The sequence below is a fragment of the Vanessa tameamea genome, chromosome 25, assembly GCF_037043105.1.
Source record: "Vanessa tameamea isolate UH-Manoa-2023 chromosome 25, ilVanTame1 primary haplotype, whole genome shotgun sequence".
NCBI classification, from domain to species: Eukaryota; Metazoa; Arthropoda; class Insecta; order Lepidoptera; family Nymphalidae; genus Vanessa; species Vanessa tameamea.
This window is the reverse complement of record NC_087333.1, coordinates 1182067-1433646: the sequence shown is the minus strand read 5'-3', so window position 1 is coordinate 1433646 and position 251580 is coordinate 1182067. Positions and strand designations below refer to the sequence as shown.

At 32.9% G+C, this 251580-nt stretch overlaps 10 protein-coding genes across 10 annotated transcripts; 7 read left to right on the top strand and 3 right to left on the bottom strand.

The window, feature by feature from the left end:
- The first annotated feature begins 5203 nt into the window (after positions 1-5203).
- Positions 5204-83231, top strand: LOC113399501 (serine protease inhibitor dipetalogastin). Its single transcript, XM_026638645.2, has 12 exons — positions 5204-5354; positions 49665-49809; positions 77410-77550; positions 78054-78201; positions 78876-79037; positions 79462-79605; positions 80242-80406; positions 80689-80850; positions 81086-81211; positions 81566-81742; positions 81939-82097; positions 82224-83231. Exons 2-12 carry the CDS (start codon positions 49761-49763, stop codon positions 82300-82302), a joined length of 1512 nt encoding a protein of 503 aa, XP_026494430.1. The 5' UTR covers positions 5204-5354; positions 49665-49760; the 3' UTR covers positions 82303-83231.
- Positions 83232-88624: 5393 nt separating this feature from the next.
- LOC113399508 (facilitated trehalose transporter Tret1-like) lies at positions 88625-96434 on the bottom strand. Its single transcript, XM_026638657.2, has 7 exons — positions 96304-96434; positions 93256-93485; positions 91399-91722; positions 90583-90715; positions 90189-90412; positions 89212-89406; positions 88625-88894 (listed from the first exon to the last, which is right to left on the bottom strand). The coding sequence occupies exons 1-7, from the start codon at positions 96386-96388 to the stop codon at positions 88640-88642; spliced, it is 1446 nt and encodes a 481-aa protein (XP_026494442.2). The 5' UTR covers positions 96389-96434; the 3' UTR covers positions 88625-88639.
- Positions 96435-98836: 2402 nt separating this feature from the next.
- Positions 98837-103541, bottom strand: LOC113399515 (trypsin 3A1-like). The gene is made up of 8 exons (XM_026638662.2): positions 103418-103541; positions 103086-103227; positions 102314-102391; positions 101866-102010; positions 101010-101123; positions 99537-99698; positions 99116-99241; positions 98837-99034 (listed from the first exon to the last, which is right to left on the bottom strand). Exons 1-8 carry the CDS (start codon positions 103491-103493, stop codon positions 98933-98935), a joined length of 945 nt encoding a protein of 314 aa, XP_026494447.2. The 5' UTR covers positions 103494-103541; the 3' UTR covers positions 98837-98932.
- Positions 103542-104689: 1148 nt separating this feature from the next.
- On the top strand, positions 104690-106866 carry LOC113399514 (hypodermin-A-like). Its single transcript, XM_064218996.1, has 5 exons — positions 104690-104879; positions 105321-105507; positions 105654-105909; positions 106278-106460; positions 106714-106866. The coding sequence occupies exons 1-5, from the start codon at positions 104690-104692 to the stop codon at positions 106864-106866; spliced, it is 969 nt and encodes a 322-aa protein (XP_064075066.1).
- A 6297-nt stretch (positions 106867-113163) lies between these two features.
- Positions 113164-117073, top strand: LOC135194126 (facilitated trehalose transporter Tret1-like). Its single transcript, XM_064218902.1, has 7 exons — positions 113164-113245; positions 113942-114171; positions 114599-114922; positions 115351-115483; positions 115904-116127; positions 116473-116667; positions 116818-117073. Exons 1-7 carry the CDS (start codon positions 113182-113184, stop codon positions 117055-117057), a joined length of 1410 nt encoding a protein of 469 aa, XP_064074972.1. The 5' UTR covers positions 113164-113181; the 3' UTR covers positions 117058-117073.
- Positions 117074-117433: 360 nt separating this feature from the next.
- Positions 117434-128842, top strand: LOC113399502 (glycosylphosphatidylinositol anchor attachment 1 protein). Its single transcript, XM_064218932.1, has 11 exons — positions 117434-117843; positions 119278-119397; positions 120148-120307; positions 120652-120942; positions 121603-121717; positions 122499-122589; positions 124470-124713; positions 125183-125521; positions 126054-126327; positions 127789-127969; positions 128678-128842. Exons 1-11 carry the CDS (start codon positions 117595-117597, stop codon positions 128771-128773), a joined length of 2160 nt encoding a protein of 719 aa, XP_064075002.1. The 5' UTR covers positions 117434-117594; the 3' UTR covers positions 128774-128842.
- A 6952-nt stretch (positions 128843-135794) lies between these two features.
- LOC113399513 (facilitated trehalose transporter Tret1-like) lies at positions 135795-142563 on the top strand. The gene is made up of 8 exons (XM_064218995.1): positions 135795-136034; positions 136844-137164; positions 138137-138242; positions 138324-138404; positions 139108-139325; positions 140022-140204; positions 141270-141363; positions 142411-142563. Exons 1-8 carry the CDS (start codon positions 135825-135827, stop codon positions 142542-142544), a joined length of 1347 nt encoding a protein of 448 aa, XP_064075065.1. The 5' UTR covers positions 135795-135824; the 3' UTR covers positions 142545-142563.
- Positions 142564-146591: 4028 nt separating this feature from the next.
- On the top strand, positions 146592-155594 carry LOC113399496 (facilitated trehalose transporter Tret1-like). The gene is made up of 8 exons (XM_026638639.2): positions 146592-146679; positions 147928-148157; positions 148606-148926; positions 149741-149846; positions 152394-152468; positions 153255-153472; positions 154241-154423; positions 155343-155594. Exons 1-8 carry the CDS (start codon positions 146643-146645, stop codon positions 155580-155582), a joined length of 1410 nt encoding a protein of 469 aa, XP_026494424.1. The 5' UTR covers positions 146592-146642; the 3' UTR covers positions 155583-155594.
- A 7373-nt stretch (positions 155595-162967) lies between these two features.
- On the top strand, positions 162968-177790 carry LOC113399495 (long-chain fatty acid transport protein 1-like). Its single transcript, XM_026638638.2, has 12 exons — positions 162968-163071; positions 164956-165207; positions 170703-170853; positions 171359-171596; positions 173103-173337; positions 173523-173724; positions 174248-174440; positions 174805-174883; positions 175168-175241; positions 175320-175515; positions 176675-176765; positions 177414-177790. Exons 2-12 carry the CDS (start codon positions 164993-164995, stop codon positions 177723-177725), a joined length of 1986 nt encoding a protein of 661 aa, XP_026494423.2. The 5' UTR covers positions 162968-163071; positions 164956-164992; the 3' UTR covers positions 177726-177790.
- Positions 177791-183871: 6081 nt separating this feature from the next.
- LOC113399510 (solute carrier family 2, facilitated glucose transporter member 8-like) lies at positions 183872-250713 on the bottom strand. The gene is made up of 10 exons (XM_026638658.2): positions 250646-250713; positions 193145-193215; positions 191048-191244; positions 190333-190496; positions 188741-188891; positions 188272-188500; positions 187572-187743; positions 186731-186845; positions 185264-185680; positions 183872-184941 (listed from the first exon to the last, which is right to left on the bottom strand). Exons 1-10 carry the CDS (start codon positions 250651-250653, stop codon positions 184684-184686), a joined length of 1782 nt encoding a protein of 593 aa, XP_026494443.2. The 5' UTR covers positions 250654-250713; the 3' UTR covers positions 183872-184683.
- Positions 250714-251580: the final 867 nt, after the last annotated feature.

Here is a 251580-nt window from a genome sequence, read left to right as displayed (position 1 = left end):
ACAGTTGCTGTATAGGTAAGTAAATTAGAACAACTGTAGGCAATTAAGACTTTTTGTTTTTTGTTTAATTTCATATACTTTTTGTCGATAATTTATAATAGTACATACATGTAAAAATCAACCATGTATGTATCCACGAACCCGTATTGTAGTATCGTGGTGGAATAAACTCCAAAGCTTCTTATCGAAAGAAAAGATTCGGGACAGTAGAATGACTTTTACAGACTGTTCTTTTTTACTATGATTTTTTCAATATTATTTATACCAGTAACATAATATATTCGTACACATATACATATGTAACAACGAATTCTAATAAACCTATAAATTATATGAAGCTAAGGCAATTTTTTTTTTGTTTTAATCTATTATGTTGGATACGAATCCATTTCTAGTCTACGAAAAACGCTTATCGTGTATAAATTGAAGTACCATATATAGAAAAAAAAACTGTCATCATCCTCCTCCTGCCCTTATCCCAATTTTACTTGGGGTCGGTGTGGCATGTCTTCTCCTTCCATACTTCTCTGTCGGACGTCATCTCACAAGTAACATTCTTTCTAACCATATCGTCTTTCACACAATCCATCCATCGTTTCTTTGGTCGTCCCCTTCCTCTATATCCATCCACATCCCTTCTCAAAACCATTCTCACAACATGGTCCTCATTCCTCCGCATAACATGCCCATACCATACCATAGAAAAAAAACTGTATATACCAGATTATAATAATTCTAATTGCATTGATTGTTTTATCATATTTGGTGGTAGGCCTTTGTTATTCTACCGCCAAACTGCAAACTAAGTATTGTGATTCAGTGTACCTACAGTTACCAACATCATAGCAATTCTATCTTAGTTCCTAAGGTAGGTAAGCACTGGTGACAACTACTAACTTAACATTTGGTGACCCAGTCGCGTGTCAGTCTTCCTGGTGACAAATTGTAAATCTGAACAGACTCGAATCAAAAATGAAACAATTGGATCACTGTGTCTTTACTTGAAACACAAACATACAGACCAACTTATAATGTCGTTGTCTGTTTAACCGGCACTGTTACAACTGATAACACACACTATAAACTTAACCACTAGTCAATACACTCGAACCATTCTCTGTTAATCTTACAAAGTTGTCGGTTAAGCCATAGTTTGGCTAAATTCAATTTAACTTAACCGAACCGATCCGATCTGCTGACTTTAATTTTAAAGAAGGTTTCACACTGAAAGCGTCGAGTCGAGACAAGCAGATTTGAATGTTGATTATATCTAATGTTTGAAAAATCAATTTAATTTGATACATTAAATATATCTAATTATATACATACATATTGTATGCATGTGTATCTATGTATTACTTTATTTTAATGATATTATTATTACATAGTAATGTTTTATAAATAAATAAATATTGGACAACACCACATACATTACTCTGATCCCAATGTAAGTAGCTAAAACACTTATGGAAAATCAGAAGTAACGACAATACCACAAACACCCAGGCCCAACACAACATAGAAGGTCGGGAATCGAACCCGGGTCCTCGGAGTGGTGTACCCATGAAAACCGGTGTACACACTACTCGACCACGGAGGTCGTCAAATTATATATTATGATGTTGTCTATGCTACCTTTTTGGGATAATTTTTTTTTGCAATACGTTTATCAATTGACTTATCACCTTTAGTCTGTTGCGATTAAAAACATATTAAAAACACACACACTTGAACGCTTGAAATAAAAATTAAAATAAATAAATTGTGTAGTAATTTATTTTATATTTAACCTTAAGTTTTAAGTGTATTATAATTATGAATATCACTGTTTATAATAAAATGGAATGGAATATAATCGAAAAATTTTGATACAAGTACGGTTATCAGAATAGGTATAAATTCAAATGAAACATTCACAGTGTGAAAAGCCTTTAACATTGGAAGGGAAACTTAGTTCGAAGATACACATTCCGACTAATCGGTCTGTACAACAAACATGTAATAAATAACTTACTTCCTTCTTATGCATATATTAATATTCTGAAGATGCACAGCTCAGTGGAATTGAAAGCGACTATTTTAGTTACGGTTGCAAGTTCAAATTCTTGGTATGAAAAACAAATATTAAATTGTTTGCTTACATTATAATCATTGTTGATTATTAAGTCCTGATCGATTATGGTGAGTGAGCCGAGATGGCCCAGTGGTTAGAACGCGTGCATCTTAACCGATGATTTCGGGTTCAAACCCAGGCAGGCAACACTGAATTTACATGTGCTTAATTTGTTTATAATTCATCTCGTGCTCGGCGGTGAAGGAAAACATCGTGAGGAAACCTGCATGTGTCTAATTTCAACGAAATTCTGCCACATGTGTATTCCACCAACCCGCATTGGAGCAGCGTGGTGGAATATGCTCCATACCTTCTCCTCAACGGGAGAGGAGGCCTTAGCCCAGCAGTGGGAAATTTACAGGCTGATTATGATCGATTATGGTGACATAAGGTAGTCACAAATATGACTAGCTGACTGCACATTAGCCGGGATTGATCAGTGGTTTGAACGGGTGCATCGTAACCGATGATTTCGGGTTCAAACCCAGGCAAGCACCACTAAATTTTTATGTGCCTAATTTGTATTTATAATTCATCTCGTGCTCGCCGGTGAAGGAAAACATCGTCAGGAAACCTGCATGTGGAAAATTTCAACGAAATTCTGCTACATGTGTTTTCCACCAATCCGCATTGGATCAGCGTGGTGGAATATGCTCCAAACCTTCTTCCCAAAGGGAGAGGAGGCCTTAGCCCAGCAGTGGGAAATTCACAGGCTGTTAATGTAAAATGTAAAAATGGACACCACGCCTTATTTCCCCCACTGGCATTAGCAAGGTTATTTCATTTTCTTCCCAGAGGAAGTTCGTTTCGCACTACCGGGAATTTGTATTCGCTTTTGATTTTGAATTCGTTTTTGTTGCTTCACTATAATGTACTGCGCGCTCCATCTGGGACATGGACATAAGGAAAAAATCTCGGAATGATATAATGTATAAAGAATACCATGGAAATTATAAATATTTTAGAAAATTTTCTTTTCAAATCGTTTAAATTAAATTAGTGATTACTTGTAAGTCCAAACACTTAAGTAACTTCGTATTATGCAGTCATTATCGATTCGACAGACGATCACAGGTGAAGACATAAATTACGGCAAACTTTCATTATTTAAACTAAGCGCATTAATTTAACGCATACATCATAAGATATCATAAAAATAAACAACAAATTATTCAAAATTAGACAAACATTTTAAAAATTCTAAAATTCATTATCTTCCAATAAATCATTATTTTAACAGAGAATTATTATGTGGTGCAAATAATATAAAATAAAAGAAAATAACAAAAAACTATATTTACAAATTTGAAAATAATAATTTTTAGGCATAAAGGAGTTCAAGCATGCTTCGTACAAAATTTCATCAAATTCGGTTAAGTGGTTTGACCGTAAAAGAACAACAGATGGAGTTACTTTTGCACTTATAAAACGCTGATTTCGGTACCTTACGGCAAGAACTTATTTGTTTAAGTTTGTCAAAGTAATAGAGTAAGAATTCAGAAATTAAAATTAGTTAAGCTTAATATTATCGACTGTTGTACGCTAACAATTTTTTTTAAATCTTAACAAATGTTTGTAGTCTGTGGTCCATTTTTTTTTTCTAAAAGTGAAACGTTAATTACAAGAAATAGTGTCGTAGCAATAAAAAATTTCTTCAATAATATTGTTTAATTTATTCTTAAGCGTAAATGCATAAAAAAATATCCAGTACTATTTTTGCATTACGTTCTTTACATACGATAACTTAAGATTTCCCCCTCCTGTTTCAATAAAAAGAGCACACTGTATATAAATATTAAAGAATATTTAATACGCTTGTGACTCAAATTAGTTACAAGATTTTAACCCAAATAAACATTATGAACCCTTCCGCTAATTATGCTAAATAATATTTTTTATCGATTGCCTTTTAAAGTATTTATTACTTAACCCAAAACAGGTACACTCGATACTGTTAAATTATTAAGACTGGCAATTCCATGATTATGTGTTGCTAATTAATTAATTTTATACTTTATTAATGTACGTGAGTAAACATTTTATAGTTATTTGTAGTCATAATAATATCTTTATATCGTTCTATATTTTTATTTTTATTTTATAGCTAGTTCACACGGTTACGAGAAGGGTCTATGTATGTACAACTCTTTAACTGAAAAACAAACATATAACATTTTTGTTCTGGCTAGGAAAATTGAATTCGGCTTTTCTCTACTATAATGTGCATGTTCTTCTCGGTAGAATCTACATTCCGAACCGGTGGTAGCTTTACTTTAAATAGTTTGTTAAATGACGATTCAAAAGTGTTTGTAAAAGCCTACATGTATAAAGTATATTTTGATTTGATTTGATTTGATGTATTATAAATCAAAATCTTCCTCTGGAAACATTCCTTATTGATGAAAAATGTATTAAAATCCTTTCCGTAGTTTAAAAGATCTAATAATGATTATAAGATATAGATGTTCCTTTTAACATTGAACCTGTGCATCTGTTTGCTGACTGAGTTCATACCGTACAAAAAAAGTACGTACGTCAAAAAATGTGTAAGAACTTGCTTGAATAAAGAAATACATTTTGATTTCGTTTGGATTGTAGAGCAAGTGTTGTAAAAGGAGAAGACATTTCGAATAGAAGCTCGGACTTCCGAAGCTGGCGATGAAGACAATGACTTGGAAGAATCGGACATCCACCGATACCAGCTGGATTCGATTCGAAGCAATTAGTATTCTATTTCGTATAACTTTGGTCAATCACTCGAATGTCGCGATGGAATTAATCATTCAACTTTCAACAGAAGGACAGATCTTGGCCAAGGCGTTGGACATATATGGAATGTTATTATTATTTAGAAGAGATATATTGGTTTAACACAATTTAATTGTTGATGTGCCTTTTTTATAAGACGACGAAAGTTTTAAAGAATATAAAAAAAGGTACCTGTAGCTCAAGTACCAGGGCAGCATAACAACTTAGCGGCTTAACCCATCGCCATGCGAAAACGCTTAGAAAACTGAGAACAGCCGTTGTATCGGACTCCTCATTAACCCAGAAAGCGCTGCTGACTACTAGTGAAAGACGATGGAAACTAGTATACGAGGTATAATAGCCGATGAGGAGACCTTCGCGGATCCAGTTTGCTCCGAGTCGGCGACCGGGACGGACGTGTGCCGTGAACGTTCAAAATTATTTACGTTATTTCGTTAGTGCAGTGCGAGCGAGTGGTTTTGGAAAATTTTGAGTAAGTTGCAATTATATGTATTATTTTTTTTCGTTTATGAATGAATTGTATGGATTATTTTTCTGATAAAAATATAAACTAATTTAAAAAAGTTTTTTGTGGATTTCGTGCGTTTATCAATATGAACATCATTATGTTTTTTTTTTCTTAATCTTACTCGAATGAAGTGATTATTTTCTTACTTAAGTCGGTAAAGGTCGTTTAGTACTTAGTAACTTTTTAAATTTTTTATTATTAGTATATATACTCCACATAGGACTCCATACAGGACTCCACGATGTTATATTTTATTTTATATAAAAAAAATTATATATATTTAATTTTTTATAAAATAATATTTATAAATAAATCGTTAACTATTTATAGTAAAATAAGCATTTTATTCTGTAATTTTAATAAACCATAAATCACTTCTGAAATACAATATATTTTTTGATAACTTCAATAATTGAAAATGACAAAAATAAAAAAATAAATCGAAAAAAAATATTAACCGTAAGGGAATAGCTATTTTCAGACGAGAACAATATTTTTATAAACCTGTCCTCGATCAAGCCGTTGGACGTTACGCGTTTATTTTGAATTCATAGAATCGCACTGTCCTACAACACGAGAATAATCCATGAATATATTACTGTAATCGACCATCTTGCGGGAATTGATTACCGATGTAATAAAAACAAGGTAACTTATATCTCGATATGGGACCGTCTGTGTAATTTAAATTTTGTTTTATGATCATTCACGAACAATTTCAGCGAGTAGATGTTAATTTAATGTCTAAAACGTAGACAATAGTATGGGCATAGCAATATTAATATCTCTTGATGGTAGGGTTATGTGCAAGTCTTTCTAGGAAGGTACTACCCACTCATCGCATATTTTACTAAACAGTTTGGGTTTGAATGGTGAGTGAGCCAGTGTAATTACAGGCACAAGGGACTTAACATCTTAGTTCCCAATCTTTTACGCGATATTTTACTCTATAGTTTTGATGATAAGCACGTTTATAAAACGAAAAGTGCACACAAAAAATTACGCTTCCCTGGATTTTAACCGTCATCGTTCGTTCGAGATCCGCGTGCGTGCGTGTTCTGTCGACTGCCCCATCTTGATTCGGATATATATGATATTAAGAAAATAATTTTAATACATTTACCTTACATTTGTTTTATTATTTAAAATAATAAAGAAAAACTTCTCATAATTGAATTAAATTTTTTTACATCAAATGTATTAAAATATAAGTAAAATTTATAAAATCAATATTCACTTTTCATTTACTAATCCAGGTTGGTTGGTATGAGCATTTTCTCGCTGATGATGGTTATGACTTTGATAATCGGTGAAGTGGTCCAGAGGGCCTCCTTTAATATTTTATCTCCTGATATTTCCTGATACAGCTAGCACCCAGGCTCTTGTTGTGCTTAAGACGGGGCTGTCAGCGCTTACGGCTTGGGCTTATTTTAACTTAGACAAAAACTCTTACGAAATTTATTTTTTTAAGATGAGCTGTCTCTATTCTACTCTGAAATTTAAACAAAATTCGAATTTCATCCAAAAATAATATACTTTCCAAGTTACATGTATTTATATTAGCATTATATTTATATATAGTTATATTTATGTTAGCATAAAGCCGATTTATTTCTTTTAGAACTTTATTTTCTTATTTTGGGCGTTCGTTTGTTCTGAACGGAGTTTGACGTTACCTGACTCAAAATTGACAAGTTATCAGCTTACCACAGTTCGATAACCCGTACTTTTCTACCTTCCAAGGTCACATCAAACAAATATTAGGTAACGTTTTTAATGTATTTATTACCTTTTGATGAATTCTACGCTAGCTCAAAAGTTAAGATACCTTTTAGAATATAGTCTTTCTACAAAAGTAAATATAAATACAAAAAGTAAAGAACGTAATAGCCTTAAGTAAAAACCTTTATATATCACACTCGAGGGCTAAAGCCTACTCTTTTGATTGGCTTGGATTTTCTGCCACCACCCTGCTCCATTGCAAAGTGGGAGATCGAATAAAACAGAATTATGTTCGGCAGGTGCAGATTACTTTATGATGTTTTCCTTAATCGCCGAACTCGAGACGAATTAGTAACACAAATTAAACACACACAAATCCAGAAGCTTTTGTCCGGATCGAACTCACTTGGATTAAGATCCACGAGTTCTGAGCACTGGATCATCTCGGCTCTATTTCCTTTAGCAAAGGCTTATTGCTTTATTGAAATAAAGTTACTAGAGGTTAATGTCTCCTTTTTACCTTACCTTACCTTCCCTTATTAGGTAAGGTAATTGATTTGAAGCCTAAGCAACAAATCTGCTCGCGTGTTGGCTTATAAATACGTAACAGAACTATCGGCTTTCGTACAGAGTGGTTACCCATATTTAGATTTACAATAAATTAATTATAAAAAAAGAACATCAGAGAATCTGCCTCGGTATTTTAGTGGCTCATAGGGTTGTGATGTCGAGGTCCTGGATTTAAATCCCGGGTCGGATCAATAAAAATTTAATGAGGCTTTCAGTCAATAAATTCTCAATAGTAGTTCGGAAGAATTAGAAAAATAATTGTCACACGACACCAAGAAGACAAGCTAAAATTGCAATCCAAAAATTATGATGGGATGTCGACTAGAGATTAAAGCTTGCAGGCTTATCAAACTCAAAGCAGATGAGTAAACTCATATAAACGTCAGTATATTATTTGGCTTCAATAGCACAATGGTTTTCTTATCCTAGCAATGTAAAAAGTTGCACTTTTGATCCTGACCCCTTGAGCTAATGTCGTTCCCAAGCTTACCATAAACGTTAAGCTTAATTGGAATAGTAAATAGTAATATTATTTATTCCTTAAAATGGAGAACTCAAGAGGGACAAGAGAGACAACGGGTCTTTGAAGACTACAAGACAAAAAAAGGATCAGTACAAGTTTGGAAAGCAGTGCTAACATCCCCTACCATGGAATGTCATTGACTTTGTGCCAGATTTTGTCAGTCGTGTAAAATAACCATCGCATCGAATTATGAGCGATGTTTATGAGTAATAATTGTTTCAAAACGATGCTGAAATGTGGTCTAGGTGGTACCTATCCAGACGGTCACGCATAAAGCCCTACCAGCGGTAAATATCTTTAACGAGCACTTTAGAATAACGTATGACCATATTACATAAAATATATACCCGAGTCATAAACAACGCGTCTCCTTAGACACGATTGTAAACAAAAATAACTTTAAAAGCGATGTATAATTTGTGCTTAACAATTTACATTAATGATGCGTTAAAACTGTTCAAGCAATCAACTAAAAAAAAAAAAGAAAAACGCAAAAGATAAAAACACACAGGAATGCATTAATTGCTCACTCGATTACCGATCAGAAATTATAATTAATTTAAAACAGTCCCTGGACTAGACCTAGACCCGTCGAGATCTCGAAATCAATTATCAACGCCTGGAAAACACGTTTCGTTTGACGCATATTTATAAACTTATAAAAATTCCCATTGACACGTTTTTCAAGACCAATAATTTATGTTGAAATGAAATAAAAATGTGCTCATTTTTATGTCGTATTAATTGCTGTGTCCATAATTATAGGAGTATTCGTATTAGCATATAGGCGGTGTTGTTTTGTATTGTAAAAAAAAAAAAAACGAAAAGAGCAATACAGGAGAGAGAGGTATTGACAGCTGGGTAATAACTCGTCTGGTCCTTTTTCACCCAAGAAAGGTAAGCGCGCCGTTACTGCGGTCTGGTAACAGCGATGGCTGTCTTACGGATCTGGGAGGTTACGAAAATGTTCAGATGTAATTTATCCCTCTCTACTTACATGTTGTGTTCATCACTCTAACGCCGTTTTCATCACTCATTGCTGGCTCCTCGGCTGTCGTCCACCTTCGAAGACCAAAAGGTCTAAGATTTCTGACGCATTGGATTGTATTGGTTCGAAATCGATATCATTTTGTCTTTGACGTGAGGAATTTTTAATAAAAAAATGACAGTCAAACATAATAAAAAAATACCCACTTCGTCGGTAATAACTACCGAAAAGGACTTTAGTAAAAGTTGTTCTTGTATAAAATAGTTACACGAACCATTACAAAGCCCCTCCCCTCTTAATTTAAACTTTCAAAAACCCCCTAACACTGGCTGGTTACTTTAAAAAATAGACAAAAATGCAAAATGTCGGTCAGGATAACACTATAAATATAGATTGTCAATTAAATATTAATAAGAGTTTAATGTTATTCCAAAATAGAAAGCATGTTGTTAATGAGTTTTATTAGCACATTATTTTAAGCTAATTCATATCCTTTAACAAGCTATGGCTTACGGCTTACAACAATAATTAGCTATTCCATCGACTCTTTGACGTCGTTTATATTGTAACGATTGCAATAATTTATTTTAAAAGGACGTTATTTTTTTATTTACATTCTGACAGATATGAGCTAAGTTATACGGTAACGACGTACGATAACTTAGTCTAATATGCTTGTGTTATTATGGATGTAGATTGTCTTAAATTTATTCAAGTAGACTCTTACAAGCAATTTTGAATCGTCATTTCACGAGATTACACTTAGTGGTAGGGCTTTGTGCAAGCCCGTCTGGGTAGGTACCTACCACTCATCAGATATTCTACCGCCAAATAACAGTATTCTGTATTGTTGTGTTCCGGTTAGAAGGGTGAGTGAGCCAGTGTAATCACAGGCACAAGGGACGTAACATCTTAGTTCCCAAGGTTAGTGGCGCATAGGTCATGTAAGGAATGGTTAATATTTCTTACAGCGCCTTTGTCTATGGGCGGTGGTGACCACTAACCATCAGGTGGAAAGATTAATTTTCATGGAAAGCTTCTACTCGTTCGGAATGTAGAATCTTATGAGAATATCCGAAAGATTAATTGTTACTAGTATCATCTGATGTGTTTATTAGGCATTTGGTGCATTTTGTTAAAATGTGAGCGTAATCCTTCTATGTTGCATACAGATATTAATTTTGGACTTCGGCTCTTTATAAAGAGCCGATAATATCTTCAAATAAAACAAAACTGACATTATCACCCACATGAAACTTAACTGGTTACCGAAATGGGATTAATACGAACATTTAGTTCGCTGTCAATGACCGGAACGTGTTTGTGCGTGTGCAGACACACTTACGTAATCTTGTATGATAGTTCTATCAGGATTCCAATTGTGAGAAATATGTATGCGGTTTCCCTATTCTGTTAATTCGAAATAATCTTGTATAGTAATTTTTCTTAACAGAGAGTGAAATTCTGTGGTATAGAATCGTAATCATATCCATATATAACATGTTTGAACCCGCGGAATCACTTTCGCACGTATTTCCTGTACTAAGTTATGTTCTTGTATTAAGTATCATTTCCCGGGCCATATATATATATATATCTATATAAATAATCCATCGGAATATCGCTCTGTTTATCTCTTGCTCGACGGTGAAGACGTCAAGTAAAAACCTGAGTAAGTCGGACGATTATGTCAGCTGTATCCAATAATCAACATTGTGGTATTATTGTGGAATAAGCCAATCCACTCTCAATTGTGAGAGGTCTTTTCCCAGCAGTAGGAGATTTACAAACTCACTTTAATTCTTCAATGTAGTCGGATAGATAATTTGTCGTTGCGAGCGCTTTATAAGCGAACTTTTACAAAACAATTTTAAAACATATGCGAAAACCATAAAATAGATTTTTATATCTGTAATAATGTCTGCTGCAAATGTGTTTATCTACGGTAATAATTTTAATGTTTGTAACAACGGAAAGAAATCAACGATAAATATAATCCTAATTTGCATCACAGTTTTAATCCAGACAGATTCAATATATTAATTTGAAGATTTTACTGTAAATAAAAATTAAGCTTAAAAGCTACGCAATTTAGCCGAATAGTGTTATTCTTTGAAACGTCACTCGTTAACTTGTGAAATGTTGAAAACCAACATACAGTGATACGCTATTTTGATCCGTATCTCCTTCAGATTTTACAGTCAATTTCGTTTATCGCTTTTTGACTTTTCACGTGCGTGAGAAGACGTTGCGCTGAACGGACATATGACACTTTGCTCCGCAAACACAGAGCACAGGGGCGGGGGGGGGGTCGTATCAGTAATGCCCAATCGAGCAAATCAACAACGTACATATATCCACTTCTAATGTTAAATAAATTAATACAAATTTTTTACATCGTTTTTCAATTTAGATTAGAATTTTATTGTCCCAATTAATACCTATTTTACGAGCCTTGGAAGGCGGCTCTCACTGTTTGGGAAGTTGATCCTAAGAATGAGCTTGCTCTTGTATAAAATGATTGGACATGCTAAAAATATAATTGCAATGAAGTAAGAGTGATACAGTTCTAAATGGATACACCGTTGAACAATGTATACGGAAATCCTGGCGAGATGGTTCGTTGCGTTTCTATGCAACTGTTGTATAATATATATACATTTAAATGCAAACATAGACTCGGATACTTTTACTGGATATAATGATTACAGTTAATGTGTGTACTTTGTTCTGTACATTGTACATGAGAGTTAATACGATTCTTATTATTATTAACTTAAAGTATAAGTGACTTCAAAACATAACATGAGAAAATTCTAGATTTTAAATTTATTTTGAATACTTACGTACGAGTATTTCAATATATTTATTAATATAAAAGTGGAGTATTTTTGTCTGCCTGTGTAATACCTTGTAATGCGTAACTATTAAACCAATATAAGTAAAACTCATATCATAAGATGCAGCACGGTTTGGAGAATGCCTTAGTGGTTGCACTTTACATTTTCACGCGCTTTAAATTTGGAGTATTAACAAGAGATTTTACAATACTTATTCATGTTTACAAAACATGATTAAACTTACTGTTTTTATTTAAATAAGACTAAGTTTAAAAGGTACAAAATTTGTAATTACAAAGAAACTGTCATAAAAATTGTTATTATATTACTGTTTAGATGCTTTAAAGGTTTTTTGAAAAAGCAATATTTCTCATTTAAATTGAATTTAACGAAAACGTTATATTATGGGACGACGAATATTTCTTTTCGATTATTTTTTTATTTTATAGCCCAGGGCTGAAAGACAAATGTACCATCTGCTGGTGACCACCACTGCTCATAGACATACGTTACTTACTTCACCAATGCACTCCCAACTTTGGTAACATCAGAACACGACAATTCAAAGTATTGTTACATGGCGGTAGAATATATGATCAGTCGGTAGTACCACTCTAAACGTAGAGTGGGTTTGACCAAAGCCCTACCACCAAGTGAAGACAATCTGTAAGTATATTTAATTGGTACCGCGTCTGTTAGTCATCTCGTAACTTCTTAACAACTTGACCGATTGGGGTCACAGTCACACAGTATAATTGATGTTTTCACGAGACGACGGGTCATATTAACACGATCGGATAGATTGCGAGCAGTCAAGTTATTAACAAGTCTATATATGATGAATATCGATCATATTCAAATTATATGATAGTTTAATGATAGAGTACAGTGACCCGATAGATGGCGCTGTTTAAAGAATTAATATTATCGTATTTACGTGAATAAAGGAAAGTAATTGGCCATGTAAAGGTTTCCTCTCTATAGGAGATTATTTTGTTACGCTGCAGTGGACACTTTTAGAATTTTAACCGAAACGTTCAGGGGAATTTCTAGAGGAACTATCTTGGAGGAGCCCAAGGAAGAGATCGAGTTGAAACATAAAAAAAAACTACGTACATAATGCTTATTGGTGGTTCCTTGGATTGGATCCCACGATCCGGTTTCGGTTCAAGTTTTGTCACTGGGCCTATTCGTCACGGCTTAGTATATAAAGTATATGGTATATATATCATCAAATTCCCTTCATATGTATTTATCGAGAGTAGAGCAGGCCAATAGCGTAATTGACACGAATTCTTTAATTTCGGAATGCATTAAACGTGATAAATTATTTTTTCTTACAAGATATAACATTCGGATTCATAATTTTTATGACATATTTTATTATAACACGTTTTGAAGGAAATACCACCGACACAGAAACCGGTGTATCGATAAAAACGTTACGAACTTTTTTGTGCAATATATATGTATCAATCCCGTGAGAAATTAATTATAAATATTGTTTATGCTTCGTGAATCACACCTTAAATTATGTAGAACTAATAAATGTCTATAAATAATTTATATGTTATATAGTAGCATATCATATTAAATGATTAGAAAGATGTTAAATGTATGAGTATTAACGAACCTATATAAACTATTTTGGACTTCTCGAGAGTGTATATACGTTGAATTTTCTCGATTGGGTGTTACAGATAATCTTGCTGACATACTTTGTAATCAAAATAGTGGAAATGAGTAATACTATTAAATTTATTGCCGGTTCTTCTCGGTAGAATTTAATTTCCGAACCCGTGGCAGCTACACATTTAATTCAACAGTGTAACATGACGATTCAAAAGTCATTTTTTGAGCCAATTTGAATAAATAATATTTTTATTTTGATATGTGTCGCGTGGAACTCCGTGGAGCTCCGTTTAGACACATCTCGCCCCGCACGGATTTACTAGGCTTGCAGGACTTTGCAGGAACGCATGAATCACAACGATCATGTGATCCTGCAAAATAGCCGAAGGCTCCCTTAATATTGTGTTACTTAATATTCCGATGTAAATAAAAAATGTTATAAAATATAGATTAGGAAAGAAAAGTTAATAACAATGACCTCAGAAATTTATGCAAAGTAATCTATTTAGCATATTTCTAACAGTTCTTGTTGTTTTTATATTATTTTGAAATGAACAGGATACCGGAATATATATACACATATTATAAAGTTTTCCGGTAAAGATTACTGAGAAAAAAGGAATCAACGCAACTCAAACTTTGATATTCGGCGTATGTCAACGCCTATAAACTTAATTACTTATCTGTTGGTAGATCCTTGTACAAACCCGTCTCTAGGTAGTAGGTACCACCCATTTATCATTATATCAAAAAATAAATACTTAATATTGTTGTGTTCCGACTTGAAGGGTAGGCAAGCCATTGTAAACTACAAGCGCAAGGGACGTAACATCTTAATTCTCAAGGTTAGTTGCGCATTGGCAATACAAAAACAAAAATCTATTCTTCAACAGATCAAAAATATGTTTATTATTGTACACGTACCATGAAACTAATTATAATAAAAATATCCCGCTGAGTTTCTTTCGCCGGTTCTTCTCATGTCCGAGGCGTTAAATTCCGAACAGGTGGTAGATTTTTGACTATCAATAAGAAAGTGTAATCATTTCTATATTGAATAAAGATTTTTGACTTTTACATTGACTTCACCACAGCATACGTAGTATATTTAAGGTTGGGTCTCTCTTGTAAGCGTAATACGTACTCGTGAACAATACGAGGAATAATTAATATTTCCTACAGTACAATGTCTATAGCGATGGATATGTCTACTTACCATTTGCCATCATCTTTGAAATAGAGAAATAATAATTAAACAGTTGAGTATCTATTACGGTCGATATGTATTTAACATTTTTGACACTGTTTAAATTTTAAATACAAATTTGTGGGGCTTAAAAGCTCATGTCCTTCCTTGAAGTTCAAGCTTGGCTCATACCAAATTTAATCTAATTCGGTTCAGTAGTTTGGCCGTGAACGAACATACATAGAGACATACAGACAGACATTTAGAATATAAGTATAGATAAGATAAATAATAATAGAATCTAGGCAAACTTTCGAGTAGAGTGAAATTAAAAATTTATAAATACACTTGACCGACTTATATCTTGCTTAACCTAAAATCATCTCCGATCTTACAAATACAGCATTGAATGCTCGACCTTAATCTGAACATCGATGCTATCGGGGTCAATGTACTCGTAATTGTGACGGCTTGTTATGAATTAATTTAAATACTTATTGAATCAATTGGTGAATGAGATCGTAGTATCGATTGGTTTCTTCTTGGAATATTATAGGAATAGTTTTTATAGAAAATGATGGCTTTTCAATTGCGACGGTTTATATGTTAGTTATATGGTTATTCGAAGTATACTTTGCTAATGGCGTAACTTTACCGAATTAAGGATACTCGTTTTTATTCTTAAGAAAATAAATTTATTAGTTCATTCTCTCTATTATTTCACTAATATAATCTGTTTACATGTTTTCCCAAACATGGAACTGTAATACTGCTCATTTCCTATTCCTTGGGATGACTGATGAACATCTCTTAATGACAAAATAACTTATTTTAGGCCAATCCGTAATTCGAACCCTGTACTTGAGACATCCCATAAGATAGCCACTACACTAAAGAGACAGATTTAATGATATTGGTAGGCGGACGAGCAAAATGGTCACCTGATGGTAAGTGATCACCACCGCCTTTTTGATAAGTTATTATTAATTTCTGAAATTCTACCCATTAGTGTTTTTAAATAGTTCAAATATTGAGCCGATATTTCGAGCACAGATTATAAATTTAAAAAACGAAAATACAAAAGCCCATTTTAATAAAATATAAATATGATTTTTAAAAATGGAACGTTTATTTTTCTCCTGTATTTCGAATTGGTAATTTATTATCGTACGTGACATACGCTACAAAATTTAAATAAGTAAACAAAATACTGGACAAAGTCACTTTTGTCGAAATACTAGCGGCCTTATTTAATATACGCGTGCATCTTAACCGATTATTCAAAGTTCAGATGCTTTATTTGTGTTTATAATTCATCTCGCGATCTGTGGTGAACATTGTAAGGAAACATTAGGTTTCATCAATGGCAATTTTTTTTATGGCATAGATTGGCGGACGAGCTTATGGACCACCTGATCGTAAGTGGTTAACACCGCGCGGGGAATCGGAGAAATACTGCTCGCATTCTTCCCAAAGATTTCGCCATCAGATGAAACATGTTGATTTATTACTCAATATTAATAATTCCTACGTAAATAAAAGTATTTGACGAATTTAATGGTTAAAGTGAAAAAAGGTTTTAATCCGAAACAAAGAGGTCAATATCAAAAACCATCAATCACTAATATGCATGGCTCGCGATGCGGTCCATTGCGCACTGCAGTCGTTAAAAAAAGTTAAAAAAAAAAAAACTGTTGTGTCATCGAGTAATAATTTATTACAACAAACAAAAAGTTTTTATATAAATTCTTTGTTTTATATTTTATCAGTTCCGCGGTTTTCGGAGCGAAATTGCGTTTTAATAAAGCGATCTATGGAATAGTAATTGTTTATTTGTTTTTACATTCAGCTTTAACGTAGTTCTGTTTTATTTTATACAAGTGGTCGCCCGCGACTTCGCTTACGGTTTAGTCGTCATGTGATAGGTAGGGTTCAAGCTTGTTTCTTTCCAAACGGTTTGGCCGTAAAAGCTAACAGATAGACAGAATTATTCTTGCATTTATTATATTAATATAGATAAAATCAAGTGTTTATTCTTTAATCAATTTTTCACAAACACAGATAATAAAGTCTGTAGACAATAATAAACGACATGAACTTGCACACTTTTATTTGAATACTTCACACAATTAAAGTAAAAATTTCAATAATAACATCAGTTAGTTTCCAAACAACAGATAAAATTGTGGCCAAATCTGAATACTAATGTTCAATTACGAAGGAAATTATAAATATTTGTTCCATAGAGATTAAAGATCGTTTACGTAGAAGCCCAGTTAACTGCAGCTTTACGCTTCTGTTAAATAAATTATTTATACGTCCGATCATCAACAACGGTGCCGGAAATATTTAACTTATTTACTTTAATATGTATGCACGTTGGCCTCGAGGTATTCATGAATTATTTCTGCTATATCTTGTAAGCCATCAATGCATTTCGAAATTGCTTTAATGCCGTCGTTGACTTTTATTTGTAACGGTATTTTAAAATCGATTTTATTTCTTTTTGACGTTACTGTTATTATTATTTTTTTATTATCGATATTATAGTTGATCAGGATACGAGTCATTTGCGGTTCAAAGTAGCATGCAATTTACCATCAAATTGCAAGTTTATAGTATAGTTTTTTTTGAGTATTTGTTTTATGGAGAAACTTTCTACTGTGTTCTTTTGGACGATCTTAAGGAAATATGGAAAATAATTAAGGGTTTAGTGGGTGATATCTTATTTATTAAAGGGTACGCACATTAATTTCCCAAAGTTACCAAAGAGATAGTCCAAATGATTATTAGCATTGAAGAGAACTGTTAAGAACTCGGGTGACCTTATTGTGATGGCATAATGTTTAATTTTAATACACTGTGCTAATAGTGAGCTAAGTCTTTTAAACAGTTTACAAGTATTTAATCCGCTTCTACAGTTTTACGATCACATCTCACTGAATACCACTTACGTACCCGTATTTCTTAATGTGTAATGAAAAATGGGCGTTTGTTTAATATTAAGGAACTAGAATTAGTAAATTGTTATTACAGGATAAAGGTGCTTAACTGTAGGTAAACTTGAAATACTGTTATTTGGTTATAATTGCCTGTAATGCTGATAGTTCTCAACTGAGAACTAGACAACTCAACTAATATAGTATTATGAAGTAACTAAATTCAGTAGCGCCAATCTTGCAAGATTTATAGTATACTAACAGTCCAGAAACTTTCGTGAAATCGTTACAATGCTGAACTGATATTTCAGTTGGTAAGTGACCTGCAGTTTGAATTGCAAATAAGTACCATATTATTATAATTCATTATTCAAATGAACGAGTACGACGTATCTCCTTGTGTCGTCGTGAATCTTCATCGCTTTGAATCGGAGACAGAGCGTCTTAGAACGTATAATTCTGTTGCCAATTCTGAAAGATTGACTTAATTTATGGAATATGTCTTCTTTCTCAAAGAATTCAAAGAATGCCTTAACAAGAAAGTCCTTTTTGATTGTATTTTATCTTATTTAAAAAAGTTATTATCCAAAAAGGAAGTGTGTAGTTGGAAACAATGCGGACCGAATACCTGAAAGCATTCTCTGTTAGGCAAGCTGTAGGCAAATCGGAAATAGGGGGGGAGGCGTTTATGGTATAAATATAATGTATATATATATATATGTATGTATATGAAATAATCGTAATATAAATATAATAATAACAAATATTTAGAATAACTAAGTATACTGGGAAACTAAACATCTTTGATCAGAGAAAGCAAAACTAAAAATATAAAATCATATAGTCTTTGTTTGTTACGAAAACAATGAATTCAAAGAATAAATAGGAATATTTTACTGTATTTAATATTTTTCTTTTTTCTGACAATGTTTTTTAAAACATAAATAGATTTAGAATAAATTTAAAAACTATACAAATGTTATCAATTAATTTAAACTTGCTACCTATTTTAGCCAATCAAATTTAATTATCCTGTATCATAAACGACATTTTAGGTATCATTTATATAATGGTCTTGTTATTAACAATAAATTTATATAATTCTTACCTTTTATGATCCCTTTAGATTTGATTATAGAAAAAAATATAACGTAAAATTATTTTGTACCTAATTGCTTCTACTTCAAGTTTATAAGTTCCGACATCCGTTCCTCTGCTGTTGTTGTAACTACAGAAGTAACCATAGAAGATAAGTTACACTCATGAGGTATTCTAACGGCAAACAGCAACATTAGTATTATTGTGATATGTATAAATGGTGAGCGAGCGAGTTTAACTGCAGGCACAAGAGACGGTGTAAAGAATGGTTAATATTTTACTTACCATACACTTACCATTAGGTGTCCCGTTTGTAAGGCCGCCTTACTTTTTCCTACCATAATATCTATTTAGCATATGTGTAGGTATATAAGAGGTAAGTATAATAAAAAAAAAATGTTATGTAAACTCAGACAAGTATAAGCTAGTTTAATAAGAACATATTTATCTAATAAGGCAACCCGCATTCAAGCAACTCCAGCAGAGCTATTAGACATAAGAAGTAAAAAAAATGAAACGGTTTACGTTTTACTGTTTGCTTTATTTTTTGTTATTATAGCTATTTTTATTAGACAACATTTTATAGAAGATAATTTTGCATAATTTATAAATTAATACCGATGAACGTGTTTACAAATTAAACGAATTGCAATTGACGAAATAAATGATAATAATCAGCTAATGTATGTGCGTTTTTTACCTACTTTGAATATATTTATTGTTAAATAGTTTAGTAATAATGTTCATTACCTTTCCTTCTATTTATAACATCAAAATTGATGTTTTCTTGAAACAAAAGAATGGTACAATTAATAAAACAAATTTTTGGTAATTATATTAATATATTTTTAGCATGGAAGTGGCAACACGCCGCACACATGAAGGAGTAGATAACGTGGCCGTAGACGGAATAAGACAGGTTATGCCGTCTGCCGTCGCGGCGTACGAAACGATCTTACCCCCAATACGAGCCAATAGGTGTTTCTCATACATCATTCAATAGAATTGAATATTGACTTCTTTCAATGATGAACGGTGACATAATTTGCCTTATGCATATTCAGGTATCAATTACAACTCGGCCGGATCAATTAAAATTGTTCGTTCGGAATTTATCTGACGAAGACTACAATCATTATAGATAAAGAACTACACTATTGTAAAGTATGCGTGTGAAGGAGACATAAATTGCATATTCGCGAGCTGAGTATCGATTAATTTATTACTGTTATTTATTTGAAAGGTCGATTTAAATATACATTAAATAAGTCTATAAAATCAAATCGAATATAAATTTTATTGTAGTACCGTATACGTCTGTAAAACTATTAAGCGTTCAGTGGAATTGTATAACTGACGTTACCGTACAATCGTATATCTCGCTCTGATACAGAATGTTATGACAGAATAGGTATAATTAATGGTTGAAAATTTATAGTAGATTCCTTTAGCCATTGGCCGCGTTCAATGCATCCAACGGTCGGGTCACTGATCTCAGCTGTAATTGAATTCATGCAGAAACTTATCCAAGCGCTAAATCAGTACCGTAAAGTGTACTTTACGCTGGCAACGAACTAAACCGTTTATTGTTAACTTTGCTTGAAACAAACAAATGCTATTAGATGTGGGGCCGAGTACGCTGCCTTGCGGCACACCCGCCTCTGTCTCCAATAAATACGAGATGTGAATCTTAAATGCTACCTCAGATCGTTTTCTAAAACTACCTAGTATGTTAAAACACGGGATATGCAAATTTAATGTGTATCAACGGATATTTAAGGGGTAGAATGGCGTGCTGCATTTGGTCAAATGCCTCTTATTTGTCAAAAAATGTGTTATATGCATAAAAATGTAGGCTACTATTAAAATGCTGCAGACTTCTGTATAACTCGTTGGAGACCTACGCACTTTCTTTTTTAGTTGACAACAACGCGTCTTGCGTCTAAGGATAATGTTATGGCTTTCTTTGCAACCAAGAGTTTATAGATCTTGAAATTAGTCTTGCAACAAATTATTACGTCACAAGACAACATAAAAGACAATGTTCTATATTATATAAATTAGAACAAAAATACATTAACATTAAACTATAAAAACATAATAATAAATAAATAATGCTTACAATCCATAATTTTTGTTTCTTATTTTACCGCTTAAGTTGATTGACTGAATATCTGCTTTAGGTGCAAAAATTGATGGATATTTCATTTTTATGTCAAAAATAGTATTATTCTAGTTCTTACACATGTTGATTAATCTCAATTTTTATTTAATTTATGATTTTTCTCTTTTACAGGTAAGTAGCCGATAGTATTTGAAACTAATCATGTCTTTGAAAACTGACATATGGTTGACACGGATGGTAAAGTATAATATTTGTGTACATTTATACACGTCTGTCTGAGATAGGTACATTCTTCAATTCAAAACGTCTTACATTAAAACTATTAATATTTAAGTGGGATTTTATAAAAAATAATAATCAAATAATAAAAGTATTACAAAATTTACAATCCTTATATTGCAACGATATCGATAACAACGTAAAATAAAACATTAATAAACATATAAGTAGAGAACTCACTCACTAAACAAATCACATGTCCTTTTAAGGACATTTAAAAGAACAAATGTGAGCGTTTTATAAATACAAACGTTTTCAAAATTTCATCCACGTACTCGACCACTTGTAAAGTATTCAACAATAATTTAGAATTCTGTATTGTATCTTGATTTCGACTTAATCACAATCCATTCTGAGTCGTATCTCCAGGTATTATATCAGATATTAGCATTGAATTTCAATTTTAAGTGCTTGTCCCACAATTGCAACCAATAAAATATCTTTTGTGGGGATTATTGCTAGTGATTTGCAAATAATGTCCCCAAGAGTACCGTTTTAATATGCTATCTTGGGAATATTTGAAATTCAATTTTAGTCTATGAAAAGTTCACGGAGGTATACCTTCGTGAACTAATACTAATATTGAGCTTATAGTTAATTCTTGTGGCTTCGTCTGAGTGGTATTAGTTTTAGCTGTAATCAGATTATTTTACTGTTACATAACCTGTACGCTTATTATAAAATAAAACGAAGTTATTTGTTACCAACGCAAATTACATTATTGAAAACTGTTAAAGTTTAATGTATATTTTCATATTTATTAATTTTGCGAAATTGTTTTGATACCTATTTAATTCAGAGACATATTTTTTATGTAACACGAACCATTTTTTTAAATGTATATGACTTTATATCACAATATCTTGTTACATACAGTATTTCATTTCACTTGTACTGAGAAATGTAGATAAGATCGAAAGCGTTACCTCTATTCTTGGAAGTAACAGAACAGTAAGTTACAAGTTTTCATAGATTACGTTTCCAAGCGAATTTGGTTCATATGGCTATATAAATACATGCCAAAATAACATACATCAGTAGCTTGATCCAGTTCTCTTTCAAGCATTTATTGAAAACCACGGTTCTATCATCGCAATTCAAACTATTCCCATTATTTTGCATCCAGGACGTATAGTAGACGGGGGTTTATCAGTCGCTTTGCCAATAAGTCTTTCAGGATTCTTGACAACAATGGGGTGTATATCATGGTGCACACCGTCCATTTTAAGAAGACCTGCTTTATCCATTTCAAGGAACTCTGTACCAGTTTCGTTAGGTATCTTATATGTGAACTGGGGTGGTATTAAGACTGGTCGGTTTATATAAATGGTCGGATACCAAGAGATATTTGAAATGCTCCGGTATTTCACTGTATTGAGTGGCATGCATCGTTTTATTGTAGACGTTCGAAAAATTGGAGTGATGAAAGTGAATTAAATTTATTAACACCGAATGCTACCCCATTTTCGTTTTGTAATTTTTATATCTTCTTTTATTACTGAAACGATTACAGAACATTCTAAATTTAAATACTTAAAACTATATTCTTTAGGTAAGATATCTCGAAAAGCTAATTTATAAAAAAATATAAAAAAATATGGAGGTATTCAACTAGTTGGTAGAACTTTAGTATATAATATATTCCAAAATGTTATAATTCGTGAAGCCCAATGAAAAAAAAGACAACAAATGTGTATCATTTCTCCACAACTTACAAATTGGAATTATCCTTAAATTTCAAATAGATTTGATAAGATTTTTGAGATCAAGTTTGTCTTTCCTGATAACTATCATTTTATATTTGAATACCAAAATAATGTTAGCAGCATATTTGTATCAAAATATAAAACGATGACAATGTCAACTCAATTATTTCTTAATGCAATTACTTGTTTGAAATAAAATTTACAATCAACTCGCAAACCAGGTCGAGTTTTTATTAAGTTGATTATCTGCCGTGATACGATTCGCACGTTGTTTTTATTCCTTTATCGATGTTCGGATGCGATTGGCTTTCTTGGAAGCTTCTTGTATTAAGGGTTTGAACAGTAGTTAGGACCTTAAGAGGAAAATGGTATTATTAATAGTTTTAAAGGAATATATATATTTTTTATGATATCCGTAGGCGGACGAGCAAATGGACCACCTGATGGTAAGTTGTCACCACCGCCCATAGACAATGGCGTTGTAAGAAATATTAACCATTCCTTACATCACCAATGCGCCACCAACCTTGGGAACTAAGATGTTACGTCCTTTGTGCCTATAGTTACACTGGCTCACTCACCCTTTAAACCGGGACACAACAATACTGAGTACTGCTGCTTGTGTAGTGGGTGGTACCTACCCACGGGCTTGCACAAAGCCCTACCACCAAGTAAAATATATAATACAATAAATTGTAATCATATAAAATTATTGTTTATTTACTCATTCTTCATTGAACATATAAATGTTTAAAAATGTGTAGAGCAAACGAGACGCTCACGTGCGATTTCTATGAGACAACATTTGCTTTAGGAGATTTGAAAATGGTGATTAAGGTGATTGATGTATTTATTTATACCGACATATAAACAAATTGTACTTGGTCTCATATACCTATACGACGCCTCCTACCAGGCGGACTGGCAAATGGGCCTCTTAACAGTGGTCACCATTGCACATAAAAATTGGTGCTTTAAGAAATATTTATCATTTATGTGCCACCAACCTTGAGAACTAACATATTGTGCCTGATACACTGGCTCACTCACTTTTCAATCCAGAATACAAAAATACTAAGTATTGCTATTTAACGGTAAAATATGATGAGTGGATAGTTCCTACCCAGACGGATATGCATAAAGTCCTACCACCACGTAAAATATAATAATAACACTATAATATACAACATTTTGATTTTAAGTCAGAATAGTTCTTCAATCGATATTTTTTTATTGATATAGAGAAATTATTAACTCATGTTAGTTCATATTATGGACGTCAAAAATGCTTATTTGCTAGGTCACTAGAGTATCATCCGTCATGCTAATCATATCTGTCAGACACAGATAAACTATATTGTGATTTTATGTATATATATGTTGTAAGTCTAAAATATCTCCGCGTTACTTTTATAGAAATATATATATACTAATCATAACAGAAGCTAACAAAATAAAACAACATCCCCATTTTGTCTGTCCGTGTATTGTCTTCCTTCCATTGTTTGCTCGTGTTTCTCTCATTACAACTGTCTTCATAGCAATTTTTTTCAATTCAAAATTTCGGCTCAAGTAAAGTTCTCGTATGAGTATCTTCGCTTCTCATTGGAAGTATAAAGGTTTTTTATTTATTTGTATAGAATAGTAGATATTACCAAATGTATGGAACATGTGTATTTTTCTGGTGGTAAAGAGTAACTACTAGTTTCTTGTCGGTTCTTCTCGATAGAATCTACTTTCCGAAACGGTGGTACCTTTAAATTTAACTCAACACTTGAACATGACGATACAAAAGTGCTTTTGTGAGGCTATTTGAATAAATATTTTATTTGATTTAGATTTTTTTGTATTGAAGTTCATGGATTCAGCCCGTACTTGACAGAAGGGAGACTTAAAGAATATAATGCGCTTACTGTAAGCTAGGAGGACTGTAACTCCCGAGTAACGGGGCTGAAATTTGCATTCATTGTTTTTTGAATAAGAATTACATATTTGTAAAACTCAGTATTGCAAAAATCATTGGAATTTTGACGTTTCAACTAGGAAAACCTGTGTCTTAAGGAATACATACTCAAACAGTGTTTTGATACGAGGGCACATTAAAATAGTGCTTAGCAACATAATTACAATTTCAAAACTAAGCTCATGAATACGTATGCTTATTCTTTCGACTTTCAACCTAACTGATGTCATAAATGTGAAAATCAGTTAGTGTACGTGTTTGTTTGTTACGTTTTAACACCCTCACTCCTCAACTTATCATCATGAAATTGTGCATATACGTGGTCAGAAATACAGAAAAAAGGGGCTAGCACTTCCTCACACGTGAGCGGAAACTAGTGAAATTATGTAAAAAGGTTATCTAGTGATTTGACGCCCAGATAAACAAAATCATTGACTCAATAATCACAGCAAGCTATCAAACTAATACGAATAACTGTTTGTATATTTTTTTCCATTGATTCTATTCAGTCTGTAGCGCTATCTGCAATCGCTTTCATTGCAATTAGCGGATCGTATAGTTAATCAGAGCAGTCCAAACGCAAAAACCGACAGGCTTTGTGCTTTTTAGCTATATTTAATTCGCAATAATTCAAACATGAGCCGAGATGGCCCAGTGGTTGGAACGCGTGCATCTTAACAGATGATTTCGGGTTTAAACTTAATTTGTGTTTATAATTCATCTCGTGCTCGGCGGTGAAGGATAACATCCTGAGGAAACATGCATGTATCTAATTTCAACGAAATTCTGGCACATGTTTATTCCACCAACCCGCATTGGAGCAGCGTGGTGGAATATGCTCCAAACCTTCTCCTCAACGGGAGAGGAGGCCTTAGCTCAGCAGTGGGAAATTTAGAGGCTACTAATGTAATTTAATGCAAAATCAAACATAAATATAGTTTTTTTTGTGTTCCAAAGGTCTTCTATCTTATTAAGGCTTGGAGATTGTTCCATGTTGGCGCCCAATGTGGGTTTATAGATACATATATGGCAATTTCATCAGCCATATTCCTCACGATGGTTCCTCAAATACTGAGATGATAATATATAATCTTGTTTTGAATCCGCAATCCTCTATTCGGCTCTTTGATTTAAAGAGTAATTATGTACATCAACATATTCAACAAGAAATAACATACAGAACTGATTGCGACAAAATTTTGGCTACACTACTAGCAATTGGTAGTTGCCTAATTTCTCTCTCGCTTCCAATTTCCTGTTCCCTGTTACCAGTCACGCTGCCAATTAGTTTTGATTTTCATAAAAACTGGTTAAGTTGGAGTGTGACTCGTACAACATTTTTTGTTACTCTATCTATAAATATAATAAAATTGGAGTGTCTGTTTGTAATATTAAAATAACCCATTTTTACTAAATGCATATGTATACACGGTACATATATCAAAATAACATTTTTTACAATTTTTGTCTGTCTGTCTGTCTGTTTGTTCCGGCTAATCTCTGTAACGGCTGAACCGATTTCGTCGGGACTTTCACTGGCAGATAGCGGATGTAATAAGGAGTAACTTAGGCTACTTTTATTTTAGAATTATATATAGAATAAAAATAAAATCACGCTACAATATCCAAATAACTTAAATTCAAACAACGCGCAACGTCACGGGCACAGGTAGTCTATTATAATAATAGCAAGCAAATGACATTCCTATTTTTACCATTAATATGTACGACTATATTGCTATACTTGCGATTGTATGTACGGCCCATAGTTATGGTAACGAAATTAATTGTATATTAACAAAACATATCGTGAGTTATAGTCATATCATAAATGAGGCAATACGTTTATTTGTCTGTTTGTTATGTGAATAGAAAAGGCCTTAGAGTATCGAAGACCTGCCCTTCCCTAACATACTGCCGCGTATCGAAATTAGTTTTTCTATAAAATTCAATTTTTTTTAAGAAATGCTTACAAATGATCCTCGACAAAGTTACACGAAAATATTCTAAAAAATTCTAATTTAATATTTACAAAAAAGCTAATCGATGCCTGTCAGTTTGTTAATTGAAAGCGTCACTTATAAATATCGTAATTATTACGATTCACTTTCAAATCGATTCAAATCGCATCGACGTGTGAAGTAGACTGACGTCTCGTTTCGTCAGATCCATGTTAATCTGTCTTCGGTTTATAATACTATACAAAAAATAAATCGAAAGATCGAAATGACGACCTCCGTGGTCGAGTAGTGTGTACACCGGTTTTCATGGGTACGCCACTCCGAGGTCCCGGGTTCGATTCCCGGCCGAGTCGATGTAGCAAAACTTCATTAGTTTTCTATGTTGTCTTGGGTCTGGGTGTTTGTGGTACCGTCGTTACTTCTGATTTCCATAACACAAGTGCTTTAGCTACTTACATTGGGATCAGAGTAATGTATGTGATGTTGTCCAATATTTATTTATTTATTTATTTATAATATCCGTTTGTCCTGATGTCAACGCTAATTTTTAGTAAGTAAAATTTCTATCAAAAATTTAAAGCTCATATCAAAAAAGCCTTGATAGACAAGATCTGGTATTACTCAATACAAGATTACATTAAAGATAAAATAGCGTCGACTTAGTATTTGCAACCGTGAGCCCGTGGATGTTGTAAATTATATATGTATATATATCTACATATATATACAATTTTACGTGTAATTATTTCTCGATAATAATTAATTTTTAATTTGTAAATGATAGACTTTTTAATTAAGATCATAAACATCACGAGAGCTGGTTTTATGGCGCCATTTGATTTTCTGATTTAATTGCATTAATTACGTTTAACAATTAACGTAAATTTATTACACATAATACATTATGTTCGATTATATTGTAAGTGGTTGTCCGTTCCGATTTCATACTTATAAAATTTATACCAAGCTACCCCTCCCACTTGAAGTTGTAATTTCTGAAATACTTTCTTAGTGAGCGTTTACTTCACGAAAAGAGTAGCTACGCTAAATTCGAAGTCAATCGGACCTATCGATTCGAGGTTCTCATAATGAGTCAGCCAGTGGTATTGGTAACTGGGTTAATTGCTGTCACTTCTGGGTTAATTAAGGGAAAGCAATGTAAAGCTCAAACCAGTATACTTCTGGGAATTTGTCGATATTTAGGGCTTTGTGCAATTCTGACTGGTTAGCTACGATTTATTCTACCACTAAACATCAATATTTAGTATTGTTTTATACCAGTTTAAAAGTGAGTGAGCTAGTGTAATTACGGGCACAAGTGAGATATGATTTTAGTTCACAAGCTTGGTGATGCTTTGGCGATGTAAGGATGATTATTTTTCATAGTATTCAAAATCAAAATATACTTTATTCAATAGGCTTTTACAAGTATTTTTGAATCGTCATTTAACAAACTATATTTAGTGAAGCTACCACCGGTTCGGAATGCAGATTCTACCGAGAAGAACCGGCAAGAAACTCAGTACTCATTTTCGACATTTAAAAATACAAAGTCATGTTAGTTTATTTATATATATATATATAAATTATAGTATACATATGTATATTTTGGTGACCATGTTGGTGACCACTTCCCATTAGGTAGGTTATTCGCCTGTCTGGAACATCATTTAAATTTAGCAAATTAAAAATCCATAGATACTAATTCGTATTTGGGTCCGCAATCTTCGTTAAGATGTTCGATCTATTCGCCGATGAAAATACACGATATAACTGTATATTAAATGAAAGCTAACTGGGACGATGTACTCAACACGTATTTACATTTTTTAAAATCAAAACAAATTAAATTAGCTTAGCATATTGTTACTTGGCAATCGATCGTCTGCGTTGATCTCGACGATAACATTGTACCTATACTTTTTTGTGTGTTGCAAAAAACTCTTGACGAGCGCTGAAAAGCGCTTAATAACATTACAGGTCAGGCAGCGGTCTTCACAATATGACATTTATATCGAATATTTAACATCCGTCTGCTTGTCATATCTGTGTTACTTAAAATCATCTTTTGTTCGAATTGACGTTTTTTGAAATTCATTTTGGACACGTACACAAATATATTAATATAATAAAAAAATAAAATGAGATTTCAAAGCATGGGCAAACTACATTCAGCCCAAAGTATTTTTGATGAAATGTTTTATCTTTGACGATTAATAAATAAAGCAAAAAAAAAGATTTTATATACAAAATCATATTGATAAAATTTAATAGAAATTAATACAAGAGTTCCGTTCTCCTTCGAAACTCATCATCAGATCTTTACGAAATTTAAATTAAATTAAAAAGAAAATTAACATTTCGGAATAAACCTTTTTATCTCAATTTCAAAATCATTTGTACATGACGAAGACACACTTACCCACACATAAAAAAATATAAAGAACCAAATTTAAAGCCTCCTCCTTTTTTAAATCGGTTAAAAATATTAACAACTGATTTTATCACCGGTTCTTCTCGGTAGATCCATAATTCTATACCGGTAGCTTTACATTAAATGTTGTTAATCGGTAAAGTGCTTGTAAAAGCCTCCGCGAATAAGGTTTATTGTGTTTTTATTATATAGTTCGTCATACTGAGTGATATACTCTTGACCAGCGACGGTCTCCACGAGAGATTAGCCAACTATCCGGGATATTATTAAATGTGTGTTTTTTGTTTTTATGTAGTAGGTAGACGAACGCGCAAATGGGCCACCTGGTGGTAAGTGGTCACCACCACCCATAGACATTGACGCTGTAAGAAATAATAACTATTCCTCATATTACACCAATGCGCCACCAACCTTGGTAGCTAAGATGTTATATCCCTTGTGCGTGTAGTTAAACTGACTCATTTAGCCTTCAAGCCGGAATACAACAGTACTAAGTAACTGTTTGGCGGTAGAATATTTGATGAGTGGGTGGTACTTACCCAGACGGGCTTGCACAAAGCCCTGCCCAGTAAAGTGTGTGCTGAAACACAAATGCAATTATATTCTCAGGTTTGTAATCCCACTGGATCGGAGAGAATTCGATCGAAAGCATGGGATTGTAAATACATCCAATAATCAGACACCGGGCTATTGAATTTCTCGAAAGGAATACTCTAAAATAAAACTTGAATATCATTTCACCAACGATGCGGTCATACACACTATTCTATCCCTATTAAGTATTATAATCGGATAAAAAATTGTATAATAAGTTAAAAAATAACGAGTCTACAAATAAGCTGCGTTTTGATAAATTACATTGCGAAATGAAGTCTCATCGAGGGTCATTACACGTGATTACCAATCTTGAACACGATACACGGATAGAGAAATCTTAAGCTAACTTACTGTAACGTACACCTTGGCCAAATACACATAAACAGTTATGAATATATTTGTTATGTTTAGTACATTGAAGCTTTTTTTAAATTTCGAACGTTTTATATGCTACAAGAGATTAAAATTTACGTTACGTCAATAGAATTAATTGAAAGCGAGTTGAACTGCGAAGCGAAACTACTTATGTATTAATACTTATATGTATATACGAAAACTTTGGTTAAGTTGACTTTTTCAAAAAAGGTTTCTTATTTATTACTAGATTTATAATTACAACTTTAAATAAACTTCTCTTTCCAGTATTTGTATGATAGCAATGGTAATCGTATAATGACGTCATATACTACAAAACAATACACAACTCTCACTTCTAAGAATTTATCAAAATCGACACAAAGATATGTTTTATAAAATCGTCTATATATTCAGTTTCTTGTTTGTGTGTTTCAAAATTTGTAACTAAAGAATTTGCACTCGCTCTTAGAGTTAGCGTTATTATTAAAAAATAAAAATATAAGATTTGTACTAATTATTCAAGATCCTGTATGAAATCATTAACAGATACATAGCTTAGAATAAGTTCATTTCCGTACGTCTGAATGGCAGAGAAATTATTAAGTTCGCAGAGAACGCGGAAAACGATCGTGCAAGAATTATATCAACCAGTTGCTGTATTTAATTTCACTCAACAGTAATCCCATTACATTCTCATTATTGACCACCCATAGAATCCGATAAACGAAAGGGCCGGGCGGGATGTTAACAGTGTGTCAAATGAGTGACAAGGATAGATATATAGACTTGTAGTCATAAGCCGACGTGATTGTGTCAACAATAAACACTACTAATGCGTGTGCTAATGTTTTTTATTCAATAATTCAGGATTATATAGACGACAGAAAGGCGTGAGCTACTTGTTGACTTCCAGCCAGGATATATTATATACATATATAATTGTATTTGGCTAACATAACCTTATAACTTTGTATTTTTAAATGTTGAAAAAGAGTAACTACTGAGATTCTCGCCGGTTCTTCTCAGTCGAATCTAAATTCCGAACCGATGGTAGCTTCGCTTAATATAGTTTGTAGATTGACGATTCAAAAGTGCTTGTATAATCCTATTTGAATAAAGTATATTTTGATTTTGATCAGCAGCTATTTTAGAAACAAATGGTAATACTTCATATTGCTCAGTTTTTAAAGACTAAATTTGTTTGAGATTTGATAGGTGATTAAGCCCATTTAATTACTTGGACCAAGAACACATATTGTTATTGCCTGTGTCCTTGACCATTTTAAAAAATAAAAAGATGATACAATATTGAATAGTCTTTAAACATTTTTGTTTTCAAACAAACTGTTTTCAAATGAATTGTCATTTCATTTATTGCATTAAAAAATAAAGAAGTCGTATACTCAATTAAAATAAAATTACTACAATAATATTATCACTCATAACATTGAAAAATGAATTGTATTACATATTCACTTAAGACGTTAATTAGTTGTGTAACATTAAAATACAAGTCATTTTATTTAAATTAAGAAGTAAAAAAAAAAATCGATCAAATTATCACGGTCGGTAACATTAAGTTTATTTAAGTAGTTGGCTATTTCACTCAATTTTTACGACCTATTCATTTCGAATTAATGTTAAATAAAGCCATTATTATTCGAGTTATCGAGTTATCTAGATGTAGCCGTCTCGCTGGGGGTAAAAACGGTACATCGTTCCAACAATGACCGTGTTGTACCGCAAAGTTTAGGTAGGTGTTGTATTTAACCCAGCAATGTGAAAGCGATATCTAATTTCAGACAGATTCTTTCAATGCATATCGTTAATATAAAAAAGGAACCAAAATTGAACCCTCTGGAACACCAATTCTTACAATAAATCCAGAAGAATTTATATCAAGGCAAGATTTCATAAGCTCTAAGCCCATATAGTAGTTTAATCGATTAGAATATATTTTCCAACATTGTAAAATGCCTTAGATAAATCACAGAACACATGGACCACATTCGTTGGAAAAAACAAGATTGTTTTATATTTATGTTTGTTCTTCAATCTAAATTTGTATATAGATCTTTATTGTACCGGTGTGAAGCCGGGGCGTTTGCTAGTTACTTATAATATGAACTGTCAAAATAATAAATTCATAGAATAGGAAATTCGCAAGCTATCGTACGAAGTAGGACAAGGACCTAACGTCAACTTTATCAGTTTTATTAGACGCGCTTGAGTGACAACAGAAATTCATTTTTTGATCCGTGAAATAGCCGTGCGATTAGGCCTGTCTAATTGTATTCAGGCTATAATCCCACCCTCAACTTGCTTTCGTGTATCTTTTTAACCTCTACGTAAATGCGTTTTACACGAAATAGTAAGTGTATCTTGTTAGGATAAAGTAAATATTTGATGCTATTTTGTATTGCATTTGGACTATTTTCTGTTTATATGGTGGTCGGGCTTTGTGCAAGCCCATCTAGGTAGGTATCACACATCATGCTATCTCTAGATAGCCATACTTAATAATGTCATGTTCCGGTTTGAAGGGTGAGCGACCCAGTGTAGCTAAAGGCACAAGGGACGTAACATATTTATTTTGAAGGTTGGTACCACTGGCCATGTAAAGCATAGTTAATATTTCTTACATGTATATGTGGAATTGTGAACACTTACCATTAAGTGCCCCATTTACCAGTCTGTCAAGCTAATTTCAGTACAAAAAGTTTAAACGCGTAATAGACAGTTCAAATGCTAGTCCAAAAACACACCGAAAATCAAAGAGATGTTTCATATAAATACAAAATATTCGAATCAGTAAAATTCGTACTTTTAATTAGAAACTATGGAGATAAAGTCAGTTTACTTTTAATAATTAATGTATAATATATATAAAAAATAAATATATCCTTAAATGGTAATAAAAAAAAGAAAAACATAAAATGTTATGTACATGAATATTTAAAAGGTGCTTAAACAGTTTTAATGAAGCTAAGCTAATGAAGATAAATACCCAAAATACTTTTAAATACGTAAAAATTGTCTTCAAGCAATCCTCATTAGCAGGTTGGAGTTGGGAAGTGTAATTTATTATAATTTTAAATAAATTCTAATTTAATTATTTAAGAATTATGTTTTATTTATTTGTGAAGACTTGTATGTCTGTGATTTTATTTTTGTTTTATATTTTATGCGTGTTCTATATCGGCTTAAAAAATAAATGCTGATTCTTCGAAAAGTACGTAAAGCCATCATAATTCGTGTAATATACGAACTTATACATAGATAAATTTTCTTTAAAATTGTCCGACGAATCCGAAATCCAACCAAAATCAGACCTTATCATAAAAGTTGCATTAAAATCCATTTTATGAAAAAAACAACATTCAAAATAAAATTAAATATATTTTTTAATGATTTTTTTGTTACAATTTCTTATCAGTAAAATTACCAAGCAATCTTGTTCGTACATTAACATGACTTTCAATCTAGAATCAATCTACGATACGAACGTGCCTGTTCAGATTCAAGTTGAGATTTATAAACAGACATACAACTACTTATCGGTCATCTGACTATTTAAATGGAGCAGCATTTATAACAGCTGCGGTTAAAGGAATTATACACACAGCCACCAAGTTAAAAGATTAATCAAAATAATAATTACACTTGCTTTTAAAGATTTATCAATTGATAATATTTGTTAGATTAAGTTACATCTAATGAAATCAGATATTTATTAAAAAAATATATCCATAATTCACAATTGTGTAGACTCAAAAATTATTTCGTTATACCTTGTAATAAAAATATACAACACACATAAATAAAAATTTACAAATTAAAAATATATAGACCATAAAGATACAAACATGACAATAAAAAAATTATAAACGAATATTACTCATTTTATTTGTACCTAGATGATTCTTCATAAGAAAGTCTAATTATAATCAGTTTTTTACTTGTGAGATAATTAGGAAAATGTAACGATTACTCACTTATATGCTACCAGAATAAAATTCTGAGGACTAGCCGACTGCCCAGGAAATATTACTTTGAAGAAGCACAAGTGATTGCGCACACTGTATTCCCTGCCCAGGTTCACATCAATCTCTTAAATTATAAGCTCATTCAATGTGTTTATTATATAATAAAACTACTGAATCTGCGGCTTTACCCGCTCGAAATTTATAAAACAGAAACTTCCAAACCCCGTTTTAACCTCCTTAGGAGTGGAGTTTCGTAAAATCCGTTCTTAGCAGAAGTCTACACCCTAAGGAATCGACCTGTCAAATTTCAAGTTTGTATGTGTAATAGTTTCTGTATAACAATCTATATATACTTGTAACTGAATATTTATATTCCATATTTACGCAAATCAAATTCAAACAAAATTGGTTATAAAATTCTAAAAACGTAATATTTCTACGTTACAGCTAAACTAAAAATAAAAACTATAATTAAAGTCAATGTCATAAGAGACCCATTAATATTTCATAATTTTATCATTGGATTAATGGCAATTCCTTTCAACGATCAAGCCTTACATCGTTTATTTACCGGACGATTAAATCGTAGCGACTATTTTTAATGTGAGCCTTCATTAAGCTCAAAGACTTGTTGCTCTAGCGGTTTCATAAACAGACCGCTTTACAAACCGATACTTTACGATTCGTACTTTTTGGAAAATTTTAATGTCTATATTGCAGAGCCTCTGGTTTGATACATTCACTAGTTTTTCTACAGCCGGTTTGAAATTAAGAGAGACGTAAAATCATAGATTCCAAGGATGCCGGTGAATTAGCAGGGTAACAAGGTGGTTTATATTCCTTAGTATCTATGGGCGAAGAAGATGTAACATTAGATGGCCCCTTTGCCCTTTTTTATATAATAGATAGTCGAACATGCAAATAAGCCACCTGATGTGGTCATCACAGCCAATAGACATTGACGTTGCAAGAAATATTAACCCTAAAAATTCCTTAAATCACAAATGCGCGACCAATCTTAGGAGACTAAGATGTTACGGCCCTTGCTGTTACACTGGTTGACTCATCATTCAAACCGGAACAGACGTGCTTGAAAAAAACCAATTACCAACTTAATATAACTTTTTAAATCATTTGAAAAATATATAATATTATTAATGAATAAAATGAAAGAAGCTTCGTACATTCTTAATGAATAGCATTAAATCAAAAGACTCATTGGCACTTTGATTCGTCATATTACAGTATAGAATTAAATGTAGGGCTAGCACTGGTTCGCAAAGTAGATTCTACCGAGAAGAACCAGCAAGAAACTTAGCAGTTACTCTTTTCCACAAATTGACTTACATATATAATTTTTTTAGCAATATGAGTTGCTGAATCTTGTAGAGCCAATTAAGTATTTCGTTTGATTTTCGTAAGATGACGAATGTACAATATTAAAGTTGACTTTACTTGATCACAGAACATCATAGTTAGTTGTTTTATTTTTCCTTCAACATTTAACGTGTCTTTTGGTAATTGTTTCAATGCCTTATTTAATTCAATGACTACTACATATCTATATTCGATTTTTAAATTTTCATCTCCTTTCATCCTATCGAGATCCCAAGCCAGTATCTGTGGCTTATGAAATATCCGTTAGATGGCCAACGGTGTTCCGACTCGCTAACTGTAACCGTTGTATGCGCCAGTGGTTTTGATCATTTCATTAAAATTAACTAGAGTTGGCTCCGATTACTGTTTATAGACTTAAAATGTTAATGGGTGTTCGCTTATCAATTCGCTATTCAATGTTTCATAAACCAAGTTATTAAACGCTCTGTTAACGATGAACAAAATATGATACGATATTTCAAATTGAAACTACGACTATTAAGAAGGTGATTATAGAATTAGTCTCAGTTTTAAAAAAAAAAGAAATATCTCTTATCGTAACTAATATTAATGAATAATTATATAAATTTTGCATACACGTAGTCAGGGATAAAGAAATGGTCCTAGGGTTTCTTACGACTGACAAAGACAGCCCCCTACCTCCTCAAATGCAGACTAAGCTGTGATCAGGTACTCGGTTATAATAAAGCAGTCAACTCAATTCGTGAAAAGCAAGGATGTTTTGTTAAAACTCAAACCTAACATACCAGGCTCCCAGTAGTACCAAAGATTTAACTAGTAGCCAATATATCTTTGACCGCTAAAAAAATATTAATTATATCCAACAATACGACTTGTAGCAACGAGGTAAAATAAATTCCATATCAGGAAAGGTTTTCGTCCCAGCAGTAGACCATTTTGTTACTCATAATTTGATTTACTTTTTATAACACACTAGTTATCGCCCGCGGCTTCGCTTTAGGAATTGGTCGTCAGCTGATAGACATAAAAGCAAGGCAAATCATTTTGCCACGAAAGAGTTACTTTTGTATTTATAACAACGTTGCAGAATTATCGATAGTTTGAGTATCGATAGTTGACCTCGAAAACTATTCAAGATATCGATAGTACTATCGATAGTATCATTTTGATCAATAATATCGATAGTATCGATAGCTCTCCGTGAGCAATACTATTGGTTACGGCAATACTATCGATAGTATTGACACGTGACAATACTATCGATAGACTATTGATACTATGGCTAACACCTTAACTATCGATAGTCTATCGATAGTGGACTATCGATATGCAACACTATTTATAATATTAGTATAGATTGGCTGTGCCCGCGTGCGTTACTTGGTGCATATTTGAATTTAACAAAAAGTTATTCTTCAGTTCGCAGATTTTACCATAACATATTAATTCTGTATTAGGTAGCTTTTGTGATATGAAGTAGTTGGTTAGAGGAACCCGACGTGACGGCGGCGCGAGGGCTGCGCGCTACTGGACAGTATTTGGACATTGCAGCGTGACTTTATTATTATTTTTTATATAACTCTAAAATAAAAGTAGCCTAAGTTACTTCTTATTACATCAGTGAAAGTCCTGTCAAAATCGGTCCAGCCGTTCTTGAGATTAGCCAGAACAGACAGACAGATAGACAGACAAAAATTCTAAAAAGAGTTATTTTGGTATATGTACCGTGTATACAGAAATTTGCATTTAGTAAAATGTGGTTATTTTAATATACTCCAATTTTATTATATGTAATAGACTAGTGCATTCAATTTAAACAGCAGTTGATTAGCAATTAAATTCAATGCAGGCATTAAAATAATATAAATCCAATTAATACACCAAACGCACGAACGATATATTTAAAAGTAAAAAACAAGAGAGACAAATTCAATGATTGGTAGTATGTTTCTGCTTTACAGTCGGAAATCTAAAAAGCGTAAAAATTAGACCTAATTAAATGCTTAAAATAGCAAAGCGTAAAGCAAATCTGATCGATTCATTAAAAACGCGCGATTTTTTTACATCTTTTTTTAAATACGTGTATAATTTGAGCGTTCTGCGTTGCGTATAATAATAATAATGACCGCGAGATATTTAAAAGATTATTGTTGTGTATTTTAATGTATTGTAATTGTTTCTTATAAATAATTCTAAATATGACTATTTGCCTTATAAGGCAATCTTATAAATCAAAATCTTAATATGTGATTTTTAAAAATCGTGACTAATTTTGCTTGATTTTAGGCTGTGTTCGAAAGTTTTGATTATAGAATTGTTTATAAAAAAATGATTTTCCGTTAAATAAATAAAATTTATCATAGAGTAATTGATAAATCCTTAAGACCTTTTTTATATTGTGACAGATTGTCGTTAGATAAGGAAAAATGATTAAAATACTAGAATCACAAAGAAGTTTCAATAAATTTAAAAAAAAAAGTATCTATACAAAAATTGTATTATATCATCGTAGAAAAAGTATACCGCAAAAACTATGATTGTCGGTCAATTTGTCAAACACTAACCTAATAATATATTAAATCTGACTCCTAACGGTTCAGCGCGCCGCTGACGCCACGACACACACACGAAAATCGACTCAATTACAAACGTATAACACTTAAAATCCTTTCAAATGTTATTATTTTGATTATAATCAGCACGTGTCTGAACGGATTTTTTGCTATGTGTCGAGTTCAATGAGTTTTTACTTACATTAAGATATGTGTGTCAAGATGGACATGAGATTAACGTCGTTACTCGTTAGTAAATAATGTCGATTTGAGGTGTGCTGATTTATGAATCGGTTAAATCGTTTTCGGTGCTATGAGCGAGAGATCTTTTGAAAGCTTGTGTCAATCATATTTGAAATGTTTTCATTGATACGCCCACGACGTTGTACGACTTTTTATTTTGATGTATGTAGTAGAGTATTTGTAGTTAGACCCCCTCAAACTTTATTTCTCTGAATAAAATATATTACCATAAAAATAAAATAATTAAAGGTTGTTTTTTATTACGCATTGTTATTGTTTATACTTTTTAATTTTTAAGTTAATAATTATTTTTTTCTTGATTACCAAAAGCTATAAAAGAATGAAAATAAATTAAGAAAATTAAGTAATATGTACAATAAAAAATAAAATCAATCAATCTAAAAATAAAAAAGAAAACCAGGGCGACATTTTAAATCAGACATTTCATGTACCAGGCAATCATAAACTACAAGAAAGTAATAAATATCCGATCTTACTTTCCTTACCGCCAGGTCATGGCCTCTCAAGCTCAAGGCTGTATGTTTCGACCTCCTTGCGTTTATGATTTCCTCGTAGCGATGTTCGAATGTAGGTCAGTTTTGAGGTCATTTGAGGTTGATAAGGTCAAGTTGGACAGCTGTTTAGTTAACATAATTTAGTTAACAATAAATGCTCCTAATTCTAAACAATTGACAAGTTTTAATTTGATTTAAATGTTTTGTTCTTTTATTAAAAAAAAATTAAAAGATTATTGACATCCATTACAAAAAAATAAACTCGTTGCCACTAATTTGGAAACATTTAAAAAAATTAAGATTATAAAAACTAATTTATAATAAATTAATAAAGTATTCATTAACTTTATAATAATAATTGGGGGCATTATTTATCGCACGGCTGATATTTGACTGAAACCATAATTATATGTACGTCTTCCTACACGATGAATATATCTGTGTTATAACGGTTACTTCTTTAAAACATAAGACTCCCTAAGTAAATTAGAATTTTTCAGTTGACCAAATATTTGTTTTTTACCTCGAGCTTATCACGGATGACGTCCATTCATTAAAATCGCAGAATTTATCAATGAAATTGACCACCAAAATTTATCTTTTTACAAATATTATTTTACGTGTACTGTTCAATCGTCAAGCGTCACTGCCAGTTCTAAATATTAATTCTTCCGTGACGAACCGGCGAGAAACGCATTAGTTATTATTTTTAAAATCAACTAGAAGATGGGAACATCGTTAAGTACGCGTATGTTTTACTGTTTCTTGTATTTTTCAAATATTGTTTTTCCAAACATTACTAAAGAAAAAACGACTGTATCTCCAGTATGTATGTCTGTATGTCCAGTTAATACGTCGGAAAATAATGTCATAAATTCATGTGATTTTTAGATTTTATCCACCAAAGTAACAAATGTTTAAATTAACAATTAATATTGGTGAAAAATAGCCTTCTCAATTCACATGTACTTTGAAGAGTTATATCATGTCCGGAGCGGTTTATACAACTATCCAGTTACGCTTGACATATTATAAATAATAATAAATAAATAAATATTGGACAACATCACATACATTATTCTGATCCCTACTAAAGCACTTGTGTTATGGAAAATAAGAAGTAACGACGGTACCACAAACACCCAGATCCAAGACAACATAGAAAACTGATGAACTTTTTCTATATCGACGCGGCCGGGAATTGAACCAGGGACTTTGGAGTGGCGTACCCATGAAAACCGGTGTACATACTACTCGACCACGGAGGTCGTGCATCATATTGAACATGTGTGTGCGCAACACAGTTGCACATTATATTCCTTCACTATCATAATCTGGTGGGACAGCAAATCTGACTCGACCGGATCTTTCCGGTTCAAGCACAGGACCAACGGCTTTTCACCTTCTAGACTCCAAGCTGTTACTGAGATTTTTTACATAGAAATAATAATTCATCGCTTGGGGCCGATGTGAACCAACTTGGGGCTTGTACCCAAGACCTCAGAAAGTATGCCCTTATATCTAGCCACTAGACTAAAGAGGCAGTCATTTGGAAATATATATATATAATGGACGATTAAAATGTTGCAGATAACAATTGAACATTTCTAATTTCGCGTAAACAACAGAGTCATAAGAAAGTCTGATTTTGTATCATTGAGGTTACTGGGCTGCAGTGAGAACAATAGAATCGAATTGAATTCGGGCCAATGCATTTACGTTTTATATCATATTGTTCAATAACGAAAAATATATTACATTTATTTCCGAACAATATCATGGGATTGGTTGAATTAAAATAATAAAAATACATTTTTATTTTATTTTATGATTTGGTATGCGGACGGGCAAATTGACGATCTCCGTGCTCGAGTAGTGCTTACACCGGTCTTCATGGGTACGCCACACCGAGGTCCCAGGTTCGATTCTCGGCCGAGTCGATGTAGAATAAGTTCATTAGTTTTCTATGTTGTCTTCGGTCTGGTTGTTTGTGGTACCGTCGTTACTTCTGATTTTCCATAATACAAGTGCTTTAGCTACTTACATTGGGATCAGAGTAATGTATGTGATGTCCAATATTTATTATTAAAAATGGCCAAGTTATATGAGACGCCTCGGTAGATGAGATGTTACGTATGTGCATGTTACACAGGCTCTGGCACAGGCTTCAAACCAGAATAGAACAATACTGAGCGTTGCTGTTTGGCGGTAAAATATCTTCTGAGTAGGTATTATCAACCATGCTTAAGTAAAATTATGTACTTGATGTTTTTTTTTTAACGCTTACGTTTCATAATCAGTGTAATTTGTTACCAACAAAATCATGATGCAAATGTAAGAAGTATATACCTACTTGTAAATCATCGTACTGATTTTTAATTTTGCAAGTATGCGATCGAGTTATTGCGAAATAATACGCTACGATCGAGACGATCTGATGAAATGGACTTCCATTAAGATATTTATATTATTCTTTATAAAAAATATAAATTTAAGTATATAATTGTTTTTGTGGAATGCAAGTAATTATATTATCATTAGTGAGTTGCTTATTTGGTATGAAAAGACTACTAGTACGTGTTGTTTAGGGTAACTATTCACACAAAACTTAAACAATGTGTTATATTATATTTAATGTCAAATAAACTATGATAGAAAGATAATTTAATTTAACTAAATACTTTCTAAACATCGTTTATAAAAAACGCCCCTTATTGTTAAAAAAAATCCTTTTGTATCCTTATCTATTTATACGATATTTAATAAAATATCCAGAACATTCTTTCATTTTAATAAAAATTACACTGTAAAAATAAACGTCGGTTTTTAACATATTAAGCAATTAGTTACACTATGAAGTAAGCCTTTGGATACGTGATTCCGCTAACTCTTCGCTACATCTGTTAGCCTGGTACGACACACTTTTTTTTTTTACAAGACAACAAATTCTAACAAGATTAGATTTTTTTTTATATTTCGCGAGTGAATGAATAAATTAATTAGATTTCTTTCTTTAATTATTTTATTATTTCCTTTCAATAGCGATGTTTCACGTGTGCTGGGTATCTCGTGTTTTTCCTTATCTGGTCCGTATACCGTTACCTTAGCACGAATTTGTTTCGGGGAATAGTATTATCGAGATGAAATTTATAATATTTATACTGTATATATTTATTTACAACATAGTTTGAACAAACTACTCAAATCCACTTTAATTTTACTCCTAAGTAACGATTGTAATTTCACAGCAATCCGAGACGCCATTTTTCAATAAGCTGTCAATTAAAAGCACAGATTATACAGGTAAAGTGAGAAATGAACAAAGATACTTTAAATCATGCGTACGAAAATAAATATTATTTTATGTGTAAATTCATTAATTGATTAATTTTTAATGAATTGTTATTTAATACTTTCTGTACTAGTATTTCTAATGCGATGTTTAATTTAAGTTGTTTATTGACTTTTTAATCTGATATAAAATAGAGCAGATTCAATAATTTTAGTAATACATTTTAGTTTACATTTAAAATAGATCTAGTGCTAACGCCGTGATGGCCCAGTGGTTAGAAGACGTGCAGAGGACGCGACCCAATACGTACATAAGTTTGCTGTAAATGATATTAAACAATAATAGTGTTACATAACACGTTTGACACGACAGTAATGTTAAAAGTTATTTATAGATTTAAATTAAGAACTCACAAAATATATATATATTTTAAGTAAAAAATATCGCCAGTATGATAATATATTATTGAGGAATTAAATTCAGCTTACAAAGTACAAAATAGGTTTCCGTTACAGGGCATTCGGGTAAAGATATTATTCGCACGGCCTCCTTACGAACCATGTTACCCTGGTCCACCGACACACATTTTGTAAACATCATTATTTTGCACTTAAGGCCATGATCACAAACGCATTGGCTTATTCAACAAATAAATACCTATTTCCCTATTCATCATGAACGATGATTAAGTACCTTATTCTGTTCTGTATGATAACTTAATCTTTTTTTTAACACAATAAAAACTAAGGGTAGAAAAAAACAACTCTCAATAAGATTATTTATGGTCGATTTTCATTACTGTGCGACCACTAGCCTAGATTATCTATCAGTCAAATTCATACAATATTTATACATTGGATAGCACATTTATTGAGAAATGTTTGACGCTAGTATTACCACTTTAACCCACGGGGTTAAAACGGAACCGCGTCAAGCAGCTAGTGCAGTAATATAATAACTATATTTTGATCAGAATTTGTAGAGTTTGTTATAAATCAGTTTCCTTTCACGTGTTTGGGAAATTGTACAAGAAATTAGCGAAATTAATCGTTTTGTTCAGTAAATTGGTACACGGCTTTCTATATTGGGTATTTTTGATTGGTTTCGAAGATAAGAACTCTATTTTCGAACAAAATTAAAGCTCGTGCAGCTGTGACGTAAGAAAATCTCTTTTGCTAGAAAGGTTTTAGTCAAATGCTGCCGCTAAATTAGATCTCTAAAATAAAAAAAAACAATGTTATGAGACTACGTTTTTAACTGTCCTAACGACATTATGGAATTGCCCTTACATGCGTACATTACGACGCACTTAACGCTTATGCGTTTATGATTCCCTAATGACGAGTCTTTTCAAATCGTTTATGACATGCCAAGTTGTTGTTTAACTGTAAATTTTAACCGCAACCTTTTCATTACCCCTCTATAAAAAATGCTTTGTTTTATTGCGTTTACAAATTTTTCACTTTGATTTCGTCATTTGAGATTATTCATAATTTTGTAAACAGAAAAAATGTTAATACTCGATGCTCTTAAATTTTCTGAAAATTTTCCATTCTATTTTTCATTTGACTTTCCGTAAGAACCTTCTACAAATTATTAGAAAACTTAAAAAAATAAATCAAATCAAATCAACGGTTTTCAAGTTAGGGCGTCACTTAGGCTTTGTACGAGCCTGTCTATATAGGCACCACCAGATATTCTACCACCAAACAGTAACGCCCAGTAACAGTACCTAGTATAGTATCCCGGTTTGAAGGATGAATAGATAGTGAATATAACATCTTAGCTCCCAAGTTTGGTAGTGGAGGCGATGTGAGGAATGCTTAATATTTTCTACAGCACTAGTGTCTATGGGCGGTGATGTCCACTTACCATAAGGTGGCCTATTTGCTCGTCCACTTAACTTTATTATAAAAAATTGACCAAAGGAGATTACAGCAAGGCAACAGCTTTACAGCTTTTATTTGTCCACGTGTTTAGCTAAAGTTTCACCTCCTTCCGGATATAGTAACTCATTCATCTTCTATCCGGGTGATAGATAACATCTGCAAGAATCAAATTTGAAACTTACAGAATTTATTATCCTTCGTCGTCGTTTACAAAAAGATAACCCCCAATCTTCGGTTGAAATTCGTGTGTCTCGGCCATGTGGAAGTTACTATAATTTTTACCAGCGTCTAAAATAGTTAGAAGATTTTTTCAGATAAAAAGTACTCTTTCATACCTATAAGTAACGGACGATTCAAAAAGCTAAAGTTGAAGAGTTTCAATGAATATTCATTGAACCAAGCACCCTTAGCTCTCATCTTTCAGACTTAGGGATGCGTTACTATCCAAGTACCAGCTTTTAAAATTATGCGACTCGGAAAGTCGGTATGCTGAATATGTGTACTTCTAAACTTTATCGCGTTTATTTATTTTGGCAGCATTATGTTACTTTGTGTCTGAAACGTTTTTGCTTATTTTTTTAACTCAGTTTTTGATACAAACATTCCTTAATGAATAAAAATTTCACGTAGTTGTAAAGACTTTGTCGTGTGAATGTTTTATGGGAACACTTTAATTTTATTTGCTGATATTTTTATAATGTTACTTTTACACGGTTGTAAAATTATCAAAATATTATTTAGTATTTTGTATAGAAGAAAAGGAATGATGCTTATATAGGAAAATGAATGTATGTATGTACTAAAGAAAAAATTGGTCGTATTTTTAATTTCGCTATAAATGAATAAATGACAAAGAACACGTGATTTTAATTTGGATGAAAATGTTTTTTAGATTAAAATGCATACATACTAATAAAAAATAAAATCCTTCATTGAACAGGCTCTAAGTCATTTTATTTTATATTCACTATTATACGAACAATATTTAAACCGGACGCAATAGTTTCATAAGAGAACTAAGATTATAATAATAATTTCAAAAGATAAGAGATAATATTAAATTAAATTAAAAACGATCAACGTTTTGGAATTTGAGTAAAGGCAGTAATTACTTAACATAAGTTTATGTATTTTATTTAAATAAAATAAAAGATTAATATTTACACGAAAATTAATAAATACTAATTCCACGCAATAGATTCTAGCGAAAAGAACCGGCAAGGAGCTCTGTAGTTACTCTATTAAATCATAGCAAATGTAGTAATCGTAATTTACCATTAAACTTATTTATCCTGTATACAAATTGAATTTAAATCCAAGCTCTTTTATAAAAAATGTATTACCTAAACTGTATCACAGTAGAACCTTATTTATTAAAACACTAGTTTTTAGTTAACGTCACAGAAGTACTAAAAATTTGAAATCGCTTAGAATTAATCAATCCCTGCCTACCGTATTTCAATTTTAACTCAAGACGGATAAACTCACATTATTTTAAATTACATGTGTTATAAATATTTATAATATCTGCGTTTTACGACGTCTTAAATGCCCTCATAACTCATAAACACTTAGCAGTGGATACTTCACGTATGCTCGGAGAAATAAGTACTAATATAACCTGATGCTAGCAATGAAATTAACTAGACATCACTTTTTTAGGTTTAGTTATAGTATTCCTTTAGATATTTTGCCCTAAGTTGTGCCTCTGTGTCATTGTCTTAGTTAAACAAAATTCAAGAGCTAAGTCAAAAGTCTTCATTTAATATTAATGAATTGTCAATAAAAAAAAAAAAAGGTGCTTAATCTAAAAGAAAAAAAAAATCAGCGAAACTATATTTTTTTTTTCAATTATATAATCAAAGTAATGATTAACTCTCCTTGCATTTATCTGTAATTTAACTCTATATCTTGTCCTTAAGAAGAAACTGCTACCGGTCGTACCATTAAAGTTTTCGTCGGCCAAAATAAATGCTCGTTATTTCAAATTACAAAATATAAATAATTATTACTTATTATTTCATTTCGGACGAAACAACGAAACATTCCGTAATGTTAATCTTCATTCTGGTTTGGTTTTCTGAAGAACTAATTATCAATGACAACTTTAACCAGCTATATTCAAAACAGGGTTAAGAGATTTTAGACCATAATTTAAAGACTATAAGGTGCTCAATCTTGTGATTCTTTAAAATTTTTGCTCGATTTTTACGTTATTAAATAAGTTCATACAATTTAATTTAAATAATTTTGAATGTTTCTTTTTTTAAAACGGGATCTTACAAAAACCAACAAGTAAGCATCTACGTAGTCAATTTATTCTAAAAAAAAAACAACATACCATAAACATCTTTATTTTGACAACCGTACAATACGCATTAAGCATGTCTCGTCGTGAGGCTTTAATGACACCGTCTGTCGTCATTGCCACTGCACCAGACGAAATCAGCAATATCCAGGATAGTAGTCTATAGTTTATAGCAGTCTATTGTAGTCTAGTCATATTCCTTATATATTCGACTCAAAAAAATAACAAAAATAGATATACGTTAAAGTATAAAAAATATGCCGTCAGAAATAACACACAATTTTATTGTTGTTACTTGCTTGAAGTGGATATGACATTTTTAACGTTTTTTTTTAGTACGTCTTATTTACATTTTTGTATGTATAATTTGAGACGAGTTAATTGGTTTGTCCTTAGCTTAGTTTTTTATTATATAATACATAACTGTTACTTCTTTTATAATAAAATAACAAATAAGATTAGAAAGTGATAGAAAGGTTAGAAAAAATAATTGACGTTCTCCTTTGTCTTTAAGCAGAGATGGCCCAGTGGTTAGAACGCGTGCATCTTAACCGATGATTGCAGATTCATAACCAGGCAAGCACCGCTGAATTTTCATGTGCTTAATTTGTGTTTGTAATTCATCTCGTGTTATCGTTAGGAAACGTGCATGTGTCTAATTTCAATGAAATTCTGCCACATGTGTATCCACCAATACAGATTGGAGCAACGTGGTGTGACAAGCTCCAAGGCCCTCAGCCCAACCGTGGGACATTTATAGGCTGCTACTTTGTATTTGAATTCCTGTGTTCCGAATTGAATGGCGAGTGAGCGAGTGTATCGAGGCACACGAGACATACCATCATAGTCGTCAGACGTTGGAATGGAACAACTTATCACAAAATCCATTTTTTTTTATATTGATGAATATTATCGTAAATTGATCGACGCAAATTATTTAAATATATGTAATATATTAATGTTCGAATCGATTACTTTACGACATAATCTAATTCTGCGATATATTTATCCAGCCAATCAACAGCTTACGAATGCTTCTAGACCACCTATAAAATGCTATTACTGTAATTGGATTACTGATCGAATAACGAATGCAGCTCAACTTATCATGTTCTTTTTTTGAATCCTTATTGAGAAAGACGTCATTACGTTTGCAAGTGTAGTCTATGGTACTTGTAAACGGAAGTTCAAAGGTGTCAGGGCTGCCTAGCAATGAATAATCTATACTATTGTAAATGCGAAAAACTTTCTACTGAGTTTCTCGTCGGTTCTACTCGGTAGAATCTACATTCCGAACCGACGGTAGCTTCACTTGAAATAGTTTCTTAAATGACGATTCAAAAGTGCTTGTAAAAGCCTACTTGAATAAATTATATTTTGATTGATTGATTGATTTGCGCTTAAATTTTAAATTAGTTTTTACGACTAAACCACTCAACTAAAATGAAGCAAGCTGGAATCCCAAAGAAGGAAATAAGCTACTTTCTATAGCTTAAACCACCAATCAACCCTTGTTTTTGAGCGGCGAAACAAATATTGTAGCGTGTTTATCATAATGCGTATATTGAAACGATAATAACTGTCTATGTTATGATTTTGACGTATAACGTATTAGTATCGTTAATGCACTACGCTTTAAAGTAAGTGGAACGAACGACTATCCTTCTCCTATCCTACAATTGTATCACCGATCCCTTGTCTCGCGTTCACCAGTTTTGTGAAGACCAAGCGAACGCTCCCAAGGAAGTGTCTTCGAGATTAAGAGCCCGGACTTCAAGAGACCACTTATTTCTCTTATTTACAAATATTAATATCACAGCTTAGTAATTATACAAAGTAAGCTGACCGCCTAGATTCCTAAACAATATTAAATTCCAAGAATTCCGTTTAAACACAAGCTTCGTTTCAGTGACGTCACAGCAAATGCAAATCACATCACGACTGATCTAATTGGAATGTGAGAAGTCGTCCAGGAAAAACTGTAACGTACGTTGTTTAAATCAAGATAGAAAGTGATCGATTACTCGTAACCCGCATGGGGCTTACGGCTGAGTGTTTTGAATGCGATCGGAGTTTAGGAGAAAACTCGGCTTTCGCTTGCCAGTTATATTATTGAGTTTTATAATTAGATAACTTATACATACACGTTGCTTGCGAAAATTTAATTTAATAAATACAGTGTTCTTGTGAATATGTATGTGTTACTGTAAGAGCTCGAACTACGGTAAATATTAAGATTTTCCAGTAAAACATAAGATTTACCGATTACGAATGGTAAATGTCCATAAATCTTTGGGATTCGAACTTTTACCATCATTCACTTGGTAAATCTTAGGATTTATATGTTAGGTTAGCTTGGAATGGTAAAAGTCCGAAAAAGCCGTCCTTTTATAATAAATACTTACATTTACCAACTCATGTCGGTAAATCTTGAGTTTTACTGGAAAATCTTAACATATATACCAAGTACTGCCTCGTAAGGTTGCCGACTTTAAGGCCTTGACTTCAAGCCGTTTTGCGATTTTTGACTGGAAATTCTCTGCAACAGTCCACAGTTTGCAAGAATCGGTTACAGTTTTGTGGTTTGGGAAGCACGTTAAGCCGTTGGTTCTACGCTTGAACTGACTCCGGTCGTATAACTTTGCAGTCTAATGGCTTAAGAGAGTCATGGACAAAGAATGCAACTGTGTATGTGGATAAACTTGAGCTCTCTAATATATCTTGCGTTGACTGGAATAAACTAGAAGTAAAGTGACAGCCAAATCTTGGCCTTAAGCCTCTGGCCTTGGTTGAGGAGAAGATTTAAAGCTTAATCCACCACGGTGCTCTATTGCTGATTGATGGATTCACATGTGATATAATTGTATCCGATACGTGCAGGTTTGATCACGATTTTTTCCTTCACCGAGCAAGAGTTGAATAATATACCTAAATTGAGCACATGTGGTGCCTGCTTGAGTCTAAACCTGCACTGAGCCGTGTTTCGGCTGAAATATGGATATTCTCAAGAGCAGAGTAGATCATTGACCAGAGTTCGAACATTTACAGTGTTTTTTTTTTTTTATAAATTTGTTGAGTTAAACTTGGGCTAAAAGCTGATAACAATCATGATTCAACCTGCAACTTTTTCATTACATCCGATTTACAAACCACTGCGCTATTGAGGTGTTTGGTACTGAAGTATACTTATCATCCTTTCCTTTGTTACAGATCAAAACACAATGGACGACTGACCATAATCAAAAGTGTTGTTATAAGATATTAGTGTTCATATAAAACTAATAGTGTTAAAATACTGTGATCAAAATGGAGTTCAGATCTCACTTCCTAGCGACTGCAACGTTTCTTATCATTGGTGAGTTTATTTGTGACATATTTTAATTTAAAAAAAAAAAAAGTGAAATATATATGTATTTAATGTCGTATCATTATTTGTATTGGGTTTGAAAATGACATCTTCTTAACAGTTTCCAAGGTTGGCGACGCGATAAACTAATCAATAGCTAATTCAGCATGATGTATGAAACAATGATATAGGATTTTTTAATCCAAAACAGCGCTTGAAAGCGGCTGAAAGTTTTAATATTTGTTAAAAAATATTTTTTCTTTGTGTCGTTTATCTTTCATTGTCAAATATTTGTTTTGTTAATGTAAATGTCTTTAAATAACTATATTTTCCTTTTTAAAGTAAAGATGCGTCTCCGAGAACCCAAATAAAAATACTAAAGTTATTGACCCTTTAATATTTTAAGAAAATAATTATTGTATTAAAAGCCTTGTTAACGAGTTTACTAACTGTAATTTCATACGATTAAAATGAGTTCAATTTAATTATGATTGATATTTTATAGTTAGGCTGGTGACACACTTTTCTTAAATTAAAAAAAAAAAAAAACATTTTTTAATTAAAGACGATTGCGTATTATAAATATTTTAATAATAAACTTAACTAAAACATAGAACAGATTATATTTAAAAAAAAAAGTTTAAATTATTTATACACATATAGATATGATTAAAAATCTTTAACTAGATTATTATATTTAATTATTGATAACCATAAACCTATTTTTTTACAAACAACCGACACTAACATTAATCATGCTAAATAATTGATCGATGGAACGTGATCGATGACGTGCGCACGCGCACCGACAATGACCGTTAATGTGACATTTCGATCTGTTATGTTTGTTCTTTACAAGTGATTTATCAATGGTTGAAAAATTGATTATATGGTTATTTGACTAATGGATAGAGAGGTATAAAACATATTCGGCTTTTTTATTTATCTATTTAAGCTTTTGGAAATTATTTTATTATTTGAAATTATGTTATACAATTTACATATATCATATATATATATCATATCATAATATATCATATCATAATATATCATATAAGTATCCCCATGACAATACAAATTATGTTAATAGCTATCTATCTCTTTCATTACATACATACAAACATTAACAGCCTGTAAACTTCCCACTGCTGGGCTAAGGGCTGGATAATACATGTGGCAAAATTTCGTTGAAATTAGACACATGCAGGTTTCCTCACGATGTTTTCCATCACCGCCGAGCACGAGATGAATTATAAACACAAATTAAGCACATGAAAATTCAATGCTACTTGCCTGGGTTTGAACCCGAAATGATCGGTTAAGATGCACGCGCTCTAACCTGGGCCATCTCGGCTTTCTATCTCGCTCTAGTGTAATACGTGCGCAAGAGTTATCGCGTTGAATAATTGTTTTCTTCTAGTAAAAATGTTGTCGTCACGAGACGCCCGACAAATATGCACCGTCAATTGTTTTTTTTATTTATGATTATTGAATTAATTTATAAATCAAGAAACCCTATTTATTTAGTATCCGAACGACGTAAACAAAATAAAAAACAGAGTTTCATTAATAAGATAAACATACTTTTCTTATTATTATAATAGTCGAAGTTGCTTGGTAAGGCTTTGTGCAAGCCCGTGAGCCAGTATACAGGCACACGGGACATAACATGTTAGTTCCAATGGCAAAATGCAATTTACCGTTCAGTATATCTTTTCTCAATCAATGGACTATCTAACGTAAAAAGTTTTAATTTATTTCAATAACTGCAACAAATAACGTTTAAGATATTTTTATGTGCAACATCATTCCTTCCGCTTTCCTGCAATCGGCGGTAGTGATTTCGTGAAAAGGGACGGAAGTGTGTAACAGTGTTTTGATTTGCGCCCAATAAGCGCGCGGTGCTTCTTTGTCTCCCAGATAGTACCAACCCATTTTTCTGGAGCATCAAGGTATTATATGAGATGTTAAACGTTTCGTTGGATCGTTTTTACGCAAATGCAGTCACGGGGAACACTGATCATGACATGTCTCTTAATAAATGTTATCACTCAAAAGGCCCTTCAAGTATTTAGTTGAATCTTAGTCGTTTCACATACACTAAGATATCTTGGAAACGAATGCACGAGGATAATATTCAACGTGGAGAGGCGCGCTTTCGTGTCTGAATACGTCATGTATACCAGTTATCAGGATGAGCTTTATCAGATTAAGCGTATGAAATATTAATTGGTTGTACTACCTATTATGTTACAAATATTAAGATGTAAATATTGTAAATGCGTAAGTTACTCTGTCCGTCTGTTGGTCTTTCACGACCACACAACTGAACCTAATTTGATGAAATCTAATAAGAACCAAGCTTACAATCCCAAGGAAGGACATAGGCTTTTTATGCCTAGCATTTGACGACCAAACACTTAAACGCGAGCGAAACCGCAGACGACAACATGTTTAGAACAAACAGACAATTTTACAGTTATTCTTATCAATGAGTAAATCATAAACAAACAGTACAGGATAAATAGATCTACCAAAGAAATTCAGACAAGATATTTCCTTGAAAAACACGATAAATCTTGCAACCAGTCGCCCGACTTGTCTGGATCATGATAAATGATGGAAATTTATCATCTGATTGTAATAGATTTGAATGTCTTAGGTATGAGACGATAAATAAACAAGAAATACGTTATATTTAAAATAAAACATTCTAAACGTAGAATACAAACATATAATTAAGGGTTTTTTCAAAAACTATTTTATTATTAATTCCAAAATCAAAATGGGAATAAACGCACATTTTAAACGATTATATTACATGTAAAATGACCGGTCCGTGATGTAGATTCTATCAAGAAGAAACTCTAGTAGTCTATTCCACCAACTGTTCTGTGTTTGAGATTATTAGTAACACATAAACCAGCCTTATATGAAAAACTTATATAATATTTATAAGCGTTTAAGCGTGACTAAAAATATTGTCCATGTTGTAAGATAAAAAATACAAATAAAATCTAGCAACTGGTTGGTCAACTAAAGTTTATGCTAAGCGATGAAAATTTATCCAAATCGATCTGTCAAAAACATTTTCAATGTTGTAAGATAAAAATATAAAAATAAATAAAATCTAGCGACTGGTTCGCCAACTAGTCAAGTTTATGTTAAACGATGAAGATTTATCCGTAATACATTTGGACTTATCGCATAAGTTAAGCTTTGCATAAGATCAAGTACTACATTATGGGAGCAACTAGTGCTGTCGGAGATAATTTTATACTGGTCGCTGTTTCTAGTTTCGAGTCGATTCGATTCTAGTCACGATATAAATTATTACGAGCTGATCTGTGATTGCGTTGTCATATTATACGTAACATCGATGTAAACAGATTTGAAGGAAGAGTATTATTGGATTAAATGATGATGGTGTGTTTGATTGTGAGGGATGATATTTTCAAGGAGTTAATGACATGACTAGAGGTGGAGATGGAGGAAAGAAGAATAATTGTGCTGACCCCAAATGCGGACTAGTATATTGCTATAATGCTCCGCATCTGTCTTTATTTGGATCGGAGTCTTAAATATTCCTCAAATCACCAATGTTCCACTAACTTTGGAAACTAAGAAGTTGTATGTTCCTCGGGCCTGTACCTGATACCCTTCAAACTGGAACTTAACAATACTAGTGCTGTATAGCAGTAGATTGAGTGATCATTTGCGTACCTTCCCAAAAGCCATTGCACTAAGTAATTGCTAAGTAGCTGTTATTTCCATCATTATGTTTATATTATGGTTATCTCCACTTGCGTGTGTATTTATAAGACTTGAGCTTCTGTGAAAGGTATCAAGTTTAATGGCGTGCTGTTTTACGACGCACGAGACACCTAGAAGTAAATCGAATACCTTGATAACAAACATTATTTTTTTTTATGAAATGGTATTCGGACCAGAAAACCAGCCACCACCAGAGTCACCACCGCCTTCATTAGAGCCGTAAGATGTTTTAATCATTCCTTGGTAACTAAGTGATTATGTCTCATATACCTGTAATTACACTGGCTCACTCACACTTCAAACCGGAACACAACTATACAAAGTAAAATATTGTTGTTTGGCGGTAGGATATATGATGAGTGGGTGGTACCTAGCCAGACGGACCATCAAAAAGCCCTACCATCAAGACGAACGACACCAATATAAAGAAATAAGAGGAATGTAAGCATTTCGAAACATTTCCACTAGATTATCATAATTATACTAGTTTTTTTAACGTCATAAGATAGAGCCGCTTTAAAATAGATTAAGTGCAGTGAAGCTGGGATAATGTGCCACGTACGAACAAAATTAGGTAATTGTGAAGATAACCGGATTAGTATGCAGTTGCGTTCCGTCTGTGGCTCTATGAATATTAACATTTTGACAGTAGTGTGTCCATGTTTTGAGATTAGATTAGAGATAGTTTTTTTTTTTATTTATCAACAGTAGGAACTCTTTTTGTAATCTAGCAAGGACTATTTTAATCAATTTTATCTATCGAATTGAGTGTATAGCCAGGAGTCACCTTGTCACCTGTGAGACTTTCACATCGCTAGGCGGCGTTTAATGCAAGTTTATTTGCTCATTTTTAATTGATATTATAATATTTTTTAAATATAAAAGTTTCAAATTTTTTTTTTTTTATATCAAGTTACAAAATTTTGTTTCGTTTTTGTATTTTTTTATTAAGTAGATTAAATTCATACGAATAAATAGAGGAAATATACCTATTAGTAATTATTAAAAAAATATGTTTCCTAAAATAAATATTATTTGGAAATGTCCCATGTTTTTATATATATGGTAACACTGAGCATTTTAAACTGTTTCCATAATTTAATATTATTAAACTACACGTTTATAAAACGACTCGTCTAACCTCATTCTTTTCAAAACAAGCCCTCCTTATTTAGAGTTATTGTTATAAGATTTTTTCAACGGACATTGTTAGATTTTAAATTATTAGAGTTGTTGTTAAATAAAATATAATGTTTGATAATTGAATTATGAATAAATTAAAATAAATTTAACGAAGTAGCTTATTTAATTTATTGTTAACGAAAGTGTTAATTCTTATACATATTATTTATACATATGACGTCATGTTATTAATAATTTCTAATTATTAATACTTATAATGAATTAAGAGAGATTTAATCATGACATTCTACCGTAAATATTTAAGTTATTATATTTAATATATCGCCACGAATACGTCGATATTTCCGTCGCATATATTAAAATTTTTTGGACGTTTTGCGGTAAAAATACAATTGATTAACGGAACGGTTGATTGTGTATTTGTATATGTTATATGAACACGGACAATCAACGTATACTATGACTTCAAGACAAGACAGTCATTCTGAAGCCGCGGTGCTTCATGAAGTCACTTTGTTAATTCGTTAATTAGGATTAAAAAAAAAATCACCATAAACAGTATTTTTATATATTATTATATATTATGGACTATTTATATATTATTTTAAATTTAAAAAAAAAATGCCAGTGTGGGCCACGTCTTCCAAGAAGACGACAAGCTCGAAGTCCAGCGAAGATCTGCTGATGTTCAGTAAAAATATAAAATAACGCCACAATTTATAAAAATAAAATGTAAAAAAAGGCACGGGCAACTGTGAGCCCGTGGATGTTGTAAAGTAAATTAAAAAAAAAGTCACTTTGAGTGTTCCTTCACAATATCACGAAATTTTCTCGACGTCAAAAAATTTGAGAAACACTGACCTAAGTGAAATTCATGCATACAGAGGACACTACCTATCACTACCCGTGGACATTGTTACTGTAACAAATATTCCTTATGTCGTCGTATAACGTAATGCGCCACCAAACTTTTCATTAACGATGTTATATACCTTGAGCCTGTAGTTATAATCGCTTACCCTTCAAACCGGGACACAATAGTAGACATGCACAAAGCTCTACCACTAAGTAAATTATATTTAAAATAATATTATATTTAAAATTCTTAAACAAAAGATCATTAAGAGCAGTGGTTCCAAATCTTTTTAGTCGGGTTTTACTCGAGTTTACTGCCGTTATTTATTTCTTAACAATAATTTAATGTTCGTTATAAGCGAGATCCAAGAGCACGGACAACTCATCGCGTTAAATTTATACGAAACTGCCAAGAATTGGTCACAAGGACTCGAAGGAATGTAAATTGAAAGAAAGTATAGTTACCGTTCGTTCTAGATTTGTTTAAATACGAAATCGTGTAAAAACCAAGTTTAAGATAAGATCACCGATTAACTGTTTAAGCTGTAAATATAATGAGTGTATTTATTATACATACGTGGTTATTTTTAATTAAACAAGAAAGCTCCTTGTATGTAATTGTTATCGTATTAAATCAAATCAAATCAAAATATACTTATTTCAAGTAGGCTTTTACAAGCACTTTTGAATCGTCATTTAACAAACTATATTAAGTAAAGCTACCACCGGTTCTGAATGTAGATTCTACCGTGAACAACCGGCAAGAAACTCAGTAGTTTCAACATCTAAAAATACAGTCATGTTAGTTGAATACAATTATATTGACAGTTGAAAGCGATTGGGATGTTTAAGTTATACAGTTATATTGCGGATCGATAAAAGCCTGGGACTTGTGTTTTTATGTATTTTAGACTTGAATTTAACATATCTAGTATGTTTTTTTTTAAATGTAGTATAATTACATTAAGTACATGACAAATATTATGGATTTATGTTTATGTTCAGACAATATCCAAAAACCTACTTTAAGCTCATATTTTTGATATCTATGAAATATATTCTAAAACATATGACAAGATTTTATTCAAATAAACTAAACTAATACGATGGGAACTATTTTGTCTTATGTAATTTAGAATATGACTATATAACAATGGAATATTATACCCGTATAACTTAGTAAAAAGGCCGAGATGTTACAGTCGTTAGATAACTTAGAATTTAACCAAAGACTGCGAGTTCAGACCCTTACCAAGTTTTCATATACTTAATGCTTGTTTATAATTGATCTAGTTGTTAATTAAAAAAAACATCGTCATAAAACCTGTCATCGATTACTATAGAGAAATAATCTTTAAAACCTCCTCCTAAGGAATATCAGGTATTCATTCAGCAGTGGATCATATACAAGATAAATTAATTTTATACACAACGAAGATACTTTATTTAAAATCAAATTATTCTGCATTGAATTAAGTTCATTGAGGTATTTTTGAATCTTCATGTTACAGAATTGTATTAAATCTAAAGCTACTGATTTGAATGTAGGTTCCAACTAAAGGTACCGGCTAGAAACTCACTAGTTACTCTTTACCAATTAACATAATTATCAATTATAAATCCTACATGTAACACAACGAATTCGAACTCCACGATTTTTTATTATCTGTATGTTTTATCGAGTAAGGTATCGTGTTCCTCGATGTTTTTGTTGACATGAGATTTAAGCTTCGACGGGACTCGATATGAGAAAGGTTTAAATAGCAAGCGCTGTTCGAGATTTATAAGGAGTGACTAAACAGCATTCCTGGACAAACTAAGAAGCTAATAGTAGTCTTAATAAAAACTAGAGACACTAGAAACGACGCAGTGAGAGTGCATCCTATCAAGGAGAAATTTTGTAATATCTAAGTTCAATGTCGTAATAACGTTTCTGGGAAAAGTGAAATGGCTCAGTGGTTAGAACACGAGATTTTTTATCGATCTTTGTGGATTCAAAGCTAACGTGTCTTCGGCACTGTTTATATATCTATTATATCTATATCATATGTATAATCAAAAGTTCGCATATTTTAATTATTAAACAATTAGGCAATGTATTTTTTTTAAATTACTAATATTCCTATTTACCCGTTCATTTAAGATTACCCTTGTGTTAGGATTGGGAACGACAATAGCCCAAGTGATCAGGAATTCAGCATCGATCCTGCGACTTTTTACATCGCATCGGTCTTTAAACTATTGCTCTATTGACGCTTCTACTCCGTCCGTCAGAACAATATTTCAAAAATACGTGACATACGTGTTACAAATATCGATTACAAAAAAACATTGTTAAGTTATTGTTACGAATGGGAGGCCTTTTGGTTGGGATCTCTTTAGTTGGTATAATCAAACTTATATCCTGTAAGATTTACTCCACCGATAGTGGCTTGGTAATTAACCAAGAAACTAAAGTCCACACATCAACTATTAGATCGAGCTTAGCCCTTCATGTTCAATATTATAACAGTGAACGTGTTTGCAATTTCTCTTAGCATAATAATTTAACAGTCAAATAATGAAGATCTATTGAACACAAAGAACACAAAACAAAACCATTTCAAACAATTTTGAGTTTTAATCGGTCATGATTAGGTGTATATTGGCTTAATATCTAACGCAAGACACTGCGAAGCGTTACGGCTTTCTCGAAGTCAACAATCGATGCAGTTGTGAATTACGATCATTGAAAGCTGTCTCGTATGAGGGCACGGTCATGTTTGACATACAGATTTCCTAGTATACCCTGTACAAGTTAGCTTGATCTTTTTGACAGGTGTAAATTTTTCTGATCGACATAACTTTGCAATGACAAACATATTATTTCCTTAATTAAAATGGTTTAAAAAAATTTAAAAATATTTAAAAAAAAAAATACATGTAACACAAAAGTCCCTAAAGAGTCAAACGTTATTAGAAAATTTTAAGACTTTTTATTGCTTCAAAGTAAAATTTAAATAGGAACACTGAAAATAATAGACGCTTGTGCAATGTTAGGTACATCGGTCGGACGGTAGGGACGCGAATAACAGACAGTAACTGTTACAAATATCGATTACAACAAATCAGTATTAAAGATCATTGTTAAGTTATTGTTACGAACGGGAGTTCTTTTGATTGGGGTCTTTTTAGCTGGTATAACTCTTTTTAAAAAATAAGGTAAAAAAATTGAATTGTAATTTGATTTACATAATAATTTATGTCTAAATTTGAATTTCACACATAATACGCCCACTCCATCTCGACACAGTTAGAAGTATTTTATAACTTTTCTGTTTCCCATCACTAGCACGTCTGTCAGAAAGATCAAGCTAACTTGTACAGGGTATAAACCTGAAACTGAAATTACAGCATTATAAAAATATGACATTTAGGAAGCACGGAAGAGTGCGCCGGCCAAGTTCAAAGCGGTTATTCGAAGCAGAAGATAATATTATTCATATTAAAATTATTAGATTATATTACATTTCAGTTCTAAAGAGTTAAGGCATTAATTAACTTTCACTATTGTTGTAAGAGGTCTCATCGAGTTTTAGTGTCTATCGGTACTTGTACATAAAGATAGCGATCTTATTAACTTTCACAAAGCAACACGTATAATTAGTACTAATTAATCACTAATAAATCAAGGTATATATAGTATAAGTATATAAAGCAATTTAGAATAAATGTATCGAAAACTAACAAAAACTGATTAAAAAATCCAAAAATATTATAAGTGAGATTGCATTACAAGATCAACTGACACTATAAACATGGAACGATAAACGAGAAATTACATTTGAAACCATGTTAATTACGAAAATTACGAGTTCATTAATCAAACTCAAAGTAGGCCCGACTAGTTACCGTAACGATAGCCTACAAAATGCAAGAACATTTTTTTGCTTAATAAAAGCGATAATAAGTACTCATTCGTTAAATTTAAAAGAGAAAGTTTTGTACCTATCGTGTGGTGTTGTCTTCTTGTCCGATTTCGGTTACGGCGGTCAATCTTAGCAAAGAATAGCCAAAGAACGAGTGCACTCTCTTTTCCCTCTACGGAAAATTTATCACGATCGAACAAAATAAAAATCCAAAATATACTTTATTCAAGTAGGCTTTTACAAGCACTTTTGAATCGTCATTTTACAAACTATATTAAGTGAAGCTACCACCGGTTCGGACTGTAGATTCTACCGAGAAGAACCGGCAAGAAACTCAGTAGTTACTCTTTTTCAACATTTAAAATACAAAGTTATATTAGCCATCATCATCCTCCTGCCGTTATCCCAATTTTATTTGGGGTCGGCGCAGCATGTCTTCTTCTTCCATACTTCTCTGTCCGACATCATCTCACAAGTAACATTCTTTCCAGCCATATCGTCTTTCACACAATCCATCCATCGTTTCTTTGGTCACAAAGTTATGTTAGCTAAATACAATTATATATGTATATAATATATCCTGCATGGATGTCAACAAATATTACATCCACGCCTTTCTATCATCTATATAATCCTGTATTGAATAATATGCTTTTTTTATTAATGTATTTTTTACATATGCTTTGAATTTATGAATCGGCAAAGATAACAGCATGCAGGGCGCCCAATTCTACTTACAAATTTAAAGTTAATCCCAATCGAATCGATACGAAATCGTTCCAGAATATAATCGAGATCGTAGCTTAACCGATATAAATAACTAGAATTAGTCCTCACTTATGATTAAGCTGAGGTTATTTTTTGTGAGGTATAGTCGAAGTTGAATCTGAATAAAATCGGGTCCGTATGATTACCGTTATAAGTTAGGAGAATTTTCCCCGTGTTTTGTACTAACGGGTTCACGATTTCGAGGCAAGGGAATATACACACCTTCGAGACTCCAGGCTGCTGAGATTTCTCGAAAGAAGAACTCGTGTAACTTTGTATTCAAACTCGACCCGGGATTTGTAATCAGGACCTTGTAATTAACTGCATTACAGCAGCAGCTAAACAACCAAACAGTCAATCATGTAATTTAGTTGATTTATACAAATTTATGAGTTTGACCTTTCTGAGTTCATTGTATTTTATTGAACTTGGCGTAAAAAAGCCAATAAAATAATTAATTACAAAAACAACGTTCCGTTAGAGCTTATTAGTCATTTAATTACAAGTTTTAAAAGGTTTTTTTTTTTTATGCTCGAGTCAAAAAAAGAAGCCTTAATTCGATGGCCTTAAATATATATTTTTTATTTTATATCAGCTATTAATATCCAGAATGCATTTCATAGCCAATTTTTTTTAAACCTACCACTCGCGTCAACGCACTAGGTTGATAGTACTATATTAACCTTCAATCTGGAGGCAACAATACTAAGTCTTTCTGCTTGTATTAGTGATACCTAGTAAATAATGTTAAATATTTCTTGTAGCAATAATATGACCATAACATGACCAGATTGTCATAATTGTTATGAATAAATAATTAGGAGAAATACGAATGGTTTTATGTGATATACGATGTCATATTCATGATGATTTAAGATCATTTCGTAACAGTTTTAGTCAAACTAGATACTTTCGCTTCGATCAAAATATATCAATACTAAAATAAACACGTATCAAAATGGCGTATCATCAATTCGATGGTCAATGCTTCACGAGTGAGATACGAATTGAATTCTTACAAATTGTACTGCAAGTTTGAATTTAGTGCTGCATATTACGTGGAATTGTAAAAATAATCCACCGCAGCACAATAATTAGCCAATAGGCAAAGTTCATTTCTATTCCATTCACGAATATGAACAGTAATATTTTTTGAATAAATAATAATTAAAGAAATATTTCTTAACATAAATGTGTGCTTACCCTTAACCTCGAAAGCCTCATCCCAATTCACAAGCTCTCGATAATTCTATACACGTCATTGTTACCAAAAAAGTTTTTACTGTTACGTGCATTCTTTTAGTATTTTCAAAATACGCACGTTTTTCACATTCGAATGCTAGAATTAAAAGTTTTGAACTGAGACATAAAAATGAAATGACATATTTAAAATCGTTGATGTATTAACTCTATAGTCTAGTTCACGAATAATTCATCACATATGACTTTGCCATTACACATTCAATATTTGTTGCAAAAAGGGTCTGAGCACAACTAACTCATTATGTATTCTATGTCTTAAGATCAATATTTTTATGGTCATGTTTGAGTTTAAAACGTGAATGGGCCATAGTAATAACATGCACAAGAGACATAGTCATAGTTGTCACCGCATTGAAAACGTAAAATGTATTCACTCTTTATAGAAGAACATTTAGAACATTTATTTGATTTTTTTGATTGAAAATTTGAAAAAAGAATTTGTAAAGCAATGATTCAATTATTTCTCTTTTTATTTTTATTATTGATAAAATTAGTGTAATTATCACGAATCTGACTGATTTGGTCACGGCGGCTAATTTCAAGTGACACCAGACAATATCACTGTGTATACAATACACAAGACTAGTGAGTACGCAACATGAGTGCACTTTTTAATCCTTCACTCTCTTAATTCAATGAGACGGCAAATTCGTCACGACCGAAAAGAGTTCAGGCTCAGGACCATCAGCTTTATTTTCTTTCGACACAGGAATGTACACGTTTCCACATTCCAGACGCCTGGTTTGAGGATATTTCGACAGAAAAATCCGACGACCAGGGGTTTGACCCAATTAGAGCAGCGAGGCAGTCTATTCAAATGCTGATGGCATCCTTTAGCTTGTTTGTAAAGATTGGCGTAAGTTTCGGCAAACATCTTCCATTTAGAACATTGTCAAAGTCTAGCGTTGACGGAGCAAATGCAATACGTATGTGTAATCGTCAGGTAGTTTACCAGTTATTCCTTTTCCTGTTTCCTTTGTTACTCTCTCGTGATAAAATATTTCCAAATAAACCGAGGCAGGAACCAGACCCACGTTAGTATGTACAAATAAATCCTTTGGTCTCTTATCAGGAAATTCAAAAATACAGTTATTATTTAAACTTACTTTTAGCCTTTGTTTGTTTTTAGCACATCACATATTTGAACAAAAAATCTTTAAAATCTTACAAATACCAGGATTTACAGAGTTGTTTATTACTCTTGACCCGAATCGAACCGCAGACCTTTCTCTTTGAACAAAAGAGAAGAACATTTATCTACATTTTTCCAAAACATTTCGGTTTATTTTTGGGATTCAGAAATCATAATTGGATAGCTCAATAAAATCTTGGTATTCTTTATTGTGTTCATATTATGTTTTGGCCAGTATGACTTAACGTTTCTGAATAAAGTCAAGTGAAATCCCCGGTCCTCCAGTCTGTCAAGATAGGGTCCATTTTCGATAAATCCTTTTAAAAAACTTACAAGTTTAGATCCAGCAAAGTGCCCGGATAAATTCAAGTATATCTTGCTTGCTCAAGTATGTTATTTTAGATATTATCTACTGATTTATGTTATATTAATTTGATTCCAGACATATTATCAAATAACACTTCAAAATTTGCAACCCGATCTCTTGCGTGGCTCCTCCATCGCACTTGACGGTGGTGTCGATATTTTACTAAAAACAAAAATAAACCTTCTGAGTGCAAGCCGAACTAAAGATTCCGTTTTGTATTTTGTCGTGATACGTAAACAAGTACTCTAAAATAATCTACTACTGTTATACACTTATGACTGCCTTGATCTTGATATAAGGACACAAGTCCTGGGTTTAAACTCCAGGTCGGGCCGTTAAAAAGTGATTGGGGTTTTCTAACGAATATTTTTCAGCAACAGCGCGAGTGGAATTTGGAAGTGTGTACCTTCCGTGCCGCGAAAAGCTCGTGCAGCCTGAGTTGAAGTCTTTCTGGTCATTTCGCATTTTCCATTCCATCGGATTATGAGGGTGCACCTGTGTTCGCGCCCACTTGTGCAAATATGTCCTGAGTAGTTGGCTGGTCTCCCTTGACATTAGCTACCGGTGCTAAAATCGGTCAAGACGATACGCAGACCGACGCATAGACATCGTAGACTTAGTAATAGTCCCTTTGATAAATTAAATACCAAGCGTATACTATTTTAAAATCTAATTACTCATTAATTCCATTCCAACTATGTGATGGATTTTGTGCTATTATTATGCAAATTAAATTGTGGATACGCCTTTGGCGAGCTAAATTGTATAATATATGCAAATATTTGTCACGTCAGGATATATGATTATATAATTAAACAAGGTTTTCGGCATTTCGGTAAAACAAGTTTTAGATTGAGATTAATGACCTTTATATCAATGATTTTATTTCTCACGGCATATTCATAGTCTGTATGATTTATTATTTATATTTCTCTACCAGCTTGTAGAATCCGCGGTTCGCCCGATTGGAATTCAGTTTGTGACGAAAATACTTCAAGAACTTATTTATAACTTTTTATTCTCAAAGAGTGAAAAATGTCTTAATCTGAGCAAAGTCAAACATAAGGGAATTATTTCTCTATTGTTTGACTTAGCTGGTTAGTACAATTTACAGTATATTTAAGAAAAACGATGACTGGGCTGGTTAGCCACCACCTACTCAGCAATTATTCTACCAGTAAAACAGTGTTATATTGTATTACTCTGTTTGTTTGAATAGTGTGTAAACCAGTATTATTTTATAGGCACAAGACGTACCATCTTGTATACCCACGTTGGCAGCTCGTTGACGTTCTAAAAATTTACAATATGAATTTTTTTGAAAATGTTGTCACTTGTCAAAAATTTGCCAGATCATTGACATTGATCGTTGTCGAGGTTCAATGAATTGTAATCGTTCACGTTTGATTGTTATTTTTGATGACTATTATTATGTTAGTAAATAAATAAGTATATAATATAAGTATATAAGTGCAGGCGGCAGTCACACGCAACGAAGACAGCGGGAAGGGGTATGACAAAATAAGAGATCATCATGCCGTCACTGCATACGCGTCGGGTTGACTTACAAGGCGGGATAAGGCACCGACAAGTGCGAATCAAACTCGCGCACTGAGGGTTCTGTACCACCACACAATAATGAAAGATTTACCAGTTTCCGGATTTTTTTTTTAATAAAATATGGCTTCCTGCCCAATTTCATGATAGATTTTCAGACAAACAACCAAGTGGTCTTATAACGTTCCCTTTTTCCTTTAGAGGTTTTTTTTCTTAAGCGCTTTACTCAAGTAAAGAATCTTAGTAAACTAATTACGTTTATAAATTAACAAGTATTTCCACTGAACAGAGAAAGTTTTATTTTACCTAATTACTTTTAATCAGAGCTTTTATCTGTAATCTTGCAAACCGAAGCCATTTTATAATCATTTAAAAATGCAGTAGAGAAGAAATCGGCACACTTAAATTGTGCGAATCAAACCCTTGTCAATGCATCTCGTTCTGGTCGAACAGGTTCCGTATGAAATTCAAAATAGTATATTAATATATAAGTAGTTGGGGATCGAAGCCTGCGCCCGCGCATGTCCTCGCCCACGATGCTTGCCGGCCATTTATTAAGGATGTTCAGACATTCGTTATTGAAATAAATTGTATTGCCCGTAATAATATGGCGGCTTGTAATGATATTTTGAATGGTTTAGGGTATGGCTGCTATATAAAGATATTGTATGGCGGTCTGTGCGTTACTTCATAGGAATAAATGTGTTTTCAGGGTATATGTAGGTATGTCAAATTATAAGCTATAATGTCGCCAGGTTTAAAAAAGCAATATTCGGTGAATTCCACGAAATTTCCACCAACGAAAATCGTAGATATTTTTATTTTTTCTTATGATATAGGTAGGCGGACGGACGAATTTTCACCTGATGGTCAGAAGTCATCACCGCCTATAGACAACGGCCCTTCAAATATTATCCATTCCTTTCATCGCCAATGCGCCACCAATCTTGGGAACTAAGATAATGTTCCTTGTTGGGAAGTTATGTACCTTGTGCCTGTAGTTACACTGGCTCACTTACCCTTCGAACCGGAACACAACAAATCTGAGTAGTACGTACTTTGGCAGTAGAATATCTAAACCCACCATTATTGGAAATTTGAGCATAACACAAGTCAGTGGAAATCTTTATTTTTCTATTCTGATCCGTTTTTTATTTATTTATAACTCCAAAGCCAGACAAACAAAATAAAACTTAATATACCGTTTTTATCTTTTATTATTTATATACATGTATAAATATCAATTAAATAATAACCGATGTCCGTGAGATAAAAACTGTTTACCATAATAACTACGGGTTATAAATAGCTCCATCTCTGCTTACAAATCCGCGAATAACTTAAAAAAAGTTTGCAAAATTGGAACATTACTATTACACAATGAAAATCACATTTCTTCGGTGAGACTAAGTTTTTATAGCTTAGTATAAAATACACAATTCTTAACTAGCTCCATTCTTACTATTGACAATGAACTAAATTTCAAATTCAATTAGAGATTCAATGAAACGGTATCCATTCAAGATTACTTTCATTTTGATAAAAACCGTCCGCTTCGAATCTAATTCCATCTTCAAAGAAAACGGTTAAAGTAACATTCTAAAGTTATTTCTTATTCACACATCGTGAAGTCACTATTCACCGTGACCGTTGGTTTAAGCTTCGTACAGATAAGCTGATAAAATTTAAAAATTATCATATTGTAAATTTAGCCGTAAAGGGGGCCAATCTAAGAACAAATTGTCAGCTTAACGCAATCGAATCGAAAAGTTATCGTTGGCGTTCAGCTGTTTTCCTATTCAATTAACACAACGATGTAGTTGTTGTTCGGTTGAAGTTGGATGATAATATAATTGAGATCGTATCGTTATCGATATAAATAAGTATAGTCTATTCCAATGGAAGAAGGAAGAAAGATAAACAAACCTTAGATTTACATATTTCATCGGATTTGTTAGTAACTCAGCTAAATTATGCACTACTACGAGTTCATGATTTGACTGTTTGTAATTTTTAGTCGAAGTTGGATCGGAATAGAACCGAGAACGTTTCATATCCGATAGATTAAAGTACAAAATAACACCTATGATCTCCCCTAAAGGTCCCCTTAAAGTTGAAATCTTCAAAAACCCTTACTTAGTGGATGCTTACGTTACAAAGTAAACTCACGTTCCAAATTTCAGCTTTCTAGTCGGCCCGGCTTAACACGTGTACAATTATGTTAAAGAACACATAAAAAATATATTGCTTTTTTAAATTTCCGGCTAGGAAAGTACTCTACGGTATTATATTATGCATAATTATAAATCTTCCTCTTGAATCACTCTGTTTATTGATGGAAACCGCATTGAAATCCGTTGCAAAGTTTAAAAGATGAAAGCGTATTGACGGCGGGGAGCCACTTTGTTGTATCCTATGTAAGGATATAAACATAACATAATAATACTACAATTTAAGCCAATAAATTGACATATATACACATTTTATAACAATAAATAAACAAGCGAATGTCTTCTTAAAATTGCAAGTTTATGTATAGTAGTAATAAATAATTAACGCCAGAGACAGTAGACAGACACACACAGAGTTACTTTCGTATTTATAATATTAGTATAATATAAACTTTGTGTTGATAATTTAGAATTTAAAATGCCATTTATAAATGCAGATATATGAAGATAGGACAATTAGTTGGAATATATTGTAATAAGTCTTTCGAAGGACAAAAGTTTGTTGTCAGATTCCTATGATTTTGATTTTTTGTTACTGAGACGGGTGTCTGTTTTTGTTATGTTATGTTAGTACGTTGAAAGTTCACAAATGCAACTGCATCATTGGTGAAGCAGCCACCAGAAATGTGGGACCAGTAAAAAATTATAGAATATTTCTGCCAAGGAATTCTCCGTAGGTACGATGTAATTTTTTCTTTCCTTCATCAAAACCGAAACTCGATCAGAGACATCATCGTGTTTATAAATATCATTTCTCGTATATTTAAATTATGACATCGACTTCAAATCACAAAAAATAAGGCGTGTTGTTTTTAAGGGAAATAAATGGGTGTGAGGGTAGAACAAGAAGAAACGATTAATATTTACTGTGGCAAGTAATTCTCCGATGATTATGAACGAAATCGTGTCGGCTCGTAAATAAACTATATTTGTAAATATTTGTGATGCATTACTCGAAGTATACAGCAAATGATACGTTGGGTGGATGATATAATTAAATATGCAGGGATAACATGGCAGCGGATCGCGAGCGATAGACAAAAATGGAAAGACTATGTCCAACATTGGGCCACCAAACAAACCTGACGTTTTTTTCACCAAACATTGCAAAAAAAAATACAATTACAATTTATATAATATCATTAGAAAATCTGACATTAAGTACATTGACTCTTGATTAATCTAATTAATTTTATTTTATTAGTATTGTATAATTTGACGAAGAAAGAAAAACAATATGTAAATTGGAAATTGGGATTGGAGATAAAGACTATTATATTTTATTTAATCGAATTTGATATGGTATACGCATTAACGTTACGCCTAAACACCGCTTTATATAAAATAAATTTGCATGCCACACAAGACGTTACTTTCACGTGCGTTGGTGAAATAGAAATCGCACGGCTGGGTCAACATTGTTTACAATTGTACTTGTGACCGGAAAATCATCAATCGACTCCATTATTTCCACATTTGACATTGGCTTTGACATTGACAGGTCCTCAATTACAAGAGAGAGTTCATTGACATCGTTTCTACTCAACTACGAGTCAATCAAAATCTAAATTTTCTTTACTCGTGTAGCTTTTGAATCGTCATGTTGCAGTGTTGAATTAACCTATAAGAACCTTAGTAGTTAATTTTGTCCATATTTTTAATTACAAAGTATGTCAATTAAATGTATACGAGTGGGTCTTACGCGATACTTCGTGTTTATTCAACAGACTTTTTAGGAAATTCCAAACCTATGACAGGTTTTGAATTCATTTCATCGTAACTGCCAGTCACTCATCTACATTTGGCGCGAAAATTATGGAACCTTTTTTAAATTAAATTTTTAAAGTCAAATAGTATTCGTTCAGTTAGAATTGGAGTTTGTCGATAACAATTTATTTAATTTTTGTTTACGTTTTTAATTTTTTTCTCATACAGCTCTCTAACCGGCCAGTACCTATTATCCACTATCTAAAATTTATTAATTGTTAAATCGTAACAATTTAGTAAATTACAATCATGAATGCTCTTTATTTTTCTGCACATCTACAGATACTCTTCAAAATGAGACCATAACCGATTTTTTGTGCAGCTATCGTCCCGTAATCACTGGGACAGAAATACGCTATTAAAATATAAGATATGTTACATATCCTGCCTAAAAATATAATACTGGTAAAAAAATCCGTATAATTATTTACTCTTGCAAGTAATATAAAATTTATGACGTCATTAAAACAAGGCGGCCACTAACCAGCACGGTGTAAATTTTTTATATTAATACTATTTTAATTTTAAGACGTTTTGTACTACATCTTATATGACGTTTTAACGAACAGAGGTTATAACTTAAAAAGTGATTTTAAGTTGTTTTTGTTTCGTTTATTGTTATGAGTACTTAACAACGAATCTTCAGCTAGGGCTGCCATCGTTGTTAAAATAAAATATCTAACAAGCGTTTTTAAAATCGAAACGAGACATTAAATTAAATAAAACTTTACTTCGAACTTTGCGGAGTAACAAACTGTGTTGCCACTAAAATAATAAATAAAATATTTTTTGCTGAGTATTTTTTATTAATTTTGTCAATTTTTTCGTCGCTTTTTTATTTTATTTCGTAAAAACAGTTAATCAGTCTATTAATTTATTTAAAATTATGTCTAATCACTTTTTAGTCGCTTACAACCCTAAGCATACTTTAAGCAGCCCTGTGTCCAGTGAAATGCTTAAATCATTAGCCTTTATGGTATAATGATTCTATGGCATCCATAAATTATCTCTGCTTATTATGGAATCCATAAAAGTAAATGGTGTATGTGTGTTCGTTGATTTAACATCGCGAATTTATTTTTACATAAAAGAAAAACACGGGTTAAATGTTCTGAAATTAGTACCTTACAAAATAATACGTCTCCGGGTACATATTAAATTGGTATCGAGTCCATTCTTTGGTAAACCCACCTCTAAGCTATCGTTAGCTCTTTCTCAAGAATGTCATAAAAAAGGATAGATATATATTTATATGTTCGCTTCATAAATTCGCTTCTATATTGAGTAATTCATGTTTTATTTTCAATCATATTCTGCTACGATTTTACTTCAAACTTGTGTCTGAGCGAACTCATTCCTTAACACGCTTTTCCCACCCGTGGGATATTCACGACATTCTCTTCATAGTTTAGTTAATTTCAAGTCTAGACAGTGTCATTATTGGTATATTGGTATTACTTTTAATATTATAATACATATTTATGAAATAGGTAGACGGACGGATATATGGGTCACCTGAAGGTCAATGGTCCATCCACCACCGCCCATAGACCGCATTAAGGCTGGACTAAGATGAATTAACATAAGCCAATTAGCCTACAAGGCGGAACACAATAATACTAGGTATTGTTACAAGTTCCACCCAAGCGGTTTGCTCAAAAAGAAAAACATATAAATATCGTAGTATAATAGTATAAATTATAGTAATGTTTGACGCTGCACATGCACTCTGTGTTTTGATAGGGATATGGCCCCATTCCATTCACACTTCAAGGTTGATAGGGTTAAGATGAATGGTTCAATTGACATTAGATTTCATAACGTAACGCAAAAGGGCTCATCAAATAGTGTCGTTGATATATTTCGCCTAAATCCACTACACGAAATAAATAAAGTATTTATGGATGAGAAAGTTGAAATTCTCGTATTCTCTCTACTATGATATGGCCTTATTAAAGTGGCCCGCCCCGGCTTCGCACGGGTTCAATGCTGATACTGAATATACGACAGATTGTCTTTACAGACAACGTCCACAGACTTTTTTCATTAGACAATACACACCGCTATGTCCAGCGTTTTATATATTTAATGATCTTCGAAAATATTCACTTAAATTACATTCTGTAAAGGGCCATATTGATCTATATTAAATGCACAATGTATTTAAGGTACTTAATTGGATAAGAATTAATGCTGTATTGCTTAAAATCGTTTCCGAATCAGATGCATAGTCTAAAAGACTTAGCGTACATACGGCGGGAAGCGACTTTGTTTTATACCAAGTAGAGATACACTTAATCTAAAGTAAAAAGCCAAGGACAAACCACCATTAAAACAGCGTAGACACGCAACGCCAACTAAAAGGTACTCTCGATTTAAATTTATTTTAAGCTTAAAAAATAATTGAAAAACTTTATCGTTTTAGATAAAACTAGTGAATGTAATGTCGGCTAGAGATATTATATAAAGGAAATAATAACTTATTTCTTCTTGTTTTCGAAAATGCACACATATACAAATGTTCCTCCTTATGATAAATGCTCATAGACGTGTTGGTGCTATAAGAAATAATCACCAATCCTTACATCACCAATGCGCCACCAACATTGGTAAATAAGACTTGGCGATATGGCCTAGTATAAGCCCGGCTGGATGTGTGACTCATCATATATTCCATCACCAAGCTGTAATAGTAAACCAGTGGAGGTACAAGGGACATAACATCTTCGTTTCCAAGGTTGGTGGTTCATTGGCTATGTAAGAGATGTTTAATATTTCTTACAATACCAATGTTGGTGTTGGTAACGATTTGGCCAATTCATTGTTAACTAGCAAACCCCTGCGGTTTCTTTCGCGGTTTCTTATATTTTGTCATATTGATTGATCGTTTATGATCTAGACCACCGAAGCAATCAACTTGAATGTGTGGTCTAGAGGCTAGATTTTAGTGGGTATTCCAGTGTACCGGGGCGCAATCGGCGTCCAGGGCACCGGCGAGTCCCACATAGCCCCCACTTCCACGTGGGGAAAACGCGTAATGCGTTTTTCAGCCAGTTCCATCGAGAAAAAAATAAGTCGAAACTCTATGGATTGGTAAAGTTCTCATGGCAGATTTAGACCAAACCTCTTTTCGAGGGAGACTAGACCACTACACAGACCATGTTATTAAGCTTAATTGTATGCTCAAATATAAGATTTTTTTTCTCCCTAAAAGATTTTTTTGCACAGATAATTAATAGAATATAAATAAATGACTCTAATAAATTTAATTTAATCGGTTAGTTAAATTACACAATGTCTCCAAAATTGTTGAATAAAAATCTACTTAAATAGAAATTACAGCGGCTGCTTGCAAAATGTTCTGCAGATATAGGATATGACAAACGGATATACGATGCGAAACTATAAGAATAAACATACCGACCGCAAAATTAATCATAATAAAGTAAAAAAATACAAATTTAATATTTAAAAATTCTTTAACCAGAACAATTTTGCCATTCATAATGGAAGACAGCAATGTTGCCACCATTAAAAAAATCTAGTTTAATAAATCACACTGAACTTGAAGACACAGTAAACGCATTTAGCAAGAATCCGGAACGCTATGCACGACATTAACTTGAGAACCGTTGAAGACAGTTGACAAATAATTGTATTCTACTGAGAATTTACTTTCCAAGAATTTACATCTATACGTGAACGGGAAAACCCGGATCATTTAAGAATTCCTTTACATCAAACTGATACAAGAATCATACAGACTTTTTTAATTAGTTTGGTAATATATTTAAACCAATTTGTAATCATATTATAAACCTGTATATTTGAGATGTAATAAATAATACAAAAAATCGTATCAAATATTAGACTTTTCATATTGAGTTTTAGTGATCAAATTAATAACTATCTTCGTCGTAGCGTTATGGTAAATTAATTACTAGTCGTCTGCTATTAGGTATAAAAAAGCACCCCATGTTGTTGTATGTAAGTTCAAACTTGTTTCGTTTCATATTTCATCAAATTAGGTTTTGTGGTTTGGCTGTGAAAGAGCAACAGACCGACTGACAAACAGACAGACAGTGTTACTTTCGCATTTATAATATTAGTATAGATAATTTTTCTCAATATTTGGCTATCGTATGTAAAACCAGACTATAAGATTTTGAAATTGTCAACAAACAAATAAACTCTAAGACTTTGAAATAATAATATAATTATAAAATCTACGCGAAATCGCCCACAATGCGTTTTCATCGCATATCGTTTATTAATAACTACGTCGTATTCCATATTTAATTGCCTTGATGTATTTTAAAAATTCCACTTTTAAAGTTTTGATTGAATGGAGTTAAAAAAATGAAGGGATCTTTTAATATATATTTTTTTCAAATTTCGAACTTAGTCCGCTTTTGCATAACGAACGCCTTCAAATTATTACAAGTCATTGTGTATAGTTTATACTGCAATTTCGTATTGATAACGAATTACTTTACTGACATAATTTTAAGTAAACAAAGACCTCTTAATTTTAATAATAAATACCTATTATTATACCTCAATTAAATTCCCAAACTTTACCAACAAATTAAAAACTCTAACCCGTATTTGCGTCTCACTGTACGTTTACAAACCTGTAGATCGCTATACTAATGGAGTTCCCTCGTCGCCGAGAGCGCCGCAAGCCATTTTCTAACTTCAATGGGGACACGAAACAAGCGTTAAAAATCGTTCCTTGAAATAAACACCTTTTGAGGATTCTAGTCTAGTATTTACCGCAAGGACAATTTTAAACTTTATTTCAATGGTGAGAAGGTTAATAATGTTTAAGCTAATAAATGAAACACTAATGTTAGTTTCTTGTAAACGTACCTAAGATATTATAATTATGTATCACTCTCAATAAAGATTTATTCTAATGACAAACTATAATTTATTTGCTATGTATAACTATCATTTAATATAATATATATCGAGTACCTAATTCCAGAATATATTAATGAAGCGATATAACTTATCACTTTATTTTATAGTTTATAGCATCCTATTTATTTCAACACTTACCACGTCTAGTAGATTAGTTCATTTATTGCGTAGCGACATCTAGCGATACCTTGTGAAGTTAATTACCATTCTGTCTATTACAAATAAAAATAATATACAGTATTTATAAATTTGGATTCAAAGTCAGTCAGTCAGTCAGTCTTCTTTTTTCGAATGTTCGATTTGATGATGCCAGAAAGAGAGATCATTATTTACCTAAACACCCGACGATACTGATTATTCCTTTTTTTAATTAGTATAAAGGCGAACAGAAACATTCTTATATCACCAATGCGCCGCCAATCTTGGAACTAAGATATTACGTCCCTTGTGCCTTTAGTATTTTGTGTATGTATTAAATCAATATAAATTTATGCGTTATAAATAATATTAACAAATATTTCACATCATTTCATATAGAAAGGTAATAAATTCTTAGAGAGTGGGATCGATATTAAATTTACAATAAACTGCATCGTGCAAAGCATTGTGCACAAGAGAAAGGATTTATAATAAATATTTATTATTTACAATACTTGGCAGCTTAACGAAACTATAATATTTCTTACTAGGCGTTGCCCGCGTGTGAGTTCCCTGTGTAACTCTAACAATGTATAGGCACAATTTTATGTTTATCTGTAATAAATATATATGTTGTCTTTAGCGTGAAGGCTTCTGGTGTAATTCTATTGATTCATAATAAGTGACAGAATAAAAGTTTCGTAATATAGAGAATATTGTAAGTAAACACTTGCGGACAATTGATGATGTTATGTTAAAACCAATTCCCTATTATTTCTCTTAAATAATTCCATAGTAGATTTTAATTTAGCCATTGTTTACTAGTTGTATTTAAAAATCCAATTTAACGATGACACAGTGTCTTTAAATGCCCTATAATAAGTTACATGTAAAGACTAGCTGTAAAACAATGATAGCGCATTGAGTTATTATATTTTGGTAAATTGAATTAACTTCATACAGATAAATCTGTCATACCAACAGTCATATAGAAAAACTGGAAGTGATAACTATTCACAAGTACATATAAAGTAATATAAAAATAATAATAACGACGGTTAAATTTTTAAAAACTTTTATATCTATATAATTAAAATATAATTAACTAAATCTATAATAATTATTTATACCAATATATAATATTATATATATTTATATTAAATCTATAATAATTTTATAAATGTCAAAGTAACTCTCTCAATCTGTCTGTCTGTCTGTTACCTCTCCTGGCAAACCAATGAACCGCATTTAATGAAATTTTGTATGAACCAAACTGAAGCCCTACGGCAGGATATAGGATTTTTGTGCCTATCACCAGACGACCATCCCTTAAAATGAAGCCGCGAGCGACAACAAATATTTCATTTATTTATTGTTCGATATTTAAATAAATGGTAATCGCGTATTTATTGGCCTCAGGCGGACAAAGCGCCAGACTGTATCAATTTGCTCAGATATTGCCTCTATAAGGATCTCGTGTTATCAAACAATAGCTGCTTTATACGGAGATAACTTTAATGGCGTTTAAATTCCGACTTTACGCATTTTATTTAACCTTTAACATCCAAGTCTGACTTTATGGACAAAAACTATGAAGATGCATTTTAAGATAGTCCAATGGTTATATTATAACACGTGATTTATAGCCGAAGAACATGGACTTAAGCCGATGTAAGCATTAGAAATGTCCATGTGAAAGTAACCCAAAAATGTCCACGTCTGAGCCTTATCTCCTTTTGAGAAGGCTTGGAGCTGATTCTACCGTGAGATACACATGTGGCAGATTTTTATCCAAATCATGCAGCATTCGTCACAATGTATTCCTTCACTGCTATAAACGAGATGAATCCATAAAACACATAAGCGATATAAAAACTTCACGATTTCACGATCTACAAAACTTCAGGATCGATAAACTTAAAATTTACCTTGGTTATTCCTTTTAATTGAAGTCGGAACGGACAGTTAGTATATTTATAAATAAAAATGAAGCACATAGAAGCTCTAGGAGTTTGAAGGCGCAATCTTCCTTTAATATTAATATGTTCTAACCACTGGGATACCTCGGCATTTAAGCTTCACATATTTGGTGTGCAGTTGACTTAACAAAATTAATAATTTATGAAAGCGTAACAATTCCCTAGATAAATGAACTATTTCAATTTCTCGCCGTTTTAATGGCCTCATGAATACAATGCATGGCACGCCGGGATGTTTTATCGTTTTAGATCTGTATGTGGGGCTTTTGCGTGTCTCCACGCAGTTGTTTAATAAAAATAAGCTCTTAAAGGTATTTAACGCCTTTGTTTTATTCAATTTTCGATCATGTTTTTATTGTTTGAACGTTTAATGCTATCAGATGGAGCACGTTATTGTCTTTTAATTAGGTTTATATAAAAATACGTATATTTGGTTGACGATCAATCATATAAACAAGTGAAGGCTTAGGCGTAAAAAGTAAATAAAGGCTAAGGCGTAATGTCGTTCTCTGGAGTTAAAAGTTTAGCCCCTGAAAAGCAAAAGACAGAGAGACGGAGTTACTTTCGCATTTATTATATACGAGTACGTATAGGTTAACCTTTTACTACTAATGATAATATTGATAATGATGATCATACATCGGTGATTAAATCACAAAAATGTATTGATTAAAGTAACTTCTATTACTGGCTAATTTTTTTTACTTTTTAAAGTTATTTTCATTATAATCTATAGATCTAGATTACTTAAGCTAAAATTAGACATATACACTTTACAAGTACTTATTTTTTTGTGTCATTAAGTGGAGAATATTATTGTTATATTGTTATTGTCTGTCATCTATAATAAAAGCGAAATGTAATACGATTTCGTTCGACATGATCTGTGAAAGTATTTAATCGTTTAGCCGCAGGAAAGGAGTCGTTCTAATGATACTTTCCTCAATTATTCTCTGTCATTGTAATTTATGAGATCGCTTAAAATAATCCGTGATGACCCAGCGGTTAGACGAGAATCTTAATCGATGATTCTTAGTTCAAATCCGGGATAAGCTAAGCGGTGCTATTCCTATTCATTAAGGAAGCCAAGGAAAGTATTATGAGGAAATGCAAGTGGTCAATGATAATCTGGCACGAGAGTCCATGACAAACCGTATTGGAGCAGCGTGGCGGAGTTGAAGCTCCAAACCTTTTAAAAGTTAGTAAGAGAGAATAGACCATTGCCCAGCTGTGGGATATTAACTGGCTGTGACTTGTTTTTGTTTTAAATTAAGCGTATAACTTCATTTTAAATATGAACAATTCCTCACTTATATTATCATTGCAATTGTTTCGTAACAATATATTCGATGTAATGCAGTCGCCATCAATTTTAGATTGAAAGGACGATTTTTTATTATGTTATTTGTACTTATAGATAGTCAAAGAAAAAACCACCGATTCTTAAAAGGTAATACTCGGATCGAGACCGCAAAGAACTGGCGAACGAAACCCAGCGAGTTTTTGTTAATATTATGATGGTTTACAATTTTCAATATAATTAAACAATAGTATAGTTTAGACTAAAGCCTAGGATATTAGAAGAGACATTAGAATAATAGAAGCCTATTTAGAATAAAGCCTAGTATAAAATTTGTTACACATTCGAATACCATAATTTTTCCCTTTTTTTCCTTCAATAATTTGTCATTTGTAAGAAAGAGACAAAGCCTTATGTATACAGCTATTATAAATAAGGCTAGTTTTTGTAACGAAACGTGTTTCAAGATTTTTTTATTTAATTGATATTTTTATATTCTAGCTGCGTCATGGTGTGACGGAGCAAGAGACGCTTCCTGTCCTCGCATCTGTGGCCCGACACTGCAAGGAGAGCCCGTGTGCGCCACAGACGGATACATCTACCCGTCACTTTGCGAAATGAGAAAGAAAACTTGTGGAAAAGGTAGGTTTCAGGTAGCACTGCCCTCTTGATTTATTTATGTTATGATATGGTGGTTATTCTCAAGTGGTAAATTAACTAGGTGATATTATGGTGATATTACAAATTCAACGTTTACAATTGTCGAATTATGAGATTTTTGATGTGCAGATGGCTTGTTTCCCTTCAAAATGGTCGTCGAGACCAAAATCGATCAGATCATCATCATCACTGGGTCTCTCATATCTTGAATATAAATGATATTGAATCCAAAGTAATGTAATCTCCATAAAGTTTATTTGAATATTTCGTATAAGGTCACCCAAACGGGATATTAATATGGACAGAGCAGATTGCACCAAGTTCAAATTTTCGGGTTATTTTTAACGATTTGAATTGTGATCAAAACTATATTTTCATCGCGAACAACTTCTGTTTCATTACAACTAAATTCAGTAATTTCTACAGAATTGGGGTATATTTTAGTGGTGACAGTGATTAATTATTATTTATATCAATTATTCCAGGTGTGAGATTAGCTCCAGATCAAGGCTCCTGCTCCCGTGCACAGGGCTCTAAATGTGAACATCGTTGCACCGGCGAACGTGACCCAGTGTGCGGAACCAATGGACGAACTTACCTAAACAGATGTATGCTACAAGTAGAAATATGCAGGTGAGAAAATTTATTACACTTTAATGTAAAGAACAGAAGAAAATTGGGCAATTGCCTTTCTAAATAAACAAGTTAAAGCACAATATTGTTTAATCCGATTATTGTTGATACAACCGTAGAGATTTGTGTCTGACTCACATTTTTGTGTATTTAGTTTTTTTCTTCAACTAGTTTTTTTCTCGTTACTTATCAGAAGCGAACATCGTTAGATGCGATATTGTCAAACTTGTTTGGATGTATCTATTAAATGATTAATTTAGAGAAAAGTGATGAAGACATTAAAATGTAAAAGTTGCAAAAAAAATCTTGTTATTTTTATAGTGATATGATTAATAAGAATAATAATGTTTTGATTTGTTTCGGTCACGTCGATCAATATCAAGGGAGACCAGCCAACAACGCAAGACAAATTATAGTGCACAAATGTGTGAACAAACATACGTGCAGTCTGTATCCCCTCACTCTCATAATCTGATGGGTCGCCAAATCTCACAGGACCGGAAAGAGTTCACGTGCAGGACCAATGATTTTTTTCGTGCTTTCCGAGGCAAGGGAGTGCACAGTTCCCACTTCCAGATCTCACACATTTTTACGATAAAATCAATGAATTGTTATTTTGTTAACATGGAAATTATTTAAAACGATTCTAAATAGTCTGTTTGTTTCACTGATAGAGTTGGCATTGGTTTGTCTCATTTGGGAGCTTGTAACAACATCAGCGCACACAGAGAGAACTGTCCAGTCGACTGCTCTCAAGCGCCGTTTGATGGACCCATATGTGGATCTGATGGAAATGTTTACAAAAGCACTTGTCAGATGAAATTGCTCACTTGCGGGTAAGTTGGAAGTATATTTGACATCTCCATCTTCTCCTTTATTTTTATTAATAATAATAATAATTATTGTTATTGCATTATTCCCTTCACAATCAACTTGGATGATTATAAAGACCTGATTCGTAAATTTAGTAATCTGTATTTCAGGAGACATTTGTTTCCATAATTATTTACGTATCGTATCAGAACAAATTATTGTTCGTATTTCTTCTTAGTTACAGCTTAATTCAGCCTATTCACCTTTTGTTTATATCCTAAAACATGTTGTAGTTTATTGTCACTTTTCTTAACTGAATATATGTACTGACGGTTTATTGTATCCAGATCTCTGCTCTGTTGTCTGTTTTGGCGGGAAGCTATTTTCCATTTTTGAATTTAATTTAACGTTTAAGTTCGTCCGTTTTATAATATAGAAAATTTTCAGACAAGGCGTTGTAAAAACGAGTAAGAAACATTGTCAAACGACACGTCACTGTCGCGAATCATGCTGGAGAGCATCTCGACCAACTTGTGGTTCTGACGGGAAGCTGTACGCGAATGCTTGTAGAATGAAAGCAACTAACTGTGGGTGAGTTACTAGTTTAGTATTTGTAGCAAGAAAAAATTAAAACATACTTTCGTATAGTTACATCATTGTGTAAGATTCGCTGTGTTAATTATAATTCCTGTGTAAATAGTTTTATTTATTAATTGATATCAGAAACTCAACTGGAATATTCCCAAATGAAATTAAAAAATTGAAGCATAGCAAAGAGTGATACATCGTCACACATACATACAATAACACAGTCAATATTGAAACTACACTACGAGTAAATGAAGACAAATGTAAATAATAAAAAAATAAATAAAGATAATATCACCAACAAAAATGAAAATATAAAACTCTAATATTATCACCCATTAATTTGGTTTTTATTCTTTAGGAAGTTCTTCAAGCTATTGAGGATTTGGTTGATAATTTTGATGTCATGTAATTTGATACTAGTATTAAACGTCTAATGAGATCCTACCTATAGTAGGTTCTCATTAGACATTTTTAAAGGAAAATTAACTGTGTGTGAAAAAACTTAATTTTAAGTCAATTATTCTGTACATGTCGTTGAATAAACTAATACCATAAAGCTGTTAAAATCGAAAATCTTTATATCAAAATAGTCTTAATTTCATCAGAAATTATAATTCCTTTTCAAAATGTTTTCAGAAAGCACGTCTTCGAGGTACCAATGGCGTTCTGTGTATCTCAAGAACGTACGTCTGGAGGTGATTCCTGTCCTACCGACTGCTCTGGACAGAAGGAAAAGCTGGTCTGCGGATCCGATGAAAACATTTATAGGAACGAGTGTGAAATGAAAATGCTAAACTGTGGGTGAGTTGAACCGTTGAGCCTGTTAAAGTCCCATGCTAGTCTTAAGCTTTCTTTCTTTGTATGTTTGAACTTATTTCACATCGTTGCCTTATTGCTGATTGGTTGAAATATGCACATGTGGTAAGTTTTCATTTTGTGCATAAAGGCTTCACTGCAGATATACAGTTCATAAATTCAAACATACTATAAGACCTATAAGGTCTAGTTATTACACAACTCAGAAATATTTCAGTCTTTACGTTTACAAAATATTAATTTGCATCGTTTTATAAATTATTACAGAGCAACTAACAGGAAGATCGTGAAAAAAGTCGACATGGATAAATGTAAGTCGAAGATGAGTAAGTGCCTCAAAGTGAAGTGTCCCAGTGAGTTCGACCCGGTTTGCGGTACTGATGCCAACGTGTATACCAACCCTTGCCTCTTGAAGGTTGCTACTTGCCTGTAAGTTTATTATTTATATTCGGTCCACCATGAAATTTAATCTTACATTATTATTATAAATCGACAAATGAACAAATCCAGATAAAACAGTGATTAAAAAATATTCTTACCCTAATATTTGGAATTCATGAATTTAATCTTTTACTTTATTTTTTTTAATTCCGTTTAAGCTAACTGTCATTTATAAAAATTGATGTAATTTCACATTATTCTATATCGATAATATATATTACAGGAAAGGAGTACAGCTGGCACACTTTGGCAATTGCACATTGCTGCCAAGAATGGAGACCGATTGTCCTGAAAACTGTGATAATGCACTTGAACAACCTCTCTGTGGATCTGATGGAAATGTTTACAAGTCAGCTATTTCCTTGTTCAAAATAAATATAATATTCAACTACATAGCAATACTCTCAAATAATTTTATTCGAATTTCAAAAAAAATCAGTATTTCGAAATTGGACGTTATATTTTTTAATTTTGATTTAGATCAAACAAATAATGTAATTATGAAGAGTTCTTTCAATGTATAACTTTCCAGATTGTATTGTAACAATTATCACGACTTTCTCCATTTTCCTATTACGTAACGTACTTCTTAAAATATTAACATTATTTGGCGTTTAGAGAAAAGATGAAAAGACATAAAGTTGGAGAAAAATGACTGTAAAGTTGGAAATATTTTTGTGACGAAGGTTTTTTTAATTCACAGATCAGAATGCGAACTTCGTAAACTTACCTGTGGTCAGCACGTCGTCTCAGTTTCCGCAGCACATTGCAGGACAACAGCACTCTGTCATGAAGAATGTCCAGAGACTCCGGCTTTTGTATGCGGATCTGATAACAGATTCTACAAGAATGAATGTATTATGAAGAAGGAAAATTGTGGGTACGTTGGCTGAGTACATTATCAACGAGTCTTAGAAAAAAAAATACATTTTGTTAAAATATTTATTTAATTTTATTAATATTTCAAATGAATATTAACCCGACAAATAATACATATTTTGTTAAATATTTTCCTCCCATTCATATATCGAGTATATCGAGTACCAGGAGATCATAAAGCTGTGATGTTTTTTTAGGAAGCACGTCTTCGTAGTACCTCTCAAGCGCTGCCTCTCGCGCTTCCAGTACTCAGGTTGTGCACGCGTTTGCCCTCCGGAATATGATCCTGTCTGTGGTACCGACAATAAGACTTACTCCAATCGATGCTTCTTGGAGATGGAGAATTGCAGATCACGGTTTGTTATGATTATTTTATTTAAAAAAAGTATTGTTATAAAACACAATTTCAACAAAAATAAACCCAGATAAAGCGGTAAAGTATTGAAAACATATCTAATATTAACGCTTTCCTTTCCTTACAGAAGTCTCGTACAACAGAAACATTTGGGAACATGCACGGATCCGATCGCAGAGGAACCGAAAAACTATCTTTATCGATAAATTACATCCCTAACTTATAATAGTTAAAGTCATATCAACATATTTCGCTTTCACATATCGATGCATTTTGGACTACGCGTCCACTTTAAAATTAGTGCCAACATAAATAAAATAAGCTATCTTTACTCGAGTAGAGACCAATGTAAATTGTCTTCCATTTTCGATTGTTTGTCATTTTTATATCGGTGTATGTCAGTACAAATGTGTTCAAAATGGCGGCTAAGCGTCACAAAATGGCGCCAATCGGAATTTTATAAAGTGATATTTAAGTGTGGAATTGAGTAGGTTGAATGAAATAGTTTAATATTTTTTTCAATGCTTTCGTTATTTATAAATTATGTAGTCTAATATATACTTAATATGTAAACATACAGTAAAAAACATGTCAGTAATTGCATTTATAAATAATGATAGCTCTAATTTGCATTTAGATTTTTTGTTATCTGTGCATTTAACGGCAAAATTGTTATTCTATTTTAGCATTATATAAAATAAGATAGGTTTAGAATCCTTTAATAAGATTTGACTGTTTATATTTATTGCTTTATTTATTATCTGAATAGTTAGTGAGGTGTAAATAAAAATAGTGTTTGACGTTCCGCCATCTTAATTTTTGAACTGAAACTGTCACAAAGCATAGATAAACTACAAGATTTACTTTTAATTATTTATTTTTTAATAAGTTTAAAGCCGACCATTGTATTAAAATCAGTATTATAATGATTTATATAAAAAATATAATGGTTGGCGTTGTGTATTTCACTTTAGAAAATAATCATCGACGTTTATTATCGTCGTGATTATTTTCGTTACTCATGGTATAGTATAAGACTTTTTAATAAATATTCCCCATATATTTCCAATCATATTCAAATACTTGATGTATACGGTGTCTTAACAAACCATAAATAAATGAATTTCAATAATAATGACTTTTTTTTTTCCTTCGATGATGATTTATCCTTTGACGGGATGTGAAAAATATTTAATTTGTACTTTATTAGAAGTCCACTTCGTTATTTACGCTTTCAACCTTTGATTTTTTTGAAAAATAAATGAACTGTCAAAGTGGAGAATGCGGTGAAAAAATTATGGCCATCGGTTGGCTTCTAAGTACACGCGCCCCAGTAAAGTAACGCGACACTCTACCTGGACATATAAATATTCGTTTAATAATAAAATATAAACCAATTCTGTCCACACTAGTCACACGCACCACCGCAAATTGTGACGCTATCAAACCGTGACAGGATTAGTCGAGTCCAGATTTGTATAAGCTTCGATACGATCTCAAATTTGCTTAGCCAGTTCGCTCAATATCGCTTTGTTTGATCAAAAAGTTATTCGATCAAAATATTGGCTTATTCATAAAATAATGGACACAAGAGTCGTACAATGCCATTAGTAAACAGAGTGTGGACAAGAAAAGCAAATATTTACCTTATTGATCTCCTTTGATGTGTATCTAAAAGCCGACAAGATGACGGTATCACGTATTTATTATCAACTTTATCTCGACAAATATTATCAAACATACATAGGCAAATATGATGTGTACATTTCATCATGCTGGAATAAGTTGTGCAAACAAGCAAAGCAGAATGTCACCTAGAGATTACTATAGTCTGTGAGACGGTATCTTGCTCAGATTGACTAAAATATGAAAGACCTTCGTTTTCTTTTCATTATTTTATATCACGAATCTCTTCTATTACGATTAGATCAATATTATTTTATTATGCGTGTTATAATTTTAATTATTGTATCTTTTGTTGTTTTTACTTTCTTTATTCATGTGATGAAAGATTTCTTCTTTTATTTTTATTGTTTTCGATCCGCTCTTAGAATTTCATGTTCGATGTCATACCTAAAATAGTATAGATTATACGGATAATAAGATTTAACTCAATTAACAGTAATATTTTTAAAGTTCGAACGCATATGCGTTAAAAAACATCTGATTGCCTCATTTTATCTCCTCATTAATTGCTCGTCATCCCGCATCTTTAGCTTAACAAAAAAATTCATTTATTTTATAATACAAGTGTTTTACAAGCTTACACCGTATCAAAATGTGAGATTTTAACACAAAGACATTAACAGCCTGTAAATTTCGCACTGCTGGGCTAAGGCCTCTCCTCTCCCTTTGAGGAGAAGGTTTGGAGCATATTCCACTCCGTTGCTCCAATGCGAGTTGGTGGATACACATGTGGTAGAATTTCGTTGAAATTAGATACATGCAAGTTTCTTAACGACTTTTTTTCTTTACCGTCGAGCACGAGATGAATTATAAACACAAATTAAGCACATACAAATTCAGTGGTGCTTCCCTGATATATATACATTCAAATTAAGTGAATTTGTATAAAACCTTTCCATTAGCTCGATGGGTGATCCGCAGGGCTCAAAATAGACAGACAGCTCTTGTATCAGACATTTAAGATTATTTAAGAATTCTGTAAATGTCCCCATGTGCAGAGCGTCATTCCATCTCAATATAATGGCTAAAAACAATTTTTCTTTTAAAAAAAACTTCTTAGGAAGATCGAATAGTTTAAAGTTTATTTTAACGGATGAAATTTCTAATGTTATTTTTGGTTATAATTTGCAAAAAAATTAATAAGTAAAGAATGAAATAGTCCTCTAATCTGGAAGAGAAGTTTCAGAGCTTATTCAAGCATGCTGTTCCAATGTGTGTTGATAGATACACGTATGGTAGAATATCACACGTCATATTCGGATTTCCTCAATTTTCCTTCATCTCCAAACAAGAGACTATAAACACAAATAAATCGCATAGAAACTACTTGCTAGGGCTTCGTGCAAGCGTAGCAAGTCTGGCGAGGTACCATCCGCTCATCATATACTCTACCACGAAGCAATACTGTGTATTGTTTTGTTTTGATTTGGAAGGTGAGTAATTCAGTGCAACTAGAGGTACAAGGGACATAACAACTTTGTTTCCAAGGTTGGTAGCATATTGGAGATAAAAGGAATGGCTTAAATTTATCACCACAGTGGTGACCATTTATATTTGCGAATCCACCTACAAATTTCATAAAAAAATAACTTTTATTTTCTTCCATAACCAAATTTACAAAACAAACAAATAATAAATACGGATTATTTTTTTTTTAAACACAACATCGTGTTTCTTGTTCAAACTATTTGCTGAAATTTTTACTTACCAAGTATGAATATGTATGTAAACATCCATATCAAAGCCATTGGTCCTAAAGATATACTTTCAAATATTGCTGAAAACGATAAAGCCCGTCAAATATCGGAGATTTTCGGGCTTACTGATAAAAAACATTTTGTATAACTGTTTTGTACCAATAATTAAAATTATTTGCACCTTATTTTTTCTATAAATTTGAACCTGAAGCGTATTAATATTATTTAAATGAATAAATATAAATATGAGTAAAATTAATAGATGAAGTGAGGATTAAATGTAGCTCTAAATAATGTTAATTCTGGTGATTTGTAACTTTGTGAGAAGAACGTAAATATACAAATGTCGAGCTTTAAAGAAAAATGGTATATCAATCGTCAAGTCCAGATTATTTCCCTTAATAAAAAATATCTTTGCCTAGTTGATTTTTAACAGCTCATAACTTACAAATTTATGCTCGAGGAGAAGTTGTGTTGCAGCCATCAATTCATTAAAGGCACCCTCTAGATTTAAGCAAACAATTTTTCTGTTCTAAACATATATATTTTTCTGACAATGTTACATGTCACAAATATGTCGTTCAAAAATCAAATTATATTCTTTGTAACACGATCACTTTACAAATATGTAATTGAGCTTTGAATGCTCAAAAAACAAAATGTGTATTTTTATCTTACCAAATGTTAGAAAGCAAAATGATAACATATCATTAAACGGTGGCTGTCTTGATGTATGACGGTGTTTTTGGAAATAGCATTGGATTCTAAACTTCATTTATTGTACCTAACTGGAAGATTCAGCTCCGCAGAAGACGCGGTCAAAAAAGTTAGAAGATTAGCTGATGTTGATACTGCTCGATTAGTATACTTTGGTTACTTTCATGGTATTATGTCTTATGACATTTTGCTTTGGTGTAACGTTACAGATATTGAAACGGTCTGTTTATAATGCAGCTCGAGACTTTCTTCGGGATGTTTTTATTAAAGGGGGTATACTTACAGTAAATAAATAATAAATATATATTGGACAACATCACTTACATTACTCTGATCCCAATGTAAGTAGCTAAAGCACTTGTGTTATGGAAAATCAGAAGTAACGACGGTACCACAAACACCCAGACCCAAGACAACTAATGAACACTAATATAATTTTACTAAATTACAAAAAACTCTTTTTGAAAAAAACTCTGACTATCATTATATAGAAACGAAGAGGAAAGATAAACGAATAACATTTAATTTTAGTTTCCTGGAGCAAGGTATTCGTTTCTATAAGATTCCACAGCTATTTTATCTAGCACAATGAAGTGAATTTTTAACATGGTTTATTAGCTTTGACTACTTGGTAGGGCTTTGTGCAAGCCCGTCTGGGTAAGTACCATCAGATATTCTACCGCCAAACAACAGTACTCAGTATTGACTTCAGACTTCGAAAGAAAATAAAAATTGGCCTACGTTCTAATGACTGATGATAATATAAAAAATAATTCGTGAGTGAAAAGTTTTTTTAAAATCAAGTTTAAGTTCTTTTAACATTTTGCAATTTGTAGTCAATTAAATATTTTACAATCATTGTAAATTATTTACATTATTATGTTGGCGGACGAGCATATGGGCCACCTGATGGTAAGTAGTCACCACTATTTTTTTTTTTTGTTTTCTCGCTGCAAATACGCTTTACGCGCTTCCCCCACGTGATGGAAGGTGGGGGGGTGTGTGGGACTCCCCGGAGCCCTGGACGCCGAGTGCGCCCAGGTACGCCGGGTTTACCCACTAAAAAACCAGCGGTACCCTCTCCGTCTTTCGGCGGGCGCCACGGGATCGCTTGCGCATGCTACCGTGACGCCCTGACGGTCGGCCCGCCTATGCGGGCCTCCAACACCTAGAGGGGGTTCTCGGGGTACTGAGACCCCCCTAAAGTAGTCACCACCACCCATAGCCCACGCCCACGCGCTGTAATAAATATTAACCATTCCTAGCATCTCCAATGCAAAAGCAACCTTGGGAACTAAGGTCTTGTACCTACAGTTACACTGACTCACTCACCCTTCAAACGGGAAAACAACAATACTAAATTTTGCAGTACGGCGGTAGAATATCTGATGACTAGTTATTTCCATCTGTGGCGCCAAAACGGCTATAACAGAAATGTTCAGTATTGAATTATTATAATTTTTTTATCTAATCATCCGTGTAAAGGACGTATAGTCGTTTGTATGATATTGTTATTTGTATATTGAGGTTATTAAATACAAGTTTCAAAATATATTTTTATCAAACAGAAAGTGAAAGACTTTGTGAATATTTGATTTAGTCACGTTACACAAACATTATCGTTAAGTTGTGTAGACAAAGTTTAAAATGTTCATATTCAATTTATGTTAATATGTATAATAATATAACTACTTTTTTATGTTAAAGAATAACAGTGACAACAACTTACAACTCTGCTTGCGTTCTGTCTTTGAACAGAAAAAAAAATACCTTACTTGAACTAACTCTAGAGAAAAAGTTTCACTCGCTTTTAAATGTAACACAGCAGGAAATTTACATTTAATGGCCTGAGCCACCTCAACAACTTCCTTTACATCCATTTCTTTTCACCGTCGTCTTAGAAAGTTACTCATGTCCTGGAGTAACATTTTCAACGATTTATTGACAAACCGTATGTCTTATGTCTACGGAAAATATATGGCACCAACTTTGACAACGTGAACATACATAAATAATAAAAAAGCGTTGGTATCTGTCAAATTATATCCTTTTTTTTTCTCGCTGAAACATCAACATTAAGTTGGGGTATTATACGCATTAGATCAGGAGACCACTAAAAAACCAGCGGTACCCTCTCTGTCACTTCGGCGGGCGTCACGGGATCGCTTTCGTATGCTACCATGATGCCCTGATGTCTTATGCAGGCCTTAATTCCTAGGGGTCAAATTATAGATCACATATTATAGATCAAAGGCAAATCCGTTCAGATTTCCTTTTAATTTAGATGATTTCAGTAAATGACGGATTCAGAAAGGTAGCACTGTGCCACGTTTTGCCTGACACAATAAATTTCATTTTAAATTTTCCTTATAATACAATATCTTGGGTTTATTTGGTAAATTATTGTGTATCAGAAATAAAATACTGGAAAAAAGAATATAATTTATTCTATGCAAGATATTTCATTATCAGTCTTTTTCCGTCTCATTAAATCTTGAAGAATTTGTGTATCGCTTTTGCCTTTAGTTTCTGTCAGGTAAAATATTGTGAAGAACACCCCGCCAAGGTTGGAGAAGCCGTAGATTATGAATGGAGCATAAACTCCTAACGCATTCGATAGTGGCAAATATATATTTAGCAAAATGGCAGTCAATAACCAACCATATGTTACGACTAAGCTCATCAATTTTGCACGTATCTGAAAATAATATTAAATTTATTTAACAATCGTGTCATTTCTTTAAAATATCAGTTTTTATAATGTAATTTTATGATAAAGCCAACTGGATGGAAAACTTGAAGGTCACCACTTAAGGCTATAAGATTTTACCTTTTTAGAAATTTCAACAATTTCTCAGAATTTCAGATATGGTATCTTATATAGATCAAATATTTTCTTTTAAGACCTTCATAGATTTCTATCTATCTATCTATATATCTATCTATTAATATGAAAACTACTTAAAATTAGAATATCTTCTGTAGTAGTGCTCGTTGATGACATAACATACTCACTTGGAAATTGAACATTTCTGTCAAAATTAAAAACGTCACTGGACAAACACCTCCACTGTACATGGCGAGAACCATCATCATTAAAATTATTGGAAGCCAACCCGGTACACCGCCAACTTGATTGTGCAGGATAATTATAATTGCTAAACCGAACATGCAAAGCGATGATACGATGTATGCACCAATCAGGAGTGTCTGAAATTATAATATTAAGTAAATAGAAAAAAAAGTTTATCAAGGACACGGCAAAATTATAAAAGTATAAAAAAAAGACAAAAATATAGAATCCTGACAAATAAAAAATGTGTCCTAAATATTTGTACCATTCAGCTTTCAATTTGGGCTCCAAAAACTCAACGCTGATTTTCAATGCTACCCTACGTAGCTATGACGACTTGCGACAATCTTTGTTAATATTTAATGTAAACACTTAAACATACAATAACAATATTATATTTAGGTATACATTAAAAAAAATTGATTAATGCTGCAAAGATCACTCTCTTCTATAATCTAAAAGTTCAGATACATTTTACTATAAGGACATCTCGTTCTATTATAATCTCTCGATAGCTTGAAAGCATTAACATAATTATAATACGATATTTGTAGTAAATTTGCATTACGTAATTTACAATAAGATACTTCTCTCATAAAACAAGCCCACCTCATTCTTAATAAAAACACAGGCACAAGGGACGTAACATCTTAGTTCCCAAGGTTGGTGGCGCATTGGTGATGTAAGGAATCATTAATATTTCTTACAACGCCATTGTCTATGGGTGGTGGTGACCATTTACCATCAGGTGGCCCATTTGCTCGTCCTACCGATATCATAAAAAAAAAAATGCTGGATCAGCGATTCCGACCACAAAACACCCATTACTACCGGGTCTTTATTTAGTCTGACGGCAGGACATTAATTCAGAACAAAATAGTACGAAACCTGATTTTTCTAAACGAATTGATCCACTTACTTTTCTTCCAATTCTTTCAACGCAAGAAGCGAGGACCAGTGAACCCGTCATCATAACTACTGGAAAGCTCAGTGATTGTATATCTGGACTGATTTCAAATTCAATTCCTGTTGAATTGATCACTGTAGATGCATAAGTTATAATAGCAAATGCACCGTTTATTTCGTAAAAAGTAAAGGCAATCATTATAAGTATGTAACCACGACGCCAGATTTTGTTCTTCACTGAAAAAAATGGAAACGTTTTGAATTCTCAGTTTCAACACGTAAGAAGAATTTATATAATTTTTTTTAGAGCTCTATATATTGCCACCACTTGACATCCACGTGACAAAAAAAAATACGGTAATTCCGTATGTTTATTTTATTTAAAATATTTTTTTCTTTATACATACTTATGCTTAAAAGAGTGAGATTCGGCAGAGATTTAAAATGAGCCGCATCCTTTACCATTACTTCAACGATCGTCTGAACAGTTGTATCATCTTTGTCAAGACCTCTTACAAATGCGACTGTTTCTATTGCTTGCTGTAATGTTAATAAATGTTCATTTTAATATTCAATGATTAATATAGCTTATAAAAAGAATACGGCGTAAATACGAATAGAAAGTTAATTTTGATTATTATTACTAAAAATTAAAAAAAACACACATAAAATTTTTATTCTGTAAGAATTCACTTTGTTTCTCACTCGTAAATTTGTTGATCAACGAATTACGGTGATACGCCATTTTGATACGTGTATCCCCATAAATTGTATAATTATTTTAGTCAATATCGAATATTATATTCCGACGTTTCACGCGCGTGATCAGCGTTGAGTTGAATTTACTTGTATAAATGTTGTAAAAAAATGTGTGCTATATAGTAAGTTAGTCTGAGCTTATATACAATGCGGCAGCTTACAATATCGTGATTTTAGACTATTTTAGTTAGATTATAATCTAACGGTATTTACGATTTGATGCCGATAGATATAATTATTATTATTTGTTTTTCACGTACTATATGCGACTTTTGTAATAATATTATTATGGATATTTCTGGCATATTTATTTCAATGTACAATATAAAAGTGTTACGTTGAATATATATATAGTATTTTCTATAACTAAAGATGTTCGACAAGGTACGTCCATTTATTAGTATCTTGTAAATAAAATCTTTATATAATATTTAAAATTTCAAAATAATGTAATCAACACTTACATCAATCTTTCCTTGTTTAACCAGGAACTCAGGAGATTCAGGTGCCAATATCATGCCCAACATAGTCAAAATTGGTAATCCCACAATCACATACATCACTGTATAATAGTCCAGGTACGCTCCAATAAAATACATGATGAAAACACCGACATTTTGAAATACCATGGAGAATGTGCATAGAATTCCTCTTAAGTCTTCTCGGCTGATTTCTTTAATGTACATTGGTATAACATTATAGCAACCACCTGCAGCTATCCCAGCGCAGACTCTCGCTATGACGAGGCTCGTGAAAGACGTGCAGAATATCCTTATTATCCATGATAACTGGAAAACAAACCAATTCTACTCGCTGATAATTTATTACAGAATATCTTGATAGCTTTTTAACAATTAACTTGAAAATATATTATACAAATATGTTTTTTTTTTTTAATAAATAGGTAGGCGGAGTGGTAAATGGGCATCTAATGGTATATGGTCGCAACTGCCTACAAGCACTGGCGTCGTAAGAAATTTAAACCAATTCCTTACATCTCCAATGAGACAAACCAACCTTGAGAACTAAGTTGTTATGTGCCTCGTGCCTTTGGTTACACTGATTTACTCACTCTTCAAACCGGAACACACCAATACGAAGTATCTACGTGGCAGTAGATTATATCATCAGTGAGTCGTAACTACCCAGAAGGGCTAATAAGGAATGGTTAATAGTTCTTACAGTCCAATGCTGAACTAAGACTATACCCTGTACAAGTTAGCTTGATCTTTTTGACAGATGTAAATTTCTCTGATCGACATAACTTTGCAATGACGAACATATTATTTTCTTAGTTTAATGATTTTAAAAATTGTAAAAATATTTAAAAATAATTACATATAATACAAAAGTCCCTAAAGATTCAAGCGTTATCCGAAAAGACTTTTTATTGCTTTAAAGTAAAATTTAAATAGAAACACTGAAAATAATAGACGCTTGTGCAATGTTACATCGGTCGGACGGTAGGGACGCGAATGACAGGCAGTAACTGTTACAAATATCGATTACAAAAAGTCATTATTGAAGATCATTGTTAAGTTATTGTTACGAACGAGGGTCCTTTTGGTTGGGGTCTCGTTAGCTGGTTTAACTCGTTTTAGAAAAATAAGGTAAAAAATAAAAATAATAATTATATTTTGAATTACGCATTCCATCGTTTCATCGACTGTTATATTTTCTGTTTCCCATCACTAGCCCCTCTGTCAAAATGATTAAGCTAACTTGAACAGAGTATAATCAAATTTATTTCTATAGGGAGAGTTCCAGTATTACGTAACGCAATTTTTGAAGATTTTTGACCCCCTCCACCCCTTGTAACGCACCGTAACGTTTTTCTGTACCCCTGCCCCCTTCTCTAAACGTTACGTAATACTCGAGTGTTTATACACTTCAAGTTATTATCTTTGGTATAGTTTTAATTAACTTTGCGGTAATAATACTAAATAAAACAAGAGATATTTTTTATAATCGTTTTCGTCTGAGATCTGAGGTCTGAGTCAGTCTTGCCATGTACGTAACGACAGTGCATTTGAACACTCTTGTGAGATGTGAAACAGATACCACAGTATGCTTTGCTGTGGCTGTTTAAACCTCAAGCTTTGCTTAACTTTGAATAAAGGTATCTAAGTTGTCATCTAAAAATCAGCGTTGCAGTATGAGTTGCAGTTAGCAGAGGTGGTAACGCTTTGGTTAAATCAATATAATAATACATGTATGTATGCAGTAAATTTTTTATTTTAAAGTGGTTGTTGTGTACAACGTCGCACAGTCTAGGTTTTTTTATATTCTTAATTTAATTTTTTTTCTTCTTTTTTACTTACCGCTTCCAAGAAAGCTATAATAATAATATTAATCTTTCTCCCATATATATCAGCTATGTAAGAATGCATTATAACAACGCACGTGGCCGCTGTGCTCATGGAGCTAGCGACCCCCGCGATTTGTCCATCTGAGAGGGGATAGCCAGAAGGAGAAGTCTCAGATTGGAGCGTCTTTGTTGTTGGTGATATCCAGCCGCACTCCAATCCATAAGCCAAGTGAGTACAATTGGCTGAAACATTGGACCAAAAAACTCATGATTTACGTGTTTTGTAACTGTTATCAAAATCATTTCGTAATACGTAAATATTACAACATAAAACATAATTTGTTTAAATTGGAAGTCAATGAACTGTTATCAGGTGGAAGATGACGAATAAGACATTATTAGTGATATCATCGCTATTTTTTTTTTAATATATATATGTTTTAGTTTCGGCACAAATGTTAAAATCTATTATTAGTGCAAAGAGTACAGTGGCTATCCTGCAAGAACTCACTACGTCTCTCATTCGAGAAACGTCGGTGCTGAGTTACCTTGATACGCTATTTTAATTCGTGTGTCCTTTAAATGTGATAGTTGTAGGAGAAACAAGCAAGTGTATCATTAAGCTCATGTTGGGTTCCAATTCCACTGGTTTTCAATTGTAACCTGCTGTGACGGGCTGTGAGATTGTGTCTGTATTATAACGTGGGATAAATAAACAGAAACGTATAATGATTTTATAATCTATGTCACACATCAATCTGACATTTTTCGATGGTGTTCCTCAGTGAGTATCGAGTTACTTCTTAAGAAATACCTCTGCTGGGTAATCTGGTAAATCTCCTTGCATAAAAGTTGTAAAAAAATATATATTTTATATAGAAAGTCTCAGCTTATTTACAATGTCACGAGTTTGATTATTATCTAACGTTATATACAATATTACGGTGATAGATATAACGATTATTTGTTGTTACACGTATTATATGTAAAGTTGTCCCATTGTTAATACTTGAATAAATATTTCTGGTAAATTACCATTAATGTACAATATAAAGAAGTTACACTGATCATACAGATTTTATTTGCTTTAGCTTCTAACATCTAAGAGGTTAGGTATTTTATCAATTAACTAGCTGTTACCCGCGGCGTTGCCCGCGTAGAATATGAATATATTTACAAATTAACTTAAAATGTTACGTTAATCTCATTTACGTTAACCTCTTTGTATACCAGATTGGTGTGTATTTCTCCCCTTAGGCGTAAAATATCCAGAAACGCTTAAATACGTATCAACTCATTTTTAATCAGTAACACAAAAATAAAATTTCATGCTTCTAACTTAAAAATGACGGACTTCCAGACTAACCTGTACACGAAATGTCCACCCCTACTTTTTCCCTTTAGGCGTAAAATATCAAGAAACGTTTAAATACATATCTACTCATTTTTAATCAGTATCCCAAAAAAAAAGTACAAGTTTCTATCTTAAAAATGACGGACTTCTATACAAACTTTCAACCCTTATATCACCCCCGTAGGGGTAGAATATCCAGAAACACTTAAATAAGTATCTACTCCTTTTTAATCAGTATCCCAAAAATAACGTTTCATAAAAAAAAAATAACTTAAAAAATTTCATACGAACGTCCAAACCCTATTTCATCCATTTAGGGGTAGAATATCCATAATTCCCTCCTGAGTGGGTGCCATGATATGTTAGTTTATAAGTGTACAGCCTAAAATGTAACTTTTATGCTTCTAGTTCTAAAAATTCTAAACATGACAATACTTTCAACAACTTACAACCTTTCATCCCCCTTTTCAACCCTTTACAGCACTTTTTTTCCAAATAAAAATGTCCTTTCTCAGGCTCTAGACTATTTGTGTACAAAATTTCATTTAAATCGGTCCATTAGTTTTGGCGTGAAAGCGAGACAGACAAACAGACAGACAGAGTTACTTTCGCATTTATAATATTAGTATGGAAGTATGGATTGTTATTTCCCTCGCTAGAGAGCTCCGATGATAACCGGGTCCGATCAATGCTAAATTCAAAGTGCTACAGGGAGAACCGCGGCCTCCGACGAGCCTATAGCTCGCTCCCCCCGCCCCGGCCGGCCGGTACCACCGCAAACGCTACGTTCCGCAATTTTTCAATCTGTAATATCTTCGAAAATATTCATTTAAATCATATGCTGTAAAGGGCCATATAGATCAATATTAAATCAACGATGTATTTAAGGTATTTGATTGGATAAGGATTAATGCTGTATAGGTTAAAATCGCTTCGAAAATTAGCCAATATTTGTGATAAAAATTAATGACAAAAAAATGTTATTATGGGTTATCACTAACAGATAGACACATACCTTTTAGACATTTTTGAGGTGTACAATTCTGTAGTACATTATTTTGATCTATCTCATAGTGTTCAGTCAGAGTTTGCAATATATGCGCAAAAAAATGTGTCGTTTTACGACATCACATTAGAAACCTCTAAAATTATCAGTGTCTACTATATTGTCCACGTAATATACATACAAAATCATTCTCTTTAAATCACTCTATCTATTAAAAAAAACCTCATCAAAATCCGTTGCATAGTTTTAAAGATTTAAGCATACAATGGGACATAGGGACAGAGAAAGCGACTTTGTTTTATACCATGTAACGAAGTCTTAGTATATCTTCCAAAATTTGCAGGTCTTCTCATTATTGCATTACCAAGAGATATCAAGGTAATTAAATTGTAATGTCTTAGAAAATGACAGTACTTGCTATTTTTTAACGCTAGCTCATATGACACACCTGCTTCTACTCTCCTTCTCATTTTAAAATACGAGCCAATATTTTATAACTCCGGAAATTTTCGATTTAAAATGAGGAGAGAGAAACAGTACCATCGAGTGATTGTAGTTTAATGATTGGTTAAAATGCAGCCAACTTTGTTCACTGTTAAATTCAAATAGAAATTATCAACTTTTTTGTGAAAACACACCGAAATAAGAACTAATACTAATGTCATTAAAAGCATATGACATGAAATTAAAATTAAACCTACCTAATAAGGCAAAAATCCATTGTAAATATGTGTGGCCATTTTTCTTTGCGATGTCCGATTTTGATTTTTCCAAATTTTTTGACATTTCTCACAATTGAATAGTTCGAACTCGTTCCGACTACAGACGTTATATTGAATCTATTGAGTAGTAATAACTCCTCACTATGTATTTATAGAATAAAATTAAATACATACAATTGTACAGAGTGTTGAAATAGTTTCCAAATAAATGTTATTTATTTATATAAACCAGAAATGTTTCGTTGTCTTTGTTATCAAGAAGGTCAGGTAGCAAAAAATTAACTCTTTTCCGTTTCGCCCCTCTTGAGAAAATGGGGTAGTTTATTCTACTATTATGTTGTTTTATTATTGTTGTGTTACGGTTTGAAGGGTGACTGAGTGTTCTTACCAGTGTAACTACAGGTACAAGGTACATAAGAGCCCAGTTTCCTAGATTGGTGGTGCTTTGGTGATATGAGGATATGTATAAATTATATTGTACCATATTGACATTATTGACATGACTGTTATACATAACATAATGGTGAATAAAGAGTAACTACTGAGTTTCTTGCCGGTTTTCTTAAGAATTTTACTTTCTGAACCAGTGGTGTGGTATCTTTACAATTAATTCAACACTCTAATATTACGATTCAAATGTGCTTTTATGAGCATACTCGAATAAAGAATATTTAGGTTTCAATTTTGAATGATTAATAATTCTTATAGTACCGATCTCTTGATGCATTAATAAGCACTTTTGCCAATCCGTCTATCTATATAACACTAAAACTACGTTCCAATAGGGATAAAACGGTTATATTAAGGTAGAATTACTTCTTATATATTATATAACGGTTCACGATGTTTTAAACAATTAGCTGTAAACAAAAATTAAATACTGAAAAACTCATGGGTTCCTTGCTTCGGTTATTTGAATTTTTTTGGAACAGCCTCAACGTATAAACTTAAATTCCCCGACAAATAAAACATTGATATGATTATGTTATAAAGGATTATTTTAGAAATGATCTTTACAACAGACTAATTAAACTTTATGGTTGCACAAACAAAAAAATAGCGTTTGCACAAACTTTTAGCTATCTTCGTTCGATTTGTCCTACTTCTCAAGCGATTGTGCTGAAATTTCACTCAAACTTTTGGTCCCGTTGTCACTAAGTAGGTAATAGTATCCCAAATATGTTTACTTCGTATTTATTAGTTTTAAGAATTACATAACATAAATAACATAATCAGCCTGTAAATTTCCCACTGCTGGGCTAAGGCCTCCTCTCCCGTTGAGGAGAAGGTATGGAGCATATTCCACCACGCTGCTCCAATGCGGGTTGGTGGAATACACATGTGGCAGAATTTCGTTGAAATTAGACACATGCAGGTTTTCTCACGATGTTTTCCTTCACCGCCGAGCACGAGATGAATTATAAACAAATTAAGCACATGTAAATTCAGTGGTGCCTGCCTGGGTTTGAACCCGAAATCATCGGTTAAGATGCACGCGTTCTAACCACTGAGCCATCTCGGCTCATTTAAGAATTAATGTTTTTTTTTTTAAATGTAATTATTTCCATTAAATATTTCCTGACCAATTTCTCCACGACATTTTCTAGGAATACGTGTTACACATCAAATAAACTTTAAATTGTCAGTATTTCTTTTATTTATGTAAACGTGAAAATTGTTACTGACACTTATATATAAAAGATAACAGTCGATGACTTAGTAGAAATTTAAACATAAATAATTATTTTATACATATTTTTTTAAAATTGGAACTAGCTTAGACATCTTATCTTCGAGAGCGTCAATGTTCAATTAAACAAGCGAACCGACAATTTTCGCTCAGACTACTAATATGACATAATGAGCTAAATCTCAAAAAAATACAATATATCAAAATTGATGATCGCCCAATAACAAATGAAAACAATATAGAATTTCCATATCAAGAGGATCATTAGTTTCTGCATGACCCGGAAGAAAACAATTATACAAAATTGGTATTAATTATTTGGTAATATCTCTCTCCGTATCTGTTTTCTAGAAGGCAGCCTTTCGTTCAGCAATGGGATTTCGAGCTGGTACTTTACACCAAGGAAGTTTTGACGTCCGACAGAGAAGTATGGAAGAAGAAGACATGCTGCGCCGACCCCAAGTAAAATTGGGATAAGGACATGAGGATAATGACTTTACACCAAGGAAATATATTAATAATAATATTATATTATTTATAATATTTGAATTGCTAGGTGTTCAAGAAAAAACTCTTATGATTTTTTAAATAGTTTTTTAACTACTGAACTCATTGTTTAAAATATATTTAAAAGAAATGAAATATTTCTTTCAATCCAAACAAAAATACTCTATTTGTTATTAGGTGAAACGAGATAGGTGTATTCATCTTCCAAGTAATTTGTAAAAAAAAAAAAAAAACACTTTTATTGATCAGAGTTAAAACAGTACTTTCCTAAGCTAAATTTAATATTTACGACTATAACCAGAAATTTTGTTAAGATTAAACGATGATCTCCCTCTTTCTTTCGAATGTCTAATCAAAGATGACGAAGGGAGAAAACAATAATTAACTAAACACTCGCTAAACTTAAGGCCGTTATTTCACATCAATAGGTATTGCATTCTCCCCACTGTCTGCACTTTCATTGTACTCTGTCTCGTTGATAACTTTATCTATCCACTGTCTACTGTACGATACCTGAAAATAAGATATTCTATATTAACGAAAAATATTGACTTCAAAGCTTTTTAATCAAAAAGGTGTCAGTCTAATTTCTACCTTAGCGTATACTCCTGGCTTAGATTTATAGGCGCATTCTTCTGTTCCTGAGAATAATGCTATACCAAATAACGTACCACCTCGGTTAATTCCGCTAAAATGCACAGCTGGGTCGCCGGTATCTCCCTGAAATATTTGGATGGTTGAAATATTAATTATCACTCACCCGAAGAGAATGGGCACTTTGAGTCTCAAACAAAACCTAAGAATGCCGATTTAAATACTAATATTATCCTAAATATAGCGTATAGAGGAATGCTCGATATATATTGGTAATTAAATAAATATATATATTTTTTTAATTCTCCCCTTTCTAAACGTATTAGGAAAATTAGCTCCACTTCATCTTCCAAGACTGAGTTGACCAAAGGAGATTGAGAAGTTGAGATACAAAAATTGTTACAAATAAAGTATATTTTACCGCACAAAGCGCAATGCCTTTAACGAGACTTTGTAAACACATGTGGTCATGTTGTATGTGATAGTCATTTCCATAGACAATCCTGCATTGTGATCGTGGAAATTCTTTAACTAGCATCCGACGAAGCTCCTGGTTGATACCTTCACGGATTTGCCCCGTTTTCTGAGAGTATAAGAGAAATGGTATTATCAGTAAAATAGTTTTTAGTAACATAAGGAGATAACAGTTTATCTAAAATTGCAGGACCTTTGGAAAAGGCAGAATTTTTTGGAAATTTTGTAGATACTCACTCATATTTCTGTCAATACAATTTTTTTAAACGTATGAAGGACATATGGACCAAATATTATATTAGAATACTGTAAGCCTAGTAATACCTAGGTGCCTATGGTACCAAAAATATTATATAGCACCAATAAAACAGGAAATAATTCGAAAAAGTTTAATAGACACCATTTATCTGAGGAAATTTACGACGCAACATCAATTACGATATTTGTTGACATTGATCTGCGCGTGTCTTTATCTGATTATATGTTATTTATGTAAAATTAAATAAATATTAAAAGTAATACCTACACATTATTACGAGACAGTAATTGCACTCATAAGAATTGACTTGTCTAACATATAAATACCTTTCTTCTTTCAAAAAATTTGACACTAATTTAGTCCTACTGAAGTATTTAACAGAGCGAAAATCTGGTACGATATTATATATTTTGTTTTAAGTTAATAGTGAATAATAAATAATTAAAATAAGCTTAATAAATATGTAAACTGTTGCCATCGTTGACGGTAATGAGAGGTTTAATGTGAGGATAATATTTAACGGTGCCAGTGTTTAGTGGCAAAGGTTTAAGTAGTCCAAATTCTACATAAAATATAATCAGTTTTATTTAGAAATAAAATTGATTTCAATGGCTCGATTTCAAATATATATCAGACTCGAGAATAAAACTATAAGGCTGCAATACTTTAACAAAACGAATGATATTTCCATTACGAACTATTTAGACCAATCAGTGCGAAGGTTAATAAATGAGACTATGAAAACCGTGAACATAACATGAGGCATCTCTAAGTGAACCAATTTATTATTAATTTAGGTCTTGTTTCTCATACTCGTCTCGTTCGAAGATATTTTGGTATCTCGGATATGTGTGTTTTCTTCATAGAAATGCGGCTGTGTGCCCAGTGCTTGACTAAGACTTAATCTCCCCTTTGAGGAGAAGGTTTGGAGCTCATTCCATCACGCTGTTCTAATGAGGGTATAAGACACATGTTAGTTTCCTCGCGATGTTTCCTTCGACGACGACCTCGACATTAATTATAAACTCATGAAAATTCAGTAGTGCTTGCCTGGTTAAGATGCACGCGTTCTAAACACAGGAGCCATCTCGGGTCTAATGGTAAAAAATTGTAACTAAAATAGTAATAATAATATAAAAAAAATTGATTTAGGAATATTACCACAGAGCCGTATCCGGTGACAACCACTTCCCCGAACAGCAGAGGCAAATCTGAGTTAGCCACCGCTAACGATACGGCTTGCATGCGTGCATTTTTAACAATTGGAATGTTTACCTACAATCAAAGGAGCATATGATTTATTCTGTTACGTTTTGCGAACCGTTCCTTTGTTAACCTAAAATAGCAATCATCTAAAAAAAAACTATTAAAAAAATATATATTTTGTAGTGTTTAATGTATTGTGTGAAAAATATTACTAATTTTATGATTATATTTTGAGTATAAACAGCTAATATATTTTGTTTGTGAAACCAATATTTTTTCTTGTAACAGTTTTTCTTCCGATCATTATACAGTAAATGGTTATGTTCTGTAAATTTTTAGCACCTCTTTAGTATAAAGCATCATTATTTTAATAACATTATAGAATTTTAATTAATTTTATATTAAAGCTATATGTGACTATTGTTCCTGCCTTTGCATCTTTCCAAGATTGAAATATTAGCCAGAAGCTATGTTATCCTGTTGATAGTTTACATGTTATAAATTTATTATAACATATTTATGCTCTTGTGAAAACTTCTATTCGTTTTTTGAAGTGTTTTGTTCAAATTATATGAGAAAGGGGAGCTTATATAAACAGGTTCCCTGTCCGCGCTGACCCAGTAATCATATTACACAGACCTGAGAGTTACATCTGTATCACGACAGATAAGTTGTCCGTACCTTTAGTCTATCCTTGTTTTTTTAGTACCATTTTTTATGCCATTTTTTTTTATTACCATGCAGCCCCACAATTTAAATTTAGTATGATGAATTCAACATGAAACCAAATAAATTTTTGTCATATAAGTACCTTAATCAAAGCAAGATTATGATCTGGATAGTAATGATCCAATTTATAGTTCGGGTGCCGCTGGATATCCACCACTGATAGGATTTGGCCTCCGAAGTCTCTAAACACAGAACCCATACGCACTGTTACTTCTTCACTGGTCACACTGTAGGTCAATTGAATGGTTTATTAAATAAAATGGGATGTATTGCCATAATGAATTAATCTAATCCAAATATCAATATCAATATAGATATTATAATTTATTTAAGTAGACTTAAAATAACCTTTGATTCGACATTTCTACAAGATTGATATAAATTTAAAGCAACATCGGTTTGGAATTTTCTACTGACTAAATACACCAAAAGCTATGGAAATACATAAAGGTAAGGAAGTAAGGTAAGAAATATCAGAATTTTATTAGCTATATCATTTGACAGATTTTTATTGCGGGAAAATAACTCACTAATCAAAACATTGGGCTGCTGATAATATCCATTGCTTTCCAACAATTGCTCCTCCACACCAATGCTTCGAGTGTAATCTACAAATTGAATTTGAAATATTGAAATAAATCGCTGTCAATAATTTTATTTTAGAACAATATAAGGAGCAAGTAAATGCGTTATCCGAGAGAAAAAAAGGATCAGCTGAATTACTATTCTATTGAAACTCATTTTGTATCTCACTCGATTTACGGTGATATCCCATTTTGATGCATGTATGAATTTTACTGAACCGTAAATTGGAGGAAATCCATACTTATCCAAGATAAAAAAATACAATAGTTGCAGTGCTATCCATAAAAAAATACTTTGAAAGTCATTCTGAAACCCGACTTACAGTGATACGTTATTTGGATGCGTGAATATTTTAGATTTCATATTCATTATTATAGTCAATCCTGCATATCGCTGTTTGATACATCACGATATTATGATACGGCGAGTTTCTAGTTTGTTTTAAAAAATCGTTTCGATCGATTATGATCAAAAATTTTATTTTAAGCCTATACTCCTCTATTGTATAAAATGGTCTCATTTTCTATTATTTCACGGTTACCGAAATAAAATTCCGAAATTAGGAAACAAAATTGGAATTGGGAATTATGAGACATTTTATAACATTTGAATTTCACGTATTCCAAAATTATCCTAAAAGAACATGTACGATTGCACGTATTCCAACGCTGGTTTAGCGCGACTTATGATATGGTTTAGATAAATATAAACAGCTACCTAATAGACACAGTATACGGATAATCTTCCAGACAAACAAGGCCTGTATCAGTTGTCAGACGTTTCCGTCTTATATGGGTAAAGTCTTTCTCAATTCTCGGAGGGAACTCGCATTCTAATTCTGCTTTCATAGTAGTTGATTCTGAAATTGTATTTATTTTAGAAATTCTTATTATTCGTGTCAACTTAGAATATAGAATTAGTACATCAAACAATTTAACAAACAATTTAGCACATGCCTTATTATTAGTTAATTAGTATACATCAAAATCAAGAAAATTATATGTTAAACGTGAGTCCAATCAATAGAATATTAAGAGCCAAAAACTTACCACCAAATACATAACTCAAACAATAAATTAAAAGAAGAAAAATAATAAAATCAAGAGCACTATTGCCTCTACCCATAATTCAATCGTCCATCATCGAGATCTAGGTAATGAAATAATGTAACATTACTTATCAGCAGTTTTGAAATAGATTTGAAAACACTAATGGTGGTGCCTCATATCAAAGTCTCGTAACTCCGTAACAATAGGCGAAACAAAATAATTACTAATTAAGTTTGAAATATTTGTTTAAGAAACAAAACAAACAATATTAGATGTTTGGCATTTGGCAAATTACGTAAAGAGTTTAAAATGTAAGTTCTGACGAAATGGAGTTAATGATAGAAATGGCGACGAGTAAAAGAAATACGATGATCTGATTGAATCGAATAATTTAAATCAACTTAACAAAAGGTTCGAAATAGATCAAAATTCATAAAAAGAGTTTGATTCGTCATGTTACAGTATTAAATTAAATGTAAACCAAAGAACTGACAGGAATGTAGATACTACCGAGAAGAATATGCAAGAGATTCAGTTATTGATTTTTTCCACAAATTTTAATAAGTATCTTTTTTACCGCAAAATGAGGCCTCAGCCAGCCAGCTAAGCAACATATAGTCATTTTATATTATAGAATTAATATACGTCAATACCTTAATTTTTTATTATTTAGGTAGGTGGGCGGAAAAATGGGTCATCTGATGGTTAGCTTAGTCACCACCGCCCATAGACATTGGCACTGCAAGAAATAATAACCAATCCTTAGATAGCCAATGTGCCTAACCTTGGTAAATAAGATGTTATGACTTTGTGCCTGAAGTTACACTGGCTCACTCACCCTCACAACACAATAACGATAAGTATCACTGTTTGGTGGTAGAATATCTAATAGGTGGTACCTACGCAGACGAGCTTACCAAGAAAGTGCTCGAAAGAGTCTCTACATCTCAAGTCAACTAAGTATCATTGTCATCAATCCCTTCGTATTGTTGACGACGATTAAATTGAACGAGTAAAAAAATATTTCTTTGTTAGTTTTTCTTCAATTGTTCTACTTGCTGGGTTTTTATCCTTTTATTTTTTCTCTATCTTACTTGTTTTTTGCGTTACTTGTTTTATTTTTCTTATAAAATATGTATTTAACACCTGTGCAAACATTATTACTTTACACTTCTTTAAACATTTTACAAGAAAATTATAAAATATTATTCTGACAAGTTTATTAGTAATGTCGTTATTGTTTTTTTACTAATTGCTGCAAATAACAAAATAATGGGTGATATATTTCGTTTCAAAGCTTTAGTAATTTTGACTTTATATGTATTTGTGAATGGTGATAATTATGATGAAAAAGACGACAATGATGACAAAAGATCATTAGAGTCTGATAGCAATGAATTATATAATACCAGTTCCAAAGAAATACCTTTGAGAGTATCCAAAATGAAAGATAGCTTCAATGGTCAGTATAATAGTTATACCAATTACATTAGATTTATTCATTCATTAAGATGAACGTATTAAATTCAATGTTTCAAGTAGTTCAGATAAAAATGAATTGGAGCTGTTAGGTTGTTTAGTGTACTAGTTTTGATAGATAAGGCAGTAACAACTATCTCTCTCAGTAGAACTGTTCTGTACGCACTTACTTGAATCTCACCGTAGAATTCGACCATAAAAAAAACAGAAAGTGACATGTGACATTGAAAATTGTAAATAAATAATTATTTAAAAGACACATAAAAAAGCGAATCACTGAAACTCGGTTTTCAGCATTCGAATGAAATGTAAAATGAGTTCTTACAGAATAGTACTGCTGATGTTATTATTTGCGAAAATACGGAGCGACTGAATTTTGTTAATTTCTTAGCAATTATATTATCATTCAAACATTATTTTTTAGACAACATCACAATATCTACTTGCAAGGATACTGAACCTACAGCGCCTAGGGAAATAAAACTTATTAATTACAAGAGCAATAATAATTATCCTTACTCCGTGTCTATCCAGAGGAAAGGCTCGCACTATGCTTCTGGTGCCCTGGTAGATAAGAAATGGATACTAACTGTGGCTGGAGAATTTTATAAGTAAGCTAAAACCAATATGAAATATTAAATTAAGAGACTTCGATGTTTAATTATATATTTATTATTTCAACTGTCTTTGTATGTTTGAACTTGCAAAATATTCAACTATAAATACGATCTTATTATAAAATCATTTTACTTTACAGTACACGCGAAACAATCAAATTATTTCGTGTTCGCTTAGGATCAGTCAATTGCAAGAAAGGTGGAGTATTGATACCTCTAAAGTCTATTGAAATTCATCCATCCTATGTCTATAAAGAACCAAGTTTTGACATAGCTATGTTGAGGATTGCGAATGGTCTAGAATTTTCAGAGTATATTCAACCAATACCGCTATCTGATATCAAGGGGCGAGTAGTGAGTGCGAAGTTCGTAGCTACATATTGGCCGAGATTAATTGTAAGTACCTATATTTTCTTCATCGATATCAAGATACCATACAGTTCTTCTAAGATACTTCAATCTTCAAATATCCAATACGATATTTGTGGTGTTCTCGAATATAACTATAACAATTTCCTATAAATGTTCATCCACTATTTGATGTATCATAAAATCAGCTGATTTTGATAGAAATCCCTTTTTATTAATAAAACCACTTATTTGAACATCGTTTTCTTCTTATTTAACATTCAATAATGTCTTTGACAATTTCAGTATTATTAATCATGTCTTTATTATCTCAGTGACTAGTTTATAAGGGTGCTGTTTTCGTAGATTATCGTTTCTATTGTCTATTGCTGTCTTAATACTGTTTCTTTTTTCAGATAAACGGTAAAATTTTGCCACGGGCAGCTAAGGAGCGGCTTAAATCATACAGCATGAGGGTTTCGACACAGAGATCTATACCTTGGGATAAGTGCTACATGCTTAGTCAGGCAAATAATTATAATCTACACGTATCCAGTATTTGTCTGGAACCATTTATTTCACATCACAGTCCATGCATGGTAACAATTTTTCTTAAACTTTTCTCCAATATTCTTACGTCTTCTGGTTCTGAATCAGTTTTACTAGGAATGTACTTATCATTAAAAAAAATATTATTGCCTATTTGTGCTCTGCTTTTGTGTCTGTAAGTCAAATAAAATAGTAAAACATAGAATTAGTATACTTTTATAGAATTATTTTCATACTCCTACTTTTAAGAACACCCAAAACTTTTAAAAAATAGATAATATTTAAATATTTTCATGTTTTTAGCCTGATGCTGGAGCTCCAATTGTTGCTGATGGTGGTCTCTGGGGCATAACGTCCAGTTGGATATCAGAAGATTGCTTAACTCATCCGAGTCCAACAATATTTACAAGAATCTCCTCATCGCATATTCGGCTCTGGATAGATTCGCTATTGTAATGCGTAGTGAAACTAAATTAATATTTTTGTATATTTTTTTTTATTATAAAACATTTGTAGTTACCTCTAGTATTCATTTATTAAGGGCACCGTTCAACAAATTTAACCAATCCTTTAAGTTATTTCAATAGTATTTTAAGTATAAAATATAGTTATGTCATACAAAATAATTTAATGAAAAAGATAAAACAAAATTAAACGGTTATAATATTTAAATTATTATATATGTGCCGTTCAAAATATTGTCTTGTGGTATTGTACCTAGGACGCTGGCGACACGGCATCTCTGAATTTCTAGGCTCCGTCTTTGAGCTAGGTAATGGCCAACTCTTGGATTCGCCGTTCGGACGTCTTCGACTGAGGTTGTGTTGAATATTGTGATAAAATTGTACGATTTGATGAATTAAAACGACACCTAGCTTGTAAACTGGTTTTCGTTATCTCTGACGCGTAATATCTGGACTTTTTGCTTTGCACATGGATAATTGTTTTGTTTAAGGATTGGGTTTTGTTGTTGTGAATAGATCTTTTTAGACCTAATTTATTGTTTCAGATATATTTATATATATATTTTATTGTTTGGTTTTTTTTTTCCTTTTTTTTATATTGTTTGTTCTCGGCGATGGAAGTCGACACAGAGTTATCGTCCGACGCCCTAGTTCGCCGAAAACGGCCATATGGGGGCCTCACTATTATTAACTCCGATTCTGACACGGAGACGGAGACAAGAATGGCTGCGAAAAGCAAGCCTGCTATTCGCGGCAAAATTGCCAAAGGTCGTGGCAGTGGCCTCGCTCGGGCTAAGGCTGAGCTGAAGGCCAAGACCAATGAGGCTAGAGAGGGAGCCTTCGAACGATCGCTTTGTAGTCGAGCGTTTCGAAAGGAACCTCCTCAGACTGTTTTGGACTCCGAGGAATCTTCCTCCTCGGATGTCCACACCGCGGATCCTACAAAAATGGGCGCTGAGGAACTTCGCGCACAGGCTGGACGAAGCGCAGCCCGGAGATGCGGACCAAGGTCGCTGTGGTAAAGGAGGCGGAAGACCGTGGATAATTTAAAGGCCTCCATTATGTCATCGATAGGCGTAATACCGGGCACGGATGCTTCGGTAAGTACCTGCACGGAATAGCGCGGCGGGAGGTGTCACCCTCCTGCCACGAGTGTGGTGTGCCAGTCGACACGGCGCACCACACCCTGAGTGAGTGTGCTGCGTGGGGGCCCCAGAGGCACACCCTGGCGGTGACTATGGGCGGAGACCTCACGCTGCCGAGCATCGTCAACGAAATGCTCGGTAGCGAGACGTGCTGGTCGGAGATGCGCTCCTTCTGCGAAAACATGATGTCGCAGAAGGAAGCCGCGGAGCGGGAGCGGGAAGAGGATGCCGCTGCAGACCCGCTCCGCCGAAGACGACCGGGGAGGAGGAAGAAGCGCTACGCGCACCTTCTCCCCCGCCTCAATAGGCGTCGCAGGGACTAGGGGGGTCTCGGTACCCTAAGAACCCCCTCTAGGTGTTGGAGGACCGCATAGGCGGGCCAACCATCAGGGCGTCACGGTAGCATGCGAAGGCGATCCCGTGGCCCCCGCCGAAAGACGGAGAGGGTACCGCTGGTTTTTTAGTGGGTAAACCGTAAAGAGCGCACTCGGCGTCCAGGGCTCCGAGGAGTCCCCCCCCCTTTCCATCACGTGGGGGAAGCGCGTAATGTGTTTATCCAGCGAGAAAAAAAAAAAAGGTAATGGCCAACTCTTGAAACAAGAAGCGAGGACGAGTTTTTTTAAAAAGATATAGAGCCGGATTCCAACGGATTAGGGCTCAAAATTATTCATACGTATTTTGTATGTAGCTCTATATGGATATGAGTTGACTTTGTAGCTTCGACACCTCGCAAAAAAACTTTGAACTCTATTCTTCCAGTATAGATTATATATTGTGGATTCAATGTCAAGATCCTCCGGGATATTACGCGTCAGCGCGTTAAGCATTGTGCTGGTTCTCCTCATATCGACAGTGTTACTTCTGCAGACATGTAGCAACGTCTATACTTCAAAGACTTTGAATAGGTTAGGAAGTTCTCAAGAATTAATGTGAGGTTGATATCAATCATAATACTAATGTCTCAAGTCACTGAGACGTCTTTGAGTGCTGGTTGTAAATAAAGTATTTTTAAATATACGTCTTAGAGATCCATTGCTGGACAAAGACATTCCACGATGTAACAAAGCTCCCATTGACCCGTCTTCCGCATCCAGTCAGATCCCGACACCAATTCCAGTTCATAGGTCACCCTGGGGTGCCCTACTGAGCGTTTGCTCATATAAGATGTTTAATTGTTCACCCTAGGTCCTGTTCTTCTCAGTTCAAGTTATTATTTTTTACGATTCATTAGTATTTTATACTTAACTATGAATACGCTAGTATACTCGTGTAATAAGTAAACGTGGCTTCTTTATTAAGTAAAGATAATTTTAATGAATATAACTATAGTAAACCATTAGCAATTAGTGAGGACAATGAAGTGGGAAATACGCTATAATATTATATGAATAAATATTTACTAAAATTATGATATACAATAAATGTTCATATTTACTTAGGACCAATATCTAGGTACTACGTTACACATTATATATTGATCGTATTTAATCCTTTCCACCCAATGAATAGAATACGTGGATCTACATCAGAAGTTGCGGGTTCAAATGAAATCCCGAAGTTTGGGACTAAACGCTATGCAAAATTGCAAACAACTAAAATTCCAATTCAAAAAGTCACTTGGTTATCTTATAGATATATCAGGCATAAGATTTTATTTAACAATTATTTATTTTTTAAGTGGTTTCGAGGTGATGGATATTCGCTCAGAAATGTTTGTACTTTACTATTGAAAATGTTTTAACGTTTTTTGAATCCTGTAACTGCATTTCCGGGTTTCTACAACCGCCTTAAAATCTGGGTGGATCCAGACCTTAATAGGTTTACTAGCTCTCGACTCTAATAGGGTAACTTGACTTCATCTTGCCATAACAGTTTAAATTGTGGTCAGGAACAAACGAATAAATCATAAAAAGGGGATAAACATTGAGCTTAATTTATGTTCGAAATTCAAAGTCTGTATACTTTAAAAACGTAGTGACGATACTTGCTTCATCCAACCCGAACTGCAGCGTGATGGAATATGCTCCTAACCTTCTCCTTAAAAGTGATAGGAGGTCTTAGCCCATCAATGCGCAATTTACATGTTGATACTTTCTTGGCGTGACTGATGTAAGTCTGTGGAATGAATCCACAACCTACAGTGATAAATCATATTGGAATAAGTTCGATAAATACATTATTTTATTAAGCAATAGAGGTATTTGCAGGCTTTTACTTTTACATTGAATAATTGTATCATTAATTACACCTAAACCTAACACGTACTTAAATTAAGACTTCTAACCAGACAAAAACCGTGAGCTGCTCACAAATAAAATAGAGCCTGCTGAAATATTTGTTATCATAATTGTTTTATGTAAATAAAAAAAAAAACATCGGAACTTAATCTGATCTTCGAATATCAGATGTGTTTAATCATGGTAATATTTCAATCCGGCCAATAAATACTGACTTTGACTTGAAATTTTACTGAATAATGTCCTATATTAATAAAATTTAAATTATGGTATTGGACCACATTCTATGGTCTATTACTGATCTTACAAACAAAAATATTCATCAAAATCGCATCATAAACAATAAAGTTATGTGCGAACATACATTTCCAACTTGGGGATAGGGCTTTGTGTAAGCCCGTCTGGGTAAAAACGACCCTCTCTGGATATTCTTACGCCAATAATCCGGTTTAAAGTATGAGTGAGCCAGTGTAAATACAGCCACAAGCGCACTTCATACGGCATCAATGTCTATAGGCAGTGGTGACCACTTACCATCAGCTCAATTGCCCGTGCGGTTACCTATGTTATATAAGAAGACATACCTAAATTATATTTTATAATAACACCACTTTTGGGGTCGGTTTTAATCAAGAAACAATGAAATTATCAAATAAAGTTAGATCATTACAAGAAGTATACGGAATTAATATCAAATCATTTTAATATTATTTTTATTTTTAAATTATATTTTTTTTGTATTTTTTTTAAATGTACATAAGAATTAATAACATTAAGGTTTTAATTACACACATAAAAGTAGCTACTGTACAAATCATAACCGCGTGGAATGGAGCCATGAATGCTAGCAATCGTAGCGATGAATCGTAATTCTAAACCTCTCAAAAAAGAACCAGCCCTCTTGTCACCAGTGGGGGCAATAAAATGACTGACTGACATACAACGCACTTCCAAAAAAGGTTGATCTAACAGGAGTCAATTTTATACAGGAGTTCTTTATCAGGAACATATGTAGGTGAACATTAAGAGAGGTTTTTCAAAATTGATCTCCTAAGGGGTCATTTCGGTTAATGAAACTTTTATATGGAAAAAAAATATTTTTGATTTTAGAAACATGTAAATCAGTATACAATCATATGTAAATGACTTAAATGCGGATGTAAAAGGTTTTTATTAACATTGTCTTAGCCGAAAGTCGTCCACCGCTGGACAAAGGCCTCCGTCAAGGAATTCTTCAACGGCTGGTCTTGCGCGATCCGAATCCAGCGTATGCTCGCGAACTTTACAAGATCAGTCCACAACCAGGGGCATGCCCTCGCTGCGTCTTATGTCGTCACTCAAGTACATTTTTGCCCCAGCAGTCTACGGATCTTCGTGCTATGTGCCCCGCACACTTCCACTTCAGTTCGGGAATTCTTCGAGCTACGTCGGTTATTCTAGTTCGCCTGCGAATTACGTTGCTTCTGATTCAATCTCGCAGGGCAATTCCGAGCATAGCATTACCCAAGAGGATGAAATTCGGGATGAAAGTTTATACAGAAGATCGCCTTTTGACGATTGAAATATCGGGAATCGGTTTTTAGGGTGCTGTTTATAAATAAAAAACCAACGTTACAGACTCCAATGGGATATCCAGTCGGGTATACCTGTAGGTAAGTACCATTTTTTTTTATTTAGCTTATTATATTAGAATTTTTATTTACATAAGAATTATTATATTGTATTTTGTATAGTGTACTCTGTTCGTGACATTGAGAGCTAGGGACGTGCTGGTTTGGTGGTGTCTGCGCGGTTGGCTTGTATATCGATGTTGTTATGATGTTTCTAATATTTTTAATAAGTATTCAGGGATGTTCTGATAGTGCTTATTTATATCATGTATTAAAGAATGAATTTTCTCGGGCATGTTCAGGACGGGTAGTATTCCATATATCTGTTACATATAAAGGTTGTTACATATACAAATAAATCTATTTATAGGACATATAAATATATATCGTAAATTATCCAATATCAGGCAAACATTGACGCAATCAACTTAGTGTCAATAAAAATTTACAAATAAAGTTTTGTTCAAATAATGTTGATAGGATGTTCAGTTTTAAAATAAAATAAGTATTTATTTTTACCGAATTTCGTCCACAACCACTAATTTAAACACTAACTAAATTCACAAGTGTATACGCAAAGCTGCGCTCTCCCAATCATAGTCCGATGGGCAAATCCAATGGCTACTTATACAATGGTTGTTGAAACAATAAAGTTAAACATATAAAGATATAAGGCCAAGGTCCTTGTTTCAACCTCACGTCGGGCCGATAAATAGTTATTGGGTTTTATAATCGAAAAAAATTCAGAAGCAGCTGGAGACTAAGTCGGAAGTGTGTACACTACCTTGCCTCGGAATGCACGTAAAACAGTTGGTCCCAAGCCTGAACTCTTTTCGGTCATGTCCCATTGGATTATGACAGCAAGGGAATGGATAATGTACCTGTGTTTGCGTGTTTGCGAGTACACCTTTGGCTGAAAGAAGTCTCATACTAGGCAACCATATGCTGATTAATATTAAAAAAGAGAATAGTCTATTTTAACCTATGGATTCGAAAAATAATCCATAAAAATGCCGTATAACTGTGCCCAAATAATTTCTTTATCAATTATATTAGAAATTAGCTTGATGCATTTTTTTTTAACACCAGACACTTTTCTCAACTACATCGGAAAACTAAAGTATGTAATTATAATTTTTGATCAACCTATATAATACATGCTCCTAATAAATAATTATTTGTTATTCATATCTTTCCTTAATATATTTCATATGAGATTTCACTTCTTTGGTATTCCCTGAGTGACTAAATTAGAGTAAGTTTAGTTAAAGGTTTTGTGTCTATTAAAAAAAAAAAAAAAATTTAAATCAAGAATATGAATAATGATAAACAGTTTAAAAAAGGTCACACGTACCTTCAATGGATGTTTGCTTTATTGGGTACGTTATGGGTTATATTTTCTAAAAAATAATGTTTGATTGAGTGTGGGTTGTAAATTGTGTGTTTGGCTGAGACTTGTAATAGATGTAGCATTCCACATGCTCTTGTAATGTTGTTTATAACAGATCTATCCACTCACTAACTCCTCTCTACGTTAAACTATTATTAAAACTGAAACAAACAATTTTTTTTTTTTTTTTTCGCTGTCTATGCTCTGTTATTCGTCTTCCAAACTAAAACATCTCTGTGGGTATGCGCCGCTCAATATTAGATAGGGCGCACCTTCGTGAGTAAATATATCAATACACGAATTTTCTTCGTCCAGCTCCGTAACACTATTTTTGTCTTTTTTTGATACTCGATATGATAATCCGATTGGTAGTTTTTTGATTTATAATATATGTAAAGTGATTACATATATTATAAATCATATTTACTTTGTTGTAGAATATTGATTTAGGTTTTTAAGGTTTCCTTAAAACCTTGATATTTAATAATCTTAAATACTTGATTTTATAAATGTCATAGGACTGTATCTTCAGAATAGTAAGGAAATGAAAAACAGTTATTAGTAATAGTCTCATCCTAAGAAATAATGCTAAGGGCTCGCTAGTCCAGCACTTTAGTCACATAATTTCACAAGTGAAGTTTTTGAAAATTAAGATTACTCTCATTACGCGATAAATTAATTTCAGCGAACTCTCCGTTATTTGTTTATGGATTGGAGTGCGGCTGGATCTCCCCAACTACAAAGATCCTTCAATCCAATGCTTCTCCAACTGGCTACCCTCTATCTAACAACACCGTAGCTTGGATCGCAAGTTCCATGAGTATGTCAGCCATTTTTGGAGTGTCAATGTATTCATACATTGCTGACACTTATGGGAGAAAGATAGGGATCATACTCATCACAATCTTTGAAGCGGTAAGTATAGCTATGACGCATAATATGACCTGTATCATACAATCAGGTTGTGTTAATCAGGTTTACGATGCAAGAGGCTTACCAAGTTTCCCCTTTTCGGTTGACGTTTGCTGATGGTTACGGCTCCCTTGCTTAGGCGTAGTAATAGGGCCTATACTTCCTCAGCAAATAAATTAAATGTCAAACAACAACAATGTAAGAGCTTTGTCAGCTATTCTAGTTTTGTCATATAAGTATAATTCCTTGAAACGGTCGATGCTATTAATTTTATAAAAAAATATATATATATATTCAAATAGTACTGGTAATTAGATTTTACTTTAGCTCGCACAACCATAAAATCTCTCCAGTATCATAATATAATTATAAATAAAATCAAAAAATGTAATACTAAAGAACCTTCAATGCATTATTAATTGTATTTTAGGTATCGTGGACAATAAAACTATCCTACACATCGACTACAACGCTTATAATAGCAAGGTTGTTCTCTGGCTTGGCAGCCGGTGGATGTTTCAACGTAGTACCCATGTATGTTAAGGAAATAAGTCAAGATGATTTAAGAGGAATACTGGGGACACTCATAATGCTGATGCAAACAACTGGAATACTTGTAATGTACCTCATTGGAGCATATTTAGATTATTACACAGTCGTCATCGTGGCGTTGATATTACCGATTGTTACTTCCGTGTTGTTATTGAAAGGTCCTGAATCGCCTGCGTTCCTGGTGAAGCGAGGGAAAATTGATGTAAGTTTTTATTATATTTTTCGAACAAATGAGATGTAATTAATATTGGACGTTAAAATATCATTCAAGATATAAGATCTAATATATACAAATAGAAAGTAACTCTTTCTATCTGACCGTCTGCCAAATCACTGGGCCGAATTTGAAGAAATTTGGTTTGAAGCAAGCTTAACCCCAAGAAAGGCCATAAGGTACTTTTAAGTCACACATGTCGACTAACTAGCATGTCTTTTATACAGCTAGAAAATAAAAACCTAGATTAGCTTTAATTAAGTCTAGCAAGTTTCAACAGCACCACCATGATTGACAACATACATTAGTGATAATTAGATTTATTATAAAATGAAGGAAAATATTTTTAAATATTTCTTGTAATATTTGGTTATTATGTAAAAAAAAAACTCTTTGAGATGATACTCTATTTGTAGGAGGCAACAAAAACAGTAGCACGTCTCCGAGGTCTAGAGGAAGATGATAAAATTATTCAGAGTATTGTTGAAGGAATGAAGAACGAAGATGCACGTTTCAAATCACTCCCCAATATGAGCATCGCAAGCATATGTATGTATTTTTCGATACAACACGTGAGAATTGTCCGAATACTTATTGAACACAGCTACAATTTATAAATTAATTCATGAACATAGTTGTTTATGTTCTAAAAATGATATGCTATATATTAAATGCAATTATATATGTATGTTATATATCCTGCCTGGAAATCAACAAGCATTAACTCCACGCTTTTTTCTCATCTATATAATCTTGTATCGAATAATATGCCTTCTTTACTTTATTTTTTTTAAATTATTCGAATTTATGAAACGGCAAAGTTAAAAATGTCTGCGGAATTTTATTATATATATATATATATATATATATATATACTATCCATATGTATCCTTTTAACTTTTCAATAAAAATACAAATTTCTTGAATGTGTTCTGGAACACCTTCCTTGATCGATATATTTTGTTTCAGTAAGAGACAAGACTTGGCGTCGTAGCTTCATACTAATTATGACGTTATTTTTATTCCACGGATTAAACGGAGCTTATGCCATCATAACCTATGCATCTACCGTGTTGATATCAACTGGTGTCAAATTCGACATAAGTCCAGAAATACAAACGCTAAGTTTTCCAATAGTAATGATAATTGGCTCCCTGACTCTCGCTGTGATCGTTGAAAGGTGTGGAAGAAAGGTAAAAAATATAAATTAAAAATGTTATCCCTTGATATCAAACGTAACGTCGACTTTAGCTTTCAAAAGACTATATCAAACAGCCAGTTCATCGATCTGTTGAGGATAATTTATACATGTAATCGAATAAATTCTTAATTTAACTTTTAATTACTATCCCCAATTTTTAAATCATTAACATGGTTCTGTACTTTGTCATAAAAAAAAATTACAAAGAAGTGTGAATATATTTGATTATTTTTAATTCATTTATATTTTATCATTCGATCTGATCAAGGCAAAGATAACTTGTGTTCTGATTGGCCGAAGCATACAGATATTATTAACAAAAAGCGTTTCATTCCAGCCTCTCCTAATCGGCTGTTTCCTAATATCAGCGATATCAATGACCGTCATCGCTATATTAATTATTGTTCAAGAGCAAGGTGGTTCCGTACCCAGTTGGTTGCCCGTGGTTGCTATCATACTCTCCGTAACAATGTACGGTGCCGGTGTTTCGTCACTGCCATATATTATATTGACAGAAATGTTCAGTTTTCAAGTAAGTGTTCAAAAACTTTTATTTTCATACAAATCCTCCAAGAGCTTCCAGACTGTTTGTGCGTTTTTAATCTATTATTGACCGAATATATATAACATAAATATCATATTATTGATTAAAAAAATTAACTAACCATATTTTTTTTTTCAGATCCGAGCTAAAGTCGTAGGCACAGTTGTCACTTTCGCGTGGTTTTTAACATTTTTATTGGTTACCATGTATGCGCCAATGGCAAATATCTTAGGACAATATTCGCCATTCATATTTTACGGTGTGATTAATCTCGCAGGCGCAATTTTTACTATGTTATTTATACCGGAAACGAAAGGAAAAAGTGAAGAAGAAATTATTCAACTAATACGAAGAAGGGATAAGAATAGCTTAAAATAAATTAAGTTATTATATGTATAAATCAATTGTAATATTTTGTGAATAAGAGATTCATAATAATATTTTAAATAATTATTTATTTTAGATGAAGTATTAAAAAAAAAAAAACTATAATCAGTATAGTGTATTTTTTTTGCCTTGTAACAATTTCGACCCACTACTTTGAAATTAACCATATTCCTAAAGACACTTTCATTTAAACTTAAAGAATGTGCAAATAAAATTGTAATAAAAATGGACTAAACCAAATTAAATAAAACTATACAGACATTATATAAAAAAAAACACCATCCAAATTGTCCTGTGGCATTATATCCAGGATACTGGCACAATTATATCTTCATTTTCAAACGAAACTTAAAAGTCAAATGAAACATTTGACAACGTCAAAAGTTGAACCTACCTTTCAAGTATCAATTTGTAACTTTTTACTAATACAAAGGAGCGGTTTATGTTTGTTAAGCAAAATATAATTTAAAAAATATTTATTTGTATTATGAATTAATAAGATAACGTATAAATATATTTTAGTTAAAAATGGGTCTTTTATCAGACCCAGAATATGGTTCTGTTAAATGGGTTAGGATTCTTAAAAGGATACATTCGCCGCTATGTTTTATATTTTATGTGGCTGCAATAGCTTGGTTCTTTACGCTGGCGCACAGAGAGTTTAATAATGAGACGTATTTCTCTGAAAATGCATTACTTCCTGGTCTTGTTACCAATGAATTTAATGGCGAGCAATCAGCTAACCAATACTTTAACGAGCTCCTGCAAGAACTAGAGGTAGAGGAAGTGTTATATTAATGCATTAATCTTACTTAAACACCCAATTTACATCTTATTTTAAAATAAGAGAATACCTCTGTTAATCTTTTTTTTTTCATTTCCAATTGTTCAATTTAATATTGCTGAGGACAACCATGTATGGTGATGTTAAGAAGAAAACCTTGATTGAATTTCTAATAACCATTAATCAAAATATTGTTTATTAAAATACCCTTATTACGGCACTTGTTAATCGACATGTTATAGAATTGAATTAAATGTAAATTTACCACTGATTCTTAACACTACTGTCAAGAAACTCAGTAGTTACTCTTTTCCACCATTTTTATTAGAGTATATCACTTAAAATTTATATATCCTGTCTTGAAATCAATAAATACTAAGTCAATGCTTTATTATCTTTAATATAATCTTATATTGAGTAACATGCCTTATCAATGTTTTCTTTTACATGAATTTTTTTATGGGCCATGTGAAAAATAACTGTGGAAGTGGAGTATGCCTTTCCTCTGTGTCTATAAAATGCTAGTCACTGTTTCTTTCAAAAAGAGCTATTTTATTGTGAATATCCTTACTTTATTAAAACATTCCAACATATAACCTTAAGATGTATTGTAAGCAGGGTTTGAAAAAATCCGATTTTTATAATAAATATCAAAAATCCGATTTTTTGATATACATCTGATATATATCTGATATCCAGGCTAAGAAAACGAAACGAATTTCATTCTGTAAACACTTAAAAATGTGAAAGGAATTTGTAAAATAATACAAGTGTCGAAATACCACATTTTTTATTAAAAAAAATTAACAAAGAAATTAGTGTCTATCTATTTGAGAAACAAGTACCTTTTATTATTATATCTTCATTTGTTTGTGAGATAATTCAACTAATTTTATTTTAATATTAATTTGTAATCGACTAATCATAAAAAGTTATCATTCAGAGTCAGGCCTTAAGCATAGATCTATGAGTGTTGTTCAGAAGATAGGAAAAAATCAATTGATATATATCAAGATAAAAATCGATTGATATATATCTGCGAACCCTGATTGTAAGTAACCCTTAGGCATGAAAGTATACAATCAGGCTAATCCTCTGAACATCACTATGCCTAATGAAAACTATAAATTGAAAAAAAATAATAATAACTCTTCAAACAATAAATAAGTACATCTGTATTGTCCCTGTATTGTTTGTATAAATATAAACCATAATCATAGACAAGTAGGACTAAATGCATATTTACATTAATAGTGTTCAAAGATTAACCTATACTAATTTCCTAAAAAAATTATAATATAATATATTTTCCATTTCCAAGCACACCAATCTTGTTTGAGTTATCTCCATCATTTATAGCCAATGTAATCTGTGACCTGTTTGTAATTAGCGAAGAATTTAATTAAAATATTTGTTTAAAATTCCAGGAGAAATATGAAGACAGTGATGAGATGCCGATACCGTGGCTTGTTGGGAAAATGTCACAAATGCATTTAGAAGTGTATACTCATAATTTCACATTAAATTATCCTCTCGGTCAAGGACAGGTAACACATTAAATCAAATCACAATTATAATAAATATTGGACAACATCACATAAATTACTCTGATCCCAATGTAAGTAGCTAAAGCACTTGTGTTATGGAAAATCAGAAGTAACAACAGTAGCACAAACACCCAGACCCAAGATAATGTAGTAAACTAATGAACTTTTTCTACATCGACTTAGCTGGGAATCAAACCCGGGATCTTCGAGAGGAGTACCTATGTAAACCAGTGTACACACTACTCAACCATGGAGGTTGTCAATTAAACAACAATTCTTAATAAAAAAAATATATGTATTTGAAGAAGAAACTTAGACTAAAATGTTTAAAGATAATTTAGAAATACATTATTTTCTAGTGTATCTACACTATATAACCTTATAAAAAGACTTTTTAAGGTATTCAGTTACATGATGACTTATTTAGGTATCAAAATATCAATTATTCAGTAGTCAGTAGGCTTAAGGTATATTGAATTATGTTTTTACTGTATTATATAAAACGTTAATTTAGCATTTTTTTACCAGGTTAGTCCCTTCTAGAGCATAGGAATTAATATTTAAAAATCAATAAATTAGATACAAATACATTTATATCCAGTCAGATCTACAGTCAGATCAAAATAGGTTTATAAAATGATATGTGCTATTTAAAATGAATACAACCGACAATTTAATGATATAAAACTAATTATTATATTAATAATGTAATAAAGTAACTCTAATTATTAGTAATAATAAAAATTTCAGGTATACAAAGGCACAAATGTGTACGGTATACTCCGTGCACCTCGAACTTCATCCTTGGAAGCTCTGGTTGTAACAGCTCCATATAGATCCCTTTCCAACCACCAGAAGGGTACTGCAGCGGGCATTGCCCTCATGCTTGCCTTTGCACAGTTTGCAAGACGTAAGTCCATTTATATAATACCATCATAATTATAAAAATAAACGGGACCTAGCTTATGACTTAAAAATCATTGTGTATTTTATCTCCTAGTGTTACTAATATACCTAATTAACCTTGAGACTATTTCAAGTACAACCCTATTTATGAATAAGGTATGGGTTTCAGTTTAAATTTTAAATTGACATAATACATTTTTTATGCATTGAAAAATAATATGTTAATAAAAAAAATCTTAAATACATGTCTGTCTAAAATATGTTTACCTTAAAAATATGTTATGATTTATTTTTGAATATGTTATTTGTTTGTGTATTCATATACTAGTTAAAATTTTCTTTTTGCAGCACAAAAATATTGGGCTAAAGATATAATATTCCTAATCACTGAGCATGAACAACTAGGAATGCAGGCATGGTTAGAAGCATACCACGGCTTACAGAGAGAGTCTTCTAGCTTTTACACATCTCTTGGCAGCTTCTGGCAGCCTAGTACATCTCGATTGGACTTGGGAAAATATGCTAAGGGCTTTGAGTGGATCACTGATCACAGTAAATGCTTGGACCCTGGTACTTTGAAAGGTCGATCTGGTTCCATACAAGCTGCTATTAATTTAGAATTTCACACTCCAAAATTCAGTAAGTAAATATTTTTATTATATTAGTGTCTGTTTAACTAGAAAAGTTTAGATTACTATAATATAGTGTCATAGAGTTCACTTTTGAGATCACCTAGTTAATTTATGACTTATCAATTTTGATCACAGTTTCAAATCTCAATAGCGTATTGGGTTATACATATCCTGCAAAGGAAATATTAATGCTATCAATTCTGTTCTTCTTATCCGAGGCAAGTGCATTCTCACAATACCGAAGCTAGTTCAGGCGTAAGACAAATGGCTTTAAATATTTTATTTAATACCTTTATTGATATAAGGTCAACATGCACAGCATATTCACAAAATAACCAAGAAAAACTTACAGTAATAGTATACTAGTACAATGTGACACACTTCTTCTCACTATTAGTATTACAATTTTTTGAGACCTAGATATGTAAACACGTTATAAGTCGAAGCAATAGAGGAAAGAATCTAAACTGTCGGCGTGTACTTGCAATTACAGCAGTACAGTTTGCAAAAAAATGAATGAACTAGAATGGGATGGAAAATCATTCATTATATAGTTGATTATTAATAGTAATACTTTGGCCTACTACTGAGAATTTTTGACAAAAAAAAAAACAAATGACTTGATCGATCCTCTTTTAAATATATCAATATTAAAATTTTGTTTTAGAATACATTGAAGTAAAAGTGGAAGGCCTTAACGGACAATTACCAAACTTGGATCTCGTTAACTTAGTTCATAAGTTATGCGTGAAGTCAGGAATCCATCATTCATATAAGAACAGGTGAGGGAAATATATTATGTCATATATATTTTTAATATAATAATTTTTAGGATGTAGTTGAACAGACAAAATGGCCACTTGTTGGTAAGTCACTCAAATCACTCAATTCAAAAGTAACTGAGACGTTATGGTCCTAGTGTCTGTAGTTCCACTGGTTCACATATCTTTCAAACCTACCTTGAATTTGTATTCCTTTTCACGCTCCTGTCAGTACAGTGAATTGCAGTGTTACGCTTCGAAGGGTGAGAGTCAGTGTTATTACAGGCAAAAGGGGTATAACATAGGAGATACTGTACTTGGCAGCGCATTGACGCTGTCAAGGGGTGTTTAAACTTCTATTAAAGCTGGTGTTTATATTTTAAAGTGACCATGTACCATTAGATGACCATTTTTAATCATCTCTAATAGTAGTAAGTTTCTTTCGTCGGTACTTCGTCGTCGTCGGTAAACGTCGGTTCGAGACGTTTATTTTCCAAACCGGTGGTAAATGTCTGACTATGAATAAGCAAGTGTAAAAGTTCTATATTGAACAACGATTTTTGACTTTGATTTCTAGGAGGTCGAGACTTCGATGACCTACCGGGTATGGCACCTCGAGTTCAATCCTTTAGCTATAGAAATATACCGTCTCGGTATACCTTTGGAGAGTATATATTATGCTCTTTAAATAATCTTCTGGAGTGATTCTATCAGAGCTATTTCTTCTATATGGATGCCACGAATTTTTAGTTGTAATATAAAGTTTTTTTTTTTTTAAATATTTGATTAATGTGTTTTGTAGTTACTCCTGGATTCGTACTCGTAATAAGATGGACGAATGGTTTAATGGTATATGGACCATGCTTGGAATGGTGTCGGCTCAAATAGCTGGGGTATGTATTTGGTGATTTTTATAATGATATGAGAGATTTGATCGATGATGATTTATGAGTTCCTGGTAGTATAAACATAACATAATCAGCCTGTAAATTTTCCCACTGCTGGGCTAAGGCCTCCTCTCCCGTTGAGGAGAAGGTATGGAGCATATTCCACCACGCTGCTCCAATGCGGGTTGGTGGAATACACATGTGGCAGAATTTCGTTGAAATTAGACACATGCAGGTTTCCTCACGATGTTTTCCTTCACCGCCGAGCACGAGATGAATTATAAACAAATTAAGCAAATGTAAATTCAGTGGTGCCTGCCTGGGTTTGAACCCGAAATCATCGGTTAAGATGCACGCGTTCTAACCACTGGGCCATCTCGGCTAATATCCTATAAATCCTGGTAGTAGTTATTACTTAAAAAAATAAAGTTAAACTTTTTTAATATCTATCTTTAATGATATGCTAGGCTGCGTCTCCTCTTAGGGATGAATAATAATAGAATAAGATAAGGGTTGAAGGTTATCACCCCAAGCTTCTCTGGTACACTTGGTGAAACTGTGTGGTAGGGTTTTGCAAACTCATCTATTGTAGGTCGATAGCTCTCACCATATATTTTACCGCTTAGCGATATTTGTTTGAAGGGTGAGTGAGCCAGTGTAACAACAGGCACAAGGGACATAACATCTTACTTCCCAAGATCGGTGGTGCGTTGGTTATTTGAGGAATAATTCATATTTCTTACAGTACCAAATTATGGGTAGCGGTGACTACTTACCATCAGGTGGTCCATTTACCGGTCCAATTCCATATGTATAAAACATAAAAAAAATTGTATAAGTTAGTCATACATACGAAACAAAGAAATGTATGTGATTATTTTATGGTTATTAGATTTATAATTAAATTTGCTAAGGGCGTTTTGATATAATTTGTAATAGGAAGATAGACTTGTTCTTTTGTTGGTGACTTTCAATGTTGTTTCAACTTTAAAGACGAATGTTACCCACATCAGTTATTAATTTTAAGTGCTTAGTGTAACTTTTTCAATAAATATATAAATATAAGATTTTAAATTAACATGGTTATTTTTATTACTAACAGTATCTAAAACGGGATATTTACCAAGTTTTTTATTTTTATTTGGTGGAGCTCGATATTTCGACATTATCTACGAATGTCTTGTTCACGAGACTGACGTTTGCGGGTAGATGTTGACGGCATTAGAAGTGTCCATATCGGACTACCTCCTTTCTCGTACGTTTGCTGCGTAAACACTGGTTACCACTACCACTGTCACTTTCACCCCTACTATTTGTTTTATTTACACTCGAAACTCGGGATCGAGTTCTAATGCCGTCAACATCTACCCGCAAACGTCAGTCTCGTGAACAAGACATTCGTAGATAATGTCGAAATATCGAGCTCCACCAAATAAAAATAAAAAACATGGTAAATATCCCGTTTTAGATACTGTTAGTAATATATAAATAGACTTGTATATGATGATGATGGCAAGTGATTATTTCTGTACAAAATCATCGGAACTGCCAACAGTGTAATTTTTCTTTAATGTTATCATGTCTCTGCGCTTTTTATTATTTAATGTGATATGTTATTTTTGTCACACTCATGTGAGAGGAGTTCCCTGATTAGCAGAAAGTAAGGCTCTTTAATGGTAGACTATCTATGTAGGTATTTGTACGTCCAGCAGGATTTACCAAGTGAAAAGTTTTCTCCTTTAAAGCATAGACATAACTTGTCACAAACAAGTTTAATGTCTATGGAATTGTATTTTGTAAACGAGTCGAATAGCACTTACATTTTAATTGGTGAGAATGTCGGTCGAATTTTGGTCGGGAAGGCATTTATCAGATAAAACTTCCAGGTGCCCAACGGTAACCACGGTTTGTTCCATCGCTTCGGAATCGAAGCTGTTACTCTAGAAGGTCGAGACGTGGATGACCCAGCGGGGATGGCACCTCGAGTCCAATCCCTTAGCTATGGAAACTTCTACCGGCTGGGTATAACATTGGAGAGTATATTACGCTCTTTGAATAATCTTCTGGAGCGATTCCACCAGAGCTATTTCTTCTATATGCTGGCTGCCACGAACAGGTTCATTTCAATCGGTAAGTAGTTCAAGTCCTCCGTTCGTTCGTTATTTTTCTGTTGCTACATAGAAACATGTAATGATCTTTTTTTTGTGTCAAAGTTTATTATACAATTAGGTGTTTAGGTATAGGAGACAACATTACAACGGCAACACATGGAGACGTAAGGAATGGTTAATATTTCTTACAGTGTTAATATATGTGAGCAATGGTGACCACTTTCAGTCAAATGGGCTGTTTGCCAGTCTGCCTAGGTATTGTAAATAATAATAAAAAAAAGGAATGTCGTAAAAATTCTTCGATATATTTAAATTTATAAAGAATTACAAAATTTTACACAAAATTCGGCAAAGTTTCTTCTGACAGTACTTCTCATATCAGGGTATAATATTTGCGGAACCGGTTGTTGTATATACTTTCACTATTACAAGTAGGTGTATTACTTTTGGTATCGAATAGATAAATTCGTTTATTTATTTTTTTGTAGGACAATACATGCCTTCTCTGTGTCTACTATGTGGTGCGATGCTACTACGAGCTCTATCCCTTTGGGTTACGTTACAAAAAGACGTAGACGATAATACAGATAAAAAAGAATCCAAAGATAAAGAAGACCCTAAAGATAAAACAACAGATGAAATAGATGAAGATAAAAAAGAAGATAAAAATGAGAAAAATGAAGATATAAATAAAACAAAACACGAAGGAAAAGATAGAAAAGAAACAGATATCAGTTTCAGTATTGTCAATATGGGGGGGAATTATTTATTGATACACCTCTTCGGGTATGGCGTCATGAATTCGCCGTTATTGTTCAGCCATATAGGTAAGTGGCAATAGGCGAGGCGGTAGGCGAGCGGATCACCTGATGGTAAGTGGTCACCGACGCCCATAGACATTGATTCTCTATGAAATAATAAAAAAAATATATGATATATTGATTTCTGGACAGGATATATGGATAAAAATATGATATATGGATTTTACTGACATACTACGTCATTAAAATGGTGGAAAAGATTAACTACTGAGTTTCGAGCCGGTTTTTCTCGATGGAATCTATTTTCCGAACCCGTGGAAGCTTTATATTTAATTCAACACTATAACATGACGATTCAGAAGTGCTTTTAAGTTACTATTTTCCACTTGGATTTAAGAGAGGGGGGGGGGGTCTTGTAAGTTGTTTGGTTCCGTATATTTTTATTGGTCCGATATTTAAACTGAATATACTTGAGGCTTATACTTAAGTTACTCATTAGACATACGCTCCGTTAATTTAAAGATATTACGACTATTTATAGTTCATTTAGTAGTTGTTATTTGTTATGTTTAACTAAGTTTCCTTTTCCATGTTTCAGGTTCAATGTACTTTGACCAACCATCAGAAATCTCAGTGTACTACGGCCTTATAGCAACATCTGTGTTACTGATATTCATAACGCCGTTTTTACTAAAACTACGATCGACGTTAACGTTTGAGGAATTATCGATTGTCAATATATTACTGTTGATTGAATTATCTACAGCGTGTTTGGCTATCGGAATGCATAATTATCCTCTGGGTCTGTGTGTCGCAGTCCTGTATACACCGTTGTCTTTGATTGTCGGTGTAGTGGACAGTGATTCAAGAAGGTGAGTGATTTATTTCGTTATTGTTATTGTGTTATGAGTGAGTCCGTGGTATATTATACAATTCGTAAAACTTTTCAAATTTTGGTGATGATGAAATCTCTACGGACCTCCAGGGTTATTTCCGAGGGTAAATAGCCAACAGTGCGCTACATATTAGATTGCAGGCGGGTATGTCGTAATTTGATGGGATGGGCACTGAATACTTCCAACAGACTCCGGGATGCTAGTGAGAGTTTGTCGAAAGAAAAATCAAATGGTTTTATTGGTATGATCCTGGGTTCGATCAGGACCTTGGACACTACGGCTTTATGAGCTTGCCACTAGATCAACGAGGTCACTACTCGTACTCAACCACTTAATAGCTAAAACCTCGAGCATTTTTGTTGCGATGAATGAGGAATTTAAAAAAGTTTCCTTTATAAAGCGAACCAATTTTGAATTGAAAAAAGATATGCCAGTACGAATTATGTTTTAATTTATCGTAAGCGATTTTAAAAAGTTACAATTTTTATCACAAAAAAGGTAATAATGATAGACTTGAACGTACTCATTAAGAGCAGATAGGTCCTTTTACTAATATAGTATATTCCAATGGCAAGAGGAGGTGACATGAACAAATCTTAGATTTAAATATTCCACGCGATTTGCTAATAGTTCTGCTATATTATACACTTACAGCGATATCAAAATCAAATCAAAATATACTTTATTCAAGAAGGCTTTTGCGAGCACTTTTGTATTGTCATTTTACAAAGTATATTAAGGGAAGCTAAAACGAGTTCGAATGTATATTCTACTGAGAAGAACCGGCAAGACTCTCAGCAGTTACACTTTTTTCAACATTTCACAAAAATACAAAGTTATGCTTGTTAAATACAATTAAATATGCTTATAATATATCCTGCATGGAAGTCAACAAGTACTAACTCCACGCTTTTTTATCGTCTATATAATCTTTTACTGAATAATATTTCATCATTCGACTATTAATATAATTTCAACAATTCAAGGTCAAAGTTGAATATTTATATTTACTCCTCCCGCCAGCGGATTCGACTATAGCTTATTTTATTTATTTATTTATTTATTTATTTATTTAATATGGAACTCCAACACAGGTACATATGTAATACAAAAAATACAAGTTTAGACAATAAAATATTAAATGTACCTCCAATTATAGGAGAACACAACATGCACTTATAAAGTATTGAACTCTAAAACAAAACTTAAGAAATAAAAATAAAAGAAAAAGAAAAAACTAAAACTAATAATTACAAAACAATGAAATAAAATAATTTATCGAAAACTATTTAACAAATCTAAACTAAACAAAATGTAAACTAAACAAAATGAAAATAAGTTCATAAACAAATTATAGAAACAAATTTACTTTGACTAACAATTTGCATAACAATAGTTCATAATATGTCTCTCTACAGCTAAATATTTCTTTTCCAGCGGTTTCTGCCTTTTCCTCAAACGAATCATCTGTCTCATCCTCCACCCGCTATCCGTGGTCTCTCTCGGTCTGATAATATATTCACGGGTTCTATTCCCGGAAGAGACACTCTTGTCTATGATCGGTCGAGGGCGTGACGCTGCGATGCAGGCTGTTATGTTTTCTATCGTCGATTCTATGGTAAGTTTTATATCTGTATAACAGTAAGTGGTTAGGTTATTTCAATGTCTTAGACTAATATGAATACCTATATTAATTATGATATATCAACAAATTGTTAATTACTACACATTACTGGGAATTTAATTAAATTAATTTAATTCGTGCTTCATTCGACCTTTCGTTTTATAATCTGAGGGCTTAATGTTTATGATGAAACTAATCTTGAGCTTGGGGAGTAAAGTTAGACATCATAAGGAGTCATGCAACTTGTGCATTTTAAAATTTAAGCATTATGTTGGGAAAAACTCTAAATATATTAAAGATGACTCAAAATCAAAATATACTTTTACAAGCACTTTTGAATCGTCATTTTACAAACTATATTAAGTGAAGCTACCACCGGTTCGGAATGTAGATTCGACCGAGAAGAACCGGCAAGAATCTCAGTAGTTACTCTTTTTCAACATCTAAAAATACAGTCATGTTAGTTAAATACAATTATATATGTATGTTATGTCTCCTGCCTGGAAGTCAACAAGTATTAACTCCACGCTATTTTATCATCAATATAATCTTGTATCGAATAATACGCCTCCTTTACACATGTATTTTTTACAAATGATTTGAATTAATTTAAAATGTGGGAACATTTGCCCAGTCGTGGGACGTAGACGTATAGGCTTGCAGCTAACTATCAGCTGGGAATAACGTATAATTAAATTTCAGATTTATGGAAATTGGCTGTTCAATGTTGGAGCGACAGTCATTCTGCCGACGTGGTTGTTATTCTGGCAAATATTATGTAACCGGGTTACTGCATAAATACAGTGTTCAAATACATCGATTGTGTGGTGTTGCCATTCCAAAGACTTAATAAAGTTTTTTTTTTAATGTATAAAGACTTTTATTGACACGATATATTTAAAAAAAAACATTAAGTTTAACTTGAGTTTTTTGAGGTTTACTAATTAAGAAACATCATAGAGATATTTGAAAGATAAGTAGATCTTTTAATCCTCGTAATAAAATTGTTGCTTGGTTTAAATATCGCATATTTTGAAGTTAAATGTCATCGTTACACGTACAGTGCGACTCGGATTAACTTTTATCTTATCTGGTAACGTAATTTATGTCGTAATCAGATTAAAAGTTTAAATTAATTAAAAAACTTAAGAGCAATAAGGAAATTATGGACTAGTAAAAATTTGGTTACGTAATTAGTAGACAAAACCGAAATGGGAATTGTTTTGCTAACGGTGCTAGTTAACCGGGAGGTCCATTTGCTTTTGTCTCTTATCCAGGGGACTTTTCCCTCTCTGTCTGTTGCTACTATATACGGTTTTATATAATATTATTAAAACTGTTTTTTTTGTTATTGTTCTAATGCACGGAATTTTGAATTACAATTTTATTGTTAAAGTTAAAGTTAAAGAAAAGTATAGAAACTTCGTTCCAACCGTAACGTGTGCATTATGCACGTAATTTTATTTAAAAGTTTATTTGTGTTGAATAAGAGATGATGATTTCTGTCAATGTTGTGTACGTCTGTAATTGTTACATATGTCAGATTAATTAGCTTAATTACAGTGGCGGACACATAAACTGCATTGAAGTTCAGGATTATTTTCGAATTAATAATTTTGATAAGTATGCAAACTTTTTAGATTAAAAAAAAAACAATATTTAAAAATAGACCTGCTGTAAAAGATAAAATTATAGCCAGGATAATAAAATTGATGCATAGTCTCAAATGTATTATTAGAGTAAAGATTGTAATTCATTATTTATGTTTCTTTTTTTCATTTGCGATTTAAATTATTGTTACGAAATAGTATTGATTATTAGTAAATACAAGTCAATGCTATGTAACGGAGATTTTGGAATAAGAATGGGATTTATAGCCGAAGAGTTAACTTTAATGCAAGATAACGCCTGACCCCACGCCGCTGCACAACTTCAACAATACTGTAAAGAGGTACATACGTAATATCAATTGGCCAGCGCGTAGTTCGGATAATTATCCAATTTAACATGTCTGGGATAGTTTAAATAAGTTGTATATGCGAGAAATCCAGTGCCCATAACAATGGTGGCAGCACTAAGAACAGCGATTTCATAAGAATGGAACAATATTCCGCAAGATCGTTTAATAACCCTAATCATCTCTATGTGGAACCTTATTTAAAGAAAAGCAAACGTATGCTTCAACTTTTTTTATTGTATAAGCCAATTTTTCAATATACCTACCAAGTTTTGTTACATTGATCGTTTTTGTTCAAAAAATTGAGTGTCCCTTTTAGATGGCCCAGTGGTTAGAACGCGTGCATCTTAACCGATGATTTCGGGTTCAAACCCAGGCAAGCACCACTGAATTTACATGTGCATAATTTGTTTATAATTCATCTCGTGCTCGGCGGTGAAGGAAAACATCGTGAGGAAACCTGCATGTGTCTAATTTCAACGAAATTCTGCCACATGTGTATTCCACCAACCCGCATTGGAGCAGCGTGGTGGAATATGCTCCATACCTTCTCCTCAACGGGAGAGGAGGCCTTAGCCCAGCAGTGGGAAATTTACAGGCTGATTATGTTTATGTTATGTCCCTTTTCAGTATACTAACATACAAGTATCACATAACATAACTTCAGGACAATACGTTGTTATGAAGTTAACGAACTTAACTATAGGTTTCAATTAAACATTGTATAAAAAGTTTGAATACTTGGTTAAAATGTTCATTTAAATGGCGTCTTGAAGATTGATACAGTTTCTAAGTCCCTTAGTGTATACTGTATATTTTTAAATCTATTGAATATGATATTTAATGTTGTAGATGTGTAGTAACACGTAACGATTAGTACTATTAAGGACTTAAATATATATATTAAGCAAAATTTAAAATAGATTCTGTACAAATCATGACTGCGTGGAATGGTGGCAATAATACCAGCCGCAGTACACCCCGAAAATTGGATCAGCCATCCAGCCACCACCCTCTCACCACAATACCCACAACAAAAAATCACCAGAATAATGGTAAATCATTAAACAACTTTCGAAAATTTAAAATTGGGTATATAAGTTCGCCATTTTTCGGTGTTTAGGATTCTGTTCATAAGTAAAATACGTTACGGTGTCTTCCAATGGGATGTCTCATCGGTTACACTGCTAGTACATATGTATATGAATACACAATGTACAAGTTTATGATCAACATAATATTATGTCAAAGTTATCACACAAAAACTGTCACAATACGCGTTTATCTTTACTATCAGATGTTGCTGAACTGCGTGTTACTAAAATAAATAGCATACGAAAGACTCATAGAAAGAATGTTCCATACAATATTCAATATCAAACACTTATCACTGTATTGAAATATATTCATGGTCTCTGATTTGATCTGTGAATTATATTTGACAGGACGGCAAAAGGCCATGTCAGAGTTCACTACTAGTCTACGAGCCTCGGGCATGGACCTAGGGCCTTTCTAGACTATGCAAAGTCTAATCAGTCTATAGTGTAAATATTTATTTATTTATTTAAATTACTTTATTGCACAACACATGAATACATAAGAGAAACACACATTATTAGATAAAAAGGTCTTATCGCTTAATGCGATCTCTCACAGACAACCTTTGGTGATAGAAGCTTGGAACGAAAACAGGTTAGTGCAGAAATAGACAGAGAGAGGAGATAAAAATCATAATATAAGAATATTTATACTAAAGTATAATAATAAACTACACCTAACTACATCTCAATAATACACACACAATGATATATTATATATATATAGACAATCAAAATATATATACCTAATGTAAATAGTAATTAAACAAGACCAAAAACTCAATAATGATAATTATATGCTGCTATGAGCCGAGATAGCTTATAGATTGATGTTACTATTCAGTTCGCGTTTGTGTGTTCAAGACTGACAAACACCACTGAACTTGTATAATTATAATAATTCATCTTTAATAAGACTCTTGTTCCGCACTTCTCTGCTCCTTAGATCTCTTCTGAGAGTGAAAATTCAGAAAATTATGTACATTGTAAATGAGATTACACGCATCAAAAGGGCGTTTCATAATAGGTCGGCCTGGATTTTTTTTTAAATAATGACGAAATGAGTTCACACACCTTAGTTATCCAAAAACCAATATCTAAATATACAATAAGCAGGAGGCATAAGCAAGCGGCAAACACCCCTTTTAGAGCAGCAAATGACAGAGCAGAGCAGCAGCAGATTAAAACTTGGATAATATATAATAGTCTTTTCTCCACTTTTTGAAACGCCATTCAAATGAACTAATTTTCTATAAGCCGATTTTAATTGGTCAATGGCATCCGATGACGGAATAGACGACCAATAAGCATTCAGTATTTATCAGTTTATAAATGTTTTAAGAAACTGGATGTTAGTTTTATGTAGACTTAGTTTATACTAATTATTTCGCAACCCTAAATATATTACACATTTCAAATGATAGCTAGGAAACAGTTGAGCTTGTTATGAGAACTAAGTACTTAATTAATACTACTATATTGAGAAGAAATATGAAATAATTCTTGCAATCCACTACAATCAAAGCGAAGCGATTACATGAATTTGTTAAGTAATAACATTAATGACCATATTTTGTAGAAAATCATTTATAAGAATTTACATGTTTAGTATACTTTATAATGAAAATATGTATGTATCCTACCAGTTCTAGGTTAACCCAGAGTGTAGGAGTTCGAAAAAGGCCACGCGCTGAGGGGCGCATCGGCGACAGTGGTCAAGTCTATTGAAAGTCTAAGCGAGACCATTGGAAAAGCGTCTCAGAAGGTCTCATAAAAATATATTAAGGGTGAGTACAGATCGCCAGACATTGCTTGCACTCGACCGCCTATTGTGCTTAATATGGGGCATTTTTCTACCGTTTTTATGAGTGTTTACTGGTCACTTGTATCAAACTGTTACTTATACGTTAGTTTCACTTCTCCACTGTCTAATAATAAGTCTAGCAAATGTAAGCATTGATGGAAAAGTCACTTGCGCCTAAGATACGGGGTCTTCTAGTTTAGGGGTTACAGGGTCAGTTTGATATGTGATATAATCCAAATCATAAATCGTTATTGATATTTGGCACACTGATGTCTCGATCTCTCGTCTGGTCTCGTCGCTGCTAAGCTGCAAATATCCTTAGATATTATGGGTTGACAAGTTGACATTTTCTGCCTCGCACAACCACTCTGTGGAACAAGCTTTCGCCGGCGATTTTTCCGAACCAATACGACTTGGGAACCTTCAAGAAAAGAGCGACTCCTTCCTTCAAGGTCGGCAACGCACCTGCAAGCCCCCCGGTATGTCAGATGTCCATGGGCGGTGGTAATTTTCCATAGGTGAGCCTTCTGGCCGTTTGCCACCTATGCCATAAAAAAAATAGATTTAATCACAGATTTTAAGTTAGTTGGTAGTACTTTTAAGCTAGTTCGATATATTCTTAACGCACGAAAGATAAACTTTCAACCAAAGTTCCTGGCCTCGCTAAGGATAGAATCGGGCGGCGGATTACTCACTAGGACCTCTGACTACAATTTCTAAAATTAATCCCTTCAAATTATAAGTCTTGGATATCCTTATAAAGGTAACGTATACATGTACTTTATAGGAATACAGCTTAGTTATATTTCGTCCGCGTGTAATATAAACTTTATGTCAATTTAATCCTCATGAATTACATTATTGTTTATTTTGTAGATTTCCAAGTGATTAGATTCTCTCGTATTTAACAGTTTACAATACTTCTCGGTTTCGATTGTGCGAATAATTGCTGAAGCAAATTCAGATATTCGGTATTTTATTTTAAATATAGTGTTCGGAGTTTTCAGCTATGTCTATTATTTTCCAAGTTCTTTTCACCGGTATTAGTAAGTATCCAACACCTTTCTATAGTGCCGTCTATGTTTGATGTAATATATTTATGTAGGTATCTAGAGTTTAGTACCGAAACCATTTCATAGACAGAGTATCCCTACATATAATAAAACAAAGTCCCTTCGAGTCTGTACGCTTAGATATTTTGAACTGCGCAACAACTAAACAGTGATACAAAAGGAAGGTTTATACGTATAAAAAATGCTTATCATAGTAGAGGAAAGCCAAAAATATCAAATTTCCTAGCCAGTAAAAACGAGAATGTATTCCTTTTATGTTTGTTCTTCAATCTAAAGATGTATACAGGGTAGGGGTAGCTGGTAGTTAATAAACATAAATACGAATAAAAAAAAATTCGTCATAGCAAAAAAAGGAAATGTCAGAAAATTTAATATTGCGCAAGAATTCTTGTTAATATTTAGGTATACATTTAATTCAATTTTTAGACAAACTAAACCATACGTAACGGTATCTACTTTTGTACCAATCAAAATTTAATTAGTTTAGTATTTTTTTTGTATCCTGATATCTCCCTTTTGGTTTTATATTAGATAAAATAATTTCAAGCAAGCATTTTCTGCTTCGTACCTTAGGCGTAACTCGTTCAAAAGTTAAACATAATATTATTTAAATGCCTCGTCTCGTGTCTATCATCGCACTTGGGTTTTTATACCTTTTGCATTCAATGCTTAACTTTTGCCAGATTGCATTCCTTACATATAGACCTTTCTACACCATAATCTTTTGTGCAGCTGAATTGTCCTTAAGGTGGGTATATACTAGAGGATTTACTCGTAACACAACAACGAGCCGCTCTAATGTACCAACGAACTGAACCTCGAGGACCACACTCGACGTTTTGCTCAATTTAGAGATCTAGAGGCCTTGGGGCAACTAAGGAATCGAGGCTTAAAAAGAAAAATATATTTTATACACATATACTTCATCATCAAATGTTTAGTGTTGTGGGTTTTTTTTTGTATTCGAAATAAAATTTTGGGCCCATCTCTTATGGAAGCCCCGGGGCTGCCTCATCATATTATAACGCAAGATAAAAATAAATCAAACATAATAGAAGACATTCAAAACACAAACATACACAAACAACAGTCGAACGGAGTGTCAATCATTCACAGGAATGTTCCATTAAATGGAAATGCTCGAGAAAGTGCTCTAGTCTGTGTTCACTTTTATGAATTGAACATCATCAGATGTCGATGAAAAGTTACCTATTGGCTAATAATTCCTCTAAAATAATACAACATCATTTATTTATAATTTTAAATTGATCTTTCATAATATTTCATAACATTTAACTAATAAATAACAATATTAGAATATTTGGTACCCTATGTGCCAGTGTGCCCCTGAACAATCGGGACTGAACCCTCTCACGCTGGATAGAAGCGAATAATATAGAATAGTTTAACGTTAGCCTAAAATGATTTGGCTCGATAGTTATAGACAATACTTTTAAGCTATAAACGTAATTTATAATAATGTATTATTTAAGAAATATAGAGGGCAGCTTTACTGCTCAAGCTTAATACAGAGAAACCGCGCTGTGTTAAAGCTTTATAAATTTATATAAAAACTAGTTGTCGCTCGAGGCGTCACTTATGTTTTGGAGGATGGTCAACCTTTGTCTTTCTTTGGGGTTCAAAATTTATGTTCAGTAGTGTGTCCATTAAAGCGTAACAGACAGATATATCTGTATGTGTCATCATAACTTACATTTTTGTAATATTAGTCTAGATTAATTCATTCAAATTTTATATTTTAAACGGAAAGTTTATTAAGTTTATTTAAGTTCCCTAAATGAAGTGCTTAAATAGATACAATTTGCAAATATTTTCAAAGCTTCTTCCATAGAATTATTAAGCAGTGCTACTAATAATGCTCATCACATCTATTTCAGTTAGCTATGTTTGTTTGACGATGGGAATTTTGTTTACGTGGCCATCATCCACGCTCATCCTCTTCAGCTCAGCCAATACAACGCTGGACCGAGTTATGACCGAAACAGAAGTATCTCTGCTTGGAAGCTTGTCATCCATCAGTGGGATTTTCGTCATACCATTCTCTGGATATATTTTGGATACTTTGGGGAGGAAAAAGGCATGTCTCCTATTTTATATGGCGCAATTGGTGAGTCGCGAAGTTTTTTGTTACTGTTAACCTATTATACTTTTTGCGAATAGCAATCTTTCGTAAATTGTATTATTTTTGTATAAACGATGAGAAATATGAGTGAGTCATTATAACTACAAGTTTATATAACGTAACACTTTAAGTCCATCTTCAGCATTCCAATGTGAGATTGAGATTTCACTGATAAGGCTTTCGCTCTCACGCACTCATTACCTCATCACACAGTCTTCGCAGAGTCACAAAGGACATAAAGTTCAAGCTTGAATACCAAACCAAATGTTATCCAATTCGATTCAGTGTTTTGGCGTTAGAAGAGACAGGCAGACAGATAGATTTACTTTCGCATCTGCAATATTAGAATAGATTTATTATTTTGCTGAATTCAAATAATCATGATTACAGGGAAATGAACTGTTCGACTGTAATATGGTAGCACGATGGACAATAAAAGTAAAGTAAAGTAACAACCTGTAAATGGCCCACTGCTGGGCGTGCTTAATCTCCCATTTTAGGAGAAGCCTTGAGCTTATTCCACAAAGCTGCTCCATTACGTTGATACACATATGGCAGAATTTCATTGATATTAGACACATGAAGATTTCCTACATCGCCGAGCACGAGTTGAATCACAGATTAACTACATGAAAATTCAGTGGTGCTTGCCTTTGTATGTACATACAAACATCGTTAAGATGCATGCGTTCTAACCACTTTCCCATTTCGGCTGCACGATAGACAGTGCTAATATTAATTATGCATTTCATTGTATCATTAAATTATTATTTATTTATTTTGTCATTCGACAGATAAGCTGGATTATCATTACAACCTGCAGCAAAGTCGAAGCAATCCTGTTGGCGATGTTCATATTCGGTTTTAGCAGCAGCATGTTTCTCGTGGTACAAATATACGTCAGTGAATTCTGCCAAGAATCTATACGTGGTTCGATGACATCCGGTTCCATTATATTCTACGGAATTGGCATGTTGGTCTCGTATCTCATGGGGGGACTTCTGGAGTACAGATTGATGAACTATATAGGACTGTCTTTGACTGTATTGGGATTTGTCCTGGTCAGTTTGATGAAGGAGTCACCGTTGTTCTTAATGAAGGTCGGAAGACAAAAGGTAATCTATATAAATTTGAACACGATATGTGTATGCAAATTATATATGAAAATATTTCTTTTAAATCGTTTTGATTTTTAAAATAATTGTGATCGAATGTATTGATACGTGCCTAATGTCTATATGAATATCAGATACTCTTCAGATGATCCGAAAACCTTAACAAAATTATAGTAAGAAATTATAAATAAACGATAAAAACAATTTTAATCAAAACATTTCAATTACAATTCGAGTTTATGCTGTTGATGGTTGAAGAGTTCCTTCATCTAGAGCTATTTGGATGTAGAATCGAAAGATGCTTGGGACTAAACTAAATTGTATCCTAAGAGAAAGTAGGTGTAATTTAAGTTTGGAAGAATTAACCAAAACAAAATAACAAATATTTTAAGTTAAATAAAATCTTGTTAAAGGGTTTTAATACTAAATATGACATAGATACTTAATTTAATAATCATTCGATTTTATTGAACTGGCAACATTAGAATTGACGCGTCCCACAGCGACGTTCGTGCCTACAAAATGTATTTGTATGCGTGAGACGGTAAGAGTAAGGACAACAAAAAAAAAATCCATTATATTTTTAGTATATTATTTGACACGGAGACGAGAACAGTATATCCTCATCATTAAAACAATACACAAACATTAGTGACGTAAATTAAATCACGTGTACATTTAATAATACAACTAAAATTATACAAGTATACAGCATTAGACTTTAGGAGATAAATTATCATGATAATCTGTTTATTAACTGTTATTTATATATTATATTATTTAAACGAATTATCAGCTTAGATAAAAATATGCATAATATCAATTCGATTAACAATTCGATCGGAAAATATAAAAAAATGACTACGGTACAATTATATTATGAAAATTATGCACCGAAATAACGTACCCTTGTTGGTTTATAAGATAATTATTATTATTTTAATTATAATATAGTTTTTATTTTCTCCGTAGGAAGCAGCGAAATCGATTGCGTTCTACAGAAGCGCCAAGATAGATTCTCAGGTAGTTCAGGACGAAATAGAACAGATAAAAAGAATACTGAGACCTGATTTTGATGGTCTGTTGAAAATATAAAACCTTTTTTTGCAACTTTTCACACAATATCAATGAAATATTAAAACTAACATTTGAATGTGATTTGCAGACACGCCAGCTGAAGAAAAAAAATTATATTTAGAAGATGCATCTCCCACAAAAATGTCTAAGTGGCAATATCTGAGTAGGTATTCTATTTTTAATATGTAAATGCAAATGACTCAGTACTGGTCTAAGGATTCCTCTATTTTTCGAGGAGAGGGTTTGAGAAATATATATATTACTTTTATAGTATAGGTACGGATAGGCAAATAGACAACCTGATGGTAAGTGGTTACCACTGCCCATAGACATAGGTGCCGTAAGAAATTTCATGCGCTACAAATCTTGGGAATTGAGGTGGTCAAAAGTCACTCAGCCGGAGCTCACTTCAAACAGGAAAACAACAGTCCTAAGTATTGCTGCTTGGCGGTAGAATACATGATTACTGGTATACTGTGCCTGAACAGGTTTACACAAACCCACAAGTTAAGTGAGAAAATCTAATTTTCCACTGACGATATGTACTTTTCTTGTATTTATATTATTGATACTTGATGAACAAATCCGGATTCACTTATGTTATTTACGGACGAAGGCTCAACAGGACTACCATACATTCCATCATAATAAGATAAGTCAAAATCTTATCAGCAGTACTTTTCTGTAAGAACTCATGTCGTATGTCATTCGTGAAACATTTAAGTGTTATAATTTTTTCAGTCAATATCGCATATTCAGTTTAGAGTTTCAAGTTTGTTCTTTCAAAATAAACTTCAAATTCCTCGATATATAAATCGTGAAAACGGATTATGTATTAATAATATATATTTTTTTTATTATTTTAGAGAAGTCCAAATCAACACAAAAGGCATTATTAGTCTGCATCATGCTCTATTCGTCTGCGATATTTCAAGGACTCATTGTGGTTCAAGTGTACGCCGGCCCTTTGTTTGAACAAGCCTTACCGACCATGTCGTCTACATTGTCGAGCGTTCTGTTAGCTTTGATAAGTGTCGTTGCTGGCTTTATCGCTGCCTATTTCGTTGACCTGATTGGTAGAAGAGTAAGTTACTTTATTAAAGTTGTTACATTTTGATTGTATATTAAATTCATTAGTATTTTCTTATACCCTAGTAGCCTCTATAGTGGGATTCTTTGATTTTAATCTATTATTATTATTCATTATTCATTTATATACAGAGTTATTGGTAATTCGACGTATTTCTATGAGGAGGTGATAGGGGTTACTATTTGCAATAATAACTTTACCCCCATACGCATAAGTCAAAAATGCTACTTTTAAATTTATTTTAAAAAAAGCAATAATTTGACTTTCATTTTTCCTTCTGATTTATAAAAACGATTAAAAATTGGTCATTTATCAATATTAAAACAATAATTATTTAGGTTGCATTTTTGACTTATTTTGAAAAAAGCTAAAAAACCTGAAAACTCAAAAATGGATCACTTTTGCAACATGCATATGGGAGTTACATTTTTTTGAATTAGTCACCCCTATCACCTCCTAACGGGGACACGTCGAATTACCAATAATCCTGTATATATAATATCTATAAGTGAATTTATGCCTTCTTTTTTTGTCGTCTAATGTATACTGAACGTAATATAGTTTATTTCTTAAATTGTATACAGCGTGTTTTTTTAAGCTGACATTGCACTGAAGTCGTATCTGAAAAATATGGCGTCGTATTGATATTCGATATTAACCGATTTATTCTTTCTGATATTATGTTCGCAGCGGCTAATGATCGACGCGTCCGTGGCGACGGGTGTCTGCTGCATGATCTTAGGATCACAAATCCAATTCAACTGGGGTCCGAGTTGGTTGACAGCTGTATTGATCTATCTCTATTGCGCTACATATACGATCGGTGCTGGTACTGTACCATTCGTCATTGTCGCTGAAGTTTTTATGCCTGAGGTACTATACTTTTACTAATCCTTACAACCGATGGATGGATGGATGAATGTATTTAATTTCCATAAATTGATTGAGATCTTATATTATTACGATAACCTCCGAGGTGGGGTAGTGTGTACACCGGTTTTCATGGGTACGCCACTCCGAGGTGGGTTAGATTCCCGGCCGAGTCGATGTAGAAAAAGTTCATTAGTTTTCTATGTTGTCTTGGGTCTGGGTGTTTGTGGTACCGTCGTTACTTCTGATTTTCCATAACACAAGTGCTTTAGCTACTTACATTGGGATCAGAGTAATGTATGTGATGTTGTCCAGTATTCATTATTATATATTATATTATTATTAAATTTACTTACACTTGTACTGGTATCCCTTCTATTGCTCGGTAACGATATATATTATGAGTGGTAGTTTCAGTTACGTAAGTATTGATTGCTATAGAATCAGGATCAAATTTGAAGAGTCTTCTTCTATACACTTAAATAAAAACATAAATTTTTCGTCCATTTTTTATTTTAATAAGTGTAAACGAGACCAAAATTAGAAAATAAGACTATAGATATGACTAAGATTACGATATATTTAATGGTTAGTCGTAGGTTTAGAAAATTTATTGTATTAAATACAGAACAAAAATAAAACTTTATTGTTTATGGTAAAAGTAAAAACTATCAGTTTCGAATAGAACATATTCTAGATATACGATACGACGAATAAATCAGATCGATCGACGAATTGATCTTACAGGTCTTTAATTTAGTAAAGTAAACAAAGTAAAGCCTCTAAATGTCCCACTTCTGGGCTATAGTATCCTCTCCCTTTGAGGAGAAGGTTTTGGAGCTTATTAGTTCCAATGTTGTGGTGGACCAAATGTGCCAGAATTTCATTGAAATTAGACATACGCAGGTTTCCTCACGAGTTTTCCTTCACCACCGAGCACGGGGTTTGGACCCGATAAAATCGGTTAAGATGCACGCGCTCTAACCACTGGGCCATCTCGGCTATAAAGATGAAAAATCTGACAGATAACGGTAATATTTTTTCAACGAAGGCAATTATTATTTTCAGGTAAAGAGTTTGATGTCTATGCTGTCGACGGAATGGGCGTTTGTTTGTAACTTCATCGTGCTTTTCATCTTCAATCCTCTTGTAAACAGTTTAGGTTCGTTATTATTCATTTATTCTAAACAAGAATATAAAAATCAAGCTTGTTACGTCAATATTATAGTCAAAAGCATGGTCAAAATGCGAATAACTCTTATACAATAATATTATACAGGGTAATTGGTAATTCGATACACTCCCGTTAGGAGGTAATAGGGGTGCCTATTTGCGATAATATTAACCCCCATATGCATGATGCAAATGTGACCCACTTTTGAGTTATCACGTTTTTTAGCTTTTTTCAAAATAAGTCACTATTGCAACTTTATTTAAAAAAAGTATCTATTAAAATCTATATTTTTCTTCTGATTTATAAAAACGATTAAACACTGGTTATTTTTCAATATTAAAACAATAATTATCGGTCCAAATTTAAAAAGGCGAGGCGGAAAACGATATTATTTTTCCAAAAAATTGCCTAAAAAAAATGTTATGAAACATGACTGCAGATTGTTTTAGAAACATAACCGTTTCCTTAGCTCCAAAAATGTATACCAACTAGGAACTTATTTCAAAACAACCGAAATAAAATGACTACAATGGACGCTGGACGCTGGACCTATCATATCCTAACGGGAATAAGTCGAATTACCAATAACCCTGTATACTGATATCTTTTCCGAACAGCCCTGCAATATCTGGAATTACGTTATTTAGGGCTCAGTAATTTTCAGTTAGGCATTACACAAATTTCTTACATTATCATTTACCAAAACGGTGAAGTCCCTTTATAAAATTAATGACTAAAAAAATCCTTACACTGTTAAAGCTCCTTTAACCTAATATGTAAAATATTAAGTCAATTATGCTTGAGTTTAGCTAATACTAAGTTAATTTCCATTTGATTTATGAACATTATAATAGTAGAGATGAACTCATTGGGTGAAAATTTAAATTGGGCAAAACATCATGGTTATTTTCAATGGTAAAATTTTAGCTTACCACAACATTCATTTGGTATTAAGAGTTGTAGAAAATATCAGAATATTAAAATTGAAACCCAGCAGATCGGAGCCTAGTAACGTAATTATTTAAACAATTTTAGGTCTCGGTGCTGTCTTCTATATATTTTCTGCGTGCTCCATTTTGTCTGGAATTTACTGCCACTTCTATTTGCCGGAGACAAAGGGCTTAACAGTGGACGTCATACAGGAACGGTTTAAGCGTTCTCGGCAATAAATTATGGAAAATTATAATTGTTTTATTTTTTGGATTCCTATTGTTAGACCTTTGTCATCATTACTTTTGCAAACATATTTAGAAAGTTATATTTATTATATCATGTGTGTTCTACATTTAAAGATTTGTATCACATTTTTTAAATAGGATAAAAATAGTAGCGCCAAAACTATTTTAAGTACTAATATTAGATATTATATAAAATAATGGTATATTATGAGATTTCAGTAGTATGTACTATAAGGATTCATGTTTAAATACAATATTTATTATCACAAATCTTATTGCACAATAAAATTACACAAAGGGATAACTTGAACTTAACTTTGGCGAGTGGCCAGGTCAGCTCTATTTATGACGATTCTTTCAGCGACATTGTTGTTTTATTTATGTGCTATATAAATTAGGTCTGTAACCTTAATCTTAGTAATTGTAAAATAATATCATACATTGATGATGCCACTATTACATTTCAGGGTAAAACATAAGGATGTTTTAATAAATTTGACTACTGGCTTTAAACACCCTCACTCACTGAATCCAAATAAAACTCAATACATAACCTATTATATATACTCAACTAAACACATATAAATAATACAATTTTATATCAATTAGTAGCTCATTCATCATCAAGAAAATTACATTAAACGTAACTGTTTCATTATTAACAGAATCAGTGAAACTAAATACTTAGGTATAACAATTGATAAAAATAACTATATACTTAGTTATAAAAAAATTAATTCCAAGTTCCATAAGTAAGCGCGATTTCTAAGACCAAATGCCTCGCAAAATCACTCTGAACATTCAAGAAATGAGCTTATACGTTTTTTAAGGTCGGCAACGCACTTGCAAGACCGCCGGAGTTTCAGATGTCAATGGGCGGTGGTAGTTACTTTCCATCAGGTGAGCCTCCTGTGGGTTTGCTACTTACAGAAAAAAAAGAAATTCAATGTAATTAAGTACAATAATATATTAAAAAAATGACATATGTTTTTAAAAATATCTCCCTATAACTCATCAAGACTGTTTATGTGTCATTATACCAATCTTGAAGAGCGTATTGCATATGCGTAAAACGTTCATAGTTAAGTTGGAAAGAGTTCAAAGAATGGTTCTTAAAGTAGCTCTCTCTAAATCTCGCTTATTTCCTGCTGTAAGTTTATATAGGGGGGCAAATATGATTATAAAAAAAATACTCAATGATAAATACATTTCTAATCGATAAAGTTTACTCAAGAATGTCTTATAAGGTCTGCGAAACTCAGACGGTTAAAACTTTTTTTGCCCAAAAATTTGATGATTTTAAAGCAAGAAGGCTGTGTAATAAAATAGATGAATTACTTTCAATTAAAAATGAATGAAATTCTCATGTAAGATAAAATTAGCGTATTGACTTTTAAAAGTGGCCTATGAAGGGACAGAAAAGTTATTAACTTAATGTCTAATAATAAGTAAAAAAACACATGCATCTACAAACGCACACACGCGCACAACACATGCACACACATGCCCATTTTTTAAATTTCATAATTGATAATGTATTTCTTTAAAGTCTTTCTCCTATTTACTGTAAAATGAAATAAATAAATAAATAGATCCTATATTAGAGCAGACCCTTAATGCAACCTAGTTTGGGCTCCTGCCCCCCACACACAATTTTACTTCTACTTGTACAATTGTATTGTACGTTATTAAGGCGCATGAAAAATATAAACTGTTATATCTGTAGATGATAATAATTAAATTATTATATTCGTATTTAACTAACTACTGAGTTTCTTGCCGGTTCTTCTCGGTTGAATCTACATTATGAACCGGTGGTAGTTTACTTAATATAGTTCTGTAAAGTTATTCAAAGGTGCTTGTAAAAGCCTCCTTGAATATAGTATATTTTCATTTTGATTTTATATCTCTTCTGTTTGTTGTTACACTGGCTTACTCACCCTTCAAATCGGAAAACTGCAATACCAAGTTTTACTTTTTGGCAGTAGAATATACGATGAGTTAATGGTACCTACACAGATGGGATATCACCAAGCAAAAGTATATTTTCATATACACTTAAAACACGTGTGACTTAACTAGACACTGCTATAATGCTACCCTCTAAACGCGAATCTTCCTCTGCTCTGTGTCTGCTTTGTGTGCTCAGCACTGATAAGATATTTGTTACCTTTGCGTCTATTACACCATCTTGTTAAGTCACAGTGACAAATTCAAATCAAATCAAAATCAAAATACTCTTTATTCTACACCAGTAAACATAAAGTTGAATCACATTTGAGAAAGATGCACAAGGCCTTATCGCTAAACAGCGATCTCTTCCAGGCAACCTCAGGGTAGAGGAAAGAAACAGATATAGAAAGAGGTAGGGGTGTACAAAGCAGATATAAACTTAATATATGAATACATTACAGTGAAATAATAATATATTTAAAATAAAATAATGTACAGTACCTGGTAGCTAACAAGCATACATATTAACGTCAAATAATTAACAATATTTAATATAGTTTACAATATTTATTTTTCCAGTTTTTGTTACAATCATCCGCTTTTCAACCCAGATTCACAATTCCCATGTCAAATTCAAAAATATTCTTCCTCTACTTTTATTATAAAAATGTCAAACCAAAAAGTATTCATCACATTTATATAATTCTGTGATTGAATATAACTCAATAGTTAAAAGCTATACAACTTTAAATTATTATTTATAAATATTTTATATAAAATAATTTATAGGCTTACAATATATATGTATGTAAGTACAAATTCGTAACATGATATGGAACAACTTTGCTCGCAAGTATATCTCACGATCTTCCATCACTGTCTTCGTCGAACATGTTCTACCAAATCAGTTTATTATGTATGGACCGTTAAGAATGCCACTTCAATACCTTCCACTGCAAAGATGAAGCTATCATTATCTACGAAGCCTATATAGCTATATATTAAAAAAAAAAAAAAAAAATTTCAATATTGGACAACATCACATACATTACTCTGATCCCAATGTAAGTAGCTAAAGCACTTGTGTTATGGAAAATCAGAAGTAACGACGGTACCACAAACACCCAGGCCCAAGACAACATAGAAAATTAATGAACTTTTTCTACATCGACTCGGCCGGGAATCGAACCCGGGAGCTCGGAGTGGCGTACCCATGAAAACCGGTGTACAGACTACTCGACCACGGAGGTCGTATATAGCTTCACAGATAGAGATATCAAACTATGTTATTGTTCGCTTTGCTAATTTGCGTTCGTATTTCCGACAAATGACAATATTGAAATTCATGGTTATTGAAAGAATTTGTAATTTAGGGAAATCAATGAATAAATGATGTAAGGTTAATAAAAACCTAGAGTTTCGTGGATTAACCAAATGCCATTTCTGTATTATTATAATAATTCTAGTTTTCGTGCTAATGGATTTTAGGTGTATAAAATGAAGTCTATGTTCGTTATGGGATTCAAACTTGCTTCATAACTAAATTCATGAAATTCCGTTCAGTGGTTAAGCCGGAAGAGCAAAATAGACAGAGTTACTTTCACATTTATAATATCAGTATAGATATAATTATGAAGTATATAGCACAATGCACATACACAGAAATAGATAACGATGGCGAAAAAGAGGCGTGACTCCATAACAGAACGTCATGCCTTGTGTCGTCATCGAATACGCGTCGACTTTACCCCCAAAGCGCGCCAATAAATTCACATAAAATATTATACATCAGCTGTTAAATAATCCAACTTGGACGTAATGAGACCAAAAATCCCCACTGAATAGTCAACAGTGAACGTCAGTTTGAATAAGAATTCAACCGCAATTAATAATTTAACATGAAAGTTATATTACTTTAAAAATGTAAAACAAAGTTTATCAAGATGATACATCTACTAAATAAAATAATTAAAATACTTACATAGGAAAATATAAATAATCCAGGCTTATTATGTTTAATCTACGTCTTATTTATGTTTGCCTGGTAATCAGATCTCATCATCAGTGTTGTTCTATATCGAGAAGTGAATTTAGTATTCATTCAGACGAGAAAGGATAGAGTGATAGAATAAAAAAATGCCTGTATTTCGCCAAGTGTATTGCACTCTAATAGGTATTTTAAATTACTTTATTTTAGTTTTAAATTTTTAAATTTTGTATGAACCAGAGAAGGCCAGTTGTGGACTGTTCTATAAGAACAAATTTGTCAATCGACGTAACATTCGATCGTGTTATATCTATTATAAAGTGAAAAATATAATTATAATGTTTAAAGGATACATATAACGTGATAAAGTGGAGCATCAATTGTTAAAATTTCTTACAAAACAGCTTTGTGATTTTATGTTTTATCAGTGATGACAATAGAATGATGAAATGTTCTGCGTGTGGTCAGAAATTCATTTAGATATTTCTGTGAATGAGAATTACCATAACCTTAAATCAGTCGTCTATATATATTATATATTTATATATATATATATCAACATATAAACTCTATATATGTCGATATAAAACTGGAAGATTTAGTGTCCGCAACACGTTAACCTTGAAGATGCTTTATAAGGAATATTGAAAAAAATCTTTGGGACGTACCGTTATTTCTCATTACACAACATAGTTCACACAAATTCTAACAATTAATCAAAACAAACGTGTCCAATTCTAACTGTATCGACTAAAGCGTATTTATTACTAACTGATCACATTGCTTCGCTAGCGTGGAATTCAGTTGGTGACAAAGTTCTTCAAGAACTTGCATACAATCCTTCATCTCCAACTTTGTCCATTTGAGGTGTAAAAAGATTATATATACGTACTTGGGATTTAAACTCGTTTCGTTTCAATTTCATCAAAATTGAATCAGCCGTCTAGCCGTGAAACCGTAACAGACATACTTTATCTATATCTTACAGAGTTTGTAACTCTCCCATGTTTTACTTCAGTGCATTTCTTAAATACTGACGACATGGTTCAACATTAATCATTATAATATAGTTTATTATCCTCTTCCGAATAACAACGAACTACATTTATATATTATATAATTGTATAATAGATTACATCTTAGGGTTACTACCCTTGTTTGTTTGCAAATAAAATAAAAATGCTTACAGTATTGGAACTAATATTTAAGATATTGGTCGAATCCATTTACTGAGACTGGAATGCCTTACAATTCATTTTATGCTCGTATCCTAAAACTATGCACTAATATAATATGTGGATACAAATCTGTATAAATTATAGTTTTTTAAATCTGGACAATACTAAAATCTAAATTTCGCCTAATAATGTTACTCAGAAAAATGCCTTTTATTATTATTATAAATTTGATGATAACTTTGTCATTTTGTTTCAGTATGTTTACTCACCTTCAACATAGGTCTCATGTTCGCTTGGCCGTCATCAACAATAAAATTGTTCTCATCGACAAACACAACTCTAAATAGACCAATGGGTGAAACGGAAATGGCACTATTCGGCAGCTTATCCTCAATAGCAGCATTGATGAGCACTCCTCTCTCTGGGTTCCTGATAGATGTTTTAGGCAGGAAAAAGTCATGTATTTTGTTTGCTTTGCCACAACCAGTAAGTCTTATCAAATATTCTCCTCGGAATAAATATGTCGAAATTAAATGTATACTTTACTAACTACACGACTCGGCTTCACGTGGGCACTATAAGGGACTATATAACTTTTTTAGATCGTAATACATATGATACTATTTGTTTACTATTGATTTATCCATTCGGCATATTTTTTCCGATAACCTCAACTACCATCGTCAAATTTAATCCATTAATACAAAAAAAAAAAAAAATAGTGCACCTAGATCATCCTCCTGAATCACTCCGTCCATTGCTGAAAACCATATGAATATCAATTCGGTAATTTTCGAGTTTATCGCGTACAGATAGACAGATAGACTTGGACTTTTTATAATATGTAGAATTATCGTTACACAAGATTATATTACTATTATTAATATTCAAAGTAACTACCGAAATTATTTTGATTTTATGTTTTTTGTTTTAGATTGCATGGTCTTTGGTATCAACAATTCCAAGAGTCGATGTTATTTTAGCATCCATCAGCATTTCAGGATTGGGTGGATGTATGTTCATGATAGCACCAAATTTCATCAGTGAATTCTGCCAAGAAACGATTAGAGGAACTATGACATCAGGAGCCATTATTTTCTATGGAATCGGTTTGATGGTGTCCTATATCTTGGGCGGGTATTTGAGTTACCAGATCATGAACTACGTATGTTTAACGATATCTATTATTGCTGTGGCGTTAATCATGATCCTGAAGGAATCCCCTACTTATCTAATGAAGAAAGGTCTAGATGAGGTGGGTTTTATTATCCTTAGTTTTTTATTAATAAAATTAAATCCTAATTTTGTATATTAATAAGCATATGAACGATAGTTCATTAAAATAAAATACTTACTAAGAATTTTAGTATTTGAAATGTTGAAAAGTGGAAATCTGGAAAAAAACAAAACAGAGCAAAACAGTTCACTGACTTTTTCTCTGCCTGCTCCGTCCGATCTATTTATAGTCTTGGAGCTAGAGACTCCCTTCGGGATGTCTTTAACAAAATACACAAGTTTTTTAACAAAGTATAATAAAAATATATTATTTACAACAATATCATTGATAACTTTGATAGGATCATTGTATGTGCATGAGACTTAAGGATAAGTTTATAACGCCAAGTTTCCGACGCCATAAGTCAATAAATAGGTACTTCTTGGGTCAAGGTATCCGTTTCTATAATAAAATTCCGCAGATATATTTAACTTTGCCGGTTCTTAAATTCAATTCGATTCGATTCGATTCATTAATAAAAAAGCATATTATTCAATATAGGATTATATAGATGATAGGAAGGCGTGGACACTATGTAATATTGAATGTGAATACTTATTGACTTCCAGTCAGGATATATTTTATACATATATAAATGTATTTGGCTAACATAACTTTGTATTTAAATGTTGAAAAAGGGTAACTACTGTGTTTCTTGCCGGTTTTTCTCGCTAGAATCTACATTCCGAACCGGTGGTAACACTTAATATAGTTTCTAAAATTACGATTCAAAAGTGTTTATATAAACCTACTTGAATAAAGTATATTTTGATTTAATTTGATTTGTTACCAGGAAGCTGCGAAATCGATAGCGTTTTACAGATCAACTAGTCCTAACTCAAAGATAGTAATGCAGGAAATGGACTTAATACGAAGAACCCTTAACCCGAAAATGGATGGTAAGATTTTTTTTTTATTAATTGCACACAGCTCAAATAATTATACCTTTTTTTTTCGCTGGATAAACGCGTTACGCTTTCCCCTCACGTGAAAGATATGGTATGTGGGACTCGCCGGTGCCCAAGATGTTGGCGGTACACCGGGATACCCCCTAAAAAACCAGCGGTACCCTCTCCGTCTCATCGGGGGGTCGGACTCCTAGGGGGGATTCTCGGGGTACTGAGAGCCCCCCTAGTCCCTGAGGCGCCAATTGATGGGGAAGGAGAAGGTGCGCATAACGCTTTTTCCTCCTCCCCGGTCGTCTTCTACGGAGCGGGTCTGTAGCGGCATCCTCTTCCCGCTCCCGCTCCGCGGCTACAAATAATTATGCCTAAAAATGTGATTAGTAAATTGGGTAAAAATCTTACGATGACGCTCTCATAGTGAACAGAAATCTCATTCTGATATATATTTTATTTTATTTCATATATATATTTTTAGTGTCTACTTGATGATCTAGCGAGTAGGTTAATTGCCAATATATTAGAAAAGGACAAGAAAAAGTATTTACATCAAACAGACTAATGAAAAATTACAGAGTAATTAAAAACAAAATTTAAGTTTTTTTTACAAATTTATCAATATTATGCAATATACTCTGTGTATATAAATGTAACTTAATATTACATTTAAATTTCTTCTTTTCTTTTCTAGAAAAAAACTTAAAAAAATCGTTCCTACAATTACTCTCTAGTCAATAAAATTAGGCTTCTTATTGACTCTGTATAAACAGAAAGTAAACTCCAAGATAAAAATTAATCTATTAAAAAATACCATATTATTAATGTTGTAAAAACTTTATTATAATGTAGTTAGGTGACGTTTTATAGTAATAAAACAAGTGAACGTTTTAAGTTTAAACAAGATTTAAAGATAAGATGAGATACAAGAATATATTAAATTTATTTCCTAGCCACGCTTTCAACACATACTAATCAACGCGAATGAAAATAATCTATGTATTCAAGTAACGTATTCAATATCGAAGCCATTTGGAAAAAAAATTAAGATTCATAGATATTAATTTTGTATATCACATCGGTGAAACGACGACGCAAATATCTTTGCGACGATACAAATCTTAAAAGGTCCGTAAGTGACATACGACTTTTGGCTATTAATAATAGTTGATTACACAGGATATTATGATATGGGATATATGCTAACTATGCGCCGTAAGAAATATTAACCATTCCTTACATCACCTATGCGCCACCAACCTTGGGAACTAAGATGTTATGTCCCTTGTGCCTGTGATTACACTGGCTCACTCACCCTTCTAACCGGAACACAACAATACAGAGTACTGTTATTTGGCGATAAAATATCTGATGAGTGGGTGGTACTTACCCAGACGGCCAAAATTAACCACCCGTACTGAAGAAACTAGTATGTTATCTCTCGTGCCTGTATAAGATATCAGAGAAATAATATAATTTTACTGGAAATTTTTCCTTAAGGTAAAAAAATAATGACATAGCGAGAATTCCAAACGAACAAGACAAAAGTAAATTTGTAATCGTGTCTAATTGTTTTCATTGTATTAATTAAGATTAGATTTTATGACATAAATAAATAGTTCCCAAACAATATTTGCATTACAAATCTTTAGAGCGGGGTACTTAATTTCTATCTAAGAATTGTATGAGTACAATTAACTTGTGTAACGCCGCGACGTCAAATGTAAACTAACGTCTTGTAAATATCCGACTGCTGGTCTAAGGCCTCTAAGCTTTGGAGATTATTATAACACGCTGCTCCAATGCGGGTTGGTGAATTCACCTGTGGCAGAATTTTATTGAATATAGACACATGCAGGATTTTTCTTTCTTTCTTTCTTTATGATGTTTTCATAAAGGAAAACATCGTAAAGAAACTGCCTAACCGGAATTAAAAACATAAATTAAGTATATGAAAATTCGGTGGTGTTTGAAACCTGCAATCGTTGTAACCGCTGGACCATTTCGGATATCTTGAAACGTGCTAGATGTTTATATTTTTGTATCTTGTAACGTTGTCTCATCTATTAATGTTGTTTTAACATAATATTTAAATTTAAGAATAAGCACAACTACCAAACCACCCATAAATATCAGCAGTGTTAATATTAACCACCCGTACTGAAGAAACTAGTATGTTATCTCTCGTGCCTGTAGAACTCAACAATATAAATATTGCTGTTTGACGCTAGAATGTGTGAACGGTGGAGGGAATCGACTCAGATGGTTTTGCACATCACACTTTACCATCAAATAAAGTTTAGCTGCTCAACTGGTACTTAACCAGTGACTAATCTCAAATCTTTTGCATCGGATTTTAACGACAGTTGAATGCCAGCTACGGATTAATAAAATTAAAATGAGAGACGGTCGACGTTTCGATTGAAAAATATAAGTATTATGAAAAGGGAAGTTAAAAGTTTGAAGAAGAACATCACGCTATACCTTTTTAATCAAATAATATGGTTACATTTCATTGACAGTTTATAATGAGGGTTTTCTTTATAGACGTAACACCGGAAGAAGAAAATTTAAATCCCGAATTGCAAACTAAGAAGAAATTGTCCGTCATTCAATTTTTAAGTAAGTATCATTGAAACATATCATATTTTTACGTTTATTTTTTCATATGTTTGACGTTGATTCATTTAAATATTTATTATTACTTAAGTTATTTGTAGCTGTCACTGTTCTTGGTACCCTAAGGCGGTTGCTGAATACAGCGCTGAACTTTGGTCGTCGGTGTATTCAACATAAACCCCCGAGTTTCAACACAAGCTGTAGACATTTAATTATTATAATATATTGTCTCCTTTCTTAATAGATTTTCCTTTAGCCGTGTGACCAAATAAAGTTATAACAATTACAATTTTATTTCCATTTCAAACAGATAAATTTATTCTGTGAGATTTTTCAATTGCGACGATTTTTTTTTTCGAATTCCGAACACTAGACAAACGATGGCTTATAGGTCGTGAGTAACAATGATTTCACCTGAAATCAGAATGAGAGATATGATGAGTAGAATATGGTGGTTAAGCCCCTTTTGAAATTGCTAGTTTTTTAGACAGCTATAAAATTATTATTATTAATTTCATCAAAGCTTTCCGCGTCAGGTAATCCTTTTTCGTTGAATGGTTTGACTAACTTACGCCATCTTTAAAGAGAATAAAATATTATTAGTGTTATCAAAATTGGTATATCGATATCCTACTGGAATATGATAGAGAAACTGTTGGATTTATCTACTATGTCGCCTATCAGTTGGCTATGAAATTATTTCATGTAGCCAAAATTCAGTAAAGAGGACCTTAAGGTTATTTGGAAACAAATAAATACATCGGTTAATTATTATGTTTTTATTTACAGAAAAATCTCAATCGACACGTCGAGCGTTGATCCTAGTTTTGATGACATACTTCACGACCATCTTCCAGGGTATTGTCGTGGTTCAAGTTTATTCAGAACCAGTTTTCGAAGAAGCCTTACCGAGTATGTCGGCGAATTTGGCGAGTATTTTATTCGCATTGACGAACACAATATCTGGTTTTGTTTCTGCGTATTTGCTGGACTATTTAGGAAGGAGGGTGAGATACAATGTTGCATATTTCTAAAAAGGTTTTACCGTTAAATGAAACACTTGTTTTTCTATTGTTACACATCTCGCTGTTTACTGAATTAAATCCCTTTGATATTGTAAGCGCACACATTCAAATGATTTTATTTTCTAGATTACAAATTAATCCCTATTTATATGATACAAGGAACTCTACTATTACTATTTCACAATTGAAATAGCTTTTAAATCGTTTATTACATACAAATTACATTGACTATGATAAATTAATTAATGTAAATTCTGGATATGACGTTGCTACCAAGCGTATGTTTAATATTATTGAAAATCAATAAACGAAACGAGAAATTCTGTTATTTCTGTTAAGCCCCTTATGATTATAACTTTTTAACTCATGACTATGACCCTGAAAGGAGTAATTTTATAATAAAACTAGTTTACAATATAATAATCAAATGTTTTTTTAAATTACAAAACAAAAATAAATTAGAAAATTTCGATATTTTGGGTGACCTCTGTGATAAAGGTGTCAAGGCATATGTCATTAATTATATTACGAATACGTGAATACGTTGCAAAGTATGAAATTTCCGTTCTGATTGTAGCTCTGTTGTCTGAGCTCCTGGTATTGTTACTAATACTTAACACTTTTATGTATATATTTATATGATAGCATAACTAATATACATACAAGACAAGAATGATCTAAGGAGTTAGTAAGCTTACCCGATTTCTTAAATACTTCAGTAACTATTTACTTCTTATTTTTTTCTTTCAGCCTGTGTTCATTTATTCAACAATAGCATCAAGTATATGTTGTGTGGCGCTGGGATCACAAATACATTTACAATGGGGTCCTATTTGGTTGACTGGGGTATTCTTATATGCCTACTGTATAACGACTACGATTGGAGCTGGTACTGTGCCGTATGTAATTATCGCTGAATTGTTCTTGCCTGAGGTTAGTCACTCTTCGTTATCATAATTTCCTAGTACTTTATTTATTTTTTAATAAACCGTAAACAACTATTTAATAATTGTATCTTGACTAAGGGAGGACCTTACCTACGAGTATATTATATAGCTATAGCATAGTAGCGAATTGATTAACAGCAATTATTTTTATATGACTCCCTCGTTGATCTAGTGGTATAATAAGGCCGTAATCCATAGGTCCTGGGTTCAATCCATAGGTCCTGGGTCGGATCGATAAAAATATGTTGAGGTTTTTAGTCAAAAATACCCAGAAGCAGCTCAGATTCTGTTGTAAAAGAGTGTACACTCCCCTGCCTCGCAAAGCACGTAAAACCAATGGGCTTGCATCTGAACTCTTTCCGGTAGTATCAGATTTGCTACTCTATTCGATTGTGAGAGTGAAGAAATACAGAGTGCCCCTCTGTTTGCCTACACACTTGTGAACTATTATAATTCCTAGTTGTTTGGTCTCCCTTGAATTTGGGTGGCATGCTCGAAATCAATCAGGAATGAGGACCATGTTGTGAGAAAGGTTTTGAGAATGGAATGTGGATGGATATAGTGGTAGAGGACGACCAAAGAAACGATGGATGGATTGTGTGAAAGACGATATGGTTAGAAAGAATGTCACTTGTGAGATGACGTCCGACAGAGAAGTATGGAAGGAGAAGACATGCTGCGCCGACCCTGAGTAAAATTGGGATAAGGGCAGGAGGATGATGACGCTTGAAATCAATCACATAATTATGTTATATTATAAAGGCAAAGACATGTATATCTAAAAATTAGCACATCTGATAAAATGATATCAAAGTAAATCACAACGCCGACTGTAATTAACGATTGAATTTTCCATTTTTAAGGATCGTTTAAATATTTGTTATCCTTATTCGTTTTATTTCCAGGTCAAAGGAATAATGACGATGTTGACCGTCCAATGGGCGTGGATTTGCAACTTCATAATACTCTTCATATTTAATCCCCTAAACGCAGCGATTGGCTTGGGGCCAGTGTTTTATATATTTGGAATATTTAGCTTATTGTCGACTATTGTCAGTTTTATATATTTACCAGAAACGAAAGGACTCACAGTTGACGTCATACAGACATTGATGGTTAAAGCGAAGAAATCAGAGAAGGCATAATAAACAAATGAATATAAATCTATGATAGACCTGTTATTTTTTTAAAATAAAACGAATGTTTTTATTGCTCAGATTCACAGGTCGTAGTAATTTTCTTTGCCATGATTCGAATTAAAAAAAAAACGATTGATTTTTTTATAATGTTTCTTATAATGGAGATTAAAATCGTTATTATTACTATAGCAAAAACATGACCGAGCTTATATGCTGGGTCATAGTATAAAAGCAGGCTAATTTCGAGCAGATGCTACTTAATAGCATGTAAAACATCACACCATACTATTTTGTCGTGCTACCAGGAATAAGGTGTGCCTCGCGACAAGGGAACAGTGTGCTCAAAAGTAATTCTAAGCGTGTTATTTGTGAGCATGCTTTTTTAAGATTTATTTTCAATTCGAAGTTTTTTTTTAAAGACGAACTAATGATATGTTTTGATAAGTGGTCACCTTTACATATTTGAATAACTTATACACTGACGCACTCACCATTCAAGCCGGAATACAACTAAGTATCGTTAGTCTGACATTAACCCGAGAGACGCTGATCCAGGTGAGCCAGTAAAGTCCTATCATATTTCATCAAAAGAAATAAAATCAATGATAACAGAATTGGCTAATTCGTAACCAAACCAATGGAATCTTTTCTGAATTACGTGTCATAGACAATTCTACTTTCCGTAAACAAAAATAATAGTTACTTGGATATAGTAACCGGTCATAAATCAACGGAAGTCACTCGAACCATCTATTAATAAAAAAAAAAAAAATAACATCAATAGCTTTGCTAACGGTACTCATAGGCGTTAATTGACGTCACCAGGCGCTCCAGTCCAAAAGGTCCTATCATAACGGTTTTCGTTTCGGTAATTTGCGTTTTTCTTATTTGTTAAAAATGGTATTTCTTTTTAAAATTATAATAGTTATGTGATATAAGGCGATCGCTCGTTAAATTATAATATTTTGAGACTTGTTTAGAAGTTTAGATGATTTTCTAATTAATTATCTGTGTATATGAAAGCAGATGATTCGGTGCATTGGTTAATGCCGTCTATCGAAGATGTTATAAAAAGCCTTACTACATTGTATTCATCAGTTCGATTCATCAATATTCACTTCGTATCTCACTCGTAAACTACGACTTAAATGATACGCTATTATGATACGTGTAGCCTATAAATTTTGTAATGATAATACTCAATGTCCAATATCACGTTTTGATATTTCACGTTCGTGTTCTGGGGTGAGTTTAGTTCTTGCAGAACAGCTCTACAGATTAATATAAACATTAAAACTGGTTTTCGTCTAGAAATTTGAATTTAATTGAAATAAAATAACTGTTAATTAAGTACGATGAAATTTATTCACAATAAAATCTATCAAAACCTATTTTTTGTTTGTTTTTTTTTATCTACTTACCTGCTATTACTTTCTATCTGTGTCAATAGTAGAAATTTTAACGGTATCAAATTACATACATGTATTTAAACTAGATATTGTATATATTTTTTGGTTAAACTAAACAAAATTTACTTTAAATATTTAAAGGATTATTTTAAGTCTCTGTCCATCCCGGCTTCGTACATCCGACTTCCTTTATGTTAAACTTTTCCAATATTCCTTCCAAATCCGATAAAATCCGTCACGAAAGAAACTGAGCTTAATTTTAAGTCAATCGGACCTTCGGAGATTATATACAAATATTTCGCTAATCCTCTTTTTCTATCTTCTATTTATCTATGACATGAAATTGATATTATTATGTTCAGCGTATCGCAGAGAAGATTTTACATACATACAATATAATTTGACGTATAACGAAGCCATGGCTAGATCTACTAGAATATATAAAGTGGATTTTTTCCTCTGTTCGTCTATCACTTGAATACTAATGAACTTATGTATGAATTGTCAGTTTGTAGCCTATTAATTTGATTTTTCTTTCAACCTTTTCTGTCAAGCGAAGCCGGCGGGTAACAGCTGTTATATAAAATATGGAAGGGAATTATTTCGGTGTTTATCTATTCATACATATACTTGAAAATCTCTTGCAATAATGTTTGTAGTACAACGCTTTGTGTGTACCCTGTATGATCCATACTAATATTATAAATGCGAAAGTAACTCTGTCTGTCTGTCTCGCTTTCACGCCAAAACTACTGGACCGATTTAAATGAAATTTGGTACACATATAGTCTAGAGCCTGAGAAAGGACATAGGCTACTTTTTATTTGGAAAAAAATGCTGTAAAGGGTTGAAAAGGGGATGAAAGGTTGTAAGTTGTTGAAAGTACATAAAACTTATATTTTAACTAACATATCATGACACCCACTAAGGAGCGAATTTTGTAAATTCTACCCCTAAAGAGGTGAAATAGGGGTTGAACGTTTGTATGGAAGTCCGTAATTTTTGAAGTTAGATACATGAAACTTTATTTTTGGGATACTGATCAAAAATGAGTAGATACGTATTTAAGCGTTTCCGGATATTTTACGCCTAATTAGGCAAGTTGGGTCAACATTCCGTATATAGGTTAGTCTGGAAGACCGTCATTTTTGAAGTTAGAAGTTATGAAATACACACCAATGTCAACAAAGAGGTCTTACATTAACGTAATATTTGAAGTTAATTTGTAAATACATTCAATTATTCATATTCTACGCGAGCAAAGCAGCGGGTAACAGCTAGTATATTATAAATTAAAGTCCCCCTTTGCGTGTGCCTGTATATACATTCGTGTTGAGATTAACACGAGCGCATAAACGTGGTACATACGCATTATACCCGGATACCGATTTTCTATGACGTACAGTGTCGATATTCATTTCGTTTTCTACCACAGAGTAGTAGATCTCTCTCATTGAATAGCCTTAAAACTTTCATAATAACATGTCGCATACATTTTTAACGTTGTCAATAAAACATTTTAGATGTTATGTTAGAAAAATCATCAATTAATTATATTTTAGCCATAGGAGACTTAGCTCTAAAGTTATACTGATAACTGATATTTATACTGCTCGATACGGTATGATAAGACATTATCAAAGTATACTAATCAAGCAGTAATCGACGCGTTTACCCGGAACCGTTACACATCCGTGAGTATCTCCGCCTGGAGTTCTCTGGGAGGATCGCGTGCGAGAACGTTGCCACCGTCCACGACACCATCCAGTGTCCTCGGTGACAGCGTCCACCCTGATGGATACAGTACGGCGTTTTGTTCTAGGGTAACGCTACACATATTGAAATTTTTATCATTCTTTAAAAAATAATTCTGATCTATCCAAAGAGTCCGAGCTCGAAACTCCGAGCGAAGCCGAGGGCGACAACTAGTTATATAATTATACAAAAAGTTTTAATAATATACGACTATTCTAATGATACGTCTAGTGTACACTTGTATTGTTGTGTTTCGGTTTGAAGATTGAGTTAGTCAGCGTAACTACAAGCATGGGGTACAGAACATCTTAGTTCTTAAGGTTGATGATATGTGGATTAGTTAATATTTCTTGCAGCCCTAATATCTACGGTCGGTATAATTTGTCCGCCAAAACTATATGTTCTGCGATTGCAAATGTTATTATGGAGCCGCGAGTACAATAGGTACGTAATGATTAACCTGGTTACACAAAAGCATCAGTTGAGCCTCAACGCGGAGCATGCGACACTGTCTAGTAACAGTTTGTTTGCATTGTGGAATGTATGGTTCGTGAACAGAGGAGAGCGTACTCTAGGAATTAATAAAAAAGAGTTAATTTTTACGAACATCACTTAGGGAGTGGGCTGTCAATTCTTTTTTCTTATTTTATTTGGATAGGAGGATAGTATTCTTTCCACAGTTTTACATCTGTTCTTAACCCTAGATGGTGGTGCCTATAGTGTGGAGATATGGTAATAAAAATTAAAACTTCGTCTATTTATATTATTACATCATCAAAACTGTTTTTTTTTTTCAGATAATAAGCAAACTGAAATCGAGTATAATTTAATCTTCCCTGAAACAAACTCATATTTTGAAAGATTTATATGTCCCTTTGTTGTTGATGACAAACAAAGGAAGTAATCGATTTTATGTCTAACATAATACGGTTCACAATCGCATGATTTTTTGGACTAAATATCCCAATCATAATTATTGACAATACAAAACGCTACATTCGAAAATGAACCTTAACTTCATTATTTTTAAGCCCCCCCTATTTTATTGTAGTGGCATTGAAAATACTGCTAAGTATTTCAAAGGATTATAAACTCTGCTGTGACGCAATAAAGGTTATTTCAAATCTTACAGCTTTATATGCTCTGGCGCCGATAACCGGTGTGAGAGCGGGGCCGATAAACTTCTTAGTGATGTTAGTGACTATATCGATATAGAAATAAAATATGTATAAAAAGATGCTACTTCATTGGCGTAATTAAAAATAATTTTTAATTGTACGAAAATAATTCATTGCAATAAAATAATAATGATTATTGTAATAAATGTATTTTTTCTCCTTTTTTCACTGCTTCTATAAAATTCGATCACAAAAATTCACTATTTATATTTGTAATAAAATAAACATTGTAAAATATGATAAGATGTAAATTTGTTAACATTAATAAATTAAAAAAAAACACACATTAAATAATGCTACATTTTTAAAATACAATAAATGTAAACGTACTGATTTTTCTACACTGTGACAACGAGTTTGCATTCCTTGTCGTTATTAAATATGAATTGTCGCTAATTTGAGGGTAGATTTACTATGGTGGAATTGAACTGTGTATAACCCCACTTTTAATAATATAAATAGTCGAAAAAATGTTTAAAATGTTAAATTTGTGCATGTCAAAGTTATGAATAAAAATGCTTAACTAATATTAGTGTCCAAGTAAGTGAATTGCAATTTCTTTTTGAGTAATAACATATCCTTTTTCACCTTATCCTTTTGTTTATGTCGACTCTATACTTAATGGGTGGTACATAGGTCAACTTAATCGTATAGTTTTCATGCGCGCACATCATATAATTTTTCTTCATGGTTTCATAACACACTGACAGAACTATAACTAAAAAGAAAGTATTTCACACATGAAATTTCATCGGCAACATTAAAGTATGGAAGCAGCTTGATTACGTGACGGTCAACAAATGTGCCACAAAAAGCTACAACTGCACGATAGCGTATCCCACCCAGTGACAACAGCGAAGACACGTCGGGGAGATTCGTAAAGGGAGCATAAATAGCAAGCACTAATTCGATTCTGGATTACAATCTCAAAATGGCGATCCATAATAGTCATGATCAGTTTTTTTTTTATGGCGTTGATTGTCGGACTAGCATATGGGCCACCTGATAATAAGTGGTCACCACTGCCCATAGACAAAGGCGCTGTAAGAAATATTAACCATTCCTTACATCACTTATGCGCCACCAATCTTGGGAACTAATATGTTATGTCCCTTGTGCCTGTGATTACACTGGCTCACTCACCCTTCTAACCGGAACACAACAATACAGTGTACTGTTATTTGGGGGTAGAATATCTGATGAGTGGGTGGTACCTACCCGGACGAGCTTGTACAAAGCCCTACCACCAAGTGAGGATTGTGGACAAACTGACTAAATACCATCAAACCAGTTAAGGAATCAAGAATTCCACGAAGACAAAAACACCAGCAAACACAAACCGAGTCAATGAATAAGTCGTCGTTGTAGAGTTAAATGCAAACTTTTCGACATCAATCTGAAATCCAAAAATTCAGATTGCTTGGCAATGAAATGTAGGCACATTGAAATAACATAATATATATTAGAAATTATATGATATAACAACGACAGGGAAATCTGTAGAGAAATTAAAACATTTAAAAAAATGGCAGCAGTAATATTGATGATATGTTGAAAGATCTCGCTGTAAGATTTATTTGGTCAGACATCAGATGTAAGTGTGATGATGCAAATAATGTTATTCTGTAAGAGCTCATTGCGTAACTTACTCGTGATATGGTAGCAACCGACTCACGGTGATACAATGTCATATGTCACTTTTGGACCATTCACGAACGAGTTTTGCACTGAGCTTTAAATTTGTTTTGCTGTACATTCGAGAAAACACACAGCAGAGTTATTATTATATTAATATGTATCATATATTCTGATCAATTCTATTAGTGAAAAACTTACTTTCTTATACACATTAATTTATTTCTTTGATTTTAATATAACAGTTTACTTATTTTTTTGGTTATTAATGAAACAATACATTGAAAAGCAATCGACGTATCTTTGTAATCTCTGTACTGTATTTTAATAGCAAAAGTAACTGTGTCTGTCTGTTGCTCTTTAACGGCCAAACCACTAAATCGAGTTTGATGAAATTTGGTATGAAAAAAGTTTGAGTTCGACTCAAATATATGTTTTAGTATAGGTTTTTTTACGTCTAAAACCTAACGATCAACTCCTAAAACGCGAACTAAACCAAGAGTGACAACTAGTTCATTAAAAGTTATATTATCATGCTTACTGCTTTGTTTACTTTTTCGGTCTTTGATTAAAGTGAAGCAGATATCTATAACTATACATCATATCTATCAATAATAGATATATCATATCTAATCAATCATTAAATTGTGATTCAATGGGCAAATGCTGCTAGCATTTTGGTACCATTTCGTAATCATGATTTGTACGGTAGCTTTTTTTTAATTTTGATTTGTATATACTTATTAATATAATCATAAATATATATGTTTAATTTTGTATGTAATATGTACAAAAACTTGTGTCTGTTTAAGTTTTAACTGTTATTTAAAATTAAAATGGAATGAAAACACATATGCAACTTTGTTGTTACATTGCTCTAATATGACGAGAAGATATCTTGTCATCTGCAAAACAATATTATGAAGTAAAGTCCCACTGCTGGGCTTATGCCTTCTTTTCCTTTAAAGGAAACGTTTTGAAGCTTAACGTGTCAGAAATTCAGGTTTCCACGATGTTTTCGTTTACCGCCGAACACGAGATAAATAATAATACAGTATAACATTATTTAAGTGAGTATTAAGCACAAGAAAATTCAGTGGTGACTGCCTGGGTTTGAACCCGCTATAATTAAGATGCACGCATTTCAACTATCCTGGGCCATCTTGGCTCGGCATATTATATGGATAAAAAACCTTAAAATAATATAATAAATTTAATATAATTTAAGCCAGTGTCTAACATTCTTTAAATAATATCAAGTAAAAATATTTGTAACTATCATAAAAATAATTACAGAGACTATTATCATTGCTAAAATTAATTAAAGCAATTTAAATCTAAAGATGTCCACAGTAACAAAGAATTTGTTTTGAATATCGATACATATTAGTGAATCATCGAATATACTCATCGATGTTTTGACATCACTATGACACAATGATCTCCACGGTCAGTAGTGTCGTTGCTTTTGTTCAACAGGCTGACTTTTTAAAGTTATTCAATTTGTGGTACATAACGGTAAATATTTAAATTTAATTTGTATTTAATAATATATATATGTTAAGCGGAATTTTTAATATTAATTTTCAGTGTTAATATAAGATATATTTAGTCGTCTGCCTGATAATAATTACTTTATTAGTGAAATTATGTTTGGTTTTTGGTTGTTTATAATTAATTTTAGCGGATTAAATTATTGAAGATGAATTAGAAAGGTATTATATTCTGTTTTTTCATATAATTATTATTTTATTAATTAAATAAATAGTCTTAATAATATAGACAAATGATAATTACTAATAAACTTTTCGTTGATCGGTTTGCTATTAGTACAAGCTCATTCTACCACGCTCCTCCTACAAGAGTTGGTAAATTTACAAGTGGTAGATTTTGATCCGTCACACCCATTTCTTTACAATATTTTAGGTCACCATCAGGCACGCTTTTATTAATATAATTAAGCACACGAAATTTTAATGTTTCTTAATATGATGTCTGGATAAGATTCGTGTCTAAATTGTACTGTATTATATTAGACTACCACTACTTTATATACTTTGGAAAGGGTTCATCGTCCATCCTTAATGATCATTGATCGTTTATAAGTATTTCTTTAAATCAAATAATTGACTATGTGAACATAGATGTCATTTAGTGAAACTGTATAATCACCCTTAGCTTATATAGATGGATACATTATTCTAAATAATGTCTTAGTAATACTTATAATAATTAGTATATTTGCCAATATTGAATACTGCTTAGATATTAGAGCAGATATACTAAGTATTTCTGATGTGTATGACTTGTCAGTGATAAAACGTCGTACGGTTTGGTGTAGTCGGTCTACGGTGGGTTAACCCTTTTCAGTGACAACCCGTAAATGTTCTACGTCTGATTCGTAGAACAGGAAGGTATCGGTAGGGGTAGGAAGTTATCGGCGTTTTGCGGCAGAGCATGGGCCATGCATTCCAGATGCCGTCCTTCTCTAGGATATTTGAAAGGACGTGTAAGATTCCCGTGTCACACTTCAGCAATATTGTTTAAGGGCTTGTATTTAAAAGGTCGAGGAAACCAGTTGACTGAGCAGGTTCAGCCCTCAAACAATCCCGTAGGAAGGTATTGCCACAAGGTTGCTGGCACAACACTTTTGGATCAGCCAGTTGTTATCAGCAACAAGTGCGGAAAGAGTGGAAATTAAATTAACTCACTCTTAGAAGATAAATCTTTGTCCTTGTCCAGAATGTTCCGCCAAGAGACCATAAAGCATTCTTTAGAATAATGTTTCAAAAATAGAAGATTATCCAGATGTTTTTGACAGAATTATGCCTATATGATAATCCTTCATATATGGTAGAGATTTAGAAATAATCTATATCCTGTATATATATTTCCTTGCTGTTAATATCGGCCGCAATTTATTTACAATTAAAATAAAAGCCGCAATGCACGTTTAGTATTACATACATATCTATGGCCTATTTACACCAAACCACATCGCGGTGGGATTTATATCATTATTGAGTCCATACGCCGCTGATGTTTATTAATTCGGGCTTCACGAGGACGATTCATGTAGTCTGTAAAAAAATATGTAGAAGTACTTACTTGCATAATGATCTTCACTTTAGAAGATATTTAATTTTTAAATTAAAATCTGACCATTTTACGTTTAATTAGAGTAGCCATAATGACAATTCAAAGGTACTTCTCAGAAAGTTGTTACCATTAATCAACCACCATTGTTGGTCACGAATTTCTATCCTATGTCTCTGAGTGAAATTTATTTTATTTTAGTTCAATAATTTGAGGATATCCTGGTGTAATAATAAACCCAGGTCGGAAAACTAATGAGTAAACTTTGTTTAACTTGTTTTAAAAAATATATTTTTTTTGTTTTAGGTTTTTGAAACTATGCAAGGCAAGTAAAAGTACCAGGATGACAGAAAAATCAGAAGTTCGCTTCGAGGAAGCCGAGAAATATAAGAATCTTATTCTGACATTAATCGCTGTGATATGCGTCTTTTTATCCTGGCTCGTCCGACAGTATCCATTACTACTAGGGATTGTTACGATCTTGTCTGTATATTTATTAACCGGAGATAGATACCAATGGGTGTTTATTTGGAAGAAAACGTTTTACAGGGATATGATGTGAGTAACTTTCTGTTTAATATTGAATTTATTATAAGGTGTAAAAATACACGATATAATAAAACATAGCTATGGCGAGTTGCGATCCGTCGACAACGTCGATAACGATTATATTCTACGTAAATTGTCTATAGGAATAATTTCACGCATAGAGAATAAATAATAATAATAAGGACTTAAATAAAATTGAGATTAAAAATTATTACAAGAAAACCAAATAATTAATTAAAGTTTTCATATGTTTTTTTTTTGGAAAAATTCTATTGTTGCAAATATAAAGGACAGGAAAAATGACTTTTTAAGTTCGACATTGATCGGTGTCAAAGATTCCTTGACTACAAAGAAAACATAAATGGATGAGCGTTCAAAGGTCGGAGTTTGTTTTATATCAAACATCAAGCGTTCATTGTGCCCTAGTACATGCGATTGTTCGCTTTACAAAACAATTTCTCGTATATCCCCATCCACAAAACGGTTGTTATATTGTTGAGTTTATGGATATTTATTATCTATTTACATACTATATAAAAAATATATCTTATATCGTAAATATTAATCGTATGACATATAATTAAAAAAAAACTATACTCGTAAATGATCGTCAGAGCTATTGTTCTGAATAAATAAAAAAAGAAACAAAAATTTAAAAATAGAACAAAAATTACTGATCGCAACATGTCAAAGTTAAAAGTCTTGTTACTGAAGAGCAAGTACAAAGATATCTTTTCTATTTCAATCCGAAGGACAAAACGAAGGTTGAATATAATTATATCGTCTGACATTCTATTAATGCTTGTTTTATACAAGATAATAGTATCCTAATAGCGTGCTCTCTGAGTTGAGTACTTTTATTAGAGAAAGGCCTCAGATATATACTACGCATACTGACTATGAACATGAAATTGGCATCCACAATTTTGTTCATCTTTGCGAAATGATTAATATTCTGTTACAATTATCCTTGCGATATTTTTATCAAGGAAACTTATTAGGAATAGAAACATTAGACAAAAGAATGGCAGAGCATGATTTCAAATCAATTTTTTTTTGGTTTGTTATAAAGTTAGGTAACTATTTATATATTTTATTATAAAGTTAGTTATTATAACTGGCTTATAATTTATGTCAAGTCTACTGACTTGAACCATTTCCCCTGTTAAAAGATACTTGAGATTTCCCAAAAAAATTATAAAACCAATATAAGTGAGGTCAGGTTATACTGGTCTTCGGATACTACAGGTCAATACTGCAGGTAACTTAGTTTTACAGGAAGTTTATTTAAAGGCAGTTGTCGTCTAGCCATAGTGAACGGGGACAATTGTCAAGTGCCGGTTATTATATAGCAACTATAATTCTTGATACTTGTATAACACCCAAATAAATTTAAATAAGTTAAAAAATAAGTTTTCATTCAAACTGAGCTCAAAACTAACTGACAAGCCTATTCAGTAGCTGCGCGTAGAATAAAGTCTGCTTTGATTTTGACTTGACTTGTGTTGCATCCTGTTATCGCTATAAATTTTTCTTAGTTTTTTTAATGATATATTTAAGCAGGTGGGTAAATGGGCCCTCTGATGGTAAATGATAACCACTGCCCATAGACATTATCTCGAAGATATATTAACCATCTCTTACATCGGCAATGCGGCACCAACCTTTGAAACTAAGATGTTACCATCAGGAGGCCAACTCGCCAGTCTGCCTACCTAATAAAAAACATAGATAGCTTTAATACATTTTTTAGCTCCATTTCAATTATCTGCATTTCGAAAAATGATCAGAGAGTGCTTGTTTTATTCATCAGAAGGAGCTTCAGTCTAGTCCAGAGATTTTCTAAAAATGTTAGAGTATAAGAAATCTTTATTTATAAAACTCCTCTAAACTAGGAGATCCTGTGTCGTAGGAGCCAGTTTCATCATATTAGAGCTCTACTCGGGCACTTTAACAAATATTTTTTACACAAATACGAATTTTTTATTCCATATTCTATCAAAGAATTGAAGATATAATAAAAAAATATCAGGTTACGATAAAAGTATTGCATGTTAGTAACTAACTTGTATGTAAGCGTTATGTGTCCGCATGTGCGTGTGTGTGTTTTGTTCTGGAAGGTATTTAATGTTAAATATCTCAATTATTGTTTGTCGCGAATTAAGTATGTGTTTATGATTTTTTTTCTATATACTCATAGTTATAGTAAGTTTAAAGTGTTTTGAGATAGTTTAGTCCCTGTCTGTGCTTTTTTTTCATTTTGACTTTTTTATGTCATGAGAAGTCGCTTAAGTACAATATTGTTGTCTAAAGAATTTTGTTTTGGTTTTGGGTAGGGCAATAAAGATTCTACATCCTGGATCTCCTTATATGGGAGATGTATCACGATGACGCACATGTGATAATGCACAGCAAACATTATATAGTTCGTGTACACTCAGATGCTTTGATTCCTTAAACAGTTCTTCTGCTAGGTATCATCTTGGATTTTCCAGAATCACTTTAATGCTCTTTGCGTTCTTTCCACTTTCAGCATATGAGAAACTACCACCACTCATTCATTACTCATTAGCAGCCTGTAGATTTCCTGTTCATTCACAATGTTTGAAATGATTATTATTTAGATATATTTTTTAATAAAAAAGATGTAAATGCCATGATGTAAGAGCCGAGATGGCCCAGTGGTTAGAACGCGTGCATCTTAACCGATGATTTCGGGTTCAAACCCAGGCAGGCACCACTGAATTTACATGTGCTTAATTTGTTTATAATTCATCTCGTGCTCGGCGGTGAAGGAAAACATCGTGAGGAAACCTGCATGTGTCTAATTTCAACGAAATTCTGCCACATGTGTATTCCACCAACCCGCATTGGAGCAGCGTGGTGGAATATGCTCCATACCTTCTCCTCAACGGGAGAGGAGGCCTTAGCCCAGCAGTGGGAAATTTACAGGCTGATTATGTTATGTTTATGTTATGTAAATGCCAGTCACAATTCTTTTCATCATTGGCATTCGTTGCCCTGCTCCTAACCCTAACTTGTATTCGAGTCGGTTTCGAACAAAAAAATATAATTTAGACTTGGATTTTAATTAAAAAAAAATCTAATTCTTTAAAAGTACTGAGCATGTGCCTCATATTTAAGTTAACACCATTTTTATATCTACTGAGTTAAATTTGTATGAAAGAAAAACCATCTGGAGAACTATTATTTGAGACGAGACTCGAAACTCACCGCAGAATAATATCGTGAAATTTCATAAAGTGATATGTGACATTGATTATAAATAATATTTATGCAGGGTTATTGGTAATTCGACGTATTCCCGTTAGGAGGTGATAGGGGTGACTGCGATAATTTTAACCCCCATATGCATGATGCAACTGAACTATTTATGTATCTAAATTTCATTTTAAATTGGTATTAAGTAAGTAAGTTAAGTAAATAAGTAAGGTTTTTTACATTGGTTATTATTTTAAATCTATTTTGTGGGTATTTTAAAGAGTGACCTTTAGTACGAATTCAATGTTCGAATACGAATTTCCACCAGCGTCCTTTCTGATCATTTTATTTCGGTTGCTTTGAAATAAATTCCTAGTTTTTATACATTTTCGGAAAGCTAAGTAAACGATTATATAAAATAATCTCTGAGTTTTTAAAATAATCTGCAGAACAAGTTTGATAATGATTTTTTTTTTTTTTCAGGCATATTTGAGGGAAAAAAATATTGAAATAATATCGTTTTCAGTCTCGAATTTTTAAATTTGGACCGATAATTATTGTTTAAATATTGAAAAATATCCAGTGTTTAATCGTTTTTATAAATCAGAAGAAAAAAGTAGATTTTAATCGAAACTTTTTTTTTAATAAATTTTGAATTTGGAATTTTGACTTATTTTGAAAAAAATCTAAAATACGTGATAACTCAAAAATGGTTCACTTTTGCATCATGCATATGGGGATTAAAATTATCGCAAATGGTCACCCCTATCACCTCCTAATGGGAATACGTCGAATTACCAATAACCCTGTATACATAAATAGCTTATCAACAATAGCCAGTTTTCGTAATATTACGAGCAAGATATGAAGTGAGTTCTCACAGAATGGCACTGCTGTTCTAAGTTTCAATTTAAAACAATTTACTTCTTTAAACTAATTATACATTGCGATGTTCCAATTATAACGAGGATTCTAGGACCTAATTTATGTATGTAGTTTACATGCGGACGGTCAACATATGTTACGCAACATGTAATCATTCAATAACGTCGGTCTCAACACCTCTTACGCTTTGCTGCGATCCTGGTACAATAGGTATCATCCGGTGCACTTGTACCTAAATAAAATTTATGTAGTTTTGTTTGTTTGTTTGTTCTTTTTTTGCTATTTAGGAAATTTAACGACTGACCGGACTTTTAACACAACTTTAAAGTTGATTATTGACGTATATCTTTAAAAAAATGGTTCCAAATATAAATAAATTCCTTACAAAAAAATACAAACAAATAATTTATAACTTAAATCTTTCTTAATACAATTGTTAAAAAAATTCTACTACATTCTATTTATTTGAGTACAAACCAAAAAATGATGTTATTTAAATGTTATTCCAAAACATTACATAAACACTAAAATTTGCTTAAAACAAAAGCTAAAGAATCGTATAAAATGTATTTTAAAAATATAATTATATTACGGTTTAATGTTAGGTCTCGTGCTTATATATAAGGTAAACGTTGAAAAACTATTTTAAATTTGGAATATTTCTGGACTTTAGTCTCACACATAGGTGTTGTGAAGAAATTGACAATTTTTCCATCGCTCGCCGGACGTCGCTGATTACTCTATTGAGTGAGGTGTCCGATTGGACCTTGGCATCGTATGATCGCCTGGTAATTTGTCTACGGGGGACATGGTGATAAAAAAACGCAGTACCATTTTTTTTATTTTCCGACTGACATGTATGTAACTTTAATGTGTGATTTGTCGTAGCTTAAAAAAAGATGCTCTATGTAAATAAATAAAAAAAACCAACAAACATTTACCCTTTATCGATAATTATCTATAATATTTACTTTGTTTAATTATGGATCTCAATATCATTGCAACTTTAACTTAAAAGACAAGCGAATAAATTAATCATGTCACCGTAATTGATACTAGTTTCTACATTTACATTGTAAGAAACGTCGCCGTACCTACACTATTACGATTTTTCCAACCACAGAACGTAAGCCAACTTTATTTATTTGTTTATGTTATATCACTCACATATATTCTATACATGAGTTTATCTGTGCTGCATTTGCCTGAACAAACACAGAACATAGAGGTCAAAGAAGTCTGTCAGATGGTATCAAACCAAACGTACATAATTGTATACTGAAATTAGTTCGATAGAGTAGCTAATGCATTTCAAAAGTTATAGTTTTTTTTTAATTTAACTTTATTAAGACGTCTATAAACCATTTTGGAAATCTTAAATATATTATAACTTCCAGAGGCTTACGAGTTTTACTCGTAACAATGTTTACGATATGGGTATGGGAGCGAACTGGGACAACCGTCGTCACAAGATGGTCCAAGGTTGCGAAAAAGACACCAGACAAGGAGGCATTTGTCATGGGCGACAGATCATTGACATTCCGTCAAGTAAGTTAATTTTAAAATATGTGAAATCAATAAATAACATTTAGAAAAGAGTGAGTTTCATTTGACAAACTAGTGAATTAAAATATGAAAGATGTTCATACTTCGTTTCCTCACGACGAGATTGTCCTTCATCACCCAGTATGAAGTTAATTATAAACACTAATGAAGCGCTGGAAAATCAGTAGTGCTTGGTGTTTTAACCCGTAATCTCCGATTACGATTACCGCGTTTTAGCAACTTCTCCATCTTGGCAATAAAAGCCCTCTAAAGACATCTTTCATCTCTCATATTTATTTTAATTAATTTATTTTGTCTTTTATAATCCTCCTCACCACAACTTCAACTACATGTCCTCTACCCAGAAGTCGTCTGAAAGAGATCGCCATCTAAGCGATAAGATCGCCCTTTGGGCATACTTATGTAACATTAATATCTGTTTGTTATTTTATATTTTTGGTGTGCAATAGAGCATTTTCGTATGATGACGTTACAATGTCCTTTTCAGGGTGATGAATTCAGCAATCGTATAGCGTGGTACTTCAAACGTCAAGGTTTTAAAACTGAAGAAGTTATAGCTCTGTTCATGGAGACACAACCAGAATACGTGTTCTTGTGGCTTGGACTGGCGAAGTTGAGAGTGACTACTGCGCTTGTGAATACGAACCTCAGGGGTGCTCAATTGATACATTGCTTGAGGATAGCTGGTTGTAAGGCTGTGGTGTTCGGCGATGAAATGACGGATGGTGAGAATTATTTCCATGGAAAATATTTACATAAGTAGGCATAGAAAAATCGGTTCAGTAGCTTTTTTTCTGCCGTTTGCCGATTTTCGTTTGTTTTTTTGCTTTATAGCTTTTGACGAGTTTTATTAGTACAAAAGATTAATATTCATTCTTCAAAATGCTAATTTATAAACATTTTACTGTCATTTTTTTGTCCATAAGAGCGATTCTAGTCGTAATAAATTACTGCCGTTGCAGTAAAAATATAAACTATTATTTAAGACGGAAATATGTTTAAAATACAAAATTTATATCGTATTATTCTTACATATTATGTTTATAGTAGTGTTGCTTAGTCTGAATGACTCTCACCATACTACTTCAATGTGTGTTGGTGGATATGCATCTAGTGTAATTTCATCCAATATATACTGGTTAAGGTGTTTGTCACTGAGATTATGCGCTTAAATTGTTAGATAAAATGAAAGCGAGGAGTTATTAGCATTCGTTAGCATTTTTAGGTGCGATAAATAAATTCAGTATTAAATTAACATATCTATATAAGTACATTTTGAAGCCGGAAAAGGGTAACTACTGAGTTACTTGCAGTTCTTTTCGGTATCTACATTCCGATCCTGTTGCAAATTTAAGTATTTAATTTTTTCGAATGTCGTGTCAAAGGTTTTTTTTAGTCTACTAGTGAATAAAATATGTTTTGATTAAATTCTATCGTAACTTATAAGTAATCGGGAAAGACGATCGTTTCCACCATCAGTAAAAACTAACTCTAACATTTGCCTTGGGAATGAAACGATCGCCTCCTGGCTATTTATTTTCATATTGAATATAAGTAAATAATTAAATTGACAAAAAAAGACCAGCTGAGTTTCTTTCGCCGGTTCTTCTCAGGTCAGGGTATTTTCTTTTCTGAACCGGTGGTAGTGTTTAATTTGACAAACAATAAGCATGTGAAATGCTTCTATATTGAATAAAGGAATTTCAGTTGAGTCTAATGCAGGCATTTCAGTCCGTCGCAAATAATTTCCAGAACTTAGTCTTCTAGATGCAATAATGTAAATTGAGGCCGTATTAAATGTCTTACTAGTTAAGCTTGTAATTCACGAAATTATTGATTGCGCGGTAAAATGAATCATGCATCTGTTTTGAAATATGACACAGACTTATAAAAACGGTTAGTTTGCCCGACGTTATTCAATTATACCAATAAATTCAACTGATAGATAAAATTGGAATTTGTTTTTGAATTAAATAGTAGTTAGTTTACATTTTGGTATTAATTATTGACGATAATAAAAAAAAAAATAAGTTGTCACGTATAATTTTCATTTTCTTGTTACTTTATATACATATTTATATATTGTACAATTTCGTGTTCCAAATTTAAACGTCTCGTTGTATTCTAACATCGATCGACGATCGATTATTTGGTGTGGTAACAGTCAATCGACGTTGATCGTATCTATCAACTGGTCTGATAACAGCCTAATTTTTATTTTTTATTTCTAGCAATAAAAGCCATACAAAGTGAGATACCAGATATTCCTCTATTCCAATTCAATTCACCGGAAAGAGAAACTGCACCAGTATTACAGGATACGATCCCACTGGCCGCTGAATTAAATGAAATGACAAATGAACCATTCAGTGACGTAGAACCAGCTAAACCAAGAGATACTCTGTTGTATATCTACACTAGTGGAACAACTGGATTTCCAAAAGCAGCTATCATTACTAACATCAGGTAAGTTTTATATAGATAAGTAACATAAGTCCATATTGAATGCATTATCCTTCTTCGTAATATTTTATCTTCAAAGGACTTTTTACAATGGATGCTGAAATTATCTATCAATCTATTTATATCTTATTATGCTGTTTAAAACAAATGATAACTTTTTAATAATAATAACTAGTTATTTTTTCCAGATATCTCCTCATACCTCTTGGAGTACATACATCAGGACAGCTCGTATCATCCGATATTATTTACGATCCTCTCCCATTGCATCACACTGCAGGTGGAGTCCTTGGCGCTGGGCAGTGTCTCATTCTTGGCTGCACGGTTGTGTTACGGAAGAAGTTCTCGGCTAGCAACTATTGGGCTGATGTAGCCAAACATAAGTGCACGGTCATTATCCGAAAAGTTTCTTTTATAATTATTAGGTATTCAGTTAAGAAAAACTACCGAGATGTGATGGTGTTATTTTAATAGCGATAATTATCGCTAATATAGTCTGCAAATATTGAAATTTGACTGATTCGCTGATCGACTAATTAGATGTTTAATTATAGACATATTATAATGACATTTTAATAGCAGCCATGATAAACTAAATTAAGATTAAATATTGTAAAGGGAATTTGCAATATATATTATATCATTGGTTAACTAATTTTTAAATATGATAATGAAAAACATTTTTAGATTTGGTTTCAAAATCTGACACTTAATAGAACTATTAGAGATAATTATAGACTTATTTGCATTACTTAAGCCCATCCCATGTACTGGGTAGGTACCCATCATACATTTTAACATCAAGCAGCAAAACTTAGTATTATTATAGTTAGAAGTGTAATTATTATATACAAATATATCATGTGTAAACATCGATACTGAAATTTGAAATGTTCATAACGTTTATTTCTAGGCAGCACAATATATCGGGGAAATATGTCGTTATTTGCTAACGGTGCCGCTTAGTGATAACGACCGAGCTCATAATGTCAGAATTGTCATCGGTAATGGACTGAGACCACAAATATGGCAAGAATTTGTTGATAGGTTCGGTGTTAAAAGAGTATTAGAATTTTATGGAGCCACGGAGGGTAATAGCAACTTGGGTAAGTTCTCTTTAACTTCATCTTCTTGATAAATTAACTTGAATGTTTGGTTGTTTGCGTTATCCATACGATTGTGATAAGACTATTTTGGAGCAAGGTTCAGTAATATTTAATCTTACAATTCACCAAAGTTAATCGGTATACTAACCCTAGAGACGCGGAAGTCTATTTTAACGATTTTTTGCTAATCTATGAAGGTATACTTCTACTTAGAGTATAAGTGAAGGGAATAGAAGAATAAAAATAAGAGTTTGTACTACCTCGGAAGTATGCATGATCATTATTTTTTACAAAAATCTGTACTCGCACTTCAATAGTTATCCCAAAGAAAACTCATTATTAATTAATTAAATTTTATTTTCAGTAAACTTAGACTCGAAAGTCGGTGCGATTGGATTCCTTAGTCGACTTGTATCTTCTATATACCCACTGACTTTAGTGAAGTAAGTTTTAGAATTATTATTATTTTTTAATATTTTATAATAGTTTAATCGAACAAATGTTGGTCACAATAGTGGTCAAGGTGGCATACAACTATGCCTGTGTTCTGAAAATCACTTGTAATATGTTGTCTACTTAGATGATCAATATTGAATAGTCTGTAGACACGAATATCACACAAGATGTTAAGACAAGTTGTTGAATATTTTCATGTCACATTCTCGTCTGAACGTGATTCTTACTATAACTGTTTTAATCATTAAACTCATTTCAATGATAATTTCAGGTGCGATGAAGTAACTGGTCAAATTTTGAGAAATGAAAACGGAAGATGTATCAACTGTGGTCCATACGAACCTGGTATAAAATCGTTTATAGACGAAATCAGTAGAAATCATGACGTTATCGATTCTTTTTAACATGATTTTGAATTTTCAGGTCTACTTTTAGGCAAAATTGATCCTAAAAAAGCTATATTAACATTTGCTGGTTATGCTGATAAAACTGCCTCAGAGAAGAAAATGGTGCGAAACGTCAGAATAAAAGGCGATTGTTATTTCAACACAGGAGACATATTAGAAATGGACTATTACGGATATTTCTACTTTAAAGATCGCACTGGGGATACGTTTAGGTAAATTACAAAAGCAATATAAACTAATTTTGTACTTATTTAGAATTTATTATTTATTTATTTAGAAGTTTTATTTGTATCTAAATATTGCAAAGGCCGAGTGAATAATCACATGGATAGATACGTCAAGCCAAATATATTGAGTTCAAGATCGGATAATTCGTTTATAATTCAAGTCGTTCATGACGGTGAAGGCAAACAACTCAAGGAAACCTGTGGGTTAGATGGAATACTGCTATGTGTACATTTAATTAATAATTTATATTCAATAATCCTCAGTCAAATAACACAGTGGAAGAAAGTCAATTATGAGACGAAGAATTACGTACGATTGAAAAATTGATTACGACGCTCTATTTTTTATAAATTATCGTTAATATGTATGAGTAAAGAAAATACTCCTATCTAAAATAAAACCGGTATTTAGTTTTTTTTTTTTACTAACATCGAATGTGGTTTTATTTTTGTTGATAATAAATGGGGCTGAAGTAAACTTTTTTTCGTAAATCTAAATGGGTAGTAAAATTTTTAAAGCCATGATACTTTGTGATGTCGTTCCCTTATTCGCGTATGTTTTCGTAACTAAATATTAGATACGTTTTGTTTTGATTATTCTTATCAAAAAAGGAAACTAGGTAATTGTGACTATTTTTTTTTGAATTACATCCATAAATGTATTTTAAGACACTGCGATTGCGAAATTTACGTTTCAAAATAATTAATGACAAATTTAGCTTAATTTATTCATCACGCAGTATTTTAACATATTGACTCAAGGCGTTTATTAGAATTGACTTTATCACTGCGATTTGGACTAGTATTTTGGGGCTAATACATGACTAAATCAATAAAAAAGACGAGAGGTGACGTGGAACACCCGTTAGGGATGAAATTAAAAACAAACACAATGAAATAAATAATCAATGTTTGAGAATATTTAAATAACAATGAAAAAATTGTTATTAAAGTCCTGTGTGAATTAAAACAATAACAAAATATAAATTTAAATAGTATTACATAAAACTATATACAATAGAATTACAGAGAGAGGGACAATATATGTATATATCCTGTCTGAAAACTTACCGCTGGTACGGTACGAGAAACTTCATTTTTTTTTTTTCGAAAAGTGCTTTATACAAAATATATTGTTTGACAGATGGCGCGGTGAAAACGTATCCACTGCAGAAGTAGAAGGAGTGATCAGTAATTTGGTCGGTTTAAAAGATACTGTTGTTTATGGAGTTCCCGTAAGTAAACATTTAGTTCTAGAATTCTGATGAAATGATAATCTATTAACAAATATTAGTATCTAAATCAGAATATTAGAAGAAAATGATCATTTAAGGTTTATGCTATGGGAATTTAATCATGTGTAATATGGTGACCACTATTTATGTAATTAATCCGGCCCTTGGCTAATCCGACACCCCTTGTAATCCGAGATTATTATTGAATATTTTTTTGTCAATTTTCGCTAATGCAGATAATGCATGATTGAGCAGGTTACAACTTGTACGCGGCATCACTATTTTGCTCGACGCGTTTTTTGTTTTGATTCTGATTGCTTAGCTTGAATTGGACTACATGGTAGGAAGTATGATCGGTACTTCAGAATATAAGTAATTTATCGGATTACAAGGTGCTATTTTGTAAGAAATTCCGAACTATAGGGCGTCTAAGGCAGTAGGCAGGCTCTATAATCAGACAAATTCAATATTCCGACACTGCCCTGCAAAACGTTTATCGGATTACAGGGGGTCCATCACAGGTATATGTTTAATATTTCTCCCTCTTCTATTGGTGATGACTATTTATCTCCAGTTTCAACAGACATTATAATCAATAATTTACTATATTTTAAAGACAATTCCGCTGATAATATTACTTATTTTTAGATTCCTTACGTAGAAGGAAAAGCGGGTATGGCAGCAATCGCAGACCCAGAAAAGAAGGTAGATTTAAAAAGTCTTGCAGATGGACTCAAGACTTCATTACCAGCTTATGCGAGACCTTTATTCATCAGGATCCTCCCAGAACCACCACTGACAGCAACCTTTAAACTAAAGAAAAGGGTGTTAATGGAACAAGGTTTTAATATAAATGTTCATAATGATCCAATTTATTTTCTTGATCAGAAAAGTGGTTCATTTACACCATTAACTCAAAAGCTTTATGACGACCTTATTCAAGGTGTGATTAGACTTTGATTATAAAGTAATACTAATTATTCTTATTTTCTAAAAACATACTTCAAAACCAAATGAGGTTTTGCATGAAAATAAAAGAAAGAAATTAATTAAAAAATCTCATTGACGTTGATTGTTTTTCAAAATCTGTAAAAACGGGTTAAGTGATAATATTTTTTTTTAAATGAAGATTAACCTGTATGTATGTATTTAGCCATGTAGAAATATTGTATACTGGTTATTTAATTTAATGCCAAAAAATAAAAATTAAAGAGCCAAATATTTAATATATATATATTTAATTTGATTGTATTATTTACATTCTTTTTAGTGCAAGGATATAAATTTAAAAACAATTATGCAAAGATTTATTTTTCTGTTCATTAATTCTGTGATTTTTGTTACGATTATAGATCTGAAAATATTCAATGCTCTATTTTTTTTATTTATGTGATCTATCCTAGGATCGTAATAGCAACGTCAAAGTCTTGTCAAATATTACATTACCACAGACTCTACCACGACTGAGATAGAGATTTATGTTACCCACTTGCCTCTGAATTGAATCAATATTTTTATTATTAATATAAGGAGTACCTTTAACGTAAGCACGTGTACGCTTTTATGCATGAAAATTGCGAAGTGGGATTTATCAATATTATAAATTTAAAAATAATAACCTTTTATTATTGTCAAACAAAGATTTAATTCATTTGTATATATTTAATCGTCATTAACTTTTATATGGGTTTAGAAAATAAAATAAAAAAAAAACCATTACTTTACTAAAATAAGGTTACTGTACCATTTCAAAGAACTTTTTTTATTCGTATTCTGATATCGACATTTTTGCTGATTATGGTTGAGGCTATTGAGCCTAAGCCATTGTTAAAGCACGACTGCATATCATATATGTTTAAAACGCGCGTAAATGTCCCACAACTGGGCTCATTTTTTTAGGAGATTTGGAGGTTACTTTAACCTTCGAGTTTCACATAGCTATTGTCTGGCTGCTGGCAGAATGTGTTCCTATCAGCTCCGTGATGGAACGGGCTCATTTATGTTACCTATTAATGAAAAATATAATGAATACATATATATTTACAACGTATAGTAATTGCTATAAGTTTAGGCTGAATTTATTTATAAACAAACTAGCTGTGCCCGCGACTTCGTGCGCGTTCTTTGAATTTAAGTTATTTAGATATTGTAGCGTGATGTTATTGTTATCTATATATAATTATAAAATAAAAGTAGCCCAAGTTACTCCTTATTACATCCGCTATCTGCCAGTGAAAGTTCCGTTGAAATCTGTTCAGCCCTTCCAGAGATTAGCCGGAACAAACAGACATACAGACAGACAAAAATTGTAAAAAATATTATTTTGGTATATATCCCGTGTATACATACATATGCATTTAGTAAAAATGGGTTATTTTAATATTACAAACAGACACTCCAATTTTATTATATGTATAGATAAAAAAAAAAATCACAATTGTTTTTTATATTCATACTATGTTATATCAGCTGTTTATTCTGTTTATGTAGTGTATCGCCAGCTATGACTATCTGACACACGTCAGTAACGCATTATCTAAGCCGGACTTTAGTGGATCCATATTTTAACATAGAGCATACGTAACACCGACGATTCTAGTATTTTTAGATGTATATCATTTTATATGTTAAGTGGTGATTTCTGATTTAATATTGTCATTTTAATAAGTAAATTTAATTATAGCACTTGAACGTCCATAAGAAAAAAATATTATTTTTAATTGTATATCTTTTTTGTGTCTATATCAGACAAATAAATAATTTGAATTTGATATTGAATTTCAAGCACTGGACTAGCAATAAATTTCCTTTCGACTGTATTATCTATGACAGTTCTAAAGTATTATAGCTCTGTAACATTTAGCATACGTGTGACTTTTATAAATAAGTTATATAATTGAAAGGAGCAGCTAAGACTTTATAAGATAAATATACCCTCGACCCGGTCGTAAAATGTTGGATATCGACTTATGTGATACGGAATATTGACGCGTGTTCCGTTTAAATATCATAGTTAATGTAATCAATATCGCATATCACGTTTGAGTTTTCTGACGTTTAACGACTGTGTCTCTCTAGTTCTTTATTAGATAATTGCTTTATAGATGTCACCTTTGTTTATAGATTATAATTGCCTATACGTTTAAGATATATTTAATATAACTTCAATGCAGTGTAATTATATAAATATATTATTGTGATATTAAAGTCATATTATAACTTGCTTTTTTTTAATTTAGATAGTAATCATGAATGATAGCTTAATATATAATATAACATCTTCAAATCCCAATACTGAACAAAGTCCTCCGCTCCTTGAGATAGATCCAAAACTGCCATTGCCGTTTAATGATGATAATGGCCTCCAACTGATTTCGGCTACAGCGACCGATGTCTCAGGAGATTAGCCATCATATACATCATATTAACATATAATAGGACATAATTGTGTTTGTAAAGACAAGTGTACTCTCAATTCCCTTACTCTCCTAATCCAATACGCTTCGTAATCCAAGGTTGCTTCTGATGAGACCGGAAAAAGTTTAAACGCATCACTAACTACTTTCCTAGGGGTGCAGCAACTCTTATCGGTCCGACCTGGGGTTTGAACCCAAGAACTTGAGATCTTTATATATCTAGTCATTATACCAACGAAGCGGTTCAAATAGTGGCTAGGATGCTTGGAGGATAGCCATGTGTTAGATTATCATACAATGATATAATTATAAATATTCACATGTTCTTTCCCCTGGGACATCTCGACTCAATACAATAATAATAATAAGGGCTGTGGAAAAAATGAAACTCTTAAATATACATTTATAATATTCATACTGAACTTCTGTAACTTCATAAAGAACACCAAATAACAAATACATTTAATCTTTATAGCAAAAATATTATCGTGGTCTGACAATTCTGTATGTATATAACTCTATGTTTTTTTATGATTCTTGATTTAAATTCAGACAACTTCTATTTTCATTTTTATATTGCTATCTCGCTCACATTTGAAGAATAGTATTCACCAAGAGCAATAGGTAACGAACCAGCTCAGAAATAAACGTTTACAAGGTAACTTACGTCAAAACGATCATTGCTAAATTACCATAGATATAATAATAATGGTCAATGTCGCTTATCACTTGACACTTCACAATCGAATTCTGTACTGAGTTTCGAGTTTGTTCTTATAGAATAGTTTTGCACTACCGAAATATTGTGATATAATGTATGCTCTACTCTAATTCACAACATGGTATATTCATAACTCTTGGTGAGTTAGATTTTAAAAGTTCTATAAATACATATTAAGTTAAAAGTCAAAATACAAAAGAAGACGAATTATTTTATTAATAAATAATAATATATTTTTAATCTAAACTCGTAAATGATTAAATGATAAATTGATCTATTACTGCTGTTTTAGTGAAGTGACTGGCTTATGATCGTTGAGCATAGCTGCTGTATTATGTACCCTCACTCCTAAACAGTATAGTCATTAGACCAATAGACTTATATAACCGACAGAAGTGAACTGACTTTCAAACTTCGGGATCTGATCTGTGAATTACCACTGAACTAACGAGACACTTGATTTTGGTTATTTCAAAACATATCAAAGTAAAAGTCCAACATATTACATTATAAAACATAAGTAAATAAAATCTTAGTTTAAATACACACGCAATTCGCAATTATAGTAACAAAACACTTACTTTTTGAATTCGATTAAAATAAATAAAAGTTATATTACAAGCTATTTCTAAAAATTTACGGGTGAGCGAGATGACAATAAGTTTGTAACTACAGTCTAAATTAAAACTTTTTATTTCGCTATTACGAGTTAAAATGGTCAAACCTTACATGGTTGTACTTACAATGTCTTTACTCGAAAAATAATCTATTTATTGTATATAAAATGAATACCATTCAACATTGATGTATAAATATTAATTGTCTATAAAAATTACACTTTTACAACACTATAAAAATACTTACGTTTCTAAAACATCAATTCTTAAAAATACAAATCCATTTCTTTTAATATGTCGGTACAATTTATAATTATTTACTTAAAATATACGAGATCTTCTGATTGTGGGCATTTTAAATTATATATATAAATAATTTACCATTATGTACATGAAATAAATGTACTAAAGGTGTTTGCCTCTCCTTCATTTAAAACCATTCGATTGACCAACTTAATTAGACGTCATTAAGGTTTTTTTATATGTTAAACATATAGAGACAAGTATGTACTATGCTGCTAGCATTCTTGCCACCATTCCACGCGGTCAAGATTTATACAGTAACTATTTTTAATTCATATTTGTATATATATTTAAGCACTTAATGTTATCAATTCTTATGTTCATTTAGACAACGTAGTAAATAGAAGCCGCATGAAAAAAAATGAGCTAAGGAACATTTATTATATTAAGTACGATATGAATTGATATAAAATATAATAAATAATAATTACTTTGTGGTAGGGCTTTGTGTAGGTAGCTAGTACGGGGTGCATGGCGTACCCTGGGCAACGGTCCCGGCTTGAGCTTGCTCGCCGGCCACGGCTAAGACTGGCGGGAGGGATGCCGCGGGGCTGCTCCTGGTACGTCCTTGATCGGTGTCAAGGCGGACCATGTGAGTGGCCTCGTTGGCTAGGAGGGAGTGGGAGGGCTGGCTACTCGAGCCTCTCAGGTGTTTTACACCGGCGGTCAGCGGCGGAGCCTACCATCTTATCCGCCGCAGGGCGTCAACGAAGTTGACGCCCAACCTCCAGTAGCGGACTCGAGGGAGTTCGCCACATTACCACGTGGAGGATGAGGGGTAAGGCGCGCACTAGGCGCGCTTTCCATGAATATTCAGCTGCCGTTGGTGGGGTCGCGGTTACATGCCCTTGGCGATCCCGTACTACTCGGCGGCATGGTGAAAACCCGAGGATGGTTTTAGTGGGTAGGACAGGGCATTAGTATTAGAGTGCCCTGGCACGGGGCATTAGTTCCCGGTTGAGTCCCACATACCCGTCCCGGTCCCCTACCGGGCGGCATGCGTAAATGCATTTCCTCCTCATTAAACAAAAAAAAAAAGTACCTAGTACCTACCGCCAAGCAGCAATATTTAGTGTTGTTCCGGTTTAAAAGCGATTGAACCAGTGTAACTATAGGCACACTATACGGCTAAGTTCTTAAGATTGGCCGCGCATTGGCGATGTTAGGTATGGCAAAGATTTCTTACTGTGTCAATTGTCTATGGGTGCTGACCGTTCACGGTTAGCCCATTTGTCATAAACAATAAATGGTGAATGTAATTCAAATGGGAAATCGATACGGCATTAAGATTGGTAGACAATTATAACTGAGTTTCATTAAATAATAAAAATCTAAATATACTTCATTTGAGTAGGCTTTTACAAGTAATTTTGAATAGTCATTTTAAAAAATATATTAAGCAAAGCAACCGCCTCGGAATGTAGATTCTACTGTGAAGAAACGATAAGAAACTCAGTAGTTATTCTTTTCCAAGATTTTAAATAGACTGGACAACTCTTTTTTGTAATACATTAGAATACTGAGATGATGCACGAGTGCATACAGCCAATAGAGTGTCAATAGAAAACTGTTATTGTTGCAATTGACATTGAACATCTTAGAATGCGAAGAAACCTAGCGACATTATGATATTTTTTATTGCTTCAAGAAATAATACCTAAAACAATCAACCAAACGATATGGTCTTTATTTAAATTTAAAATAAATTGCAACAACTACATAACCCACAATCAGTTACCCTATTATGAATTTTAAACGTAAACTTTCACAATGACGTAAATAAATAAATACGTCACTTTAATTTGTCGTCGAATTTGTGTCTGAAATAGAAGCGAGCCCTATAATAATTAAATCATTGTTATGGGAGAATATGTCAATAAAATTCACAAATAAGGATAAAGTAATTGAAATTTTGTACTTAAGCTTCCAAGGTCACGATAAAATTTCAAAAACATGATATGACAAATGATTAAATTATTCATTTCAAACCTATCATACTATTTTCAAATGTGGAACTGACTGTAATTTTTTTTTTTTATAATGGAATAATTCAACACAGCTCTTAATAATTCTTCCTAAACTGTATACAAAATTCAGTTAAACTTGCCGTTCCTCGAATGTCAGATCAGAATGCGCCGAAAACGCTGCAATTCATCGAATATTACTCGCTAACGTATACGTTAAAATTCACGTAAAAAATCCACTAGATTAAACTCACATACATAATTACATTTTTATAATTACAACATCGATTAATCTAACTATTAAATGCACATCGATTTATATGGAACTAGCATTGCATCAGGAATCTGTATTTATCAGCAGGCACGAGGATTTACTTTATATTTACTAAACATCTTTAATTCATTTATTCGATAATCCCCATATACAATTTTAATACATCTTTGATAGGCTTACTGTAATTGACACAGTCTAAAGCGCTTAATCCTATAAAATATTGAATACCTGAAAAAGCTTCAAACTATTCATATGTACGTTTACTATCTGCTATAAAACTATATTTACTGAAATATTTATCAGTTTCATTATATTGAGCTCAATCTAAAACTATATAATTTGTAATCATTAATAAAATATTTCAACAATTATCAATTTCAAAAATCGTTTTGACTTCATCAAGAAAAAATATACCTGATATAATTGAGCATTAATAATATCATATTCATTTGTGATAAAATCAAATCATCTCATATAGTAATTAACGTTTCATAATTAATTATCATTTTTTATAGTGTGAACACGTCTTTACAAAGCGAATCTTTTCAACTCGTTTCTGTAACATTATCTCAATTATTCTCGAAATTTCTCTCGGAAAGTGTGAAGACGCCTGTTCTTAATTGTCATCGTTCATTTTTCCGTTTCCTCCTGAAAAGAATCCAAGGTCCCTCCAAGGCTTCGGTGATTTGGTTTTGGCTTTTACCTTTAGTTTCGGGTATTGTTAGGTAAATGTACCCGGCGCTCATGAGTGTGATGGTGGCGCAGATGTAGTACGCTGCGTGGAGACCAAGCGAAATGGCAACAGCTCCGAAGTAGCGTAGAACAAGGAAGTTGCTGAACCACATCCAAGCGATGAGGAAGCTGGATGCCAGACTGCGCACCTGAATGAAAATATTATATCAAGATCATAAACAAAAACAATCAGTTATGCTTAAAAAGGTAAAATTTAAATATACTTTATTTAAATAGGTTCTTATATACACTTTTGAATCGCCATTCGATTGCGTATAAATATCTATTATATATAGACGGAGAGAAAGAGGGGGGGGCATAACGCCCTTTTTACATTAAAAGACGATTGCTGTCAGTTCATTCAACAGTAAGCCGCGTAAAAGAACTTCGTTCCAATAAATATTACATAAGTGAATATTAATTATGTAGGAATGTATTTTTAACTAGTCATCATATTAAAAAAATACTTACGTTAACAGCAAATAGTTCCGATATCAAGACATAGGGCACAGAACCGAGTCCTACATTGTAAAGGAACAGTACCAACGATAGCATAATTACTGGCAGCCATATCGCTATGTCTTCTTTATCTCTTTGCTCGAATTTGACCGACCAATTAGCGTCCGATGTATAATTGTGCTCTTCAACACTAACTTTATACCACGACTTTCCAGTGTCATTGAGGAATTGGCCGACTGTGTTATTGTATGTTGTAAAATTTCCTTGAATTTCAATTCTTTCTCGAATGTTCTTTTCCTTATAATTGAATTTTCGCAACGGCCACAAACGATGGAAGTACCAGGAGTGCATACGTAAGTGAGGATCGCAGTATATTCCTAATATTGTCAACCCCAAGACTATACCAGTACAGGACCACAGCAGTAGAGTCTGAAATAATATGTAAAATTCATAAATTAAATGTCAATTTTAGAGAACACGATGAAATTCAATGGGCATAGTAGTTTCAATTCCGAGCCTGATGTTGTTGAGCCTACCTCGTCTTAATTTTTAAGGAGAACGTTGAGGAATTTGTATGAAAAAACAAAATGTATTAATACATAACATAACATAACATAATCTGCCTGTAAATTTCCCACTGCTGGGCTAAGGCCTCCTCTCCCGTTAAGGAGAAGGTATGGAGCATATTCCACCACGCTGCTCCAATGCGGGTTGGTGGAATACACATGTGGCAGAATTTCGTTGAAATTAGACACATGCAGGTTTCATCGCGATGTTTTCCTTCACTGCCGAGCACGAGATGAATTATAAACACAAATTAAGCACATGAAAATTCAGTGGTGCCTGCCTGGGTTTGAACCCGAAATCATCGGTTAAGATGCACGCGTTCTAACCACTTCACCGTTCTGGCCATCTCGGCTCATACAGTGTTTTAAATATTCAAATATTAAGTCAAATAAAGGACAGGTCGACCTACGGGCGGTAGACATTTTTAGAGACCTATTTACAATTTCTTAGAAATACTTTATATATACGAGTACGTGTGATCGAAGGTGAGTAAATCCGTGCTTGGCGGTATTGATAGTATTAGAAGAGGCGTGTATTCTTTAGAGAACCAGGATCTATGGGTGAAGATAAAATACCATGAGGCATGTGGACAACCGTGCTCGTCTGCTTTCTTAAAAATAGATATTAGTAAAATATAGAGACCACTCTTCGTAACGGAAACGCGACGTATTGTTAAACTGAAGAATAACTGATTCAGTAAGCCATATTTAAATGGTACCATTATTGGGGAACGATATTATCACTAAATAGCAATTCGTGTAGCAATGTTCTAGATAAAGAGACTGATTTATAGTAATTATAAAACAAAGGAATATACTCATAGTTTTTTTGGCTAATGCTTGAGCCAATGGCTCGTGTATTTGTACTTTCGGAAAATAAATTTATGATAAGACTGGTCGCTAGCTTTAGTACCTTTCTTCCAACTTTGTCAACGGTGACAGTTGCAACGGCCGCTCCTAAGACCAGTGCTGTGCCGCACAACATTGAACCAGCCTCGGATGACTCGAATATGGCACGAGGTAAGGTTCTGCAAAAGAAGTTTATTACGATAAGAATTACATTTACAACTACTTATTTAAATATTATGATTTCTTAATTCACGTAATTTACTCGATGACAAAATCTTATAAACGATATTAAAGTGAAACATAATTTAATTGTCCCAGGAGAGTTATTATTGCTAATCACCAAATATTATATGGTACCCAAACGAAGTCGAACAAAGTGGTTATATGAAATAAGAAATTTATTTACTTTCCGATCGCAGCACCACCTTCCAGGTTCAATCAAAACCATCCAATCCATTCAAAAACACACCAAAAATGTAATCGAAATTGGACCAACTGTTAAGGAGTTGTACGGTTACATACACATTTACAGTTGGGACATTTAAGATTTATATAATAATAATAAAAATATTGGACATAACATACATTACTCTGATGAAACTAATGAACTTTTTCTACGTCCTCTCGGCCGGGAATCGAACCCGGGACCTCGGAGTGGCGTACCCATGTAAACCGATGTACACACCACTCGACCACGGAGGTCATCAATAATATAATAATTATAAATAAGTATAAATAACTATGTAGTATATATTTATTATATGATGTATTGTTTGTATGCTAGCCAGATTTTAAGTATATAACAATCAAAGGTAAGGTTCGAGTTAAAATGGTTATATTTTTAAATTATTAAATACCTAATTTCGTTAATAATATGTATAATTATATAGCCGTCGGAGCTTTACCCATTGTAAATGGTAAAATTATAAGCGGTGATGTTTAAGACGGGCACGGTGTGGGCAGAATGACGTAGCACGGCGGCTGCAAAGCTGTTGACGGCGCCCGCGCCGCTCCCGGCCGCCGCGCACAGCACCACGCAACACGACAACAGAGCGCGACGATGGCTGCCGTGACGGACTGCAGATGGGACCAAACACACACGATACTCTCGCTAAATATAAATATTTTATGTAGATTTATGTATTTATATAATAATTTTAGAGACAGGTAAATCCCCCAGATAAATCCCCAATAAAAGTTTTCGACAGCGTCAAGTTATATACTACATCTGGTAGGGTTTTTCGCAAGGTATCCTGTTCACTTATTAGCTATTTCATTGCCAAAATTTCCTGCAATACAGTTAGGCACAGGAAATATATATCTTAGATGAGCCAATGGAACGAAATGTATCCGATGTGGTTATTTACTATCGGCAGTTCACATTTAATCTCTGACAAATATTATTGATTAATTTATTATCTATTATGGAACAGATATACGAAACAAATAATTTAGTGGGACGTATATTTAGGTTAATTTTCCGATAAAACTATCTATCCGGACTTGTCTATAATATGGCCTACATCCTAATAGTTGTAGAAAGTTGGACACCAAAACATTAATTAGTAAAATTTCATATGTTAAATAATTTCCTATAATACCTACATAGTTCTCTACATGCTGATTTCTCGGCTCTTTCTCGATCAGAGTTGGACTCAAGTCCGCTACTTCGTTTTAGCATCGGTTGAAAAGTATCTGAGTCCTGTCTTCTCATAACCTCTTTCCTTCCATATCCTTCTGATATACGTATGCGCACCTCCTGTTGCTCGATCACATCAGTCAAGTCTTCTCGAAAGTCAGATCCATCGAACCAGCACATAATTTTTGCTGCTTCCTGGATGCAAAAGTTCGGTATTATAATAGACAGCACGGAATATGTCGTATTACTGGCAACATCCAACAGGGCAGATGCAAAAAGCCTTTTTATTGTAAAGAGGTAATGAAAAAGCTTACTATGAATATCACACTATAAATTCTTAGATAGACTTATAAACTGTTAATACACATATCGCTTCCTATTACAGTAAACGTAATGAATACATCTATAGAATTATATATTAGTCTTGAGGTATACCTGAATCTTCCCAACGCTGATAAGAAACGAAGGTGTTTCTGGCAACCAAACCAAAGATAGTAGTAGAATGACTGGTGGTATAGCCATTGACAGAGACAGCGCATGCGCAGATAGCACACCACCGGCTGAATAGGCAAAGAGTATACCGCAACTGAAAATAATTAAATATATTGATTGAATTTAAGTAAGGAGCTATCGATGGATGAAAGTACTTCGAAAACTACTCGATACTGATGTTATATTAAACCTACAAGACTCAGCAGAAATTAACGTAAGATATATTATTAGAGCCGAGATGGCCCAGTGGCCCAGTGGCCAGTGGCAAACATCGTGAGGAAACCTGCATGTGTCTTGGAATATGCTCCAAACCTTCTCCTCGGAGCGAGAGGAGGCCTTAGCCCAGCTGTGAGAAATTTACAGGCTGCTAATGTACATATATTATCTATTAATAATAGTAATTTATCAAATTGATTTATCAATGATTTCAAGGTTAATGTTAGATTTGTTAAGCTATCATAATTTGATTTAAGCGATAGGTACAATGACGAAGTAAGAAAAGGGGATACATTTTTTAAAGTGACAATAATGACTATTTCGTGGGTTGACTTAAAATCAAACTACTTGCTACAATGACTACTAAGAAATCAAAGTTTGAATTTAATTAAAAATATTAACATATTGTTATATAATAACATGTTAGTCGTGCAATTCAGATTAAATTAGTAACACTAGATTTAACAGAATTAACAGAAATATATTATTTAATTTCTCCTAATATTAATGAATCCAGCAACGAAGACAAAACAAATTATCAAACTCCCAAAGGGCGTAACATACAATGATTTAGATATTTTGTGATTACTCGAAAATTGAAAACGTTCGCCTGATTGATAAAAATAAATAAGAAACTGTTAAAATCTAAAATTTAAAGTCTTTACTAATTACCCACAAGGCCTAATAAATGAATCATACTAAATGAATCATATATCTTGAAACTACAATTGAATATTTGGCTAGTAAATTGCTTGTCTTCACGAAGTCTCGCCTCTAAATGTTGGACAAATAAAGCAAATCAAATTATTCACTTTCGGAAGTTGGAGTGGAGCCAAACCTGATAACAGGACATATCTCACTTTCCGGTGAAGTGAATAAATTAGGGTGAGCATAATGCACATTTATACAGGACATGCTGAAATAATTTTAGATTTCGGCGAAAGATTGGTCACATATGTTTGAAATTGTTTGTGATTAATTAATACTGTATATCTGTGTAATTTTTGCTATTTAATTTCCTGCTTTGTTTCAAAACGTTTTCCTATATCTAGTATGCCATTGTTTCTCGTAAAGTTCTGATCTTTTTTGTATTTTTCCATAAATAGAGGAGTTCATTTTGTTTATTTAAATTAAAAACTCTTAATATATTGAAGGAGGGGATAAATTCTATACCAAACTACTAATCTGTGATAAGAAAACCAATTATGAATTTTATAACTTGGTTTACTTGTCTACAACAAAGAAAACTTTGTTATGTTAAATGTGTTGTTTGACTGTACGATATATAAGTCATCTTATTAGATAGTAAAGTTGCCAACCTGCATGCCAATGCTGGCATAGCAGCAAGACCTCTAGTTCTGGGTGCGATTTCTGCACAATAAAGTGGAGCTAAGGCAAGTGCACCGGCTCCACCTGCTCCAGCTGCAACTCTCGCCGCCCACACTCCACGAGCTCCACACCAGGCAGCTAACGACCAACTAATCTGGAATAGAACGATTTAATACAATAAAATTAAATTATACTTCATGAGACGTAGCAATCAATTCCTATTGAAAAATTGTATTGCTTAATATAATTTAATTATTTTTGTAGGCAACAAAGGCTCGTTCTAGTTATCTATAGCCGTTATTCTGTATCTCTTATAGTTACGATATACCCTACGATTATATAGAAAAAAAAAAACATTCTGCACATATGTTAATATGTGTTGACGCTTGTTATAGTATTATATTTTAATTTCAATTCTTTTATTTTTCGATCCGACTGATTTAAAAATGTATTGTATTAAAATCCATAACATTTTGTCATTTTCATTCCTTCAAAAGTATGTAATATTTTTATCACAGGATGTTATTTCGTATTTTTAACATGCAACACTTATACGTAACAATATATTACGTAATTTTTATATAATAAATAGGTGGACATTCTCTGGGCCACCTGATGGTAAGTGGCCACCACTCTACATCCCAAAACCCTCTTGGTGGCAAGAAATAAACTGAACTTCATGGCGTTCATTAAAATCTTACTTACAATAAAGCTAAGACATATACAAAGCGCTCCTGCTCTTCTTCCACGGGTGTCAGCTAAAACAGCGAACATGGGTGCCGCTGGCAGCGCAACCAGGCACGGCAGCGCTGCCAGCCATGCGCCACCAGTTAGCGCTTCATTACCAAGAACGCCAGAAACCCAGCCAGTGCTGCAACCGTGCGTGAAGCAAGATAGGTTATCTGTAATAAAATACACTATATTAGTAACACTGTATATGTTAAATTCTTTACTTTTGAATTATCATGTACTGCATTTCTATTTTAATTATTTATTAGTATTTAATAATAACATCGTGAGGAAACCTGCATGTGTCGGATGAAATTCTATCCACCTACAGCCGCATTGGAGCATCGCGGTGCAATAAACTCCTAATCTTCTTGAACAGAGAAGCAGCCTTAGCCCAGTCGAAGGACATTTACAGGCTTTTACTAATTTTTCTTTACATTTTAGCATGAAAATTACATTAACATTAAATATAATGACTGACAAATTTAAATGTTTTCTGGGATCTTGTTTATAAAGCGTATGCAATGGTTGTTGACCCGCGACAGAATTACTAACCCTGTGTAACAGAGCTAATAACTTTATGCTTGTTTGACCGTGAATACTACAGAGCTGAGCTTAATCGCTAGTTTATTAATAAGAGCATCCCACTGTAGTTAAGCGTTTGTAACGACATCAAGGAATTATGCATGTTCTGACGATAAAATCTAAAGCATCATTCGGGATACGCAGATATTTTTAACTTGCCAATTCATAAATTCGAATAATTTCTAAAAAATATATTAATAAGAAAAACATATTATTCAATACAAGATTGTATAGACGATAAAAAAGCGTGGAGCTAATACTTGTTGACTTCCATGCAGGATATATTATATACATATATAATTGTATTCAAGTAACATAAATTTGTATTTTAAATCTTGAAAAAGAGTAACTGCTGAATTTCTTGCCGGTTCTTCTCGGTAGAATCCACATACAGAAGCAGTGGTAGCTTCACTTAAGATAGTATTGTAAAATGACGATTCAAAAGTGCTTGTAAAAGCCTACTTGCATAAAATATATTTTGTTTTTGATTTTGAGAGGAAGTTTAATTTTTTACCTCAAACTTTTAACACAAAATGAATATAATTTGTACTCGTAATTTTAGAAGTAATCTTAATATAAACCCTATACTGATTCGGAATTTAATCAGTAACGAAAACTAAAGTACTATTCATGTACAATTATATTTGTAAATCCTATATGAAAACAAACCAATAGCAATATAGATAAATTTATAAATATATCAATTTATTTAGAAATGTGAAATTTTAGTAGTTATTTTGATGTTTTGTTCTATTGCTATTTAATAATAAGTTCATTCATACTTAGCCACATTATTATTTTAGATAGAGAATTGTTTATATTGTCATAATAATATTAGTACCTATATTTATTTAAAAAATATATTAAAATGTACAAATACTATCTTGTATTTTTATCTAAAAGATAATATGATAAACCATTCATATAAACTATAAAGATAAATGGTCCAAGAATAGAACCCCGTGAACTTTTATCGGTCATCAAGAATATGTTTGATAAACCAAATTGCTTTTATCCGGAAACTGTTATGAGATCTTGCTGAGACTTGTAATATTATATTTATTATAGGGTTACTGATATAACCTTATATATGAATAGGTAACACAGTAACAGCCTGCAGATTTTCCATTGCCAAGCTAAGGTCTCCTCACCCGTTGAGGAGAAAGTTTGGAGCATCTTCGACCATGCTGCTCCAATGCTGGTTGGTGAATACACATGTGGCAGAATTTCGTTGAAATTAGAAACATAGTTTTCCCACGATATTTTCTTTCACCGTCAAGCACTAGATAAATTATAAACACAAGTTAAGTACATGAAAATTCAGTGGTGCTTGCCTGGGTTTGAAACTGCAATCATCGGTTAAGATGCACGCGTTCTAACCACTGGGCAATCTCGGCTCTTATAATAAAAAGGTATATCCTTGTAATTCTATTTAGTTTAATAGGTTGGTTTCAAGATAATCTGAGAAGGAAATTACAACAAACTCACAAACTGTAGCCGCTACCACTCGACGGACTGAACCACGCCAACGCTTCGAGGCTGTTCTTTCTATGCGGTTTCTGGAACAAATATTACATTTACATTTTTTTTTAATAGGGCATATAAAACCTTTTCACTAAAAACTCATTTAAATTATTTTCGCCTTTTAAACCATTTTCCGTTATATTAAAGGTTGGTTCATATTTTTTTTGGTTTTGTTCAAAAACGTCTGGGTGGACTTGTTCAAATTTCGAATGCATTCGAAAGCTCTACTCATATTTTTACTTGTGATTTTAATTTGAACTTGTAAAATTAAATCAGTGTTTATGCACAGAAACTATTTTAAATTGCTATACGGAATTATGTTTTTTATTGATAACAGTCTAATATAATTGGTACCTATTTGTAAATTTATCTGAAAAACTATATACCTATTTCCTTACTGAAAAATATATGGAGCGCACCTGGGAACTGAATAAAATGAATCACCTAAATCGGCCTAGCCGTTTCTGAGTAATTGGTGAGCATATAATACTTATATGAAAAAGTATACATATAGTCAAAAGGATAATCCGTAGGAATCTTTCTGAATTTAGCGGTAAATTTTTAAAGACGTTGAATTATTTATTAAAAGTTGATGGTATAATTTATCCAAGTTCAATCACCAGAAGAACAAGAAAATCCACTAATATTCGTGCTTGTCTTGTCAAAAAACATATCATCATTAAAGTAGCTCTTATTGACATGGATTGCAAGGTGTTAACATAGATTAAGCTGATTTGAATATTTTGATCACCACCTTCTGGATCAGTAAACGTTTATTACAAGCATACCATAACAATCAAGCAAGCCTTATAGCGAGCTAGACCATAAGAATTATTTGGCATTTTATCTTATGTACTATGCCTGAAACATTTAAATAAGAAACCTTAAGAAAAGAAATCAGGAATAATCACTGACGTCAAAAGGATGCCATAGGAAAATCAAGTCCATCAGACCTTTCTCTGAGACTACTAACTTGTCTACTCCTTACAAAGTATTTTAAATTGAATAAACCTTCAATTCTGCAGAGCGATCCAGTTACTGTCGAAAGTTTCTTTGCCGCAAATTCAACGCTAAAATGCCACAGCTTACACGGAAGAAATTGAAAAAGTTTCAAGAAAACACGAGAATAATTTAAATTAATTTATTTAATAAAAGCGACGAATGTGTAAGATTTACGATTTTTATTTAATAAGCCTAATGGCATTTGGTCGTCAATATGATTTTAGAACAAACGCACGAACGAAGTCATACTTCTTTAAACGAGTTGAGCAAAAATTTTTTACGGTTGAACGGAAATTACGTCAAAACAATTACACTATGAAGTTAGTTGCGGAAGAGAGATATTTGTAGGTATATTACATATATTATGTTTAAATCAAACACTGATTGTTTATTAATTAGAATGAAATGAACGTTAATCACTATACAATAGTTGGTTATTAAAGTCGTAGTACGAAGCATAACTTTTAATGCTGAAACGTAAGTACAGGTCATTTTTATACATTTATTTTAATCATCAGATCTCTTCATAGTATAAAGTCCCTAACCCGTCTCTACTAGGCAACGGATTTTAACGCAGTTTTCATCAATAAATATATTCGAAATGAAGGTTTATATGTAAAGTACATATAATTTTTAGTAGAGAAAAGACGAGAATTTCAAGGTTCCTATCTAACAAAAAATATATCTTTTTATATTTGTGTTGCAATCTAAACTTATTTTTTTATACCCTTATTGTAATTTTTTGAAGCCGGGATGGGATGTTTAATGTAAAAGGAAATTCGTTCGAGAAATTACCTTCAAATGTTAACCTATTAAATACGGAACACATCTGTGGGACCAATTTCTTAGGAATATTTATGTCATTCAGTCGCGCAGGTGTGTCTAATCGTTTAAGCTTTTAACCAGGCTCATTTAAATACAATTATTGAAATACTTGCTATTCGTATTCAAATATTTTTACAATCACAAATTTAATGGATTCTTCAACTTCAACCCACTACTTTTGGACCCTCCAGGGCTAGAATATTCAAATCCCACATTAATGCATTAGCATAGGCACTACAAGTGGTATTTAGCGTCCCTAATGATGTTTATCATCTTAATTTAGTAGGAGAAGGCTATTTTTTATTCCAAGTCCTAAATCGTTCGGAATTAAACTCCTCGGCCTGGTGGACTATTGTTTGGGCAGACTGGCAAGAAGACTACCTCATGGTGAGTAGTCATCACCGTCGACGGATACCGTAATTGCTTTCAGGTGAATCAATGATGGGTTTTAATAAAGACAAGGTTATGTAATATAACTCACGCGGTACCTATTACGTACGTTGGGCGTTGTTATGCCACGAGCATTCACGCGAATGTCAATAACAAGTGTTATGTATGTACATAGAAGGCGGCAACTCAAAGAGACGAATGGTTTAGAAACGCGGTACAAACAAAAAATGTTATTTTTCGTAATGAAATACTCCGAAAACAAAATTTAAAAAAAATATAGGTACCCGATGACTCAGCGTGTTTCGGAAAGTATATAATGTAAAGTTATAATTACCACTACGAATTAAGATCATTGATGTAAAAAGTGTGAAATTCATGTTTATTTGTTTATGTATTTCGGTAACAAATGGTTGTTATTTTATTTTATTATTGCATTGAAATAAATAATAAGAAAAAAGTTAATTAAACTTAACCGATTAAAATTCTGATATTACACGAATATAAATACCGGTGTCGAGTTTTAACTATACTTCGTGTTTTGTGGGTAGTGGTGGAGCCAGTGTTATTACTGGCAAATGGGACATCTTAGTTGCCAAGTTTGACACTTCTTTCAGCGCAAATGTCTGTGGGCGGTGCAGACTTGAGACCAGATGGCATTTTTTGTTATAAAAATATCAGATGTCAAACGTTTTTGTATAAAATATTTAGTTGTTTTTATCCAGTCAGTTATTTAAAAAGATCTTCTCGTAAAATTAATTGCTATAACCTATAATCACTATAGCGTTGCACTAGACGACATTTTAAAGTTAGGGAAATTTTTTTTGCTATTAATTTGAAATTAGAATAAAAAATATATATATCAAGATAATTTATTTATAATATCCTTTCGACTTGGTTACTCAAATTTGACAGTGTGACTATTGAAATTACTGTGACCATTTTAATAAATTCACTGTAAACTATGTAAAAAAAAAAAAATTTATTCGATCAAGCAATCTGCTCCATTAATTGTGGAACTACTGTAACATTCAGAACTATAAAATTGAACGAACCTATAATAACATATTATAAAAGCATTATTTAAAAGCTAAAATAATTATTTCGTTTAATGTATAAGATATGTTCATTAGGGGATCCTTTTAGGGAATTACATTAATTGTAATTCCCCCGAAGGATCCCTAATGAATACTGAAGGATTTTTTCGCAATTAAGGCTTATATTTCCTGGGCTCAAAAAGGCAAAGATAAAAAAATCTTCTATTAAAATTTCATCAAATTATAACTTATTATATTACATTAATAACTTGATTATTGTATAATATTCTAATCTTGTATTAAAAGTCAAATACAGAAGCGCAGTTTCCACGACGGACGTGTCATAAAATCACAGTAACGTTTTATGCAAATATGCAAAACAGAGGATATTGCATATTTAAACGTCGCACATTTGGTATGCATTCAATACATTCAAGCAACTGGCGTATTATGAAAATTTCATTTTGATATTCCATTTTCATTTCATGTATGTAATGTTCTGTACGAATTTTGGCAACCAATCTCAAGAACTAGTCGTCTGTGATATTATATTGCAATAATGTGTGCGCCACGGTTCTGCTCCCTCACTCTTATTTGGAATTCAACAGGAGAGTCCAGCCATAGGAACATGTCCTAGGATGTATAGTATTTTTGCAGATCTGTGGAAGCTTAACAGGCACAATTTTCTCGCAACTGAATATTTTGACAGAAAAGTATTTCTACGGGCATTTTTATAAGCCAGTTTGACCAACAATTTCATGAATAGGAATCACAGATGTGTGTGATTTTTATGTTGTAACATGATTAAGATTCAATATTTGTACTCGAAATAACTTGTAAATAGAAAAAATATACATAATTTTTTTTGTAATTTTAAAAGTACGTTTTAATGTTTTAGAGCTTATTCTATTGTGATCTCAAGGATACTTTGGTGGGTCCTATTTTGCAGTTGTGCGTTAATTATAAACAATGCATTATTCACTCAGACTATTTGTAATATATGTAGAGAAGCGTAATTATACAATTATACATGTTAAATATAAATATATTGTTGAAGTTTCTTACACTAATAAATAAACGATATAATGTATATATTAATCACAAAATGTTTTAAAACTTAAGGCAAAAAATATAATATTTTTAAAGTAATCTCACTGTTCTCTTAAAACATGTTTCCTCTTTTAAAAAAGAAATTAGAAGTTTTTTGTTTTCCATGTGACCCTTACTTCGACCCTACTTCATACTTCAATGTTTATAAACTTTTTTCATAAAATTCATGCTAAGGGAAAAACTCCAAATTTCCTTATACTGAGTCCATTTTAAAAGACTACGTAAGGTATAATCAAACGTTAATTTTTTTTGTATTATACAAAAATTGTAAAGTGCCGCTCAGGACCTGTATAATTAGACTTATGGACATGAACTGGCATAAACTAAGATGTAAATTAAAAAAAAAAACATTTGAAATTAGAACGTGACTGTGAAAATGAAGTCCTAAAATATGACGGGAAAATACAAGCGCGTTGGTATTGTAAGATTGCAGATGAATAAAATTAACTTCATCTTTCAGTCTTTGCCGCCCAAAGTACATGGTTGTATTCGACAAGGACTGGCTTAGTTACCATTGAAAAAGACTTAAAAGTCATATATTTGAATTTAGAAATACTGACGTGGACGAACACACTTGTTTGAATAATAAGACTGCAGATGAACAATTAACTTTATCATCCAGTCTTTGCCATCTGACGAGGCCAGTCCTTATCAAACTGCATATACGTTGCAGTTTGACAAGGACTGGCCTAAAATACATTGAGTTTAGAACGTGTGATGTTACTGAGAAAACAGACGGATGACTACGAAATGAGGAAGAATATCGTTTTCATATAGCAAAGAAGCAGAAGTACAGAGTAACTTCTCTATTTAATTCTCGGCTGTTCAACCTTCATGGTTGAACTTTGACAAAGACAGGCCTAAGCACGATTATGATGAACTAAAAAGAATAAATTTGAATATAAAAATGCTGACTTGATTAAATATTACACACGTCACGTCCGAACGAACTTGTCGGACAACAAGGCTGCGAATGAGCTGAATATTAATCTTTTCCGCATAGTACGGTTTATGATAAAAAATAATAAAAAAAAACGAAATCTACTAAATATCTCACTAACATAATTAAATATTCGATTAAAATAAATAATCGATAAAATATGCTCGATGTTTGAGATTCGGAAAAACGTAAATGTTGTTAGTCTATGATAATTTATGGTGTTTGGTACCTTTCGTGATACTTAAAAGCGATATGATTTTATTGATATATTAATTATAATACAAATCACTAATAGATACGGATAGTATTTTTTTTTTAATTTTGGCTCCGATTCAGATATAATTTTAAAATAAAAACGTCAAATAGGGTTAAAATAATTTCAGTGTTCATTTAGTTTGTATTTTATAACAAGACATTTCGCCTATATCTTCTCGATATTATATTTACAGCTTTATAAACCTCTTCCAGATATTATAATTATCTAGAAAATAATACATTCATCTTGATATATCCCTGGGATGATGTCGTGATGACGTAAAAGTGAAACCAGCTAACTATGCAGGACATATTAAAATACACAAGTGTGTACAAAAACACAGAAAAAACGTAGCCGTTCGAACTGAGGCTCGAAGTAATGTAATTTTATATATTTATATTTTGAATTTAGATTTTTCGTTTATCATTAAATAATGAATATGTATTAATAAACTCATTTTCATTTTCTTATTTTGCAATAAAAAATTCGTAAAAGAATATAATATCAACGCTATGTTAAAGTTATATATTTATCTTTCCAATAGTATTATAATGGCTCTTGTAATGATTTATGTATGTATATTTATACAATACAAAATAAGAAGAGTCACGCTTTAGAAGGCCAATGCGCCGATTAGCGAAGTTTCAAAACTAAGATGGCGTGTCACATTGCGCGCTTAATAACACGAACTTTTCATAATATTTTAAATTAAAATGAAAAAAAAAACTAAAGAAAGAAGAAATCTTTTTGCATCCGAAACGACAGGCGAATTCAACCTTGAAATATAATCATTCTCTATTAATTTCTGCCCTCGGCGTTTCCGCGTGTGAGGAGTAGTTCTTTCGGTACAACTACTTACCAAGTTAGGTAACCTTAACACGCCTATATTGAGCAAACTAGTGTTCGAAAAAGATAAGTCTTTAGGCCTCGTTAAAACGCCAAAAACCGAATTAATTATACAGAGTGTAGCGAAAATGAAAGCACCTACTCGTATTTTAAATTCAAATTTTTTTCTTAATTCAAACAAAAAAGCCATTGTGGAGGTACGGGGATAGATCTGTGTCGGTTTCATTTGAATTTTTAGCAATCTATATCAATTTTCAAAACACGTTTTTGAAAGTTAGTAATAAAAACGACACAACACATATTTCTTCTATTTTAAGGTATAAAAATAACTTAAGTAAAAGATCGATTTTATATATATAAACACCTATTATATATAAACACAAAAAAAAAATATATAAATATAAGTGTGCATCTCGGGACGCCCGATAGAAATGCTAACTTAAACTGTCCGAAGTACGGCTAGCGCTGTGGGTTAGAGTAAGAGAGGAGGATCCTGCCTACCGCTACCGTTTGTGTAAGAGAAAGGGAAGCCAGACGGACTGGCGCCGTAACGCGTTACGTAACGAAGCGGTTTACCCTCCCTTAAGAAGTTATCACTCTCAAGTTATCACTAATATAAAACATCAATCAAGCAGTTACAATCTAGTCGCGGGTTCGCGGTCTAACTCCACTCAATAATATTTTTATTAATGAACAGCCCCTTCGATCGTAGTATTTCACGCACCCCCCTGGTAATGGGGAATGGTGATGGCAGTTCCTAGGGCCGTGCCCTATCTACTGCGGTATCCTGTTCGCCGTCCGTTTCTACGGACGGGTCGTTGGGGTCGGGTAATTCCATGGAAGTACCCTAGTGGCGTATGCTGCAGACATCTCTTGGTCCTCCGTACATTCTCAGAGCGATCAAGCGCACCGGATGAGACCCCGTAAGGGGAGGTCCAGCGAACGACCTGCCCTGCGAATGTCTGCGCACGACAGATGTCGTGGTACAGAGGGAGGGTTCGGAGACATCTTGCTGCTGCCAAATGTGTGTTGCGTATTCGTGTCTCGTTGAGATCAAGTTCCGTCGCTGGCGGTGAAGGCTGCAGATGGGTGAGGGTGGTTGGTAGAGAAGAGTGGAGAAGAAGTGGTATTCGGCATTCTGACAGGTTGTCGGTGTTCTGTGTTGTTGTGGTTTGTTTCGGCGAGTCCGGTCCGTGACCGCGTAGACTCCCACGATCCGATCAAGCGCACCGGATGAGACCCCGTTCGGGGAGGTCCAGCGAGCGACCTGCGGTCGTGGGTGAAAAAACGTAGTCTAGACGCCTCGCTCTCGGTCGGGGCCGTCAGGATAAGTCCCGCTTGGGATTTCCTTTCGGTCGGCCGCGGTGAGACGCTATTGTACAGACCGGTTCGTCGGGTACGGCTCTTTGTAGGAGCCGGGTGATTTGCCCGTTACTACGGACGGGTCGTTGAGGTCGGGTAATTCCAGTGGAAGTACCCTAGTGGCGTGTGCTGCAGACATCTCTTGGTCCTCCGTACATTCTCAGAGCGATCAAGCGCACCGGATGAGACCCCGTAAGGGGAGGTCCAGCGAACGACCTGCTCTGTGAATGTCTGCGCACGACAGATGTCGTGGTACAGAAGGAAGGTTCGGAGACATCTTGCTGCTGCCAAGTGGAACAGCCCCTTGATCGTGCATTCCGCTATTCATATTACCAAATTACTGCCATCTTGACTTTTTGGCGGGAACGAGTCAAGATGGCGTCTCAACCAAGCGATGCCTAGCCTCTGATTGGTCGAGACGTACGATGTCATGTTATATAAATATTTTACACGATAATAATAGTTTACACATATAATTTAAAATGTAAGAAATAAACTCTATTCCGTCACTTCCCGCGATATATATTTCAAGAATGTTGTCTCAACGAAATCGCCATTTAACGATAAGGCCGCCTAGTTCAGAAAACTAGTATCTTTTAGTATAGATACATCTGTTTTTATTTCTTATTGGTGTGGCAAACAGTGAAAAAGTCTATCTATGAATAAACTGACGGAATTAAAATGACTGTCTTTGGATTTAAATAACAAGGAAATAACCTCAAGATATTAATTAACGCACACATAGTTTGAATATGAACGTACTCGAGTTTAAAAGCAGTATTCTCATTCCGCCTGTATATGCTTTACGTCAAATCGCGTGTTAGCTATCAGCAACGTCTACATGTAATGACCAAGGACCGTCTAGCCGTCTTAAACGGGTAAAATTGCATGCATTTTTGATGCAAATTACCTTTGTTACTAAGTGACAAGTCGTGCAAATATTAAACACCGTTTAAGTTCCCAGAGAACACCCTCTATTCAACCCTAAAGGTCTACCGTAGTACCTAAATGGGTCCTGTACCGTCTGTATCCAATTTTCTACCGTCGTCGGTTACCAGTGCAACTTATCTAATTATTTTGTGAGCCTGCATTTTACGAATTATTATATTATATATATGTTTTTACGATAGACAGTATAGGTCAATATTTATTTTTTAGATACTTTATGGATATGTATGTATATGTTTTTTTTTATATAGTTTTATATAAGTATGTGCATATATTGTTATATATTGTTAATTCATTTTTAATTACCGCCTTCGTGGTTTTCTGTTTGACCTAAACGTCGACTGGCAGACAATGCCTTCAGGCATTAAGTCCGCCTTTTGTCCCATTGACTTTATGGTGGTCAATAAAGCATTTAAATAAATAAAATAAATAAATAAATGAAACAAAACGACATTAAGGAATTCATTTACATCTCATCCTATTATATATTAAAATTATAAATTTGAAAGTAAGTTTATTTGTCATGCTTTCAATTCTTAGATACTCAACCGATCATCGTGATATTTTACTCACACGTGAACATAGCTGCGGGCGGAAACAAGACGATTTTAATTAAACAAGGCTTAAATTATAATGTTCGTGTGTAAAATCGACATACAGTAAAATTACCATAACTTCCTGAAACGAAGGACTTTTTAATACTAAAAAGATACAATCACGAATAAACAAAGACCTACCGTAGTACTTATTTACTTGGCTAAGTGTAAATAAAGAAACACGCAAGTCCACGAAGCTTAAAAAAAATATTTACAAGCTGTTTCTAAATATGGACGTTAAATTAAATGACTTCAAATTTAGTTTAAACTATTTATATTCAATGGAACTTTTGTAAGAATTTTCTGAAGTCTGAAACTTTCAACAGCCTCTTTGGATTAATATAGGCGGGGAAGCTTAATGAATAAGATCAAGGAGAAATCAAAGTATCGTTTTATTTATAATTAAATTATAACGTTATATTAAAAGTAGAAAATCAAAGTTACAATCAATAATTGAATATAAAATTAAACCTAAAAAATATATAATTATTATCATTCTATTCCAGTTTCTGATGTAATTCCAATTCAACATAAATTTGTCATATTTTGCCCATAAAAATAAACCCCAGATGTATCGTAACTGAGTGAAAATTCTACTAATTCATAACAGTTATGATACCTTCCGGATTCTACTTTGATACAAATCCGACCAAGCCGCAACTAGTTTGTTGTGTTAACAGAAATGGAAAACAGCTTAACAGCAACAATTGTTTTACGATTGGATTGCGATAAAGTGTCAATTTGTTAGTAGAATTAATCCCCGTTCAGAACAAAGCCATGGCCATTATCATGACGCTCCATAATGGTGTTATGTGTCTGTGTGTGTGCGTGTGTATGTGAGGTGAGTATAAAGCGTCTAAATAATGTTGCCAACATATAGTAAAAAAATAGTTATTATAATTATTCCGATTTCACGGATATTATTTGTAGTGGTATACTGTAATTGTTTTGGAAGTCTTCGATATGGAGGAAAACGAATACTATTTGTCATATTATAAAAAATACTTATACTACAAAAAAAAAAAATTAAAATACAATAATAGTTCAGCTAAAGCGGTCACCATAGCCCATAGAAGGACTATGGGTCACGTGAGAAATTTTAGCTATTCCTTAAATCTCTAATGCGCTTTATGGACGGAAATGTTGCGTCCCTTATGCCTGTAGTGATACTGACTCGCTTGCGTTTTAAAAGACAAACACAACAGTACTAAGTATTGCTACTTGACGGTAGAATATTTAATGAGTATAGTGGTACCTTCCCAGACGGTTTTGCATAAAGTCCTACTACCATGTAAATATTCTATGACATAGAAAAGAGATAAAAAAATCCCAGAATTGGCAACATTAGCTAGCTTTATAAGGTATATCGTTTTGAAGAACTTTTCTAATATACTGTTACGACCTCAAATATTAAGAAAATGGATATTACGATTGAATTTAAAACATGACAATATAACCAGTACAGTGGTAGTGATACTTTCGTTGGCTAATAAAACGGACGTGAAGAATTTATCATAATAAAATTTCTACAAGAACAACTATGTTCCAAATTTCATACACACTATCATACATCACTAAAAACGCGTATTTATGTATTAAAAAATGACAATTTTTGGTACTTCTACGCAAAGTTGATTAATGTTTTCGTTCAATCAATTTGTTTTTATATAATCCGCTGGGGAAAAGTGTGGGCGACGCGGTTAAACACCCACATCAATGCGACAATGGTGACAAATTCAGAAGAGACTGTGAAAAAACCAATTTATAAGAATTATATTGCTATCTATTTGGATAGGATAATATATTAAGTTTTTAGTATAGAGAAGTATTTTTTTGTATTTAGTCTATAATGGTTATCAGCACAGTCGATTAATAATGCTTAATTATTGATTTTTATTATTAAATGATGGCCTCTTGACCGACATAAGCAACAGTTGTTATTCTCAGAAAAGTCTAGCCAAATGCGCAGGATAAATATTAGTGCACAATTATGTGCGTAGTGCACAAGTGATGCGATCTTTAACCTTAACCTCACTCTCAATTTCCGATGGGATGTCTAATTCGAAACTACTGACAAGAGTTCAGGCGTAGGATTAAAGATTTTAACGTGTTTTACGAGGCACGAGAGAAAAACTGCAAAGAGAAGAATAGGAAGAATAGGCCAACTCTATATCTTTCATTATAAATATCGTTGTGTAATAAAATAAGGTTAGTCATTTTCAACCTTTTTTTTTTAGGCTTGGGTACCACCAACTCCTCAATTATTAAACTATCTAACGCCAATAATATAATCAGTATTTCTTCGTTCCAGTTTGAAGGACGAAAACATCGTAATTATTGCGGGATATAGCATTTTAAATCTCTTAGTTGGCAGGGCATTCTGTATGGAGTGACTTATACTTTTTGCAATACCAGCAATACCGAAGATGATCGCTTTAATCAGATAGAATGTTATTCACCTATCTATTTAATATTTATAATATAACAAGGTTAATCAAATAGTTAACCAAATCAAATAATCAATATTAATTTATAATCTAATAAGCCGAGCCGTGATGGCCCAGTGGTTAGAACGCGTGGATCTTAACGGATGATTTCGGGTTCAAACCCAGGCAGGCACCACTGAATTTTCATGTGTTTAATTTGTGTTTATAATTCATCTTGTGCTCGGCGGTGAAGGAAAACATTGTGAGGAACCTGTGTCTAATTTCAACGAAATTCTGCCACATGTGTATTCCACCAACCCGCATTGGAGCAGCGTGGTGGAATGTGCTCCAAACCTTCTCCTCAAAGGGAGAAAAAGGGAGAATGTAATGTAATAAGAGCAGAAATTTCTCATTGAAAAAGTTCATAAACGTAACTGAAAAAAAAGTTGGATTTAATTTAGTTTTGCTGTTGTTTTTGAGAATTAGTAAATGACAAGATATAAAATTGCTATTAAAAATTCCGTATAAATAAAAAAAAAAATAGCTTTAAATAATATTACAAAAAGAGACAGTGAGACAAGAAAAAGAGGGAAAACTCTTTCCTTACTTGATGATTTCCACCAGTTCACTCTGATGAACTGGTAAATCATCAATAATAATAGTAATCTTCCGCGTAAAAGAATTTCATTTCGGTCATCGATGATACCAATTTAAAAACGTCAACGAATATAATGACCATCACCTATTGTTGCCAAAATATCTTTTCACGCACTTTAAATGCGGTCTAGTAAGTCCTTTATTTTCTTCCTATCAGTACCAAAATCTAAACTCTGTTAACTCCTCCAGGAATAGAATATAATACTAGAAAATACCTTGAAACTTTTAGAACTAATAAGATTCATTGCTATGTTTGTGACTAAATGTTTTGGCACGCTTGAATTCTCACGTAACATTCGAAAGTTATGCAAAATTACAATAATTGTCTGAGATTAGTGGTAGTTCAAGTCGTGTATTGGTTGCATAAAATGTACTTGTACATTATACATATTTGCTGTTTCTAATATCCGAAATGTTATTGTTTATTATTATTGGTTTAACGGAATTTTATTTTTAGTCATATTTCCGTCGACTTTTGTGTCAACATCATTTCGTCTGTTTGAATTCGTTCTGTTAGTAGCAAATTATATATATATTTTTTTTTATGGCATTAATTGGCGGACGAGCATATGGGCCACCTGATGGTAAGTGGTCACCACCGCCCATAGACAAAGGCGCTGTAAGAAATATTAACCATTCCTTACATCACCTATGCGCCACCAACATTGGGAACTAAGATGTTATGTCCCTTGTGCCTGTGATTACACTGGCTCACTCACCCTTCTAACCGGAACACAACAATACTGAGTACTGCTGCTTGGCGGTAGAATATCTGATGAGTGGGTGGTACCTACCCAGACGGGCCTACACAAAGCCCTACCACCAAGTAAATATATGTGAACATTATATAGAAATATGATGCAAGTCTCACTTAGGTGTAATATGTTTAAATAAAACTTCTAGTGCGATTCGGACTCGTCTACTTAGGGTATACCACTAGACAAATACAAACAGGCACTATTGTAACGACAAAGTTACTGTTTTCGGATTTTTTCCAATATTTGTGCTACCAGAAGTTGCTTCTTGCCAAATTTTATGGTTCAACGGAAGTTCAAATGTTTTAATTCCCTTTTCGGATGTATACAAAACGTGACATAAGCGGTTATATAAAAAAAAGATTAAAAAAAAAAGCGCCTATCCGTAGCAGCAGGAAACATAATATAAAGGTTCTTGTTGTTCGTTGTAACTTTGATCGATGTTTTAATAATAGTGTTTTTTTTATTACTTAGGCATTCACGGTTTATGCATATGGTTTATGTTTATGAAATTAAATGTTTTTTTTTTATTTTTATATTTATGTGGTGAATGAAAGGTAAATTGTGGTTTATGATTTATGACGTATTAAAAAAAAACTACTTACTAGATATTCTTCAAACCAATTTTCGGTGGAAGTTTGCATGGTATATACATTATATATTTTTTTTGTTTTATCATTCTCATATTTTAGAAGAACACACGCATTAAAAAAGTGTGATTTGAAACTGAAACATTATTTCCCTTGGTATTTATTAAGATGAATAATTGAAAACAGCTTAAAAAAAAATCGCACCGGTTACGTTTCTAACAAAAGTCGTCGAACAAAATTATTTTTGAATTTTTTCGTGTAATCTACTCGACACATTCCATCTGGATGTTTCGCGAAAGCATTCACATACGTACAAACAGCGCTACGGTCACAGTTCAGCGATTAGATTGTTTTTAAATTTTCGACCCTGAATTCATTCGAATACAACGATTAATTGGGAAAGCTCTTTTGGCGTAATACCTGAAGCTTGTATGTGTATTTGTTTTTATTTAGTTTTTCTAATCTCCACAGATTTGTTGTCCGTTGCTTTTTATATAGATATTCGGACGGCCAGTTGAGCGACCTGATGGTTAGTGGTCACCATACTACATAAAAATTGGCGCTGTTAGAAGTATTAACCATTCCTTACATCGCCAATGCGCCACCAACCTTAGGAACTAAGATGTAATGCCCCTTGTGCATATAATTACACTGACTCACTCACCCTCCATACCGGAACATAACTTTAACAGCCTGTTAATTTCCCACTGTTGGGCTAAGGCCTCCTGTCCCTTTGAGGAGAAGGTTTGGAGCAAATTTCACCACGCTGCTCCAATGCGGGTTGGTCGAATACACATGTGGCAGAATTTCGTTGAAATTAGACACATGTTTCCTCACGATGTTTTCCTTCAGCGCCGAGCACGAGATGAATAATAAATACAAATTAAGCACATGTAAATTCAGTGTTGCTTGCCTGGGTTTGAAACCGAAATCATCGGTTACGATGCACGCGTTCTAATCACTGGGCCATCTCGGCTCTTTTAGATACTGTTGTCTATGTATAGTTATGTTATGTATATATATAATACACACATATGTATAATGACGACCTCATATCATCGCACCACAATACTTAGTATTGCTGCTTGTTTGTAGAATATATAACATTGGATGGTACCTACACAGACGGACTTGCACAAAAAAGCCTACTACCAAGCCTTTATTTAATAGTTTGATGCGACAGAATTTGCCAATTTCCAGCCACCATCACAATTTAAAAATTAGGATTATAATTAGTTTTCGTGGTCACATTTTTTTGTGATTTCCTTATAGTTATGTGTCAGTTGCCGTCGTTGTTCAATTGATCTTAGTGGATTCTGAATTTTTAGGTTGACCTGGATGGTATTCGGCCAGCCGTAACGAGTTCATCTCTATTTACCTCGTATATTCAGTAGGTATAGTTGCAATTTATGATACGATTCTCAAATAACTGACAATGAAACTAGGCCAATGAAAATTCTGAAGTTTTCTATTATGGCGAGAGCGTTAAATCTTATAGCTGAAATGTTTTTCCATTTTTTTTTCAATAAAAATCGGATTGTCGCTTACGGACCAAGCTGAGGTTTCCTAACTGCCGATTGGTTTTCATGATTGTATTATACCTTTGTTCTTAATATTTATAAATTTTTAACTAAAATTTTGAAATACGTGCTAAAGTTTTAAAATGGATTGATAAATCATATAATTTATTATAATTTTGAAATTTTTATTTATGATAAGAGCCGAAGTAGTCCAGTGGCTAGGAAGGGTGAATCTTAATCGAATAAAGCAGGTTCAAATCACCGATTATGCTTAATGTGCGATTTTAGCTCATCTGGTTCTCGGTGATGGCCCCCATATGTCAGATGAGCTGCATTCACGTGTGTGTCCACCATTCATTGCATTCAAACAGCGTTGCGGAATAAGCTCCAAACCTTTTTCTGGAGAAGAAACGAAAACTATAATCTCAGCACTGGTGTTCATTTACAGACGTAACTGACATATCATCATTTATCCATCGTGACCATCTTTGGGAAATGACCTCCGAATTTTGCACAGTGAGACTGGTGATACATACAGATACAAACACTGGAATATTTAAAGGTAGTTATTGTGTAAAACTAACAGCGTCAAAATATCCCACTGCTGGGCTAAGACCTCCTTTACCTTTTAAGGAGAATGTTTGGAGCTTATTCTATCACGCTGCTCCAATACGGGTTGGCGAATACACATGTGACAATTTCATTGAAATTAGACACATGAAGAGAACCTCACGAAGATTTCCTTCTCTACCAAGCAGAAGATGATTTACGAATACAAGTTGAGCACATAAACATTCAGCTGTTCTTGCCCGTAATCAACGGTTAAGATGCACGCGTTTTAACCACTGAGCCCTCTCGGCTCTTTCAGATACAGTATATAGTTATATATATAAAACACACATAGATATGTATAACCTCATCATCCTCTCTAGACCTCAAATCATCGCTAGCTTCAAAGACACTTTAGTGATGACAGTAAGGCCACTTGTTTTATTTCAAAATGAATGCAATGTCAATCACTATGACCTCAGTGAAACGATCCAAAGTGCAATTTAAACGATTTAATAGATGATAACTATATTTTCATTAGTCAATCGCAGTGGAGGCGTTGTGCGAAATATTATACTATTTTGTTTAAGCCGATGGATATTAATTTTAGGTATTCTGACATTATCAACTCTGACGTCTCGCTAACAGAGTTTACAATTGATTGTCAAGCGTTAAATAAATGGCTTTAGTTCGTTTCAAATATCTTTAAATAATACTCCGCAAGACCAATATTATCTTAACGAAGATATTTTGTATCTTAAATACACTACCCTGGTGATAACGCAATAAGGGAAAAATAATGAATATCCACAGCGCAATGGTTTAGGAACTGTCTGTAAAATGTCACTGGTTCGATCCTGACCCCTTAGGCTATTGTCGTTATCTGTAAGCTTTTAGCTAAATATTAGTAATTAGTAAATGACGAATAATATTACTATGGCTCAACAAAACAAAGACATATTGGTTATCAAAACGCTGGATAGAACCTCATCTCAATGAAAAATAATAATATGATATGTTTATTATTAGAATATCTCGGGATTTGAACCCTGAACGTCGGTGGAAAAAATTTAGCCAGAGCAGATTTGTAAGTAAGGTAAGTATAATATTCATATAGGTAATAAAGTTTAGTCACAGTTGATGTGTTTTCACGGACAGTTCGCATGTCATGTAAATTTCATGAGGCATTATGCAAATTTTATGCAACTTTAGGTTACTGTATTATAATAATTTTATTACATAACCGGTCAAGTGGATACATTGATAAATTATTTTCGGATACCATTACTAGGAATTTTATTATACTTGGTAATAGGACTTCGTGCAAGCCCGACTGAGTTGGTACCTCATCAGATATTCTTCCGCCAAACAACAATACTTAGGATTGTTGTTTGGTTTGAAGGGTGAGTGAGCCAGTGTGGTTACCATATCAGCTCCCATGGTTGGTGGTGTATTGGTGTTTTAAGGAATGGCTAATATTTCTTACAAAGCCAATGTCTATGACCACTAACCATCACGAGTCCATATGTCCATACATTCGCCTAAATAATATATTAAATAAAAAAATAAAAAAAAAAGATACAACAAAACTCATTTGCCGCGACCGTAGTATGATTCTGTGCGAATTCACTTCGTAACACATTCGTAAAATTTTGACAACCGACTTACGCTGATACGACATTTTGATACGTGTATCCTATAAATTTTATAATTATTAAACTCAGTATCGCTTATCACATTCTGATATTTATGACCTTGTTCTACAGTGAGTATCAAGTGTCATCTTGCAAAAAAATCTACTCTAGTAAACGTCACACTATCAAAACTATCATGAAACTACTAGGGAATTAAAAATTGTTAAGCGTGTTTTGGCAATCTCTTGTAATTTGCATATCCGAAAAATTATATAAATAATAATGATAAGAGCAAAATTTTCCTGACGACCTCCGTGGTCGAGCAGTGTGTACACCGGTTTTCATGGGTACGTCACTCCGTGGTCCCGGGTTCGATTCCCGGCCGAGTCGACGTAGAAAAAGTTTCTAGTTAGTTTCTAATTAGTTTTCTATGTTGTCTTGGGTCTGAGTATTTGTGGTACCGTCGTTACTTCTGATTTTCCATAAAACAAGTGCTTTAGCTACTTACATTGGGATCAGAGTAATGTATGTGATGTTGTCCAATAATAATAATTATTATTTTAAATAAATATAGCGATATTCAAACTTAATATTCTCGATGCAACGAACTTCCGACCTTGCCGAACATGGATTTGCCTGCGCAGAAGGGCGTTGGGGGGCAGATGTTAGGGAACGTGTAAGCAAAGTGTCTTGTTGATCGGTTGAGTAGTTGAGACGTGAAACAACTATCAAACATTTCTACAATTAGTTGGGGTATTGATTGTATTCTAGCTACCCATTCCAGTTTAACACGGATAGAATAAGAATCAATATAAAATGTTTGTGTTAGAGGACAAACATGTGTTTTTTGGGGGTTCTCCTGGTGTAATCAGAACGCCTCACTACTGTTTTATCACAATACATCGTAAAAAAAATTTTTTTATTTATTCAAAAGAAAAAGGATGCAATTGGATATAGCAAATTTATATGGTTTTTTTTATCTATGAACCAACCCAACACATTTTCTTTGTAAGTCGGTATCACTTTCTCAAATTACAAAATGATACCAGGCGACTATAAGTCTCAGAAGATCAATATCCCTAGCTCGTAACTACTATAGTCTATCCAACGCCTACAACCGGATGCATAACACGTCCGCGCTACATTTTACTGTAATATGTTTCCCTAGTACCTGACGTCGATTCTATCACGCTAGAATTGCCTTTTTCTGACATCAAAAATGAACAAAAATTTCTATTTTTAAAACAGAATGATAAAGTTTTTACTTTTGTTTATTTGACATATTTTTATCATTTAAATTTATATATTTTATTTATTTTTAATCCGTTTTATGTTCGTACAACGTCTGTATTGTTAACCAGAATCTAGAATAATTGAGAAAAAATAATATTGATTTCAAGCTTTTAATCAAAACAACTCCCTACTAACCTTAATCTACCGAAAATACAAAACGAAAAAGAAAACGCTTCCAGTCGAATAAAAGACAAATATACGATTTTACAGATAGTTTAATCAAACATGCATATATAAATACAACCAGACAAAATACACTTACTCTTAAAAATACGTTTAGTTACCAACTCACACAAGCGGAAATTCCCACACCAGGCGTCGACGAACAAGAATGACATACTGAGAGAATGAAATATGTCTTAAGTGCACATATACGGTTTTGAGTGACAAGCCACAGTTATATGTAATTACAAAAAATCGCAAATACAATCGCTTTGTTTCATTCGTTTCTTTTATAAAAAAAACTCATACATTACTTTGTGGTAGGGCTTTAGTACACGTTTGTTATGTCAGTTCCCACCACTCATCATAAAATTATGTTCTACTGCCAAACAGCAATACATAGTACTTTTGTATTCCAGTTTGAAGGTTGAGTGAACCAGTAAGTACAGGGGTATTAACATTTTAGTTTCTAATGTCGGTGGCGAATTCGCAGTCTGAAGGCGATAGTGACCACTTGCCATAAGATGGCTTATTTGCTAGTCTGCCTACCTATTTAATGGAAAAAAAAAACAGGAAAGCGAAAGCAAACAAAAAAAACTAACTATGCAAGATTGTTCTAAAAAAAGAAGAAAATGTCTCTAGAAAATGTCTCCTTAATTAAAAGAGTCCAACCTCTTTCTTCGGTTAATTGAACAAAGTTCGACGTCGAACAAAAAATTTCATTTAGGCAACGGATAAAATATCTTAGACATCTCAATGAAAATCTTTTTTTTAATATTAACATGAGGATATGACATATTTTTAGCTTATAGCGCGTGTTTATTTTTTTGGTAAATCTTTGATTGATAAGGTGAGCAAAAAATTCACTACCACCAAGTAAACTTGGTGGTACGTCACTGGCAGTTACTTGTCACATATCTCATTAGCAGTCAGTAAATTTCTCACTGCTGGGCTAAGGCCTCGTCTCCCTTTGAGGTGAATATTTTGAGCATATTCCACCACGCTGCTCCAATGCGAGTTGGTGGAATACACATGTGGCAGAATTTCGTTGAAATTAGACACATGCAGGCTTCACGATATTTTCCTTCACCGCCGAGCACGAGATGAATTATAAACACAAATTAAGCACATGAAAATTCAGTGGGGCTTGTATTCCACTAACCCGCATTGGAGCAGCGTGTTGGAATATGCTCCAAACCTTCTCCTCAAAGGGAGATAAATTTACAGGCTGTTAATGTATAGTGGAAGTTATCAGTAAAAAATATGCCGACTAACAAAGTACATTATGATATCAATATTTAATGGTGATCCTTATTCCATCCGAGCGAATCCGAAACTGGTACTCAGTTGTGAAATAACAAAACCTTTTACTATTATTTTTCTTAAATAGGTAGAGGGGACGGACAAATTGGCAACCTGAGGGTAAGTCACCACCGTCCATAGACATTGGCACCGTAAGATTTTTTATCGTTCCTAATATCTTCAATGTACCGCCAGAATTGGGAACCAAGTTATTATGTCCCTTGTGCCTGTAGTAACATTGGCTCACTTATCCTTAAAACTGGAACACAACAGTACAAAGAATTGTTGCTTGGCGATAGAATAGATGATGACTTGATGGTACCTACCCAGATAGGCTTTCCTCGAAGTCCTACGATCAACTAAAATGGTTTAAATATATATAAGTTCATACTTTTAGGCAATATTTTTTTTCAATAATTAAAATACGATTTAATTTATTGAATATTTTATGTGAATGTAATTTTTCAGTATATATTTTGTTGGTGATCTGATAAATGAATGAGAATTTCATTAATTATTCTTATATAAAAATGTATAAATGTAAAATTGCTATTTCAATACGGACACACACACACTTATCCAAGTCGCTATCTAATTCTTCAATGTGTGTATCTGTAATATCCACGATCATAAGATTCATATAGATTACAGTAAGCTGAGCAATCCTGTTTGATATAAAATATCTGTTGAGTCATGGTAATGTCCAGACTAAATGAAACCTCAAAACGGTCGTAGGTCACAGATTACTTTTCGTAAGGTTTTTATTTGACCTATTAGTATGTAATTTTTTCCAATTGATTTTTTATCCAGTTCCATCTAACTCAATGAGATGTAATTGTACACACTTTGTTACAATCGTTACAATAGTTAACGATATTTAATTTATTTAAGTACGTACGTTAAGTATAAAATTGCTTTGTAAAGGTTTTTTGGAAAGTTCTTTTACACGGCTTATGGTAGAGTAAGCTGGTAGACATCCTCACGTAAGGAAAAATCGTTATGCCTCTTTTGCTCTTTCTGTTGCATACGGTTTTGTGTAAAATTGTTTTATGTTATTGTTTTAATACAAACGAGATTTAAAAAAAAAATATATCATTGTCGTTCAATTGTTTTCAAACTTTGTTAATATATTTCATTATGTTATTTAAAAGATAATATAATGTAGCGGAAGCAACTTCATTCCAACCGTATGTCGAAAGATACCTCTAGTTTTCTTTAACTCGATAACCTAATAATAGCGTGCAAATTCGTTTACTCTGAAATGTACGTCTAATGAAAATGCAGTTTATTGGCATTTTTATCCATTTACAATTGCACCAATTATCTATATGTCAAAGTTAAGATTATTTGTTGTTATTTATAAAAGGTTACTTTCGAAGTGAGTAAAATTTCAAGGTCGACGCAAAGTTTCCAAATAAAACGTTCATGATTCAGAATTTTATTGCTGTTACGTTTGTTGTACGAGTTCATTTATTTGTGTCTTTTTGTTTAAATATATATGATGCTATTATTATTAAAATGATAATATGTAAATGGCGTTAAAATCCGCCTTATGTATCTTAAAAATATCTGGAGACTATAAAGAAATAATAGAATTTTTTTTTTTTTGTTGTGGATGTTATGTATATCATAGTATAATTCTAATATGTTATTGATAGAAGTTATTTCAAAATACGCTCCCATCTTTGTGTGTCGACAAAACGTAGCCGCCTCTAGCCCAAGATTACCGAAGAGCTCTTTAGGATCCATTGAGGGCATTGTTCAGAAAAAGCGCTGCTGCGGAACGAATCGAGTGTTCCAAGGTCAGTTAGGCTGCTGTTGAACTAGGCTTTAGGTTATGTTGATCGATTGTGTTGCTCTTAACCTTGTTGCCCGATCACGTATGGCCTTTTATGTACGAGTATGTTTGCGAAAGACTTAACAACTATTGGTATATTGGTGTGGTTTCAAATACGTAGATTAAATACAATGTAAGTACAGCTAAATACAAAAATCCTCAATAAAAACAGCAGTGTAACGATTGAAATCAAGATTTATTGTGTAGTAGTATTGGGTAGGAAAATAAGTACCTCACCGTAGGACACGAACGTGAAATGTCGGATGAGATAAGCGAATTTGACTATATTTGTAAGTACACGTATCATAATGGCGTGTCACCGTAAATCGGTTGTCAACATTTCACTAGTGAGATACGGAAGCGATTTCTTACAGAATCGCAGAACCGAACATTTAAGCAATTATTATCACTTCTCAGATTTCTGCTTAACGAGAAAATAATGATCACTAAGTGGAAATGTAGTTTCTAATGAGAAAAACAAAATCTGGCAAGAGGCTCAGAAGTTACAACTTTTTTATCGAATGAAATATATTCAGTAATAATTAAAATTTTTCTTAATTATAGTTATAAGTTATACATGGATTTGTTGTTATTTATTTGTATTTATTTACTTGGTGGCAGGGCGGGCAGCCCGTCTGGGTAGGGACCACCCACTCAGCAGATATTCTACCGCAAAACAGCAAAAATTAGAATTGTTGTGTTCCGGTTTGAAGGGTGAATGAGTCAGTGTAACTACAGGCACAAAGGACTTAATATCCCTCCCAAGGTTGGTGGCCCAGAAGTGTGATGTAAGGAATAGTTACTATTTTTTACAGCGCCATTGTTTGTGGGTGGTGGTGATTATTTACCATCACATAGCAAGTTGCCCATCCGCCTATTACATAAAAAAAAAACAAAACGAATTGAGTATTAATAACATTTAAGTTACGACTATTGTAGTCGAATTATAAAGTTTCAAAAAAATGTTTTTATAATTATTTTAGTGTCAACTAATCTTAGATCGCATGGTGATATAAAGCTTCTCAAACTTCAAGAAGCGCACACTACGCTTCGTGAAGTTTGAGATGCTTTTTGCAACAGTAACGTTTATCAATATTCCAACATATGAATACTTACGCTTGTATTGGTGATGATGATACCATTATTCCGTTTCGGTTAATTACTCTTTTGCTAATTTTAAAATCACAATAAAAGCTGTGATTTTAGTTTTACTACGGGTACGTTGAATGAGAGAAATGTGTAGATTAAATTAATTGTTTGGACAAATGGCCAAAGTTCGGAGTTAATAAATAAGATAATTTTGGACAGCTTTATTGTCTGTGAAAACTATTCTTTATTCCGATGGTTTATTATAGTTAAACCCTGACTCTCTTTACCAACCATACCAACTTAATTACTGCGAATATTATAAGCATGTCGGATCTAGACGCGGTAGCGTGTCAAGCCAAGTTCAAGTAAAAGAACTGGCGAGCAGCACCGTGTCTAATATTACATATAAATGTACGTCTTCTTGGTCAACTTAGGAGCGAGTGTATGACACTACCATAATCGGGTAGGATGACAAATACGACTTCACATTTCAGGCAGTTAACGAGCTCCGAGGCTCAGAATAAACTTTCCAAATAAAAACCCCCTTACTTTTTACTGGTGACTTGAACTTACACCTACAATCTAGCCAAGACCAATGAGGCAGAACATGTATGTATATTATAATAGTATCACAGTATTAATATTAACTCCCTTACCCCCGAGAAATAAATGCATCAGTCTACATAATTGCGCAATGTTGCGATCACAGTGATCTAAATGTATTTTTCTTTGATCAGAAAAATATAGCCTATGTTATGTAAATCAAATTTTGCTTTGATTTATACGTGACGAGTCACGATATAAACTCGACGGAATTTTCTAGATATTTCAAAGAACTAGTTTTAGTTTGAAGCGACACATGATTGGCTTTCGGATTCTTGCACACGATCGGGCCTTGTAACTCTTCAGGTACTGAAAAGTTTTTCAACTTTGAAAGACATCAAATTCTTGCATCGTATGGTCGCGTGAGAAAAACGATTCGTCTAATATTGGCCCTATTATTATTATATATTATTTTAAAATGGAAAAAAACGTCAGTGTGGGCCACGTATTCCAAGAAGACGACAAGCTCGAAGTCCAGCGAAGATCTGCTGATGTTCAGTAAAAATATAAAATAACGCCAAAATTTATAAAAATAAAATGTAAAAAAAGGCACGGGCAACTGTGAGCCCGTGGATGTTGTGAATAAGATAAAAAAATATATTAATTTGGCCCTATTTATAATTATATTACGGTCCCGTGATAAGTACGAGAATCTAAATTGAAGATTACTGGTTATACAAATACTTTGCGTTATTATTTATCAGTGTGGAATCATATTTTTCTCGAATAAACAAACTCAAATACAACTGACTGACTTATCACGAAAAATCCGAAGTTCCGATTGACTTAAATTTACTCCTTACGCAACGTAGACGCTCACTGGGAAAGGATTTTTTGGAAATTTCAACTTCAAGGGGTTGAGTGGAAGGGTTAAATTTACCTATATTAATTTTCCTACACCAATTCGAGACGACTAAATACCATAATATATGATATAACGACTATTTAATAATTGTAATATTATGTGGTTATTTGTGCAATTCGGCTTGCACGGTTATAAGTATGACCCATACAGCGAAATGATGGGTATCGTTATAACGTTATTGACGACCTCCGTGGTCGAGTAGTGTGTACACCGGTTATCATGGCTACGCCACTCCGAGGTCTCGGGTTCGATTCCCGGCCGATTCGATGTAGAAAAAGATCATTAGTTTTCTATGTTGTCTTGGGTCTGGGTGTTTGTGGTACCGTCGTTACATCTGATTTTCCATAACACACTTAAATTGGGTACTACTTACATTGGTATCAGAGTATGTGATGTTGTCCAATATTGTCCAATATTTTTACTACCACGTTGAATCGTAAAGCAATAAATATGAATCAAGAAGAAAATATTTTATTTATATCTGAAATAAAATTATTTCTGTTGCTAAGTACACCGCCCGACTAGGCAATCTTTATGTAAGCATCGGAATCAGGAGCTAATTTGAAGTTTTATTGTCGTTACCAAATATTAATTCAATACTCTACTGTAAGTTGCATCAAAAATATAATGCTACATTGCATGCAACCAAACATATGCCATCATTTTGCGCTTCATTGCGCGAACTCTTATTAACATCGTTGCGTGTAACTGGACCTTTATAAGCGCCCTTCATAATGCACTATACGCTAAGCCTTTTCACATGACAAATTAATACGCGCTATAAATAAAAAACTAACCCGCTTATGTCTCAAAGCCTTCAATATTCCAAGCGCTTGGGGCAGTAGTTTTGAATTAATAATAGAAATTCCAATCGATTAACTCACTCGTGACTAGTCTATATTGAGACGACAAGATATTGTTGTCCATTTAATTTAATATATGTAAAAAAGATAAGTAAATATCCCACTGCTGGGCTAAGGTCTTTCCAACTCTTGACGGCTTTAGAGCTTATACCACTGCTCTGCTCTAATGCGGGTTGGTGAATACACAGGTAGCAGATATTCAACCGATATTTTAGTACCATGCACGAAATGTTTTATTATAAACACAAATTGTGTGTGCTTGTGTGGGTTTTGCCCAGAATCTTAAATCCACGTATTTTAATCAGGCTATCTCAGGTCATATATGTATATGTCGCAGGTAGCTATATATTTGGCAATTAGAAGCCTAACCTTTGACTAATAGGTGTTGTTCATAGAATAGGTTAAATTGCTTAAGTTGAAAATTTTAATTATGAAATATCATACAACCAAATAATTACATTCTAACCCTAAGAAATATTACCCTATTCTATGAACAGAAGATGGCTGTATGTCATTCAGACCGCTAGTTGAGCGTCGCAGTAAAATAGCTAGGCCGTTAATTAAAGGGTTGATTAAACTAGTTGTGTGAGGTATATACAACACAAGAAGGTTATTGTATAATTTCAGTCCTAATATAATTTTCAAGCTTTGTTAAGGAAATTTCACGTATTTATCATGACGTCCAGACGGTCAGCCTATCTCAGCAGGACTGCTACGCCTTGAGTCTAGTAAGCTCCTATATGTATATATTTATTATGGGAGAAGAAATTACATTAGAAATCTATACTAATATTAAAAATGCGAAAATAACTCTGTCCGTTACATCTTCATGCTTAAACCGCTGAGCAAATTTAGGTGAATTTTTGATATGGAGATAGTTGAGTCCCTTTTTTTTATAAAATTTACCCCTCGTCGGTCTAAAATGGGGGTGATGGTTGGTATGCTACACAGACGTAAATGAAGATATAAATGGAGAGATTTCATGTGGGCAAAACCGGCAGGCTCAGCTAGTTTTAAATATATTTATATGTGTGTGGGGATACTTAGAAGCTGCCACTTATATTTTTAATTTTAAAGCCACAAAATGATTTCAGCGACAGAAAAATAAAGTCGTATAGTTGGCAGCATGCCATGATTGTTGGTTACACAAATAAACACGCTCTACAGTAACAGTACTAGAATCCCATGAACTCCTAAGCGATCCACCAATGAATGCTTACGCTACTACAGAATTCCATCCAATATGTGTAGGTTTTATACGATATATTCACTAACACGAGAGAACTATTCACCACAAAATATTTTATTATTTATTTAAGCCTCTTTAATTCCTTAGTATTCATAAAACAGTTTTTGTTTTATATAATTTTAACTAAGATCCACCTTGTAGAGTATAGGTCTCCTCCATCAAACTCCACTTTTTCCTATCTTGGGCTATGATCATCCAGCCTTTGTTTGCGAATTTTATACGTTCGTCTTCCCATCTCACCGGGACGATATCTTTTCCTTCAAGAAATTCACCACGAGTTAAGCACAAAAAATAAAATCGAACCTACAACCCCTAAGGTCGTTACGATGAATATCTACATGATCAAGTCACTGGGGTCACCTGTAAAGTATTACGGATAAAGGTGAGAATCAGCACGTGGCCTTGCTGTTGTAACAATCAATAAAAAATAACTCGTAACGTAACATTGTAAAGGCACATTACTGATAATAATAGTCGCTGCATTGATTCACATAAAAATAGAACGAGCGTTAAAAGAATACCATTGTTCAAACATTCTAGATATTTCAATACAAGAGTATAATCTAGCTATGGTTTTTATATATGTATTTAGTCATCATTCACTCGGTATTCCCTGATTGCTTGGCAGGTTTGAAATGGCATTTGATTCTTACTTTAACGGACATATTTACTTGATAGATTTTCCTTGGTAATTATTTCGCTGATGGTTTTTTTATCAAATAGGTAGAACAGGTAAATGGGCCATCTGGTGATAAGTGGTCACCACCACCCTTAGACATTGGCATCATAAGATATGTTAATCATTCTATACATCTCCAATGAACCATAAATCTTGAAAACTAAGTTATTACGTCCCTTGTGCCTGTAGCTACAATTGCTTACTCAAACTTCCAACCGAAACACAGCACTATAAATTATTGCTGCTTGGTGTTTGGACTAACCCAGATTGGCTTGAACTAAGCCCTACCAACAAGTAAAGGTGGATGATCCACTTGACCATTTTAAGCCACAGCGGTCATTCAACGCAAACTAGTGTACAAATTTCTTCGCCCAAATCGTCTCTTTAATAGCCAACAGGATCCCTAGACCGACGAGACAGACTGAACCGTAAACGTATGTCCTTGTGTATCAAACGTAAGTTTCTGTATAAATTATAATAATAATAACATAGCTTTATTTATTCCATACATGCATACATTATAAATAATAATAATAATAACAGAAATTAACAAATAGATATTTAGTGGTAAAATCAACTTTAAATACATTATAACAATAGTTGAAGTGCATAAATTAGACATTTGATTTTAATAATATCTCATTCAATTGATTAAAAATTTATCATCTATTATATGAATCTGTATAAATTAAAAATGGTAAAATATAACCTTTTTGGGAAACAATTTGATATCCCATAAATTACTTAAAAATTTTTTGGTAGTGTACGTTTCCTGACCTTTCCTTCTGTATTTTTGGGCATTTATATGCCCAAAAATACAGAAGAATGTATTGACTTTTGTGAAAAAGAATTCCTTTCAACGATGAACACAGTGATAGAGTTTTGATTTTATCAGATGGAAAGCCTTTTATAAATATATTCTAAGGTATCGATAGCATAAGCTGAAACTATTCTGCGTTCCTTTAAATAAACCTTCAGTACCTCCTACTTATACAAACATATTTACAAAGCGTCAATAGCGTAATGGTTTACGGGTCGCCTAGCGATGGAATAGTCTAGTCGCAGGTTCGATCCTGTTTCATTGGGCTATCGTCTTGCCCCTACTGCGGGTACAAATCATCGGCCAGATCAGGTCAGATCAGTACAAATTATTAATTAAAATTAAGAAAGAAGGAATAAATCAAAAAAATTAAACCTTCAAGGCCCTTTCATGATAAAAAATATACCACCTACCTTATTTGAGAAAAATGAATTTTTTGCCTTTTTTTATTACGATACTTCTTACCTATGGTAGATTCACATAAAATAAATTCTGTAACAAAATTATTCATCCTACTTATAAGAGCCTACTTGAATTTAAGATCCAAAATATTATAATATTTTTCAATACCCTTGACACCGAATATGAATGCTAAGTGAATAGCATTATTTATTTCTCAGGCAAGATATAAATAAAACCAGTAATTTCGCTCATTTATATAAAGTTGGGTCACGTTCTTTTAGAAAATATTCCAGTTTTTGTACATTAAATATATACCTATTTTTCCTTTCATTTTTATCCTATGGGCAAAGATTATTCCGCCAGTCACGAAGGACGAAGATTATACGACGGTATTAATCGATGCTGCCGAGATTTCACTACCCCTGCAAGATAATGACTCTGGCCATTATGACACAAATGACATTTTATTATTAAGTTCTCCAAGATTTAGTAATGTCATTGTTTATGCCGGCTTTCTTTCAAGAGACAGATTATGTCACGCATTTATAATATTCGTTAAGATTTTAATTAACATTTATGTGTGTGTGTACTTGGTATGGTACGAATATTTTGTACTCGTTAACCATAATACATTCTAAATTTAAAAATCCTAAATATGTAAGCTTAAACGATTCACAGCGGCAGGCGAGTGAACACGAAGTTTAATAATACCGACACAGCTAGATGATCACTTGGTTATATCGAACGAGGTGTGAGCTTGTACTTACTCTGTTCGAATTTTAAATGTGATTTCAAAATCATATTCATTCTTTTTTAAGAAGTTCTGAAAGTACCAATAAGTTTACATAAACATAACATAATCAGCCTGTAAATTTCCCACTGCTGGGCTAAGGCCTCCTCTCCGTTGAGGAGAAGGTATGGAGCATATTCCACCACGCTGCTCCAATGCGGGTTGGTGGAATATACATGTGGCAGAATTTCGTTGAAATTAGACACATGCAGGTTTCCTCACGATGTTTTCCTTCACCGCCGAGCACGAGATGAATATATGAAATATAAACACAAATTAAGCACATGAAAATTCAGTGGTGCCTGCCTGGGTTTGAACCCGAAATCATCGGTTAAGATGCACGCGTTCTAACCACTGGGCCATCTCGGCTCCCAATAAGTTTATATATGTTGAATTTGTGTTTATAATTCGGCCAAATAAAGGAGTCAATAGTGAAGCATTCTTCTGCGTGTTTCGGATAAAAATCATTCACAATTTCATAAATTTACATTGAAAAAGTATGTTGGAATAAGTTCCAAGCCTTATTAGAGAAGAGATGAGGCCTTGATCAGCCGTGGAACATTTATGGATAGTCACTTTACAAGCGCCGGCTTTAACACCAGACAATTTGACAAATTGAAATTAGAGTGGCTCGTGCATTTATACGCTTGCAAATTCATACGAGTCACAATACGTGAGCATCACACATAAGTGTTATGTACAAACAGTATATAAATGAGTATATATGTATATAAATGAGCCGATAGCCCAGTGGTTAGAACGCGTGTAGCTTAACTGATCATTGCGGGTTCAAAGCAAAACTTAATTTGTGTTTAGAATTCATCTCGTGCTCGGCGTTGAAGGGAAACATCGTGTTTCAATCTGCATCAAATTTTAACAAAATTCTGCAACATGTGTATCCACCAACCCGCATTGGAGTAGCGTGGTGGAATATGATCCAAATGCTCTTCAAAGAAAGAGGAGACCTTAGCCCAACAGTGGGAAATTTATAGGCTGTTACTGTTACCTACCACATAAAAGATGCTTTTTATATATGTTACAAAATATATACTTTTTTAATATATCTTTGAACTTACGTTCGATACGATCTGGGCATCCGGATTCCTCGGGATGCAAAAAAAAATAGACGAGGGAAAGATCGCAAAAATTGGTTAAAGAGGTTTTTCTACCCAAATAACCTAAATTTCGGTAGGCGAGGGAAACTTTAATTAGAACCTAACTTTCCGTAGAGTTCAGTTGCCGTCCTAATTACGTGCTGGTTTAGCAGCCTAGGTAATTACCATTTGTTTAAGAATTTATGCTCGAAATTGTCCATCAATGTCCTCAAAATGACGACCCTCGCTAGTGAGATTACGTGGAGTTTTGAGTTATAAGAAAAGTAATACGATTTTAATGGCAAAATATAAAAATAAATCCAAGAACCAACGTCTTATTTTACCTGTATTTATGGTTTTAAAGAAAAACTTAACAATATGTATAATACTACGAAATTGAGATGGGACACTATGGAGATATATATAACTCAACGCAATAGTACCTCCAAAATCGGTTCATGAACAAAAGTTAATCCCGAATATACATAAAAGTATATAATTTGCGACTCAGCCAGGCTTCGCGCGTGGCAGTTTATTAATAAAGAAAATGCTATGATATAAATATAATTGATAACCTATAGCATTCAGGAATAATGCAGCTTGTAATTGATTTAAATTTTAGAATTTAATAAATAGTTCCTGATTTTACCCCTGACAAACAAATAAATGTTACCTCATAATGTTATTATTATTACTGTACTTGAAATGGAAAGCCTTCCATTGACAAGTTAGTTGGAAGTGATATTTAACAAAATAGGTACTAATTATATTCAATATATTTTGTTTGATTAATTCTAATAGTCAACATCGTAATGTGAGTTTCAACTTTAGTTGTTTCTGTAGCTTCGCTTATGAGTGACCATGAAATAAAGTTTGCTTTGAAGCAAAACTTATTTTTTATAAAGTAAAGTATGAAACGAATCAAGGAAATGGATCAGTCAATGTTATGTCTATAAATAAATAGAACAAAGCGGAAACACGCGAAATAATTATTAATTAGCGGAGTTACTCGTAAAGTTAGGAATCAAAATCGAAATTTAAACTCGAAAATGATGACAATACGAATAGAAGCGATTCGAATAATAAATATTTTACAACATGAGTAAATTTATGCAGAAATCTGACAGTCGAGAGTCGTAGATCAGAATTAATTTCGATCGTTACTAAATTCATGGACCGTTAAGAGCCGAAATCACCCATCATCCAAATATCGCCAATTCGAATCCAAGTATCAATGAGATTCAGTGTATTTTTGACATAAATGTAATCTTGCACTAGGCGGTCAAGAATATTATAAATTTTTATCATAAAAATTACTTATGAAAAAAATACAATTCGAAACCATAATAAATTTCATCTCTTACTTTTTCCCTTAGGGTTAGGGTAGTATTTTTTCCTACAAATTTAAATGGAACAAAACGATAAGTAAACCTTCTCAAACAAAAATAGAGTGCTCCAAATAGGTTCATAAATAATGGAGTTCTAAGATAAGAAACATTATAAAAATTCAAACTGATTTGGAAATCGATCATTTTTTGTAATCTGTTAAAAGCATCATGAAGAAATATCGTTTCGAATAAATTGTCCCATGTCTTAGACATAAGTCTTACAGGAGCAGCGAAGTGGAATATGTCCTAAAGCCTCGTAAAGCGAAGAGGATTTTGCCCTGCAGAAGCTAGGACATCTTTTATGGGCTGTAAAGTGTATTTTTTACTAATAAAATGTTCCAATACTTGCCGTAGCCGATTTTTATTTTTAAATCGATATATTTTAAAAAAATACCACACACTGATTAATCACGAAATCTCAGAAACTATAACACCTAGGTAGGTAGGTAGGTAGGATCCTTATAGGATGTAGACATTCGCTAAGAACGGATTTTACGAAACTATCCCTAAGGGCATAACGGCGGTTGGAAGTTTGTAATTTATAAATCTCGCGCGGGTAAAACCACAGGTTCAGCTAGTATATTTATAAATTACGACTTCTGATTGAAAATGAAATGTTACCAGATGAAAAAGATAAAAATCAATGAAAAAAAAAACGATAAGACACAGATATATCTTTCGTACAATTTTTCACAAAATAAACATAAATATGAATTCAATCATAAGATTCGACATGATTTACATAGTTATTCATAACATTATGTATTAGACATTTATAATAGATATAAATGGTTATTTATACTTCGCAAAATCTCTTATAACACAAATAAAATAAGTTCTGTAATCGAGAAATCTGTTAGACAGTCTAACAGATTTCTTGATTAAAGATAATTCAGCAGATACGACGGCGATAGAGTTTATCGGTTTATTTTTAGTGACATTATCTTTTTCGTTCGGTTGTAAAATATTTAATGTCCTAATTTTGTAAAATCTTAAAGCTTTAAAAGTATCATCATAATTACAATTACCAAAGTCTATTTACATAGGTACGTTTGATTGTTTTTTTTTATGACATCGGTAGACGGACGAACAAATGGGTCACCTGATGGTAAGTGGTCACCACCGCCTATGACGCCTGAAGACAAATGCGTTGTAAGAAATATTAACCATTCCTTACATCACCAATGCGCCACCAACCTTGGGAACTAAGATGGTACGTCCCTTGTGCCTGTAGTTACACTGGCTCACTCACCCTTCAAACCGGAACACAACAATACTGAGTACTGCTGTTTGGCGGTAGAATATCTGATGAGTGGGTGGTACCTACCCAGACGGGGTTGCACAAAGCCCTACCACCTACATTATATTATAATATTTTTATATTATAATTTTCAAAATGTACTATTATTGTTGTTTTTGATATTTTTTTCAGTTCTTGTTATATTAGTTACCATTATAATAATAATATAATCAACTACTTCAATTAATTTTCATCTTCAAAGCTGCTGCAAAGGAAGTCGACAGACTCAAGCCACAGTCAAATTTGTTTGTTTTGGTACTTATCGGTTTTGCATGCAATTCCCTTACAGTCTGATTTGATTCAAACACGTTCTCTTGACGAATATCAATATTGATCGATATGTTTACAACTGATATAATCCCACGCGTCGTGGGATCTTCTGATTACGTTAATATGTGCAGTGGCATGATTATACAAGATTATATAGATGATAAAAAAGCGTTGAGATAATGCTTGTTGACTTCCAGGCAGCAGGGACAATATACATATATAATTATATTTAACTAACATGACTGTTTTTTAGTTGTTGAAAAAGAGTAACTACTGAGTTTCTTGCCGGTTCTTCTCGGTAGAATCTACATTCCGAACCGATGGCAGCTTTACTTTAAATAGTTTGTTAAATGACGATTCAAAAGTGCTTGTAAAAGCCTAAATTTGTTTTTTTTTAACCTACGCTGTCATCGTCCTTAATTAAGTTAACAATATTTACGGTACTTGATGGTAGGATTTTGTACAAGCCCGTCTGGGTAGCTACCACCCACTCATCATATATTCCACACACACACAGAAATACTTAGTATTGTTGTGTTTCAGTTTGAAGGATGATTAAGCCAGTGTAACTATACACTCAGGAGACATAACATCTTAGTTTTCAAGATTGATTGATCTAAGATTGATTAACATTTCTTACAGCACCATGTAAATATATTTTCTCGTCCGTCTACTAATACCATAAAAAATGTATAAACAATATGCTCTATTTAAGTAATAGGTTGTGAATATCCCGGTATTGGTTAAAAGCCTCCTCTTCTCGAGAAGGTTTGGACCTTATGACAGGCTGCTTCAATGCGGATAGCTAATACACTTCTGGTATTTTCAAATGTGCAGCATTCTGCACGATATTTTCCTTCACTTCAAGCGCTTCGCCATCTTAATACGCTATAACGTTAAACTCAAAACTTACAAAATATCACGACGTCATCAGAAATCTAACATGGTCGATACAATGGCTATATTTAAAAACGATCGAAGGACACCGTTTTTATTTTTCCATACACTTCATTCTTATAAGAATTTAATATTTAGTACAATTTAAATATAATAGCAGATAAAAATAATTATCGTTCCACGAAACCATTGTTCGTTCTTCCATTCAACCTTCAACTCTCGAGGAAGGATCTCTAATTACATTATTGAAACGCTTTTAATTGTTTGTATTAAATGAGACGTATAATAATGACTCTCAGTGGAAAATTAAACTCTAACTCATCTACTATTATTTTATATTTATGTACAGAATAATTACTGGACTTTGAACCGTCTGAGGTTACTTCCATATTAAAACAAAATGGAAAAATTAAAATTCAAAATTGTTTTCCATTTTTATTTTAATATTGTACTATTTCAAAATATAAGCTACCATTCCATTGAGTAGGGCTTTGTGTGAGCCTGTCTGGGTAGGTACTCCTACCATCCATTCCTAATTCATTCTACTGCCAACCAGCAATGGTATCGTCGTGATCCGGTTTGAAAAGTGAACTACAGGTAGCTACATCAAGACTTCGTAGTTCTCAAGGTTGGGTGGTGTATTGGCGATATTTTTTTCTTAGAATGCCAATGTCTATGGATGGTGGTGACCACATACCATCTGGTGGCCGACGTGCCAGTCATTATAATCTTGCTAGCCATTGTAAAACAATGTGATAGTCTGCATATATATAAGAAGAGCTGATTCAAAAACTCTATTTCATTACTGGTACGTTTCACGTGTGGCAGAATATCATCCGAAAGATGTAAATTTCCTCACAATAGTTGCTACTGAGTACGAAATAAATTACATGTATAATAACATGGATGTACTGTGACTTTTGAAGTTGGTTTTGAGGAAAAGTTTATCTGATATTTATATTGCACGTGCTGTGTATCAACTTCAAATACTAAACGTATTGGAAAATTCCACACCAAAACAAATTCAATGTATTGAATAGGAACACAATCGTCTCGCTTGCTTAAAGCGATTGATTTTAAAGCCATTCTGTTCCATAAAAGAGAATTCTATAGGACTCTTGACGAATACGTAATATACAAGCTACCTACGCCGATATATTATAGGCTATTTTGTAAGTATATTTTGAAAAAAACCGCTTTGGGTGTAAAATTGGGTGAAAATTTTTATGGACACGAATTTTATTCATAATTTATTTTCTCAGATTATAAACTGGAATCATTTTTTTTTAATTAAAAATTTGATTTAATCAATGAAATATGAGCATTCGCTATTCGATTCCCCATTAGTGTGCTTCGATCAACAATAGTTACTGTGCTAATGTTGTGTGAAATGATTTGTAACAAGAGTTCCGGAAAAGGAGTGTCATTTATTTAAATTTTAAATATCAAAGTATTTGAGATAACGTATTATGCATTCCATCTTACTCCAAACGACAGCAACACTGATACTGTGAATATTAAGTCGATAGAAGTCAGAAGTAACCATTCATCTTCGTAACTGTGAGCATCTGTCTCATAAGAACATTATGGATTGAAAGATAGAAAATGCACCGAAGGCGCTTATTTCAAATAAATCCATACAAGATATATATAAATATATATATATAAATCATATATCTCTTGTTATAGGCGAAAGATAGTCAGAAGTCAATGACACATATTATGATGATGAAGATGTCTTGACCGATCAGCCACGGCATCTAATCTCAAGGGAGATCAACCAAAATCGCTGGATTTATTATAGCGCACTAGTGTGTGTGCAAACACAGGTACAATCTATGTTCCTTTGCTCTCATAATCCACGGACGGCAAATCTGATATGACCGGAAAGTGTTCGAGTTCAGGATTAACGTGCTCTCTGAGGCACGGGAGTGTAAACACTGCCAACTTCCAGCCTCCGGGCTGTTACTAACTTTTTATGGGATTTGAACCCAGGACCTCGGGATCTGTGGACTTAAGACTAGCCACTAAACCAACGAGGCAATCAGTCAGAGACAGATATTATGAATATGATAGATAATATGAATAACTGAAAAATTAACTAAGCTAATTAATAAGAATAAGTTCTGGAAATCAATTCGATAAGCGTTTAATGATAGCTAAAAAAAGAGTTTCTTATGCAGATGTATTAGAGATAGTCATATGACTTAATTTCCGGTCTACGATTGGGAGATCATAATTAATCGCTCTTTATGAAATTGGATTCCATAAAAATTGCTCGTAAATCTGATATAAGATGACATACTAAGATAATAAATGCATTTAATCTGTTGATAAAATATGTTACTATCGGTTTGTCGCCTCGATTTTCATTACTCCCCCATTCGGTCCGTGTTCGTGCTCAATTTCCTCATATCAAGAACGGGAAATCACTCCCTTTTCGTTCGAAAATTCAATTGAAGAATTATTTATCTAACCAGAACGCGTAAAAAGTGAATTTACCTCCTTTGTATGATTGTAAGACAGAATTTAATGAATAAGACTTCGTGGGCTCGTAAAAGCGCCCCTGAATACCAATGACTTAATTATATATAGCTCTATACAAATTTAGACTAATCTTGGCAGTTGACAGTTTTTAAACATAATATTTTATGCTTATTATATAATAAAGGGAAGTGACTAAAATAACATTTTAACAGAAAATATACCGAGTGCAAAAATAAAATGGCAAAATATATCGTTCCAAACTAAAATATACATTTTTCCAAATTGGTTCAGAACTGACGGAGTTCTGAGGTAAAAACAAAAAACGTAGTTTTAAATTAAATTATTGATTTGCTTTTCTTGGTTTCCATACAAATGGAGATTTGCGGCTTTTGTGTAGGAGTACATTATGACATGACAAAATCAAGGCACTTGTTTTGATGGTGAATGAGCATGCGTCTTAGTAGCATTTAATCAGCTTATCAGGAATTCCCTATAAAATTAAGTGAATGCATTCTATTACGGATTCTTATTGGTCAATCACAGCACCATTGCCTTTTGAACTGCTTATATATTTCTTCGTAACAGCTTTCTTATCTACGTATCCAAATACCAAGTTTGTGCTAGATTTATGATTCCCAGCAAGAACAATGTAACAGAGATAACTGATGTCTGAGGCTCTCATCGACATCGATAGCCTTCAAGTCAGACAAGTACCCGTCTACAACTACTCAAACTGAGTGCTTCCTCAGGAAATCTTATATCCAGTTGCGCACACCAAAGGGTATCTTGGTATCACACAGTTATGTAACGAACGTGCAAAGAAAAGTGTCATTTTTTTGAAATTGTGTTTTATATAATAAATATATATATCTACAAAATAAAAATCGTAAATTTATGATAATATGTCTTATGACAACGCTTACTCAGAAACCAAAATTTAAACTTCTACAACGTTTTAAATATCATAATTAATGGATGAATTATTCGTATTCTCAAATAAATGAAGGGCTATCATTGATTCGGAAACAGAAACATTAATTGTAATTTAGAGCAAGTAAGATCGCGTGATAAAACCAATACATACAAAAACTAATAGAAGATTAATTACTGCAAGTCAAACACATTCTAGATAGGAGAAAGGATCGGACGTAAGACACCGCACAAGACAGTTCTAATGGATGATCTTATCTTTTTTCCTTATAATATTAAAAAAGAAGTACCAAGCCGCCTGTTTGAAGGTCACGCTGCTCCATTTCGAGTTGGTTAAATATATTTTTTCAGAAATCAGTCATGACGTCACTGTCACCGTCACCATGTCGTTCAAGACCAGGTTCTGAGGAGGAATCCTCAGGTGGGCTTTCACAAATCCTTATCATCAGGAAAATATAATTATATTAAAAAAAATCTATTAGTACTTCAGATATTATGTAAATGTTATTCCATTTTTATTAGAAAATGAATATCACAAAAATGTTTTTGAGCAATAGTATCTTACCAAATTAGAAATTCATTTTGTAAGAACATTTGAGGCTGCGGGTTTCTCTATTACTAAAAATAATTCAGAGGCAAGTTATGAAAATTGTCGGTTAAATCACCAGCACTATTTATCGACTATTGTTATGGCTGAGACGTCCATACACTAAAGCGTAATCTTCCAATGGACGACTTTAGACAAACGTTACGTGTAGCATTTAATGGAAGATCGAAGCCTAAAGTAATGGTTAATGTAATTTATCTAAATATATCTCTATATAAGAGTCACATAACGTTTAACTTACACAAATATGGATAATAAAGTGGGATATACTTCGAGTGTATTCATATACGTATAATATAGAAATTAGAATTCAATAATAATATTAAAGTTCTATTTTTAAATTTTAAATAGGTAGGCAGAAATGCCTTCGCAATGCCCACATAGTAACTGTCAACACGGGCTGAAAAAATATTAACCATTCCTTACAACGCCAATTCAACACCAAACTTGCAGACTAAGATATTATTTCACCTGTGCCTGAAGATATACTGACTCACATACCCATCAAACCGGAATACCAAAATATTTTTTTAACTGTACATTGAGATATTAGTGAATGGTACCTACCCAAATGGGCTTGCACAAAGCCCTATCACCAAGTAATATTGTAATATATAAAGTCAATAAAATATATACAAAATAAGATCGACTCAGTTATAAAGTCATGAAAATCTAGTATCGAATTACTCGACATCCATAAATAGAAGTAGGAGCCATCGTGTGGGTAATAAAATATTCAAAATCGCGTCTAAGTACGTCAGAAGTATTTACAGAATCGACAGTCGGTTATTATCTGATATTTATGGAACCAATACACCGAACTCATTTTACATTCACATACCAATTTACTTCACCAATTAATTTCCTAGTTAGTTTTTTCCATACATTTGTATTGTATTTTGTGAACTAATCGTAAATTTCAGATATTTGAATTGTAACTCATTTAAACTAATTTAATTTTAAAGGTGAAATCTGAAAGTACTTACAATTAATTAATTTTGAAGTTTAGCCTTTCTTAAACTGTGAACTAACATAATTTGAAAATTCTGTACAAATCAAATTATTGTTTTTAGGCTCACTTTGATTTTGAAAGGACTGGAAAAATAAACCTGATCAGAGAAGAACCGGGGCAAGAAAATCATTGGGGTTTTTTGCCACTAGCCAATCGACTGCTGGACTTAGAACTTTTCCAAAAGCGTTAAAGTTTAAGCGTTAATGTTTTCCACATTTCGCATCTAATATTTCAATTTTGTTTAAATATGATTATAGTATCATTACAACGTATTTATATATTATGTTGTTTTTTTCTACTGTTTCTTCTACCTCAAGGTTGTCTGGAAGAGATCGCTGTAATCGCTGATCTTAGCGGTAATGGCGCCTCTTGTACGTAATTTATGTCTTTGTTTATTGGTGTACAATAAATACTATTTTGATTTGATTTCAAATCGACACGAACTTTCCTCATAATCAAATATTAGCACTGTAAACATTTCATAGCAATAATGGCTTTCTATATTGAAAGCAACATATTAAAGAATAAAAATGTATAATGAAATACCAACAGCAAATTAAATATACAACACAAAGGTTTGTCAAGGGAGATATGAGTAACAACAATGTTCCTCTTGCCAAAAACACACCAAAATATAACTTCTGTATCGATTGCGTTCAGACTTCACTTAGCGATATTGGAGTCGAATAAGTTCATCTTAAATAACCTCGGTGATATCCCTAAAGGTTATAAGTTATATTATATGTTTATTATATACGTTGAATATGCGAAAATTAATATTTGAGATAGCAATTCTAAGCCTGTATAAGAACATAGGCCTATACTAAACTATCGAGTCCAAAAAATAGTGCTATTTCCGATTGCTTTTCCTATGCTTTCAGACGATCGATGTGCTCCGTTCATCTTATTGGCACTTAACCTTCAATCAGACACGAAAAAGAAATACCGTTGATTGATAATAATGGAATAACTAATGAATACCCAGGCCGGTGTTCATTAGAGCTACAATCATGTGTTAAATAATATATAGACAGCCACAGGAAGTTCATTTGAGTTGGTGTCTTCTGTATTCCCCAAACGGAATACTTGATGCAGGCGTGTCATTGATTTGACTGGTCTGTGATATTAGTTTAGACTGCCTCGCTCGTCTTGTGTAGGCTGACTATAAGGCTCCTGATCCCTTCATCCTAGGTTGAAATCTTTAGTCGGTCTAATAAATATGTTGTTTTTTTCGTTATATCATATCAGCAGATTAGGTTGATTAAAGCTTGTTATATGGCATAGATAGGATGCACAAATGGGCCGACTAGTGATAAATGATCACCTTAGACCGCTAATGCTCCCCTAACCTTAGGAAAGAAGATGTTATGTTCAATGGGCCCAGATGAGCTTGTACAAAGCCCTACCACCTACACCACTAATAGTAAAGGTGTTGGCATTGCGTTTTATAATTTCACTTATGTGCGCATTTGTCGTTCTTTTTTAAATGGAAAATGATATTCCTTGTACACGCTTTACTGGGTGTGGCTCAAAATATACTTAGGAATATTTATTGATCCGAAAATTTTGTATCATTTAATTTCTACTGTTGACTAAATATTAATGAAAAAACAAAAACAAATGTTGACAATCGACTTCTGCTTTTTCATACGAATTAGAGTTTCTAAGAAAAGTAGGAAGTGCATATCGTCAGCAAAAGCTTCTCCTTAATAAGGTTTTTCGTACAAAGTAGAAAACTTAAGTCGTCATTATAAAATATAATTCTTAGAAAATAGTTCCACGGTATCTGTCTTTGTCCCACTTATTGTGAAGTTAATCGCCTTGAAAGAGATGGAACTAACGATCTGAACACAAGTTTCATACAACATTTAAGCTTGAGAAAATATCTTTAACTAGCAACTCGTCTCAACTTTGTTTTTCATACAATTTATTACTAAACATTCTCGAAGCAAGTTATTAACAGATATATAACAAAAAAATTGTGAAACAACAATTAAAGCTCTAAACAATATCGAAAATCAACTAAATCATCACTAATATAACCTTATATCTAACCCTATATAGATTTAGAGTCCAGTGAAACTTGAAAGTAGTTTAGTTTTTCGATATCGATAATGTCCAAATCTTTGTGTGTCCTTCGACCAGTTCAGACCAAATACCTTAAAATAATTTAATAACGTAATTTAACAGCCTGCAAATGTCCTACTATTGAGCTAAGGCCTCTTCTTCCTTTGGGTAGAAGGTGTGGAGCATATTCCACCATACTGCTCGTATACAGTTTGGTGGATATATCTTAAAGATAACCCTCTTCATGCCTCAACTAATGACAAGATGAGCTAAAAGCATGTACTATGGCTACTTGAAATTTTGATTTGTATATGTATTTATATTTACTTAATTATCCCTGTCATATAAAGGAAAGACAGCCTTAGCCCAGTAGTAGGACATAAACAGGCTGTTACTTATTTTACGGACTCTATTCAGGTTATTTTTTTTTAAATTATGAAACATCTGCCATTTATTCTATACCTGTTTCGTCAGAAATAATATTTTTTATTAGACAAGTTACTGCCTGAAAATGTCCCACAATTGGGCCAAGGCGTTCTCTGTTAAGGAGATACTTACGTGGGCTTGAACCCGCAATCTTTGCACACGAACGAATCGCTGAGTTGTTTGAAATTTACTTGTGTATTAAAAAATAACCTGACAACGCATCTCTGCAATATTGTTGATAAAAGACTGACTGGTATAGTTGCCATTCAGCCTTCATAAATTCTAGCGTTGAGTTACGGTACGTGGAAATATCTATCAAATTTTTAACAAGCTTTGAACAAAAAACTGGGCCGGTACGCTAAGCTTATCCGAATTGCTTATATTTTAAAATTTGAACTTGTTTTGACATATTGTAATAAATAAGACTGGGCATACTGTAATTAGCAAGAGACGAGATGGTGGTGTGAATGATGGATTGTGGTATAAATTTCCATCCATTCCATTTCAAAATCAAAATATCCTTTATTCAAGTAGGTTTTTACAAGCACTATTGATATATATATATACTGTGCTTAATAATAATATTTTGTAAGAAATAGATGTCCTAAGGCTACATTTAGTTAACACGAGACAAACTACATTAATTTTTCATTTAACAAACATTGATATATAGGACATTCACCAGGAGTATTCACAGTCAAAAATAGACGACAATGCGAAAGAATCCATAACTTTATTAAATTAATCAGATCTTATGGTTTGCAACCGTGCGACTCCTGCAATTAATCAAAGCCATTCAATTAATTTGATTCAAGGCTACGTTCATATGTCTTAGGTGGGCCCCTAAGTCTTATTAGCACCGGGCCCCTTAAACTTACGGTCCGGCCTTGCCTAACGGTATGGCCACCAATCACCATTGTACATAGACATTGATGCCGTATGAAATTTTAATCGTTTCTTAAACAACTAATGCAAGTATGGTATTAAAGAGTTTCAAAACAATTTGCAATGTTATTTATGTAATCACATATGACTTAACATCAAATGGTCATAATTCGCTCCATATTAGTTGGTAATATGATATTTCATATCGCTAGTTATCGTGTCAAACATTCTTCAAGCTGTGGCTTGACCTTGATCTTATGATCTCAAATAGGTCTCAAGGAGACACCGCCCTTCAAGTTTGTGAGACAGTCATTAGCGTGTGCCTCTTTTTCTACTTAGTATTTAAGTGTTTTTGCTATGTTATAAAGATATTACAAAAAGTGATATAAATAGACATTTAACATTACATTCATTTTTTACATTAGCAGCCTGTAAATTTCCCTCTGCTGGGCTAAGGCCTCCTCTCACTTTGAGGAGAAGATTTGGAGCATATTCCACCAAGCCGCTCCAATGCGGGTTGGTGGAATACACATGTGGCAGAATTTCGTTAAAATTAGACACATGCAGGTTTCCTCACTATGTTTTCCTTCACCGCCGAGCACGAGATGAATTATAAACACGAATTAAGACATGAAAATTCAGTGGTGCTTGCCTGGGTTTGAATCCGAAATCATCGGTTAAGATGCACGCGTTCTAACCACTGGGCCATCTCGGCTCACTAAGCACTATAACGCGAGTGAAATCGAGGGTGGCAATTAGTTAAACAAAACTCTAAAAAACATGTTACAGAATGTACCGAAACCTTAACAGTCCTTTTGATATGCAAGTTTAATTTTATATTTGACGTAACTTTTTGTGACGACGATTCAAAAGTGCTTGTAAAAAAGCCTACTTGAAAAAAGTACATTTTTATTTTGACTTTTTGATGTTACTAGGAAAACATGGTTCATATTCGTTGATTGTTCAAGTTTGACTGTTAATTGTTTTATTTGCTCAGTCATATAATTGGTGCTACAGAAGTAAATAATAGAGAAATTAAAGGTTCGTTATCCTCTCTAAGGCGAAATATACAAACAGTTAAAATAAATCAAGCGATAATATATAATATATATCTAACGCTCGCATAACGTGGGTCAAAACAAGTTACAAATCATTTCGCTAATCAAATACATATTAAATTAAACTTGACAACGCCGCCGCGATGAATCATGAATATTCTAATATGTTTTGGTCGGGATTCTTGTGCCTGTTGTTACGCTGGCTCACTCGCCCTTCAAACCGGAACACAACTATACTAATTATTGCTGTTTGGCGTTAGAATATCTGATGAGTGGGTACCTACCAGACGGGCTTGCACAAAGCCCTGCCACCAAGTAATAAAAATATATATTACATAAGTACTTGCGCTATTTTTCATTTATATTTATATAATTAAGTATATTTATATAAATAAGTATAATTATAGTAGCCTATGCTAAAATTGTATAAAAAAATATTACAATTTTTGCTTGTTCTCGGTAGGATCTACATTCCGAACTGTTGGTTACGGTTGATCTCATATGAAAAGATGTTTCAGAAAAAAACCATCATTGACTTCGTGTATCGAGTAGTAATTTTAGTAGGTTATAATTAATGTAAAGCTTTCACCAGTACGCTGTGGAGATTCTACCGAGAAAAAACAGCTAGAAAGTCAATAGTAAAATTTACAATTAAAGAAACTGCCCGGTCAGTCGTATCGTTCAATCGTTGAGGAGGAGTATTGTTACACTAATCCCGTCATAATCCAAGGTGCATGAAGTGCAAATAAATCCGGGCGCCAGGCGTGAATCTTATCAAGTTTTGTAACATCGAGGAGACTCTCCAAAAGGATTTTTAAAAAACATTTTTCGGGTAGGATGTAGTTACACATGCACACCTAAACTGAGTGCACCCTAGGGTGGGTTCTAGTTGTGCTGAAGACGGGGCTGCTTCTCGTCCCGGCTTCGTCCGTGTGAAATAAGAATTATATTTACTTCGCACTGACACTTACCGGATCTAATTTAAAACATCCAGGAAACCACATAAACACATACAAAAAAATCATCGAAATCAGTTCAACCGTTAAGGACAGTTCAACTATACATACATACGGAGTATATATATTATAATTATTTATTAATATATATATTTAAATATTAATACCCTACCTTCTGTTATGTAGTATCAATGTATTATCTACTATGAAGAAATTGATTTTTAATTTCATCTGCATATGAATAAAGTTAAATGGAATACATATACAATAATTTAATTTGAAAAAAGAAAATTGATTTCTTAAACATAACCAATACCATGAACAAGTAATGATTGTTTGAATACCTACTACATATACTTCAATACGATTTTATGACTAGACTCAAACACGTGTCGGCAATAAAGTACTAAAAGAACCATAAAACAACTGTTTTTATCTTGCAATGCTTTGATAGAGTTCATTTTATTGTAACAATGTAACGTAACCATAACCATAATATAGAATTCATTTCAACAAAACTCAAATTACCTAATAAATAATAAATAATTACATCCACTGAATTTACAGGCACAAGGGACATAAGTACCGAAGGTTGGTGTAGCGTTGGTAATAGGAGGAATGATCATATTTCTTACAGTACCAATGTCTTTGGGCAGTGACCACTTACCATCGGGTGGCCCATTTGCCTTTTGAAATAATTTTCAAATTTGAGAAATGGAGCAAAAAAACTGCCTGACTGTCTCGTATCAGACAGATGGCACTAGGAGCCAAGGTCATCAAGTGCAAAGATGGGAGCATGACCTCAAAATGACATTGGGATCCTTTTGGTTACGTGTGGCAGTAGGCAGACAACAGTGGAAGGCACTGGTGGAAGCCTATGTCGTGAGGTATACCGAGCGCAGAGATGTACTGTGAACTATACAGTTTTCCTTTTTATGTCAAGTTCCAATTTGTTCGGAAATGAAGGCTTTATTATTATGAAATAATAAATTTACATATATGGAAAAAATATGATTTGTTATTATATCTTTTCCTTAAATTTATATGAATTTGTTTGCTTGTGTGTGTTATATGAGTTGATCTGCATACCCCCGTGAAATTTCTGGTCCAAATAAAATAAGGTTTTTCTTCGTAATATTGCCCTTCAATATAAACGTTTTCCAGACCCTTATTCTACCCTTGTAAAGCCGAAACATGTAACTAGTTACCCAATAAAAATAAATGAAAAGTGATAATCAGAAAACCGTATTCCGCTTAAGTGCTTATTTCAAATCCCAAATCCCGGCTGAAAAACAACATTCAACTCCAAACGATGAAGAGGGATAGGATGGGATTATGGTGTTATCTTTGATTCGCAGCTTCCAGGATCTATTGTTATTTGTATTATATGAACTGAACAACAACTATGAACTCTCTGTACTAGCGTATAATTAAATATTTGTAGCTTTACTTGCTTGGATGTTCTACCACGGATCTTCCCAAACAATGGGCGCCTCCCTAAGGGGAAGTTATTAAAGCGCGTCATAGAAATATTTCATTCTAGTTATTTGTTCAAGTTATTATGAAACTGAACACGGAATGTTTAATACATTTGATAATAGCTTTAATTGAGAAATAAATATTGTAATTACGATTTAGTTTATTATGAACACAGATGGTCCAGTCATTAGAAAACTTGAATCCGAACTTGAAGATCTTAAATTTGATTTTATAAATCATTCTGTGCTCCAGGAAAACATCGTGAGTGAATTTACATTTTTTGGATAAGAATCTGTCACATGTGTAATTTGGAGTACCGGGTGGAATAAGTGCCTAACCTTTTCCCCAATCGGAGAAGAAGACATGTCCCAGCTGTAGATCATTTACAGAAGAAGATCAATATAAAATTAGTCAAAGTCTATCAGCAGGTCATTTAAAGACTGTTACTTTTACTACACCATAACCTCATTAGGACCCTTTAACTTATTCTAGTATACATGCATGCATTTAAAAGCATTCACTTCTAGAATTCGATTATTAAATTTAAGCAGTAAAGTATATTTTCAGTTCAATCGAGTGACGCAAAAAAAATCAGAAAAAAAAGACAATTTAACTTTTAATCCCAAATTAACGCAGGTTGTCATTGAATTTTTTTATAAATTGATGATATTGACAGAAGATATTATATTATTCTATACGCAAAATAGCCTTTCTTAATAAATAAAGAATACTGCAAACTGAAGTAATAACAAACGTACTGATAATATACAACGGTCCATTTACCTGCTTTCGAATTATGGACAGCGATAATATGTTTCCAGTATCTTCCACTTTTCCAGTAAATATTCTTGAAGAAAACCGATTACTACTTTAACCGTAGTGGGTCTGTGATCATTGGAGTTTATAAGCTGATTGTCAGAAAGAGCGTCCAATATTTAGGAGACGTTTTATTGTTTTTTTTGTATCACTAATAAGATATGATTTCCAAATATGATAAAGTTTACTTCGAGTAAGTGAAAGGAGATAGGATTGTCTTCGAATAATATAATTTTAATATGATTTTAAAGATCTGAGATGTTTTAGTATCCTCTTTTGTTAATAAAAATAGGCAGGCTTATTACCACATGGACTCAATACACAAGAAATAAGTCACGCTTGTTATACCAGTCATGACATGCATTTTTTTTATTTCTACTGAATACTATGCAATTGCATAATCAGAAGTTTCTAGGTAGAAAGTGTCTTGACCAACGTTCTCTAAGCAACTGACCTAAAAGCACGCCGACCACCAGCCCAGAGTCTAGCGCCATCTAGTGGCATTTGTAATTCACTTATAAAATATAGAGGACGCCTTACAATGCTACAGACATTTCTAACTAACTGATACTTGATAAACATTGAATGTCGTGTTTTTACGTAAATCCTATTGCAGTTTACAACAGCATAAGCCTTTACGAAACTGCCAATAACAGCTGTACAACATTTCAACACCATTGAATAAACGATGCGTGAACACATTGAAATTTTGTATACAAAAACGGGGAACGATTGTATTTTTCCGAATTTATCTGAGAACTAACGAAATGGTATTTATATTTTTTGCCGTTGGCAAAGGTGTGACGTGGAGTAAGATTTATGCCGTATTTACGCTGGGATGCGGGCTTGATACGAGCGAAGAGAATACTCGGCGCTGTTTCTATTTTTACAAAAAAAAAATCAAAAGTTAATCTCGATTAATAATATTATATATATTAATAATTTAATATAATAAATATTGGCCAAATCACATACATTACTCTGATCCCAATGTAAGTAGCTAAAGCACTTGTGTTATGGAAAATCAGAAGTAACGACGGTACCACAAACTCCCAGACTCAAGACAACATAGAAAACTAATGAACTTTTCTACATCGACTCGGCCGGGAATCGAACTCGGGACCTCGGAGTGGCGTACCCATGAAAACCGGTGTACATACTACTCGACCACGGAGGTCATTAAAATTGCAGTTATGGCCTGAATAGCTCTCTAGCCAACTCAATTGAAATTATTGTATTATTATATTCCGGTTGAAGTGAAGATTAATAACAAAAATTTACCAAGTAATATATGTAGAACTTATGATATTAATATCTGTTTCCAAAAACGTAAAAACCGTCTTCAAAAATTTCAAGTATGTATACATAAATGAATGAATTAACTTTATTTGAAACCGGTTAAATATTTATTTTATTAAAAGACTATACAACAATTTTTTGATGTTATAGTTGGCGAATGGGTTGGGGGCTCACCTGATGGAAGGACTACCACAGTTCATGGGCATCCGCAACACCGGAGGCTTGCAAGTGCGTTGCTAGCCTTTGATCTATAAGCAGGCTTTTCTTGAAGGTTCCCAAGTCATATCGGCTTGGATAAAAGCCGCTGAAGATACAATAGAGTGCTTATGTGAGGCAGAAAACGCCTTAAAAATCTCGTTGTTGACTATGTATTAGTCAATATACCCGACTTTGTCTGTCGTCTTGTATCTTTGCGTCTAAATCATAGATAGGGTGGTTATCTAAATGCTTCATCAAGCAATAATACGACCATAGTTCTATTATTTTTGAGATTAGGTACCGTAAACAAATAGATATAAACTCTGGTTACAGATAACAAAAATAAATAACCAAGCATTCAGGTATTAGCGTGTTTTATAGACATTACGTTCTGATAAAGTCTACAATGGATTTCCTACACGTCAGTGATATGATTTGCTTATTTAATGAAAAATCAAATATGGTTTTGCATTTAGTAAGCGGAAAGTAGTACAGTTTATTCATTATGTATTTTCCTATTGAAATGGACACGTATTTCGTTATAGCGAAATAAATATATGTTTCTATCAATCATCACAAAAATATATACCTTATGACGTCGACAATTCTTTCTTTCTGTTTACGATACAGGTAGGCGGTCACCACCGCCCATAGACAATGGCGCTGTAAGAAATAGTAACCATTTCTTACATGGCCAATGCGCCACCAACCTTGGAAACTAATTGTTATGCCCTTAGTGCCTGTAGTTACACTGGCTCACTCACCCTTCAAACCAGAACACAACAATATTCAGTACTATTGTTTGGCGATAGTATATCTGATGAGTGGGTGGTATTTACCCAGACTGGTTTGCTCAAAGCCCTACCACCAAAAAAACCCTTTCCTTTTTTAAAAACAAAATAAGGACTACTGGAATAAATTTAAATCTAAATCTAAAAAAAGAGTACATGGACAGACATTGTTATAACTTTTATTTTTTTATAACGGGTTTTTTACTTTTATTTTTAAATTGAGATTTATTTATAGTATTTTTGTATTTTTAAATTTGTCCTTTGCTATTTTAAATAATTACTATAGGTTTTGTATAAACAATATTCTGCGTTGTATTTTTGCTTGAAATTGTTTTATTTTAAACTTTATTATTAATTTGAATTAATATATTTACATAATATGTAATATAATTTTAATTGAATGTTGTAATGGATGTATCACACTACAAACGTACAAACGTTATCTCAAATAAAATTATGATTATTATTAAATCAATTACAGAAACAAACTAATCACATAAAATAAGATTAATATAACACTACCTGTGAAACAATTAAAATAGCTTCGTATAAAACTTAAAAGAAAAATTCATTTAAAAATTGTGTGAAGTTCAACAATTCAAATGCATCCAACGGACGCTTCAAATAGAGCGCCTTTATACTCCGAAACTGCGGAACATCAATAATAATATTATTCCAAGTAGAATAGTGCATATAGTTATCAAGTTTTGAACAATTTTGGATCAAGTAACTCAATTCGAACTATAACAGTATAAGAGCGTACTCTTTCCTGAAAGGCCGGCAACGCACCTGCAAGCCCCCCGGTGTTGCAGATGTCCATGGGCGGTGGTAGTCACTTTCCATCAGGTGAGCCTCCTGCTCGTTTGCCACATCATACATAAAAAAAAATGATAGTAACAGTCTTATCTCCCCCTAAATATCCAACAATATTATACTTAGAACTTATTTCTTCTAGAACAGAAGGCTTAAACCTTACCATAGTGTTCCAACTCCGAATAGTGGATACAAATTTTCCAGAATTTTCTGTATATGCTCTTTTCTCCAACACTAAGTTTAGGTGTATTATAAACACAGCTCAGATCAAAAATCATATAATTCTTTATTCAATTTAGCGAACACTTTTAAATCGTCAAATAAAAAGCTATTACTTATTTAGATTGTAGCCGAGATGGCCCAGTGGTTAGAACGCGTGCATCTTAACCGATGATTTTGTGTTCAAACCCAGGCAGGCACCACTGAATTTACATGTGCTTAATTTGTTTATAATTCATCTCGTGCTCGGCGGTGAAGGAAAACATCGTGAGGAAACCTGCATGTGTCTAATTTCAACGAAATTCTGCCACATGTGTATTCCACCAACCCGCATTGGAGCAGCGTGGTGGAATATGCTCCATACCTTCTCCTCAACGGGAGAGGAGGCCTTAGCCCAGCAGTGGGAAATTTACAGGCTGATTATGTTATTTATGTTTATGTACTTATTTAGATAATGTAGATGCTATCGACGTATCGTGGCGTACTTATTATCAAAAGATCGATTAATGGTCTGTATGGAAATATTTCGGACCACAGAAGAACGCGCGAAATTTTACTTTTTTTTTTTAATTCGGATGAATAGTTGGTAAGTAAGTGTCAAACACAAGACGGAGGATTACGGCTTCCAATCTGGGAGCATCATTGAATATCACGCACTTAATTTATTTTTATTGTTTATGTCTATTTGTTTAGGTAGGCATTCACTAAGCACATATTCAACCACTAAACAGTAATACCTATTATAATTGTGTTCCAGTTTGAAGAGTGAGCGAGTCAATGTAACTTCACACACATACATATTAGTTCCCAAGGTTGGTGGCACTTTGGTGATGTGAGGGACGATTAGTATTTCTTAAAGTCTATATATATACGCGCAGATCAACCATCAATTGGCCCATTTGAAACCACGCACCGATTTGAAACCAACGTTGGTGTAGTGTGATAAAGTCATACAAGCAACTCTGTAAACTCTTCTTGAACTACTTTATCTGAATGTTGGCGAATATATTTTGACTTCCAGGCGATATTTTTAACAGAAGCCAAGATGAAATGTAAACACAAAACTACTATAAAGCTCAGCGGTGCTAACCCGGTTTTGAAAATGGGTTGATATTTATGTGTCTATCCTTACTATCTCAACTATTAACCTTCCATTTACTTAATTTCATAAAGCACAAAGGTCAAAATTTAATTTTCATACTACTATAAAACTTTATTGTAAATACAAAAACAATAATGCACCGGACAATGTAACCCTAGCTCCTGAACTAGACAACTGTGTTTTAGGAACCTTCCCTTAAATTACACCAATGTTTATTGGCGATATAAAAAAGTGTACCTTTTATAAAATACCGGTTATAAAAATAGCGCTCCATTAATTTTGACAAAGTTATACGTTTTGAGAATTGTTTTTAATGTAATATTAGAAGCTAAAGGATGTTTCGATTGTCTGTTCCACAAACATTTTTAACTTTGCCGTTTCATAAATTCAAATCATTTGTAAAAAATACATTGGTAAAGAAGGCATATTATTCGATACAAGATTATATAGATGATAAAAAAGCGTGGAGTTAATGCTTGTTGATTTCCAGGCAGGATATATAACATACATATATAATTGTATTTAACTAACACGACTGTATTTTTAGACGTTGAAAAAGAGTTTTTTCCCGGTTCTTCACGGTAGAATCTACATTCCAAACCGGTGGTAGCTTTTCTTAATATAATTTGTTAAATGTCGATTCAAAAGTACTTGTAAAAGCCTACTTGAATAAAGTGTATTTCGATTTTGATTTATATAGTTTATAGCTGTGTAGTGGCTAGCTTGTGAAGAGATCATGAACTCCTCAGTTGATTTGCTGTTCTTAAGTACTGTGACACTAAGGGTGTAGAGAGTGTCATGTATACACAAAAATAATGAACTAAAAAACGCCTGCGCAGTTGGTTTGGCCACAGAAAATTCATGGCCAAGCCTGTAGATAGATTTTGGTACTAATTAATCCAGTAAATTTAAAAAGCTCTACATAATGTTGCAGTTCGCTGAGTGAGCCATTGCGATTACATTCACAAGGGTATATTGTCATGATTATTATATTATAATAATTTAAGTAAAGTTTTATGCTTCTCACATTGATAATATATTAGTAAAAACAACCTTTAATTAGGTAACCGATTTGCCTGAACAACCTACTAAAAATAATTATTATTTTTGCCCAAAAATACCTTTACGGTAGCGGTTTCGTGCCTTCCCATATTTAACTATTAATTATTCTAGCGCCAAACAAAAATTCGTATTACAGACATACATTCCAGTTTAAAGCGTGAGTTAGTTCATATCACGAAATCCTTCGCATTGGCGATGAATGGAATGATTAACGTTTCATACACTGTCGATCCGTAGCCCATTTACTGCATTCCTATATTTAATTTGAACAAAACCATAAAACATCGAGTTATGCTTTCTGATTTTGACACTTAATCCTTTGTACCCATAAATCATTTCCGTATATCACGTATATGTCCAAATAAATCACGATATTCCGATCACAATTGAACTCAGTAGCCAATACGGTTGGTGACATTGACAATGTAAGCACATATTTCATACACACACACATACACATACACATATCTAATACGAGTTCAGCTTGCTATAACGGTGGAGACATATCTCCGACATATTAAAACAGTGGTTTCAGTTTTATAATAAACCTATATCTGTTTGTTTGAAGATGATCATTCGTTAATAAATTATATTTTAGTAATTAAAAAAATATATCGTAGTGCACAAGTGTGTGCAAGGACAGGTGCACTCTCCATTCCCTCACCCATATACTCTGATCCGACACGTGCTTTCTGAGGCACAGGAGTATCTTCCTCTTCTAACTTCCAGACTCTAGGCTATTACTGAGTAATTCAAAAGTAAAACCCAATAACTTCTCAACTGCCCGACCTGGGGCTTGAACCTAGGACCTTGGGATTTGCGGCCTCATATTCAACTTCTGGATCAACGACTCAGTCATCTGCTTGTTTTCTTTGTAAATAAAAGTAATTATCAGTACAAGTCAGTGAATGTCCAACTTCTGCATAGAGCCTTAGTGCATATTCTAGCATGCTCTTCCACTCCATACACCATTACAGAAGCTTTTTTCTTTTATAATATACTTAAGTGATTGATCTAATAAGTAATCACTACAACCCATTAGGACATTATAAAATTTTGACAATTTCTTACGTAACTCATGCCCCCCCAACATTGGGAACTGAGATGTTTTGTCTCTTTTGCCTGTAGTTAAAGTGGCTCACACAACCTTCAATTCGGAACACAACAAATATGATGTATTATTGCTTTGCAGTAGAATATAAGACGAGTAGGTGGTACCTATCCAGACGGTCTTATAAAAAGTCTTACCATGAAGTATTAATTAAAATCAAAAACAAAATCTTGCATTTAGATTTTGCCAAATGAAGATTGTCAGAAATGTACCACCAATGCGGAAGAAACACCCAAGAGTTGAGAAGAATCGGTGAACGAAACTCATCGGGGTTTTCTCTAAGTATATATAATTATTTTAATATTTTAATAGTGTATATATAAAGCAGACGTCAAATACGTCAGCACGCACACATTGATAAAGTTACGTATGTATTCTAGCTAGCTATTCGTAGCTTTTTAAATCTAGCTTCATCTTTTGTTACGATTGAAGCGCAACGCTCTATCCAAACAGAAAAATAATCAAAACATCCGCATGAATACAAATTAATTTGAATTAAACAAAATATATATATATTTATACATACAAGCAAAATGCTTAACAGTATGCTTTATTAAAACAGCCTCATAAAACATTATTTAAGACGGCAGTTTCACCAACTAAATAACAAAGGTATGATATTGAATAATTATTTATATACATTTATGTTAAAGATAGGCGGTCGGACAAATGGGCCACGTGATGAAAAGCATCATCATCACGAATAGACATTGGCGCTATGAGAAATATTAATCATTCACTCATCACCAATGCGCCACTAACTTTTGGAGGACTAACTCACTCACCCTTCAAACAACAATATACAATTAAATTTCAAATTAAGAATACTCACAATACGTTTTTTATAAATCATCTATCTTTTGATCTCAAGTAATACTAAAATATCTAAAAGATCCATTTCGAATAAATCACTAGCACTGATTTAACTTTCTCGTAAAGAAAAACAAAATTCAAGAAAGATTTCAAGTAAAATAAAAACTTCATTCCAACTTAAAACTTTCCTCCTGAGAAACTTAGTGATATTATCATTATTACGAGAAAAACATAATCATCTGAGCATTTATATTATCCTGGTACTTTTTATCTTTGTTGTTATTTTATAGTAAAATCCGGCTGTTAGTTATTTTGGAATTGTAAAGGCCGGTTCTAATAAGCTCTAAAGAAATAATTTAATAATTTAAAAGTAATTGGATCACTCTAGTATTCTCAATATATCAAATATTACTCAATAACGAAGTAATCAATGAGAAAATTTCATTATAATGTCGACTCAGTGGTTAAGTATAAATAAACAAACATTCGCTATTTGATTCTGGTCTAACACCACTGTATTTTTATGTCTCGGGTTGTTATGTATGGCCGAGATGGCCCAGTTGTTAGAACGTGTGCATCTTAACCGATGATTTCGGGTTCAAGCCCGGGCAAGCACAACTAAATTTTCATGTGCTTAATTTGTGTTTATAATTCATCTCGTGCTTGGCGGCGAAGGAAAACATCATGAGGACACATGTGTCTAATTTCTGCCACATGTGTATTCCACCAACCCGCATTGGAGCAGCGTGGTGGAATATGCTCCAAACCTTCTCCTCAAAGAGAGAGGGGGCCTTAGTCCAGCATTGGGAATGTTATAGTGAAGCAACAAAAGCTACTAAGGGGAGAAGTCAGGTGCAAGACTTTACTTGCTTTTTGACCCACGGTAATGTATACACTTGGAACTTTCAGACTCCAGGCAGCTATAGAGAATTTTCCGACAGAAAAACTCAATAATTTTTATTGACCTGTTCTCGGTTTTGCATTCAGGACCTCACAGTCTGCAGCCTGATATCTAGTCAATAGACAAACGAGGCAATCAATTGAGAGGAGTAGGAGGTTGATATAATAGCGCTCCAAATCTTTACCTTAAGAGGAGAGGATTTTTTATGAGGATGGTTTAATTACACGTTGTTAATTTCTTGAATTAATTACATTTCTTGCTTTAAGTGCTACGGCTTCGCTCTCGTGGGTCGTAGCGTGATATTATTATCTAAAAAAAATTATTATTTTATATCGACTGGTAGGTTTTAAAATTAGAGCTTTCCAACAAAAAAAACGATTTAGCTCCTTATATTCTTGTAATATAAATTTGGTTGCTGGTACTTAATTGATTTCAAATTGTTAAAGATTGGGTTCGAATAAATACCAATATATGACAATAATAGGTCGCATGTACAATTTGTTTTACAGACAAATATAATATTATTTCACTGTGTTTTTTTTTAGTGTTCATGTTTTTCCTCAATGCTGTTTCCCGGGCAACTAATTTTTATACAACTTTACATTAAAAATACATTAATAGAATACGACCTTTTTGGTTTGAAATTGGAACCTGATTGTGACACATAGGACCCTTTGCTCTGACTGTAACGCTAAATCTAAAAAATCGCTAGGGAGGTCGTATCTTGTAGAAGAACAAGTGACTTATATTGTGAAAAACGTTGCCATACGTGAGCTAGGTAAGCTCTTAGGAATTAGACTTTAAGTTTCTGAGCTATAGGAGTGTTTAAAATCCTAAATAATCGTCAATGTTATTTTTATTGATATGGCAATTTTTTCTGTTAAAAATAATTCTACCTGAGATCATAATGATAACGATTTATTTGAGCAGGAAAAAATTATCTATATCACTGTCTGTTTCAAGTACAATTTATGGGCGGTTATATAGCGGCGGGTATATAGGTACTTTTACAAGCTGTTTCTGTTATGATATTTAATTAAAACAAGCAACAATTTAAAAAAAAATGTTACACGATTGACCACAACTGTCATCCACTGAGCCTATAAAAAATAGAAAATAATACATTTCAATAATAAAAAAAAATTTATCCTTTCTCTTGTCAATATGTGAAACACAATGGAAATTTGAAATTATATGATATAAACAACTTCAGTATTCTAATAATAAAATGATAAAATCAATTTTGCTGATGCTACATATAAAGGAAATTCTCAAAGAAATTTTATGCTGCCTTAGTACATATTATTAATTTTACATTAACCTACAATTCAGAAACGTTGGTCAAAGTCAGATTAACATGCCTTGTATCTGATCGCTCATTGGTCGCCTATTACGTCATCGGTTATCACCAAATAATGACCATTCCGATTAAAAGAAAATTAGTTAATTGAACAGAGTTTAGGGAAAATTAAGATAAATTACTTTTTTAACTTTAACTGTTTCCAAAATCTAAAATTTATACATATTTTATTTTAAACAAACAATCCAACAATCCTCTCCTTTATTTAACCATTTTTTTCATTAATTATATATAAATTTCAGCTTTAAAATATGTTAATTAATACACGCACCGCAAATTTATTGGTAAGCTTTAATTCATCTCCGGTTAAGTTATTATTCGTGTAGAAATTTATAATAACGAAAATATCTTACAGTAAAATATTTTCTATATTACAGTAATACATTTTAATATTTAAAATGTATTGATATTTTCAAAAAACAAACATGAATTAATTGTATTCGCTGTTATAATTTAATACAATTTATTTTTATCGAAAGGGCGACTTTCGAAACGTAAAATCGAAGGAGACTTGTCACGCATAAATAGAACGGACGTTTGAAATAAGATCCTTTTCAGCTCAGAGCCTGTTCGAAGGAAATTATCTCCTTAGAAAACGCCTTGAATCCTGCAAGCACATGCTACCCTGGTACTTTTAGAATTAATAACTAGGATATTCGGACACATTTAAAGGCTTATCAATTTATGTTTGGAACTAAATAATATTTAAGGTATTTCGCAAAGGACTCACCTATGCATCTCTGTGATAAGTACACGTCCGAGCACTGTGAAGGGCAGGGGCGTACTAACGCGAGCGTATTTGTTAGGGGTGATTCAGGATGTATACAGAGCTGTCATTACCATATATTTATTATATTAACATTTTGATGATACAGCATATATATGTTGAAATTAGTGTACATCAAAATGAAATTGAGAAATTACAATATTATTGTAATTTACAATAAACACATTTTACATTTCTTTATTATATATAGTATTGGAGTTAATTTTGTCAGCTTCTCTTGCTTTTATTATCATTCACAAGTATTGAACTATTTTAGCGATACAAGATTAGTTATTATTTTTAATAGCCATTATTAGATCTTGATTTATTTCGGAAAGAAATATCGAAAGACGTGCTTAGTACAAGTGTACGATTACCAGATTAGACAAAAAACGAAAAGTTTTACTTTAAAACATTGAACTTGTATTTTATCTTCATATACAAAATATGTTATTTATCTTATTAAGTGATAACTTATTTCGGTGAAATGGTTATAATATTACTAAGAAAAATTATCTATTTAAATTAATTCGAACTGTAATAACATCTCTATGTAGTTTCACGTATTGAGTTTGAAATAGTAGCTACACTGAGCCCCGCGACCGCCCACCCAGCAACAGTTTGCCCATGGGGTTGCTAGATCTAATATTACCCACATAATTAGTTAAAATAATGCTATGAAGGATTTGGATTATATATTGAATCGTTTTAATTTTTATTTTAAACGGCATAAACGCTTCTGCTTAACAACTTTGAGTATGAATAAGAGCACCTTTGCTCTATTATTTGCTCTGCTCCGTTTCAGCAAAAACTTATCATAATTATATGGATATTGGTAGATTGGCATTGTAAGAAGTATTACTCAATACTGACATCGTCAAAAATAATTATCTGAGTAG

Bases quoted from the DNA above. Each gene is read 5' to 3' on its own strand.
- LOC113399496 (XM_026638639.2), top strand. From the start codon at position 146,643: ATGCCTGTATTTCGCCAAGTGTATTGCACTCTAATAG. The intron at 149,847-152,393 runs GTAAGATTTTTT...TTTTCTTTATAG, and splicing joins CCTTAACCCGAAAATGGATG to ACGTAACACCGGAAGAAGAA. The intron at 152,469-153,254 runs GTAAGTATCATT...TTTTATTTACAG, and splicing joins GTCCGTCATTCAATTTTTAA to AAAAATCTCAATCGACACGT.
- LOC113399501 (XM_026638645.2), top strand. From the start codon at position 49,761: ATGGAGTTCAGATCTCACTTCCTAGCGACTGCAACGTTTCTTATCATT. The intron at 80,851-81,085 runs GTAAGTTTATTA...TATATATTACAG, and splicing joins TTGAAGGTTGCTACTTGCCT to GAAAGGAGTACAGCTGGCAC. The intron at 81,743-81,938 runs GTACGTTGGCTG...ATGTTTTTTTAG, and splicing joins ATGAAGAAGGAAAATTGTGG to GAAGCACGTCTTCGTAGTAC.
- LOC113399513 (XM_064218995.1), top strand. From the start codon at position 135,825: ATGGGAATTTTGTTTACGTGGCCATCATCCACGCTCATCCTCTTCAGC. The intron at 138,243-138,323 runs GTCTGTTGAAAA...TTTGAATGTGAT, and splicing joins ACTGAGACCTGATTTTGATG to TTGCAGACACGCCAGCTGAA. The intron at 139,326-140,021 runs GTAAGTTACTTT...TTATGTTCGCAG, and splicing joins TTGACCTGATTGGTAGAAGA to CGGCTAATGATCGACGCGTC.
- LOC113399508 (XM_026638657.2), bottom strand. From the start codon at position 96,388: ATGTCAAAAAATTTGGAAAAATCAAAATCGGACATCGCAAAGAAAAAT. The intron at 93,486-96,303 runs GTAGGTTTAATT...CCAATGTTTCAG, and splicing joins ATGGATTTTTGCCTTATTAG to CCAATTGTACTCACTTGGCT. The intron at 91,723-93,255 runs GTAAGTAAAAAA...TTTGTTTTCCAG, and splicing joins TTATAGCTTTCTTGGAAGCG to TTATCATGGATAATAAGGAT.
- LOC135194126 (XM_064218902.1), top strand. From the start codon at position 113,182: ATGAATAATGATAAACAGTTTAAAAAAGGTCACACGTACCTTCAATGG. The intron at 114,923-115,350 runs GTAAGTTTTTAT...CTCTATTTGTAG, and splicing joins TGAAGCGAGGGAAAATTGAT to GAGGCAACAAAAACAGTAGC. The intron at 116,128-116,472 runs GTAAAAAATATA...GTTTCATTCCAG, and splicing joins TTGAAAGGTGTGGAAGAAAG to CCTCTCCTAATCGGCTGTTT.
- LOC113399495 (XM_026638638.2), top strand. From the start codon at position 164,993: ATGACAGAAAAATCAGAAGTTCGCTTCGAGGAAGCCGAGAAATATAAG. The intron at 165,208-170,702 runs GTGAGTAACTTT...TATAACTTCCAG, and splicing joins ACGTTTTACAGGGATATGAT to AGGCTTACGAGTTTTACTCG. The intron at 174,441-174,804 runs GTAAGTTCTCTT...TTTTATTTTCAG, and splicing joins GGAGGGTAATAGCAACTTGG to TAAACTTAGACTCGAAAGTC.
- LOC113399510 (XM_026638658.2), bottom strand. The intron at 188,501-188,740 runs GTATACCTCAAG...TTTTGCATCCAG, and splicing joins TCAGCGTTGGGAAGATTCAG to GAAGCAGCAAAAATTATGTG. The intron at 184,942-185,263 runs GTAAGTATTTTT...ATTTTCATTCAG, and splicing joins CGGAACTATTTGCTGTTAAC to GTGCGCAGTCTGGCATCCAG.
- LOC113399502 (XM_064218932.1), top strand. From the start codon at position 117,595: ATGGGTCTTTTATCAGACCCAGAATATGGTTCTGTTAAATGGGTTAGG. The intron at 117,844-119,277 runs GTAGAGGAAGTG...TTAAAATTCCAG, and splicing joins AGCTCCTGCAAGAACTAGAG to GAGAAATATGAAGACAGTGA. The intron at 126,328-127,788 runs GTGAGTGATTTA...TTTCTTTTCCAG, and splicing joins GTGGACAGTGATTCAAGAAG to CGGTTTCTGCCTTTTCCTCA.
- LOC113399515 (XM_026638662.2), bottom strand. From the start codon at position 103,493: ATGGGTAGAGGCAATAGTGCTCTTGATTTTATTATTTTTCTTCTTTTA. The intron at 102,392-103,085 runs GTAGCTGTTTAT...TTCAATTTGTAG, and splicing joins CCGTATACTGTGTCTATTAG to ATTACACTCGAAGCATTGGT. The intron at 99,242-99,536 runs GTAAAATATACT...CAAATATTTCAG, and splicing joins AAGGCATTGCGCTTTGTGCG to GGAGATACCGGCGACCCAGC.
- LOC113399514 (XM_064218996.1), top strand. From the start codon at position 104,690: ATGGGTGATATATTTCGTTTCAAAGCTTTAGTAATTTTGACTTTATAT. The intron at 104,880-105,320 runs GTCAGTATAATA...ATTATTTTTTAG, and splicing joins AATGAAAGATAGCTTCAATG to ACAACATCACAATATCTACT. The intron at 105,508-105,653 runs GTAAGCTAAAAC...TTTACTTTACAG, and splicing joins GTGGCTGGAGAATTTTATAA to TACACGCGAAACAATCAAAT.